The sequence below is a fragment of the Neofelis nebulosa genome, chromosome 8 (assembly GCF_028018385.1).
Source record: "Neofelis nebulosa isolate mNeoNeb1 chromosome 8, mNeoNeb1.pri, whole genome shotgun sequence".
In the NCBI taxonomy this organism is placed as follows: Eukaryota; Metazoa; Chordata; class Mammalia; order Carnivora; family Felidae; genus Neofelis; species Neofelis nebulosa.
In genome coordinates this window covers 86,959,914-87,248,271 of record NC_080789.1, presented here as the reverse complement: position 1 = coordinate 87,248,271, position 288,358 = coordinate 86,959,914, and the positions used below count along the sequence as shown (strand labels likewise).

At 37.0% G+C, this 288,358-nt stretch overlaps 2 protein-coding genes and 1 pseudogene across 11 annotated transcripts; 1 reads left to right on the top strand and 2 right to left on the bottom strand.

The window, feature by feature from the left end:
* Positions 1-68,705: 68,705 nt before the first annotated feature.
* On the bottom strand, positions 68,706-76,357 carry KCNJ8 (potassium inwardly rectifying channel subfamily J member 8). Of its 4 annotated transcripts, none has more exons than XM_058743421.1 (4): positions 76,342-76,357; positions 75,869-76,007; positions 74,574-75,015; positions 68,706-70,397 (listed from the first exon to the last, which is right to left on the bottom strand). In XM_058743421.1, exons 3-4 carry the CDS (start codon positions 74,945-74,947, stop codon positions 69,497-69,499), a joined length of 1,275 nt encoding a protein of 424 aa, XP_058599404.1. In that variant the 5' UTR covers positions 74,948-75,015; positions 75,869-76,007; positions 76,342-76,357; the 3' UTR covers positions 68,706-69,496. The 4 variants fall into 4 exon arrangements, with proteins under 4 accessions (XP_058599404.1, XP_058599403.1, XP_058599405.1 ...); XM_058743420.1 differs by lacking the exon at positions 76,342-76,357 and adding an exon at positions 76,162-76,262; XM_058743422.1 differs by lacking the exon at positions 76,342-76,357 and having other exon boundaries at positions 74,574-75,602; positions 75,869-76,267.
* A 16,246-nt stretch (positions 76,358-92,603) lies between these two features.
* Positions 92,604-223,672, bottom strand: ABCC9 (ATP binding cassette subfamily C member 9). 7 transcript variants are annotated; one of them, XM_058743414.1, is made up of 42 exons: positions 223,519-223,672; positions 223,218-223,351; positions 221,983-222,097; positions 219,364-219,424; positions 217,664-217,825; positions 215,174-215,315; positions 209,287-209,408; positions 200,018-200,184; positions 198,776-199,018; positions 196,700-196,894; positions 194,698-194,850; positions 194,068-194,223; positions 190,660-190,794; positions 188,451-188,613; positions 184,002-184,042; positions 182,965-183,107; positions 173,736-173,844; positions 168,960-169,067; positions 163,118-163,190; positions 162,120-162,225; positions 154,045-154,083; positions 152,560-152,661; positions 150,803-150,887; positions 149,514-149,594; positions 139,003-139,140; positions 138,546-138,671; positions 134,591-134,687; positions 132,277-132,506; positions 131,464-131,612; positions 131,161-131,230; positions 128,981-129,138; positions 124,949-125,041; positions 120,185-120,287; positions 111,046-111,147; positions 110,344-110,464; positions 108,908-109,038; positions 108,107-108,185; positions 106,103-106,211; positions 104,034-104,137; positions 101,333-101,466; positions 98,267-98,329; positions 92,604-93,282 (listed from the first exon to the last, which is right to left on the bottom strand). In XM_058743414.1, the coding sequence occupies exons 5-42, from the start codon at positions 217,803-217,805 to the stop codon at positions 93,145-93,147; spliced, it is 4,650 nt and encodes a 1,549-aa protein (XP_058599397.1). In that variant the 5' UTR covers positions 217,806-217,825; positions 219,364-219,424; positions 221,983-222,097; positions 223,218-223,351; positions 223,519-223,672; the 3' UTR covers positions 92,604-93,144. The 7 variants fall into 7 exon arrangements, with proteins under 7 accessions (XP_058599397.1, XP_058599396.1, XP_058599398.1 ...); XM_058743412.1 differs by lacking the exons at positions 223,218-223,351; positions 223,519-223,672 and adding exons at positions 97,417-97,592; positions 222,440-222,647 and having other exon boundaries at positions 93,170-93,282; XM_058743413.1 differs by lacking the exon at positions 223,519-223,672 and having other exon boundaries at positions 223,218-223,482.
* A 13,150-nt stretch (positions 223,673-236,822) lies between these two features.
* LOC131483867 (cytochrome c oxidase subunit 1-like) lies at positions 236,823-288,112 on the top strand (annotated as a pseudogene).
* Positions 288,113-288,358: the final 246 nt, after the last annotated feature.

The window sequence follows — 288,358 nt, the reverse complement described above, 5'->3', positions numbered from 1 at the left end:
ATAAATGATATTACTTTATTTTTTAATGCCCCTTATTTATTTTTAAAGTTTATTTATTTTGAGAGAGAGAGAGAGAGAGAGAGAGAGAGAGCATGAGTCAGGTAGGGGCAGAGAGAAAGGGAGCATTCTGATGCGGGTCTTGAACTCGTGAACCATGACATCATGACCTGAGCTGAAATCAAGAGTTGAATGCTTAACTGACTGAGTCACCCAGGTACCCCAAAATGATATCACCTTTAAATACACCCCCTCCCACACACTATATTCAACTTTTATAAAATATAATCCTTTAAACAGTAATTTGGGAATACTTTTGTCATTTCCTAAGATGAGGGTAATTGCTGTTTTCAAAAAAAAACATTAAAATTATTTTTCCAGAAATATAAGAATGTTCTCAGTGATTGTTATTCTACTTCCCTGACAAAAACTAGAAAACAGAAAGTATAAACTTTAATCTGGGTATAATTTCTGGGATTTATGTGGTTTGATAGTTTTTGTGCTGCAATTCCTTTTTATGTTTGTATGTCAGGGAAAAAGTCAGAAAAAGCCAGTGTTGAGAGGAGTTGAATTAATTACTATGACTTACAGGAGACAGACAGGGAGCGTGACAGTCTTTGGTGGGCCTCCAGGACAAAACAGACAAAACTGCCATTTTCACATGTAGAACTTTCCATGTGGTCCTTGCCAACTTGGAAAACCTAAGAGATGGTGCTGCATTTTCCAGTATCTAAAGATGCTCTATCTAGATCTCACATGATGTATAGCCCATATAAATAGCCTTGTCCTGTTATTTTGGACTTGCCATTCAGAGTCATCCAGTATTATATTCTAAGGATAAGGAAGTGCTCTTTTCTTTCCTTTCATTAAAGCATGACTATCGCTGAAAATAGTGAAGCAACAATCTGACTCGACTCTCCAGTGCGTAGAACGAACATAAATAATAAAAACTAACCTTTACTGATAAACATGTAATGGACATAATGCTAGTTAAGCTCTTTTCATGGATATTTCACCTCATTTTCAAAAAGGCCTACCAACGTTTTGGAGTTACAAAACTGAGGGTCTAGTGTCAAGCAACTTTTTATTTATCTATTTATATTTTTATCTTTAAGTAAGCTTCACTCCTAGCACAGAGCCCACCGTGGGACTTGAACTCACAAAACTGCGATCAAGTTCTGAGCTGCAGTCAAGAGTCAAATGCTTAACTGATTGAGCCACCCAGATGCCCCAAGCATCTTTTCCAATACTGTACAGCTGATAATGTGGTAGAATGTTGATTGAGTTAAGAATCCATAGTCTTTGTCGAGAGACCATACCACTTGCTAATGTGGGCTCTCTGGAGCTGCTAAAAGGAAATATCCGGTATTCTAATCATTCATGCCCTGTTGATGGAAATGGATCCAAGTACACAGGAAAGTGATATAAGAATATATATATGTATACGCACACATATGTACATGTATACATATATACCTGTATACATATATGTATACATACCTGAGCATACCTATATATACTGTTGTTATTATTATTAAATGCAAATGTGCAATTGTATACACAAATTAGTTATACAAATTACAATTATTATATAATTCCTCAAGTTTTTCTGGATTTGGAAATAATAACAATATATGTAAAAATGTTAGAAACAGTGCCTGATGCATAAAAAAACAAAATGATTTTAGTGATCAGAACCACATGTAGATAATCTTTGAAGCATTTGCAAGGTGGTCAGTTTTGAAGTTTGGCAAGGACCCAGGTAGTTGCCTGGGATGGGGTGGAAAGAAATATAGGTGGAAAGAAAAGAAAGCAGAAAGAAACAAGCTATGCATTTATACAATGAAAGTTTGATTTCCTGTATAGAGTTTAGCGCTCTGTGAAGTGGGAGATCACATTGCTTGGTGTATGATGGAGGCTTTGAAAGTTTAGCTATGACAGCAGTGACTGTGGAATCCCCCCGCAAGTTTACCATTCAAACAATGCTGTCCTGAATTTTTTTAACATATTTATTTTATTTATGATTATGATTATTATTTTGAGAGAGAGAGAGCACATAAGTGAGCGAGGGGCACAGAGACATGGGGAGAGAGAGAGAGGGAGTAAAGCGGGGCTCACCTGAAGTGGGGCTCAAGCTCACAAACTGTGAGATCATGACTTGAGCCAAAGTCAGATGCTTAAGACTTAGCCACTCAGGTGCTCCTGGTATACTGAATTTTGCTTGATTTTATCCCATTGATAACTTCCTGGGAAACGTAAGAACCTGATAGATGTAGATAGGTATTGAGATGTCCCCTTTGAAAGCTACACCCCTAACATAGTATATCTGTCACCTTTTTGTTCCCCAGGATTAAAAGTTTTGGGGCAGAGTCTCATGGGGAGGTGAAATGGACATAATGATCATTACACCTTTTCTATGGTTCTTAAACTTTAGGCCTGAAAACTCAGAATACCTTTGCGTTCCCAGATATTGAGGAAAAAAGTGAGCTCAAATTCCAACTGATCTGGGTTAAATAATTAACATAGAACATCTGCTAGTCATTTTAGAATTCAACATGTTTGGACATTTTATTAGAGCAATGCTTTTCCCAAATTTCTATTTTGATGGCTCAGGATGTTTTCTCCTGTATTTTTGCATCCTTGCCACCAGATGGCAGTAACAACCCATTTATTAATTTCTCCCCCTTTTCTTCTCCCTTGCTTTTCCTCCCTCTCCTCCTCTTTCCTCCTCCACCTCCTTTCTACTGATCACCATTCTTCTGACTAATGTTATTTGAGAAGTGAATCAATCAATGGCTCTAAGTTAAAAGTGATGGCTAAAATTTCCACTGTATTTCCTATGACAAATAAGCATGCTAGAGTCACAGTTCCCTAGTGCCAAAAAAGTGGGAAGGGACACCTGGGTGGCTTGCTCGGTTACGCATCTGACTCTCGGTTTTTAGCTCAGGACATGATCTCACAGTTCCTGAGTTTCAGCCCCATGTCAGACTCTGCACTAATTGTGTGGGGCCTGATTGGGATTCTCTCTCTCCCTGCCCTGCACACGTACTCTTTCTCAAAATAAATAAATTTAAAAAAAAAAGGGGGTGGGGTGGGAAAATGTCCATTTGGCAAGCAATGGTAAATAACATGATCTTGTGTGGAAGTTGAAATGCCCTTAAATAATAAATGCCTCTAGTAAATAATAAAACACTACCTTGGATTGTATGTATGAGAAGTATATATAAAACTGTGTGTGTGTGTGTGTGTGTGTGAGCAAGTTCTTAAAGCGTGTGTGTGAGAGCATGAGCAAGTTCTTTTGGGGTTGCGGTGTAGGTTGTATACAAATGACTTCGGGAATCACTTGTCATAACAACCCTGTCACATCCTAGGCATGACTCCATTAAAGATGAGAAAGTGAGGTTATCCAGAGGTGAAGTGAGACCTTACATGACCCTTGTCTCTATTCCACTTAATCATCACTTCCCTTATTCAGTTTGCTTAAATATGACATATTTTCTCTCTCAGATATTTTCTCCAGGAAGAAGTTTCTTGTTCAACTATCTTGGTTTCATAAGTACATGTTTCAGTTTGGGAAGAAAAATTGTTGTGTGACTCTTTTTTTTTTTTCCACTTCTTAAAAATAGCTATAAAAACCTTCTAAAGCTTGGAAGAAAGTAAAAAAACAAAAACAAAAACAAAAAAAACAACAACTAATAATTGTGCTGAACCAAAGGCTGCTTGGACATAGTTCTTTAAATTTGTCTTGAAGAGACTGTTTTTAATTCTTTGTTTTTTTAAGTTTATTTTATATATTTTGAGAGAGAGTGAGTGAACAGGGGAGAAGCATGGAGAGAGAGGGAGAGAGAAAATTCCAAGCAGACTCCACACTGTCAGTGCAGAGCCCAACTCAGGGCTCTATCTCACAAACTGTGAGTTCATGACCTGAGCAGAAATCAAGAGTTGGATGCTTAACTGAGTCACCCAGGTGCCCCTTGATGAGACTGTTTTTAAACCAAACATGCACACTCAAAATTTAAAGGGGAATAGCTTGAAATGGATGGGTTTTTTTATCCATTGTATTTTTAGTTAGTGAGGTTTATCTGGACCCTTTTCAATAGCTTAAAATGATTAGCTGATATGATTTTAGCTGCAGCACAGAAAAGTAATTCTCAGGGTGTCTTTAGTGATTAAGGATGACAGATTATGGAACATAGGTTTTATTAGTGAGATACAATTATCTTTAACATTATAATCTATAGGTCTAGCTTTGATATGTGCATGTTCACATACCATATTCATAGATGTGGGCATGTTTTTTACCCTCATAAATAAGATGAGGATAATAATGCCCATATGGGGATTCACTGTGATAAAGCCCATGAAGTGTGGCTATGCATACAATATTCAACAAAGAAGTGTGCTCTCTCTTTCTCAATCTACCCCCAGGATAATTGTATACAGATTCTAGTTTACATTGTAAAGAGGCAAAGCTTTTACACATTTGTTGCTCCCAGAAGTTCACTCGGTAAACATTCACTTCCATGTCTCCCTTTGGTTTGGGAATTTTTTTAAGTTTATTTATTTATTTATTTTGAGAGAGACAGAGACAGCACAAGTGGGGGGGCAGGCAGAGAGAGAAACTGAGAGACAAAGAATCCCAAGCAGCTTCGTGCTGCCAGCACAGAGATTGACTTGGGGCTTGAAGTCACAAAACTGAGAGATCATGACCTGAGGCGAAACCGAGAGCCAGAGGCTTAACCAACTGAGCCACACAGGTGTCCCTGGAATTTTTCTAATGGCAATCTAATGAGGAAAATAATTTTTTGTTCTTTTTTATTTTAGATTTTTAAAAAATGTTTTATTTATTTTTCAGAGAGAGAAAGAGAGACAGAGTGTGAGAGGGGAGGGGCAGAGAGAGAGAATGAGACACAGAATCCTAAGCAGGCTCCAGGCTCTGAGCTGTCAGCACAGAGCGTGATGGGGGGCTCGAACTCATGGACCAAGAGACCATGACCTGAGCCAAAGTTGGACACTTAACTGGCTGAAGCACCCAGGCGCCCCAAGAATGTTTTATTCTTATGCCAATCACAGCACTTAAAGCATCCCTCAGCGTCTACCTCCTGAGCCCACCCTCAGCACTGGACCACATTTGTGGAGGAGGGAAGAATAGAAGCAGATGGGACTAAAGAAATTAAGTTTCTTTTCTTAACTAAACAAGGAACAATGCTACTAGTTAGAATAAATTAGTGAAGATTAAATAAGGTAATTAACAGGTGCTTTGAAATGCTCTGTGTTGCTAGAATGTCAGAGGGACTTAAGAGTATACTTTAATACAGAAAGTTTTCTAAATGCCTATGTCTTAGAGGGGCCTACAATAGTTGTCTCTGCTGAAGAGCTTCAAACTCTATCACATATTTCCGTGAGCTGTGAATCTGGTTTCATAGCCCTTAGCTTCTGGAATGGCACAGACTTCTAAAGGCAGGCAAAGGCCTCAGTTCCTCCTACAGTTTCAACACTGACTGATTGATATTTTATTTCTGAATAGCTTTAAACTTTATTTTTGAAATAGAAGATAATGTTCCCATGGAATCTTGGCATTTTAAAGAAGTAATTTCTCTTTTAAAACCTTGCTCAGGGACATTTGAGGTATTAGGAACTCAAAAACCACATGGCAGTTTGGCAAACCTACGTGACCAAATTGTATTTGTTTAATGAAAGCCTTGGGTTGCCTTATTCTAAAATGTTGAGTGCTTAATGCTTCTGGACCTTAACATGGTGAAGTTGGAAAACTTTCCATTTGGGGAGGAGTGATTATTCCTGATACAGCAATTTGCCTTTGTAGCAGGTCTTCCCTTTCACCCAGGAGTTTTCAATGTGAAGATAGAATGAATGATAACCTCCCATCATTCTTAGAGAAGTGCTGAAATCCGGTGACGGAACCAAAGGGCAGTACCTTCGGATTGATGCATAAGCATTTTGTTTTACAATATAAATTGTATGTACTGGTTGAACTTTTGTCTTTGCAGAGCCAGAGATTTTTCCCCTCTAAATTTTATTTATTTATTTATGTATTTATGTATTTATTTATTTATTTGTTTGTTTGTTTAATAATCTCTACTCCCAGAGTGGGGCTTGAACTCATGACCTCAAGATCAAGAGTCACATGCTCTACCAACTGAGTCAGCCAGGCACCCGCTTTCTCTCTACATTTAGATTTAGACTGCCTAAAGCCTGAAAAATACTATTTCAGAGAGATGTACAGATGCTTCCTTTCCTCCATTTCCACACCCCCTCCACAAGAATTTCCTCCCAGAGATGGGAAGTTGAGACTGTGTTTTCATTGAGCAATGCAAAGCCTAAGTGTCACTTCGTTTGAGGAGGTAACTGGGCTCAGTGGAAAGGATCTGAATACCCAAGACTGATATCAAGGAGCTTTACCACCTATGTTTTCTTCCAGTTTTATGCTTTCAGGTCTTATGTTCAAGTCTTTAGTCCATTTCGAGTTGATATTTGTGTATGGTGTAAGCTAGTGATCTAGTCTGCCTTCCCCGCTGGCTGTCTTTTTTTTGTTTTTTTTTGCAAGTAGCTGTCTGGTTTTCCCAAGACCATTTATTGAAGAGACTGTCTTTTCTCCATTGTGTATTCTTGGCTCCTTTGTTATAAATTAATTGACCAAAGAGGCATGCGCTATGTTTGTTTGTTTATACTTAAACTGCAACCACTTTCTCCTACTTTAAGAATCCTGGTTCTCATGAACACAGTAGATAAATAAATTAAAATTTTCCATAATTGCACTATTATCTTATTCCGTGTTACAAACATTAGTCTTGAAATAACCATACTAAAATCACTATGATTTAAAATAACTGAGAACTGTTGAAGTGTTTTTTTTAATATGTTCTACACATTATACCCAATTTTTTTTTATAACTTACTGCCTAGCTTAAATATAGAAGCATTATGCAGTACGCTCTCTTCCCTCATTCCTCTCTTAGTGTCAGTTCTACAATTATGTATATGTTCAGTACTCATCATCAGTCTTCATGTTGATAATTCTTTACTCATTTGGGTTGTGTAAAATACATTTTGTATTTAAAAAAATTTTTTTAAGTAGGCTTAAATCCAGTGTGGAGCCCAACACAGGGCTTAAACTCATGACCTTAAGATCAAGGGGTGCCTGGGTGGCTCAGTTGGTTAGGTGTTCAACTTCTGCTCAGGTCATGATCTCACAGTTCATGAGTTCAAGCCCCACCTTGGGCTCTGTGCTGACAGCTCAGAGCCTGGAGACTGCTTTGGATTGTGGGTCTCCCTCTCTCTCTCTGTCCCTCCCCCACTTGTGCTCTCTCTCAAAAATAAATACTTTTAAAAAATTACAAAAAAAAAAAAAAAAGATCAAGACCTGAGCTGAGATCAAGAGTGGGATGCTCAGGGCACCTGGGTGGCTCAGTCGATTAAGTGTCTGACTTAATTGAGCTTCTGACTCTTGATTTTGGCTCAGTTCATGATCCCTGGGATGTGGGATCAAGTCCTGTGTTGGGCTCCTTGCTGAGTGTGGACCCTGCATGAGATTTTCTATCTCTCTCTCTCCCTCTGCCCCTCTCCCCAACTTGCACATACATGGGCTTTCTCTCTCTCTCTCTCTCTCTCTCAAATTAAAAAAAAACTGATGATAATCTAATTTTCTTTCCCTTAGTCATTCCCTCTATCTCTCTTTTACATTGGTGGTTTCTGTTGACATAAAATAAACTATACACATTTAAAAGGTATATGTTAAGCAGAACTATTCTAGCTCCAAGATTCCCTCCCCTTATTGGTGTACATACCCTGTATAATCCCCTCTATGGATTGAATGTGTCCCCACAAAATTCATATGCTGATGTTCTAATCGCTCATGTGATATTTGAAGATGGGGCCTTCGGGAGTAATTAGGGTAGATTAGATCATTAGGATGAGGACCTCATGATGGGATTAGTAGCCTTGTAAGAGGAAAAGAGAGAGACAAAAGACCAATGAGAACATGGCAAAAGACAGCCATCTGCAAGCCAGGAGAGAGCTCTCACCAAGAACCAAATCAGTCTATATCCTTTTTCTGGAACTACTAAGCCTCCAGAAGTGTGAGAAAATAAATATTTGTTGTTTAAGCTTAGTCTATGGCATTTTATTATGAGAGCCCAGCTGACTAGGATACTTTCCTTTGAGTAAGGGCGGGATCTGTAAATACAATGGGACCATCACTCCTGTGATTAGGTTATCTTGAGTAAGATTCTGTCAGAGCACACTGGAGAGAGGTTCTCCTGTTTGCTTTAATAAGTATGAAGTAAGCTTCCGTGTTGTGAAAGGGCAACATGGCTGGAACCTGAGAGCAGCTTCTAGGAGCTGAGAGAATCCCTGGTTAACAGTCAGAAAAAAAATGTAGACATTAGTTCTACAACCACAAGATGAGAGTCCTGAGACTTGGAGTCTCGTATGAGAGACATCACGACCTTGGCAGACACCTTGATCTCAGCCTGGTGAGATACTGACCCAGTTAACCATACTTGGACTCCTGACCCACAGAAATGGTGAGATAATGACTTTGTATTGTTGTAGCTACTGGATTTGTGATAATTTATTATGCAGCAATAGAAAACTAATATAGAGTAAAATATAATAAATTTCAACATGTACAAATGTGAGAAACCATAAGTAAAATAAAGATAATGAACATATTCATCACTCCCTTAAATTCCCTATGCACTTTTGTAACCCATCCTTCCAACCCTGTCCCAGACTGTCCTATTCCCAGGCAAGCACTGATCTGCTTTCTGTGACTGTAAATTAGTTTGTATTTTCTAAGCTTTTTAATAAATGGAATCATACAATATGTACTCCTCTTTGTTGGGACTGTTTCACTCAGTGTAATCACTCAAAAAATTTTTTATTTTTATTTATTTATTTATTTATTTATTTATATTTTATTTTTAATTTTTTAAATGTTTATTTTTGAGAGAGAGAGACAGAGCATGAGCAGGGGAGGAGCAGAGAGAGAGAGGGAGACACGGTATCTGAAATAGGCTCCGAGCTGTCAGCACAGAGCCCGACGCAGGACTCGAACTCACAAACCGTGAGATCATGACCTGAGTTGAAGCTGGACTCTCAACCGACTGAGCCACAGAGGCGGCCCTAAAAAAATTTTTTTAATGTTTATTTATTTTTGAGAGAGAGAGAGACAGAGTGTGAGCAGGGAAGGGGCAGAGAGAGAGGGAGACACAGAATCTGAAGCAAGCTCCAGGCTCTGAGCTATCAGCACAGAGCCGGATGTGGGGTTTTAACTCACAAGTTGTGAGATCATGTCCTGAGCTGAAGTTGGATACTTAACCGACTGAGCCACCCAGGCACCCCATCAGTGTAATCATTTTAAGATTTATACATGTCATGTAGTATAACAACAGTTCATACCATTTTATGGCTGAGTGGTATTCAGTCGTATAGTATTTACCACAATGTATTCATCCATTCAACTGCTAATGCACATTTAGGTTGTTAGTAGTTCTTCACTATTACACGTAAAGTTGCTGTGAATATTTATGTATATGCTTTTGCTTGGATATATGCTTTTATTTCTTTTGGGTAAATACCTGGGAGTGGAATGCCTTGATTATATGAAAGATGTATGTTTAACTGAAAACGATTGTTAAACTTATTTTCCAAAGTAGATGTGCCACTTTACCTCCATAGCAGCAGTATATGAACATTCTAGTTGCTCCACATCCTTGCCAACATGTAACATGGTCAGTTTAACAACTTTTAGATATTTTAATAGATGCGTATTAAATATACACATCTCAAAAATAAGATGTGAGATGCATTGCATCTCATTGCAGTTTTAATATCCATGTCCCTAATGGACAGTAATGTTAAAAATCCTTTTATGTGCATCTGTATATCTTATTCGGTAAAGTCTGTTTAAGTACTTTGTCCATATTTGAATTGGGTTTTTTATATTCTTATTATGGAGCTTTGAGAGTTGTTAATATCTGGATACAAATCCTTTATGTAATTTGCAAATATTTTCTTCTAGTCTGTGGCTTATCTTTTCATTCCATCAAGATGATCTTTCAAAGAACAGAAGTTTTTAATTTTGATAAAGTACAATTTATCAATTTGTTCTATGTATTGTGCATTTGGTGTCAAATATTAATAAACTATTGCCTAAGTTAAAGTCACAAAAGTTTCTTTTTTTTTAAACTTTTTTTAACCTTTATTTATTTTTGAGACAGAGACAGAGCATGAACGGGGGAGGGTCAGAGAGAGGGAGACACAGAATCTGCAACAGGCTCCAGGCTCTGAGCTGTCAGCACAGAGCCCGACGCAGGGCTCGAACTCACAGACCGTGAGATCATGACCTGAGCCGAAGTCGGACGCTTAACTGACTGAGCCACCCAGGCCCCCCAAGTCACAAAAGTCTCTAAGAAAATTTTTTTTAATGTTTATTTATTTTTGAGAGAGAGAGAGACAGAGTGCCAATAAGGGAGGAGCAGAGAGAGGGAGACACAGAACCTGAAGCAGGCTCCACGCTCTGTGCTCTAAGCACAGAGCCTGATGTAGGGCTTGAACCCATGAACTGCGAGATCATGATGTGGTCTGAAGTTGGACGCCCAACCAACTGAGCCACCCAGGAGCCCCAAAGTCACAAAAGATTTATCCTGCAATTTGTTTTATAAAAGATTTATAGTTTTAGGTTTTATATTTAGGTCTGTGATCCATTTTGAGTTAATTTTTGTATATGATGCAAAAATATGCATTGAAGTTTATTTCTTTTTTTGCATATCGGAAGCAGGCTCCAGGCTCTGAGCTGTCAGCACAGAGCCCGATGCGGGGCTCAAACCCACGAACCATGAGATCATGACCTGAGCATAAGTCAGACACTCAGCCGACTGAGCCACTCAGGTGCCCCTGTAATACTTTATTGTAGCTTTACATAAGACTTGCAGCCTAATAGTGTAAGTCTTCTAACTTCACTTCTTTTACAGAGGAGTTTTGTCTGTTCTAGGTCTTTTGACTGTCATGAGTATTAATGATCCAAACTTATTGCCCTTTCCCTATTTATTGAATATCTACCCTTTCTCCTCTGATACACAATCCCATTTTCTTTCTCTCTTTTTTTAAATGTTCATTTATTTATTTTGAGAGAGAGGAAGAGGAAGAGAGAGAGAGAGAGAGAGGTAGGCATGAATGGGGGAGTGGCAGAGAGAGAGAGGGAGAGAGATAATCCCAAGCAGGCCCTATGCTGTCAGTGCAGAGCCCAATGCAGGGATTGAACCCATGAACCATGAGATCATGACCTGAGACAAAATCAAGAATCAGATACTCAACCAACTGAGCCACTCAGGTGCCCCCAATCCCATTTTCTGATAATTCATTTATATATGTGAGGTTTGTTTGGGACTTACTATATTATTCCATTGGACTATTTATTTAGCAAGGCACCAATATTCAGTCTTAGTTATCATAGCTTTATAATATGTTTTATTTTCAGGTAGAATGGATCTGTTTACCACGTTCATCTTATTCAAAAGTGAGTTGGCTATTTTTGGCCCATTTCTCTGCCATATAAATTTTAGAATCATTTTGTCAAACAATTAAAGAAACCCCAAACTACTGGTATTTTTATTAGAAAGGTATCAATTCTTCAGATCATTTTGGTGACATCTACCATTTTTATCATACTGAGTCTTCTGAATCATGTAGTATGTCTTTTTTTAAAATTTGTTTAATGTTTATTTACTTTTGAGAGAAAGAGACAGAGTGTAAGCGGGGGAGGGGCAGAGAGAGGGAAGGAGACACAGAATCTGAAGCAGGCTCCAGGCTCTGAGGGGTCAGCACAGAGCCTAATGCGGGGCTCAAACTCATAAACCTTGAGATCATGACCTGAGTGGAAGTCAGACACTTAACTGAGCCACCCAGGTGCCCCTAGTATAACTTTCCATTAATTTAGATATTCTCTGTCTTTCAATAAAGATTTATTATTTTTTTTTCTCTAATGGGCTGGCTTCTTTTTTGTCATATTTATTTCAAGGCACTTGATATCTTTGTTGAAATTAGTAAGATTTTTTTCATTTTAATTTTTTAATTTATATACAGTAAATTTGAATTTTCTTTAGTGCATAGTTATATGACTTTTTAACATATGCATAGATTTGTGTAACTATCACCACAGTCATGACACAGAACCATATCCATTACCCAAAAAATTTCCTTCATGCTGCCCTTTGTAGTCAAACTGTCCCTGTGTTCCTGACTCCTAATCGATCTATTCTCCGTCCCTATAATTTTGCCTTCTCCAAAATGTCAGTTGTACTAAGTAACCTTTTGAGACTGGCTTTTTTTCACCTAGCATAATGCATTTGAAGTTTATCTGTGTTGTGTGTTTGTTCCTTTTTATTACTGAAGAGTATTCCATTGCATGTATATACCATAGTGTGTTTGTGCACTCACCCCTTGAGGTTGCTTCCAGTGTGGGGTGATTATGAATAATGATATAAGCATTTGTGTACAGTTTTCATCTAAACATAAGTTTTTATTTCCTTAGCATGTATACTCAGGGGTGGGATTGTTGGGTCATAATATGCATATGACTTTATAAGAAATTGCCTAACTATACTATTTTGTTTTCCCAGATGCAATGAATAACTTTCAGGTGCTTCACATCCTCATGTATGGTATGAGGTCATTATATGGTCATTTTTTTTAATTAGCCTATCTAATAGCGAATAATATCTTTTTAAAATTATATTTTCTGATATTGCTGGGGCATAAGAATATAATTTTTTTAAGTTTATTTACTTTGAGAGAGGGAGAGAGAGTGTGTGTGTGGGAAGGGCAGAGAGAGAGGGAGAGAGAGAGAATCCTAAGCAGGCTCCACACTGTCAGTGCAGAGCCTGACATGGGGCTCAAACTCACAAACTGTGAGATCATGACCTGAGCCGAAATCAAGAGTCGGGGACTTAACCGACTAAGCTACCCAGGTGACTCTAGAATCTAATTTGTTAAGTTTTTTTTTTTTTTTAAATTAGGGGCACCTGGGTGGCTCAATCGGTTGAGCATCCAACTCTTGATATCAGCTCAGGTCGTGATCTCTCGGTCATGGGGTCAAGCCCTGCATCCAGCTCCATGCTAAACATGGAGCCTGTTTGGGATTCTCTCTTTCCCTCTCTCTCTGTCTCTCCCCTGCCCATGCATGCTCTCTCTCTCTCAAAATAAATAAATAAACGTTAAAAATTTTTTTAAAAGTTTTAAAATTAAAGTATAGCATATATACCAAATATGTATTTATTATGACAATTTGGTTAATTAAACACACACAGTAATCAACAACCAGATCAAGAAAAAGAACATTATGAGAACCCTAGAAGCCTCTTCTATTCCCCCTTCCATTTTTTGCCATCCTTCTAAACCAGATTTTGACTTCTAACAGTGCAGATTAATGTTGCATTTTTGTACGTCATGTAAATGGAATCACACTGTATGTGATTTTGAGCCCTCTGGTACTTTCTCTTACCCTCTTTGGAATGTCAGACAGAAGGAAATAACCCAGGAGAGTGAAAGCCTTATGACAAATCATAATTGGTACCATTTTAAAAAATATTTATTAGTAGTGATTGAAATACACACTGTTTGCATATTTTGCACATTCATTAAGATAATGATAGATGTTGTACTACTGAAATATCAAGAAAGAAAGCAGATTATTTGGACTTAGTATTGCTAAGGTTTTCTTTTTTATATTAATTTCTTTAATCATAAATTTTGTAGTTATGAACAGAGACCATGATTTATGTTTCATAGTTTATTTGGTTGATTGTGTGATTTTTATGTATTTTTCCCAGTATAAATGTTTTTCCCTTTTTGGAAATGGTGGAATGGAGACACATAACCCCTGTCATCACCAACTGAATTTTCATTAGTTCTGTCATTCATGGTCTCCATTCATCAGCAGCAGAATCATGACCCCCCCACGGAGGTGGTGAAGAGAAATTAGCCAGCCCTTTAATTTTCTTGTGGAGTTTCCCCTCAAGGAAATATCATCATTCTTGTTCTTTCATATCACTGTGATGCTTTGTCATAATGGCAGAAGCCCATGTTGGCTGCTACATAGTAAGTTCACCACATGTTTTGACTTAATCTAAATTAGATCTTATGAACTTGCCTTATTACGTACATACAAGCTTATCAACATACATAGATACCTAAAACCTTACTGATTTATGTTTTTCCTTCTGGAATTGTTGAAAATAGGTCACAAGTTTATCTGAATTCTACTATCTTTAGTAATTCATATTTATGTACACCCATACACATACACAAGCATATAATACTTAAAGGCATACCTAACTTACCACTTGCACAAATTTTTCCTTCATCTATTACATATTTTATGATAGCCTTAGTCAGAACAATTGGTAATTACATTTTAAGAAACCAATACTTATATTTTTACAACTGAATCTGCTAATGGTGTCTTGATAGATTTGGGATAATTATATAGTGTTCATTTCTACATGTCTTAACACAAAGAAGAAAACACTGATATATCAGAATTACATTTATTTATTTATTTATTTATTTATTTATTTATTTATTTACAGATTTTATTTCTGGGATTCCTGGGTGGCTCTGGTGGTTAAGCATCTGACTCTTGATTTTGGCTCAGGTCATGATCTCATGGTTTGTGAGACTGAGCCCTGAGTTGGGCTCTACACTGACGGTGTAGAGCCTGCTTAGGATTTTCTCTCTCTGCCCCTCCCCCTGCTCATGCACTCTCTCTCTCTCTCTCTCAAAATAAATACATAAACATTAAAAAAAAAGATTTTATTTTTAAATAATTTCTACACAAACATGGTGGCTTGAACCTACAACCCCAATGTCAAGAGTTGCATGCTCTACTGATTGAGCCAGCCAGGCACCCCATCAGAAGTACTTTTAAATGCCAGCAATCAGACCAGGTAATTAAAAAAATTAGAGAATACTAAAAAGGTAAGAGGAGTTAGGGGATATGTGCATAATTCTCTTTTAGGGGGTGAGGGTCAATTTTAACTTTCAAAATACTAAAAATGTATTTGTAAGAAGACATGATATTCTGCACTAATAGAATCATTACCACCTGCTATGATGGCCAGTGATGGAGGCTTTCCCTTCTGGATCAGGACAAATATTTTGAAATCTGCACCAGCAGAATTTCAAAGTGCTTCAACACATGGGGTCTGAGCCTCATGGGCTGGGTTTGAATCCCAGGTACATTGCTTGCCCACTGACTTTGTGTTCACTGTGCTTTTGTTTTATCATTTATGAAATTGGAATAATAATGGTATTTTTATCTCATGGGATATTGGAAAGATTAAAAGTGTTTATATATACATAAAGTGTTAGAAAAGTTCTTGACTCAATAAATACTGACCATTATTATTGAATAAATGAACTAAAAGTATAACACAGTTCATCTTATATACCTCATTTTTGTTATTAAGCTGATAATTCATAGTTTTTTACAGCTAAAAAGGGATTTAGGAATTAACTATTCCAACAGCCTCAGTTAAACATGAGGAGAGTAAAATGGAGGAAGGTAAAATCATTTGTGCTAAATCATCTAGCTCATAGTAATAAAGCTAGGATATTAATCAAAGTCTCTTAGTCTGTATTGTTTAAGAGGAATTGAATAGTCTAATTATAACTGTGTTTACAATGAAAAGAAAATACAAATTTAAAGTAGGAGGTCAAAAGCCTTAAGGGTAATTCAAGTTCCATGATATAGAACTTTCTGTTTTCTGTCTTCCATATCTATGATCCCTACGGCATCGTATTTGTTATGCATTTTGGTGGCTTTAGGTGCTTTGAAATATTTAGTAGCTTCTTGTATGATTTTTAATTTTTACTGAATGCTGTCATACTCATAAGAGTGGATATCAAAGCCCATTTAAGGAGCTTTGTGTTTCTTAGACCTAAGATACCATCTAATACATCTGAGATACCATCTAAATAGTTCTTCAACTTCTTTTGCTTCTTTTAGAAAAATACTAGCCAAAGACATTCTGATCAGACAGGTCCAAAGGGCACAAAGTGGACTGAAATATTTTATCTTCTGTGATCAAAGTAGACAAACTGGCTATTTTAGACTTCAAAATATGAATTCCTTATTTGTGCCCATTGAACCTATGGTTAAACTATTCACAACATATCTTTAATATTGTAGTTCTACAAACGTCACCATCCAAGGTTAAGTAGCTATTCTCAAAAATGAGCAAGAAAGAGAAAGAAAAAACAAACAAACCAGAAATGGTATGCTGTACTATCTTCTAAAAAAAGTCTTTTTAAAAGAGTTTATTTTTTTGAGAGAGAGAAAGTGTGAGTGGGGGAGGAGCAGGGAGAGGGAGAGAGAGAATCCCAAGCAGTCCCCACGCTGTCAGTGCAGGGCCCAACCTATGCAGGGCTTGAACCCATGTGGGGCTCGTACCCATGAACCATGAGATCACAACCTGAGCTGAAGTTGGATGCTTAACTGACTGAGCCACCCAGACACCACCTAAAAAAAGTCTTGGTTGTGTCTACATGAGTGTGTACCTATGTGTGTGTGTATGACAGAGAGAGAGACCAAGTCCCCATTTTCTGGAAAAATGAATTAAATGCTAAAAATTAAATAAACTTTTATTACCAGTTTATTGTCAGGCCCTTTGCTAGGCATTCACCATATAGCAGTGACTAAGACAACATATCACACAGGCAATAAGTCACAGGACCAAGATTTAGCTCAGCCCAGCTAACTCCATCATGTGCTCTCTTAATCACTATTTCTTAAAAATCTTTGCTTATAAAAAACTATGATTTATTGTTTTCTTGTGAATGGTGAGTGAAAAAAACATGTCATTGCTTCCACACCAACATTTAGCATGAAAGTGACTCATGTTGCTATCTTGAGGTTACATCTTCCATTCTACAAAACATCTCAGTGAAATTTTAAAATAATATTAAAATGTGGATTTTTCTAGTAAGTTGCTATTTGGTTAGTTTTAGTTTCTATACTGTATTTCCAGTAGGCAATTCAGTATGCTTATTTTTTTTATTTTTTTGATATTAGATCTTTCTTAACACTTATTTGGGAGGTACTTAGACATTCTTAGCCCCAGCTGGGTCCCAGCTCCTCCCTCTTGGAGAAGGTAGAGCAAACTGCTTAAGAGTATGGCGTTGCCCAGTTCACACCCAGTTGTATGATAGAAATACTTGACACAGGTTTCCTCCCTGTGTGTGAAGTAATGAATCATTGATTATGTGACTTTTTAGGTATTCTATTAAACACTAAAGAATAAAACATTCACTCCTTTACAAAAAAAATAAGAGCATGGTCTGGAATGGTCAGCCCTATGTTCAACTACTAGCTCTGCCACTTAGCTGTCTCATCTCTGACAAGGGACTTAATTTCTCTTACACCTCAAGTTTTTTCATCTGTCGATCATTTCATATCTTATACATATATCATTTACCTGTAATTATTATTTACCTTATAAATAAAGTACTGTTTACCTCAAGCCTGTCATTAGATTGCATTCATCAATGAGGTATTGTTTCAGTAAAATGAAGGGGTCAGGCCTGGAGGTTTCTAGCTCTAATGTAGAATTTATGGCCTTGGGGATCCTAAGGCTTCTCCCTGGTGGTCTAGAGGGTGTTCTGCTTTTTTTAGACTTTCCTGAATTCAGCTGGAGTCTTCCGATTGAATATTCTGACTAGCGCTACCGAACAGCAGCCATCTTCCCAGCCAAATTAGAACGTTTGTTAATTCATTTCCAGACATGATCTTCACATTGCAGATAGTGAAAGTGAAAACCCTGTGAAGTTAGGTTTCAGATGCCATTTCCCCAAGATGATGATCAAGGTATTCAGAGTTCTGATTACTAAGCATTTACTCAGTACTCTTTCTGGCACACTGCATTGCTTCTTTATAAAAAGGTCCAGTGAGAACAAACCATTTTGTTAGTACACTAAAAACATTTATGGGAGAGGCTCCCATAAATCTCTTTAGTGCTTAACATTGGGATAATAAAACTCAGGGATTTGGAACTCACTTTGGTTCTCATCTTCTCTCTGGACCTTTGTGATTTAGAAAGTCCATATGTTAAAATCTCAGAAAAGCTGATTCAGAGAGACCTTCTTTAATTTGGAGGCTGCTGGGGACCTCTTATTTATTTGTTTCCTCTTATTTTTTTTCCAAACTAAGATTTTTTTCACAGGACTTCATATAATTTTTCCAGCTTTTCTGGTATAAACCATCTGTGGTCATTTTGCAGAGTCTCTTTAGGTCATGGGAAAGTTCTGTCTTTCCTGCATAGCACATATATGAGTCCTGCTCACCACAGCCACTTTTTAGTAGTGGATAGTTGCATTTGTCTCCAAGGAATTTAGATGTAGTCACAATGCCAAACTTGTTGCCGATCTATAATTGTGAAGAAATTTTAGAATTCTCTTACATTTAAATAACTCATTCATCAGTTTATTTTAATGTTTACTTTTATTTTTGAGAGAGAGAAAGAGAGAGAGAGAGAGACAGAATCTGAAGTAGGCTCCAAGCTCTGAGCTGTTCGCACAGAGCAGGGCTCAAACTCACGAACCATGAGATCATGACCTGAGCTGAAGTTGGACACTCAACCGACTGTGCCACTCAGGCACCGTCCTTTGTCAGTTTTTGAGATGCGTTTTGCTTCTTCCTCAAAGATATAGGTTATTACAGAAGATCTGTTAGAAAATGAAAGTTGTTAAATGCTGTATTTAGTATGTTAGTAGTATATTTATGTTGGTTTTCCAGATACCTTACAACTGTAAAATAACCATTGAGTGGATAGAAAATATGAGATGTATTGTCAGAGCCAGTCCTGACTGTTTCTTTTCAAGTCTTTATCACTTATCTTTTCTAATTACACAAATTTCTATCTTCCTTCAGGACCCACCTCAGGTACCCTTCCTAGACTTTGTACTCCCCAGTGCCTCTGAATTTCAGAAGACAAATTATTGCCTATTTTGATATTTGAATATACCCTGTCATATGTATTTGAATTTTTTTAATGTATGCGGTTGTATGAAGTGAAACTATAAGCTTCTTGAGGACACAGACTACCTCATTTAATTATAGTCAAGTCCAGACATCATCTGCCTGGTGGCTGCAAATATATGTTACTTTAAATAATATAATTTCTAAAAACTACAATACATACCTCCCATGGATATTCTGGGAAAAGCCAAGATAGCAAAGCAAACCTGAAATCGTCAAAAAATTGCAACAAATACGTTCTTCTATTTTTTTGGGATCTTATCCTTTGAAAATGTGTGTGTGTGTGTGTGTGTGTGTGTGTGTGTACAACCTGTGATCTGTGATCATATTAGATATGGTTTTGATGCTTTTTTTTAAATAGCTCATAGTAATCTTTTTGCTATGAAATATTATCCAAATGCATAATCTTGCCAGCCATCATTTATTCAACTATTTACTTATTGTTGGACATTTAAATTGTTTCACTTTTCATTTTATTTTTAATAATATTTTAAAATATTTTTATTTAAAATAAAAACCTTTACCAATTTATCATTTCAACAGTCCATTATAGTGCCCTTTCCCTCCATTTTTGCGCTGTCAGTATTATTGTTGAATATATATATGTTTTTAATTTTAGAAACACATTTTTATTATTTTAAATTACATTCTTTGCTTATTAAAGACATTATCTATTTCCTATTTATTATTTATTTCCATTTAATTTTTTCTTTTGTGACCTGTCCATTTTTCATTCTTTCTCAATTTAATTTGTTATGTCATGTGTTACTCTCAGGTTCATAAGAACTAATTGTATATTAAGGACAGTATCTGAGCCCATATTTGTTAGATTCATATTTATTTTTCCTTTAGTGTTTACCTTTAATTTTGATACAGCATTTCTTAATAGTTCTTGCAAAAAATTAAATTTAACAATTTTTTTCTTTGTGAGTTTTTGCATATAAAGCATTGAAAATATTTATTTACATTTTTCCTCACTTAGATTTTTCTGCTCTGAAGTTTTAATATTTAACTTTTTCCCTCAATTAATTGATCAATTTCTTAGATCCATTTATTGAATTTTTTTCCTACTCATTATATGTTTTCTTATTTATTGCATATTTTAATGCATACTACATAATTTCTTACTGGTAACACATGTATCATATGCCAGTTTCATGTGTATTTTTGGGCTCTCTATTCTATTTCATTGACCTGTTCATGCTTGTTCTAGCTCCACAGTGTTGATTATTATCGCTTTATAGTAAATTTTACTGTAAGTTATACCATTAAATACAGTAAATTTTAACATCTGGAAAGAAATTGCTCATGTCACTATTTTTATCCTTACAAAAATTCATTGGTTTTCTTGCCCATTTGATCTCCTTACAGAAATTTAAGATTATTTATTTGCCAAGTTAAAAGTATCTATTTGGGATTTTGCATAGCATTACACTAAGCCTTAATATTCCTTGAGATACACCGACAGAGAATATTATAGCACTCAGTATGTTCTTTCTTTCAAGTCAGACTACTACTCTTTTCATGCTGGAAGAGAAATAATTGCCAGCCTGCACCATAGTCCAAGTGTGTAAGAAGCAGGGTGTTAACTGATGATAACTTACATCTGCAAAGAATGTTTCCTGAAGATACTTTCTGAAGTAGCTCTCACAGCTATTTTACTTATCTGATACTTTTCCTTAGAACACAGACATGAATTTTCTCCATCAATAAATCTCAAGCAAAAATTTTAATCCTGAGAATTTTTAACGCATTGGTGTTTCCTATCGAAGCCAATGTTTATTAAAATATTGAAGTAAATACCTTGAACAACTTTCACACTCGAATGGAATTTAAAAAGTTATCACTGGAAAATTGCCCTAAAATCTAGTTGTAACACTGTAATACAAACAACAAAAAATAGTTTTCACTCATCTAAGCCTCCTTATCTGTCTATTGTTTTTGGGTTTCATTCAGTTTTTCATGGTCTCAAATGCATGTGTTCTTGTTTCTGGTGGGAATTCTTGCTAAGTGATATGTGTCTTTCTCTTCCTTTGGGATTTGAACTATCCCAGAACCATCTTTTCTCTTTTTTTTCCCATAAATTCTGCTCCTGGGATGACGGTGTCCGTGTTTGGTTTCACAAACATCTGAATAAAATGAGTTTATTTTCCTTTAGAAATATGCATTGTAAACCAAGTGTACTTTTGTTTTTAGAAAAGTACAAGGTGGTAACTCAAGGCCTAGATAGACAGAGGATTTTTATATTCAGAGTGAGTCCAACAAAAGTAGACTTATTTTCCAAAGATTTCTGTGCTGAACAGCATCTTGAGATGAGAAATAAATTTAATTAGTTTGGATAATTTTATCTGTCTAGCTATTTGGCTTTTGATCAACAATTTCGAAGCAAAGATTGCCTTTTATTACAGAAGATTTTTCTTAATTCTTATTTTATGTTCTTATCAGAACAGTAATCTAATAGCAGATCAAAAATCTCTAACTGATGGTGGCAGCAGAGTTGTTCTTGGGAGGTGTTGAGTGCAAAGCATTTTGTGTTTGGGGAACTCATTACAGTCTCAAAACTTTCTTCATTTTCTAAGACAATTAGGAAAATAAGAAATCTTGACATCTTAGGACAACTTCTATTAGATACACCAGGAGGAAGCTTTTAAAGACATAATTTAGGAGCACACAAGAGATCAAGTAACTTCAGAAAAGAAACTTGCACTTTAGTTTCAGGACAAGCTATAAAGTTGAAAATTTTATGATAGTAAAATACTAAACTTGAGTAAATTATAGGCACTGATACTTTAGTCTGAACATATGTTTAGAAGCAATCACCACCATCAGTGACTGTAGACATGTGCCAGTAGGTTGGATTGCTGAGAATCATATGTTTTCATTTATTTTTGAGCTAACAACTTGAGAGTTTCATGGCAGTGGGATTCTGACAGTATTTGGAGCAATCTGCCGCTATAGCGTCTATATAGAGATTCATGTGGATTCCTAGGCCTGACGTATATTTGAGAGCCTGAGCTCATGTGCATCTTCTATGATTTGTGAAACTGGAAGTAATGACCATTTTCTTTATTTAGAGAGAAATATTTTTAAAAGGGTCATTAAAGTATTTAATTTTAATTTTACCTTATTTTAAAACATCAAACATAGATTAGGTTATTATCCAATTTGATTCAGATTCAATTCAATTTTTGTTTTTTAAGAAAACATAATTTCGGGCACCTGGGTAGCTCAGTCGTTAAGCATCCAACTCTTGATTTTGGCTCAAGTCATGATCTCATCCCACATTGGGTTCTGCGCTGATAGCATGGAGCCTGCTTGGGATTCTCTCTCCCCCTTTCTCTGCCTCTACTCCACTCACACACTCTCTTACAAAACAAATAAATAATCATTAAAAATTTTTATTAAAAAAAAAGAAAATGCAATTCAAAGATGCCAAATAGCAAGAATAATGCCCATAACCACAAAACATGCAAAGGATTGATTTTATATTTTTTATGAAGAAACTCTACCAGTGACCACTAGATTTTCCTTTTTTCAACAATATAATTCTGTGGTAGAAACTGCTGAAATTTCTACCCAAACATGGACAACTACTTCTTGAAAATTATTGTCATCTAGTGCTGATCAACCTATGACAGAATAGAAACAGAAGCAACAATTATACAAAGAGAAATAGATTTATGTAATATTCCGTATTTATTAAAAACTGTTAATTGACCATCTACTAAAATGAAACATTAAACATTAAACAGAAAAGTCTTTGTCAATAGGGGTTTCTGTTCTAGGGGCACCTGGTGGCTCAGTTGGTTAAACATCCAACTCTTGGTTTCTGCTCAGGTCATGATTTCACAGTTGGTGGTTTCAGGCCTCGCATCGGGCTCCATGCTGACAGTGCAGAGCCTGCTTGGGATTCTTTCTCCCTCTCAAAATAAATAAAGAAATATATATATTTTGAAAAGGAGTTTCCATTCTAGAGGGTGAGTTTAGGAAAGAAACAGGTACTATATAATGCAGATATTGAGAAACTATCACTCAAAGACCAAATATGGCCCACCACATATTTGTGTAAATGTTATTTTATTAAAACACAGCCATGCCCATCCCTTTGCATGTTAACCAGTGGCTGCTTTTGCACTACAACAGTGGAGTTAAGTAGTCATGACTGAGACTTTGGCTCCCAAAGCCTAAAATATTCACTATCTGGCCCTTCACATCAAAATTTGGTTGACTTCTGGGAATAATGTGTTGATGGCAGTAAACGGTTTTAAAAGGCAGGGTGAATTTTTGTGTAGAGTGATCAGGGAAGTGCTTTCTGAGAAGGTAACATGTGAGCAAACCCGAAGAAAGTGAGGAAGAAAGCAAGGAAGCTCTGCAGATTTGACAGAAAAGAATCCCGAGGAAGAGAACAGGAAATACAAATGAAGTGGGAGTGAGCTTGTCATGTTTGAGTAACTGCAAGGAGGCCGGTGAAGCTAGAGTGTATTGAGCAGGGGGACCATGATAAGAGGGCTGTCAGAGATAGCAGAAGGGCAGATAATGGAGGACCTTGTAATCCAAATAATGAACTTGTTTCTACTCTGAGACAGTAAATCACTGGGAGCTACAGAGTGGAAGAGGGACACGATATGCCTTATATTTTAAAAGGAAACCTCCAGCAATAATAGCTAGAGGGAAAACTGTAGGGGAATAGTGGTAGAAATAGTAAGCTCATTTGGAGTGCTAATTGCAACAGTCCAGGTGAGTGACCATGGTGGCTTGGACTAGGGTGGTGGTGGTCAAAGTGGTAATAAGTACTTGGATTTAAGACACATATTGAGAGTAACCAACAAGATTTGCTGACTGACTGGATGTGATGTGTGAGAGAAAGACAGCCACAAATGACTCTAAGGTTTTTTTCCAAGCAATTGAGAGAAATAGGGTGAAATTTATGAGATGGGATCCACTAGAGGAATAGCAGGTTGTTTTGGAAGCAATAAAAAATGAGTTCTCTTCCCTTCCCTTCCCTTCCCTTCCCTTCCCTTCCCTTCCCTTCCCTTCCCTCCCCTCCCCTCCCCTCCCCTCCCTCTTGCTTTCTTGCTTTCTTTCTATCATATTTTCAGACCTTTTATTTTTAGGTCAACAAAATCAGATTGAGACTTGCAAAAAAGAAGGAAAGAAAAGAAACTTCTTTAATATACAATGTAAAGACATTGGAAGCACTTTCTAGAGCAGCTGGTGATGATTAACTCATAGCTCACTCTATGGCTTCTAATCAGCTTCAAGGCACTTTACTTGGACCCCTGCCTCATCTCCCTTCTCTTTCATTTCAGCCTAGTGCATCTTCTTCTTCTCCCCTTCTCTTCATGAGTCCAGCTGCAGCAAGTAGGCCTCATGGACACATGCCCACAGCTGCTAAAGTCTGCTTTTGAACTTACAAATTTTGATATGACCGTTAGCATCCAAGTGATCATGTTGAGTAGGTAAGTAGATACCTGAGATGAGTTCAGGGAAGTAGTCTTGGCTGAAGAAAAAAATTGGGGAATCATTTGGGCATAAAGATCATAGATCATGGCACTGTTGGAGACGACCTGGGAGTAAGTGTATGAAGAGGAAAAAAAAAGTGTAAAAATACAAGGATTCCCAAGAACCATGTTTAGGATGATGAGGAAGAACCAATAAAGAGAATGAGAAATGCAGCTGGGCAGGTAGAAAGGGAACCAAAAAAACTGGTGTCTTGGAAGCCAAGTGAAGAAGTTGATTGAAGATGGAAGGAATGGTGCGTTGTCTCCAAGGCTGCTGAGGTCAAGATGAGGAGTAGGAATTGACCTTCTGATGTGGAAGTGTGAAGGTCATATAGGACCATGTAAAAAGCTATTTCAGTAGAGGGACAATAGCCCAGTTAGTGTGGCCTTAAGAGAAAAAAGGGATATTCAGGGAAATAATGTATCTGTGGAGCAAATGGAGAGAATGAGAACAGGTAATCTTGTGAGAAGATTTTCAGTAAATTCAATCAGGGAAAGGAAGCAGTTGCTACAGGGAGTTAATGGGTCAAGAGAGGATTTTTTTTCTTCAAACAGGAACTATTATAGTAAGTTTTTATGTTAACAACAATGACTTATAAAAAAATAGAATGTGGCCTAAATGAGGTCCTTAAGTAAGCGAGAGCAATAGAATTCAGTGTGCAAGTGGAAGAGATGGATTTACACAAGAGCCCAGGAGGTTCATCCCCAGAACGGGAGGAAAAATCAAGTGCAGAAGCATCCAGAAAAGACGGTGTGATAGGTTTTATAGTAGACCCATGTGGATTTTCTCTTGTAATTTGATTCATATTTTTCAGCAGAATAAGAATCTAGGTCATCAACTCAGAGTGCAGAGCTAGGAAAATGGGTAAGTGAATGAATTAAGGGAATGAGTAGAATTGTCTGGCAGCATTAAGGGTCTATTTTAAGTTAATAATCATCATTTTATTTTTTTTAATTTTTTTTTAATGTTTATTTATTTTTGAGACAGAGAGAGACAGAGCATGAATGGGGGAGGGTCAGAGAGAGAGGGAGACACAGAATCTGAAACAGGCTCCAGGCCCCGAGCTGTCAGCACAGAGCCCGACGCGGGGCTCGAACTCATGGACTGTGAGATCATGACATGAGCCAAAGTCGGCCGCTCAACCAACTGAGCCACCCAGGCGCCCCAATAATCATCATTTTAAAGTGAGACCAGTCAACATGGCTGAATGCATTTTTTCTCCCAACTCTGTTCTCCTCCTTTGGTGCATAAGAAAACTAGACACAGGGTTGTATTTAACCAGGTGTGGAGTTTTGGCAGAGGACTACTATGGAGAGGAAAAAAGGTGAGAGGGCATGTGTATGGGAGTAATGGTACTGATAAATTGTAGAATCTAAGCTGGATAAGAAGGAAGTGAGAACATGAGATGGATAAGGGACAGTGAAGAGGTTGTAGAAAAATTGGAGGTCCAAAGACAGGTGGAAATAAAGTTGAGTACCTAATTGTTAGAGTCAGGGAGAAAAGTACACAATCTTAAAAGGTAGGATGTGGGGCTGGAGAGAGGTCCATTTGAAACTGAACTTGGGGAATTGTGTAGTTATTGGTAAAGCATATGGAAGATATCATTGTGCCAAGGTGAGTTAGGCAGAATTAAGGACAGGCACAATTCAAGAAAAGAGGCATGAATCTGAAAGGACAAGATAAAGGAGGGCTTGTCTACCTGGATAGGAAAACCACCAAGAATTATGGCAGAAGTCCTTTTGGACTGACCATTGCTGACCTCCCAGGGGGGTGGTCCTGGATATCCACAAATGACTGGAATAAAGAGAGATAGTGAATGATAATTGTCTGGTGGCATGAACTGAGAGTTTTAGATATCAGCCCAAGAAAAGACTAAAAAATGCATAGGCCAAGGTTCCCAAATTTTGCTGCATCCTGGAATCACCTGGGGAACTTTACAACACCTGGATCCCCACATCACAGCCCATACTAATTAAATCAGAATATCTGGGAATAGGAACATAGCATGAGTATGTCTTTCCAGATTCCGAGGTGATTTTGGTGTCAGCATAGTTTGGCGACCACCACCAGCGTCAACCCTACATTATATCATTTGGTGAGAATTAAAGTAGAACAAATTGATCTTGGCTGAAAGGCTGATTTTTTTTTTTCTGAAAATATCTCTATGTAAATGGAGAGCAGGAAATGAAAATAACATCGAGAACAATAACAAAAACAGCTGTTGGAAATCAGCCGGAAATGGTGAGGTTGTTATGATAAGAAAGTTGACAGTTTGAGAATTGGAAGGAGTGTTTTAGTTTAGATAATTAGCTTTAATATCCATGTGGCCATGTGCCAGGTACTTAACTTTATCCTCAGGTTCCTCATTTATAAAATGGAATCAAAAGATATACCTTTCAACTATTGACAGAATATGAATATCTTGGCAGAATTCCCTTACTGAATTCTTCCATTGAACATTTTTGTATCTTCTGCATAAATGCCTATGTAGTATTTCTTTGCTACAGATACTTTGTGTTTTATATATGTATATATAATTTATATATGTTATATGTAATTTACAGTGTATGTGTATGTGTATGTATGTATGCATCTGCCAAATAAAATCACGACAGCAAGCCCTATGTGTAAGAATTTCATCAGGCTGAAGCCAGGTTCAATTCTTTCCTCTCAAAGTCATTGTCTGATAAAATATGAGTGTACCAAGCTCCTCATCTTCTCTTGCTTTGTGAAAGGATTGTAAATAACATTTCTGGAAGGGAGAAAGGGGAAAGAGCTCATCACTTGCCTTCTAGCTTCACTCAGACCATGTTGTATGGTCAAGGGTTACAATCACAGTGTAAAGTCAGGCATGGGACTAAGTTTTAGTTGTATAGTTTTTAACTTAACCTTTCTAAATATTATTTTAGAGCTGTTGAGATAATATATGTGCCAATTGAATAAATTAGTAATTGACCCATAGTAAAGAGGAGTATATGTTTAATAAATGATCACTATTACTATTCACAATTTTTAGTCACTTTATTTATTAAATAATTTTTAAATTTTAAAAAATATTTATTTTAGAGAGAGAGTGAGAGAGAGTACACAAGCAGGGGAGAGGACCAGAGGGAGACAGAGAGAGAGAGAGAATCCCAAGCAGCCTCTGTGCTGTCAGCATGGAGACCAATGCTGGGCTTGATCTCATGACCCTGGGATCATGACCTGAGCCAATATCGAGAGTAGAATGCTCAACTGACTGAGCCACCCAGGCAACCCTAGCCACTTTAATCAAGGCCATTTACAGTTTTAAAGTCAATGTTACCATTAGAAGAATTCAAAGCAATGTGTGAAAAATACAAAAATTCCTAATGTTAGAAAAATTGACATTTCGTGGGTTTTCAGAATTTTTCTGACACTTTGTTTACACAGGACATAAAGATTGCAAGGACAGGTATTTAATTTCCTCTGACACAGAGGCTGGCAGGAAGTTGAAAAGAATCAAGATGGATTGCTCCATAAGGGCTTGATGTTACTTAAGACATGAACGCCACCAGGATAGAGACCTATCTAGGGAAATGGTACTTTTTTTTTTTTTTTTTGTGAGCCAGTGACCTATTGTCCCTTCTTACAATTTGCTGAATGTGATCTTTGCTCAAGTTAATCACAGAGAGCCAGTTTTGCAGGATTCCAACAGCAGCCTTCCAGTGGTGAAGGGCCAATGGCAACATACTGCAATACTCGCAGGAAATCCACTGCTTTATGGGTGAAATAGGCTCTCCAAAAGAATCTTTAATAGCATGGTGTTGTTTCACATGAAGCTATTAAACTGTCTACATGAGAAAGAGACCTGCACTCCAAAGCTCTCTCTGGTCCCTTTCACTTTGATTTTTCTGGCTCTTATAAACATATATAAATTCAGTTTGAAATTTTCGAATCCTGTAAACGGCTCAGAAAATTTCAGATCAGTTAACAAAAGCCCAGTTAAGCAGTCTCTTGGCACAATTCTGTAATACTTAACAGGTTTCTTTGGGCTGTAAATTAAACAGCCCCTCACAGGAGTTTAAATAGCTTATGGGGAGGTGGGGTGGGCTGGTGGTCTTTGACAAAAATAGCCAAGGAAGCGATATATTGATCTAAAAAAAGGTATGATTTAATGTCTTCTATTATTTTCTTCTTAGATTACCAAAACCTTGTATTCCACAAAATTACTTTATATGTACCAATAGTAGCAGTTCTTGGTAGATAACATGTTGCCATCTTCAGAAAGTGATAATGTTTGATTGCAAAGGTCTTGTTCTGTTGACTGTATAAATCCTAAAGAGCGAGAAGGGATTGTTTTTCTCTGCAACTGAGAGTTGGTAGGAGCTTCCAACATGGCTTTGAAAGGCAAACTTGGCAACAGTGGTTTCCACTTTAATCAGAGAGTATAAATCTTTTTAAAATCTGTATTAAAGAGTCATGCAAAAGAGAGTAACTTAAGTTAAATTTCTGCCTCTATTTTTAAGAGCTAAAAACTTATATCCACGTATCCTTCACAGAGGTCCAAGTCCTATTGTTTCTAACTAACTTATTAATGGTGTCATGTTTGGCAAATTACCTTAACTCTCTGGGTGTGTTAGCCTTTTTCGAGTAACCGTAAAGAGTGAATGAAATAATGTGTATAAAATGCCTAGAACTTAATAGTTGCTCAATAAATGTTTACTCCTCCGTACCAAATTTGGGCTTTATAGGATTTACCATGACTAGAAAAGTACAGGCACCTTGCTGAATCAGTTTGCTCTGCTTATTTAACATATGCTCACTGCATCTCATTTCTCTTTCCAAAAAGCTAAAATGAAAGTGGGACCTGAGATCTTGTCTGCTGTAGGTGGGCTCTCTGTCTATATTCCTACTCCTTTAATGGTGGGTACATTTTCTAATTCATTATGTGTGTTGTGGGTTGATGTCCCTGAGAAACAAACTCTAAGATGGACATCAGCATGCAGGAGGGATTTTACAGGGTGCCCTTAGGATCAATGCTTATGAAGAGAAGGTGAGATAGAGGAAAAAGTCTAGCTTCAAGGCACTCTCAATGACAGACTCAGTAAACTCTATGGGAAGTTCTGAAGGACATGCCACCTCCCTTAGTGGAGATGAGAGAGAGGGGCCTTTCTAGTCCTATGCCAAACACTGTTAGGGTTTGGGACATCCTTGAAAAAAACTTGACTTGGACAAGTTGACTCTCTGCAGTTGACGAAATATTTGAAGGAAGCTGGTACTAGGAACCATCTGGAGGCCGTACTTCCAGCAGCAGGGGGAATAAGTCTTTCATCATAGCAAGAGATCTAAGCATATACCACAGTGTTCACTAGTGCTTGGGCCCATGCCAGGAGCATTCTGAAAGCCTGTAATGCCTTCAAAAGCAAGCTCACGCCATGACTATGCTAAGGTGAGCAGATGTGCTTCCTTGTTCATACAGGTTTATGCTGATGCAAGCAAACACAAGCAGATACTTATCCCTTGGAATAATGAATGGTTATGAAATAGACAAGATTAAATACTCATGTGTGAAATGATAAAAGCATTTATCGATAATGTATAGGGTACTACCACTGAATGTTTGTTGAATGAATAAGTACAAGTAAAGGAGATGTTGCTGAGGTCATACCATCTTTGAAGGTGCCATCAAGGAGTGAATGTAACCCAGGGAAGCTGTGTGGAGGAAACAGTAGTCACAGAAAAGGGCTGAACTTGGGTACATTTTTGGATATACATTTGGCATAGAAGTCCAAAATAAGAAATGTGAAGTTGTTCAAGAGGACTGAGATTGAAAGGCTAGAGGATGATTTTCTGTGAATCTAAATCACAAAAGAAGGGAAGCAATGTACAGTCACTTGGTGAAGCACTTTGGTCATACAGTTTTAAGGAGTGGATCTGGGCATCATAGACCCAGTGAGGCACCAGAAGGTGGTGTGGACAGTTGTGTTCGTTTTACACACAGGGCATGAAGCAAGAAGTGCTGGAGATTGAGATTTGGAGAAGGGGGTGTTTCAGTAATTGCATGAACTGATTAAATTAGCTGGGGTAATAATGGTGAATGAAGCAGGAGTTATAGGCAGGAATAATTTAGAGAATTTGTCTGGGGGCAAGTTGAATTTTTCTTACTTGGAAAATAATGTACACAGGGCTTCAAATCATTTGGGGTTATATCCAGTTTGTATGTAGCTATGAAGACTGAGTTGTGAAAAGTCATGTACTATATTCCTTTTTTTTTTTTTTCCTAATGACACCAGGATAAAAAACTGCAGATTTGGAAAGAGCTCTAGAGATTATTTATTTCAGCTCTTTCATTTTACAAGTGAGAATAGCAAGATGGAGCAAAATTAATGACTCGTCCCTTGCAGTGGTGGAGTAGTACAAGTGGGGCCCTCTGTTGCCTGGGGTATTTTCTTACCTACAATTCCAGACTGTGGTACTACACTTACAAAACATTATTAAAAAATCTAACAGGTAAAAATATCTCGTACTAACCCTGTGCCATTATAATATATACTGGGGCTCCCCTCCAGGTTCCAATCACAACCATCTGATGGGCTTTTTTTTTTCAACATATGAAATTTATTGTCACATTGGTTTCCATACAACACCCAGTGCTCATCCCAAAAGGTGCCCTCCTCAATACCCATCACCCACCCTCCCCTCCCGCCCACCCCCCATCAACCCTCAGTTTGTTCTCAGTTTTTAAGAGTTGATGGGCTTTTAAAAATATGTAGATTTCAAAGTATATATTTTGAAGTTCTACAAGTGGTTTTGTTTCTGAAAAGAAAGGTTTAAAATGTTAATATCCTAACAAACCAAAAACCAAAAGTAATAAATCAAAGATATTACACCCACAGGAAAAATTGTATTATGCATGTGAAAACCAAATGGAATATGTTTTATATGTATATTTGTGCATTCTCTGAAATCTTTTGCTTGCATGAAGTTATTGGCAGGAATCCTGGCTCTTCTAGAGCATTTTACAGACAGACACATATTGGCTCAGTGCCCTCTGCACTGTGTCTTCGGGAGACTAGGGAGGGTGTAAGTTTTATGACTCCTCCAATGTAAAATATTATACTTATGAAATACTTAAAATAGCATATTTATGCAAAAACACCATATACTGAGAACAACCCGGTTGTTGGTGCATATTTAAAGATATGTAAGGTTTTCCAATATTTTTCTGTCTGGCAGTTACATGAATCAGTGTCCCAGCGTTGGACAGATGGCACATTCAGATAAGAATCATTTGAGGATGGTTTAAAAATGGGTCTATTTACATGGGTGTGGGCAGAGTGTAGTGGAACTACAAAGGAAAATGCATCAGCCTGGCTAGGGTCAGCAGAAACTTTACTAGTCTTTAATCCAAAGGAATGAGGGGAAGAAGAAGTTACTAGAAGGGTAGAAGAACATGGAGTGACCTTAAGCGAGTGACCTTAAGTCAAGGGACACAACCGATTCAAGGTGACTTTACAGGGAAGGAGGGAGTGGGGGATTATGTGCACTGGCCTCAGTGTCCTCTCTCCTTCCAGTCTCCTGTCACCGTTGTCCACTGGCCAAACCAGCAAGAAGTCAGAGTGCAAGGGAGTGGAGGTAGCGGAGAGTGGATTCGGGGAACAAAGGGAAGGTATCTAGCACAGGAGTTGAGGGGGAGCAGTGAGGCCTTGGAAAGGTTAGTATCTATTGATGACATCGTTAACTTCGTTAACTTGTTCACCACACATGTACGGAGTATTCACTATGTGGCAGGCACTGTTACTTGTCATTGGGACACAAAGGTAAATAGTACCAAGTTCCTGTCATGAAGGAGCTCAACTCCTTCATGGAGAGAACTGCAAATCAATGCAAGAGTGAAAATACCTGTAAGTGCAAGGTTAAAATCCCATTTTGAAGAAGAATGGCAGCAACTGCTTTTGAAAGGATATTTTCCTCCCAAGATTCCTTAAAGATAACAGGAAATCCACTTCCAGGAAGAACCCGGAATCTCATGGGTGATCCGAGAGAAGAAACAATATCAGGATGTTACATCAAGACCTGATAGCAAGGAGTGACGTTGATAAAAGTCCAATTAGAGAAGTTCTGAAGCAATACGATATTCTTCTAAATCCGGGAAGGTTTGCGTGTGTCTGTGTATAGGGTGGCAGCGCACTTATACACGGGTGTTAGGATGGAAAGACAGGAAGCAGATAAGTGTTTACGAGAACCTTAGATTCTGTGTCAAATGTCATCATGGAGAACTAATTTAGGGAGATTCCTTGTGTAATTCAGACACCAGTGGGGCCTTCCATGTTCCCTCCGTTTGCACAATTTCTCTTTCCCTCCTGTGTTAACCTGTACCCACGAACTCAGCCCCTTCACCAGTTTCTATATACGCACAGAACTTTGTCATGGTAGGGTGCGGGATATTTATGAAAAGTGTGCCACAGTCGACCATAATGCTTGCCTTCTTTTCCCTTCTTCTCCTTCATTCCTTCTCTCTTTCTTCTTTCAGATTCTGCCCACTCAATTATTTCCTTCTATCATTGTTAACCTAGTAAAAAGCAGTGGTTCCCAAACTAGCATTATCACAATCCCCTCAAGGATTTGTTAAAACACAGATGTCTGGGGTTCTAGAATTTTAATTTCTAGCAGGTCCCCAGATGATGCTGATGCTGTTGATCTGGGGACCACACTTTGGGTACCATGGCCTTAAGTTCTAACACCACACATCTCTGGTAGCCACTTTAATCTTCAGGTGATTTCGTTTCTCTGCTGATGTCACAAGGATAGGTGTAGATAGAAGCCTTCAGAAAGACACCTCCGGTAATTTTGGGAAATGATGTCTCTTTTCACTAGACTGAACTGAGTCCTCTACCCTAGCCATCCTGAGCGTAAGGTGTCAGGTCATGGTCCTTCTTCAGCTGGGACTTACCCAAAAGCCAAATTATAACACATTCCTTGATTTCGTTAGTTGCACGAGACTCAGAGGAAGACAGAGATAGACTGGAGATCATTACGTGATTGTTCCTATTGGTCTGCCACTCAATAGTACCAATATTTGATATAACTGTGTGTGTACTTTTATTGTTTAAAAAAATAGACCATCAGCCTGAAAGCAAGTGTTGAACACAAACGAGAGCTAAATCTACCTGAAACATGTCTCAGTGTTCAAGTTACCCTTTGATTTATTGTATCTTATTAAACCAGTATTTATCAATTCCTGGTATATGCATAGTGCTTCCCTGTCTTAGAATGAATATGAAATTTGGTGGAGAAAATAAACATACACACAGAAAAGGGAGAAAATAAATGATAGAAAGGAAAAACATTGCATTATGTAAAGAGAGGAGATGGCTGACATCAAAGTACCTAGTCAAACCTTGATTCTGTAACTTGTGAACATTTAAATCTTTGATTGATGGTGTTTGGGACACAAGAATAGATCACTGTCCCAGGATTAAGCTGGGCTCCAATGGCCAGTGTCTATTGGCAATAGCATAAATAAATAAGGATTTATTTTCCTTTCATAAGTAGTTGTCTGGAAGTAGGTAGTTTGATGTGGGTTCAGGAGTTCAATTTCATCGCCGAGATTTGTTTTGCTTTGTTTTGCTTTGTTTTGATTTAGATTTCCCCTTATGGCTTTAAAGTGGCAGCTGCAAGTTCCACTATCCTCTTGGTCACATTTGGGGCAGGAAGAAAGGAGGAAGGAAGATTTGGGTCAGTCTTGTCCCTCGTTTCCTTCTGGGAAAGGTTAGAAACACAACCTTTCCCAGAACCGCCCTGCAGAATTTAATTTACATATTATTGGCCATGTGTCATGTGGCCAGCTGTGGCAGCAAAGAAAGATGAAAAAAGTTTTTAGGTAGGTATATTCCAACCCCAAACAAAATCTGGCTTCCATTGCGAGGGGAAAGGGAGACAAATAATGTCTATCCCAGCGAGGTATCTTGGGAAGCTGTTTGTAACTGTCAGGCTGACAGTACCTGCCATCTGCCTGATCTTGCTGTCCTATCAGGATTTACACCTGGGGACGTAGAGAATGTAGTTAAAATCTCCAGCTCTAGCATCCCATAGCTCTGTGGTTTAATCCAGGGTTAGTCACAAATAAGCTGGGTGACCTTGAGAAAGTTACTTGCCTTATCTGAGCTTAAATTTTCATAGCTGTAAAACAGGGATAATAATATTAGTATCTTTATCCCCAGGGTAGAGGTGATTTTAAATGAGGCACTGTATGTAGCACCCTTCCTTCAGGGCCTGGCTTATAGTGGGTACTCAATAAATTAAAGACTTAGAGTTTTAGTTGCTGAGATCCTTTTCAGGGAAGTGAAAGCATGGATGTCCCAGGACGGCTGTAGCAGAGGATCATGTTGGGATGCGAGAATAAATGATAGGCTAACCCATAGCTCATTACAGTCTCTCAAATTATTATAGTTGTCTACATAAGCAAATTCTTTCCAGTCTACTTTTAGCCTGGCACTGTTCACACTACTAACTTTTACAGACTTGAGTGTTTATGTGAGCCAATGAAAATGAACTGTAACTCAGGAAATGTAACTAGAAGAAGTTCAGTGTGCTATTGTAGTGTGCATGCAATAATCTGTCGGATTTTCTCTGAATTGTGTTCTCATCCTTGTGAAGCATAGAAGGTGAGTTCTTCGGTAGTTGTAAACAACTTCCTCCTCCTGATTCAGTTCACTTACTTGACTCTAGAATCTGCTTTATAGTTTTGCTTGGTATTATGAAAAAATGAGTGCCATATTTGTCCTGGTAGTATAGGAGACTGCTTCATGCCAATCACCATTATAAAACAACAGTGCCATTCTTGGGGACTTTGTAGAATGGTCATGTGAAGTAAGTAAGCTGAGGTCCCCGCGGCTGAGATTGGAACGAAGCAGGAATGTGCCACATCAGAGCCCAGGGCCTCTTAGAGCTGTTGGGATGAGGGGAGGAATGGAGTTTCTCGTGGAGGCCAAGAATTTGGTACTGAAGAGGACAAAGTTAAAGCCATGCTGAGGGGGCAGGACAGGACCAAGGGCTCAGGGGGTCCATCTCAAGTAATGGCACAGCAGCCCCTGGTGCTGCAGAGTCATGTAACCTCTACCGTAGAGGCATCAGCTCTTCTGCCCTTTGTTGCAGGACCCCCTTCCAGAAGGAAAACCAAACGGCTCTCCTTCCCATGTCACCTCCTAAAACTCATCTTGATCAGTCCAACCCACTTTTCCTTTTTATTGAATACATAGTGTTGAGCCCTTGCTGTGTGCCAGACACTGCTCTGGGCAATTTGAACTTGCCGTTCCCACTTCCTGGAATTCTTGTTCCTCAGATATCCACATAGCTTGCTACTTTAAATCTTTCCTCCTTCAAGTCTTTTATTCAAGTATCACATTCACAGTGAGGCCTTTCCTGGCCTAGATCTTTAAAATCATGCCCTCCCCTCTCCCCTTCCCTAGTATATGTTTCATGGCGCATAGCAAATGTGCTATGAGATTTACTGATTTGTGATGTGTGTGTGTGTGTGTGTGTGTGTGTGTGTGTGTATGTGTGTGTGCTCTCTGAAGAGAAGGTAAGCATCACAAAGGTTTTTGCTTGCCCTGTTTGTTTTAAAATCTGTTCCATCACTGTTGCAACTCATTGCCTAAAAAAATGCCCACCGCATAGTAACCTCCCAAGGAGAATTTGTTAAATGAAATAATGAAATACACTCCAGACAAATCCCTTGGTAATCCAGTGTTAAACAGTCTATGTAGACATTATTTTGTATATTTGGACTATGTACACTCTACTTCGACCTTGGTGTTGATATTGGGTTTTGGTGGTAAGCAGCACCTTTTATAGAATATGATCTTAACAGGATCTTACTCTAATAGTGTGTATGTATCCATGTTTCATTCTCTGAACGTATAGATGGGGCTTCTTAGTTGCTGCAGTTTCCAAGGTAAATGAAATTTTATGTTAATTGACTTCCATAACTACTTTTCTTTTATTTTATCTTCTTCTTCTTCTTCTTCTTCTTCTTCTTCTTCTTCTTCTTCTTTTCTTTTCTTTTTGAGACAGGGAGGGCTCAAGTGAGTGAGGGGCAGAGGGGCGGAGGGGAGAGAAGTGGGGCTTACCCGGGGCTCATGTATTTTACCCAAAGTGGGGCTCTGGCTCACCCAACATGGTTCCTGAACTCAAACTGAGATCATGACCTGAACTGAAGTCAGATGCTTAACGACTGAGTCACCCAGGTGCCCTCCACAACTCCTTTTCAAAGTGCTAACACTAACCCTTATTTCTTATTTCTACCCTCCACTATTGGAAGGCTATGAACCTCACCTTATCTCACTAGCAGGGACAGATCCACCATGAAGCTAATGAAATTTAAGTTTCTGTGATCCTTATGTATATGGATCCCATCTATATCACAGTATTTGTGTATTAAGTGTAATTTATATATTATATTATTATAATAATGTATATATAATAATTATGTATATTATCTTAAAGAGAACCTCACCTGTTATCAGCTTCAAGATGCACCAACCTATACCCACTCCTATTGATCAGCTATGGTCTTTTTATTGAATGGGTCCTATGTGAAAGAATTGTATCTCATGGAGTTTCCTCTAATTCTCATGCTCTATTTCCCTAAAACATAAGACAAATGCTTTCATTTCCTTGAGATTTCATTGTAGATAATTTAAAAATATATCTGTCCGCTCTCTTTTTCATTTTTTTTTCTAGCATGATAAACTTGGACAGTGTGTAAACTTGAAGATTACATTATTTAAATGAATATGCTATTAGATTATATTATTTAATAAATATGGTATTCAATAATAACACTCACTGTTATTGAGTGTGTACTAAAGATCCCCTGTTGTTTTTGCATTTTACATACATTAACTAATTTAATTCTCATGAGAACTGTGCATTATCCCCATTTAACAGATGAGGAAACAAAGGTTCCAGAGGTGTTTGTTATATGTTAGTCAAAGCCTAAATACCACGTAATTTCCATAGCAGGGTAAAGACTGAAAATTTGTGAATTGTATGATAGTGTAGGTGTCTAATCACAAAGCTGATTATTTGTCAAACTTTTAGCACCTTTTGGAAAAGTGACAAGAATAGTATTTGAGGTTTTTGGTTTTTCTGGTTTCTTGAGACAGGGTCACATTTATATCCATATGATTGCATATACAATTTACTCTAAAAGGAAAAAAGAAAAGGAAAAAATAATCTTACTGGCTCACTATCCTATGCATCAAATAAAGCCAGTGATCATGAAGGCAAGAAGAAATGGAAAGTGGAAATTAGGAAATGAATGCACACAAAGAATTATGCTTAGGAATTAAGCTAAGCATCATTTGCTTTTCCTAATACCATGCAATACAATGTTTTATATATACTGCTGCTAAAAAATGCATCCCCATGATTGCTAAATGTAAAAATTCTGCTTTCAAAATTCAGTCAGGTGGCTAATTCTGAAACTGGATAATATGCATTGATATTAATAATATGCATTGATAATCTTTATGATGATTATTTCTGGTATCTCTTAGTCTTTTATTGCTTAGAAAGTAAATCAACATCAAAATTCACACCTGCGAAACGTATATCATTTTCTTAGCTGTTGTAACTTATGATTCATGATTCGGTTGTTTGTGTGTCTGGCTAAAATTGTGAGTTCAATGGCTGGGATCCTATTCTCTGGATGTCTTGCCTAATGCTTAGCATTAGGCAAATTATTTAAGTCATAACCCCTAACATTCTTGTCTAGACAGTCTTCCATGTGGTGTACTTGTTCTTATTTCCATGTTTTCATCAATAATAGCAGAATGAGTTTGAGGTTAGATGCAGATTTTTTAGAACAAATTTTTAATGTTTATTTATTTATTTTTGAGAGAGAGAGAGAGGCACAGAGAGAGGGAGACAGATAATATCAAGCAAGTTCTGTTAGCGCAGAACCCGATGCAGGGTTTGAACTCACGAACTGTGAGATCATGACCTGAGCTGAAATCAAGAGTTGGACACTTAACTGACTGAGCCACCCGGGTGCCCCTAGATGCAGATTTAAAAAAAAAAAAACCACAGCTTCTCCAAATAACAAAGTGTGAACCATTCTGGGAACCATATTTTATAACAAAGAACATTTCAGAAAAATTCTATTTAATTTTTATTACAATTATATATATTATATATAACTATATATATACAATTTTCAAGTTAGTAGTCTTGGCTTTAGGAATAGTATCCAGTGATTCATCACTTACATATAACACCCAGTGCTCATCCCAACAAGTGCCCTCTTTAATGCCCATTATCCATTTCCTCCCACCCCCATCAATCCTCAGTTTGTTCTCTGTATTTGTCTCTCATGGTTTGCCTCCTTCTCTGTGTATATCTTATTTTTCCTTCCCTTCTCCTATGATCATCTGTTAAGTTACTCGTATTCCACATATGAGTGAAATCATGTGATATCTGCCAATCTGTCAAGAAAAACTCTATTTAGTTTGGAGAGTTTCTTTCTTTTTTTAATGCTTTATTTTTGAGAGAGAGGTAGAGAGAGAGAGAGACAGACAGACAGAGGGAGATAGAGAAGGTGGGGGAGAGTGCGAGTAGGGGAGGGGCAGAGAGAGAGAGGGAGACACAGAATCCGAGGCAGGCTCCAGGCTCTGAGCTGTCAGTACAGAGCCTATGTCAGGCTCAAACTCAAGAACCATGAGATTATGACCTGAGCCAAAGTCGGATGCTTAATCGACTGAGCCACCCAGGCGCCCCTAGTTTGGGGAGTTTCAAGAGTCATTTTCTTTTTTTTTTTTTTTTTTTAATTTTTTTTTTTTCAACGTTTTTTATTTTTTTATTTTTGGGACAGAGAGAGACAGAGCATGAACGGGGGAGGGGCAGAGAGAGAGGGAGACACAGAATCGGAAACAGGCTCCAGGCTCCGAGCCATCAGCCCAGAGCCTGACGCGGGGCTCGAACTCACGGACCGCGAGATCGTGACCTGGCTGAAGTCGGACGCTTAACCGACTGCGCCACCCAGGCGCCCCTCAAGAGTCATTTTCATATCAGCTGGGTTTTAACAAATAAAGTCTTTATGGTATAGAAATCTGAGGCTAGGATAAGCAGTTGCTATCTTTTCCAATTGATTCTGTGTAATGATTAATGTCTGGGCCTCCTCCACATAATGAAACTTCTGTTGTTTAAACAAGAACTCAGTTTCGTTAAAGGTCAGACCAATTAGTTACACACAGTCTTTAGAATTCAGAATTATTGATTTCTATTTCCAAAGGCACAAAACTCTGCTACTAATAACTTCTTTATTTTTCCTATATGTTGAAGTATATTTAAGAACAGTGAAATGTAAAGATGTCATTCATTAAAACAGAGCTATCATTTATATCTATGACTGTCAAACAAGACATGACAACTTTAAGAGCAACAGGATTATGTGTGCCATATAAAGTATGTTGCCAATCACTTAAAGATCCCAGAAAAACATCCCAGAAGATAACTAAGATGTTTGTGGTGTTCCCTTGCTTGTTTGGCTCTGGAAGCCAGCTCCTTTAATTTGCTTAGTAAATTATCCTCCTATTTGAACATGAAAGTCTTGATCTGAACTTCAGCAGAGGGCAAAAAAGATAAACAGCCAAGATAGGTCATGTGAGGCTAGTAAACTTGGCTGAATACTCTCTCCTCTTCTGGAGTTTGATCAATATCTGTAGGTGAAAATAGTTCTTATTAGGTCACTAAAATGTTTATGAGCTAGCTAGTTTCAAGTTTTCTGCTTTCCCAACTTCCTGGCATTGTAAACGTTCAGTAATTATCTAATAGTGACTTTTTTTGAAAATCAGATACGAATTAAAAAAAAAAAAAGACTTATTTGGGAATCACATAAACCCTGGAACTTTCATGATCTTTATCCTCAAAAGCATATAAACAAATATTGATCCCATACCACAGTCATTTAAAGACTATTGAATTTCAGTCATACATTTGGCCTGCTGGTTTCCTTCTACATTCCTTTCTTGATGCCAAAAACCCCACTTGGCTCCAGTAATTCCAAATTATTCCAGCAACTTCTTATTTGATAAATATTATACTCAAAAACTATAAAGGCTAAGAAGGAGAATAATTAATAAATTATAACTCATTATTAAGGGTGTTTGCTATTTGACTCAAATGTATTAGTTATATGGAGGTTTTTTTTTAACCTAACATTTCGAAGACTTATTGTGGCATAAAATAAAGGCTTTTTCAGAATATTTAGCTCCGAGTGAAAAAAAGAAGTTAGAATTAACACTAAAACACTTGAGATCACAGTTAATTTCTAGATGGTGTCCATACATGTTACCACATTTGATCTTACAACAATCTTGTCAAGTGATATTATTTCAGTTCTACAGATAATATATATACATGTTATCTCTAAAATTTAAATTTTTTTTCCGGAAATATTTTTATTTTATTTTATTTTTTAATGTTTATTTTAAGAAGAGGGAAAGCATGAAGCGGGGAGGAGCAGAGAGAGAGAGGGAGAGAGAAAATCCCAAGCAGACTCTGCACTGACAGTGTGGATGTGCTGGGCTTGATTTCATGAACTGTGAGATCATGACCTGAGCAGAAACCAAGAGTCCAATGTTCAATCGACTGAACCACCCAGGCGCCCCACAGATATTTTTAAAAGTATGTTTACATTTCACAAACTTGTCTTTAGAAAGTTGGCTAAATAAGTCTCTGGTTGAATTTTTAAGGGATTCTACAATCTGGTTTTATTAGTTTTAAGATGCTTTCATCCGTTCTCTCTTCAAATATTGTTTTTGACCTTTCCTTTCTCTTTCTTTTTGGGACTCCAAATATAAGTATTGCTATTGTTAGTCTCTCACTCTATCCTCTATGTCTTTTACTTTCTCTTTTAGATTTTCTACCTATTTGTCTCTTCATGTTTCATTATGGATTTATGGTTTTAGTTTCTGATCTCTCTTTCAGTTCGGTAATTCTCTCCTCACTCTTTCTTACCTGCTGCCATACCCTTTAATTGTGTTACCTATTGAGTTCTAATCTGCTGTTAGATATGTCTATTTCCAATTCACTGTTAAAATTTTTAATCTTGTCATTTCCTTGAACCTAATGAGTGCTGTTGTTTTAAAGTACTTCTCTGATAACTCCAATATCTAGAGCTCTTTTGAGTCTATTTCTACTGTCTGTTATTTCTGCTAGTTTATTCACATCATCTTGTCTCCTTATGTATCACCATTTTGTCTTCACCCGCATAGAATTGGTGAATTCTTCTAGGAAGAAAGTAGCCTTAAATTCTAGCTCATCTTCCTAAGCCTCCATCTTTCCATGGATTTCATCTCATAATTCTTTACTATTTTATTAGCTCTCTGACGCTTTCAGCAGAATTAAAAAAATACTTCACCAATTTTTTATTGTCTTCAGCAAAAGAGTAGTTTATTTAGTCTGTGATTGCTCAGAAGCAGAGTTTTTAAATGCATTTTTCTATTAACAGCATATATGATAATTAGGTTTGGAGGCCCATTCATAAAAAAATCTATTGTCCCTATGTTTTGGGTGTAGTTCCTAGAAGCAGAGTCAGATCTTGGGATTCTTTTGCAGGTCATTGAGGTAGTTCTCTCAGAGGAAAAACCTGTAAAGAACTGAGGGAAGCAGGGTATGGCATGGGGAAAAGTCAAGCAAAGATATTCAACTACAGTATGAGCTCACCAATCCCATGCAGAGTTCTAGAATTTAAAATGTGCCACTGTGTTGTGCCAAATTGAGGTAAGGGGCTAGGCTTTTAAAACCCTAAATTAATCATTCATTGGCCTCAGGCTAACCCTAAAGAGGGAGGTTATAATTTTCCAGGCATTTCCATACAAAGTAGTTCCTGTCAGACCATGGTAATTCTGGGAAAAAGGTGTAGTGTTGAGCTCTTAGTAGCCGGCTCAAAATAGATGAGGGATGGGTGCCCTCTTCCTAGGATGTGGGCAGGACATCAACAGCAATCTTTTACATCTCATAAGCCACCTGAAGTATAAGGGAGTATTTTCAATTTCTAAGAATAAATGCATTTGTTTGAGAATATGTATTTAGATTTTATACTTTGAATACCTGCCAGACTTTTCTCTCTCTGCTGGGACTTGAGCAACTTTTTCCACACTTTTCAACTGCCAGACAGAGAAATAAGGATTCCTTAAACTACAAGCCATGATGGTAGCTCCAGTATCCTGGCACAGAGTGTCCTGGAAGGAAAATAATAGAAAGGTGAGAGTCTTTAGGGGGCCAGATAATGAGTTCTGGGTGCTAGTGAGGAGCTAGAGAATGAGGACCATTCTTAGACTTTCTTTTCTTTTTTTTTTTTTAGATTTGTTTTTAATGTCTACATATTTACTTTTGAGAGAGAGAGAGAGCTCATAAGGGAAGGAGAGACAGAGAGAGAGAGGCACACACACACAGAATCAGAAGCAGACTTCAGGCTCTGAGCTGTCAGCACAGAACCTGATGCAGGGCTCAAATTCACGAACCGTGAGATCATGACCTGAACCGAAGTTGGATGCTTAACTGACTGAGCCAGCCAGGCACCCCTTTAGACTTTCTAATTTCCTGGTTACCTTCTGTTATCCGCATCCCCCCCCAACCCTCTCTTGATTTTATTTCTTACTTCTCTCATCTCTACCTGTTGTTTCCTCACAGGGCTTTTTTGTATGCCTCTTAATCTTTTGCTGAGATTTGGGCATTTGAGAAAACCACCTCTTCTAGTCTTTGCCTATTGTCTTTCTGCAGAAGAAGACCTTCACCAATCCTGGCTAGGGGTTCCAGGGCCTCTCCAACATTTTTTGAGCTCTTGCTTCCCTGGACAGTTGCACGTGAAACTGTATTCTGATGTGCCTGGGTACAAGCCTGTTTCTAGTAGCTTCCATACTATGCCACCAGTCCAGTCAGCATTTGGCATCAGAAGAGACAAAAATCAGTCTAATTAGGCAGATCCCCGACAAGCCAGAACATTGGATGCACGGTCTACTCCTTTGTTTTGTCCAGAAGGAAAAGCCCCGTTATGGAGAACCCCTTCCCAGTTGTGCTGCACTAGCATTATAGCCCATGGGGAGGGAGGTGTGGACTGATATGCAAAACTTGCAAAACAATTTCCACCCATTTTCCTGGAATCCCTTCTTGGTTTTACATTGGCCTGGGTGCTGTGCCTTCTCAACAGGTCTCTAGAGGTCACAGAATTATTCTTGTCTGTATATATTTGTTAACTCAGTTTCTCTTTGAAAGAAGGAGGGCTTGGTGCTTCCTCCTCTGCCATTTTGCTGATGTCACTGTGTGGGATTGTGTTTTGTAACACGAGTGACCACCCCAAACTCATTTGTTTTATAAATCCTTATTTTTATAAGTTAATTTTTCTTAAAATTGAGTATATCACCATGGGAGTCATTGCCTCTTGGTCTTTGTCTCTCTCTGAGGAAGCTGCTCCTGTACTAATAGTGGTGTCTTAGCAGAGTACCTCCCCAGGACAGTTATGTGCTCTCTTTCTATATTACAAACTACAGGTGAAGCTGCTGGCCAATATCTTCTACGTCAAGCTACACATTCTAGCTATTTGGAAGAGCCTCTCTCATGTTAAAGTCACAACTGCAAAATATGTTTTAAAATAATTGCTTAAGTGCAAACTTCTATTATTGAGCTTCTAGTTTTCAAGGTTTATGAAATTTGAAATAAAGACAATCTGTTGTCTTCTTCTATTACTTTATAAGTAGATACAGTCATGGCTTACATGATAGATTTCTGGTTAGGTCCTTGCCAAAACTTATTTGATAGCTTACTATCAGTTAGCAAATCATAAGGCATTAAGTGCCTTGCCCAGACCTTAAAAGAATTTGGGTAGCTCAGTGAAGAAGCTATTTTTTAAAATAAAATATTACTTATTTGTGTCTTAACACGAATAAACACTGAAAGCCATGAATATAGAACACGAAGTAGGACAACACTTACTTTTGGAAATCTGTTTTACCATGAAAATTCCACCTGCCTTTCAGCCTACCTGATATAGCTGGAAATGTGCTGTACTTTTTGCATGGGTAAATCACTCCGTTTTTCTTTTTGATCATTAGGAGGTGGGACATACTGATTTTTCCCCCCGATTATTCTTCCAGCCAGAGTGTCTTGAGTAAATTTTCCAAGAGAATGGAGCATTAAAGGATCTCTTTCCTATTTAGGCCTGGAGAATCTATTTCGAGTTTGTGTTCTGAGATGTCTGAAGAGTGATTAGGGAGGCTTGTCTAGGACTCTGGGTGTACAGCTTTAGGTGGTTGCCTCTCATCCTCCATTCTCCCTTTTCCACCTCTGCCCTGTAGTGACACCAGCAGAAGCAGCAGGCTGGCCTGTCTTCCCTGAAAGATTCTCCCTTGCACAGGGTGCCATCCTCCAGCCTAGGCTGCTTCACCTGATACCCATGTTGAGTCATCTTGGGGTTTTCACCATGGTGCCTGTTCTCATGGTCCTAGACAAGCTGTTGCAGTCTTCATGTATCTTTGGTAAGTGTGCTGGTCAGCATGATTTTTGCATGACCTCAGATGGCAGACAGGACTGTATTTGCAGGAACCAGCAGTGGAAGGCTTGCTCCAGAAGCAGAGTGACAATTTACAGTGTGTAAACTCAACGGCCTGGTGGGTGTGCCCTAGGTAAGACAGTGACCTACTCTAATTTTGTTTTCACTCTTTTCTTATGTACCTTTGTCCCTTTTTTCTCATCTTGTCTTTCCTTCCCCCTTCCCCACTCTCTAGACATGAGGATTTCTGGAGATGGTGAGATCATGGCTTACATGTTTTTATAACTCTCCTCCAAAGCCTTTTAAGAAGGTGAAGTCAGATGCTCCAAAATTTTCCCTCTGATGTTTCCTTTCTAGCTACAAAGCTCTTTTACTGCAGTTTTCTTTCCTCAGCAAAGTGTCTAAGAAAAAGTAAAAAAATTAACTAACTCAGAGGTTTTTGTCAATGACTAAAATAACATAAGATGTTATCACCCAAGGTGTATTTACAAATTAGAAGTGTGCGTAAGAGAGGCCTATTTTCCTAACCATAGGCTTGCGTAGCAAATACCTGCTTAATTGGTAGTGTGCTGAGGAGAGAGTTAAGAAGGGTGTCCTAGAGTGACAGCAGGTTCCACATTACAGAAGATCAATCCAAATTTGCTTTCTGCCTATCCCAGATGTTCATGTTGTCCGCAGAAGGCTTACCTCTCGCATTGCTTCACACCCACTCAGGACCCACAGAATCACCTGAGTTTCCTTTCATTTCAAGGGGGTTGTGACCTCTATCATCTATGATGCACTGGAAGGAAAAGGGAATGCAGTAATGTAGGTCAGCAGTTCTCAACTGGGATTTCAGACTGGTGGTGGGGGTAGGAAGAGAGGAAGGGTTAAAATTTTTCGATCTTCCTAATTTTATTTTTTTAAAAAACCTCTACTGCAGTGAATGGTGCTAGCTGAGTATAGGCTGAAATTTTGTCTTTCCAGACATGTTCTAGAATAAGATTCCACAGTGTAAGAAGCTTCCCTTGGGCCTGAGATGAAAACAAGGTCATTTTCCCAGGGGAGTAACCCATCGAGCAAGCGTTTAAAGTAAACAAACTGCCTGGCTCTGGCTTGAAATGAGCTGTAGTTATCAAGATTTATTGCAACTGACTTTGGACCTCATCCAAATGCTGAATTAATACAACCTTCTTATTAACTAAAATGGAGTCTCCCTTTTGGCAGATGCAATAGAAAAGTTCCTTTTCCCATATTCTGGAAGATTCAATTGCCTTCTCACTCCCAACATGGGTCACTAAGCATCCTAAGTGGAGAAGCAAGTACTTTCGGTAAGCATTGTATACGTGGTCTGATTTCAATGCTCATAAAACAAAATAGCACAATTCATTTATAATATGCAAAATTAGGACCTCTTTTCACATTAGTTGAAAAAATGTAGCAATTCAGTTAAAATAACATCGTATATATGGTGTAGTTTAAATAGTGTAATACATGTGATACCTATAATTTTGATAAGTATGGTATGTCTTTGATATTTCTGCCCAACTATTTTGATATTTTCCCCCAACTATATCATTATACAGTGGAGAAGGCAGAATACTAAAAGCCAGGAGAATTGGTTTGACCTCTCCCAAATGACTTGACCTTTAGGATGCTTGTCGATAGAGCAAAGAGAGTTGCCTTACATAACCTCAGAGCTTCCTTTTAATCTTAACTTTCAAAGAATCTATAATTTCCTCATCCTTCTCTGGAAGATGAGAAATAACTTGACATTTCTAAGGAACCCTCCTGTGCCTGCCCTGCTAACAGGCACTAAAATATAAGGATGCATAAATAGAGATGCAATCCAGGCACAGATTCTAGTGTCTTCAAATAATTGAGGTTTTGGAAGTAAGTGAAGTTGCTTTATTTTAGGGAAATAGAGAGAGAATGACTGAGAGTACAAATCCTAAACTAAAACAATAGGCAAAGTGACCACTTTGAAAAAAAAAGTTGTGGTGTCTGGGTGGTTCAGTTCATTAAGCGTCCGACTTTGGCTCAGGTCATGATCTCAAGGTTCATGAGTTCGAGCCCCACCTCGGGCTCTGTGCTGACAGCTCAGTGCCTGAAGCCTGCTTCGAATTCTGTGTCTCCCTCTCTTTCTGCCCCTCCCCGACTCATGCTCTGTCTGTCGCTCTCTCTTTCTCAAGAATAAATAAACATTAAAAAAAAAAAAGAAAAAAAATGAATTAAAGATGTGGTGTGGTAGGGTGCACATGAAATGGAACCAGTACTTAGATCAGCTAAAAGGGTTCTGGGTTCTAGGCGGATGGTGTGGGGAAGGCTTTAGGAAATGCCCACCTAAAGTTTTTGTCAGTCTTGCATGTGTAAGATGGTGATTAGAGGGACTTTCTCTTTTCCCAGAATTGGCAACTGGGGCTCAACAGTGAGGTCAAAGAATACTACATACCCCATGTCCTTATTGAATTGTGGGAACCCCATAGCCTCTTCACCCCCTACCCCTAGCATTTATAAGAGATGACAGAACCCAACTCCCATCGCCAGCCACAGTCTCCAACCTGTCTGCACTTTCTGTGCCTATGTAAGACGATTGTGAGAAGAGGAAAAATGGCTAATGTCACGTGTTAGTGGGGGTTCTGTGGCTTTTCCTCCCATTCTTTATGAGACAGGTCTCCAAGAGAGCCCTCATAAAGTCTAGGGTTGCCTGCAAAGTGTGAAGACTGCCACCTCATTCTCTGGATGGATGTTTGCATGGAGCATGCGCTCAGCATGGAGCGCATAGGTGACTTTCTGGCAGTTTTATTCATGCTCTCTGGAGTTTTCAAAGCCTTTATGAATACTTGGTCTCATTGTTTAGAGAAGTCTGAAGGTATAAGGCTTGCTAGAATTGATTGTGACAATGGAGTGAAGATATTGTGGTATAATGTCCCTGGGAAAATGAGAGCAACTTCACCCAGACAGAGTCTCTGTGGCCTTTGCAGGATGCAAGAGTGGAACTCAGTTCTTTCTGAGGCTCCAAGTGAAGGAGTTAGGGATAGAGGGTGGGGCAGGAGGAAGAGGGTGGTCCAAATGTCTATGGTAGGTTGACTTTAAAATGTCCTCTAATGATCTCAGTCTCCTAATATTCACACCATGTGACTTCTAACTATTGGAATATGGCAAAGATGATAGAATGTCACTTTCGGGATTTTATTACTAGGGTTGTAATTTACATCTTGCTAGCTGACTCTCTCCATTGTCTTCTTGGCTTGCACGCTTTGGTGAAGTATGCAACCATGTTAGGAAGCCCATGAACTGAGAGTGACTACTGGCCAGCATTCAGCCAGGAACTGAGGCTCTCAATCCAATAGGTTGTAAGGATCTAAATCCTACCCACATCCACATGAGCTCAGAAGCAAATTCCTTTCCAGACAAGTGTTCAGATGAAAGTTGTTTGGGCCTCATTAGAAACTTTGAAGCAGAGGACATAACTAAGCCATGCCTGGATTTCTGAACTTCAGAAACTTTGAGATATTAAATGTATGTTGTTTTAAGCTATTAAGTTATATAGCAAAAGATAACTAATACAGAGGTAGTGAAGGCATGGCCACTGGCAAAGGATGAATGAAGAGTGGTAAACCCCTCACTGAAGGGGGTACTCAGTAATATAATGGTGAAGCTATAATCACCCCAAGAAAAATACACACACATCATGTCGATAGAGACCACGACACTGGCGGAGGCTACTAGCAACATGGAAACATACTGGGCACCAGTTATATATTTTTCTACTATATCACTTACTCACTCTTATCTCCCCAATACCCATGATGCCAAAAAGGAAGAGAGAGGAGGTGTCCTAATGATAGGACTTTTCTCCAATGTGAGGGAGAGGGAGGAAGATAAAAAAGAGCAGACCACATCCACTCATTTATCTCCAGTCCCCTGGGCTACAAGCCTTTCTAGGGACATGAGAATAGAAGTTATTAATCTGATATGTGATTGGAATTTTTAAGTGGAGAATGTTTTTGGAAATTGTGCAAAAATTTGTTACAAGATTTTCTTCCCCATCAGAAAGGGAAATTTGACATGATATACATGAGACAGTGCTTGGAGAAAGCATAATCTGTTTCATGTATATATTCCCACCACGTTTAGACTCCATGAGATGGGTAACACATTAGCACAGGCAAGAAACCATCTGAAACTCTGAAAAGTGGAGGTTGCCTTGGGAAAGGGGTTTTAAGCTCTGAACTGTGAGAAAATGCTTCAACATCTGAGAAACACCAAGATATCTTTGGCTGCTAATATGGAACCAATTGGCTTAATGTGGAAATTCCCAAGTGTTTGATAGTAGTTGGTCAATACTTGCATATAGCCTCTGATGAACCTCTTGAGTCATATGTATCTGGGTCAAATCAGGATATTGAATCACCTTAAAATATGATTTGAAAATGACCATAGTGACTCAAAGAGATGTATTTTCCTAACTTTCTCTGTCACTTCGATACTATTGTTCATTCCCATCCTTTGGGGAGTTCTCCTGTTTTAGGGCTTTTGTGACACATTTCCCAGGTTTTTCTCTTGCTTTTCTTATACTTCTCTATCTTCTTTACAGACTTTCCCTTCTTCCTATCTCTCTGAACTTTGGCAAGTTTTCTTCCTGGCTCTACTTAGCATTTTCTCTCTTCTTTTCCCTGTCAGGAATATCCACTTCTGTGGTGTCATCTGAGTTGTCTATGCACATGCCTTCCAAATATACACATAAACACACATGTGTGCCTGCACATACACACACACACACACACACACACACACACACACACACGTGCTGCTTTCCGTCCTGGATCTTCGAATGATGAAAAAAACAACATAGATTATACTTACTCTTCTTTGACCCCTGTTGCCCCCTTGTCTTCTCAATAAATCAGCTTCAAATTTCATAGTTTTCCTCTCTCACAATGTCCTGTGCATCTAAAAAGAGTCAGGTGCCCCATAGCTTTGTTGGCTTTAATGGTAACTACTCTAATCCTAGTTCAAGCCCTCATTACCTGTTGCCTCGGCTACTACAATTACTTTCAATCTGGTCTTCATGCCTCTCCTTTCTCTGCACCATCCAACAAATTGTTAATGACATAGTTTTCATAAAGTAGAACCACTGTTATGTCCTTTGTTTAAAAAAGCTTAAAGACTTTCTCTTACCTTCAAATGTAAATTCATACTCTTCATCCCAACACTCAAAGCCTTCTATAAACTCCTAATCTGCCTTCTGAATTCATCCTTCTTCCTCTCATTTATTTTTCCCATAAGACTTCGTCTTGTCCCCTCTTGCTATACTTGAGCAAGCCCCTTTGTCTACCACTTTGCTCACAGCCACCAGAATAAACTGTAAACATATATGTATATATACACATATCTATTAGGCTATGATAATCCCTGCTTAAATCCTTCCAATGCTTCCCCATTGCTTCGAGAATAAAAATGGAGGCCTTTTGTGCTGACCCTCCAAAGGCTCTTTCACTCAGGCACAAGGCCTTTGTTCTATTCCTCTGAACAAGACCTGTCTTGGGCTTTTACCGTTCTCATTGCCATTCCCCTGGCAACTTCTTGTCCAGACCTCAACAGAAATGGTGCCTTTTTTACAGTCTTTTCTGCATGATCCCACCTAAAGGGTTGCCCTTGCCCGACCCAGTCAGGTACATAACCCTGTTTGTTTCCTTCATCACTTTTTATATCCAGCAGAAATCATCTTGTGGTTTAAAAATATATATTATAATATTTATATTATATCTATTATATAATATATCTATTATCATATATATTCGATTATAATATAAAATTATAATATAATACATATATACACATATATACATATATATACACATATATACATATATATACACATATATACATATATGTGTGTGTGTGTGTGTGTGTGTGTGTGTATTTACCTTTTTGTTGTTTGTCCTCCTTCACAACATGATAAACTCCATGACGCCAGGGATTTTTTTTAAGTTTATTTATTTATTTTTGAGAGAGAGAGAGACAGAGCACAAGTGGGGTAGGGGCAGAGAGAGAGGGAGACACAGAATCTGAAGCAGGCTCCAAACTCTGAGCTGTCAGTGCAGAGCCCTGTGCTGTGGGCTTGAACTCACGAACCATGAGATCAGACCTGAGCCGACTGAGCCACCCAGGCGCCCCTTCAGGCCAGGGATTTTGTTGTCTTGCTCATGGCTGTGTTCCCACCTCGTTTAACATAGTGCCATTCCTTATTTAACAAATATATGTTGAATGAATGAATGAATGAATGCATGAATGATTGATTCAGTGTCATTTATTCTGAATTGATATACTCCTCACTCTCTCTACCTGTTGAAATAGTGGTCTTGCCAGGTTCTGCTTGTTATTTTAAACCTTCTACCATCTGTTCATTAGATTATAATTTTCTTTAGCAATTCAGTTTTATTATATTCATCTTTACATCCAGTTACTGTGCCAAACAATTATAATTACATACATAGCTGATATATTGAATTAAAAGGCAAGAAATACCATAAGAAATAATGGGAAGTTTTCACAAATGATTTCATAGTTCTGTTGGTTTTTTTAAGTAATCTCTACACCCAACGTGGAGCTCGAACTTACAACCTCCAGATCAAGAGGTGCATGCTTTCTGACTGAGCCAACCAGGTGTCCCCATAGCTTTGTTGGCTTTAATGGTATTTTTGTCTCTGGCGCTAATTATTGATACAGGAACTGATAATGTCCACTGGTACCAATTAATAGTTGTAAAAGGCAGAAAATGTAAATCACATTCTTTTAAAGAAAAAAATCAATGATAAAGAATTTTCCTTTTTGTTCTTGGAGTCAAATAAATGGTTCCATGCATGTGAGTATCTAAGAGGTCTAAAAGGACCATAGTGTGAACTTGACTTGAATTTAAAAAGTAGAAAGTGGTAAATAGTATCAATCTAAAATTAGCAAAATATCAAATTATATTCAAGTATAATTTGTGAAAATCCCATTAGTGCCTGTTTCCAGAAGCATCTCTTTTACATTGATGTAATTCATCTTATTTCTGCCATTTCCCACTCTCTGTTTTATGTATTTGTTTATTTTTTGTATTCTTGACTTTAACTGGACTTGTTTAGTCTTTTCTATGTTTATTTATTCATTTTGAGACAGAGACAGAGAGAACATGTGAGTAGGGGGAGAGGCAGAGAGAGAGGAGAGAGAGAGCATCCGAGGCCCTGTGCTGTCAGCATGCTGTCCAATGTGGGGCTCCATCTCACAAACCACAAAGATCATGACTGAGCTGAAGTCAAGAGTCAGATGCTTTGCCGACTGAGCTACCCAGGTGCCCCTCCTTGGCTAGTCTCTACCACTTATGGTCTCTTGATGGGCTAGATATTCTATACCCTGCCTAATAATTCTAATCTTGTTGCTACCTTGTAGTGTTATCGAATATATATAAACTTTTCTGTCAGTTTTTATTTCTAATTGCCACTGAAGATAAGCATTACCCTGGCTGTGGCAATGCTAATTTTGGAGCATGCTGATGACATGAAGACATTGTTGTTAGTTTTGTTCTCGGTGTGATAATTGCTTGTACAGATTCCATATCTTTTTAAAGTTTGTTTATTTATTTTTGAGAGAGAGAGAGAGAGAGAGAATCTCAAACAGACTACGTGCTGTCAGTGAGGAATTCATGAACAGTGAGATCATGACTTGACCCAAAATTGAGTTGGACTACTTAACCTACTGAGCCACTCAGGAGCCCTCCATATCTTTTTAGATATGTAGTAAAATATTTATAGATAAAAGTATATGATGCTGGGAGTCCTTCAAACAATGAGAGAAGGAAAGAAGGAAGCATAGGAAGGTAAAAGAGGAAAAAATGATTGGTCCGTTAGTCATTACTGAGGTGACTGATGAATAAGTGTAGTTCATTATATTATTCTCTCCACTTCCACATATGTTTGAAATTTTCTCTACTAAGTTAAAAAGAAAAAAGAGTCACAATTTCCCCCAATGAAGTATAATTGACTTTACTGGTAATTTGCAAAAGGAAATCGGAGACAAAATAATTTTATTTTGAATGAGCACACAGAAAATCTTTGATTCAAATGCCAGAAATTTTATTTAAATTTGATAAATTCTGTGTGTTAACTGAACAGTTGTTCTTTGTTGTATTTATGATATTTGCCATTCCAGCATTCCAGATTAAGCTCTCTATATGTGTTTCTCCGTAACGTTGCTTCTATCATGACGCACATTTCCATGGCTACTGCAGTGTCCTGCACAGCTTAGTTTTAGTCTTGAAATCATCTTGCGATTTCTCCAAAATGCAGGGTAATACCATTCAACTGCAAAAGAGCAAAGTTACCCCAGAAATCCTTTCTGCCTAATGTAGATCCACCTAGAATGGAAATATAGTAACTTGAGTTATGTTCCTGGGTAATTGTTTAAAAAGGTTTAATGTCTGTACCAAATGTAGTTTCTTTAGAAAATGCCAAAATTGTGATCCGTCAAAAAGTGTATCAACATACATAATCTTTAAACATAAGTTGTGACCAAATGTTAGGAAACTTCAAAGGGCATTGAATAAAACTTTTAATCCTTGGATTAAAAAGATCCTCTTTCTCTCCGTATCACTTGCGATGGCCTAGGTTATCTGCAGGCTGAAAGCCCCTGTGGCCTCACTAGAAATTTACCTGAGGGTAACGGATGCCTAGTTACTTACAGGACCAATCAATCATCACTGTCTGTCTGCAGAGCATCACGCATCTGCACAGCCCCACACTGTCCCCACATCATTGTCTGCTCCTGCTTCTGCTCCCAGCCCTATGGTCTATGAACTTTGGATATTTCCTGACCTTTGTGAAAAACTACTTGTCTAGAGACTCTCTACCTTCTTTTTGGTGAATCTGGGTAATATGACTCAGCTCTGACTGATTTTCGCAGCAAGTCCGTTTCATCTTCTTTACATTTTCCGGGGATTCCTCGGGGTTTCTCTCCCACTGATAAAAAGATCTCTTATTTATGGGACTTCAATAAATTAATTATGATTTAAAAAATTTTTTGGTTTTCTTATGTCAGTGACAAGAGGACAAGCTTTAGGCATAGCTTATTGTTTTTCCCTAAACATCCTACTTGTACGCACTCAGTGTTTTCATGCTTCTCTGATCCTAAGCCACTTAACCTCTGTATGTGCCTGTTACCTATGACACAAAGATGGAGATTAATATGAGAAGAGAGTTTTGATAGCCTCTTTCTTTCCTTTCTCTGCCTTTAAACACTCATGTCTAAGATATGTCTGTTTGTGAAATTAGACACACAACTTGGGGAGGAGGAGGGACTTTAGGAATTGATAGCCTGGTAGCAATTTTCAGTGTCTTTGGTCGAAGATGGGATTTACCCTTCATCGTATTCCTGTGCAGTCACAGTGGATATTCTAAGAGCTTGGGAGATGATCTAGAATAAATCTACTGGTCTTCCCTTTTCATGGTTTCTTATTGCCTTTTCTGCTAGATATTCTTTTTTCATTTCTGCCTTTTGGTTAACACTACTGTGGGAGCATCACACCATTCCAGTTACTGCCAAAATAATAGTAATTATAATGATATGCTTAAGATTTACTGAGGGTTGGGGCATCTGGGTGGCTTAGTCAATTAAGTGTTTGACTCTTGATCTCAGCTCAGGTCATGACCTCATGGCTGTGAGATGGAGTCTTGTGTCAAGCCCCATGTTGACCGCGGGCGGAGCCTGGTTAAGATTCTCTTTCCCTCTCCCTCTGCCCTTGCCCTGCTCATGCACCTGCACACATGTGCACTCTCTCTCTCTCTCTAAGTAAATAAACAAGAAAATAAATGATTCATTGAGGACATAAACTGTGTTGAACACAGTTGAGTGTTCTAACTCCTCAAAATATTAAATATGTTATATAAAATAAATAATTGCTATATTGTAACTATATATAATGGTATATATGATATAATTACTACGTATAACTATATATACTATACAGCATTATAATACATATGCATTATGTGTCTTATGTGTTATATGTATTCTATATGTTAAATATGTTATATAAAATTATATATAATATATACATAATGTATGTGTTATATGTGTATTATATACACAATAACATAGAAATAATATAATTAAATGTAATCCGTTAGACTGTAGGCATCTTGCGATGACTTTGTTATCATTTGTGTCCCCACAGTTTAACACAGTGTCTGACACTGAGTAGTTGATAAATAAATAATAAACGAATGATTGTATTCAGGCTTTAGCATGAGCTGTAAATCTAATAGATTGTGATACCAATGGAGTTAAGTGAATTTTAAATAACATTAATTTATAGGATCTTTTGATAGTCAATTTAGAAAAATTCAGTGCATTTATCAAATAATTAGAAAAGTAGAATTCTATCAGTGTTGATTAGTTTTAAGAGATTCATTTTTTGCCTCTCATTCTTTTTCTCTTTAATGTATTTTGTGTGCTGAAATTCTTTTAAATTTCATTGAATGGAACTGTGGTTATAAAAAAGTGCACAAGTGATGATGTACAGCTCAATAAATTTTCCCAAGGTAAATATACCTAAGTAATTAGCACACTGTTCAAGAAACAAAACCTTAACAGAACCATGGAAGCCCCCCCATGCTGTCTTCCAGGTACGATCCTTTGCCCTTTGCCTTCTGAAGGTAAATGACATCCTGACTTGTAAACACCGTGGAGTTGTGTTGGCTATTTTTAACTATTTTGATTTGCTCAACATTGTTTATGAGATATCTTCCAATGTGAGTAGTTGTAAGTTTTTTATTCTCATTGTGCTATAGAATTTTATCATATAACTGTACTGCAATTTATATATCCATCTTATAGATAAACATTTGCGTTGTTTTCCTATTTGGGACTGTAATACTGATAGTATAAACATTCGTACACAAGCCTTATGAGAATATACCCAAAGTGTAATTGCTGAATCGTAAAGTTTGTTATATTTAGTTTTAGAAGATCCTATGAAACAGTCCTTTAAGGTGCTAATGGCATAATCGCCTTCGACTAGTAGTATATGAAATTCCTCATCTTCCCCAACACTTGTTTTTTGTTTTGATATATATTTACTAGTTTTTATATAATAAAGGCTCCAATAAAGGATACAGATGAGTGGCTAGATGAAGGGTTGGATTATATAGGGTAAGGACTTAAAGGGTCCTCAGGAGCTTCTGTCCCTGTGAAGTTGGGATACATACCTCTCCAGCACATGGATGTATTCACCATCCTGGAAACTCTTCTAGCACTGAGCCCCATACTAACAGAATTTTGGGGGGAATTTGCATATCACTCATTTAAAAAAATTTTTTAAAGTTTTATTTATTTATTTTTTTTGAGAGAGAGAGAGCATAAGTGGGGGAGGGGCAGAGAGAGGGGGGAAGAGGATCCAAAGCAGGCTCTGCGCTGACAGCAGCAAGCCTGATGTTGGGCTTGAACTCATGAACTGCGAGATCATGACTCGAGCTAAAGTTGGACACTCAACCGACTGAAACACCCAGGTGCCCCGCATAGCACACATTTTTAAAAACATTTCTTCCAGTTTTATTGAGAAATAATTGACAGAGCCTACTGTATATGTTTAAGGTATATAGCGTGATGGTTTGATTTACATATATTGTTAAATGATTACCACAATAGGTTTAGCTAACATCATCTTTGCATCTAGATAATTAAAAGAAAGAAAAAAGAACAAAGAAAGAAACTCTCAACTTGTGATAAGAACTCTTAGGACTTACTCTCTTAATAACTTTCCTATATATCATACAACAGTATTAACTATATGTTATACATGACAACCCTAGTATTTATCTTATAACTGGAAGTTTGTACCTTTTGACTACCTCCCTTCACCCCTGCCTCTGGTAACCACAAGTCTGACCTCTTTTTCTGTGAATTTGCTTTTTTGTTTTTTAAAGATTCCATATATAAATAAGATCATACAGTGTCTGTCTTTCTCGGTCTGACTTATTCACTGAGTGTGATGCCTTCAAGGTCCAACAATGTTGTCACAAACGGTAGCATTTCCTCATTTTCTATGGCTGAATACCATTCTATTGAATGTATTTACCATAACTTCTTTACCCATTCATCCATCATTGGACATTTAGATTGTTTCTGTGTCTTGTCTATTATAAATAATGCTCTTTGATCATGGAGATGCCGATATCTTTTCAAGTTAGTATTTTCATCACCTTTGGATATATTTCCAGAAGTGGAATTGCTGGATGACATGGTAGTTCTATTTTTAATTTTTTGAGGCTCCTCCTACTGTTTTCCATAGTGGCTGCACCAGTTTACAATCCTACCAACAGTGCATGAGAGTTTCCTTTTCTCTACATCTACTCCAGCATTTATTATCTCTTGTCTTTTTGATGATGGCTGTTCTAAAAGGTGTGAGGTGAAATCTCATTGGGATTTCAATTTGCATTTCTCTAATAACTAGTGATGTTGAGCATCTTTTCATGTACCTGTTGATTTTTTGTATTTCTTTGGAGAAATGTCTACTCAGGTACTTTTCCCATTTTTTAAATTGGGTTATTTGTTTGTTTTCTACTGAGCTGTATGAGGTCTTATCCAAAAAATCACTACAAAGACCCATGTCAAGAAACTTTCTTCCTATGTTTTCTTCTATGAGTTTCATAGTTTCAGCTCTTTTACTTAAGTATTTAATCCACTTTGAGTTAATTTTTGTGAGTAGTATAAGATATGGATCCAGTTTCATTCTTTTACATGTGACTATCCAATTATCTCAGAACCATTTATTGAAAAGACTGTCTTTGCTCCATTGAGTATTCTTGGGTCCTTTTCAAATATTAGTTGACTGGGTTTATAGTGGGTTTATTTCTGGGTTCTTGATTCTGTTCCATTTGTCTATTTTTCTGTTTTTGTGCTAGTGTGATATTGTTTTGATGACTAGAACTTTATAGTAAAGCTTGATATCAGGAAGTATGATACCTCCTGCATTGTTCCTTTTTTTCCCCCAGGATTTCTTTGGCTATGCAGGAACCTTTTGTGGTTCCATATTGATTTTAGGGATTTTTTTTTCCTCTGTAAAAATTGCCATTGGAATCGTGATAGGGAATGCATTGCATCTACATATGACTTTCTGTAGTATTGACATTTTTATAATATTAATTCTTCCAATCCATGAACACAGGATACCTTTCCCTTTATTTGTGACTTCTTCGATTTCTTTCATCAATGTCTTATAGTTTTCAGCATGATATTTTTTGCCTCCTTAGTTAAATTTATTCCTAAGTATTTGATTGTTTTTGATGCTATTGTAAATTGATTCAATTTATTTATTTATTTTTCAGAAATCTTGTTGTTAGTATATAGAAATACCACTGATTTTTGTATGTTGATTTTGTATCTTGCAACTTTATGTAAGTCATGGCTACGTATAACAGGTATTTTTGGGGGGTGGAGTGAGACTTAAGATTTTGTATACATATTCTTTATATACAGATTTTTTAATAATTTATTGGTTTCCATACAACACCCAGTGCTCATCCCAGCAGGTGCCTCCCCAATGCCCATCACCCACTTTCCCCTCTCCCCCACCCCCCATCAACTCTAGGTTTGTTCTCGGTATTTAAGAGTCTCTTATGGTATGCCTTCTTCCCACTCTGTAACCTTTTTCAGAGGTTATATATATAACCTTATATATATACCTTATATATAAAAAGATTTTAAAGATTTTCTGTATATAAAATCATTTTGTCTTCTAATAGTGACAGTTTTACTTCTTCCTCTTTGATTCTGATACATTTTATTTCTTTTTCTTTACTGATTGTCCTAGCTAGGACTTCCAGTATTATGTTGACTAGGAGTGGTTAAGAGTGAGCACCTTGTTTTCTCCCTGATCTTAGAAGAAAAACTTTCATCCTTTCACTATTGAGTATGATGTTAGCTGTGGACTTGTCATATATGGCCTTTATTATGTTGAGATATGTTCCTTCTATGCCTAATTTGTTGAGTTTTTATCATGAAGAATGTTGAATTTTTTCAAATGCTTTTCTCTGTTTATTGCTTATTGAGATAATCATGATTCTTTTCTTTCTTTCTGTTATTAATTTGATGTATCACATTGATTGACTTGTGTATGTTGAACCATTCTTGCATCCCAGGGAGAAATCCTACTTGATCATGGTGAATGATCCTTATAATGTGCTGCTGAATTCAGTTTGCTGTATTTTATTGATAACTTTTGCATCTACATTCATCAAGGGTGTTGGCTTATAGTTTTCTTCTCTAGTACAGTCCTTTTTTTGGTTTTGGTATGAGAATAATGCTGGCCTTGGAAAATGAATTTTAATTTTTTTAAGTTTATTTATTTATTTATTTTGAGACAGACAGAGACAGCGTGAGAGGGGGAGAGGCAGGGAGAGAGGGAGAGAGAGAGAGAATCCGAAGCAGGCTCCTTACTATCAGCACAGAGCCTGATGTAGGGCTTGAAATCATGAAACTGTGAGATCATGACCTGAGCTGAAACCTAGAGTCTGACGCTTAACCAACTGAGCCACCCAGGTGCCCCAGAAAATGAATTTTAGAGTGTTCTCTCTTCTTTGATTCTTTGGAAGAGTTTGATAAAGAGTGGTGTTAATTTTTTTTTAATATTTGCTAAAATTCGCCAGTGAAGCCATTTGGTGCTGGGTTTTTCTTTGTTGAGAGATTTTTGATTACTGATTCAATCACTTTACTAGTAATTTGTATTTAGATTTTTAATTTCTTCCTCATTCAGTATTGATAAGTCTGCATATATATGTATGTATGTGAATATATATATATATATATATATATATATATATATATATATCAGAGAGAGAGCACAAGTGGGGGAGAGTGGCAAAGGGAGAGAGAGAGAGAATCTTAAGCAGACTCCACTCTCAGTGTGGAGCCCAATGCAGGGCTCAGTCCCACAATCCTGGGATCATGATCTGAGCTGAAATCAAGAGTCAGACACTCAATCAACTGAGCTACCCAGGTGCCCTTATAAGTTATATATTCCTAAAAAATTTTTCCATTACTTCCAAGTTGTCCAGTTTGTTGGCATATAGTTGTTCAGAGTGGCCTCTTCTGATCCTTTGATTTTATGTGGTATAAGTTGTAATGTCTTCTCTTGCATTTACAATTTTATTAATTGGGGTCCTTTGTCTTTTTTTCCTTGGTTAGTCTGGCTAAGGGTTTGTCAGTTTTGTTCATCTTTTCCAAGAACCAACTCTTAGTTTGGTTAACCTTTTCTATTGCTTTTCTTTTCTCTATTTTTATTTATTTTGCCTCTCATCTTTATTATTTATTTCCTTCTGCCTACTTTGGACTCAGTTTGTTTTTCTTTTTCTAGGTCCTTAAGGGGTAGAATTAAATTGTTTATTTGAAACTTTTTTGTTTCTTAATATAGATGTTTGTTGCTATGAACTTCCCTCTTACAACTGCTTTTGCTGTATCCTATAATTTCTTCTATGTTGTGTTTCCGTTTTCATTTGTATCAAGAAACTTTTATTTCTGGGGCACCTGGGTGGCTCAGTCGGTTGTGTCACTTTGGCTCAGGTCGTGATCTCATGGCTAGTGAGTTAGAACCCTGTGTCAGGCTCTGTGCTGACAGCTCAGAGCCTGGAGCTGCTTCAGATTCTTGTCTCCCTCTCTCTCTGCCCCTCCCCTACCTCACGCTCTGTCTCTCTCAAAAATAAACAGTAAAATTTTTTTTTTAAATAAAAAAAGAAATTTTTACTTCATTTTTAATTTCTTCTTTGATCCATTAGTTTAGGATATTGTTGTTTAATTTATATGTGTTTGTGAATTTTCCAGTTTTCCTCTTGTTATTTCTATTTTCATGCCATTGTGATAAGAAAAGTCTGCATCAGTTTGCATTCCCATCAGCAGTGCAAAAGGGTTTCCCTGTCCCCACATGCTTACCAACTTGGTATGATTTCAGTCTTCTTAAACTTGCTAAGAGTTATTTTTGACCTAACATGTAGATTATCCTCAAAAATGTTCAATGTATGCTTGAGAAGAATGTGTATTGCTGTTGTTAGATAGAATGTTTTGTATATGTCTTAGGACTGTGATGTTCAAATGCTGTTTCCTTATTGGTTCTTTACCTGTATGATCTATCCATTGTTGAGAGTGGGGTATTAAAGTTTCTAACCATTATTATGTTACTGTTTGCTTCTCCTTTTAGCTCTGTCTGTTGTTGCTTTATATATTATATATTTATATTACATTTATATATTATAAACTTATATACCCAATGTTGGGCACATAAATATTTACAGTTGTTTTACTTCTTGATATACTGACCCTTTTATTGTTACATAATAACGATTTTGATGTCTAACACTTGCTTTTAGGTTTTTAAGATTAAATTTTCTGTTGATATAAAATGGTATTGAATTGTGGCTATTTGCATTTTTAGTTACTAGTGAAATTGCACATGTTTTGATATATATGTTGGCACTTTAGACTCTCTTTTATGATATGCTTTTTCATGTTGCTTGCCAATTATTGCTATTTGGCTGTTTTTACTTTTTATTGTACTTTTTTATTGATTTGTGAGAGTTCTATATAAATGACAGATATGACCTTTTGTAGCATATGAGGATGACAAATGTCTTTTGCTATTCTGTGGGTTGTGAGTCCATTTGATCTAATTTAGCATTGTAGTATTTAGGATAAAATTTAAGCTTGAGTGTAGTAGTAAAATATACAAACAAGCAAATTTTGAAAAACTAAAAATACCCCACTAAAATTATATATATATTGGGGCACTTGGGTGGCTCAGTCGGTTGAGCATCCGACTTAGTCTCAGGGAGTGATTTTGCAGTTTGTGAGTTCGAGCCCTGCGTTGGGCTCTGTGCTGTCAGCTTGGAGCCTGGAGCCTGCTTTGGATTCTGTGTCTCCCTCTCTTTACCCTTCCCCACTCATGCTCTGTCTCTCTCTGTTTCTCAAAGATAAATACATGTTAAAAAATTTAATATTATATATAATATTAAATATATATTTTTATACATTAAAAATATATATAATATTATATATATGTAATATATATATATTTCTTTATTGCTCATGTAACTGTCTAAAGGTAGATAGTCCAGGCTAGTGTGACTCTATTCCACAAAGTCATTTAGTGTCACAGGTTTTTCCATCTTTTTGCTCCTTGGGTTTTGTCATCATTAGCCTGGTGAAAGCTGACTTCCACCACATACGTGTCTGGTCCATGGGAAGGAAAAAGAAGGTGCAGAAATATAAGCTCAGGACATTTTCTTATTATTTATTTAGCTATTCATTTGAACATTAAAAATATTTACATTTCAATTAGTTAATGTACAGTACAATATTGGTTTCAGGAGTAGAATTCGGTGGTTCATCACTTACACACAGCACTCAGTGCTCCTCATGACAAGTGCCCTCCTTAATACCCATCACTCATCTAGCCCACCGCTGTCTACCTCCATCTTTCAACCTTCAATTTTTTCTCTATCTTGAAGAGTTTCTTGTGTTTTTCTTCTCTCTATTCTCTTTTTCCACCTTCCCATATGTTCATCTGTTGTGTTTCTTAATTCCACATGTGAGTGAAATCATATGGTATTTGTTTTTCTCTGACTGACTTATTTTGCTTAGCATAATATATTCTAGCTCCATCCAGATTGTTGCAAATGGCAAGATTTCATTCTTTTTGATGGCTGAGTAGTATTCCATTTTGTGTGTGTGTGTGTGTGTGTGTGTGTGTGTGTGTGTGTGTGTGTGTATATATATATATATATATATATATATATACCACCTCTTCTTTATCCGTTCATTGATTGATGGACATTAGGGCTCTCTCCATAGTTTGGCAATTTTTGACAATGCTGCTATAAACTTTGGGATGCATATACTCCTTTGAATCTGTATTTTTGTATCCTTTGGGTAAGTACCTAATAGTGAAATTGCTGGATTATAGAGTAGTTCTATTTAGTGTTTTGAAGAACCTCCATACTGTTCTCCAGATTGGCTGCATCAGTTGCATTCCCATCAGCAGTGCAAGAGGGTTTCCCTGTCCCCACATGCTTACCAACACCTGTTGTTTCTTGTGTTGTTAATTTTATAAGCTCAGAATTTTTAAAAGATTTATTTATTTTTGAGAGAGAAAGAGCAAGTGGGGAAGGGACAGAGAGAGAGAGGAGGACAGAAGATCCAAAGCAGGCTCTGTGCTTACAGCAGCAGCAAGCTTGATGTGGGGCTGGAACTCATGAACTGTGAGATCATGACCTGAACCAAAGTTGGACGCTTAATCTACTGAGCCACCCAGGTGCCCCTAAGTTCAGAAATTTTAAAGTCAAGAAAGGGAAGACATCCATTGACCTCTGTCCATGGGCTGTTGACCCCAATTAAGCATGTGACCACAACTAACAGCAACAGAGTCTGGGGAAGGTAGTATCACTAGCTAAACAAATTTGTTGCTGTGAAAGGAAGAATAGATTTGGGGGAAGGTAACTATCAATTTGCTGTTACCATTTATTTGTGGTAAGTAGTTTGGGAACAGACAGACTTTTAATCTAGTTAGGAATATGAAAATATGATATCAAAACATTATATAGTACCAGTTATTATGAAATGACCAATAAACAGGTACACATTATGGGAATGAAGAAGTACTTAAGGTGGAGGATTTGAGAAGGCTTTGTAAAAGCTATAGTTATGGTGGATAGAAAAAGCACAGATTTCAACCTCAGAGACTTGCAGAATTGTGTGAGAGACTGAATGGAGCATTCAATAAACTTGAAGCAGTATAAGGTATTGAGGAGAGGGGCAGGATTGCGGACGGAAGCTGGGAGGTAAGGCTGGAAAGATGTGTTGGAATCAGACTACAAAGAGCCTTGAGTATCATGCTTAAAGAATGTGGGCTTTTATCAACAGTCAATGAGAAATAATTGAAGCCTTTTTTTTCATGAAAAGTCTATTTTAACTTCAGTTTTACAGATAGCTATTTTGTCTTCTACATTTTCAAAATTTATTTAACGCAAACCAAAGTAATCCAATAGTATATAGAAATCCAGCCTTAATATTTTTGCTTTTTCAAGTGATTAAAATAAACACTGTGCAAAGTAATAGTTTCATTTAAATTACCCCAGAGAGTATTAGAGTTGGGGGGAAGGGTGTCATACTGTACTGCCAAGAAAATCTTCATGAGAACTGGGGCAACAATCATAAAAGAGTGCTAATGAAGATGTGAATAATCTGACATGAAATTTGGCTCCGATGTGATATTTTGATCTGAAGTTAAAGACTGATTAAGATTTTCATGAACTTAAACTTGAATCTGTGCAGTAAATTATCAAGGGGTGTAATTAGAGTCACTTCCTTCCTAGGTCTACGGGGAAATTCACATCACCATTGATGAGAATTGTGCGTAAAGATCATGGGAAGAGCATGGCCCTTGGGTTTCCTCTTAAACAGCCTGTAGGATTTGTTATGGTTATTTTAATGCACTGGTCCTTAGAGACACTAATTTCAGATCTGCCTCTACCTTCGACATGCTGAAAATGACAAAAGTTGGAAGTGGGAACCCCAAGAGACATAGATAACTTGTCATTCTTCTTCATCTATAATTAATTTACTTGTAAAGAGGAAACTTCTTGTTTCTTAAATGCCAAATTATTAAACAACAACAACAAAAATGATTCATATCAGTGGAGGGGAAAGAATACTGCCTCGTGTTGACTAAGTGGCTAGCAACTTCTCTGGGAGTTAGACTCTGGGAACTGAGGTTATTTCTTTAAGTCACTGCTGGTTCTGAGACACTTATGTGCCAAAACACTTGGCCGGGGCATTTAGAAATGTTTGTGGCTTGGGAAACAGGATTTTTACTCAGGAAAAGTCTTGAGACAAATGGCAAATGATGAGAAATTATAGAATAAAACTGATATTGGGATAAGGTAAAGCAGGAAAACAATGGTAGTTCTAAGGATTAACAATGTTCTGGTTTCTCATGCAGCTCTCAGCAAAACCATATGTGCAATGGCCCTGGATCTTCTGTTGTCTTCCCATGCCCTCTTAGTACTAAGGGTAGGTCTTAACTTTGATTTTGAGATGGAAGTGTCTTTTTGGTAATTCTTTTTTTTAATGTTTATTTATTTATTTTGAGAAAGAGAGAGCAAGCGTGAGGGGGAGAGAGGGAGGAGAGAGAGAGAGAGAGAGAGAGAGAGAGAGAGAGAGAGAGAGAGAAGGAGAGACAGAATCCTAACCAGGCACCCAACCAGGACAGAGGCCAATGTGGGACTTGGTCTTATAACTAACTGTGAGATCATGACCTGAGCTGAAACCAAGAGTCAGACACTTAACTGACTGAGCCACCCAGGCACCCCTCTTTTCTGTAATTCTGATACACAAGCCAGTGTTTCCTCATACTTTCCATCTTAGATTACTTAAGAGCAGAATCAGCACCTACCTTGCCTATAAATTTCTGGTCCTTTTTCATAAAGAGAAACACACCTAGCTATTTTTTGCCAGATGGTAAATGTCAGACATTGAAAATATATTACCAGATGAATAAACGAATGATAGATATGTAAAACCAGAATATCCTCTGTATATAAAATGTTTCCTTTTATACATTATAGTGTTTTATATATTATACTAGTTGATGATAGGCAAGTGGCAGGTATCAAAGAATCAAGAAACATAATAACTGGAAGTGGGTAGATATAAGGTCTCTGCTGCAGATTTAAGAGATTAGATTTACACTGCAAAGATCTTTTGTCTCTGTCTTAGAGAACAAATGTAATGCATTGAGTTACTCATTTACTAAGAGTGCAACTAATTTCAAGGCAGTCCTTCATTTCAAGCTTTTGTTCTGGGCAAAGAAATTAAATTCTTCTGAGCCCTTTATACATGTTAACTCACTCTTTACAAAATCTTATGAGGTAGGTACCATAATCATTCTGCTTTTATGCATGGGGAAAATGAGGTGCAAAAATTAATTTGTCAAGACCTCACAGATGCTAAGTATGGCTGCAGTCTATTTCCTTAACCATAATATTGTATTGTCTTATGAGACGGCACTCCAGTCACTAACTAATGACAGGAGAGGCCCATGAGGCTTTCTGGGGATAATGCTCCAGGTACAAGCAAATCCATGATATAAGAAAGTATGTATGGTTCCTTTTCAAAGAACACCAAGGCCAGTGTGGTAGAGAAGGGAAAGAGTGATGAGACGTAGTGGCTTACGGGCTTTGGGAAAGATTTGGTTTTCATTGTTAGAAAACCGGAAAGCCACGGGAGGGTGTTAAGCAGAGGTGCGATGTAGTATTACTGCGATGTAGTATTACTTAAAACAATATTGAGGCTCAGGGTGTTTGGGTGGCTCAGTTGGATAAGCATCTGACTTTGACTCAGGTCACGTGATCTCATGGTTCATGGGTTCAAGCCCCGCATCAGACTCTGTTGAGAGCTCAGAGCCTGGATCCTGCTTCCGATTCTGTGTCTCCCTCTCTCCCTCTCTCTATGCCCCCTCTCCCACTCGTACTCCGTCTCTCTCTCTCTTAAAAATAAACATTAAAAAAATTAAAAAAAAATAATATTGTGGCTGCTGTATGAAGATTAGGGTGGGAGTAGAGACTAAATATTTAATATAAAATAATACTTAAATTCAATACATAAGTCAAAATTACCCCCCCCCCAACACACACACACATACACACAGAGTCTTCCTGTTTTCTAAAACTAAATAGTTCCTGAAACTTTTTAGCCAGTTAAATATATTTTAAAAAAACCATAGGTTCTCAAATTCTTGTAGTATTCTAAAACGTTTGTATATTTTTAGGAATTATTACTGTGATCTTTTCTTTAATGTGGACATCACCAGCAAAATGATGTCCCTGCCTGAGCCATGACTTGACATAGGAGGCCCCGTCGAACTTCTTTTTTTTTTTATTTTTTTTTATTTTTTTTTTCAACGTTTTTTATTTATTTTTGGGACAGAGAGAGACATAGCATGAACGGGGGAGGGGCAGAGAGAGAGGGAGACACAGAATCGGAAATAGGCTCCAGGCTCTGAGCCATCAGCCCAGAGCCTGACGCGGGGCTCGAACTCACGGACTGCGAGATCGTGACCTGGCTGAAGTCGGACGCTTAACCGACTGCGCCACCCAGGCGCCCCCCCGTCGAACTTCTTGATTGACTTCCCCATTGAACTGATGGTCGTTAGGTGTTTGGCATTTAGTATTTGGTTGCAGCTGGAAGGGGAATGGAGGAATTGCTCATGCTCCATAGCTAAATTTGCCCCGGTGCCAGGGAATTCTGTATCACTTTGACTCAAAAATCCTGCATTTCAGTCCCACTGACTGTACCCAACACTACCTACCCTGTAGCCTGTGTCACCTCCGCTAACATTGGCTTGTTATGGGGCAGCAGGCAGGCATTATACACAGTCTTACTGTTGGTGTGGCAGCTGCCTTTCTGGGTCTGCTCAGCTGCCCCGGGCTGAGAGTGGGGGACTTGCACCTGTACCAGAACTGCTACGAAGTCTGATACCAACCTCTGAAATCTCCGTTGGGTGGTCTTATTAAGATCTATTTTTTTCTTTGGCATCCTTTTCCAAAGATGGTTTAATATTCTAACAATTGGTAGAGCTGCATCTATATATTCTGGGTAATGAGCACCCAGCTTGAACTATGGAGGGAGAGGTAGAGAGAATTGGTCATACTCTGGATGTATTTCCACCGCAGACCTAACAGGTTTTGCTAATGCATGGCATGTGAGGTATGAAAGAGAGGTGTCAAGTATGATTCCCAGGTTTTGGCCTGATTGGAAGAAAGAGTGGGGATAAGGGGTAGGTTTTGTTAGTGAAAATGGAGTGTTTGGTTTTAGGCACGTTTTAAACGCATATGGGGTAACCAGGTGCAGCTTCAAGTACCTGCTTGCTACATGAGTCTGGAGTTCAAAGGAGTGGTTAGAACTGTTCAGAAATGATTAACTCAGTAACTCAACAAACAATTTCCATTCATCGATTAGAATCATGAGTCTTTTGTTTAATTTAGGATTTTAATATATTCGTGATTATCTGCCTATTTCAAATGTTCATAAATGAAGTAAAATAAAATCTCCAAATCTGTGTAAAAGGCTGTACAAGAGCTCAGCTTTCTGATGTTTCTGATGTGAAACAGAGCAAACCCGGAGCCTCTCAACTAAGTGCTTGTCTTTGTGCCCTCATCCCTTCCTTGAAGAAACAGGAGCTCAGGATGATTAACTCAAGCTTTGATAGAAAATATCACTTTAGCAAGTGAAATAAAGCTAAACTTATGTATGGTAGGCCTGAATTCAGGAAGGAAGTATAGTTTTAAGATGGAAGGTTGGAGATTCAAAGAAAAAAGGTTGTAAGATTTCCATGATACACCAGGCTCAGAAAGAAGAGCTAAGAAAACATCTCAAATCTTGGAAGGAAATAAAACCAAAATGAAAGAAAAAGATGTAGTGCCCTTGGAATAACCAATTGCAAAGGCAAGAAGATCTGAGAGGTATTATCACTGTATATCTCTTTCACATGCCTCTAAAAATGCTTTTTTTTTTTCCCCTTGAGCTTTGACTAGGGATAATATTGTGAAAGAGAAATCACAAAACTACAGTGAATACAAAGAAAATATTTTAATAAAATATTCAATACAGTATTTCCCTATGGGGCCTTGTAAGAAGTGAGAAGCCAAAAAAGTAACTGTCACTTTTGGCAATCCAGTCCTAAATGAGACAGGAATGCTCTTACTTTTCTCTAAAGCTCCTTGCCCAGTTCCACCAATAGGCTGCCATCAGGAGGATGAGGAAACCTGCAAAGATCATTGTGAAGAAGTGACTGAACAGAACCTGTTTAGAAGCAACTAGAGACCAGCAGGTTTTGCCTCAGGCCTCTCACCAGGTACAGTATCTGGGAAAAAAAAACAAAAAGAAGGCAACATAACATACTGGTTGATATACAAAAGGTGTTAACAACAAAATTTTGGGTTTCCGCCCTTCATCCTATTTGCATTTCCAGAGTGACCAACAGAAACAGAGAAATCTGTTTTAACCTCTTTTAGTGGTTTTAACCTCTAAGCATTTTGAACAAATCATTCCTTGGCCAACTTTTATATTCAAGGTCTATTATGCAATTCTTGGGTTTCAAATGGAGAAAAATGAGAACATACTGTTTCCTATACATAATATAGCTGCAAATACTGCATGTATGAAACAAGTGTCAGCCATGAATCCTCCACCTTGTGTGTTACTGTTTATTGACACAGAAAGTGCTGTTGCTTGAATATGAGTATCATCTAGTGCATGAAGATACAGAAGGACAAATTACTGTGTTTCCATTCTGGAATAGTCTGACAGTGCTTTGCACAAACTATCAAAACTTGATAAAAGACTTTCTTGAGGTTGTCTTGCTGTCATGATTCCGATGTGTTTTGATTTCCTTCAGGAGTCATAAATTGCACCTTTGGCACAATGAGGGATGAGTTGTTCCTTCGGATAGAGTTGTTTCTCCTCATAGAATTGTTTCTTCTCATGGAATTGCGCTTCCTCAGAGAATTTTGATGGGATAGTTCACTCTTTTGGAGAGTCTGAATAAGGATGGAAGGCTTCTCATCCAGCTCTCGGGCACTGCACCTTGGAGCAGCTACTTTAACAGTGTTGCCAAATTTGGAGTAATCCACAGAATACACTCCTTCCTCCTCAGTAACAATGGACACAAAGCGATGGCCCCATTGTATCTCCTCGGCGATATAGGAGGTTCTTGCTTGTGTGGTAATGCCAGTAGTCTCGACCACTCCTTCGAGAATCACTATGACCTCTAGGTCTTGGTTGGCAAGATCAGTTGCTGAGATATCATACAAGGGGCTGCGCTTGTCAATCACATGGCAGATGATCAAAGGGGCTACCAGAAAAATGTTATTGCTCTCAATTGGGTTATCAACAGGAATGTCCAGCTGGTGAATAGGCACCACCTCCCCTTCAGGTGTGGTTGTTTTCTTGACCACCTGGATGCGCACTGAGGCACTAATGATCATACTTTTCCTTAGGTCACCCACTCGGAACATGAAGCACAGCTTGCCATTTCTAACGGCAATCACAGCATGGCGGCTGAAAATCAAGGTTTCCGCCCTTCTGTGAGCCTGAGCTGTTTTCATGAAAATGCAACCCAACATGACTGCGTTGATTATCAAACCCACAATGTTCTGGAGAATCAAAACTGTGATGGCCAGGGGACATTCCTCTGTCATCATTCTCCCTCCAAATCCAATTGTCACTTGAACTTCAATGGAGAAGAGGAAAGCAGAGGTGAAAGACCTGTAAGGAGTGATATCAGAAAACGGTGCCATCAGATCAAATTTTGAATAATGAAATAACATGCTAAGCTGAATTTTCCATTTTCTTCCTCCAAAAGCTATTCAATACTTTTGGAAACACCTGGCAACTTAACTTGTCAAATGTCTGATTCTAAACACAAGCACTTTCTCTCTCCCCCTCTCTCATCATAATACCTCCACTTTCATACTTCTGGGATACAATTCTGTTATTTTCTACATCACATAATGATGGGCCTACTTATATGAAAGCATTAAAAGAATAAGTTAAAATAATAAATACATATTTGTATCTACAGGCATATTTTACTTTGTGAAATACTTTCACAAAGGCATAGTTTACTTGGTGAAACTTTCTATGTTTATTATTTATTGCATATCTGTGTTTAAGTGACTTGAGTCATATGGGAAGGTATTGAGTAATAAATGAACATTTTATTATTTACAACCCTTAAAATCATATTCATTGGCTAACACTTATTGTATACCTTATACAGACAAAGCATGGTGCTTAATGGTGGTACAAAACACATGACTCAAAAATATTAGTATTTTTAATAAAAAAAGAATGTCTTGCCATTCGGAAAGAAAACTTTTTTTAAATTGATTGTCCCATCTTGTTCTCTAATTCTAGTGAATACTGAAGCCATTAAAGGAAAAATTTGAGAAAGAGATTTGTAAGTGGCTATGTCAAGATCACATAATTAATGAGAACTTGAATTCTGTCACTTCTAGCTTAGTGATCTTTTGAAAGAAGCAAAAGGAAAGAGTGGACAAGTGTCAGTATTTTCTTGGGAAGTTTTTTCAAATTGTACCTCTCTTCCATATCTAGTGCAAACACTGATTTGGTAAGTTCAAAGTTGACTGGGCAAAACTTACAAAAAGCTCTCAGGTAAGTCTGATTTGTTCCCCTGGTTAAGATACACCACATTTGGTTATTCTTAAGGTTAATTTATTCACTTACCCACATAACCTATATTGCCATGGCTTCTTTACATAAACAAGGTTAGTCCTATGTTTGCCCCCAATGCCAATTCCAAAGTCCTCTAATTTTATAGATTAACCATGCGTAGGCTATCTGCCAGAGTATTATCTATCTATAAATGCCATGCACAATGAGTGGGCAAAATGCTTAAACATTTGAATACTGAGTATCTGCACTGCCCTTTGGTGCAACACCATGAGGGGTAAGCATATATGATGCTGTTGATTAGCTTTCCAGTGGAACGTGAAAAATTGCCCTTTTACCCCTTTTGCTGCTAAAAAGATTCATGGAAACCACAATAATTGCTTTGTGCACTAGCTACACAAAAGATGTGTTGTATGATACAAAAACTCGTAAAGATTAAGAATGGACCCCAGGGGAGGAACTTGGATACAGCACTGATTTCTAATAATGTATATGTACTTCATGGAGCAGACTGACGGTGAATATTCCGTTTCATTTTAATGGCTTGGGAGATTATTCATATGCTGTATTTTATGTATTGTTTGTTTTATGAAAGAATTTAATTCTAAATATTATGTGGTACAAGACCCAGCCTTTTATGGACACCTGTCATGCTAAACACCCTCAGAAGAAGAAAGTGTTCAGCTGTTCATTTGTTCTGATACAGAGGGAATTAGGCTGAATGAAAGAAAACATGTTGGTTTATTTTCTGACTCATGTTGGAAAGTCATCCACATGAAAGGGAAAGTGAGCCATCCTAAAGTGAGAATGGTAGAATGTTATTTGGACATACTGGTGAGTAACCATCACTCTACGTTGTTTCTAATTTTGATGACATGGTGGGATATTTAACTTACGAAAGGTAAGGAAATGTAAAGAATAAGAAATATTATCGACATCTTTTAATCCCCTTTGGGAGAGAATGGAGATTTTCCAGTTCTATATTTTTGGTGAAAAAATTTTTATTATGTGCGGTTGGTTATGATTAAACTAAATGTTGAGATGAAGTATAAACAGTAGGAAAACATTAAAAATAAAATTAGTAAGATTTTAACCTTAAAAGATTCCAAGTTATTTTTTTAGGTAAGAAGCAAAACTAAAAATCAAAAATTGTCATGCTGAGGAGATCAACTTTGTCTCACTGTATTTGAGACGTCATTTCTCACAGTAAATGGAATATTCATACCAGCAGGAATACATCAGGGTAATGAAAATGCTTCAGAACACATCTTGTGAAAAATAAAAGCTAGCAGTAAAACAGCTTTTAGCAACCAGTGCACTCTATAAAGTTCTTTTTAAAAAATCATCAAAAGGATGTTAGTTTTGATGCTATATCTTTCTAAAATTTTTTTTAACATTTATTTATTATTAAGAGGCAAAGATAGAGCATGAGCATGGGAGGGGCAGAGAGAGGGGGAGACACAGAATCCGAAGCAGGCTCCAGGCTCTGAGCTGCTAGCACAGAGCCAGACGCGGGGCTCAAACTCACAAACCGCTAGATTATTGACCTGATCCGAAGTCGGGCGCTCAACCAACTGACCCACCCAGGCGCCCCAATGCTATATCTCTAATAAACTGCTTCATGACTTCTTTTTCACAGGAAAAGCCAAAATATTTGTCTTGTAAATAAAATCTGCCATTTATTTTTGAGGTTTATTGTTTTTTAATCTCTTTTTATGAGTATCTACTGCACGTTTGTTAAAATTTTATCTTGATATGAAATTGGTTCACCAATATCAGTGTCCATAAATTTCTTAAAGAGAAATATTATAGAAAATGATACTTGGCCTACAAATACCTGTTAAACACAATGTTTTGTTTCTTTTATATCCAGTACGCTGATGATCACCGACATTTTTCATCTATATTTTCTTTCAGAGAAAAGTTTGTGAAAAGTTCAAGACACAATAATATCTACTTGATGATAAAGGCAATGGATCAATTCAGTATATTTTTCTCTCCTCAAAATCTGAGCTGAAATCTGTGATGTGTGATCTCTGCACACAAATGTTGCATCTCTTCCCGATACGCTGGCATTGAAGTTACTTAGGAAATGGAAGGACGGACAAGGACAAGTTCAAAGTCTGGGTTTCCGCTTCTGGCAATGGTATGCTAAGTTCAGAAGATTTCAGGGTCAGCAAAGGTCTCATTCTTTACAGCTGCCTGGCAGAATGGTGCTTGTTCAAGTTGCTTTGCTTTGTACACTACGCAAATTTGTAATATTACTCAGAAAATGTCCTGGCAAAGTTTCCAGTATTATTGCCATTGTTTCGCTTCAGAGTGACTATTTTTGCAATCGATATACATGATCTCTTTGCACCTTCCAACAAAAATTAAAGGACAGATCACCCCATCTAATTGTTCTTAGGCCATGTGAAAATATGTTCTTAGGCCAAGTGAAATGAAATTCACTTTACTTACCATTGAAACACTTACAAGAGAAAGAAGCAAAAGCTAGGCAGTCTGAGGACGGTCTTGTTTTTACTCTATTAAAACTTGTAAAGAAAATCACAACATTAAGGTACTTCTGTATAATCCCTTCCATGAAAAACTTGGATCAATTTCCATTAAAAGTTAATTTTTTTCTAGTTCTGCATCTTAGCATAACCAATGCTAGCAACCAGCTATTATATAAGATACTCTTGATAAAGAAGGGCTTGTAGCTACTTATTTCAATTTTAGTGGATTTTTAACCTAGGACACCTCTCTGCCAGTGTTTTCCCATTTCCCTCACTATTGCTGGAAATGTCATGGGCAAGAGAAATATTGGAACAATATTGCTAGCATTGACACAATATTTTTTGTTGTTCAGAGATATTTACCCGTGGACACTAGAACTATAGCCAGCAGCTTTTTCATACTGAAAACTAAATATGTGCTTTTTCTGAGTGAGGCATTCTGGAATCCTCTGAATCATAACCATTTTTATAATAACCAGTGCAGTATTTTTAAAGCTAGCCAGAGGGATTGAAGCTCCACGTTTGCAGAGACTCCTCATCCATAAAGCTTCCTTTAAAACGATTTTAATGTGTCAGATTAGTTTTTTGTTTGTTTGTTTGTTTTTGTTTTTTTACTTCTTTGTGCCCAAAGGTACTAAAGGAATGCTTTATTTCACTTTCCACAAAAATAACTGTAAGAGGAGAGCAAGGGCAGTTTCCTATTTTTTCCCACACCGTTTTCAATCCCTGCCTCATCCCACTGCATTCTTACCTGACGTTAGTCACACAAACAGTGGACTCCAAACCACTTTTCTCCATTCCGCTTTTCTCCATGTAAGCGTAGATGTCCCCATGGGCAAAGGCCACGAGCCACCACATGATGGCGAAGAGCAGCCAACTGCAGAGGAACGACATGGTAAAGATGACCAGCGTGTGGCGCCATTTCAGGTCCACCAAGGTAGTGAAGATGTCCTGAAGGAATCGCCCTTGCTCGCGGATGTTCTTGTGCGCCAGGTTGCATGCCCCGCTCTTGGCGATGAAGCGGGCTTTGGGGAGGCGGTCTCGGACGCGCGGCTTGCGCAGATTCTCCGCGGCGATGCGCGCCAGCACATACTCCTCGGGGATGATGCTCTTTCTGGCCAACATCGTCCTGTCACCATAGCCAGCTTATTCACCTGTCTCTGACCTGACTCCTCTTCCCTCGGGACGTCCTCCTGCATAAGGCAAACGACGATTTTAAAACTCCCCCCTCCCCCATTTTCTCACCTCTTCAGTTCTTGCATTCAGGGATATGTGTATACGTTCCAGGTGACCTGCAAAGCTAAGGTATGATTTTATCAATCCCAACACGATTCTAGTTTTTGCGCTTGAGTTCTGGAGTCGCGGAGAAATTATTTGGTACGAATCGGAAGTGTTTCAATTTTCTGTATCGTTATGAACACGGGCAGAGCCTTAGTTAAACAAAACCAGGAGCCGTCCTGTAAACAGCAGGCTCAATGATAATTCCGAGATTAACCGCGTCTGTAGATTAGTGCAAAGATACAAACACGCGGCGTCTATGGTGGAAATTAAAACCAGCTGGGTATTACGATCCACTTATTATTTAGACGATATAGCAATATGAAAAGTACAGAGAGGAAATTCTTCCTCCGTTATTTTTAGAAGTAGGCAGAGAAAAGGCCGTAGCCTCTTGCGCAGTATAAATAACATGTTTAGTGAAATTTGACAAAATAATAATAAGCGATGTGCTATGTAACTTGAAAACGATGAAGAAGTATTTTAAATGTTAAACAAGTATGAACTGCATTAAAAAAAGAGAAAAAAAAATCCCATTGGAATTCATAATATTGTAAATTGAAAACTTTACAGCGAAGGCTTCAAACAAACATACAAGCCGCAGGAAAAACCCGGACAATAACCTGCGGATTGCAAGATAGAGTTAGAAGAGTGTGCCCCGAAAAGTCTCTCTAATACTGTAAAACTTCTGCTGTGTTTGGCATTTTAAATCATTTGCGGGGGTGCGAGCAGCCTCCCCCTCCCCTCCCCGGGAGGAGCGTTGAAACTTACAGACTCTGGGCAGCGGGTGCGGCAGCTGCACCTCCCTACACAGGCCGGCCGACCGCGGGCAGGTCCCTTGTTCTCCCATCCCGGCGCGCGGGTGCAGGGACCGCGAATGCCGGAGGGACAAATCCGGGGACCGCGTGTCCTAAGGAGAAGAGTTAAAATAATAAAAGGTGCAACTGAGTCTGAACGCGGGAAGGCTAGAGGAAGGGGGATGGGTGTAGATCTTCCCCTCCCCCGGTTCAGCGCTACTCCCCTGGCCGTTGCAGTGCAAGGAGGAGGGGCTGGGGGAAGAGAACCTTGGGGCTGATGCTCTACAAATCAGCCTCCCGGTTCAGGCTTTGACGCGCGCCAGATCTATGAGGCCGCCGGAGTTGGCGAGATAGAGAAGGGAGGGGAGTGGGGGAAGGCGCAACCCGCGGAGGTAGCGAGCTGGCCAGGGGAGGGGCAACCGGGAGGGGGGGTAGGGAGGGCGGGACCTGTAGGGCCAGTTCTCCTCCAGTAGCGGCGACCCCCCGGGCCTCCAGTTTGACACGCAAGTCTTTAAAAGGCTCCCTGCTCAGGAGGGAGAACTTGCTGAGTCCAAGTTCACTGACGTAAAGAGAATTTATTTTTTATTTTGCAATGTGGGTAGATAACTGGGCTACTTAAGATTGAATAAAACCAGGTATAGAAATCAGAGAACAGTTTTCCGAGGTGTTCACGCTGTGTGCACACATATTTATATACATTAAATTTCGAACTAGTGGGGATGATACAGGTGGAAGATGTTCTGAAACCCAGTAAACTGTTTCTTCACCAGCCAAAGCTAGTTCTCAGGAAGTTAAACGCGCACGTGCACACAGGCACACTAAGACACCCGCCCCCCCCCCCCAACCTACAAAAACAAAAACAAAAAAACATTTGGGGTCCCTTACAGTGAGAAAGTTTACCCCCAACAAAAAATCGCTGTCAACACTTAGAACTCAAATGGCCATTTTTCAGTAATTGGTTGCTTTCTGAAATGTTGCAGCTTCTCTATCTTGTCTAGATGGTCTGAAAGATAAAACAGAGCAATTGCGCACAAGAAAGATTATACAGTGAATATCTTTCTATAGCTTTTTGAATAAGAGCCAGCAAAGACAAATGTGCTTTGTCCCATAGATCAGGCCTCCTGATTTGGCACTTGTGTTAATGGAAACTTTAATTCTTGGAAATTTCACGTATTTTCCAAGACTCAGGACAGAAAGTGTATGGAGAATAAACAGTATGTTCACTTAATTTCCAAAAGACCTAAAATTAGTGTTTAATAATGGCAGTGAAGAACTTTTTCCCATTGTGGATAGATCTTAGCGTCTTTCAGCCTGGGGATGCTGGTCTGTTAGTGGTAGCTCTCCTCTCTATTGATGTTAATTTTTCCAGTAATTTATGTCATAGATTTACTACAAGTGTGTGGGGATCTATTTGTATAGTTAATCCCCTCATTGTTCTATTTTACAATTGAGTTTGGTGTACAACTTTTTCCCTATTATGATTTTAGCTCAGGGAATATTCATTGAACACCTATTTTGTAAAGATTTTTTGTTTTTTTTGTATATATATATATATATATATATATACACAATCATAGTTGCTGTCTGAAGAGGCAAATGGTTGTAGTGAGAGAAATGGGAGTTTGATAATAAATTCCAATACAAGCAAGGATGTGAACCAAATGAGAAAAAGAAATACAACCAAATTGCTATAGGAATTCAAATGAGAGATAGTAAGACAAAGACAATAAGGAAAGCTTCATGGATGAATTGACGTCTGATCCAGTCTTCAGACAATGTATATTTGGGGTATGCAGAAAGGCAAAGATAAGACATTCCACAGAGAGGAAACATCATGAACAAAATTATGAAGTACTGGCAGGAGTGGGTTATGATTTAGTAACAGAAGCTAAATGAATTACCATCGATGAAGCAAGGTCAACAAGATGGCAGGATTAGACACTTGGCGTTCAGTGTTGCCTGGGCAGCCGTGGTCACCACTCTTCTCAACACATGGGTTATTCATGTACTTGTCTCCATGCCACTCACCCCCCTTCCCCCCCCCCCCCCCCCCATGAAATGAGAGTTACTAGAGGGCACGGCTGGGAGTCCTTTACCTCTGGGTCCTAACTAAGCCTCTAGCTTACCACAGCTCAAATGACAGAGGTGCTAACAAAATACTTTGGAATCAATATGTGGAAAAGGTAAGGCTGAAAACCGTATTGGGGACTTGAAAATAAATGCATTGATGGCCTTAAATGCTCAACAAAGGAGTCTGGGCAGTTTTCAATGCATAAGGGTAAGCCATGGAAAGATTTTGATTAGAAAAAACACAGTAAGAGTCTGATTTAGTAGGGTTGATCAGGAAGCAGGGGCTATGATGGCTTTGGGAAGTGCATTTCTGAGTAGAGTCCCTTGGGCTCCAAAACTCTGTGATTGGCAGAGGGAGATACTGGAAACTATTATATTAATTAAAAAAGGAATTGCGGTCTGGGGCTGCTAAGCAAAGCAAATATATACAAAAAGAATGTTACATAGAATCAGTAGTGGGAGAGGGAAAAGTCAGAGCTGACTGTGATATTTACTGTGGTAACAGAAAAATACAATTGACACTTGAACTGCATGGGTTTGAACCACACAGGTCCACTTCTAGGCAGTTTTTTCCCGATAAATACAATACAGTACTGTAAATGTATTTTTCTTAATAACATTATTATTATTTTCTTAATAACAATTTATTTTCTCTAGTTTACTTTATTGTAAGAATACAGTATATAATGCATATAATATACAAAATACACGCTGTTTGTTATCGGTGAGGCTTCTAGTCAAAGTAAGTGATTAGTAAAGTTTTTGGGGGTGTCAGAAGTTATATATGAATTTTCAACTGTACATGGGGCCGGCACTTCTAACCCCTAACTTGTTCAAGAGTCAGCTGTATTTATTATTGATTGATATCTAGTTTCTCTCCTTTTTGATCTTCCTATTCTCATATTATGGCCCAAATAGTGAACATTTAAATTTACCTCTGAGAAGCTTGTTAAAGAAATCAATGTTTTAAGAACACATTTACTACTTAAGGCTTATTTTATTGGTCTACTTGTTTAATCATTATTTTGCTGTCATCCACTAACAGTTACATGTGTTTTCTTTACTCTTCAATAATTTTCCTATTTGTTCTTTGATTAGTGAAGACTAATTTGTGCTCCACTCTTGAGGAGACCAGTAATAAGTTTAGAACAGAGCTAACTTTTAAAATCTTGTGATTTTCTTGACTTTAAGATGTTAAAAATTCTGTTAGAATCTGCTCATGTTGCATACCAGAGGAATTTATGTGACTGGGAAGCAATTCAAGGATATCTGTTCACTTTTAAGTAAACATCTGTTAGGTTCCTTTTAGACCCTATGAGCATTTTATTTGTGAATAAAGAAGTTTATGCAATTCCTAATTTTTCTGAAAACAAAGTTTGTCAGGTGCCTTCAAACAAGTGGAGAAAGTATTAGGTTGATGCTTTTCCCAGTTGTCTATGGCTTTGGTTATCAAATATAAATTGGTGAAATCCTTGAAAGTACTCTCTATATAAAGGGTGAAGTCCTTGCATTTAATGTGCTTGCCTTTGACTAGACTTGTGAATATCAAACTCTTGGATTTCCTGAGCCATATTAGACGTAAGAATTTGGAGAGTCTTCAACATGACAATGGAAAGGATTCATGTTAGCAGCCCAAGTAACAGTTGGTCTATTTGCTTGGTATGCTGCCTTATTAGTGTCCTCATATAAACCACTTTGGAACACATTGCTTGGGAATCAGCTTAATAAAACTCTTACATAAACTAGTAATCAAAACAGCATGTTATAAACTCACTTTTTTTTGAGTTATCATGAAATGGCAATGACAGTATAACTCTTCTTACTTATCTGTTCCAATGAGTTTAGAGACCATTTCTTTTTGAGATGTGTATCTATTTATGTACAAAAAAGTCTCCCTGTCCTTGAAATTAGGTCACCCCATTTCTTCAAGGATATCCATCAGCACCATTCATGAAAAAGAATCCACCCAGCTTGCATGCTCAGCTCCTCAAACTTATGGCAGCTCAAGGTGTGGATCCACAAGTCAGGAAGGGAGGCATTCATAGTAATCACTACCTTTTAGTACACATCTAGGTGAACAAAACAAAGCCTCTGTGCCAAGGCATTCTTGGGGAGGAAGCTGTTAGCAAACAAGTAACTGAGTAATACATTGTGTAGTTATCAATGGTGTCAAGATTTATAAGGAGAATAAAACAGAAAAGTATTGAAAGTAACTGGAGCCAGAAATGGACAATTTTACATATGGCTCAGAAAAAGCCACTTTAAGAAGGGGGAATTTGAAGGAAGGATTAGCCAGCTGACCAACAGGGGGAAAGAGTGCTTCAGGCAGCTCAAGAGCAAGTATAAAGGAAATGGTTTGGTATATTCAAAGAATAGGAACAAGATCAAATATAGAAAGGAGAAGAGGAAAAACAGACAAGTGGGGGGAAAGTGGCAAGAATATTCACTTATCTATCCACCCCTCCATTTACCCAAAGCATAGAGAGTCTGCATATACTAGGCTCTGAAAAACATTGACCTAATCCTTTATACAGCTATGCTGGGTTGTTTTCTTCCTTTCACACACGACTCTATTAAAGTATGGCTAAATAACTTACCCCATATCAAATACCTAGTAGATGAAAAGCTGCAACAAACTCAAAACATCTGAACCCAAATCCTGTGCTTTTCTCACTGGACAGTATCTCAAAGGGATGGTTGTTATTCCATCATCCAGCTACATGAGAAATACCTGGTTAACATTATTTTATGCCCCTCTAAGTTTTTATTGAGCAAGAATAGAATAAGATATAAAATCTTAGGCCCCCACATGAAAATATCTTTAGGGGCGCCTGGGTGGCTCAGTCGGTTAAGCGTCCGACTTCGGCTCAGGTCATGATCTCGCGGTCCGTGAGTTCGAGCCCCGCGTCGGGCTCTGTGCTGACAGCTCGGAGCCTGGAGCCTGTTTCAGATTCTGTATCTCCCTCTCTCTGACCCTCCCCCATTCATGCTCTGTCTCTCTCTGTCTCAAAAATGAACAAAGGTTAAAAAAAAAAATTAAAAAAAAAAAAAAAGAAAAGAAAATATCTTTAATGAGAATGCTTAAATACTCTAATAAAATAGAGCCTATTTAAAGGTTCCCCTGGAGATTCTCTTGCCCACTCAGGTATAAGAAGCTCACAGAATTGTTATGAGGGCAAGATGACACAATCCATATCAAGCACTCAGATAGTGACTAGCCTGTTAAAAGTACATATTAAATGTCGGTTCTTATTAATGTAGCAATGCTGATTTTGGTTTGGTGATGGGTGAAAGATCTCAGAGCTGGGTGTGGAGGTGGGAAGGGGGGAAGGTATAGACCCACAGATTCCTAATAGTTAACTACTAGTTAACTATCTTCCCTAACCTAAGACTGAGAAAAAAAGACATGACCCGTGTCATTTTATAGACTTGAGTATTATTTTTGAGAACTCACTGACCTTCGGAGTGTTCACTAACCAACACTTGCAATGGTGTCTCCTCAACTCTTGAATTTAATCAAGACACCAGGAACTGAAAAGAAGCCAGCCAAGACACTAATAAAATAAGGACCCAGGAAATCAACATGTCTGCTTTACTATAATAGTGTTTCCAAGAGAAAAATGGTTCCTTCAGTCAAGTGGAGAGTACCTGTGGTAATTATTTTCTGCTGGTAGGGCACAAAATTCTAGTACTAAATAAAACAGGTAGGGTCTTTTCCAAGAGAAGATGAAGAATAGTGACCTTGAAATTATGCTTTGATATTCTTGTGCCAAGAAAGACAAGTTTGCATGAGCCTGGGATCTGTCTTGCTATAGGAACTCTTTGCAGGCTTCTCTGAAGCTCTTAGGGAAAGAGCAATTCCCAACAATGTCCTGATCTGTTGCTAAGCTTTCACGTCACAATGTTTTGAAAAATCAGTGACTCATATGGTGCTTGGAAAGGGAAATCTGACATTTTCCAGAACTCTCAGTAGGGTGACTCCTTATTGCCACCTTTCATAAATGCCAGTTGCAGAAGGGATTATAGAAGTTGAAAGTTTTAAAATGATATTTAGACTCCACGATTATTTGCTACGATTTTTTTCCCTGCTACTAAATGACCTGGATTTTCCTTTAGGTAAAAATTATCTGTGCCAGAAAAGCTTTCACAAAGTCATTTTTCTAAACAGGTTCATATCAGAATTAAATAGTTGGTATTTGTTACTAATTTAAAATGCCAAGTTACCTCATTTATTGTTAGAATAAATGGGGTAAGGGGTGCCTGGGTCAGTCGGTTAAGTGTCTGACTCTTGGTTTCAGCTCAGGTCATGATCTCATTCATGGTTTGTGGGTTTGAACCCCGCATCTGGCTCTGTGCTGACAGCACAGACCCTGTTTGAGATTCTCTGTCTCTCCCTCTCTTTCTGCCCCTCCTATGTTAGCTTTGTCTGTCTCTCTTTCAAAATGAATAAGTAAGCTTAAAAAAATTGAAATAAATGGGGTAATGATATAATCTTTCTGTAAACCTACAGAAATTTATTATGCAGTTGGGTAAATCTTTTTTTAATAAATTTTTAATGTTTATCTATTTTTGAGAGAGCATGAGGAAGGGAGGGGAAGAGAGAGAGGGGGGGAGAGAGAGAATCTCAAGCAGGCCCTGCACTGTCAGTGCAGAGCCTGATGTGAGGCTTGAACCCATGAACCGTGAGAACGTGACCTCAGTTGAAATCAAGAGTCAGATGCTTAACTGAGCCACCAAGGCGCCCCTGGGTCAATCTTTTTTTTTTTTTAAAAAGTGAAGAACTGGGGAAGACGCATGAAATATACTGTAACCTTTTGTTTAAGTTCACATAGTTTTAGAGTCAGAAAGATGTGGGATCAGTTGTCAGTTTTGCCTCTTCCTTAGTTGGTGGCTTTGAGCAACATACTCTATCACTCTGAACCTCATTTCCTCTTCTGTAAAATGGAGACACTAACGTCTGCCTCTCAGAGTTGTGGAGCTGAAACTAGGTGAGGATGTAAGGGATTTAGCACACACCAATATACTTAAAATGTAATGTGTTCTAAAAAAATCATAACTTTGAGACAGCTTCCTTAATTAGTATTTAATTATCACTATAACTATTTTAATATTTTCTTAAGCTGCATTTGTTAATATTTTTGGATCAATAGTGGATAATAATGGCGGTAACAGGCACGGTCTTCTCCTTAGTGATTTTGAGACAATGCTTCCAGAATATGTAATTTACATAGTTATCATTTCAAGGTAGATAGGTGTTCTTTCTACTTTTCTAGGTTTTTAAAAATTAATAATGGCTGGTGAATTACATAAAATGCCTTTTTAGCAAATGTCAAAGTTATTTTTTTTTGTTTCTTCCTTGGCCAATTAACTTAGTGAATTAAGTCACTAGATTAAAAAATGTTGAATTATTTTTACATTCCTGAGATAAACTGCACGTGGTCATGGTGAATTATTATTTTAATATAATGCTGAATTGCATATACTTATTTAGGATTTTTGCATAAATATTTATAAGTGAGACTGGTCTGTATTATTCTCTTTGTGTTCTCTCTGCCTGGTTTTGGATGAATGTTATGAGTCTTTGTAAAATTAACTGATGCATTTTCCTTCTCTCTGGATCAGAATAGTTTAAATAGAATAGGGATTAGTTCCTCCTTGAAAGTGCAATAATTTTGAAATCATCTGAGTCTGATTTTTTTTTTAGGAATAGTTCTTGGCTCTTTAAATCCTCTTCATTCTTTGTTTGTTTGTTTGTTTCCCCTCTGAGACACCTGTTTCAGAACTTCTAATACGTTCTCCATATTTTCTTATTATACTTCATATTTTTTATCTGCTTGTTCTGTGCTGCATTCTGGGTACCTTCTAGATCTGTGTCCAATGGAAAAAAGTCCCTCATCATCTAAGCTTAATTACTATTTAATTTGTCCATTGAGTTTTTAATTTAATTCAATTTTATTAAAACATTTGTTTAATGTTTATTCATTTTTGAGAGACAGAAAGAGAGCGTGAGCAGGGGAGGGGCAGAGAGAGAGGGACACACAGAATCCGAAGCAGGCTCCAGGCTCTAAGCTGTCATCACAGAGTCCAGCGTGGGGCTCAAACTCAAGAACTGTGAGATCATGACCTGAGCCAAAGTCAGACACTTAACCGACTGAGCCACCCAGGCACCCTGAGTTTTTAATTTTAATGGCTCTTTTTTCTTTGCTAGTTCTATTTGGCTATTCTAAATTAATCTACTTTCTCTCACCTTTTAAAAACCTGTGCATACCACCATTTAACCACTGCATGGATCACAGATCAAGACATAAAATATACCTATCACTCCAGAAGATGTCCTGCTGCTCCTTTCCAGACTGTTATTGCTCCCTACCAGAGCTAGCACTATTATGACTTATTTCATCATTAGTTTGTTTTGTTTGCTGTTGAGCTTTGTATATGTGGACTCATAGAGTAGGTACTCTTCAGTACCTGCCTTCCTTTACTTAATTTTGTGTGAGATTTGGCTGTGTGGTTTTACATGTATTTCAAAGTGCTACTAAACCACCATTTATTTACCCATAAATAAATTTTTGGGGTTTTCTTTTTTTTTTTTGTTTTGTTTTGGGTTTTTTTTTTTTTTTACTATTATGAATAAAGTTGCTATGAACGTTTCTGTACAAGTCTTTTTGTAGACATAAGCACTCATTTCTCTTGGATATATGCCCAGGAGTGGAACTGTAAGTCCTGGTATAGGCACATATTTAGCCTTAGTAGAAAAAGCCCATTTTCCATACAAGTTGTGCCATTTATACTTCCTTAAGCGGCGTATGAAAGTTGTAACTTCACCAACACCTGCTACGGTTTGTAGTTTTAGTCTTTTTATTGCTAGTCTTTGTAGTTTTAGCTGTCTTTATTTGCATTCCTGATGAAGAATGATGTTGAGTACATTTTCACATCCTCATTGGCAAACATACATATTTTTAAATCTCTTATAGATTGTTTTAATATTTTTAGTTCTTAGGGCCCCTGGGTGGCTCAGTTAGTTAAGCATCTGACTCTTGATTTCGGCTCAGGTCATGATCTCACGGTTCGTTGGTTGAACCCCGAATCAGACTCTGCACTGAAGGTGTGAAGCCTGCTTGGGATTCTCTCTGCTCTTCCCCTGCTTGTGCTCTCTCTCGAAAGAAATAAATGAAAAAAAAAATAGTTTAAAAAGTATTTCTAGTTCTTGTGCTAATATTTCTATTTGTTGTGTCTCTTGCTTCTCCTCATGGTGGTTCACTTTCTCATGTGGTTTTAATTTTGAGTGTGAATTAATTTTATTGTTTGTTTTTAATTTCCAGGAGATCTAGGTTATACCCCAACAGACTGATTTTGCATTTGCTCTTTCCAGAACCCCATGGCTATCAATAGTCTAGAGCCATTTTTATATAATATCTCAGCTTGACTATATCATCTCACCATTGTAAAGTTGGAAGCATATCAATTTTTTAAGAGGGAAAAAGCTTATTTTGTGACTTAAAAAATAATCCCACATCATACTATTAAGATATGGTATATGTAGTGGATTCTCAAGACTAATATCATATCAGAATGTGCTTTTCAAATCATTAAATCCTTTTACCACCATTTAATCAGAGATTCACAAAAACTTGATGAAGCCGACAGAGCAGTTATCATGCCTTTTTGTGTTTTGTTTTTGTTTTTGTTTTGTTTTGTTCTGTTTTGTTTTGTTTTTTGTGAATGAATACTTGGAAACTCAGGCTTAAAATGATTAATCCAAGTCCACACATCCAATATGTGATAGACCCAAGACTAGAACTCAGGTTTTCTAATTCCTGATCCAATCTTTTCAATATATTCTCCATAGGCTAACATATTATTCTTTTATGTATCATAGATCATATAAATCATTTATTTCCAAGAGAAGTTCATAGATTCACTAAGTGAATCCTCAGTCTAGTATAGTGCATGGCCAGTAGTGTGGGCCTTGAGGTCAGATTGCCTGAATCTCTGTTCCACTAAACCTTGGGCAAATTAGCCAATCTGAACCTCAATTATAAAATAGTGATAATGTTTACCTTGTAGAATTGTTGTCAAGATTAAATGAGATGATACTAAAAGGCTCACGTCATATCTGCTCAACCTGTTCATTGTAATTATCCTTTCATCAAATTTTTAATGAAATGGTTTATGCGATATGCATTCTACTGATATCCTAATTGATTTTACATTGCTCTTTTCTTCTTTCCCCCAGGGATTTTGCTTCTCTCGTGTTGTTTGATACAAGATGGTACTAGACATTACAGAGATATGATGTTTAAATCATAAGTCATTATGTCATCTCTCTGCTTTATTGGCACACATAGCTAAGCTTTATTAAAATATTCTTTAAGCCAAGAATTTCTCATGAAATATTAGGCTTGCTAATTTTTTCCCTACGTTTCTGGCCAAAAGCCTAGATGCCTTGTGTTTCCAATATAATATTTTACTGAATTTAATATATGCTAGAAGTCCAGTGAAGTGGGAACAAAGAAAAGGAGCTCCTATTTTCAGGTGAAATCTTGTCCCAAGTCATAGTCTTTTGCTACCTCTCTTTTCCAGTTTGCCAATGACATAGCAAATTCAGTGCCTGGGCCAAGTGCTTGGCATTTGTAAGTGTCTGAGAGTGACAGGTCACTGGGAGGACTTGGTGCCTCTATCTAAAATATGCTAGTAATTGTCATATGTGTTGAGGATCCTAAAATGGATGAGAGAGTGCAATTCTAGGTGGGTGTTACTGCTTGTTTTGAATGGGTGGTTGTGAGAAAGCGTCTCACAGGCTGTGAGCTATGCAGTCATTCCCACAGGGAAATAAAACTTGGGCTTAAAAAGTCAATGTTTGGAGGTGATTACTTATGGCAGGAGATTTTGTTTTGTTTTCTTGGTTAAAAAAAAATTACATTCTTTTTTGGACTTTCCCTCTCTCTCTGGAGCAAAGGTAGGGTGTGGGACCATGTAAAGAATGTCCAAAGGGTTTAGTCAACCAGCTCACTCTGCTGCTCATGTGATAGAAGAATGGGTCTCCCTCCCTTCAGTTTTTTCTTTTATTCCAAAGGAAAATAATCAGTAGCCAGCTTGGTATCATCACTCTTTTTCTGAAACTACTGGTTGTGATTTTGGTTTGTATTCTTGCTTTCATGTCACTCTCCAGACCGTGTTAAATTTTCCTCAGCATAAGATATTACTTCCAATTGGCATATACTGCCTGGCTACAAGCTTTTTAGGTCAGAGGTCAGTCCCTGACCCAAAGTGAAGTAGTACAAAGTGTGCTGGTCATGTGTAAGATAGAAAGATGAGCTGGACAAAGGAGATTCTTTGCTTGATACTTTGAAACTGACAATCTGAGAAGTGGAGATAGTTGTGAGCCCCGGTGCTAGAAGCCTTCATCTGAGATAGGAGTGGGTGGTAAAGGCTACATGCAAAGTGAGAAAGAAGTGGACAGAAGGATAGAATGCACAGAAGGGTAGAAGGAAGCTGAGAAGCTTGAGACAGAGAGATGGAATTAAGGGAGTGGACTGTCTTTAGACAGGCCATTAGACCTGGCCTAGTCGTCACTTCTGAGATCTGACAATTCTGCTTTCCTTAGATTCCAATGCAGAAGTGTGTTTTCAACACATCCCTGTCTCCCACTCCCATCCCCTGATGCTTGAAGTGCCATCTCTGGAGATAGATCAGTGATTTGGGGGTGATACACTTAAACTTTAACCTCGGATCCCTACCTGTAAAATAAGTAAAATAAAGATAGTTATTTCAGAAGATTTTATACTATTTTTAGGGGCACCTTGGTTAAGCGTCTAACTTCAGCTCAGGTCATGATCTCACAGTTTGTGGGTTCCAACCCTGCAGTGGGCTCTGTGCTGACACCTAGGAGCCTGGGGCCTGCTTTGGATTCTGGGTCTCCCTCTCTCTCTCTGGCCCTCCCCTGCTCACTCTCTGTCTCTGTCTCTTTGTCTGTCTTTCTCAAAAATAAACATTAAAAAATTAAAAAAAAGATTTTATACTATCTTAATATACAGTAAAGCTTTGTGTTACCCTGAAAAATAATCTCCTTGAATAATAGTTTTTTTACTCAAAGGTGAACACATAGCAGATATTCATAACAGTATTACTCAAGATGAAAAACCAAAGTTTGTTTTCATGTAGCATCCCTTAATAAGGAGATAGCCACCTTTCTTTCATAGATGCCCTGCTCAGTTCATTACCCTTATGACAACCCTTATCATCTCTTTGTTGAACTAAAAAAAGCCCACTCAACATAACCCAACAATATGTTGCCATTGTTATTTTTTAAAATAATAGAAAAAAAAAGTTGAATTTCATATCACTGGAAACACATTTTATGATCTATCCATAAGTGAAATGTCCTCCTAAGGTGGCCTTAGGGCTAGAAGATACACTTATAGATTATTGTGATTATAAGAATTTCTCTTTGGGGCGCCTGGGTGGCTCAGTCAATTGAGCTTCTGACTTCGGCTCAGGTCATGATCTCACGGTCTGTGGGTTCGAGCCCCGCGTCGGGCTCTGTGCTGACCGCTCAGAGCCTGGAACCTGTTTCGGATTCTGTGTCTCCCTCTCTCTGACCCTCCCCCATCCGTGCTCTGTCTCCCTCTGTCTCAAAAATAAAATAAACATAAAAAAAAAAAAAAAAAAGAATTTCTCTTTATGCTAGCCATTGTATGCTTATCTATGCATTTGTATTAATATGTGATGCAAAGGTTAATTCAACTTTATTCTTCTTTAGGACAGCAAGATAAAATGTGAACATATATGTGCATGTGGAGGGTGGCATGCACATGTACTGAGGAGTTGGAGGATAGGATGTAACCTTTGAAAGAGGGTTAACAGTACACCTTAAGAATTTAAACAGTTGAGAATTCTATTTATGTCTACATTCAGACTTGATAAATATTTTGGGTGTCCGAAAGATTAATTTTTTTTAATTGCTCCTTAAACTAGTGCTGGAACAAAGCCCCAATTACTATGGGTCAAAGAGCAAATACCTAGATATGGAAGAGCTGGTCTAAATCCACTTGATTCTGATAATATTAAAGGTCAATAGTTTTTCACTTAACAATAACTGATAATGTGTATAAAAAGTGCATAATGTGGCTCTAAGAGAAAAATAGGAATGGAATGGCATTAAGTAGCGTTGTACTATTGCTGCATATAAACACATTACTTATTTTATGCAATGGGCAGATTAGGTAGGTGATAAAAAAAATGGTCAGAAAACAAAGCTCTTTGTCATTAGTGTGTAGTGTATAATTGGACATGATCTGTGATGGTTGGTGGCACGAAGTTCACAGAGAGCATTCTCCTTAGAGTCAGCTAACTTATTTAGCCAGGTATGACTCCTTTGACTTTTTGTCAATTTAGGAAGAAGGCACTGGTGACCATGGTGTGAACGGCAAAGGGAAATTTGCTACTGCCTGTAGAAAAAGAAATAATTTAAATCCTATGTAGTAGATATATAGAATGAATATATCAACATTTATGTATCAGTGATGATGACAAACACCTGTAGAAAAAAATGTGAAGATGGAAAGGTGAATAATCATCGCAGATAACTCACCTTCATTCCACAGTGTGAGGTATCGACAGTGAAACTTACCCAAACCCCTCACATTTATGGACTGTGAACATTTGGAAATATGATTCCAAATTCATCAGAATAATATACAAATGATTCAACACCTAACTCAGATGTGGGCAGGGGAAGCTTTGTATTTTTGTGAAGACATTTTCCCCTTAGATTCCATATTGCTGATTAAACCACAAAACAAAAGAAAATACATTCAGAACCCATCTTCTTGGGTAACATTCAGTTCATTTAACTATATGTTTCAATGGTAGAACTAAGGGGTTCACTCAATGACACTGAGAGGCTTGTTTTAGACATCTGGAGTAAGGTAATGTCAGGAAAGAGAGCAAACATGTGAAAATCACCTTCACTATTCTCTGACTTCACATTATGCATAACAAAAGGAAACTACAGTGATGAGTGAGGTGGGTCAGTGATTCCCAAACTTGCCGAGTTATGAATCTCATCTGGAGACACTTGCCAGAACAGAAGCCCTTTCACTGGAAAGTTTGACCCAGGTAATCCTTACTAGTGCTTGAGAAAAACCATTGTGAATGATGTGTAATTACTAAAGAAGAAATCAAACTTAAGTTACAGGATCCATCCTCTTGACTACTGTTTCTTATGCTAAAATGCTAAGGTTAGAAGATTGCCTTTAACTTTAGATAAATCAATAGGGATTTATCATAGTACTATAAATCACAGAACTCCAAAGAATGTAGTACAAAATAAGTGATAAAAGATACATTGGAAGACAGCTATAAAAATTGATCAATAAACCTTAGGGAAAAGTCCAGACATCTAGCCATTTCATTAGAGATGTCATAAAATTTATCCATATAGCTGTTTCACTTAATGGAAACTTCCACATAGGACCTATATATAAAACTAATGAAGTGCATGACTGTGGCAAATGTGAAACAAAATTGTCAAAGCAGGGTATTATCTCAGCAATTGGTGTTAATTTACATCTATTGATCACCTTGGTTGATACCCAATGATACTATAAGTGAATGAATAATAACCCTATTTAATCAAGCAAAGAAAAAGAGTAATTTATGATATAATACCAAGTCAGTATAATTTCACAGTAGAATAAACATAACACAGAAGGTGAAGGGAATAATCCATAATACTAGGCACATGGCTAGTGGTAAGATAATCAGTGGATCAATAATCTACACTTATTAGGGTCTACTGCAAGCTAGACACCATTAAATGCAAAGGGCAGAAAGACAAAACAGACATGGTCCCAGATCTCAAATATCAGTTACTTGAACTCAAATACCAGTCTTCTGGTATCTAATCTAGAGCTAAGCTGACTTTTAAATGGATGATGAGTAGTAGCATAAAAATAGAGGATGCACAACCCTTTAAGAGAAAATTTTTTTTACCTCTCAGTGATATTAGTTATCTTGTTGGTTTTCACATAAATTTTTATGCATTAATTGATTTTATCAAATATTAAGGAATTAAAATTTATAAAATTAAGTTTGGTTAATTAAATGTAAAATTTGTGAGTGTAAAATTTGATTTGGTTAAGTCTCATCTTTTATAGATATGCACCTATTTAGTAAAGAATTATTTCAAGATGAGTCATTTCTATATTCAGTAGATCAAACATGTGATATAATAAATGATTAAACAGTTGAAAAATCATCCCTGACTTTATTCAGTCAGTTTAGTTTTGTAAACAAACACTCAACTTAAGTGACTAAAAGTTATGAGGGAACCAGTGACCACTCGGGTGTTAGAATGATAAACGTGATTCTAGGTTTAGTGTAATTAGTTGCGGATCTGTTGACATTGCTGGTACAGAAGTATAACTTACAAATATTGTGAGGAATCACTCTTATGGGTAAGTCCCCATTTCTCTGTGAGAATGAGCTATAAGTTGATAACAAGCGTCATGTAAATGCAGCCTTGTAAAACATTCCCATGCCAGAAATACTTGGAGGAGATTGGTAGAAATTTTAGAAAATATTTTCAAGATTGATTTAATAGTTATTGATTCCATTTTGTTTAGCTTTTGGGGAACAGTAAGAGGATTTTTCTCCCAATGAAGTTCTTTATATGCAACAAAGAGTGACAATTCAAGCGAAATAACATAGGACATTGTGTCCGTCCTCGTGGAACTCACTAGGTAAACATCAGGACTCTATATTCAGGTAAAGGCCCAGTCATATATTTTGGATAAATAAGTATTACATATTTCCCAAGAGTGAGTACATAATATAATAAATGGAACACAAGAACTATATGGAGGAAGCATAAATTCTCTTTTTCCATCAGTCATAATTCTTCAAAATCTAACAATGCATATGGATCCTCATATGAGAATCAATGGTATTTATACAACGTGGGCACAGAATTATAGTAGAATGCTTTGGCTGCTAGCATGACAAGTGCAGATAAATTTGGTATTTTAAAATTTGTTAATTTATATTTAAGCAAAACAGCATTAATATTCCATACATTTTTGATGCACTCCTAACACACATAGTAATATTAAAATAACATTTTGATTCCTTTTTACATGTACATTAAAATTAGAGCAAAATGGATACATGTGTGACACCACTGTGCATAAAAAGAAGTATACTCTTCCATCTTGAAATAGACACTTGTTATATACATACTTATATAGGCAAATATAAATTTGAATCTTGAATAATGTGGAATTTTAGGGCTCAAAATCATAAACACATCTAATGATGAGTTAAATCACAGAGAGCATTAGCTGGCCTGCCACTGAAGGATTGAATCTATTTATTCTTTGAACTTTGTCTGGAAAAAACACATTATGCCTGATACCTTAAGAACTCTCTCCTTACTAGACAGGGAAAAACAGAAGCTTGAGTATACTTTTTCAAATATCCAAACTCTTTTTATGATCTTTCCAGTTAAGGCTTTGGCTTTACAAAGCTACTATAAATGTGGTGACTTCTTGGTAACAGAAAACAATTTAGATGAGGGGAAAAAAACTGGTTAAGGAAGCATCAGTATTACTAATACTAATGAACACAGAACATTCACATTCAGTAGATAATGAATTTGAGTGTTTTATTTTCTCACTGATTAGAAAACCTGTCCTTTTAATCCTCTTCCAATAACAACTGGAGACACCAACAAAAAGGAAAATATATTCTTACAAATAAGAGTACAACAATACTGAATACTCATGATAACCTCTATACCTGAGAGCTATTTAACAGACTTAAAATTATGAGAAAATATAGCTGTTGACTTACCACTTAAAGTAGCTTACATGTTTTAATGCAACCTGCTATTCTTAAAGGTAAAGTGGCTTAATCATTAGAAAAACATCAGTAATGAACCTATTTAAGCAGTAGAGTCTAGGAAAGAAAAACAAAAAGGAAGTATCCATATAGGAAATACAGTAAAGTGTCATCAGTAAAGTGACATTGTTGCTAAGTACAAAGTCCCACAACACAACAAATAAGCTTTACGAAAGAGTAAAAATTTAAGAAGCCACTTTATGAAGGTCAAGCTGATGATCCATTAAGTAGGTTACGACTGCATTATTTTAAATCCATGTATTGTTTCAAGACATCCCTTCACATGTCTGCACGGACAAAAGAAGCAAAAACTCCATCTTCTCTAGCCAAGAGGCTTTCTGGAGTGTCATATTCTAAAATATTTCCTCGCTTCATCACAATAACTAGGTCTGCCGTCAGAATAGTGTGAACCCGATGCTGTGAGTGAAAAAAAAACATGTATTTGTTACAGATTTCAAGGTACAGGCAAAGCTATGGTATATGCATATTTCATCGATTATTCAGGGACAATTCTTTATCTCGGGGCACTAGGAGGTGCACAAAACACAGCCTCTTTTTCTTATTTAACATATCATTATTTACATACTTTTAAATGCTGGCCAGTGTAACTGGGTTTGGGATGGGCTGTATTAAATTGAGTGTAGCTAATATAGTAGTTTCAGTACTGTCATGGATGTGTAAGGAGGCTAATTTTGTTTGTCAAATAATTAAATGATAAGAAGAACCATCATGGACCAGTTGGGTTATCATTTAGTCTAGACTAAAACGATCTCTTGTGTGGAGTCAACTAATTTGTGGGCTAACACACATCTGAAGAACCTTGGAAGGTGGTTCAATTCTGGGAACACAATATGAGGAAATCCATTCTGGCATGCAGTATTAGAATGAATTATCCGGGACTTTAGACACGCCATGTTTTAGTCTTTAGACATCACTGCCACACACTTGTTCTCTCTTTCCACCTAGTACCCTTTGGAGAGAAGCTTTGGGATTAGTAACTAATAATAATAAAAACTATCACTTACTGAGCATATGCTATACATTAAGTGCTCCACACACATACTTGTTAATCATCAAAACATTCCTCAAATGTGGGTGTTATCTCTCTCTGCTTTGTTTGCAAGACCACTGTGGCTCACAGAGATAAAGCAAAATCAGGAGATCACATAGATAATAAGTAGCAGAACCAGGATTAAAACCAGACTTATTAACTTCAAAGCATGAGATATTTCCACCCTGCTATCAAACTGTTTTGTAGGGAGTATCTGGTACCTTAGAGGATTGTTCACCTACCATTATTAGTGTTATGGTTAAGAGCATGGACTTTGAGGTTAGACTGGACTTGTATTTTGGTTTCATCGTGTTTGGTTGTGCGATCCTGATCAACAAACTAAATTTTTGTATGTCTCAAGTTCCACATCTGTAAAATGATGGTAATAATATAGTACCTGCCTCACAGAATGGTGGTGAGGATCAAATGAGATTATCCATGTAAAAAAAAAAATCAGCATCTTGTCTGACACATACAAGCAAATACTAAATGTCAGACACTATTATTTTTTTTTTTTATTTTTAAAATTTACAAGGGAAAAGTCTGTGCTGTGGGTTTTTCACTTCTCTTGGTAAGATAAGTGCGGAGAAATAGAAATATAATGTGAACCACAAATGTGAGACACATGTAATTTTAAATTTCTTAAAAGCCACATTTTAAACCACAAGTACACAGGTGAGATCTTTTTGAAGTTACATTAAATCCAGTTGATTTTTTTAAGTAAGCTCTACACCCAGTGTGGGGTTTGAACTCATAACCTTGACATCAAGAGTTGCATGCTCTACAGATTGAGCCAGCAAGGCATCCCATGAAATCCATTCTAATGATATATTTTAGCCAATATATTTAAAATATTTCAATATATAATCAATTTAAAAATTATTAATAATATCTTTTACATTTTTCTGTAAGTACTAAGTTCTTGAAATCCTGTGTGTTTCACACTTACAGTATCTCTTAATTTCGACTACTCACATTTTGAATGTTCCATAGCCACGTATGGTTCAGGGCTACCATACTGGATGTGGACTATGCAGGTCAAAACATCAGAATGCTGATGGGAGTGACGGACCCAGAAAAACCATCTGTTTATCTGATACACAATTTTCCAAAGTTCCTTCTCCTTACAACCCAGCATCCAACCTAAAACCATCCCCGGGACAAAGGCCTATCTTCTTCCCTGGGCCATGTAGATGGAGTAGTCTCAATGCTTATGCTCTCAGAAAAGCAAAGAGACATAGGTGGACAGCTAAAGGTGAAAAGAAAGACATATACGGAGTATAATAAAGATGCCAGCTTAGAACATGTACCAGTATTTCCAATATCCATAACAAACCTATCATTTACTGACTAGTAATGAATGATATAGGGGCACCTGGGTGGTTTAGTCTGTTAGCATCTGACTTCAGCTCAGGTCATGATCTCGCAGTTTGTGCGTTTGAGCCACGTGTCTGGCTCTGTGCTGACAGCTCAGAGCCTGGAGCCTGCTTCAGATTCTGTGTCACCTCTGCTCTCTGCCCCTCCCCCACTCATGCTCTGTTTCTGTCTCTCAATAATAAATGTTGAATGATATATATTTAGGAATTACGAAAATTTGTAGGATACTGCTTATTTATTTTTGAGAGAAGATCAGAATCACTTGTATACCCATGCATTTAGAAAAAAAAAACAACCTTAAGTTTAATGAATTGTTTAATATCTGCTGTGTATTTTCCCTCCAAAAAAGATTATTCTTCAATCATCATATCATAGATGCTAAAAAAGGAATTTGGCCTTTAAATCCATAAATAGAATATAATAAACATTGCCTTGTTTTACTAAAATAACATTTACTTAAAAAATAAAAATAAAAATATGGAAAAATCTTGGCCAATGAAATATGTATGTGGTGTCTATTCAATTAATCAAAAATATTTTTTGCTTGAGAAACTGTGGTGTCAATTATAATAGCATTGATGCAATTTTTGAAATGCTCTAGAGAAATTAATTAAGAGTGAAGAATAAATCACTTTCATAAATAAATGCCATGCACTATTTTCATGCATGAAGGCTTACTTTCAGAACCCAAAGACATTTGTCTTTTGAAGTTCTTTCACTATTTTCAGTTTCAGTCAACAAAATTAACAGAACAGCTTTTAGCAGGGAAGAAAGAATAGTAACTGTTAACATAGCTGAGAATCATTCTACAAGGGTTCTGTCACAAGCTGGTGGTTTTCTCCCTCTGTTAAGAGCCTGTTAAGAGAAGTTGGTCCCACGGTAATTCATCCTACCCATGGCTTTCTGTGTTCCAATGGGGAGGTATCCTAGTGACTACATTAGTGGTCTTGAAATGAAGAATGGGTGAAAGATACAGAAGTCTATGAAAAGTATTCAGTGAATGTAGGCAGATAAGAAAAAGAACATAATTTTTTGGTTAAAAATAGAAATTTTGCTGTGGGGTGCCTGGATGGCTAGTAGGTTGAGTGTCCGACTTTGACTCAGATCATGATATCGCGCTTTGTGAGTTCCAGCCCCATGTTGGGCTCTGTGCTGACAGCTCAGAGCCTGGAGCCTGCTTCGGATTCTGTGTCTCCCTCTCCCTCTGCCCCGCCCCCGCTCACACTCTATCTCTCTCTCTCTCTCAAAAATAAATAAAGATTAAAAACAAATTTAAAGACATACAAATTATGCTCAAGTAATCTAGGTGTGGACTAAATGGGGCTACTCAGCAATACCACGCTTCATGCAGAAGACAGAAAACTAGTCTTTTGAGTAGACAAGGGTCTGCTTCCCCCACCCCTTTACCTGCTCATTTAGGGGCAACAGGAAGTTCTTTATCCCCCCAAATACCTCCCTACCTTCTCCAGGGAGAAAATTCTTGAAAATATTAGAGAACTGTTTTTCAAGTTAGCTAATTCTCTCACCCATTAAATCCTTCACACTCCAGTGTGAATGACTTAATCAGGTAACTCTCCTCCAGGACAGAGTTCATTGGGAAAGTGAGAAAAAAGTGGCTTTTTCTTTACCTAGGCCCAGTGTATAAAAGGTGGCCCTGATGGGAGTCATTTCCTACCACTTTAAGAAAAGCTGCACTTCAAAAGGTGCTCTTTCCCCATGTATCAGTCACAAAAATGGAAGCATACAAGCACTTCATACATAGCTCCCAGTACTCAGCGGTTAAACATAAATAATTCTGTAAATTAAATAATGCAATCTTCAGGGCACATAAGGAACATGTACAGTGTTTTTAAGGACACTTACAATATATCCTCAAAGAATAGTGAAATTGGTCCATAGGACAGAGGTAAATCTGATTCTCGGGTTTTCGTAAATACTACCTCCTGCATATATACGTACTTAAAATTATGCATGTGCTTCATTAAATACTGAACATAACTGAGGCAGCAGGTTGAGCTGGTTTGCATGAGAATACCCCATAGGCAGTTCCTTCACCATATCCCCATCCCCTTTAATCCCTGCATTAGTCCTGCCTGACTGAGGGGATGCCACTAGATAACTACCAGAGAATGGGCTAGTTGGCAGAGGAGCTGATGACGGTCTACTTGTTGGTCATCACCAAAGTGGAAAAGAGGCCATTCTTGTGGGCGAGCAAGTTTGGAACATTATCACACTCCACTAAAATACCCTCAGAGAAGACTAAAACAAGACCTGCATCCAAAATAGAAGAGACACGGTGCTGGAGAGAAAAGAGAAACGGAAAGACAAGAGTCAGCGAGACGGAAAATGTCCAGGTGATTCATTTAAAAAAGTTATTGTTAAACATTAAGCCTAAATGCGAGCAAGAAACCATCCATCTGCAGACAGGAAGAAGAAAACTATGGCCTACATTAAGTAAGCTATGACAAATACAAAGATGTGAGCAATCCTTCAATTTGGTGCTCAGAGAAAGTATCTGCCTCAGCTGTATCTCATTGATTTCTTTCTTGTTTAAACAGTTAAATGAATAGAAACAGAAATTAAGTGTAAGTAGTAGCAGAATTGGTAGTCATTTTGAAGAATTTTGCTTCTGAAACTGCTCATCAGATGATCAGATTATCAAAAAGAGAATTACCCCATGTGAATTACCATCTGTGTCTGGTGAAAAAACACAGGCATTCCTGCTGGAATCCTTAGATTTAGGATATCACATCATTAGGGGAGGTAGGCAGAACAGACAGTTTGGGGAAAAACAATATAAAGACTTTTAGAGCATAGCTGTGTGTATGTGTGTGTGTGTTTCACACACACAGAAGCACTGGCAGAGAAATATATCATTCAACGTGCGTATACTTGAATTGCCCAAAAGTTAAGATTATTGAATCTTGGAACAAAACCCAAAGAGGAATAAATAACCCTGTCTCCAATACTTACAGCTATTGTAACAACAGTGCGGTCTGCAAAAGCCGTCATTACCACTTTCTGCAAAATGTTTTCCTGTCAAAAAATAAATAAATTAAGTCAGAATTTTCTCTGGACTTCTTTTTCTTGCCATACTATTCCTCCCTAAGACCAAAGACCCCCAGGCTTCTGAGAATTCCCGGCTCTTGTCTTCTGAGGAAGGTATGACAGGGGCAGTGCCAGCAGCAAGCTTATGCTGGGTTCTGTATGTGTCTTCAAAAGGCCAATAAAACTCAGTGATCAACCCAGAATGACTGATAGACTTGTTAACCAGGGAACTGGAAGGGGAAAATGAAATTAAATGGGCATGGAAATGCTCACTTGAGTTATACTGAACAGTATGTATTCAAAACTAATAAAACCCTAAAATGGTGTTAATCTTTGGGTTAGAAAAGGGAGAAAGTAAAAATACGTGCCCCAATTCAGATTTTGACCCATAAAAGAAGAACCATCTAGGCAAAAACCATTTTTATCCTCACTACAAACTGTTACCATTATACCCTGAAAGATGTTTTGGGTAATGATTCTCTCTCTCCTAGGGGAAAACTTGATTCCTAAGTCTTCTTAAGTTTATTTATTTATTTTGAGAGAGGGAGAGAGCGAGCGATCAGGGAAGGGCAGAGAAAGAATCCCAAGCAGGCTCCATGCTGTCAGTGCAGAGCCTCATGAGGCTCGATCCCACAAATCATGAGATCATGACCTGAGCCCAAATCAAGAGTCAGACACTTAACCAACTGAGCCACCCAGGCAACCCGATTCCTAAGACTCCTAAGTCTTAATATGAAGACTTCCTTCCAGTTAAGGTGGGCTATTGCCCATTAATTCATTCTCCCTTTCTCTCTCATCTCTTTTAAGGCTATATTATACTTACGATAATCCCCAATATTATAAGTCATTAGTAATTAATACTAATTTTGATGTAGTTATGTTTATTTAGTGAATTGGCTTAATTAGAAACTATTTTATATGCTTCAAATTATGTTAACTTTGAGAAGGAGATACACCTTTCTGTAATTGATTAGAATTACTAGAAAGAACTGATGTCAAATTAGCATCTCCATGTATAATTGACTCTTAATAATCATGAAACTGTTTCATATATCTGGATATTTTTTACCCAACCTAAAGTGTGCAGCAAGAGAATACCGTATGTTTGTGGATGTTTTTTATTTTTGTCCTTTCTGATGCCAAATGTATAATATCAAGTTAACTTGTAAAAGAACAACATTAATTGCTAGCTCATACAGTTTGTGGTTTAATGTGACATTTTCTCCACTCCATCACATTCTTCTAGACAGATCCTTCTTGGGTGTATTTAACAGTTTTAAATAATTTCTTTCAAAAGCTAAAGTTTCTGGCTTGTTCCTGTGATCACACTGAGAAGACCACTGTCAGTTCTAGTGAATCCTTCTTCTTCAAATTGCTTTAGAAAATAATGATTGATTTTGTTTATCAATTTCTATTAAATAGAAATTTGCATACTTCATTTTACAACTTCCATGGCATAAGACTTGAACATTTGAATACAGTACTGTTGTCAACTGAGCATTGGAATTTTACTGCTTTAAGAATTTATCAAAAACTGGGGTGTCTGGGTGGCTCAGGTGGTGAAGTGTCCGACTTCAGTTCAAGTCATGATCTCATGGTTTGTGAGTTTGAGCCCCACATCGGTGTTGATAGCACCGATGTTTATGTTTATTCTACTGTGAAATTATACTGACTTGGTATTATATCATAAATTACTCTTTTTCTTTGCTTGATTAAATAGGGTTATTATTCATTCACTTATAGTATCATTGGGTATCAACCAAGGTGATCAATAGATGTAAATTAACACCAATTGCTGAGATAATACCCTGCTTTGACAATTTTGTTTCACATTTGCCACAGTCATGCACTTCATTAGTTTTATATATAGGTCCTATGTGGAAGTTTCCATTAAGTGAAACAGCTATATGGATAAATTTTATGACATCTCTAATGAAATGGCTAGATGTCTGGACTTTTCCCTAAGGTTTATTGATCAATTTTTATAGCTGTCTTCCAATGTATCTTTTATCACTTATTTTGTACTACATTCTTTGGAGTTCTGTGATTTATAGTACTATGATAAATCCCTATTGATTTATCTAAAGTTAAAGGCAATCTTCTAACCTTAGCATTTTAGCATAAGAAACAGTAGTCAAGAGGATGGATCCTGTAACTTAAGTTTGATTTCTTCTTTAGTAATTACACATCATTCACAATGGTTTTTCTCAAGCACTAGTAAGGATTACCTGGGTCAAACTTTCCAGTGAAAGGGCTTCTGTTCTGGCAAGTGTCTCCAGATGAGATTCATAACTCGGCAAGTTTGGGAATCACTGACCCACCTCACTCATCACTGTAGTTTCCTTTTGTTATGCATAATGTGAAGTCAGAGAATAGTGAAGGTGATTTTCACATGTTTGCTCTCTTTCCTGACATTACCTTACTCCAGATGTCTAAAACAAGCCTCTCAGTGTCATTGAGTGAACCCCTTAGTTCTACCATTGAAACATATAGTTAAATGAACTGAATGTTACCCAAGAAGATGGGTTCTGAATGTATTTTCTTTTGTTTTGTGGTTTAATCAGCAATATGGAATCTAAGGGGAAAATGTCTTCACAAAAATACAAAGCTTCCCCTGCCCACATCTGAGTTAGGTGTTGAATCATTTGTATATTATTCTGATGAATATTCAGATCCTCTGTCCCCTTCTCTCTCTGCCCCTTCTCTGCTCTCTCTCTCTCAAAAATAATTTTTTTTAAAAAAAGAATTTATCAAAAAGTGATGGCAAGTTTATTTTATGTTTACCGGTAGTAGGAATTGCTTTAAAAGTGTCATGTCTCCTTTATCATAATTTTCAATGTGCTATCATCCGTTGATTAAAGAAATGAATGAGAAGACACTCAAAACAACAGTACTGAGGATTCTGAACCCAGTTGGGGAAAAATAAGTTGTAATTTTTACGTGTGTCTCTCCAACTCTTCAATTTAAAAAGCGAGTACATTATCTACTCACTGTGGCCATGTCAATGGAAGCTGTTGCTTCGTCCATGATGAGAATGCTGCTTTTGCGGACAAAGGCCCTAGCAAGGCAAAACAGCTGTCTCTGTCCAACGCTAAAGTTCTCCCCACCTTCAGTGACAACTGCATCTACATCAGAGAGAGAAGCAAGGATTTCACTAAAGAAATGCTACTAACATTTTCCTTGAGCAAAGTAGGGGAAAATAGTTATGTCCTACAAGAGCACGCTGGACCTCAGTGTACTGCTGCGAAGATTTCATAGTGGGAGGGCAAAGAGGAATTTTACTTTGGGAAAATGAAGATGATCCTGGGCCATCCTATTTTTGACAACAGATTGTAAATTACCTCCTTATACTAGGATATAAAATACATTCGGCATCTTGAAGACTGGAAGACCTTAGAGGTCATTTAATTACTGAACATAATTATCTAAGGAGATTATTTATTATAATTATCTAAGGCCCAGAGAAATGAAGTGGCTTGCCCGTAATCACATAGCTAATTTGTAGTAGAGCTTGATGAGAAACAGAACATTCTTGACTCTAGTATCCATTCTTTTTTCATTATACCATCCCACTGGACTGTAAGGTCCATGTGGTTAAGGACTGGGTTTTGTTTTTGTCCATCAGTGTGTCCATCTGACATAGTGGCTGAATAAAACATTGTATGGATAGATGAATGTTACATCCTCATTATCATTTTTGTTTGCTTTCATCCATATGTCATAAACTGTCCTATGAAGTTAAGATAAATTCTGTTTCCAAAGCATCTCTTTTATTAGGTTTCAAACACTTCTTCTTAGGGTCCTGGAGGTAAATTTCTATTGATCATATTCTCATTGCATCAAATTTTTATAATTTTTTATGCTTGGGGGCTATGCCTTTATTCTCCAAATTTTAATTTACATAATAAATAAGGAGGGTGATGGAGGTGATGAATATTCTTCATCAGAGTTGGCCTGAACCAGATCTTTATCAAGCAGTTGATATAATCTTTATGGGGACAATGAGCATAAACAACACTCAATTACATTGTGTAAATACAATCCCCTGTTGCTTACACTGTACCATAACCCTTGAACATCATGCCCATGATTCAAAACAGGTGCATGCATCTTTCATGTGAGTGAAGAGGACTATAAAGTTTTCATTGCCTGTACTCCAACTACTAACGGTGTGTCTCTACCACAAGAAGGGTATATATGCATTATCAATTTCTCAAGTAGACTTATTGGGCTTACCATGAGAGACGTCAAAAATTATGATAGGAAAGTTCTTCCAGACCTCTGGAATTGCTCCCACAGTCTAACACTGGCAAGGTCAATAAAACTACCCTTAAAGACATGCTATCTCAATTTCTCTTTGTGGGATGCCTTCGCCTTGGAACCTAATTAAAATCATATTGTTTTTGAGTAGGTCCTCCTAACCAAATAAACTAATAATAAACATGGTTTTATTTTGGAGGCTGATTTTCTTTCTAGATGCCAATATAACACAACCAATATGGGAACTACATGTTATTTATTAAAATTAAAATTTATTAAAACAATTTTTATTGAAATTAAAATAAAATAAAATTTATTTATTATTCATTAAAACAATTAAAATTATTTATTAAAATCTAATTTAATAAATGTTTAATTTATTAATACTTAATAATTAAATTAAATTAATATTTAATTTATTACTATTTAATTTAATCAACCAGCTCTGATCTTTCTGATTACTTTCTTAAATGAGTTCAGATTTTTTAAAAATGTTTATTTATTCTTGAGACAGAGACAGAGCATGAACGGGGGAGGGACAGAGACAGAGGGAGAAACAGAATTTGAAATAGGCTCCAGGCTCCGAGCTGTCAGCACAGAGCCTGACGCGGCCCTCGAACCCACGAACTGTGAGATCGTGACCTGAGCTGAAGTCGGATGCTTAACCGACTGAGCCACCCAGGCACCCCATAAATGAGTTCAGATTTTAAGTCCAAAACAATAATTCATTTTTATGAGTTGAAGACTGCATTGTACACTTTGTTGTTTTGGTTTGTTAATCACTTCCTTTCATTATTCAAGTTGTTGTTTTATTCTGTCATCAGTTATTTGCCAGAAGTTGTCCACCTTATTCTTGAGCTAAATTTATATCAGTGATTGTTTGAGTACGTGTTTTATCCTTTACACAGGTGGCTAAAACTGATACTGCAGCAAGGTCATAGAAAATGATGTCTTCACAAAATTATGTTACATAAATATAAGAAACAGTCCCTCCTGGGAACAAAGAAAATGGTTGCCAATGTGGAGAACTGCCTGCTCCTAAATGGTACCTCCACTTTGAACTTAGTAGCCTCTTCGATCCTTTTACTCATTTACTGAGGGTTAGAGGTCATGTAGATCATGTGAGTAGAATGATCACAAGGAAATATTCTGATTAAAATGACCTGTACCACTAAAGGTGAAAAGACTGAAGAGTTAAGTGTATTAAGAGGAATATTTTAGAGTGTTCATATAGAACAGAATTTGTTATAAGGTTCATCCTTTTGCATCCCATGCAAATCATTAGATTTTAAGTGTACTAATGACCTTTTGGAAATTATTTTAAATATAAGGGGATTTAATATGAATTATGTAATTCTAGCATAAAATACAGATAGAGATATATAGAATTAATTGCATATATTAAAATAAATGTATTCTTTAGAAAATATACCTAGACCTCCTGGCAGGGATTTGACCATATTCTTCAGCTGAGCAATTTCTAGAGCTTCCCAGAGTCTGTCATCTGTGCATTTACACTCTGGATCTAAATTAAATCTGTAGGGGAAGAAATAAGTTATTTAGTCAATAAATAAAAATAAAGGAATTTTTACATATGCTTGCTTATTGCTATTCTTTCCTGAAAATGTAAATCCTGGGGTACCCGGGTGGCTCAGTTGGTTAAGCATCCAACTCTTGAAATCAGCTTAGGTCATGATCTCAGGGTCGTGAGATGGAGTCCCTTGTTGGCTCTGTGCTGGGCATGGAGCCTGCTTAAGATTCTCTCTCTCTCTCTCTCTCTCTCTCTCTCTCTCTCTCTCTCTCTCTCTTTCTCTTTCATTCTACCCCCGGCCCCCTGCACTCACACACGTGTGGTTTCTCTTTTTCAAAAAAAATCTTAAGTCCTGTTTGTTTTGGTTATTATTATATCCCTGGTACCTAGAACAGTGCTCAAGATAGAGCAGGCATTCAATTCATGTTTGATGAATAAATGAATGACCTCAATGTTATGAACAATGTTTTTTGATGATACAGTTAGTATATTTATATGTGAGACATGACATGGTAAAATTCATTATGTGGATTTATCCAGTTTCATATTATATTTAGTGTAACTTGAATAATGTTTAGCAAAGTGTTTCCACAGAACTGATGATTATATGGGAACATATAATGATATCTTAGATGAGCTGTGCTGCACCAACCACAATAGTAGTATTCATCATAAATATATTCAGAGATAGAAATTCACTATGGTATCACTAAATAACTTGATACATCCACAACTTTTATTTATTTTCTTAAAATTCTTTTTTTTGAGAGAGTGTGAGTGGGGGAGGGGCAGAGAGAGAGGGAGACACAGAATCTGAAGCAGGCTCTGAGCTGTCAGCACAGAGCCCAACGTGGAGTTCTAACTCACAAACCATGAGATCATGACCTGAGCCAAAGTTGGACTCTTAACCCACTGAGCCACCAAGGAACCCCTACACAACTTTTAATTAAAATGATTTTACAGCTGAATATTGAGCAACCTTACATACATTTTCTCTTCAAGACAAAAAGAAGTGGCAAATACTTCTTTGTAATTAAGGTAGAGGAGGGGAGCCAGAGAGAACAAAGGTTGTATGGAATGAGAGACATGAGCCGGCAGATAATGCCATGGTGGGGTTTGGAGTCAGACGAACGTTATTTGGAATTGGAGTTCTACCACTTACTAAGTGTATAAACATGGACAAATTAGAGCTTCTCTGAGGTTTAAAATTCTCGTATGTAAAATAAGGATAATAATATGTATACTAGAGCAATGCTTTGAAGATTTAATGAGACAGTATATTCAAAGCACTTAGCAGATAGTAGATACCTAGATACTGCCATTCTTTCTTTCTTTCGTTTTCTTTTTTTACTGTGGGAAACCATAAACTAGGTATCGAGAAGATTGTAGCGGCTTCTTAAAAGCAATTTTGGCTGAAAGAGTAATTGTGAGGGATAGGGGAGCCAAGGGATTCACTGAACTTAATATCTGCTGAACCCAGGCCAGACGCATAAGCAATAGGCAGGATATCTGTAAAGGCAGAACACCTTAGAAATGTCTGTCAACAATCGCTGCTCCAAGTACAGAAGAAAAAGTAGCTTTTGTGGAGTCAAACTTAAAGAGCAGAGCTCCTAGAAATATATAAGGGACTGGCTTCTATAGGTTAATTCAGCAACTCTAGGGTTTCCCAATCCAAACTGTTGGTCAGAATATTTGATCTTATCATCCTTACTTTGTTTGATTGCTTTTTTATTTTTAATTAAAAACAAAATTGTATTTTAAGTAGGGCCACACCCAATGTGGGGCTTGAATTCACAGCCCTGAGATCAAGTGGCTTGCTCTATCCACTGAGCCAGCCAGGTACCTCTCTGATCTTATCATCCTGATAACATCATTCACACCTACCTGAAAAACAGTTCTGAGTAAAACCCTCCCATGAGCCAAAAGGTAAATCCTGAGGCATACAGGTTTCTGTTGAATACATCACCTACCTAATAGAACCACTGAATAGTATTGGATCCTGCAAAATGATTGAAAGTCTAGAACGTAGTGTGTGCAGTGGTAGTTTTGAAATGTCTATCCCATCAATGACAATCTTTCCTGTTAAAGAGAAACAAAAATTATAAGCACGTAGGAAAATCAAAAGAAAAACAATATTATTTACAAATTGAAAGTACTTGCCGGGTTCAGGGTTGAAACTCAGAAGATAAAGCTTTCCATTTAAGTATTAAAAACATCATTATGCATCTCTAAGAAAAATATACATTTTGGTGATATTTTATCTTATGTATTTTCCCTTAAAGAGATTCTCAGTTTCTATTCAATTTCTGTGGTTCATACAAACCAAAAGTACTTTTTCTCCTTAATGGGTCTTCTTTCTTCTGATATTCCTTTACCCTCCTTCCCTGTTTATTTTCCTTCACAAGATATTCTATATACATTTACCTATCTGTTTTAATTGTCTTTTTCTCCTAACCACAATGATAACTCCTTGAAGACAGTGATTTTTATCTAAATTATTTACTCTTGTATTGATTGAACAGAACATTGCTTTGCAAATAAGAAAGGAAATTTTATGACATACAAATCAAATTTTAATGAATTTCTCCATACTGTGTTTAGACTTATCAGAGACTTGTGCAATCTTGATGTTTTTTCCTCAAATTGATAAGCTATTTTATCATATCACTTTGTGTAAAGACAGTATTGCCCTATGAAATGAGTGGCCAGGTGAAAAATGGCAGGTGGGAGTCCCTTTTCCAGCTAGATTTAGATTCAAGAAGAAGCAAAGTGATCAACTTAAACTTTCTTTTGGGAGTACCACATTATCTATTAAAATCTTAATAGCTTAATGCTAAATAAGAGAATCAGTCATTGAAAGTTCACATGGAGCCTAAAATCATGTTTCTGGATTCGTGAGGAAGGAAAAGGCTAATCTAATATGTACAGTTACAGCCACAGGTTTTTTGTTTTTGTTTTTGTTTTTTGAATGAAAAGTGTCAATCAATTGTCTTTGGATTATGTCATTGACTTACAATGCAAAGCCACTGAAAGTCCTCAAAGTACCTGTGGATTATTACTCGCCATGGAAGGGCAGGCTGCTAACCCAGTGGCTGATGCCTACTCTGCTTCTGAGTCTAAACCCTGAAGAGACTTCAATTCCTGTTCATCTGCGCTGTTCATAAACTGACCTCTTTATCTCACAAAGCTGTTGTGTAGATTACATTAAGTAATATAAACTGTCAAGTATAATAAAAATGTGAAGTACTATAATTGTCAGCATAATCATTTCAGATAATAATAGGAAGCACTTCCTTGAGCTCATGATCAAGCACATTGCTGGATCCCCTTTTATTCAAGATTGCTTATGTGCTGGGCTATTTATAGGCCACTTGATAGACTAAATAATGTGACATATTTTTTCTAAAGCAAAGATTAAATTATTTCCACGTATCATATTATTAGTAATTTTGTGGATGCATAAATATTTTTGTATGTTTTCAACATGTGCTTGGCAGTTTGCAGCTTTGCTGCCTCACGAAATGTTCAACATCATTAAACCATGTTACTAAGATGATAGTAAGAGTCATGCAGCAAAATTAATAATGTAGATTACTTATCTCCTTGCATTTTTTTCCTTTGATGGGAATGGATATATTTTTAGTTTCCCCTATTCCTTTCTCTTAAAATGCGACCTGAATCTACTGCTGTTCAAAATGGATGGTACTGTTTTCGTTTTACCAGTTTATTAGAATTCTTCAATAACAGTCTCTAGAGTTGAGTTCAAGGCTAATAATTTTATTAGCAATTCTATGTTCATTCTTTACTTCTAGAGTGTTTATCTGGGACACCTACCTCAAGCCATGGGTTGCAGGACACAAAGTCCTTATAAATATTCGCTTGTTATTTCTGCAGGATTAGGTAAGTTGATGTTGCATTTTTTTAAGGAAAATCACCACATAGTCATGAAAAAAAAAACTGAGTTAGTAACTCACCATCAAATATATCAACCATTCTGAAGAAAGCCAGAGATAATGATGATTTCCCACTGCCAGTTCGGCCACATATGCCCACCTAAAAAAGCAAATGTCACCCAAAGAGAAGAGGACACAGAAAATGGGCAAAAGTAGTTTTAATTTAGACAAGATACCATGGTGAAACTGCATTTCTATTTAAATAGTTATAATAAATCATTATTCTTTTCCTAAGGTTCCTTTATGTATTATCATTAAGATGAAAACATAGAATCCTCACCAATCTTCAATGACTTCATTCTAGCTCTTTTTATGTGTATGTGGTTGTGTTGTTTTTCCTTTATGGCTTAATTTTTGTGTTTAGTGTATTGTTGGTCTAATAAGTAAGTATTCAACTTTATCTTAGAAGTGATGATATTATAACAAACAAGACTGATTCAATTTTTTTCTTCACATTTTCTCTTTTTAAAGTAACTAAAACAAACCATTTTGGGACTAGAGCTAGTACAAATGCAAAATTTCTCAAGGGGATGTCCAATATGGCTTTGAGCCAGAAGCCAAAAATTTGGAAAAACACATGTATTGTTGATTTCCCTGATCTTCGTGGGAGACTAATGAATGGCAATATAACTTAGAGAACATGTATTTTATCCTGATCCTATCTCCCCTCTCTTTTATGTAGATAATTTGATCTGTAAAGTACCAGGAGTGTTACATGAGCCCAGTGAGAATGTACTTGGCTGGATGTCTGAAGAGCTTAGGTAGTGATAAAATGGCTCCACCAAAGGTTTTGTATGAAACAAATGGCAATGAATTCCATACCTTTTGCCCAGGTTTGATGTAAGCCTTGACGTGTTTAAGAACAGGTTTCAGATTATTTTCGTATCTGACACACAGATCATGAATCTTGATCTCCCCTTCCTGTGGCCAATGTTCTGGAACTTGAGAAGGGTCTGGGGGGTGAGGGTGGAGTAGGGGAAGTCAGAGAGAGAGGAAGAGAGAGTGGAATGGAGGGAGGGAGAAAGGGACAGAGAGAGAGAGAGAAAAGGAAGGAGAGAGTGACAGAAAGAAACATACGCATACTGATATACATTTATACATACAAACATATACTTTTTTGGTAAATTTAAAGTAATACTGAACCAAATGCTATGTCTTTTTAAAATTAAAATTACATTCAGAGTAAAGGCCTATTGATTAAGAACTTCCAAAATAGTTATTTTGTGTTTGTTTTGGAGCATGAACTATCATGTTTTTTCTGCATTCCATAACTTGATTCTCTTTAAGATATTCATTCCTTTGTTCAGTCAGTCAGTCATGAAACATCTGAGTACTTAAAATGTGAGAGGTATTGTGCAATGTGTTGGAAATATGGAGATGAAAGACACACCTCATGGTGCTCACTGTGTCCTGGGGGAAGCATACAAGTAAGTTGGTGTCTGCAACACTGCAAGGAGAGTCAGTGACGGAGGCCAACTCAAGGTGCTCTGGGAGCACAGATGGTGGTAACCTGAGAGTTCCGGGAGGGTTTCCAGAGGAGATGGTGGCTGAGATGAGTCTTACAAGGATAAGGGGTGGTGAAATTTGTTTCAAATATATATAAAGAGAAAAAAAGATAAAAAGAAAACCATAGAAAGAAACCATAGTATGTTGGTATGGCCAGAGTAAAAGGTGTGTAGATAGATGATGAGAGATGAGACTAGGGTAGGTGGGTAAGGATCGACTAATGAGGAGTCTAGTGATCTTAGCTTAACTTATCTGGGTTCTGTCCTTGAAGATCTGGATAGCTATTGAAGTATTCAGGCAGAAGAATGCATTTTAAGCATGAAATTAAGAAAGATCATTCCGTCTTCAGTATTGAATTTCCTGCCAATTTTATTCTAGCAAAGCTGAGAATCTCAGTGAGTAGTTTTAAGATCCAAGTTTCTTGACATCTAAGTTAAATTGATCTTGAGAAAGAAAACACAATAGTTCATAGTTTAGGCTGGTAACTAATGTAATAAAGTCCAAATACTTTTTATAATTCTCTTTAAATATTACTAAATAATATCTATTTGGATTCTGGTTATATCCAAAACTTTTCAGGCCTAAGTAGTCATATTATTTCAGGTATACCTTATAAAGCAAAGTCAAGATGAGAAGGGATTCTCTGGATATTAAAGTGGAAAACAAAAGCAAAAAAGACAGTGTCTGACACACAACTATCATTTATATAAAATAAACACTTAAGTGAAACAAAATAATATTCAGAACAATACCCATGGTGCCTTCATAGTTCTCAGACTCCATAGTTAAGAAACTGTTCACTTTCTTCACTGCCCCCATTTGGACCTCCAGGTCAGCCAAGTTCCTCACAACCCAATTCAAATAATTGGTTATCTGTGTCAGGTGACAAAAAAGTTAACACGTTTAAAATAAAGTAGCAATCTTTGTAATCACTGGATATTTTAGGATAGGATGACTTGGACAGTTAGTGTACATCATGTGCTATGACTTATAAGTGCTGCAAGATATCAGAGACCAGGGAGGGTATCATGGGATAAAGCAGGCAAAGAAAGTGTCCATTCTTCTTCAAGTGTCCTCAAATGTCAGTGTTGTGTAAACTGTCCCCTGCTTCCCTGCACAAGTTGTATTACCCGTTTGTACTTCTCTCATTTATATTCATATTCATTTTAGTTTCTCAGAATGGGTTGTGAACGACTTAGGACAGGGATTTCACACCTCGGGAGTGCTCTCACCATACAGTTTGAGCAGTTTCTAAAAACTGACTCACAGTATAAGAACTGAATCCACACTGTCCTAAAATGCTGAGCTTGTGCCCCATCCTACCATTATTTGCAAGATGTCATTTCATTATGAATTTCAAACTGCTCTTCTAACATCCATGAATAAGAACTGACGATGACTATAGAAAGCACCTCCAACACTACATGAAAAAAGACATTTTCATCCATACCTACCGTAAGTGCATACAGAAGACCCAAGCCCACCAATCCAGAATTGGAAGACCCACTGATGGATGCAATGGAAGCAGTGAGGACAATGCAAGCTCCCAAATAATCCTAAAAAGGAGCAAGTAAAAAAAAAATGCTAAAAGATTTTCGTCGAGTTCTCAAACAAAGGTACCAATCAATTTAGAGAGGTGGGTACTAAGACAGTACACATAAATTTCAGGGGAAGGTTACCTAAGATGTGGATGAATGACAACTCACAATATTAGGGCTGGAGTGGGAGTAATTCAGCACTCTCATTGCATCTGTGCAGAAATGGATTCATACAAGTTAAATAACTTGCCGGAAATTAAGCTGCAGTTGGTGGCACCACCAGGATCAGACATAGGGTTTCTTTTTCTCCTCCCCCACCCTCGCTATAGCATTGTGTTGCTGGACAAGTAATTATTTCGAAACTTGATTTACTACCTTCAATTTCATGTGTGCTTATGTCAGGGTTGGGATCTAGCTCCCTTGTGCTATATAGTAAGGGCTTGGCAGAAATTTGCATCTGGTTAACTTTAGATTCTTGTCTAAACTGTTTGTCAAATATCTAGGCTTAGAGTTTGGGACATTAAGTCTCCAGATTCCATGTAAATAAGGATAAGGGTTTATATTTGTTCTTAAATGGGAAGTGTGGGCCTGTCTTAGAGCATCTGGATGAGCTATGACTCAATGGTAAACTCTTTTGTGAAATTTTTAAAAGTTCACTGAGGCCAGTCTTTATCTCAAATAAGAAACAGGGCACAACCATCCATTTTCAAACACCTTGTTCCTTCCCATTTCCCAGCACTCTTAGTCATTGTTATGTCTTATCATTTGTAAAAGAAATCTTTCAAACTTTTCATGCTGATGAGTCACATGTTCCAGAAGCAGGTAGCATTTCAGGCATGAGCACTTCTACAGTTATTTTAAGTCTCATCTCACTTGTGACCTTTCAAGTCGAGATATGTCTCTGATCCCTCAAAAAAAAAAAAGCCAAATAACTAGATGCTAAGACATTAATGACAGCAAAAAAAAAAAAAAAGACTTTAATGACAGTAATGGACTGCTTAACATGCTGGAGTAACAATTGAAGTTACTCAAATCATCTCCCATGTGAGCTTTCCTAACTCTTTTTAAAACAGCTCCAAAGACCTAGTTCTTGAGGAGCAATCAGTAATCCCAGCCTTGAAATCAGAGATCTGGGCTCAGACTCTGACTTTGCCAATTACCAGACAAATAATTTAAACCCCTTTGAAACTCAGTTTATTTGGAAAATAGAAATGATACCTAATTCAAAGACTTTGAAAGGACTAAAAAAGATTAAATGCCCGTTAGATTTCACCACCTCCATGTATCAGGATGTCTTTTTTCCTCTGGATGATTTTCAAACGTTTGAAGCAAGCTTAGAAGTTTATGTGCATCATAAAACATCAAAGGTTAAAAGAGGCACTAAAATTTAATTCCATAATGATTCCCATGATCTTTATAAAGAATAAAGAAAGAAATCATGCAGAGTTACTCTCTTGAGGCAGTAAATTCCAAAGAGGTAGTAAATGCTCCTTGGATTGCTTCTTCCAATGGGACCATGTGTTAACAACTTGTCACATCCCAATTAGACAGTTCTTCTTCATTTTCCCTTTATTTGAAGCAACAACTACATGGATGCATAATCTAACCAGTCTGGGCCACTCTTACATCTTACAAATGCCAACATGCTCCCAAAATACTTCTAAAATATTTACAGCAATATGAATTTTTCCTTCCAGCCCTCTGTCTAAAGTTAGTACTTTTGAAGTTATGCTGTAAATTTGTAATTTCTATATTATCTTTTTAAAAAGGACTTATAAAAAGTTTCTGTGATAAGTACCAGAAAGCAAGTTAGTATCAGGGGATACTTTGAGCAAGGTCCTCCTCCTCAGTTTGATATAAATAAATACACCATTCAGCTTCTGAGAAATTTCTGTGGGTAATGTACACATTAAGGCTTTGAAACAAGGCACATTTTTATTAATTTCTATTCTCTACTTTCTCCCAGCTGGCCTTATTGGGAAGAAGAGCCTCATTCATTCATCTATTGATTTATTCATACATTCATTCATTTATTTTCAAGTCTTAAATTCCATTTAGTTAACATACAGTATAATATTAGTTTCGGGAATAGAATTTAGTCATTCATCACTTACATACAACACCCAGTGCTCATTACAAGTGTCCTCCTTAATGCCCATCACCCATTTAACCCATCCCCCAACCTTCTCTCCAGCCACCCTGTTTGTTCTTTATAGTTTACAGTCCGTTTTATGGTTTGCCTCTCTCTTTCCCCCACCCCTACCATATTCATCTGCTTCATTTCTGAAAATCCACATATGTGTGAAATCATACATGGTATGTGTCTTTCTCTGATTGACTTAATTCAGTTAGCATGATACACTCTAGCTTCATCCATGTTGTTGCAAATGGCAAGATTTCATTCTTTTTTATGGCTGAGTAATATTCCATTATATATGTCTACTACAACTTCTTTATCCATTCATCACTTGATGGAAATTTGGGCTTTTTCCATAGTTTGGCTCTTGTTGATAATGCTGCTAAAAACATCTGGATGCATTTGTCCCTTCGAATCAGTATTTTTGTATCTTTTAGGTAAATATCTAGTAGTATAATTGCTGGATCGTAGGGTGGTTCTATTTTTAATTTTTTGAGGAACCTCCATATTGTTTCCCAGGATGGTTGCACCAGTTTGTATTGCCACCAGCAGTGTAAGGGGGCTCCCTTTTCTCCACATCTTCGCCAACATCTGTTGTTTCCTGTGTTGTTAATTTTAGCCATTCTGAAGTTATGAGATGGTATCTCGTGGTTTTGATTTGTATTTCCCTGATGATGAATGAAACTGAGCATCTTTTCATGTGTCTTTAGCCATCTGGATGTCTTCTTTGGAAAAGTGTCTATTCATGTCTTCTGCCCATGCCTTAACTGGATTATTTGGTTTTTAGGTGTTGAGTTCGATAAGTTCTTTATAGATTTTGGATACTAACCCTTTATCTTTCTGCTGTGCAGAAGCCTTTTATCTTAATGAGGTCCCAACATTCATGTTTGCTTTTGTTTCCCTTGCATCCCTAGACATATCTAGTAAGAAGTTGCTATGGCTGATGTCAAAGAGGTTGCTGCCTCTGTTCTCCTCAAGGATTTTGATAGTTTCCTGTCTTATATTTAGGTGTTTCATCCATTTTGAATATATTCTTGTGTGTGATGTAAGAAAGTGGTCCAGTTTCATTCTTCTGCGTATTGCTGCCCAGTTTTTCCAATGCCTTTGTGGAAGAGACTTTTTCCATTGGATATTTTTTCTTGCTTTGTCAAAGATGAGTTGACCATATAGTTGTGGGTCCATTTCTGGGTTTTCTATTCTGTTCCATTGATCTGTGTGTCTGTTTTTATACCAGTACCATACTGTCTTGATCACTACAGCTTTATCCAGAATTGTGATGCCTCCAGCTTTGCTTTTCTTTTTCAAAATTGCATACATTCTTTTAAAAATATAACAACAAAATAATCACTGAGTCTCAACAATGGAAATTAGACAGTAGCCCTAATATAAACATTATAAAGGAAATGCAAAACATTATGTACTCAATCGCTCTGTCTCCTTCTCTCTCTTTTTCTCTTTCTCTCACCCCTCTCCCCTTCCATTAAAATGACTATGGAATCGTTATACTTTATATTGGGGCTTAGATTCACTTGTTATAGAACTAAATGGTAAATGCAATTAGATGATTATTTAAATTATTTTCTATTACATTAAAAGGGTAATTCTGGTAATAGATAGTTTACCCTGGCAATAAAGCCAGCAAGAGAAGTAAAAACAGATGAAGGAGGGAAAGGAAAAGGCTGATCAATAAGTTTGAGTTAATATATATTTTCTGGCTCTCTTTCATATGGCTAATGTTTTTAAAACTGCTTGTAAGGTTTCCAGTATGATAATTAGACACTATTATTTTAATTATCACAGTAAATAAAATATACCAAAATTTACTTATAAGAGATAATGTTTTTGGTTTTTTGGTTTTAAGAGATAATGTTTTTGACATCTCAGTGATAAGGCATAGCTTCTTAAAGTACATTTATAGCACATTTTCAGTGGATGAACCCATTTTCAAAATCTACAGTCCACTAAATTCAAATAGATATGAGGGCTTAAAAGCCAGGATGTCTGTACCTATATCAAAGCTATATCAAAGTTATTTTATTTATTATAAAAATATTCTTTATCTTTTTTTTTTTTTAGAAAGTACTATCCATGTTGTCTTCTGGTTAGACCAAACTAGATATTTTCAGTTCACTCCTAGATTATTTCCACTGCTCAAAGAAATTTTTTTGTAATGAATTTGGAATTTTTTGGAGGCATTTGATCAGAATTTTACCTTGATCTGCATAAGAAGGGAAGCTGCTTTGTGCACAATGTTTATAATGAGAACTCATAGCAAAAATACTAAATTCTATTAACTTCCCTTCAAATAGGACAAGAGTATAGGTGTGTGAAATTGGTGGATAATGTAAGAGTTTATGCTAGCTCCCTACTTTTTGTTTCTTTACCATTAAACTTAAGCAATGTAATGAATTACAAAGTGATTGTACAGTTATACCTTCTTTCCTTTCTTCGCAAATATGTGAACAACAAAATGGCTTCAAGGCAATTAATTAAGAAAGGAGAAGCAGCTGGTCTGAATAACTCACACAGGAGATCAAATACTTAGCACTTAGTGGTCACTAGGCAGCATTTATTTTACTGCTAAGTCCTTACACATACTAATCAATCAATTCACTGAATAAAAGCACCTGTGGTCAAAACGATACAATGGAATGACAAATTCCGTTTAGGAAATAGAAGCTACTGCTTATGTGAACTGCCAGTTCTCAAAGAGGTCCCCACCCGAGGACCTTTTATCTACCTAGTGATAAATTATAACTTCCATCGAGTTTGTGAATTCAACACTTCCCTCCAGAAGAGAAGCCTTTGATTTTCAAAGCTAAAAGAGAGGCCTCTTCTTGGATTTCCAGTGATTCAATGGCATCTATCTATCTTTTCTATAGTGAAAACTATAATTCTATAAAACAGACTTGCAAATAGTTAATAGAGATTCAATCTCTTTCCTTTTGTAGCCCTCAGAAGTACTGGTCTATGGCACCACTGAGTATCTGGGGGAATATATCAGGGCCTCCAAAGTATAAGATCAGTGCACACCTGTCTGTTGTGGAGTTATGAACACACAAAACAGCTCTGTGCTGCTTCATAAAACAGGCTCTCGTGCAAGCTCACCCTGAATACTATTTTCACTTCAATCTGTTGATTCTAAAGACTTTCTTTTTGGCTTCCTGATGTGAATTTTCTTTTATCCTTTCACTACACAGCAGGACAAAGCCTTGGAAAGACAGCCTTTAGATAGAGTTACACAATTTTCGCAAGTGGAAACACCGGTGCCAAAGAACTGGAAGTGTTTAGTGCAGAGGGCTGAAGAGAAAACGCCATGTCGAACCAGAGAACATAAGCAGCATTCAAAGGTTAGGCTGTAGTGACACTCTGCACGTGATTGTGGCCCCCTCCACTTGGCACCCACAGGAAAAGTGCTCCCCTCTCTGCCAAAGCAACCTGGGTGGTCACGGTCTTGCTAGTTTTCCTCCAGCCAATTATTTTCTTTTAGACTCTTGTCCTTTTTCGATGTGAGTGTATGGTGACCTTTATCTTTTTTTGCTAATTCGGAAGGAGTATGAAATGAATACAGTGGTCAGGGGTACATCTTCCATAGGGAAAGCTGTTCACTCAGAGAAGGGGAATAACTTGTGATTGTCTTAACTCTCACTTAAGTTGATGAGGGAAAGAAATGAGAGCCATATATTTAAAATAAATTAGAGAATGGACAAAAATTGGATGGGGCTCATGGATCTTCCCGAATCCCACAAAAGGTGGTTTTCTCTGGTTTCCCTTCCTTTCTTCTTGAGATTTTCCGTCCAGGGAATCCAGTGACATTGCTTTTGAAAGCTCAAATTGAGAATGAAGAGAAAGGGAGGCAAAAATACCCACAGAAGACCACGATAAATTTTCTCCCCTTTCTCTTCATTAAGGTGATGAGTGAATTAGAGTCGGTGAAATTCCTAGATCTGCATCAGGATCTCCCCTCACACAGGAGAGCAAACACTTGCTTCTTCTGATTCATGCCCAATGCCCCAACCTTCCTTGTACCACTTTAGTTGTGTTTCTGCTCTGAGAACTCCAAGAATATTTGCTATAAGCAAATATTTTTCTTAATTTGCTGACTAATATGGCAAAGAATAGAGAAAGGAGGAGTTATGTCAATACTGTGGGTTAAGTAAGATCAAAGCAGATTCACTGCAACAAATAGAAGTTTTCATTACTTATTTTTTTAATGACTTACAAGAATATGTCCACAGCTGTCGGGGTCAGAGAACAGTTCACACCCTAGTCTCCAAGGTCCTATATCTCAACATTCATGTTTCTGACAAAAGGTCCATTTATTTCAAGCTGAAATTGTGTCTCCAGTGATGTGGACATGTCCACAGGAGGACAGTAGTAATGAGTTCTTTATATGTATACAATTCGGAGAAAGGTTATTTCCTAATAGGAGTTATCTAGTTAATTTATTCAATACTCCTACTGTAGCACATGTTCTTGGATTACAGCATTTATATTCAAATAAATATTCTGATATTTACATACTCTAAATAACATCCTGGTTCTAACGAACACTCTCAATGTACTCAGAGAAAAAAAACAGAAAGAGAGTGAATCTGACTAGTTTTAAGTTGGATCACTGAGGGCTGTCTAGAGGGGTGTGTGTGTGTGTGTGTGCGTGCACACCTATATAAACCTATATACACCTATATAAACTTATTGACACACACAATTAGGCAAAAGAGACAAATCATATACAAAAGACTGTGGAACTTGATTTCTGTCTGCAGATATGCCTGGAAGTTTGCAATGAATCAACAAGTTCCTTACAAAATTTACTTTTATCCATAAGAAATAGAAGCCAAAGATTCCTTATTTATTTTTGTATTGGTTTTTAAGGGAGAGCTCTGGTAATGAGATTAGACAGCAAATGTTGGAAGGATTATAATACACAGAAAACAAAGACAAGACATACTAACAAATGTATTATAAAGGAACAAAATAGATAGCAAAGTCTGCCCTTCCTGTTTCAAATACCAGTATTTTCTTTCAGTTTCTACAGTTGGAACTAGAATTCTTTTACATTCAGGTTGGTCTGCTGCCTTTTCACTTGGGGGTTAAAGTAACGGGCCATGAGTCAAACTGAACTAAGCCATTCTGAATCTGGCCACTCTTCCTCTCTAATTTTTCCTGACTTCCCCTTTTTTGGCAGTCTGAAGGCTCTAATATCTTGTCTTCTGGCTATGAGAGTAGAACATACGGTTTGCTTGAAGATTCTTGTTAAACACTTGTCCATTAACCTGACAGTAGGAAGTGCGAAAGAGCAGAAACAGGAGTCGAGTCACACATTCACCTCAAGTCCAAAGCAAACACACTTGCCCCTTAAAAAACATGCTTGATCTCCAAGTTAAGAAAATCAGATAACAAAGGTAACTACTGATATTTTCCCTTGTGGTTTGGGGACATTCTTTCATTAAGCTATTTCATGATTAATTCTGTTATTCAGATATGATTGGGTTTTTTTCTTCCTTAGAGAAAACAAATTTAAACAAACAAATAGAAGCTTAAAACGAGGAATTAGGGTCTGGATAGGATCTAGAAATAAGGTCTTAGTCTGGTTATAAATCCTAAGCAATACTTCATCTGCTTTCATGCTATCTATATATAGGTAATTCAGGAGACATTTTGTCCTGCCCCCAGAGCTACCTGGAAGGAATTTCTTACCAACAACCAATCTAAAATTTGTAAAATATAATTGTCTTATGTCACTGAAAAATTTCTATATTATTACTAATATAGTGGAAAAGAATCTCTAAACCAGCGGAAAATCATGACAACTAAAGCTCACAGGGGGCTCTAAGAATCTATATCAATTTGTATCCGTCTATCAACAACTCACGATTATAACCTAGCTTCCTTCATTTTAACCTCATCAAATTCCTTTCACTATCTGCCCTCTCTGGTCTGTTGAGTTTTGAAAGCCTGCATACAGTAGGGATGCTTAATTAGTAGACGCGATGTCCTTACAATAGTACAGATAAACTTACTTTTCCTTTTTACAAATGGATAGGTAATTATTTTTTAAAAAGTTTACAGACAACTCATCATTACCACAAAAATAGCTTATTTATAGTGCTGATTATGCAGACTAGTCTGCAAACTACATTTCCTTCCTTTTTGGAATTTGTATCTCATTCGTCTCCTGGTTCATACTCCAGCCGGTTGGCTTATGAACCACTTACCAGGGTAGGTGCTGTTTCCACTCATTTATTTATTCATCCATTCATTCAAAAGTCATCTGTCGAGTGCATTTGCTAATCAGTGAACTAGAGGACTTATATTATTATTTTTCATTGCAACACCCCCATATTCTTGTTTCTATTTTACAGATGGGAAACAGGACTCAAATAAATTAATTAACTTGCTAGATTCAAGTCTGTATGATGCCAAAGCATGTGCCTGTTCTCCTACTTCATAAAGGAAAGAAGAAGGCAACAGATGATTAATTGCAGTTTTTTATGTTTTGTGCTAACGTGATCCTCCACTGGCTTAAAACATAGAAAGTCACCATCTCTTCCAGGCTTGTCCTGCTCAATGAAGGAAAATGAGTACATCTGTTCACTTGTCAAATTTGCTTTTTTGAAAAAAAAAAAAACCTGAAGTTATACAAACATTTGCCATTCCATTAACTTATGTAATCTAGAGACTAAAGAACACAAAATGAATTTTTGCTTTTTTGGGCTATTTGTCTTGCCATTAGCTAAAACATTATGACAAATTTCATCTGTAACATAAACAAACCTGAGCTATTTTAATGTCTGGAAAAGTGAAGTTAGTGCTGAATCTCAGCGCAAGACTAATTTTTACAACTGTCTCCCTCTTTGCATCAGCCCCCTTTTTTTGTTTGGTTTCCATTTCGAAATCATGAAATGAACGTACCGTTCTGACCTCTAGCCATCTGTTGGCTGCTGAGAGAAATAAGTAGGCAATGTTGTTTGTGTCTGTGAGTTCCAGCATACGTTGCTTAAATCTGGTTTCGTGCCTGTAGAAAACAAAATTATTATCATGCTAGCCATACAACAGGAGAAATAATAAGAAACAGTCACACTTACTACTACACTATTTACTCGACAGTGACAAACTGATGGGATGGAATGACTAGTAAATGGACTCCGACTTCAAAATAAAGGCCAGCTGCTACTGCTTTGCTGTATGCTTGCTGGAGAGGGTGTGGTTCGGTGTTTCCTCCTTTCTTAGACCTCCGCTATGAAAAAGAAGCTTTTGGATGACAAATTCCTATTAAAGATCATTTCATAAATTTCCACATAATTTTGTAGCCACAAAGACAAGGCATGGCCTATGTTGCAAGGGCCTTACAAAAACCAGAGTAAGTTGTACAGAAATGCAGTATGCCTACTTTTTATTGCATATTTTACTTTTCCCAATGACACAGAGTTGGGTGGGAGGTGCTGGATGAGGACCAGGAAAGACAGGAAACTATGCACGTGTAACAGGAAAATATATACTTTTAAATATCTACTGCTGCCCCGTGTTTCTGGGAACCAAAGAAGGAAACTGGGTGGCAAGAAGTGGAGGATGGGGGTCCTTGGAGGTGGCAAATGTTCTTGCTAGATGTGGTATCTTACGCTCAAGATTCTAAAACATTTGTAAGGATGGTCATTGCATGGAAGGAACTCTTAGTCTATGGTACCTACAGGGTTTTATGACATATACGGTTTAGATATTGTTTCCTGACCAAATTAAGTTCATTCTTGGCAACCAATGCCATCAGACCAAATTCTGTGTAATCCATGTTATAAATGAAACTTCTAAGAAAAATCTTATCCATTTCAACATGTGAGCTGCTCTCTCACAGAACTCATGCTACATGGTGATAAATCTAAATAACAGAAATAGCCTCTTTTCATTTTCAATTATTTTTCCCTGAATAACCGAAACAATGGAAAGCTGAATAATATAATCAAAATAACTGGTTTGAAGGTTGGAGGAAATGCCAAATCAAAATGTGGTCTATCCACCCTCTGTTCTTATATGGACTGCTTGACTACATGTTGCATTTGTGAGGAATAGCCAAATTTCATTTGACAGCCCAGCAATGATTCCTGTTTGATAACAGATTGCCCAAAGTTTCCCCAAATCTGCAAATCAATTTGCAAAACTTTATATTAAACCATCACTATATCAAAGAATGAAAAAGTCCTGGATGGGGTGTTCCCTTGGCCCATGAAGCCATCTATACAGGCCAATATAAAGCAGATACTTGATATTTGTCCAATTGATCTGATCATTCCAATATGCCAAACCAGATAAATCAGATAACTGAGTCAAACAGCAACATCTGATCTACAGTAATCAAAGGATTTGGCAATCAGAGCCAAATAATTACCTCACTTTGAGTTATGAGTTTGCAGCCTTGATCTAAATGCCATGTACAGGGGGACCTGCCCTGAACAGCAACACATTTGAAGGGGACTGAGCAGTCAGAGAAACATGGCTACCTTGTCCTGTGATGACCCTTTTAGAGATGAATAGAGTGAATAATGAAAAGGTAGAATGGCTCACAGGATTATAGGATTTACTGAGATAGTGGATATGAATTGTAAAGAGATCTATCCATGTAAGGGCCAATCTTTCTGTGTGCAGTGTTATGTCGATTTTCATCCACTCATTCAGAAGCACTTAGGAAGCACCAACTCTAAATGAGACATGAACGAGACATAACCTCTCCCTCGAGGAGCCCATTCTTTAGTGAAGGAGGTAAACGTGGTATTAACAAACAAGGATGGCACAGCACAGAATCTAGTCATAATGACTCCGTGCACAAAATGCTACTTGAACATTAAGGAAGGGGGTGATTTGTATTGACCAGAGGGTCGGGATGGCAGGGAATGAGGTGAGGAACGGGGGGGGGGGGGGGGGGGGGGGGGGGAGAAGGAGGATTAAGCACGGGATGGCAGGAAATGAGGTGAGGAATGGGGGGGGGAAGGAGGATTAAGCAAAATTTCAAAGAGCACTGTGGGGATGGTGCGAGTGAAGTTTTAAAGGATGAGCTGAATTCTTCAGGTGAACAAGGGAGGACAAACCACTGGAAGCAGTAGGAACAACATGAGCAAAGGAACAGAAATGAGAAAACTCATGTTCTGGGGCTCAAGACAGTGTTCTCTCTGTAGAGGACAGTGGTAGTGGAGAGATTGGAGGTGGGGCCCATTGGACCAAAGCCACTGGGCTACATTTGAGATAAACATCAAACACTTTATTCTGACAAAATGCTTTGTCTGGGACTCTTCTTACTCATTTAGTTTTGGGATATTGTTTCAGATACACTCTTAAAGAGTTTGTAAATGGAATTGGCAATGGTCTGAAGCAGCAGCGAGAGGGGAGGGGTGGAAATGCAGTGAACATTCTTTCTGTGTGTTTCTATTTGGCAAGAAACCTTCTGTTTTCCTAATGGAAACTTTGACACACTCAGTCTGTATCTTTTCATCCACATCCAGCTCATCTTCTGAACATTCTTAGACCTTTATTCTGTTGGACAAAAAAAAAAAAAAAAAAAAGGAAAGGTCCCTGAAATCTCAGTCTAATTTAACTGTGATGCTTTCGTGGTAAACTACTTGAGGGAGTACACTGCTGTGTGCGAGTACACCATGATCCCTGAATGCAGGGGAGGAAAAGCAGCCTAATCAGTAAATAATAACTTTCCAAAAGAGCTGAAGACTCTGGGGATCCAGGGAGTCTGAAAGGAAGGAAGAAATGGAGGGAAAAGAACATGTTTGATTCTTGACCACAGCACCAAATGTAAAGACTCTAGAATTTTATTCATGGCAGCAGGACTAGCCCCACATTTTGAAACTCCCTTTGGCTTAAAAATGCTGATACTTGTGGTATTTAATATTTACTTTAGAAAGGAACCCTGGAAGATGTAAATCTGGATGATTATGATGCAGATACTTCTACCCAAAAGTTGTCTTTTGTTTCTTTCAATCATAATTCAAGCGTGAAGGTTTAACACGTAATATTTGGTTCTTTTTACAACTACCTAGACTTCTCCTCATGTAAAATTAGGAATAGTCATGCTAAATTCTGTCCTTGTGTCTAGTGACAAACGTAAATGAAAAGCCTAAACCTTGACTCTTGGTCAAGTTTCTCTCATTTTGAACTGTCATTTCCTTCATGACAATTTACCTGATTCTAGTCCTCTCTCTCTTAGAAAATAATCTCAACTTGTTCAGAGAGAAAACAGAGCAGGGGCTATTATATGTCGAACCCATCAGTATTCTGTTGTCCCATTGACCAGCTTGACTGAATCCAGTAACTTCTTGCCCCTCACTTGCCATGCTATCTTGTTTTCTTTGTGGTTTTTATCTGGGATGGAAGTGGAAGGCCATGTCTTTTTCATCTTTAAATATCCACATCAAGAGTAGTACCTAGCATATATTCAATACTCAAATAAATAACTTGAAAGGACTTATTTGGTGAAAAATGTAATCTTTAATATGATGCACTTATGAATACCAGTAGTCATTGCTGGCTACAATGTCAATAAATAATTTTACCATCTCTAATAAGAGGCACTCTGATGGGAAAACACACCATTGCAGAAAATGTGAATGTTTCGTGATGAAGTCTATGTAGATTTTATGTAGAAATTCTGTGATACACGTTGTGGATGGTTGTATCTTTATATCTCTATATTTTACTTTTTAAAAGTTTATTTATTTTGAGAAAGACAGAGAGAAAGAGAGAGAGAGAGAGAGAGAGAGAGTGTGTGTGTGTGTGTGTGTGTGTGTCTGTGTGAGCGAAGGGAGGGGCAGAGAGAGAGGTAGAGAATCCCAAGTAGGTTCCACACCATCAGCACAGAGCCTGATGCGGGACTCAAACTCACGAACCATGAGATCACAACCTGAGCCAAAGTCAGACACTTAACCAACTGAGCCACCCAGGTGCCCCTCTATATTCTTTTTAATTCAAGTTTATATATGTAAAATAATATAAATATGTCTTAGGTTAGAAAAATCTCTAATTGAAATCATTACATATTTGCATTTAGGGTTGCGAGAAGACTTAATACTTTAATATGTCAATTTCCAAGATTAAATGAAATATTCAGTGGTACCACCTTCTTTAGTGAGTTTACTTCAACAGGGTAAATAGGGCAGATAATTTTTTAAGTGTTAAGCAAACACTCTTGATCAAAAGCTTGGATTATCACTATTTACCAACATTGAAGAAAATGGATTAAATCCTGAAATAACCTTGATTTAATATTTCTTTTATTATTATCAATAATACATTCATTTTAACGTGTTTATTGGGTGTTTCTTCACTAAATCACTGTGGTTAATACTTCACACGCATTTTTCAATTAGCCCAAGGACCTAAGAAGCACAGTTGATTTCTCCATTTCACAGATGAGTAAACCGGGGCTAGGGTTTGCAAAGCATGGTCTACATTATACAGCTAGTGTCTTCTCAATATGCTGTTTCATTCTTTCTTTATTTTTGTTAAAATTTTAGGTAATTAACTCTGAACATTTATTGCCATATTTTTCATTCTTGTAGTTTAGAACATTGCCATGCACACAGTGGGCATACAAAAAATGGTAGCAGTTATCAGTTATTTGTAGATAAATATTTGTTGATGATGTAATGGCTTAATCCACAAAATGAAAACATGTTTACTCGCCTAAATGCCCGAATGGTGGTGAGTCCTTCAGCTGTTTCTGAGAAGTGGCAAAGCAGAGGGAGCTGGGTACTGTCATCAAGTTCCTGGAGGTCCCTAGAGCAGAGAGAAGTGCAAAATTAATTTCCTATGCATTCATGCTCAGAGACTACTGTATTCATCCTCAGGTAGGTTTTTATTTGTTGTTGCAACTTATTTTTCTAGAACCCAGTTAACAAAAACTTTAACAGCTTATAATCTAAAGAAGAAGAGAAATATGGGTACATAATGAATTTTTGTCCAAGCCAAATATATGTGTTGTTAAAAAAAAAACTACTCATAGGGCACCTGGGTGGCTTAGTCGGTTAAGCATCTGACTCTTGATTTCGGCTTTGGTCGATCTCAGGGTTGTGAGATGGAGACCAGCATTGAGTTCCATGCTGGGCAGGGAGCCTGCTTAAGATTCTCTCTCTCCCTCTTCCTTTGCCCTTCCTTGCCTGCACATCCATGTGTTCTCTCTCTCTCTCTCTCAAAAAACAAACAAACAAACAAACAAACAAACAAACATTTGCTTGATAAAACAACTAAAGTAAAGTGCTGTGGGGACACAGAGGAATGGATGATTATTTCATACCTAGAAGATGGGTAATATTTTTTTTTGAGGAGGTAGAATTTAGGCCAAATCTCATCAAGCTTTGAGGAGGGCTTCAACCAAACAGTCAAGAAGAAGTACATTCCAGCTAATGGGAACAAGAGCAAACACAGGAGACTAAAGAACCTAGCAAGTTCAGTCTGGCTGGGGTCCAGAGTCCTTTGTGAGTGCTAAGGTGGAGAAAGTTTGTATAAAGGAGAGGTGGGACTAGACAGTAGAAGATCTCGGGTGGACTGGACAAAGTCACTGAAGACTAGAAATCATCAGGCTGTGCTTAAGCAACATAACTTGGGAGTCTATAATGGATGAAAGAGAAAAGTGAGTTTGGAGAGTCTATCTCAGAGATTTTTAAAAGTTCTGAATTACTGTGATACTAGTGGGGTTTAAAATAGGGGGAGGATTGTGAGATAGTCTTCCAGAAGTAGGCTTCTAAACTGTAACAATCAGCGAGTTGTAGCAGGGTGAGTAAAAGAAAAGAGTCAAATATGGCTTAGCAGACTTGACAGATGACAGTGTTATTTGTCAGGGTGAGGGACGCGGAACAAAGCAATTTGAGGAAAAAGACAATGAGTTTGCCTTTGGCCACAATGAGTTTGAATCTCTGCCTTCATGGAACTTTTATTCATAGGTTCTCCAAGGACCTATATAATATCCAATGTATGTTTGGTAGACAAACGCCTGATCATCCCTTTCATAAAGATGCACACTACTCATGAAAACATTTCCTTAAACCATGTAAGCTAGCATTTCTCGGAAATAGGCTAAGAGTTATACTATATGTTTCAAAACATCCTTCTTTTTTCTTTCAGTCTTTTTTTCTACTTTTTTTTTGTTTGTTTTTAGGTTTGGGGGATTGAGGATTTAGAGTTGTGGCATCAACTGTCACCTTCCAGAGTCAACTGAATTATACTGTTACTTTAATCTTCAACAATTAACTTGGGCCATACTGGGCAGCCTGTCTCGTTCCAAACAAATGCAAATATATTTCGAGTTTCTACAATGGATTTATTCACTTTAGAAAATGCAGAGGAGGGAAGAAAAAGAAAGAGGGAAGGAGGAAAATGAATATGAAGGAATGTGAGTCGTTTGCTACTTTTTAAACATAAAACTAAGTGGCTATTTGTAAATTTGACACAACAACAGGTGGTCACTACATTTGAGGTTTGTTGTGAAGGGAAAAAATTAGGAAGGGGAAATCTTTGTTTATAGAACTACATTTTGTGAAACCAAACAGGTGACGATATAACTTGACCTTGTATTCTTGTAAGAAACACTTCCTTACAGAGCTAACCACACATTAGATCTTTGATTTCAGATATTCTAAATTCCATGACATTTCCTGTCTCCCACTTTAATTCCTTGTGGTGTTTAGAAAGCAGTCTGTTAAGCTGCTTGAGCTTTTCAACATGAGTGAGTCCGGTGGAGCCTCAACATCTAGAAGGGATTTTTTTTTTTTTTGTCTGTGAAATTGAATGTCATGTGGCCATATTTACTCACTTTCAAAGAATTTCAAATAAGTATGGTTCATAATCCATTATTAGTGTTAATTCTTTACAAGTGATCATCTCCTCTATATTTTGGTCACTTACTACCAATGCTAATAACAGATTATTCCTTCTTAAAATAAACAGAATTCACAATTCCAATTTATAAATGACTAGGAATATTTGCCTGGCCTTTGCACTCAATTTGTATTGTGAAGGGGCAATAATAAGGCCAAATGAATATGTGACTGAAGTAAGACATGACTGTAATATTTAATTTAATAGTGAGAAGATAAGGACAGATTTGGAAATAGTCAGCAGAAATGCAGTAATTAAACTTTTTGCCCCTCTAGGAAGCAGCATCCGCAATAGTACTGTAAGAAATGAAAGAGTGAACTGATGACTAACTTCGCCCTTTTGGTCTAAATTTGCTACAGGAAAATAGGATGAGGCTGGTAATGAAAAAATACTTAATACAGATCTATAACATTTGAAGAACCCTAACTCATAACCCCTAGGGAGAAATAACTATATTTTTTAAATTAAAAAATGTTATATGATATATTGAGAGCCAACTATAATCTTTTTAAAAAAAATTTTTTTTTAACGTTTATTTATTTTTGAGACAGAGAGATACAGAGCATGAATGGGGGAGGGGCAGAGAGAGAGGGAGACACAGAATCTGAAACAGGCTCCAGGCTCTGAGCTGTCAGCACAGAGCCTGACGCGGGGCTCGAACTCAGGGACCGTGAGATCATGACCTGAGCCGAAGTCGGACGCTTAACCGACTGAGCCACCCAGGCACCCCAAGAGCCAACTATAATCTTGGCTTTCTTGTTGTCCTCCCCAAATTTTCATCATCATCCTTGCACTCAAGTCTTATTAAATATTTTCATTTTACTGAATAAACTCAATATCTACCTTCTTATTCCAGCACTTAATCCACATACAAGGATTAATATATATATATATATATATATATATATGCTATATATATATATGCTATATATATATATACTTCATGTATATATATATATATATATATATATATATATATATATATACTTCATTTTCTCCAGATTCTAAGTTTCTCAAGAACAGGTTCTTGTCAGGTGGATCTCTTCATCTGCCACATGGCTTACACAATTATTTTTCAACACAAAAATGCTTGATAAGTGTTTGTTGAAATGAAGTGATTATTGCAATGATATAAAATTTACTATTTATAGCAAGACTTCAAAACTAAACTGGAAATTTTAAAACAACTGGTACTACATTTCATCTAACTATGATGCATCTCAGCAAGTGATAAATCTTACATTAATAGAAGAATTTAAGATTCATGGCTACTTTTATTTATATTCAGCTGGGTACTCAAGTACGTGTTAAATGATCCAATTTGAAAAGTTCCAATCTCTTAAAGTTACAGCCCTTCTATCAGACACTCAGGGTTATCTACTTTTCTGGTCATCACTCTGACTTACCACTTTAACCTTTTAAAATTCTTCTAGTTTTTTACAGAATGCATTTTAGCATTTTACAATATTTTATCCCTTTTTCCCACTTGTGGAATAGAACAATATTAAATCACTTACCCTTGATCTTACAGGTTTTCTGTCAATGCTATGTTAAGCAAAAGGACCATATAATGAAAAATTTGGCGTAGTTTGTGGATTCAAAACTCAACAGGTCAAATCCACATGTTAATATATATCCAGAGCTATGGAAGGTTTACACAACCAATTACAGAAACAATTGTAATAGATCTCCAAATGAAGCATAATATAGGTTTCATCATGTTAAAAATAGGTTGCATTTCCAAATTCCATACCTAATCTTGAAAAACACTACAGCAAATCTGGATCACAGTAAATCAAATGTATAGGTTTTTGAAAATGAACAGAACTTTGTTTTACTTACTTGGAGGCCACTCGAAAGTATTTCTGGATAAAATAAAAGGCGACCCCAAGAGGCACAAGAGCAACCAGGAACACAGGGGTAGCATAAGAAATCATGCCAATGGCAGACAGGCAGAGCAGTGTTGAGCGAGTTAGAGATTCCAAAGTTGGAGGGATGTGCTATTAAGAAGGTAGTTTGAAAGGAAAATGTTTTAGCTCAAAGAAAATTTTGGTTACAATGCAATAAAATATTCATTTTATATTAATGTTATGTAACTAGTTACAAAAGTAGTATATGAATCTTTTCATTGTAAGCAAGTCTTCACTCCAACTTCACTAACTTCCCATAGTTTAGTATCCATTTATCTACCTATCTACTTATCAGTCAGTGTATCAGTCTATTTATCTTGGGAATTTCATGTAAATGGCACTATACTATAAATCTTATTTGTCCATGTGTTCTTGTTTTATTTTACTGGACAAGATAGATTATAAATCTTCCCACATAACCATATACAAATCTCTTTCTTTAGAATGGCTGATACTTTTAAAAAAACAGCTATTTCTCTCCAGTAAGACATTTACATTAATTTTCTGTAAATGCTTGTTCATATCCTTTGCATGTTTTTGATTGGATTATTTACCTTCCTTTTGATTTTTAGATACTCTTTATAGATTACGGATGTTTTCCTCTTGCTTTATGTATGTTACCAGCTTTCTCCCACTTAATCTATTATATTTTAAATTTGTCTTTGATGCTTTTAGCTCAATAGAAATTTAAAATTTTATATAGTCATTTCTGTTGGCCTTTTTCCTTATTCAGAGTTTTGTGTCTTACTTAAAAAGCCCTTTTGTACCCCAAAACTCTAAAACTACTCTCCCACGTTTTATTTATAGCTTTATGTTTTTATATGGCTATCTTTATTCCACATGTCTTTGCTTTGTATTTTATGGATAGCTAATTGTCCCAACATCCTTTATTGAAAAAAAACAATCCTTTCTTACTGATTCCAGATACCACACTTATCCTATGTTAAATCTCTCCATATGCTGGTGTTTCTGAGTTCTCCATTTTGTTCTTTTGATCTACTTGTTTTCTGTGATCACCAGAGTATTTTATTTTTATACTGTTTTCTGGGTATCTGAAATGGAAATTCTCTTTCTCTATATAGGATTTTTAGGATTTCCGGGATTGTTGGATCTCTTTTGTTCATTTAAGGTTTCTAATTTTGTTTTTGTCATTAGTATGAATAGAATTTATTTTTCACTTAATTTTTCACTTAGTGTAGAGAAAGTTACTGAATTTTATTATACACCTTATGTAGACACTCTTCTGAACTTTCAAATTGGGTTTTCATTGTACCCATTGTCTTGGACTCTCCAAGTGGCAAAATCATGTCCAAATAAGGACTGTTTTATCTCTTCTTTCCCCATATTCATTCCTTAAGAAGAGTTTTAGATGCATTGTGACTGACACCAACGAAACATGAAACATTTTCAACATACTTATAGTCAGCTGCATTCATCAAGCATTCTTTTTCTAAATTGAGGATAATTTAGTTATTCCTAAAGGAACTCTGAAAAATCAGAAAAGACAAGTGCTAGATTTGATGGATTCTTTTGTCCAGTTAACCTAAGAGGTCTCTTCTTGGAGTGATCCAGTTTTAGAGATTGAGGACTTTAATTTCTGGACCAACTTCTAGAGGCATAAGGATCTAAAACTAAACTAGGTATCTCTGCAATATTTTCTAAAATATCACACCACTGCCTCATGCAAGAGCCCATCTAATTGAAATAAAGTACCTCTAAGACGCCTTGGCATTCTATCCTTTGCTTATGGAAGACACTCTGCATCAATATTAAACTCTTAAGAACTTTACTATGAATGGAGATACAACACTGACAAAATTATTCCTTTTTTAATAAAAAATTATATGTTAGTTTATTCTTTGCTATTTTTCTTTATTTCATTCTGATCCCCTAAGTATCCTCTTCCCACATAAATTATTTTGAATTAAGGTTTCCTTTAAGTTTTGATTCTAGAAATCATTTATGCATATAATATTGATATAGATACATATAGGCTTTCATTTAAGTTTTAGATGTTCTCTATGGCTAACAAGAAACATGGTTTATCTTAAATGTTACTTTGCTTATACTGAAAAAATTATTTTTGAACTTGGAAGTAACTCAGGCACTTACCTGATCGATGATATTTGTATCAGCTGAGAAGCGATTGAGAATCAGTCCCAGGGGGGTGGTATCAAAGAATCTAGGCAATAAACAACACACTGGAATGTATAATACACATACATTGGGATGTATAATAATACTAAGCTATCTGGAACCTAAGCAACTAATGGACATCTTGGAGTCAAGTAAATGAGAAGGTCCCTATTCATTTATTTAAAGACTGAACAAACTCACTAAAATTTCACATTTCACTTAAAGATGCATGTTTTTATGATTTTATGTGGGGAAGTAAGAAATTAGTTACTTTTTTACCTTATTGGTCCAAGAATTATCTTATTGAGGAGATTGTGGTGAAGATTTTTGGCAGCTGTGAGACCCATCCATTCTACAGTGAGAGATGTCACAAGGCAGAGGAAAATACCTGCTCCGCAAAGTATGCTAAATCCAGCCACATAGTAGGTCTAAAAACAACCAACACACAAAAAGACACAGCTTTTTCTTACTAGAACACCAAATATCGAAGTCAGACACTATCTTTAACTTCATTATCTTGAGTCAATTTAAGCAGTTGAAGGAGAGCGGTTTTTGGAGAACTAAAGATAGTACTGCAACCGTAGCCCTAAAGCCAAGTCCCCCACCTATTTCCTTCACTCTCTTCCAAGGGCAGATGAGACATTAGAATCTGTTTTCAGGTTTGAAATATTCTTGGCTTTCTACACTGTAGAGCTCCTCCTTCCTATCCCTAATCTCAGAATGACCAGCTAATATATTGGCATAGGTAGTTAAAATCAATACCATCAAAACAACAACAAAAGTGCTGTGTATAAGTTACACACACACACACACACACACACACACACACACATCGAGTGCATATACCTCCCCTAATCCAAAACCAAACATTATCATTAAATGTTTCTTACAGTAAACTTTGAAACACAAAAGTTATCATAATAAATTCCATTTTGACAGTTCATTCTATTTCAGGTCCTGTTCTAATTAACTTACTGAGTCATTATAAAAATCCTATGGCATTTGGGATTCTAATATCAAACTAAATAAAAGGGTGTCACTGTTAATCTCAGCATTATTTCCTTGATGATTTAAAAACAGAATTCATTATACCTGATCAGCTTTTCCAGTATTATTTATACTGTACTCTGAAGTCCATGTGGCCAGCCAGTAGTCTATAGCCACAATGACTGAATGTTTCAAAAGCTTAGAAAAAATCATCAGGAAGAGCAAGAAGAATCCTCCAGAAGTAAGGTACCGCCAGCAGGTTTTCCACGGCATTTTAGTCCTGAGCCTCATTACAGTGGACATATTATCATCCTCATCTTCCTCCTCTTCTTCCTCTGCAAATAAAGTATTAGTTTAAGCTTTATTCAGTCAACAGTAGATAGAATTTGTATCATCCTACAAAAAAAGCATACAAAAATATCCCTCAAAATTCTAGAAATACAAATGTTAGTCTTAGAAATTGTGAATGCTTTTAGCAGGGAAAAACTTCATTTAAAAATGGTGAAGAATGAATGAATGGGCAAGGCAATAAACAACATCTATATCTAGATGAGATAATTTGCCAATTTATTACACACCAAACTGACAGAAGTGTACACTAGAAGTTTACAAGGTTACTGAAACTATTGTGTTGCCAATAAAACCACAGCCCTGTTATGCAAACACAATTTTTTGTACTCTAAATTTCTGGATTCATAAAACTTCACCACAAGGAAACAGACTCTGAAATTTGTAGATACCCAAAAGGGCATAATCTATAGTCTCTATGGCCCATTTTAGATGCGGTCATGGAGGAGCATGAGCAAGAAGAAACTTTCCAGAGGGCAGAGGACAGTAGGCAAGGAGTTCCTCTCAGATGTTTAAACCACCTGGCAACTCCAAGATGGCTGTCCTAAGACTACACTTCATTATGAAGACAGGGAATTTTGGCATTTTCTGATTGGCAAAATGTGATTATTTGTGTGGTCCAGGGGCTGTTGTGCATTACCCATCACTTCCTTTTCCAGAGACAGTTTTCATTGCAGTTGTGTGTTTATATATTCCACTACTGTATATTGAGCAGGTTGTGGGTAGGAAAGATGGATAACCTGTCTTTGGTTTATAGGTTCAGACCACACAGATCTAAAAATGGACACTATGGGAAGACTGAGCATCACCAAAGATCCTAATATTTTGAGCTGGATGCAGTAAATGAACAGATCTCAGATAATCTGTCCTTTGGTAGAGGTAGATTCAATGTGTGGTGGCTGGAATGGACATACTGACCAGGACCTGGAACAGCAACCTAGTGGGAAATATGTACCATACAGGGCTTTTGAATATTCATTACCTCATTTTATTCTGTAAGAAAGTAGTACTGTCTTCTTTTATCCTTGAGAGAATGGATTAACACAGGAAGCCCAGGGTACAGTACCCAGCCATATACCCACCCCTGGAACACTGGAGAGAGTAACATGGCATGACTCCACATTTAGAGTGCATTAGAAATAACTGGTTTAAAATTCTAGAGGCTGATGTCTGTTTACAGCACCAGACATTCTTTAAAAATATTTTTAAATCTAAGGAACTGAAGTGCAAAATCAATTCATTCATTGTTCATTCATTCATTCTCTCCATGAGTATTTGCTGAAATACTAAATAGTTGTCATCTGAAATGTAAAGGTAGCACATTTTGGTGTTCTTTGGCCTGAAATTACAATTTTCTGTTTCTTAATTGGCTTGTAAAAATGCAGTCTTAAGCAAAAACTGTATAGGAAACATGAAGTATAGTGTATTTACCTTAAGGACTTAAGTGCAATTTATCTTATAAACTTCTTGGCAACAAATGTCAAGGCAATGTAATTATTTCATCTCATTCCTCAATTTTCCTGGAACTCATTTTTTTTCTCTACTGTACCTTAATAGATCCAGACAACTGAAACATAACAAACGGCTTTTGTGGAATTCTCTTATTCTTCATTGTTGTATTGTCATGAAAACTCCACAAAGACTTACTGAATGATTCAAATATAAGGATTTCAAAATGGTACTTTCTTCCTATTCCCTATTTATTGTTTATTTCTGAAGGACTGACATTTTATTAATAGCTTGATTTGGTCATTCTACTAGACCTTTCCAACTTCTACGAACAAGGGCCTAGATCTATTTACAAATACTGCCTTTTCCTTTCTGCTCTCTCTCACACAGCACAAACACCCTGAGACACACTTAGAAACCGCTCATGATGCCTGTTGATGGATTATGTACACCCTTCCTTTGCTCCTTTTCTTTTCATTTCATTTTCAGTATTATGTATTTGGTTTAGGTCTTTCCCCCCTAGAAAGTGGCTCATTATTCTTCACAGCCACACTCGTGCTTCAGTTCAAGGAAGAACAGTCACATCCCACTTAAATGTTTCAGATACAAAAGAAAGATCTACCTTCATCTTCATCCTCCATTTGGGCTTTGGCCTCTCTCGAATACATGGCTCTTCGGAGGGTTTTCCTCTCTAAAGTTGTCTGGTCCGCTTCCATATCCTACAGCAAACATTGTATTATCATTCAAGAAGCTCACAACCACAGGAAGATTTTGACGTACCAGTCAGTGACCCACAGGTACCAGTCGTTCGTTACCTTTGTCAGTCTCGGGCTCTCTGTAGAAGAGCCACAACTCCTAACACAGGAGTACTTGTGAGTACTTCGTAAAGCTTCAGAGCTTAGAGGTGTTGGGCAGTAAGAAGCCAGGAAAAGTAGCAACAACACAATGGAGCTGACCCCAGAAAGAGGGACACCTCCTCCCACCTTAAAGCGCAATTCCACCAGTGCTACTTCTTTTATCTCTACATCATTTTCATATACTCCTTGTAATTCTCTAACTAAAGATTTATTCATGGTAAAAAATATCTTCCTTTAAAAATGCATGCAGTTCTAGACTGGTTCAAGTACTATCACTCATCCCCTCTTATTATAAATTATTAAATCAGAGTGAGTTTCTTTAGCATCTCACTAAGGTAGCTGCACAAAAGAAAAGGACTTCAATAGGCATTGAAGGAAGGTAGGTAATTTTGAAGCAAATGAAAAATGAGGGTAGTTAGGTGCCTAGAAGTTTAGGAGGAAGCCCCAGGAAGAGAAAATACACAGAAAGAGAAAGGAAATGTGCCCTGAACAGATTGTGAATTTTTCAGGGTTGCTTCAGACTTGTTCTGTGTTCAAGAAAGGGAGGAGAATTTCATTTTCTCCACTCCTCTGCCTCGAACACCCTCGTCCCTGTGGCTTTGGAACTGGACTAGTGGTATCTTTCTGATACACTGTGGGTTAAGTCAGCTGCTGCTGGACAGTTTGGGAAACTAACCATATCCTTGTTTCTACGGGAAAATGCATTCTGAGTTCCAAAAAACTGACCCACAGACTTTTGGAATCTGGTAAATTGAGGGCTTTCTGTATATGTGCTTCCTCCCCCTCTCTGACACCCACACACACCCACACACACAAATTGCAGTTTGACTGTTACATCAATAAACTAATAAACCCTTATTGGTCAGTCTCTAGGTAATGATCATGGTTGTTGTTGTTGTTGTTTTGGCCTCTTACACAACATGTGTGATACAGGATACTTGCTAGAAGGCTCTATTGCCTCCAGATTCTTGGTTGAAAAAGAATGAAAACTAAAGTGTCTCTTGAATAGTGTTTCTTCTTTCGGAGACAATTTCATATCAGCTTTAATTCTGCCTAATGATATGAATACTAATGCTTACAAATGTGATTAAACACAAAAATAAAGATGACTTGTTCCTTCATGTGTAACGTGATCAAATTGGGAAACAGAAGATGTGGTTCTTGTTCAACTCTCCATGCTGTGTGAGTAAAAGATTTAACATCTAAGATGCTTTAAAAAAAATCTTTACTCATTTCTCTTATAAGTAAATGCACGTATTAAGCTCATTACAAGTTAAATATTTTAAATTATGTTGATATTTGGTTTAAATATATGTGAATTTAGTTTAATTTATCTAATAAATATTTATTGAATACTTGTTAAGGATCAGATCAGGGTGAGGGCTGGAGACTGGGGGAGGAAACATCAAATGATGCTAGTTTATTTTGCTTAATATTATGATGAAGATAATGGTTGTCATCCAAGCTAGAATTTTTGATAACATTTAAGTCAGCTAAAAGTGTTAACTCCTTCTCCTTGTTGTAGTTTTCATTGCTATCCTTTTAACATATTCTTTTGTTTCCCCCTTACCCCTTATTAAACTGACAGTTCTGTCCAAAGCTCAGTGACAGGATACTTTGTTTTGCCATCCTTCTCTGCTTGCTTGATCTGCTTTGGCTCTAGGTTTGTCTTTCTCAACCGTGGCACTATTTACATTTTGACTAGACAACTCTTTGTTGTGGGGGCTGCACTGCAGGCTGCTAAGCAGTATCCTTGTCTTCTACCCACTAGATGCCAGAGGCACCTGCCCCTCCACTGTGACAACCAAAAACATTTTTAAATGTTGCCAAATGTCCCCCAGAAAGCAAACTGGGCCCTGGTTGAGAACTGGTGCTCTAGGCAAACACTCGATCCTGCCACACAACAAAGTGAACAAGAGACTGTTTTCCCCATAGTGTGATTCTCCTTGCTTTTGGATGAATTTCAGGTGCCTGCCCTTCCTTAGGTGGCGGTAACCACCCTCTATCACCAGGTGACGATTCTGGACAGGTGCATGGTTCATACTGGCTTTTACTGGCCACTGTTCAACCTCACAACTGCATTTGCTCTGTCCACACTCTAACTTGCTCCATATCTCCACCAGCTGATTTATAACCCTGTAATGTGTCTTTAATTATAGAGCTATGCTATCTCAAGTGATCTCTTCATTTCTAAATACAACTTAATGGACTTTCTTCCTGGCTTGTTTAATAGTCAGTATTACTATAAAATCAAGCCAACAACTTTCTCCCTCTTTTTTTTTCCAGATCTTTTTTCCAAAGTAAACCTAAGTGGCCCCACTCCTTAAGTTTACGTCATATCCTTTTGTCCCTGGCATCTAGGTCACCATAAAAAAAATGTCATTTGGAGCCATCCCAGTAAGTTTATAATCAAGTTTCTCACAGTATAATTCCTAAGTGGGCTCTTGCTGATTGTACCTTATATATATTTTTTGATGAATATCTCCATTGGAATGGTTCTGTGATTTTTCCTATTCTACTTAAAGATTTTTACTTGCATCTTTTCTTCCTTAGGTAATTTGTTTTTGAGATCTTTGGCAAATCCGGAGAAGACAGACAAATGCTAGGGTCTGTCTGACTTTTTATCTTCCTTTCTCTATGGAAACATAGATCCTTTTATTCTTTTATAAAATAAGTCATTTTAATTTCTGGATATTCTCAGAAATTTGCTAATGTAAAAATTTCATTTTATAATGCTCATTCCATGCCAGGAGTAACAAATTCTGGACACTTCCTAGGCTCGACTCAAAAAACACTTCAAAAATTTACTAATGTAATTTATAATTTCACCTTTCAACTACAAGTTGTTCTTTCATTGTAATCAGTCTGGTTTCTGACTCTGTTATCACCTCATTCAATGTAATGTAACATCATACATAACACTATACTGGAATTACATTGACTACGGACTTGGGTTTAAATCCAACTAGTACCACTTATATGTACTACCCAACTTACAAGTTATGTAACCTTTCCGGGCTTCAGTTTTCTCATCTCTAAAAGTGAGATCATATTTTCTTTACTTATTTCCCATACTGTATTTGCTTTTTTTCTGGGGATTTGTGAAAATTAAATGAGATTGTGGACTTGAAAAACTACATCCACGTAAAAGTTAATTGTTATTTCCTCCTGATCACCTTCCTTCACTTCCCAGCCCTATTCCAGACATGCTTGGCAATTTCACCTACAGCTCACTGTTCTTCCTTCTTTCAAAATCATCTTAGATTTTGTTTTGATCACTGCCCTCCATTTGTAGGTGGTGAGTGAAAATTTCCTCATATTACAGATGAAGAAAATGAGATACACAGAAGGAAAAATAAGATAAAATAATGATATGCCATGCTTTAGAAAATTGTTTTTTTAGACGCATAATTGTAATATCATTCAAATTCAAATCAAAATCCTCTAAAAACCTGAGACTACTTCATCCAAAAATATCATTAGAATTTTATAGTTTCAAAAAAAGAATTTTATAGTTTCAAAGTAACCTATCTATTAACTATATTATTAATTATATACATATACATATACACATACAATTACTTTGGGTTTCAAATGAGGACCATTATATCATCAATATTAAATAATAATACTTCTTTAGAAGAATTTTTGATAATTATACAGTATATTTATGACTCTTCTGGAGTGGATTCTGAACTCTTCTGAACTATGAGCAATTACCTTTTCTAATTCTTGATCTTGCCGATTCATAAGTGTTTTCCAGTGTTCATAAAGCTCAACATCTTTGGTTTGAATGTCCTTCAAAGTCCCTTCTCTTAGTACACTTCCATCCTTCATGGCTATGATCTAAGCAAAGCACATATTAGCAGAACTGTGACAAAAAGCCTTAATTGGCCAAATGAATTACTTTTACCTCAGACAGGATTTCTTAATGTGCCTATTTACTTATATGACTATAATATTAAAATTAATGGTTTTTATTTTCTTTTCTTTCTTTATTTAAATTTGTTTATTTTTAATTTACATCCAAGTTAGTTAGCATATAGTGCAACAATGATTTCAGCAGATTCCTTAATGCCCTTTACCCATTTAGCCCATGCCCCCTCTTACAACCCCTCCAGCAACCCTCTGTTTGTTCTCTGTATTTAAGAGTATGACACTTCTTTTAAATTCTTACCCAGTCAGCATGTGTTAGATACTGTAATTTGTGAGTTACAAGAACAAGTGTCCTTTTGTCATCTTGGAGAAATTTCAAAATCCCTTCCTGCATTAAGTGATCACTCAAGTGAATGTCCAGGGCAGAGAATGGATCATCCTACAATCAGTAAAATGGAGAGAATATGAAACATTTTCTATATTCTGGATGTAACTCAATTTCTCTAGAAAGTAGAAATACAAATAACTAAGAGCAAATTATCCTTAATATATTTATAAAAAAACAGACTGTATATGTTTAAATTGTTGGGAAAAAGTATTAAATTAAAAATGAAGCTTTTATTTTCTCTTTTACCTTAAAAATTATTCAAAAAGTGAATAATAATATCCAAAGTGGTTTACATTATTATATCTAGAATCTTCACGCTCAAAAAACAACATTTCATGACAACCTTTAGCAATAGACCAAACAGGGGTGCCTAGGTGGCTCAGTTGGTTGAGTGTCTGACTCTTGATTTCAGCCCAGGTCATATATCACAGTTTGTGGGATCAAGTTCCACATAAGACTCTATGCTGACAGCATGGAGCCTGCTTGGGCTTCTCTCTCTCCCTCTCTTTCTCTGTCCTTCCCCCACTCACATACACTCTCTTTCTCTCAAAATAAATAAATAAACTTAAAAAAAAACAAAAACCCCACAATAGACTTAACAAAAAATAATTCTACAGTTGAAATTTAGATAATAAAAATAGGCATAGACTCCACATCAAGATGGCGACATAGGAGGCTCCTAAATTTCCCTCCTCCCATGGATGCTTTGACTATGCAGCTACACACAGAACAATTCCTTCTGAGAGAAATCCAGAAACTAGTTGAGTGACTTCTACACATTGGAAAACTGAGAAAATACCCATTTAAAAGACAGTAAAGGCTGAGACAACTCTCACCACAAACCTTACCCTCTGCGCAGCACCATACAATTGGAGAGAATCCCCAACTCCCAACTTCTCTTTGAGGAGTGAAGGGTTGGGACCACACAGCTAGTGCCTCAAATTTTATGGCTGCTATCCAAGGGGCAGGCCCCCAAGTCACTTAGCTTTGAAAGCCAGTGGGGCTTGCATTGATAAGTCCCACAGAAATACAGGAAGCAAAAAAGCAGTTGTTAACACACATGTGAGCACTTACTTCATCTATCCCTCCAGGGCTCAGAGCCAAAGGGGCAGGCAAAAAACAAACAAACAAACAAAGAAAAAACAAAAAACAAACCCTCTTCCCAGTCTTTTCCTGAGCAGAGTTTGCATACTTTACAAGCTACTACCTGAGGGCACAGCTTCTAATTAGCATGAATGTGGGTGCTGATTGTGATCCTCCCAGTAGACTGAAAGAGCTATTGGAAGATTGCTCAGGTCATGATGTCATGGTTCGTAAGTTCAAGCCCCCCACATCAGGCTCACTGCTGTCAGCACCGAAGTTATCAAGGCAGAGCCCTCTTTGGAGGCTCTGACCCCTCTCTCTCTGCCCCCCTCCTGCTTGTGCTGTCTCTCTCAAAAATAAATAAACATTAAAAAAAAAGAATGAACTATAGAAAGGTAAATTAAGAAAAAAATCCCATTTACAATCACTCAAAAAAATTAAAATACCCAGAGTGAATTTAACCAAAGAGGTGACTATCCATCCATATACTGAGGACGTTGGTGGAAAAATTAAAGAGATGAACAAATGGAAAGATACTCTGTGTTCATGAACTGGAAGAATTAATATTAATAATAAAATGTCCAGCTAGTTAAATCCTTAGCAAAATTCCAATAATATTTTTCTAAGAAATAGAAAAAAATCTTAAAATTTATATGGAACTACAAAAGACCCCAAAGAGCCAAAAAAAAAAAAAGAAAAGGAAAGGAAAAAATCTTGAGGAAGAACAAGGGTAAAGACATCACATTTCTTGATTGCAAACTATGTTACAAAGCTGTAGTAATCAAAAGTATGATATTCACATAAAAAGTGACACATAATTAATGGAACAGAATAAAGAGCTTAGAAGTAAACCCATGTGTATATGGCCAATTAATTTTTGACAAAGGAGCCAAGAATATACAATGACGAAAAGATAGTTTCTTCAATAAGCTGTATTGGGAAAATCACAAAAGACTTGACGAAACTGGACAACTTACACAGCACACAAAAATCAACTTAAAATAGATTAGAGACTTAAATAAAAATCTGAAACCATAATAGTCTTAGAAGAAATTATAGGAGGCAAGCTCTCTGACATTGGTCTTGGCAATGGTTTTTTTGGATTTGACACCAAAAGCAAAGGCAACAAAAGCAAAAATAAACAAGTGAGATTACATCAAATTTAAAGCTCTGCACAGCAATGGAAACCATCAACAAAATGAAAAGGCCACCTATAGAATGAGATAAAATATTTGCAAACTACATATTCAGTAAGGGGTTAATATTCAAAACATATAAGGGACTCCTACAACTCAATAGCAAAAAAGCCCAAATAACCCAATTTAAAAATAGACAAAGGACCTGAACTGACATTTTCCAAAGACATACAAATGGCCGACAGGTATATGCAAATGTGCTCAACATCACTAGTCATCAAGAAAGTGCAAATCAAAACCACAATAAGGTATCACCTCACACCTCTTAGGACATCTATTATCAAAAAGACAAGAGATGACAAAAGCTGGTGAGGATATGAAGCAAAAGGGAACTTTTGATGGGAATATAACTGGTGTAACCACTATAGAAAACAGTATGTAGATTCCTCAAACATTTTAAAATACAACTACAATACCATCCCACGTCTTCATATATGTCCAAAGGAAATGAAATCATTCTCTCAAAGAGATATCTGTTCCATGTTCTTAGCAGCATTATTCACAATAGCCAAGGTATGGGAGCAACCTAAGTTTCTGTCAAAGATGGATAAGATGTATGAATAAAGAAAATGTTTCTCTCTCTTTCTCTGTCTCTCTCTTTTTCACACGCACACACACACACACACACACAGATACACACTTGAGTATTATTCAGCCATGAGAAAGAATACCCTGGCAGGTGCAATAACATGTATAAACCTGTAGCGTATTACGCTAAGAGAAATAAGACAGACAGAGAAAGATAAATACTGCATGCTATCACTTCTATGTGGAATCTAAATTAAACAAAAAAAGAGTCAAACTCACAGAATCAGGGTAGAATGGTGGTTGTCGGGCTGGGCCTGGGAGTAATAGGTAAAGTTGGTAAAAGAATATAAACTTTCAGTTATGAGATGAAAAAGGTCTGAGGATCTAATGTATAACATGGTGACTATAGTTCATAACACTGTATTATAAAATTGAAATTTTCTAAGAGAGCAGAACTTAAGTGCTTTCATCCTGCCTTGTCCAAAAATGTAAAGATGTGAGGTAATGGATGTGTTGATTAACTCAATGATAGGAATCCTCTCACAATGTATACATATAACAAATTATCATGCTGTACATTTTAAATATGTTACAAATTATTTGTCAAATATACTTAGATTAAAAAAGAAATTTCAGGTGGCATCTGACTCTAGCTACGTTAACTTCCTTTGCTAGAATAAATCAACACTCATCATAGGAAACTACTAAGAATGTAGAGGCTCTACAATATACCACTTACAATATCCAGGATACAGAAAACAATTAACACATATATAAAGTAACAGGAAAGTTCGAACCAGAGTAAAGAGAAAAAGCAGTCAGTAGAAATTGACTCTGGCTCAATATGGCTCAGATGTAAGAATTAGTGGCCTTTTGAACAGTTATTACAGATATATTCAAGGACTTAAAAATATATGGTAAGGGGTGTCTGGGTGGCTCAGTCAGTTGAGCGTCCGACTTCAGCTCAGATCATGATCTCACAGTTTGTGAGTTTGAGACCCGCACCAGGCTCTCTGCTGTCATTGCAGAGCCTGCTTTGGATCCTCTGTCCCCCTCTTTATCTGCCTCTCCAGTGCTTACTCTCCCTCTTTCTCTCTCAAAAATAAAATAAACATAAAAAAAGAAAAAAATATGGTAAAACAGGCATAAAAATATTAATTGGATTAAATGAGATAATACAAATAATGTACTTAGTATATTACCAGCTAAATAATAGACACTAGGTAAATGATAGTTTTATTATATTATTGGTAGTAATAGTAGTAATGACAAGAATACCATACCTACCACTGACCTGACAATTGTCTTGGGAAGAAAGGAAGCTTTCATGTACCAAGTGATTAAGTCACTTAGAAAATGATTTAGGGAATTATATTAATTGGCTGGTGATGACATTCCTATTATTTATTTTAACATACATTTTATTTCTATAATGTTACATACAGCATCAAAGTAGATGCTTGACATTTTGGAATTCTTAAAAGAAGAAAACTAGAAACTATTAGAGAAAACTGGAATCTTTCCAGAAAATAATGAATTATAAAGCAAAGTTACCTGCAGAGAGCATGGTGAGCAGATAATGTAATTACCAGCTGGAAGTGCTACTCATGGCAGGGGACTGAGAGAAACTCAGGGAGTGCTAAAGGGACAAGCAGTAGAAAACAGTAGAGGTTTCTGGTAAAGAATTGGGAAGAGCGATTGGAACAGGGAAAAAGGAATTTCATAAATGTCTTCTTCATCACACTTATTTCTTTGCTGTTCTTGCATATTGCACTTGCATGCAATATGAAACAAATTTGTACTTTGTCTTTTAGGACCAAAAAAGAAGTCTACTCATTCTACTACACATATGCTACATAGCGAAATAGTTAAAAACTGTAACTGGGGAAAATTTTCTAAACAATTGAGAAAGCATGGTTATAGTATATATACAGATAAATTGCACTGGATAATTATCTGGACAGTGAAAAGTAAAAGCAATTTCTATTGAGATAGAAATTGTTATATGGAAGTTAGAATAAATGCATGTATGTGATCATTATACCAGTGATATGATTACTCAATAATTTCACAAAAGTCTCCACCAATCTCTGCCTGCATCAACAGAAGCTATAAGCAAGATGGCTTTATTATAGTATTTAGGAGTAGCCTGTATGAAAAAGAAATATTAACAAGGCATTTAGATAGCTAAAGGGTGATTTAAAATTATAACAGTTTTTAAAAAATCAGTTTACTGATTTCATAATTACGAATAAAGAGGTGATGTAATTAATGTCCTCAAACAGCTTTTATAGGAATACATTTAACAGGGGAGACATGCTTACTGTAATCTCATTTGTTTAGATCATTTAAATAATGCAACATTTTGGACAATGTAATAAGTTGACAAAGTGATATCAACACACACGTATATACACATATACATACATATATTAATGTGAGTATATATATTTTAAACACGGTAACTAAACACAATGCACTTAATGACACAATTATCTTGACTGTCCTGAAATTTCTCTGGATGACATAGGAGATTTTTCAAAATCTTTCAGAACCTATGGATCATCCTAATGAACATTAATTATTTCTGAAATGTTCCAAGATGTATGCATAGGAGATTGAATTAGCTTTCTACTACTGTCCAGTGAGTTTCTTTTTTGAATCATCACAGACATCAGCTTTTTGTCACTTAGCTTCTTTTAGTAACAAGAAGAAAATCTCTTTTTTGAATTTTCTAATTGTTAGATTTTGGATAAGTGATAGAAAGATCAATTACTATTATATGGAATTTCTTTTAACATAGAGAAGTTCTGATGGCACTTAAGAATTACTTTAAAAAGGAGAGTTCAGGTATCAGTATAAAGTGATGTAGAATAGGGGCACCTGGGTGGCTCAGTTGGTTAAGGGTCTGACTTTGGCTCAAGTCATGATCTCATGGTGTGTGAGTTTAAGCCCTGCATTGGGCTCTGTGCTGACAGCTCTGAACCTGGACCCTGCTTCAGATTCTGGGTCTCCTTTTCTCTCTGTCCCTCCCCCACTTATGCTCTGTCTCTCTCTGTTTCTCAGAAATATATAAATGTAAAAAAAATAATTAAGTGATGTGGGATAAAGCAATGTTTCCACAACAGTGGAAAAAATACCATTAGTATCAGGGTTATACTGGTGAAGTTTTCTCTATCTCCATTTCCAATAAGGTAGCAAGGATATAATACCAAGACTTAGCTACCAGCATATCACTGATTTTCCAAAATCAGATAATGATTATAGAGGTAATCTGATTGTTTCTGGGACAACCTCCTGCCTCTGATTCCAATAAGAACCGTAAGACTCCCTTGTGATACAAACTATTCCAAATGATTCTGAGAAGTTTTCACGTAGAAATAGCACATGAACTGGAAACGAGTTCTTAATAATAATTCAGCTTGGTTTTCTATAAAATTCTGACTTTAAACGTATAAGATAGTAAGGCATAATGTAAAGTCCATTATCTCTAAATTAAGAGCCTCAAATTTTAGTCATGACTCCACCTCTCTGACGCTGGGTAATTTTCCAAACTCAATTATTTCATTTGCAAAATGGGGGTAATAAAGAGACTTTTCAGAGAGCATATAAACTTTTTGCAAAGATCAAATAAAGTAGCACGGGAAAAGTTTCTGCGGAGTGTTGTAGAAGTATTATTTTATTATTACTTTCTTATAAATAGATTATAAATACTTTCTTATAAATAGATTCTATACTTTCTTATAAATAGATTTATACTTTGCTAATCCCTTTCAAGCATCACAATGGGAGTTTATTGACTTCTAAGGATCTCTTAATAAGGAAGGTGGTTAAAAACATAGGCTATGAAATCAGGTTATCTGGGTTTGTAACCTTGCTTCACTATTACTATCTATATGACCTTAGATAAATTATCCCCCAAAGCCTCAGTATCCTCAACCATAAATAGCAGTAGTAATAACAATAACGATAATAATAATAATCGTAATAATGCTAAACCTAATAGGGTTATTCTGAGAATTAAGTGAGCTAATATGTATAAAGTACTTAGAATCATGCCTACATCACAGAGATCCCTTAAGAATGGTTGCTATCATTTATATGCCATAGCTTCATTAAGGAGCATCTTGGTGTTACAGTCAAACGTAATCTTTTATACAACTTAATAAAAATCTAGGTTATATGGGTTGGGAATCATTTCTCAAGATTCAGTTTGTATATTAACATTTTGGATTTAGGGGAGATACTTTTTAAAAAAAATTATTTATTTATTTTTGAGTGGGGTGGGGAAGAGCAGAGAGAGGGAGACAGAGAATCCTAAGCAGGCTCCACATTGTTAGCGCAGAACCCAATGAAGGGCTCGATCTCACGAACCTGAGATCATGACCTGAGCCGAAATCAAGAGTCTGACGCTTAACTGACTGAGCCACCCAGGCGCCCCAAGGGAGATACTTCTTTTAAAGAAAGTAAAACAATTTGTCAAAAGCCAATTCAATGAATAAACGATTCTTCCTTTTTTCAAGAGCATATTATTATTTTTTATATACGTATATACAGTTCTCACTAGTGTATTCTTATTATATTCAAAGAATATCTATAAATAGTATGAATTTTTTGTATGGATATATTTTTGGAAATAACTTGTAAGTATATTCACTGATACAGCACATTTGTATATGCCATAAAGCTTCAAAAATAACTAGTATACTTCATACACCATTAAGATGTTTCCATTTGGCTTTGATATTATGTAAAGGCTAATGTGATAAAGTTTAATTAGAGTAAAACAAAACATCATCTAAGTAATTATTTGTACAAGTAAGATCCTGAAAGATAGGGGAAAAGTCTTTTTCTCCTTTGTTTCTTCTGTCTAACACAGAAGTTGGCACTGAGGACATTCACTAAATATTAATGGATGGGAAGATGGAAGGAAAAAAGGGTGGAAGGGAGGAAGGGGAAGGGTTTGGGAAAGGGAAGAGAGGGATGGGGAAAGGAAAAGAGGAAGGAAGGAAGGTAGGGAGATATTGGGAAAAGGCAAAAGGAAGGGGAAAAAAGGACAATACAGGTGCTAACTTGACAGTAATAATTTTTTTTTAATACTAGAGATTCTTAGCTGATCAGAAAACAATACTCAAAAGGCATGCAGCTCTAGCCCAGACATTGCCAATCACTAGTCATTAGTCCTTGGGTAAGGCACTCTATGCATATGTTTCTTCATCTAACATGAGGATACCATCTACACTCACAGCACAGTCATAGATCAAATGGGATAACACTGTGGTTCAGAGTACCTTGTGAATTTTTCTACAAAGAAATTATAGGATATAATTCTGAGGTAATTATTAAAACACATCAAGAATATTTTTTGCTGCTAAAATATTCAATTTCAGGTTGCAATGAAGTAAATATTTAGATCATAAGATCCAATAGTTGTAAGGTTATCTAAGCTGATCAGAGTGCATCTAGAACACACTTTTTCAAAGGGACTCTGACAAATACTATTATACCCAGGATTAAGAGAAGTTATCAAAATTATATTATTGTGGAAGAATTAAAAATACTAAGCTTGCTTAGCTTAAAGTAAATTAAGACAAGTTATGAAAATAATATTAAAATGTTGAATATGACTGCATAAAAGAAATATATTTGCTGCTGTAGAAGCAGAAGGAAAACAAATTAATGAAAAATCCAAGGAAGTAGATTTTAATCACTTAATAACTTCCCGATAAGAGCCATCTGTGGTAGGCAGAATAAAGGCCCCCAAACATGTCCACGTCCTAATTCCCAGAACCTGTAAATGTTACCTTATATGGCAAGTGGGACTTTGCACATATGATTAAGATTAAAAACCTCTAGATTGGAAGATTGTCCTGAATAATCCAAATAGGTTCAAACTAATTACATGAATCCTTGAGAGAAGAGAACTTTCCTAGCTGTGAAGAGAGGAAGATGTGACTAGTAAAAATGGTCAGATAGAAAGTTACTGGCTTTGAAGATGAAGGAAGGCAGCCATGAGCCAAGGAATGTGGGCAGCCTCTACAAGTTGGAAAAGGCAAGGAAATGGATTGTCCCCTAGAGCCTCCAGAAGGGAACACAGCCCTAACGACACTGATTTTAGTTCAGTGAGATTCATTTTAGACTTCTAACCTACAGAACCATCAGATTATTTAAACCACAAAATATAGCAATTTGGTATGGCAGCAATAGGAAACGTATACAGTGACCAAAAAGGCCACCTGGAAGTGAAGCAATCTGTCTTCAGAGTCATCAAAAAGCTGTTGAGGCAATATGAAAAGTAATCCTATAATGAATGGATGGGAATCTACAATAAGTTAACCCTATGAATTCTTTGAATAAGTTAACCAGACACCAATCTGGATATCCCAACTCTCAACACCCCAACTCTCAACAACTCTCAACTGATACTACAATTGTAATAAGTAACAGTCACTAAATTGAAGGCAGTAGAATGAACAGGGATAGAATACTAGACCCATAAGACCTTGGTCTCTTTCAGATTTCCAAGTCACTTCGTCTTCAGGTGGTTCAGCTATTAACTGATCCTAAAATTCAAGAAGTCATTTCCAGTTGTAGGTCCATCCACTATGGAAGGGATTTACAAGTACATAAGTTACTGCTAGATCTTGCTATGGTTTTTGTGGTGTAGTTTTTCTGGAGAATTTTGGTGACAGGTACTCTTAGGGAGATTCACCTGAAGTGAATTTCCAGTATGTCCAAATTCTACTCCTATCCCCAGCAATAGATCCACATTTCGTGAGAGACTTCAAAACCAACCTACTTTTTGAAGAGCTTATAGATTTTAGATCGAATGAAAATTATAAAGAAGTCTGGAAACCAGAATTGCAGATGGTTAATAACTGCACAGAAGGAGAAGGCAGGGGAAGGATGCATTTACATACTCTGCTGGTGTCTAATATACTACTTAAAAGTGCAGTTATTTTGGCTACCTCCTGCTAGAGGAACCAAACTAGGGCAAAATTCATAATCAATATAATCATCAAAATCTGTTTGTGGATCCATAGGTAGAACAAGATTTTTTACCCAGTATATACAGGAGGGTCATCCATGTAGCTTTTTTTTAAGACCCAGGCTCTAGACTCTGCCCTTATAAATTATGATTCAGTAGGTCAAGGGTGGTACCAAAATTTCTATAGCTTTAGAAAGCTTCTCAGTCAAAGCTTATGCACAGTCTGAGCTGCACACCACTGTAATGGAGTACTATGCTTACTTCCCCCTATATCCACCAAGAGTGCATTTTCTAGCCTTTCTTTCTTTGTCATCCAACATAAATGAGAAGGCATATGATCCTGTCCAGTTGATCCAACACTATACAGACTTTTCCATTAATGATACTCATGGTTAAGAAACTCACATAAGCAACAATTTAGGGCACCTAAGTCACTTGGACACCAATCTGGATACTCCAACTCTCAGCCTTATGGGTTGATCTGATTTGTACTGTGAGATTTTGTTTCCCTTATGTTCTTTATTATTTCAGAAGTTAACCCATCTTTCCTTGAGTAACCTGACTTGAATCTTTAAAGTCTCATTTGTCCAGAGGGAAACATGAAGTAGAAACAAAGATCATATTCTCACCAAAAAGACAATGTTGGTATTTTGATAGAGAGCTCGTGCCACACAGATTCTTTGCCTCTGACCCCCACTCAGGTTGATGCCCTAGAGAAGAATAACCGTAAATATTCAACCTTTCCAAAAGCAAATGATCTGACGGTGAAGAACTCTCTTTAAAATACAAACTTGTTTTTCAAAAATTTTAAAGTAATGGTAATTTATTGATTAAACTGTGATAGCATTAGTAAGATAAAATCAAAATTGTTTATTAGTCAATACTTGAATCATAGTTAAGAGAATTTTTGAGTGGTAACATGAATTCTTCTTTCACTCTGATAGACAGCTCTGCTGTACAAAAGCTTTAATAACCAAACACATGGTTAGCACTAAACACTGCCAGCAATTCCAAAATTTTTACTAGTTTTGCAAATTGTATCTCTAGTTTACTTAACATATACCTCTTAAAATTTATATTGCCAATTATGTTCAACAGTCTATACAACAATATGTTTTTATAAGCAAGTACCAATTATAACAACTTTTAAACTAGTATTTATTGACCACTTAGTATGTGAAGACTTGTGTAAATGCTTTTACATTCCTTATTTCTTTTATTCCTTATAGCAATTCCAATGTCTAGGCATTATTCCCTTTACTTTACACACAAGGAAACTAAGGCTCAGAGAAGTCCATGCTCTTAAACAGTATATTATGCTGCAAATAAGAACAGCCATTAAGAACACTGACTATAGGAGCGCCTGGGTGGCTTAGTCAGTTAAATTTCAGATTCCTGATTTCAGTTCAGGTCATGATCTCATGACCATGAGTGCTCTCTCTCTGTCTCAAAATAAATAAACTTAAAAAATTTAGCCAAAATTGTTTTAAAGATTGTATGCAGGCATAAATATTTTTTAGCTGCTCAGAACAGTATGACATCACCACTAAACATGTTTACACAAAGAAAAAAGGATACTTTAACAAGAATAAATAGATGTTGACAAGAATGGAAGAAGTCGGAAGCAATCTCAATTTCAACTCCAAGTATGTAAAAATACATTTGATCAAAGGCAGGAACTGCTTTATTTTCCTTGAGAACTCTCTAGTAGCTAGCACAATGTTAAGTATATGGTGGTTACCCAACAGATACTGAAGACTGGCATTAAAGCTCCTGTGCTCCTATTTCCGGAACCTGCCACTAGGACAATGCACAGCCCCTAAGCTCTCAGATTTCATTATGCTCCATTAAAGGTTAAAGACAACCAGAAGACTTTTTTAGATGTTTGTTTTATTTAATTAAACTATACATAGCTCACCCTCTCTCCAATTTCAGTTTGGTCTCCAAAAGGTAGTAAGTCAATATCTGGCTGAAGAGAACAGGCATCCGTAACTGCTTTGTACCTTTGGGAGAAATTGTTTTCAATTTTTAGATCACTATTAATATACTACCCATAAAGTAAGTCCCAAGTTCAATATCTTGGAAGCCAAAATACAACATTTGTTGAACAACTTGGTATATATTCGCCTCTACATTGGGTTTGTGGAAACCAAGATAAATAGATTTTGGTTTCCACTCTTATAAAACTAGTAAATGGAGAAGGCTGATAAAGAAACATATAATAAAATGGATCTTATTAGGTGCTACAGCTGATGTAGGTGGAAAATGCTTCTAACATACATAGAAAGAAATGGTTGACCACTCTAAGAAGTCTTTGCAAAGGAGACAACATGTAAGCTGTATCTGGAAGATGGGTTGTAACTTGTTAGGAAGAAAATGATGGAAAGGAGGGAGACTTCAGGAGCTGCATGAAGGTGAAAAGGCCATGGTGCATCTCAGGGACAACAGGAGGCTCACAAGAGCTAAAACACAGGTTGTGGGTGGGTGTCTGTGCATATTATCATGCATGCTGAAGGGAAAAGAAATGGAAGGTGTTGAGGATTGATGATACTCAAACAGATTTAACGCCTGGACTGGAAATGATAAATTGCAAGTATAGGAGATGGGAGCACTAGGGAAAATATCAATAATTTCATTTTCTCAATCACCTAGTTTTAAAATATTAAAAAGTCATTATTGATTCTTCCCTCTTCTTCTCCCTGCTCTTATTTTTCCATTCTTATTCAAGAATTGTTTTTTTGTCAGCCGTCTCTTCTTTTCTATTTCTGCAGTCACCCCCAAGGGCAGGCAATGAACACTGCATGCCCGGATAATTATTCCAACAAATGTCTAAATGTCTCCTTTCTCCTAGCACAGATTCATCCCTATGTATCTATCATCACACTTTCAGATTAATCATCACAGTTACTTCATTATTCCCCTTTCTAAAACTTGCTGTGCCTCCCCAGAATGCATAGAATTATATCAAATTGGCTTTTAAGGCATCCGCTACCTCATCTCAGCTTTCATTTAAATCCATTTTGCCACTGTGAATATACATAAATCCTTTTCTGTCTGGTTTGTTCCCAGGGTCCCAAATGATCCCATGTAACTTAAGTTCTTCCTCCCACACTATCTGATTTCCTCTTCCCTCCCTTCCCTGTGCCTCCCCCTTGAACTAATTCTCCTTAACTTTCAAGGTTTGGCTTAGGGTTTTAAGACCTAGCCTTCTGAGGCTGGCTTAAGGGTCATGCCTTTGTACACTCTGGTGGTATTTAAAGACGGTTGAGAGATGGTGTATTCTGGCTGCTGTTTGTAACTAGAACCTCTCAGATCCCACATTCTTCCTTTTCTTTCCACAGGTAACTTTCTTTCTTCCTTGGATTTTTCCTTCTATTTATCAATAACCTCAGCACCCTCGCAACCACCAGCCCCTCCACCCCTCCACACTCCACCCTCCATGATTCCATTTCAGCAGCTTAGTTTTGGTGTACAATAAGTATACAGGATGGGCTGAAATGTCCGGTCAGACTTCTATTTAAAAAGTTGACTCAAAAGACCTGGTGATGAAGATGGAAGCAGGGCATGCAGGGAAAAAAGGAAGGCATGGCTCTGCAGGTTCCAGAAACCATGGACCAAACATAAGCATTAGAAATAGTTGCTCATTTTAGTTCTAAATTTTACATTCAAAATTACCTCTGTTTGTTGAAAGGACTTCCAAAAGTAATATTTTCTTCTACTGTAGCATTTAATAGCCAAGGTTTTTGAGCTGCGTAAGCCACAGAATACCTGTTCCTACTGGAAAATGGAAAAGATAAACAAAACACCGAAGGTATAAAAGGATGTTGTGCTGTATGTGTATTTTAGTAAAACTAAGAAGAACAAAAGTTGATGAAATATCTTAAACACAGAAATGGAAAGCTTCTAAGAAAGAATATTTTAATAACCACCAAACTTACTATTTATGGTTAAGTATTCCACCTAAATTAGAAAGATTAGAATTTAATCAAAATGTTCCTCAATGTGCAAAATTTGATTTTGCTATGCTAAAGAAGTGTTTAGAGGTATAAACTATAGGTTGAAAATTTATTTTGTAAAATAACTACAATTTTTAAAATAATTAAAAGGTCAATAGCAATACACTCTCTCCAATAGCCACTGATATTTTACTTTATATTAAAAGCACCTTACATAACTCTGAATTTTATATGCAGACCTTAGAAAAAGACATTAATTGGTACTGTGTCTGTGGCTTATTCATGTTAACAATGTTTTAAGGTAGTAGATAATATATAATTATTTCAAAGCAATAATACATTGAGGAATCCATTTCAATGTTGAAATAACTACACATTTAAAAGCTACATATTTCAAAACATATTGAAATAGCTTATTTCCTAAAAATTATAGCCTCTTCCTCCTCCCCATTTTTTTTTTTTTTTGGTTTACACATTCTACCAGATGTCTATACATCAGACTTTAATTTGCAATCACCAGGAAAATACATGTGAGTTGAAGATAAAGAAGATGATGGAATTGGGGTAGGAAAGGGGTCAGTTTAAAAGTCACACTTCCACAGTTAGTTCATGGTCTGTAAGTACTAATTAAGGAATCACGGTTAAAAGATAGTAAGGTTAAGAAAAAGAGTAATTAGAAATATTCAATGATCATCCTGAAACATGTCTTAGGAGTTTAAAAGATACGATGATATAGAGTATGCTAGTAGTCTCTGAGATAATTGTATGTGCAGTAGAACAGTGGTTCCCAACTTCTGACATGTCTTCTTCTTCTCCCCCTGGTCTTTCCATCTCTAGCTTATGGACAGATCCCATCACTGTTTAACTCATAAACAATATACATATTCTTGTACTTTTATTTTATGAAATCCCAAATACAATTTACTAAGAACAGCTTGAGTTTCGGCCAAAGTTGAGACATTTATGACTCATGGAGAGGAAAACTGTTGACACGATGGGACATTTTGTTCAGCAAATTAATTTTTTTTAGCAGACTGTAAATGTTGGGAACCACTGCTATTGGAAATATGTTGGTACACTTTAATAAATAAATTGGTACATCATCAGAATGAATAAAATGACTAGGAGTAAGAGTCTGAGTATTAGGTAAAGTCTGAGGAGGAAAGTTATTCTTATTAAATGCAGATTAAAATAGAAATAATACCTTCTGGTTGCTTCAAAAGAAGGTTCAGATTCATTTACACTGCAAGTATGGCAAACAATGTTCATTAATTATGAAATATAAATATAAGAATGATTGTGTGCATATATCAGATAAAAATAAAATAAACATTGGAAATATTAATAGCTATGTTTCCCAAATGGTTTTTGATATTAATTTCAAAGACAAACCAGACAAATAATAATTTTCTTTTATGTCTTCATCAGTGAGGAAATAATTGCTTAGTAAGCTTCCAAAAGATAGATAGCACTGTTCTGTTTCATTACAACATCTGGGTTCATACAGTGACCTGGGTTTTACACCACCTCTGTTCTATCTAGCTGTATAAATTTAGGTAATCTTCCTACAATAGTTTCCTAGTCTGTATAAGGATTTGGTATCTCCAAAGTCTCCCTACCTTTAAAATTGAAATCTAATCTGTTTAGATTCCTAATTAGCCATCCTATGGCATGAAAAAAAGAACTACTTTTGGGGCTCTAAACTTGAAAGGTTTAGACACAGCTTGGTCCTTAAGGAATCCTAAGAAAGATAGACATGTACAATAGGTCAAACCACAACATTTGGGTATGGTTATTGTTTGATATGATTTATGTACAAAGAGATGTTTTCCTAATAACATTTAGTTATATCTATATTATGGGGGAAAAAACACCTATTCATTTTATTGTTCTAAATTTGAATAATGTAGTTGAATTCAAGACCTGAATTCAAAAACTACACACAAAATTCAAGTCCAGTGGAACTCTAAAAGTAGATCTCATTTGGCTCTGGAAAGCACCATATGCTTTTATGGAGAAAATATACCTAAGTATGTTGTCTAGTAATACTTAGCTTAGAGCTACTAATGATAAGATTTTCACGCTTGCACACTGCTAATGACATCCTGGTAAGGTTAACTAAGGTAGGAAAAAACAATTTCAGACTAAAAATCTCCTCTCAATAATGATTATTCTCTGACCCAAGTTGCTCACATACCAAAAATAATGAAATCTACATTTTCCCAAGTGATATTTGCTTATATTATGCTTTAGTATCAGGAAATTTGGATTTTCAAAACCACACTGAGATACCACCTCACACTGGTCAGAATGGCTAAAATGAACAAATCAGGAGACTATAGATGCTGGCGAGGATGTGGAGAAATGGGAATCCTCCTGCACTGTTGGTGGGAATGCAAACTGGTGTAGCTGCCCTGAAAAACAGTGTGGAGTTTCCTTAAAAAATTAAAACTAGAACTACCCTATGACCTAGCAGTGGTACTGCTAGGAATTTACCCAAGGGATACAGGAGTGCTGATGCATAGGGGCACATGTACCCCAATGTTTATAGCAGCACTTTTAACAATAGCCAAATTATGGAAAGAGCCTAAATGTCCATCAACTGACAAATGGATAATGAAGACGTGGATTATATATACAATGGAATACTACTTGGCAATGAGAAAGAATGAAATCTGGCCATTTGCAGCAATGTGGATGGAATTGGAGGGTATTAGGCTAAGTGAAATAAGTCAGGCAGAGAAAGACAGATACACTGTGTTTTCACTCATATGTGGATCTTGAGAAACTTAAGAGAAGACCATGGGGGAAGGGAAGGGGCAAAAAAAGTTACAGAGAGGGAGGGAGGCAAAGCATAAGAGACTCTTAAGGACTGAGAACAAACTGAGGGTTGATGGGGGATGGGGTGAGGGGAAAGTGGGTGATGGGCATGGAGGAGGGCACTTGTTGGGATGAGCACTGGGTGTTGTATGGAAACCAATTTGACAATAAATTATATTAAAAAAAGAAATTTGTAGTTTTTAAATGTTTATTTATTTACTTTTAGAGAGAAGGAGATAGAGAGCAAGCAGGGGAGGGGCAGGGAGAGAGGGAGAGCAGGGAATCCCAAGCAGGCTCCGTACTGCCAGTGCAGAGCCTGACACAGGGCTTGAACCTACAAACCATGAGATCATGATCTGAGCCAAAACCAAGAGATGGACGCTCAACTGACTGAGCCATCCAGGTGCCCCAAGTAATTTGGATTTTTTTTAAATGGTAAAAAGTTAATGAATGACCTCAACGGTTTTAGTTAATTTGAGGAAGACAGAAAACAGATGAAAAGAAGCAGGTGTAGAAATTAATGGATTACTCTGTAGCTTGTTTCATAATAGAAGAAAGGAACGGGACCAAATAGAGACAACTAAATTCATCAGAAGTTATCTGCTTGTCCGGAGAGTATACATAGAGGCAGAAAAAAAGGGGACAAAGTTGGAGCCTGAAAGATATCACTATTTAATGAATGACTAAGGAAGAGAAACCTGAAGAAAGGACCAAGAGGAGCAGGCAAATGCTTTGAGGTAAACTCACCTGTGAGTCAAAATTAAGCAAGGAGGCATTTTGAAGCAAAACTTATGGGCAACAATGTCAAGGGACCAGGAGGTCAATTAACACAATGATCAAAAAGTACACAATGAATTTAAAAATTAGGATGCCACTGATGGACTTAATAAGAATAGTCTCAGTGGAGTGGCAGAGGTAGAAACCAGAGTGCAGTGGACTGAGACAAGAGGAGAATAAGAGGAAGGGGAAAGAACTTGTGAAGATTTTTCTCATCTACAAAAGGAAGGGGCTAGGGTGGTACCTGGGGGTGGGGGTTGAAATTAGAAAGATAGACAGAAACACGATAGAGACAGAGACAGAGATGGGAGAGTGCTGTTTTTCCACTAATAAAAGTAGAAAAGAGCCAGAGCCTGGACTAGATGTAAAGCAGATAAAGAGAAAAAGAACATGCTTTGGATATAGGGTGTATCAGTCTACTAAGGAGACCAATAACACACTAGTTACTTAAACACAGTTCAGAGGGATCAGAAGAGACGGTACATTTCAATCTACCTAGGAGAATGAGACAAGGCTCTGTCAAAGAGATAATATCTGATTTGACACTAGAAAAAAAGTGAGACTAACTATCTAAGGAAAGGAGTTACACAGGAGTGTGTGCATTTGAGAAACAACTTGCAGTTCAGGCTTACTGGAACACAGTGCTAAGGGTGGGGGGATTAGACAGGGACCAGATCATGAGAGGTCCTGATATAGTATGCAAAGGTCTTTGGAATATTTCTTGGCCAGTCAATTGCAAAAATTATAAGCAAGAGGTAAGTAATTAGATTTTCATATCAGAAAGGTACATCTCATAACAGTATGAAGAAAGGTGAGGGAATTATTACAGTGAATAGTTCACATATGCAATTCTCCTGAACTAGGACAATTAATATAGGCATAGAAGTGTTAAGGACAGACATAAGAAAAGTGACTGGTTGGACTGTGTGGGCAATGGAGAGAGAGAAGAATTCAGGTTGGATCTTTGAGCTTTGACTTGGGCATCCACAAACAGATTTCAGTGGGTGGGGACACATTCCTGCCAAGATACAGGAGAAGTAGGTATTGGAGATAATGAGGGATATGAGCTCAGTTTAGATGTGTTCAACATGCAGTTTATATATAAAGACTTTTTGAAGGAGCTATTAGATCTTCAGAAGAAAGATGTTGGCCAGAAATGTACACTGGTGTGTTGTTAATACTTAGGGAGAAACTGAAGTCAAAGATATAAATTAAAGGCCAAGTAAAGGAAGAGGGTCCTACAGTAGACCACAGAAAGACTGAAGGAGAATCAGAATATTCTTCTTCACCTTCTATCTCCATTTGTATTACAGCTCTTTACTTTTTGACTCATTAATTTTGGTTTATCCTTAAAATATAAGTTCAAGTATCATTCATTCATGCATCTCCCTAAAAAAGGCTTGTTGACCCCACAGACTCAGCTCAGTGAAGTTACCTATTATTTGCTCTTATAAAACTCTGTCCTTCTTCCTAGCACTTATAAAAATTTGACCAAATAATTACTTATGAAATTATTTTCTTACTTCCTTGTGGCCTTCCCTGCTAAGCAGTAAGCTTCATGAGAACAGTGTGTTCAATTATTTCCTCCCCAACAACTACCACAGTGATTTGCATGTCAAAGATATACTAGTATATACTGAGATATGCTAGTCTCAGAGTAAGGAAGATATGGTAGATATTGGTCCGTTTGTAGGTAGTCATCCCCCATGAACAAATAAAAAGAAGCCCTATTCTTTCATTTTTAATGAGTAATATTAGAGTCCTTAACTTCTAGAGACCACCTCTATAATCTTCTCACACAACAACAATATGTTTAATCTAATTCAAAGGATTTCTTCTTCTCTTACAAAATAAATACACTTATTTCTGAGTTTAAACATCAAATCTTAACGATTACATGAAAATCACTGGGTCCATGTCCAGACCCATCCTCCACCATTCACTGTGGTAGTGAATAGCACTGAAAGCAGCAAGAGAAAACAAAGAGGCCAGATGGAAAATCCCCTTGTGGAAAATAGATTTCCATTCTGTATGCAGGACTTTTGTGTATTTTCCTTCAAGAATAAAAATTAAACTTAGCTAGCAGCTTTCAGGTATTATGGCTGATACCTTGTGGAATGGGAAAGAGTGACTTTTGCAAGCTTACATCAGAAATAATATTTAGAAGAATGGGAGCTAGATGTGGGCCCAAACACACTACACTGCATCTAATCCAGGAAAGCTGATTCAGTGTGTTATTATTCCTTTATGCCACGTAAAGTCACATGAAAAGGAGTAACTCCTCAATTCACCTGTCTTAGAATAACTGAACCACTATTATAAAGCTGATTACACCAAGATGTTAGAAGATAGAACATCAGCACATATGAGGCCTGACAGGAGGATGGTTGACAGCCTGGGCAAGAGGGAAAGAAAAGAAAAGGAAAACAAAAATAAATGATGGCTGTGTCTCACATGATTATCAAAATTATTACACAGTGTAGACTCTGTCACTGGAACCACTTGTCAGGTAGAGCATTTTAGTTCTAGCTCCTAAGATGTCAGTAGGAATTATTGTTTATCAAGACAACTTCATTGTTGTATTGCTTATCAAGACAAATTCATTCAGGTAGAGCATTTGCTTTTCAACAAATATAGAGCACACCCAGATGCAGAAATAAAAACCCTGGCATTCTAACAATTCTGGAGAATTTTTTAGTCCCTTCCTCCTTTCTCTGACTTTTCTCTTCTGAGGCTACAACATGGCTGACTAGGTCAAAGGTAGCAATTTCCAAAGAAATGTCTTTAGAGGTCTTTGTACACTTGGTTCTACTCATGTAGGTGTGCATTGGGTGAGCAGCAATACCTTCTTTCCTGCCTAAAGTAAATATTTATCACCACAAGAGGACCGAGTACTTATTGGACTTTGCTCATTCCAGTCTATGAGGGCACATTTAAAAATAAAATTCATGCAGCCAGAGATACATGCAGTGGTGAAATAATGGCAGCAAGGCACTTGACACCTTACACTAACATTTAGTTTATTGGGGTTTTTTTTTTTTTTGAGCTTCCAAAAAACATCAAACAATTCAATGTGTTGAAGTAAAGCACTTCTTAGGTTTTGTACTTCATCAACCAATCAATATTGGTAACTTCTAAATTAACTTTGCTCTAATAACATTTCTCTGCCTTTCTTTATTGGATGAGGCACAACAGCCTTTTATGGAATCATGAGTAATTATAAATAACTCTTTAAAAGAAGATCAGTATCTTCTGAATATTACCAATAGGAAAATATGTTTTATCAGATATTAAGGATTCCATAGGAGAAAAAAAAGTAATTCTTGTAATTAAAGGAAAATAGAATTTGTGTTAGCTTATCCAGTCTTTTAGAGGCTTAGTTTTTTAAGCCATGTGTGCCTAAGCCAACACAAACATTTTTTGAAGAAAATCTTAGTCCTTCTGCCATTAAGAGATGGGAGTATAGTGAATGAAGGCAATGTTCATAAAAAGATGATTTTTAAGTTATGAGGATTTTATAAATACTTAGAATTATTTAAAATCCTTTTACACACCTTCATCCCTTTGGCTCCATCTCTAAGACATAATTTTTTATTAGCTTTATTGTTGGGATCCATGAGATTTCTTTCTTTTCTTTCTTTCTTTCTTTCTTTCTTTCTTTCTTTCTTTCTTTCTTTCTTTTCATGAGAGAGACTTCTTAACCTCTGTTGAGTAAGTGTATGTTTTTATCTCTAGTTTCCTCTTTGCTTAGCTTCAATGAAGCTCAGAGTGGAATCTGTGGTCCATATTTTATCAATACACAGGACTCCAGAGCATGCATTTCTACCTATTTACTTCTCAGATTATTATTTAAATCTTAATTTTTCTTGATATCTTTATCTTTATTTTTCAAGCTTTATTACACTATGTAACTTTAAATAAAATAATTCCCTACCTTTGTGAAATGAGGTAGGAATGCAAAATAAAAAATACTAGATTATGTAAAATACTTCCCTAATTCTCATATCATTTATTTATCAGTTAGCAAAATGATGAAGATTATTAATGATAATATTGGAAGTTGATCTGGCCTAAGTGGAATCCTAAATAACACAAGGGAAGACTATATTAGAAGAACATCCTAGAGGTCTGAAAATAAATCTCAAGCTTTTTGAGCTTCTCAAGCTGTCACTGATTCCCATTCTTTCTCTCTGTTTTAATGACAAACAAAGGTGAAAATAAAACCCAAGTAACTTGATAATAGCTGTACATGTCACAAAATAGAATTTAATCCAGTAAAATCTGTTTCTCAAAACCTCTAGTCATCCAAGATGGAAGGAGATAGTGGCAGGGCAAATTGCCTGGTGCCTGATCTTAGTGATCAACAAGAACTTGTCATGAAGTAAACTGCAGGTGGCAATTATTTACCAAGCTCTCTTCTGGATATTCACTAAACAGTTTCATGTCTACTGTCTTTTAGATTGGCCCAGTAGGAATAAAATGTACACTCAACATTTCCCAACCTCCTCCTTTCACTCATGATACTTAAAATAGGATGTTTCCCGTTCAAATTTCACATCCAAGCATTTCCATCTCTTGCCTGGAGTTTAACATAGACTCTATTTTAAAAATGCTCTTAAATAGTCTTTACTCATTCTTGAGACATACCTGTGTATGTGAACAGCAGAGTAAGCAACAATAGAGTTCACAGTGGTAGGGGCAAAATATTAACAAACGTCTATAGATCTAGAGCAAGGTTTCCCAACCTTGACACAACTGACATTTGGGGTCAGATGATTCTTTGTTGCCGGGGCAGTGGGGAGGGGGTCCTGTGCATTGTAGGATGTTTAGCAGCATCCCTGGCCTATACCAACCACATCAGGAAAACCTGTTTCCCCAGTGTGACAACCAAAGATATCTCCCCTGGGAGAAAAATCATACTTTGTTGAGAAACACTGGTATATAATCCAATTTCTTAGATAAGCTATAGCCAATTTCTTCATAAACTGCTTATGGGGAATCTACTAGGTAAGCCAAACTGAGTAAATTGGTTTAACACTTTATTGCACAATTATATGATATCATGGTTCTGAGTCACTTCATTACCACAATGTTTTTCAAAGACCACCATTCGAATATTCAGGAGAAGCACCATGCTAGATACCTCCTTTTTCATGTCTTTACAGTGGCATAACACACCACTTTGACCTATCCATGTACCTCTTACTAGATATTTCCAGCGCCTACTTTAAGTTGGGTGTGAAAAGAAACGGCTGATTTCTCAGCCCCTTATGAAGATTTTTTAAAAGATTATTTGGTAGTTCTTCACTGAACAGTGAACCATTACAGCTCTTTTGCATTTAAGCTTTATGAATAATGTAAGTTTTCCATAACTTCTTTTAATATAGGATAAGTTTTTAAATTATTTCTTTGAATGTTATTCCTTTTAACTTTGAAAATCTATCTTTACAAAATCCCAATCATACTAGTTTATACCATGATAACCCTCTGTAAGAAACTGTTTTCTAATTTTTAATTTATGACATTTAAGGTTTCTACTAATTTAATTTTTTAGAAAGCTGCACTTATTTCTGAGGGGATCCTCATATTCCTAATGTAGGAATCTATTGCTCTCATTTCTTCCCTTTGTAAGATCATCGGATGGATGATAGAGCAATAGAAACCAATTAAAAATACACATACTTGCTCCAGTGAACTTTGCCTTCCAGTGTCTGCATCTCACCAAGGATAGCAAGGAGAAGAGAAGACTTCCCACAGCCCACTTGGCCCACAATCATGGTCAACTGACCTAGAGAAATTAGATAAAGGATAACAGCAAGATGACATGGAATTCTAGTAAAATAAAACCAAAATACATTTAGAAAAAGCTGAGGCTTCAAAATCAATAGCCCACACTTGGTCTCCAGCAATAAGTTATTCTAAATAGCTCCTCTTTCTGATACATGAGGGTTTTTTTGACAAAGGAGAGAAAAATTAAAAGATATAGGTCTTGATTTACTGTTTCCAACTATAAGAATAGCTGACATTAGTGAATAGAGGAACGAAATAATTGCCTAAATAATCTCAATTAGTTTTAACTTTTTTATTCAATTCATTCAGGTGAAGAAGGCAGTTTTGACTCAACTTGATTAATTGAGATGAAAGGGATTGGGCTGATATTAAGCCGACTTCTCCAATTTCTTACTTTGATACACATGTAAAATAGAAAAATCTCAATCTATTGACCATCAGGCCAGATCAAAACATTTTTTCTATTCAGATATCTAGGCATATTAACCAAAAATTATTGGGTATTTGAGCCTAATATAACTTGAACACTTTAGTTGTCTCAGGGATAGAAAATAATTTTCTTATATAGTCTTTATTTAAATCCTTTTTCAAACAACATGAAAAATCAACTACCCCATTATTTAAATGGACAAATCAGCAACAAGCTGTTATCAGCTTATTTGGACAGTAAATAACTTGTCCAAATGTCTACACATTTTGTAGTGAAAGGCAAGTCTTATTTCCAATCACTTCCATGATGATACAGTGGCTTATGAGCTACATGATGCAAATAAACAACTATAAATAACGTTAATAATGTTTAAACAATCTTTTTTTTGTTAAGATCAATTACCTTGGAAATCCATACTTGTCATCATTAAAAATAAAAAATAATAACAAATGTCTCTCACCTGTCGGAATTCGAATATCTATATTGGATAACGTAGCTAAACCACTGCCCCATGAAAAGTAGCCATTTGTGACCTAGAAAAGAAGAATACATAAGTTAAAATATAAAATTATGTATTTTGTTTTAGAGAATAATTCCATTAAAATACATTTTGTCTTTAAGACACTGGAAGACTTTCAATATAAGGTAGAACACACAGTGGTGAAATTCTAATTTAGAGTTAGCTAGAATTGTAACTATTGAGAGGTATATATGAAAAAAAAAGAATGGAAATGAAAGGAGGGTCTTTGAAGAATTAGTGATACTATGAAAAGGCTAAAAATTACAATTTTCTCTGAAAATCTGGGATTACTAGATCATTTACTAAAAAGTAATCATCCCAAATATTTTCCAATGTAACACCAGCATTGATTATTTTCTCACTGCTAGGCAATTTCCAGAATCCTAATGATGCAAAGTATAGAGTGGAAATCATGTCAAATTATTCCAACAAAATGTCTCTGTTAGCCAAGGAGGAAGGTTTTGTAATAAGGTTTTGAAGTATGTGGATTTAGTGCCATTTAATGAAGTTCAAGGAATGAGTAAAAGGAAGAGAGGAATAAAGCACGGAAATGAGGTAATATATCTTAGTGGGATAAACCTCAACAAGCAGCAAAGATCATTAGACCTATAGTCACCCAAAGCCATCTATTTGTATTAAGAAGTGTGAAGTGGACTTGATAGTTTTTTGTTTTTAGTTTTTATATAAAGTTTATTTATTTATTTGGAGAGAGTGTGTGCACTCCACCATCAGTGTGGAGTCCGACGCAGGGCTCGAACTCACAAACCTCGAGATCATGACCTGAGCCGAAGTCAGACACTTAACTGACTGAGCCACCCAGGAGCTCCTGGACTTGATAGGTTTAATAGTTACAAAAATGGGAAATGAGAGGTACAACAAAACCCCTGGATTGAAGTTGCTTGAAAAGAGTAAATTGTAATTTTCCATGTAGGTTTTCTTTAGCTCATAAGATGTGTGACATTTAGTACTGTCTATCACGTAGATGTGCAAGATATTAGCCCTGGAAGGAGGGTGGCATGGAAGGGTTGAATTACTGATTGTTTTACAAATTTTGCTGAGCACCCATTCTGTGTGAGGTGCTGTGTTAGTATTTATGTAGACTACAAAAAAGGTATAATGCATCCTCCCCGCTTGCTTGGAGCTTGCAACCAGTTGAGTAAATAAACCATGGACAGAAGCAAATACAACACGACAGACACAGATGGAGGTGAGAAGACAGAGCTACTGAAGACTGAGGAGTCTCTAGTGCTGATGGGCGGCATGTAAAGGATCACCAGGAACTACTGAGGGGCAGTGGAATGGGGAGGTCATAAATGTGTGTGGCTCTGCCAACTGGTACATTGTGTCATTTCCTCCATAGAGTTCAGCAGCCTGTTCTAGGAGCATCAAAGGCACAAAGTTGGATTGCTTACAGAAAACGCTGAAGGACTGAGACAAAAGGAAGGGGCTCAAGTTGCTGGAGGTCTCAATAAGGTTAAAAAAGCAGTGTCAGCAAAGGTGAAGCCCGAGAGAGTTGGAGGTAGGGTTGTGGTGTCAGTGACTGACTGACATAAAGAGTTTATGATTTTGGAGGAGCAGCAGTTTCAGGTGGTGGCCACGTGTGACCATAGGCAAGGTTGTGGAAATGGAGTGAAAGCAGAGCAAGAAATTTCTGGGCTGGGATACTAGATAGCTGGGCCCTTGGAAGTTTAAACCACATCCATGCATGGCACCAAGTAAGCTAGAGAGATGAACAAGGAAACGGGCACCCAAATCATCAGCAATGGTGTGGAGGTGCTGATGAGGTCCTTTGATAATAGATGTGATAAAGGTAGACAATGCCAAAGCTTCACAAGGATGCAGGAGAAGAAAATATATGGTCTGAAAGCAGCAGAGAAGAGCTAGAAGAATGCAGTGTCGCCTCTTGATTTGGTGCTACACAGACGTAAAAGAGAACAAGCTTCCTTCAAGAGGGTTAGAGGAGGAGGGTCAACATTAATCTCTCCTGCTGCAATCTGCACTTCCACTCCCTCCTGCCTTTTACAAAATAGTCTCATGTGTCCACCAGGGTTAAAATCCTGGTTCCCCTAACTAGTTGTTTGACCTTGGAAAATCAGCTAACATATAAATCTTTGCAAAGGTTCAGGGGAGCCTGGGTGGCTCAGTTGGTTAAGCGTGCAACTCTTGATTTGGGCTCAGGTCGTGATCTCACAGTTTGTGGGACTGAGCCCCGCATTGGGCTCTGCGCTGACAGCAAAAGCCTGCTTGGCTCTCTCCCTCCCTCTCTTTGCCCTTCCCCTGCTCACAGGTTCATGCTTTCTTTCTCTCTCTAAAAATAAATTAAAAAAATAAATAAATCTTCGCAAAGGTTCATAAAAGGTTAAGTACAAAAATGATCATCTTAGCATGGTTTGTGATAGAAGGAAGATGGAGGCAAATCCAGTGTCCATCACTAGGGGATAAGGAAAATGCAGTGATTCATACTATAGAACACAGTAGTGCTGTGAGAAGTAGCAAACCATCATAAAAACATTTCAGGACACCAAAAGCACATGGATGCTTATCACATATTTTACAAGGATATGAGTATATTTAGGAATAAACATTGAGCACATTACAACTGGTACCATAATGGCAGGGGAACGGTACAGAATAGGAGTGAGGATCAGGGACAAGGGGAAAATGTATTAAAAGTAAAGGAAGGGAAAAAGAAGGAACGAGATAGATATGAGTTACCTATTACATGACCCATTTATATAAAATACCCAGAACAGACAAATTCATAGAGACAGAAAGCAGATTGGCCATTGATAGTGGCAAGAGAGCAGGGTAAATGGGGAGTAACTGCTTAACATGTATGGGGTTTTCATTTGGGGTGACGAAAATGTTTTGCAATGGAAGAGAGGTGGTGGTTACACAAGATTGTGAATGCTCTAAATGCCACTGAATTGTTCACTTTAAAGTAGTTAATTTTATGTTATGTGAATTTTATCTCAATTAAAACAGTTTTTAAGAATTTAAAGGCAGGGTCTTACACAGACCATTGTTCATTTCCTCCTGCTGAAAATAAGTAAAAATGCTGAATAAAATATAGAGTATAAAAAAGCTCATTAAAGCAAGGAGTAAGGAAATACCAAGTCAAAGTATAAATAAAAGGACAAATTCAGAGCTGTAAGCCCTGAAACATGTAAGACGTTTTCCCACAAAAGGGATAAGAGAAGCTATTTTAGAAGAGAAAGAGTAACATGTAAGAACACATCCTAAAAGACGCCAATGTTTATTAGAAAGTTGTAGTGATCATAGCAGTGGAATTTGGGACAAAGAAACAAATGAAAGAAAAATAAATAAAGGTCAGCAAGCAATCCAGACATATAAGATCCCTGATGTGTGTATAAGACTACACTGACTGTTGGTGGGGACAGTGACCAATATGTGGGATGAGGGCAGCCAGGTATCATATACAAATTAAATCAGACCTTTCTTACTACTAAATGTAGTAAAATTACCACCACTGAATTTACTACTGCTAAATTTACAACCCAAATTACCTGTTACTGATTTCCCTACACATCACATCCCTACTTTTTACCAAACACAAAAATGTATCCTAGGTTGATTAAAGAACTAAAAGTGAAAGGTGTAGCTTCAAAGATTTTAGGAGCTACTATAAATCATCTCTATGACCTCTGGAAGGAAAACTTGTCTTGAATGAGACAAAAAACAAAGCATAAGCCATAAAGGAAAACGATGAAATGCTACACAGTAATGAGAATGAATGAAGTACGACTTCACAGGACAATCTGATGAATTATACATACATCATGAGCAAAAGAAACAAAACACACACAAATACACACACATAGTTAAACTTAAAACAACTACAGTGTGTTTTTAAGGAAGTGTGCATAGCAAGAGTAATCAAGGAAATGATGACTATAGAAGTCAGCATGGTGACTGTTTCTTGGAGATGTGAGAGAGAACAACAAATGTGTGTGTTGGGAGGCCCTTCGGAGGAAAATGGCGATGTTCTTTTCCTGGTGTAGGTTCCATAGGTGTTCTCTTTTCTACTTAATGGTGTATATATATATATATATATGTATGTATATATATACACACACACACACACATATATATATATTTTATGTACTTTTCTGAAGGCATGCTTTATTTTTATGTAATAAAAAATGATTCAAAGCAAATGAGTTATTACCAACTTGAGAATTTCCAACAGGAATAAAAACTGAAAGGCTTGCTGGTGGGCCTGAAACTGTAGTATCCATTGCTAAGCAGTTTTTCTGGGTATTTTTGTGGTTTTTTGGCAGAGTTGTTTTTTTTGTTTGTTTGTTTTTGGGGTTTTTTTGGGGGTTTTTTTGTGCGTGAAAGGTCAACTTTAGAAAAAAATAATAGCCTCTATTTTTTTTTACATTCGAAATAAAAACAAATTTAGCAAGGCACATGGAAAAGATGTATTTTTAGATTCTTACTATATTGAACAGAAAATGTTAATAGAAAAAAACTGACCCTGTTCCTTTAGTCATGCATGCATTAGTTGCTATCTGGGCATAACTGGAAGTAAGAAGCACAGAGGACCCTTCCTAGTCTCTCATTCCATACTTTGTCATGGCCTAGTACTTCACACCCCATCACACATTCTAATTGTCTAGGGAACTACTAGAACTATTTTTTTAAATGGTGCCTGGGAGATATATATATACATATATATATATGTATACACACACACACACACACACACACACACACACACAGCTTTCTAAGAGATTCTAATGTATAGCCAGGGTTAAGAATCACTAAAGCTCTTTAAGATTCCCATGTGACAGATTTTAACCTCGAAACAACCATACTAAAATGGCATCTCTACTTCAAGATGGTAAAACCATAGCTCAGGGAGGCAAAGTAATTTGCCCAAAAGGCACACATCAAATCAAAGGCAGAGGTTGGGCTAGGTAGCATTAGCTTATTCCATCCAGTAACACATTTGCTCCAATTGCTAAGTGCCTATTGTGGGACAAGCATTGTGTCAGGCAATACAGAGAGAGATATTTAAATGTAGCCTTTGGCTCTGTTATACTCCCCAGTGAGGCTCCCCCACTCTCTGACTGGCCTGGGCAGCACAGGGAGTTGGATAGCCCCGCAGTCAACGCAGCTAGTTTTCTAAAAGGGCTAATTTCCAGAACTCTGGCTGCACTAATGTCCCAAAGCCCTTGATTGCTCAGGCATCTGTTCCTGAACAGCACTGAGCCCTCCTTGGACCTTATCCCCACTATCAATCCTCAGCCGCTGATTCCCTGGTGGCCTGTTCTACCTAAGCACACTTGCTTGGGAGAGTACAAAAGGCTGTTTGAAATTAGATAAAAGACACTTACTGGGAAACTGGGTGAATGCATGCAACACTGGTCTAAGCCTCTCCTAGTTGAAGGAAATTACTATCTATTTCCTTAAAAATTGGATTTATAATATTGGTGTTCTCTATAAATCAATTTATTAGGTAGAGGAACATAAGAGTATGAAAGGAAATAACGTTGGATGCTAGCTTCTAACACAGATTCAGAAGAAAGGCTCACCCTCCAGTTATTAAAACATACTGCTGGAGCAAGAAATGTGGTTTTGAGGTGACGAAGAACTGAGAAGTGAACTCATCAGAACACTTTGAAAATGTTATGAGGATTAGTGATCACTGTAAAGAGACTTTAAGGGCACAATTTAGGACACTTATACAGAACTTCACCATAAAATAGTACCATAAATGTTTCTATTCGTGCAAGAATCCAGGAAATAAAATAACCTTTATTGCAATGTCCTCTGTCTCTACAGGACGTAGGCGCCTTGTTGATTGCTCATAGCTGTCCAGGTGATATCTCCCAGGCTGCTTCCTGTTTATAGTTTTCGGCTGCTTCATTCCAAGTGGGAAAAAACACAAATTGAAGTTTTATGCAAAAAAAAGAGGTTTTACTAAACATTAAGGCATATTGCTACTTCTCCACTTGAATTCCAAGAAAAAGAAATAAAGAAAGTGAGCATGATATTTTAATTATTTCAATAGCTTCTCCAAATAAAACAGCAAATAATAACAAAAAGTGTTAAGCTATAATTTTAAACCTAATTCACAAGCCTTTTAAGAAAAATTAAAAATACAAAAATGTGATACTTGCAACAGATGGAATTTAAAGTGTGGAACCCCAAACTAGGTTTTGGATACTCTTTCTCCAGCTCTCCAGGTAAATATGCCTGGACAGTAAAAAAACTGCATGCATGTCAAAGCCAAACAGACTAACTCAGGTTAAACTAGAATCTACGTGTAAGACCATTTGGCTTGTACATGCTCCAACAGTACATTTTTGGTCACCCTCTGAATCAAGAGGATTTTGAATCTCCTACACTCATGTAACTCAGATCACCCAGGGATCCACTACGGAGTGAGAAAAAGCATAACAATCTAGGATTTTTTTGGTCCAAACATGCATGGATATTGTTTCATAAGTATATAAACATTATATAATGCTGATGTAAGCATAACAAAATGATCCAGTCTTTCCCAAATGTTATAGCATTGTTCTTTGTCAAAGGACTAAAGCATTTCATTATACAGAGGATGCCAGCCGAGGTTGGACAGTCTTCACATACTTAAAATGAACTTGAATTAGGTCATAGAAGTTTGTTATTCTCTTAACTTGACTTCAATTCTGTGTATATTGAGACACATGGCTAAAGAGAAGGTAGAAAATTCAGTTCTGTAAACTTCTAATTTAGAAAAATTTATAAGCTCAAAGTTTGATCTAGTGAACAAGTATTTCAAAAAAAATTATCCGTCTTACTTAACTACCTTATAGATTTTATGAAGGCTAAATAATAATACACTTTAAAACTGTTAAAATTACTGGGGTACCCGGGTGGCTCAGTCAGTTGAGTGTCCGACTTCAGCTCAGGTCATGATCTCATGGTTCGTGAGTTTGAGCCCTGCATTGGGCTCTGTGCTGACAGCTCAGATCCTGGAGCCTACTTCCAATTCTGTGTCTCCCTCTCTCTCAGCCCCTCTCCCCCTCATACTCTGTCTCTTTCTCTCAAAAATAAATAAATGTTAAAAAAAATTTTAAACTGTTAAATTACCTATAAGATCAAAGTATTCTAGAACTGTGAAACTTTTTTTTTTTTGGCCTGGAATTGCAGGTTTAGTTTTTTGAAAAATCCACTGAATTCTACTATGGGAATTAAAAATGTCCTTAAATAATCAGTAATTTAATCCAAACAAGATACTGCTCTTCCAATTTCCATCAATTGTTATATCAACAGAACATCAAATTATCAAGTAGTACATTGCTAGGCTACATGCAAATAAATACACAGATTAAAAAGGTACTGAGCAGAGCGAGCAGTGATTCTGTCCCACAGAAAATACTGAATGCATTTAACTTAAAAAAATAGGGATTATTCCTGAAATTTTATTTTAGTTTTGTTTTTCTTTTCACAATCTCACAGATGACCCTGGAAGTATGTCACATGAGATACATAAAGTCACTATCCTTTAAGCTAAGTGTATCTTCCTCACGAGACAGGTCTATGCCTTTCCATAAATCCACTGTCTTCTAGAGTCTTTAATTCTATAGTAGTATTGCCCCAGAGGTCCAAAAGGAATGACGTCATGTTCTTCACAAAACCAAGGAGAGGGTGGGAGGAGGAGATGTGTTGACAGAGATTTGAGTCGGAGTTCCACAGATGTAATTTGAAGAGACTTTGGCTCTAGAATGTCACTAATTCTCCATGGAGATTCTACAGCCAAAACCACTTAACTCTAAGCTTTTACAGAATACATAGCATCTTAAGCTCTCAAGAAGAAGTTTCCATTAGTGTTATTTTCAAACACACAGCTTTTTTCACTCCATTTAAAAAAGTTTGTCGTTTGTGGTTTGGCCCATCAGCAGTGATGAATGACCCTGAAAGACATCAGAAGTCCAGTCTGGTTTCAATAACCCTGAAGATATTGAATGCACTTGAAGGGGATTCTTTTTTCCTTCCAGCAACCTTTACTCAGTTCAATTTTTCTTCTATCCCTCATCTCATGCAAAAAGGTTCTTCAGATTTCCCTAACTCCACAAACATGACCTACCACATCCCCATTCCTGGGGTCATCGACTCTGCTCATCCTCACATCTCTGAGAGATGATCTAATAAGTTCTGTGGTTATCTCCTACCATCTCAAAGGATGACAACGCCGGTTCTAATCAAATACTTGACTTTCCTGCTGCCTCAAAGGAAACCTTTTTCCTACACTTTTTCCTCCACTCTATAATGTGTTCTTGTTTTTGTGTCCATGGCCACACAATAGCAAACAAGCATTTTGAAGCATTGTTACTCCAGTGTATACAGGCATGGGTGGTAGTTCCTTCTCAGACAAAATCACACTCGCTCAATAAAATAACTTAATGGAGAGTAAAGAATAACTCCAGAAAAGCAGAAGAAAACAGCAAGTCTAAATATAGTTGAATGCTCATCTCAACTATTTTTAGTAGTTTTAAACATGATTTAAAGAAAAATTTAATATAGCTTGACTTCCTGGTAAGAGGACTTTCCAAGCCTCAGTTAATTCCAGTCAAGAGATGGCATGTGCGATTTTGTTTGCTTACACAAGTAGTAAATATATTCATATTTTGTCTCATAGTAACATGAATAGCTAATATTAATTATAACATGACTCTCTCCAGAATATAACATCTTTCTATATTTTATTGTAATGAAATATATACATATAATTACAAAGAATTTCTTCAGAATTATTCCGACATACCTTTCAAGAAAGTGGTTTGATCAAGTCTCATTGATTTAAATATTAATTAATGGCTAATGATTCTAAAGTTTACATCTCCAAAGCTGACTTGTCTTTTTAGATGTCAATCAGTATCTCAAAATTACCATGTGCAAATATGCCTTTCGATTCTACCTCAATTTCGACCTGCTCACTTCTCAGCCTCCTTATCCAGTTGATCAGCAAGTCTTTATCAGCTCAACCCAAAAAAAGGTACACTGAATTTGATCACTTTCTCACAATGTCCACTGCAAGTGCCACAAAAACTAACTCTAACCATCATCTCTTGTTGCCTATGTGATTATAACAATCTCCTCACTGATCACTGATCTAGCTGTTCTACTCTTGTTCCCACTGATTACTGTCAACCTAGTAGCCTAGTAGCCAAAGTGATCTTTTAAAAATATAACCAAAATTATATTAGTGCCTACTTTAAACCCTCCAATGGTTTCCTATTGCATGTCAATACAGTCCAGACCCTCAATCCTTGTTCTTACATTGCCTTGTCTCTGCATTCTTCACCAGGCTTCAACAATAGTGTCCCTCTGTTCCTTGAGCACACCGAATTCATTCTCACCTTAGGGTCTTTGCAACTACTAGTTCTCTGCCTGAAATGCTTTTTTCCCCCAGATCTTTGTTGAGAAGGTCTCAGCCCAAATGCCAGCTCTTCAGAGGGGGCTTTCTGGGAAATGACCACTCTACTTCCAGTATACCAGTCACTCTCTCATCCGTTATTTAATTTTCTTCAAAGTGAAATTATCTCATTTTTTAAACTTATCATCTGACTCTTGCCTTCAGAAAGCAAACTATGACAAGGATGAGGTTGTCTGCCTTGTTCATAGCTACATCCCTTGTTCATATCTATATCTCTGAAATCTATAAACACAGGCAAATACATGGTACATGTCACATTACATGTAACAAATACAGAACAAAATAATATTGACCATGTTTCCAGGCTGTGTAGATATTGAGTAAATATTTGTGTAGTGGATAAATAAACTGGTTTAAGGGTTACAAGACTCAGGTTTTAATCCTTGCTCTGCTGCTTACTAATATGGCCATATTCAAGCCACACAATACACACACTCAATATATTCAGTTGAAATATAAAAATAGGTAATATAATGTTATATTAAGTGAGTCAAAGATATAATACATCAAAAAGCACTTCGTAAACTAAAAAGTGTAGCTCAAAGGTATTGGAAGAATATGATATGGGAGTTGTTAAGCTCATTTTGTATTGTTTTTATATAAAGTTTCAGGTAAACAGCCTTTTTTTAATGTTTATTTATTTTTGAGAGAGAGAGAGAGAAAAAGAGAGAGAGCATGTGCACCTGCAAGCAGGGGAGGGGAAAGAGAAAGAGGGAGAGAGAATCCCAAGCAGGCTCCACGCTGTTAGTGCAGAGCCCAATGTGGGCTCGATCCCACGAACTGTGAGATCATGACCTGAGCTGAAATCAAGAGCCAGATGCTCAACCCGGAGGTTAAGGTGCCCTGGGGTAGACAAACTTTTAATTTTTTTTTCATTGAACATGTTCTTTCCCTCTTGGGATAATTCTTAGATGATTTCTAATATCAAGCCTTATACATGTTTATAAATTTTAGACTTTTGAAGTTTGTTGTAGAAGCAGGTGGCAATTTTTCGTCATAAAGGTTAAAAGTAAAGCTTACAATTTCTTCTAACTGCACTCACTGAAAATCATCCAATATTGGGACTGTTACATATTCACAGCTTCAGTAAGAAGAAAAAGCACCTACCACTGCAGTGTGTTTCTTACAGGACTCAAAAGGGAGAGAACCTTCACCAGTTCGCCAGCTATCCTCACCAATCTCATCACTCAAGAGAAACTCATTCAGCTTTTGAACACTGCAAAAACCAAACAAACACACAAACAAAAAAAAGGGGTTAAAAATAAAAGTGCCAATGATGAAGTTCTACCAAAATAAACAAGCATCTCCTTTACCAATTATCATGTTGAGCAAGCCACCTCTGAGAGTCATTTCTCAACACCAACTGGGAATTTAGCTCAGAGGAACAAACATCCTAACTAAAATGCCCAAGAATGATGGGCTCCCAGGACTGGGGACTTTCAGTGCTAAAACTAGAAAAGTATCAGAAAAATTAGAAACAATTTGTCACCCCTTTGAATTCAGTTAACTTTTTCGCACCTTTTTTTTTTTGCAATTCTGTTTCTTGTCAAAGCCAGCAGAGTTGAGGAGGAACTTGAAACAGAGAGGTTAAAAATAATAATGCCAATGAGGTAAGGACCCATTATTCTAATTATACAAATGAGGGGAAATAAGTTATAGAGAAGTTAAGTAGCCTGCTTAACATTTAGCATATAACACACAGATCTGAGGTCCATGACCATTCTGCCATCTTGCTTCATTACACATATTTTTTGAACCTGGCAATAAGAGGGGCCTCTAGACAGTTGTTGCTCAGTATTGGCAAAGGACCAGAAGCATCAGCATCACCTAGAGCTTACCAGAGATTCTCTGGCCCCACCCGAAACCTACTGAATCAAAATACTCATTTTCACAAAGTTCTAAAGTGCTTCATAAGCACATTATGGCTCTAGAAGAGTGGTTTGCAAACATTCTTTATGATGGTCTTCTTGGGTAGGGCACGAGGATCCTTGGCCTGCCTAGGAGGCATTTTTTTAAAACCACTGTTACAGAATCAGGAGCAAAAAGAAAGAACCAAATAAAACAATAACATGATTTGGAAGCATCGACCTATAAATAAAATAATATGCTAAAGAAAATTCTGTGAAGCTGCAGAGGAAAAGAAATGTTCCTTTTAGCATGCTAGGTTGCTAAAAGTAGATACACTGGCTTGGCACATGCAGCATCAGCCACAGGGGAAATATTGCCTTTGGTAGGAAACTAAGAAATAAAGATTTGAAACAAAAATTAATATTTTTTTCATTTAAGCTTGTAGTCAAGTGCCTCCAAATAGGTCTGCAAAGCTTGTGGGGTGTGTGTGTGTGTGTGTGTGTGTGTGTGTGTGTGTGTCAGACTAATAAAATGAAGAAAAGTAAATTTATCTCAGTCTGTTGCCTATCATCTTTAAGCCCGGTGGCATTGAATGCCAAAAACAAATGCTTCTTTTCATTGGAAACATAAAGGTAAATAAAATCCATTGTGCTGGTCTAACTGTTACCTTCCAAAATGCATTTACAGAGAACTAAGAAGGATAATTGTTGAAGAAGAATTTTGGCTGAATAATACTCCATTGTCTGTATATACCACATTTTATTTATTTATTCATCCATTGATGGATATTTGGGTTGTTTCCAATTTATGGCTACTGTGAATAACGCTGTTGTGAACATGGGTGTGCAAATATGTATTCAAGTTCTTGCTGCTTTGAATTTTGGGGGGCATATACCCAAAGGTGGAATTGATGCATTGTATGGTGATTCTATATTTAATATTTTGAGGCACCATCATACTGTTTTCAATAGCACCTGCACCAGGGTTCTGGAATTCCTGACTCAATGTATTAGAGTTATGATAACAGGGATGAACCTTGAAGACATTATGCTAAGTAAAATAAGCCAGGCACAGGGGCGCCTGGGTGGCACAGTCGGTTAAGCGTCCGACTTCAGCCAGGTCACGATCTCGTGGTCTGTGAGTTCGAGCCCCGCGTCAGGCTCTGGGCTGATGGCTCGGAGCCTGGAGCCTGTTTCCGATTCTGTGTCTCCCTCTCTCTCTGCCCCTCCCCCGTTCATGCTATGTCTCTCTCTGTCCCAAAAATAAATAAAAAACGTTGGAAAAAAAAATTTTAAAAAAATAAGCCAGGCACAAAAAAGCCCTCACAAATACTGTATGATTCCACCTATATAAGGGACCTAGAATAGTCAAATTCATAGAGACTGAAACTCAGTTGTGGTTTCCAGGGCTTGGGAGGAGAGGCAAACAGGGAGTTATTTTTTGATGAGTAGAGATTCAAATGTAAGGAGCTGAAGAAATTCTGGAATGGACTGTGGTGATGGATGCACGGCAATGTGAACATACTTAATACGATAGAACTATACACATAAAATGGTTTAACTGGTAAATTTTATGTTATGTATACTTTACTGCTTTAAAAAAAATAATTTCAGACGCCTCAGAAAGAAAAAAAGAAAAAAGAAGAAACGAAGGAAGAACGAGAAAAGAAGAGCTTTAGTTTGTGTACTTTCTTTAAGTCTTTCAGCAAATACTGACCACATAGAACTTATAGAGAGATGCCTTAGAAATGCCTTATGAAATGGTAGCTTATAAATCTTAAATGTCAGCCTTTTCTTCTGTACTTTTTAAATTGAGGTATCATTGACATATAACGTTTATATTAGTTTCAGGTATACAACATAATGATTCGATACTTATTATATATAGCCATCTGATCATCACAATGTCTAGTTAACATCGTCACCATACATAGTTAGGATTTTTTTTCTTGTGATAGGAACTTCTAAGATCTACCTTAGAAGTAGTAGTAAAATATCTTCTTTACCTTAATAGAGTTTAGTTGTCATTCTGTTCTTATATTTTGAAGAGTGGATTTTAGGGAGCTCAGCTTTGCCATTCAAAAAATACCTTTTAGGGGCACCTGGGTGGCTCAGTTGGTTGAGCATCTGACTCTTGGTTTGGGCTCAGGTCATGATCTCATAGGTTTGTGAGATCCAGCCTTGAGTCAAGCTCCGAGCTGACAGCCTGGAGCCTGCTTGAGATTCTCTCTCTTCCTCTCTCTCTCTCTCTGCCCCTCCTCTACATACACACACACATACACGCGCGCGCACACACACACACACACACGTGCTTGTGCTCTCTCTCAAAATAAATAAATAAATAAATAAGCCTTTTTTTTTTTAAGAATACCTTTTAAACAATCAGACATTGTGTCTTTGCACACTAAGGAAGTCCAGAGACCAGGCTCATTTGCCTTTGTAACTATGTCTAGCTGTTCCTGGCATATATTGCTCAATGAATGCTAAATAAATCAAAGAAGGAATAAACCAATGATTCAGACATTTAAGTCAAGTCAGTTGATTCAATTCTCCATTTCACTTTTCTAGTAGACACACAAATCTTACTGAAGCTTTCATGGAATTAATGAGCCCCATTCTTGCTAAACATCAGAAAGCAGTGGTCTCTGAGTGTAACTGAGGCATGGAGAGAACCTTCTTTCCTCTCTGTAACACCTCACTTCGGAACTCCAATTACAATGAATATCAGAGGATCCCAAGATGAACACTTCTCTGAACCTCTCCTTCCTTTCCCTGCCCCTGGCCCCATCATTCTAGGCTGAGGGTCCCTGGCAGTGCTGTTTTATAATTTTTTGTTATCGTCTATCTCTCATCACACCGTGAACTCCTTAAGAGCAAAGATTTTCATCTTCAGAATCTAGCCCAATGCCAAAAATACAACATAGTAATTTCTCAAGAAATGTCTGGTGAATGAATAAATGGGCAATACAAAAAGCATTTCTTATTCATATGAGGTCCTTTCAGAAATCACTGAGGCAAAGCAATTATGGAAAATGCAGGAATCCTGACCAAGGGTCAAGTAATTCCCACCATGCTGCCAGAGTTATATATTAAAAATCCATTTCTCTCCTTAAAATAACAAATGGCACCCCTTTGCCCTCAGTGTCCTTAGATCATTTACAGGCTGATCAGGATCTCACTCTCCAGCTTCATCCCCTGCCACTTTGCATATTAGAAAGTTTCACCAATTACACTCAACTAAATTTAGTCCTCTGAATGTACCAAGATTTCTCACCTACTTACTCACCCCTTCACCGTGAATATGTTGTTCTCTCAGATTGAACATGTTTTCCCTTTTTCTTCAACTGATCGAGTCCTACCTATTCTTTAAGATCTTACTAAGGAACCACTAACTCTTTTAAATCTTCACTGACCAGACTGTCTGCCTTCTCTCTCAATGAGCTTTAGTGAGCCTTACATATGGGCCCATGGCATTCTGTGTAGAGCTCTGTAATAGCATAACACACCATATTGTACTTAGTTTCCCTTCTTGGTCTCTCCAACTGGACTGTGGGTTCCCTGCAGATTTCATTCTACCTTTCATCTTTGCAATTCCTAATACCTAGCAATGTACCTGAAGTATTAACGAATGCATGTGGACCCACAGAAGATATCTCTCTGAAGCACAAAGTGGGGATTAATAAAATGTGCGTAAATTAGTAAAATAAAAATGGGTAGAGTACCTAAAATATTTAGGCAATGTGCTGGGCACTCTTCATATACTATCTCATTTAATTATCTCAATTACCATAAGTATAAGCTATTGTGCTCATTTGATAAGTGAGGATGTTGAGCTATGAAGACACTAAATAACGTGCTTGAAGTTGAACAATGTGTATTCTATGGCAGTAGTAGGATTTGACAGCAGGTGTATTTGATACCAACCAATTTCCTAGCTTTCCTCCACCATTTTTATAGTTCAGTGTTTTACTAATTTTTCATGTGTTTGGATAATTCATGCAAGTATGTAAGGTTTTAGTTACACATGTCACTTTTTCACTTTTCAAGCTTCGTTTTGGGTGTATAGATAAAGCTTGAGCACCTTGGACAGGTGTTATTAAGTTCACTGGGAATAAATTATTTTATACTGGCAATTGTGCGCTTTTCCTGTAGGAACTATGAAACTTTTGTAAACAGGGACAAGGTATGCATGCTCCATGATATGCATGATGATATGCATGTATGCATGCTCTATGATCAATATCAGTAACAATTTATTTGATCAAATGTAACTGTAGTGGACTAGCCAAGCTTACATTCCTTTCTGAGGTACATGAGAGAAAAGATACAGAGTTATTTTCCAACACAGCAAGGGATTGGTTTTACACATTTTTCTCTTAGCCAATAATATTTTTAGACATAGATATTGCATGATACATCAAATACCAGAAACCTAAACTGAAATTATTTATAAAGGATACAACATATCAACTTATGTTCTCCTCCAGAAAAGCAAAAAACACACAAATTATGTCCTTACAAATAAAGCAAAGTGGAAAAGTGAGGCAAGCATCTTGGAAAATCACTGTTACTCAAGTGTTTTAATACTTTGTTTTATTTTATTATTATTTTTTAAATGTTTATTTATTTTTGATAGAGAAAGAAAGAGGGAGACAAAGGATCTGAAGCAGGCTCTGCACTGAGAACTGAGAGCCTGATGAAGGGCTCGAACTCACGAACCGTGAGATCACGACCTGAGCCAAAGTCAGATGCTTACCTGGCTGAGCCACCCAGACACTCCAAACTAAACATTTTTATTTTTATTTTTTAATGTTTATCTATTTTTCAGAGAGAGAGAGCGCACACGAGCAGGGGAGGCATGATGGGGGGGGAAGGGAACAGAGGATCTGAAATGGGCTTTGGGCTGACAGTAGCGAGCCCTGTGTGGGGCTCAAACTCACAAACCACGAGATCTCTACCTGTGCTGAAGCCCTAAGCTCAATCGACTGAGCCATCCAGGCACCCCCCCAAACTAAACATTTTAAAAAGAAAGTGTAGAATTTTCATGTAGGAATGAATTTTTCGTGGCATGGAATTTTCCTACAATAGAGAAGTATATAAGTCTCTTACAGGCATGTATAACACGAGTTTGGGAGTATGCTGTGCTCCATTCTAACCCGCTGAATTTCAGAATGTATTTAAGAATTCAGCAGAGAACTTATGACTTCCACGGTCCTGAACAGGAGGTTTCAAAATCAGCTCACCAAAGTCTCCAATTATAAACAGGCTGCTCAGCTCGTTGTGGGCCAACTGGCATCAAAGACAGGTCACGGGCTCCCAGGCACAGAAGAAAATGCCAAACCCAGTCAAAACTGGGAAAAAGCTCATTGGGGTTCCCAGAACCAGCACACAGGGGGGAAAAGGCCTGGCCTCCCCTGTTGGTCGGTCATCTCTGTAGGACCCACAAATCCACCACTGAGACTCATTTTAGAGAAGCAAGTGTTTATAAGCTGATTTTATTCGGCCTATGGCTTGGGAAATCTGGAGCTGAGCCTTGAAAACAGACTGGTCTTTATCAAACTGGCAAATGCCTTTCCCTGAGACATAACGAAGAAAGAGTGCCATGCAGAAATATATAGCGAATATTATCCACTCTCAACTTTACCGGGATTTACTACTGCAGGATTGTATACTACGAGTGGGAAGGAACTCCTAGGTTTTTTGATGGGTTTTTTTTTGTTTTTGTTTTTTTTTTCAAATACACTCTTAAAGTCCTTTTGATGCTTGGTAACCTCCTGACTTCATAGAAGTTATCTGTTATAAGTTACCAACTAACTGTTTTCTATCCCCACTTGTGGTACAAAGTCAAATTCCAATTAAAAATGAAACCATGAGAGGGACAGCGATTAAATGGAGAAAATGAAAATAAGGACCAAAATAGCAGACTTTGGCCATTTATCAATTTTATTGTTTGAAGTAGCTTCCCTTCCAGAGCACTGCCTAATTTGGAAGTGGTGCTACAAAAATCAGTCAGTGTTCGGTACAACTGTTTCAGAGTCAGAACAGAAAGAAAAGAAAATGAGGCAGATGAGGCCAGAGGGAGTGATCTTTAAACTCTAACAGTTCCAGAATTGGTTACTAATGACACATCTTACAGAAGAGGATTATACTACTGTAACCAATCAGAACTTGAGTTTATAATAACATAATGCATATGCATTTGAATGTTGTTTGGTATTAAGCCATTGTTAAACCAATATAAACTATTGCCTAAAACTGAAGATTCTGATATTTTAAGTATCAGATACCAGTTTTCTTAGTAATATATAACTATTGGGAAAATTATCTCATTTAAAAGACCTTACAAGAAATGTTCAACATTTATATCAATGACAACACCAGGCGTCATATATTTAAGGCCTCCATTTTCCAATTTTTCTCAGTATTGCAATATCTTGACGTTTCTTTCAAAAGCCAGACATGATATGACTGTTTATGAAACATGCTGAGGTTTATAAGATCTTATACAATATGCAAAATACTACTTTAAGACTTTCTTGCTTGTAATGCAGCATGAGATGTAGTAGATTGTGGCACAAACAGCATTATATGATATAGTTTGGTAGCATACTTATTTATACAATACAAGAAAAATGGTGGGAAATGGTCATTATCTTATCACATTTATTTTCATTGTTGTGCATTGTGGGGAACTGTAAATCTGAGACAAACTATACACTGGTTAAAAACACTAGAGAGCACATTTAAAATGAGAAAAATGTGGAGTGGTTTTGCAGAGTCTTTCCATTTGCAGAAGCCATGAGCCTTACTTAAATTTTTTTCCAGATTAAATTAAAATTAAAATAGTAACTATGGATTGATGGGAACATTGTCCATCACTGCTAGTGCAAATATAAACTGACACAGCTTCACTGAGAAATATTATGGCCATTTTCATTAAAAAATCTTAAAAATGTGTACACCTTTTGACCTATCACTCTGTAAATGGAAAGCAACATAGCAATATTCATTAAGGACCTTAAAAATATTCTTACTGTTTATACAATTGAACACCCCCCTCCAAAAAAAAACTCCAAATAATCTAATGAAAAAAATGGGCAGAAAAAAATGGGCAGAAGACATGAATAGACAGTTCACCAAAGAAGACCTACAGATGGCCAATAGACACATGAAAAGATGCTCAACACCATTCATCATCAGGGAAATGCAAATCAAAATCACAATGATATTATTATCTCAAAGTGTCAGAATGCCTGAAATCAAAAACACAATAAACAACAAGCGTTGGTGAAGATGTGGAGAAAAAGGAATCCTCTTCACTACTGGTGAGGATGCAAACTCGTGTAGCCACTATGGAGGTTCCTCAAAAATTTAAAAATAGAACTACCCTACAAATCCAGTAATCCCACTACTGGGTATTTTCCCAAAGAATACAAAAACATTAATTCAAAAGGATATATGCACCCCTATGTTTACTGACGCATTATTTACAATAGACAAATGATGGAAGTATCCATCCATAGATGAATGGTTAAAGAAGATAGATAGATAGATAGATAGATAGATAGATAGATATAAAGAGATATATACATACATATGCACACATACACAATGGAATATTATTCAGCCACAGAAAAGAATGAAATCTTGCCATTTGCAACAATGTGGATGGAGCTAGAAAGTATTATGCTAAGCAAAATAAGTCAGTAAGAGAAAGACAAATACCATATGACTTCACTCATACGTGGAATTTAAGAAACAAAACAAATGAACAAAGAAAAAAAGAGACAAACTAAGAAACAGATTCTTAACTATATGGAACAAACTGATGGTGGGGAGGGGGAGGGGTGAAACAGGTGAAGGGAGTTAAGAGTACACTTATCTTGATGGGCATTGAGTAATATATGGAATTACTGAATCACTATATTATATGCCTAAAACTAATATAACACCATATGTTGACTATACCAGAATTAAAATAAAAACCTTAATAAAAATTTTAAAATTATGCATACTGTTTAAACTAGTATCCCCACTTCTAGAAATCTGTCTTAAGAAAATAATCAGAGAAAAGTTTAAAGACAAAAACAGACATTTATCTCAGTGTTAGTTATATTATTTATGTTAGGTATAAAGTAGAAACATTCCAAATGCCCAATAAGGAAGTAATTGTTAAATAAATTAGAGTACAGGACTTCAAAACAATAGACTATCGCAGAGCCAATAAACATCGTGATCTTAATGAAGAGAAAAAATAAAACCAGTAAGTGAAATAAGGAATCAAAAGCTACATAAATTCAAAATTTTTACTTTAAAATCATAATTCTTTTCATCTAAAAATAGTTGTAAAAGACTGAAAAGTAGCATATTAAAATTTTAACAATGGGCAGTGATTTGAATGTTGTTCTTTATACTTTTTCAAATTTACTACCATGAGCATATATTATTTCCATAATCAGGCAAAGAACTCCAGACATTCCAGTGCATACCTTATGATGGCTTTGACTGCAAATCTGACCACTGTAGAGAGCAGGAACAGTGGGGTGACCAGGATATGAAAGAGAGACAGTGAAGCAAAGGCCTCTGCAGGTTTTAGATTGTTCCCGCTAGCATACGCGTGGGTAACAAACGTCTGTGCAAAGAAAGAAGTTCTTTAGAGAAAGTTGGAGAAAGTTTCACAAATGCTTACATTCAATTTTAGAAACCTAACATATTCTGCTACCCCAATATGTCCATTACAAATATGAAAACAATTGCTTTATCCAAATTACTCCTGAGGAAAAATAATACTTGTTATTGGTAGAGTACATAATGGTTTACATGCCATCTTAGCAAGAAATTTGTGAGAAAGGCAGAATAGATTCTATTTATAGATTAGGAAACTGACTTCTGTCAAATTACTGAGTAGGGGGAGTAACTGTGAAGTGAACCTAGGGTTCTTAACAACCAGTCAGGTTCTTTCCAAGCAATACTAAATTTTCTAAGAGCAAACTAAGATATTCCATTGCTTTAGGGTCCCTATTGTGTATCTTTACTAAAATTGCCAACATCAGTGTTTGATGCAGATGTATTTACATTTCTAAATAAAATACGAGTTCCCAGGTTTGTCCTTTTAGTCTGAAATATAATGTAATCTTCTGGTTGTTGATCTAGCATGATTCTGATGTAAGGATGTCTGGGAACCAGGTTGTGGAGATGAGAACAGTTTAGGTCTCAACTACTATTAATTTTTCTCCCCAGGGCACATTTGGCAATGTCTAGGGAGTGTTAATGGTCTCTGGTAGAAGCCAGGGATGCTGCTACCTATCCTCAGGCAGAGGAAAGGCCCTAACAACACTTATCTGGGCCAAAAAGTTCATAGTGTCACAGTCGAGAAACCCTGGATTAGAACTATTATGATGGGGACTGTAAAGAGAAAACTGGCAGAGGTGAAGTAATATATATTACCACCCACACATTCCTGCTCATGAATCATTTCTAAACACTGACTCTGTTCCATGTTCAAAAGCAAGAGAAAGTTTCTTACAGCAAGAACAGCTGCTATGGGGATTGCTGCGTTCATGAAGACTGTGGAGAGAAATCGAATATATTAGGTTCGTTCAACTATGAAACATTTTCAGTAACTTTAATGCATCATCTATTATTACTTTAACTTCCCTTGAAGACAGAGAGGACCAAGTGCCTTTTGTCTGGAGTCCACAAACGTTTCCCAGTTGGTATTTCCTTGTTTGCAGGTGTATGAGCCCCCCCCCCCACATGAGTATTAATCAGAAAATATTTTCTATTACTGAAAAGCTGTTTTTAATAAAATGTTATAAACCGCAAAATTCAGATAAAATGCTCCTTTAGTGGTGCAAATTATTAGACTTTAACAAATGTGCATTCTTGAGGTGTTCTCTGTCCGTATTTCACATGGTCCACTAAACTAACTTAAATGTATGAAAATTAAGCTATTACACTGATAAAAAAAAAGAATTTGACATCACTTCACATTCTGCCTCCAAAAGTGATATTTATTTTCACGTATAGACCTTTTGCTTAACAAAACAACTCCATATCCTGAACCCTCTGCTAGTTTAAATGTCTCTCCAGAAACATATTGCACTAATACTTGATATACATGATATGCATAACTGAAACAAAAACTCATAATTTAGTCTAAAATACTAGTATTTGGAGGTCACAGTAAAATTACAAAGTCAAATTGATAATTCGTAGTTATATTTTTTATAAACCATAGAAGTTTAGGGGCTGGGGCTAAAAGATTAAGTGAATTACTAACAGAGTGAGAGCTAGAACCTAGTTTTCTTGACATGCAGGACAGAATCTACCCACAAATAAATCATCATCAGTCCTCATGATCCACTCTCATGAACTACCCTGACCGCTGAACACAGAATCAGATTGTGATTTTGCAGGTCCAGATGTGGCTTGGTTATCAAATCCAAATTCTTGTATAATACTGGGAATCCAAACACTGCTCTGAGTTTTATAACAGCACAGATGACAAGCCACATTTCTGCCTCCATCTTGTTTCTCAGGCTACTGTCACCCTGTTCTCTAAGTGTATTTCTTTCTTTTCCCCTCATCATTGTTTATAATTCATTTTACAGTCCACATCTTTGAATAAGTAATCCCCCCTTAATGAGGAAGAGCAAGAACAACTGCTATTTGATTGAAAAAAACATTTATACAGCAATCTGCACCGGGTACATGTAGCAGGTACCCTTCCTATGCCATTACAAAGATGAGAATGAGAAGCTCCAGGTCACACAGTAGGGATTCAAACCAATGAAGACTGCTTGCCACCACCTTGCTCTGCTGCTGACAAGTCACCATCATTGAGGTATGATAAAAGAGTGCTTTACATAGTTCTCATATTTAATGATTACAACTACCACACACAATAATAAGAAAGCAGCTTAGGTGCTTAGGGTGTTACTTAGGTGAGTAACATGCAAGATTCCAAACTAGGAGGTGATAGAGCTTGGATTTAAACTCAGATCTATTAAAGAGAAAAAAATTTAATACTGTCTTCTCATCTTTTACCAATGGATTAAATCCATAAATAGCACACGGCCATTTGGCAATGGAGACTGGGAAACTGATAGAATTTCTCTTCCCTTCAGATATTATCTCGACTGGCAAGAACACTGATTCACAAAAGCTGGATCTTCTGTTCTACTAGTGAGTGTCCTGTTTAACTGCTTTTCAATATTTTCAGATACCACTGATTGAGCGCTTTTATGTTTCAGGTACTGTTCTAAACACTTTATCCACTTTATCTTATTTAATTCCCCAAGATCCTCTTAATACTTCCCAGCTTCTTGATGAGAAAACTGAGGTTTTACCAAAGACTGACCAAGGCTGTAGAGCTGCCAAGTTGCTGAGGCAGTCTTTCATTTCAGGTCAGTTTGCCCTGTAAGACCCAGCAGTAACCACTTTGTTAGACAGTTGACTTCCTGCTTTCATTATTTTTGTCTTCTTACGATGCTCTACAAATACTATTTATAAAATGTTTTTAACAGTTACTGAACAGTGTCACATTCACTGCCTCATTTGATTCTCACAATATACCTGTGATAAGGATTTATTATTATTACACCATTTTAAAAAATTTTTTAATGTTTATTTTTAAGAAAGAGAGAGAGAGAGAGAGAGAGACAGACAGAGAGACAGAGTGTGAGTGGGGGTGGGGCAGAGACAGAGGGAGACACAGAATCTAAAGCAGGCTCTGAGATGTAAGCACAGAGCCCAATGTGGGGCTCGAACCCACTAATTAGTGAGATCATGACCTGAGCTGAAGTCGGACACTTAACAGACTGAGACACCCGGGCACTCCTACACCAATTTTTAGATGAGGAAACTGAGGAATGGAGGTTGGTGAGCACCAGACCATTTGCCAGGTGCTTAGTATGAGGTAATGAGTATGAAGCACTTGACCTCGTGCCTGGAATAGAATCAACAACTCAGTCAACATGTACAGCATTCATTATTTTAATCTTTCCTACAGTCCTACATGGTAGGTATTATTATCATCTCACTGTCCAGATGAAAAATATTGAGGCTTGGAAGACATAACTAACTTGGTGAAAGTCATACTGCTATGAAACGGCAGAGTTGAGATATATAGCCAGTTCTATGCATCAACCATAGTTCAAGCTCCTAATCCCCAAGAATACTATATTTAACCATATCATAAAACTTGGGGGTGCCTGCGTGGGTCAGTCGGTTAAGCACCTGTCTCTTGGTTTCAGCTCAGGTCATGATCTCACAGTTCATGAGTTTGAGCCCCATGTCAGGCTCTGGTTAACAGCATGGAATCTGCTTGGAATATTCTCTCTCTCTGCCCCCTCCCACTTGTGCTCTCTCTGTCTCTCTCAAAATAAATAAACTTAAAAAAAACTTAAAAATGGTTCAACTGGAATTTTACACCATTGACTCAAGAATTCCTGCTGCCTATAATATACATATGCTTCTGCATTTTTACTTTCATGATCTGTTGTTTTTCTCCCCTGTGATGGCCTCTTCCGTCCTCTCCTTTTGTATCTGACATTCAAAAAACAACGCAAATCTCATGTCTGGAGACAAGCAAACTGGATTAACAACCCAACTCTGCCATTTAGTAGGTACATGATGTAAGAGAAGTTCAAGTTACTTAAACTCTCTCCACCTCCATCTTTTAATATATAAAACAGAGTTAACAGTGGAATCTAAATTATTGGAATGTTGGGAGATTAAATGGGATGATATGTATAAAGCCACTTATGCCAATAATTGGCTGGCTATCTCACTGTATTTTTATTATTGTCATTATTTCTGGCTGCAGCCATCCTTATCATGAGTATTTCAGTCTATTGCACAAAGGAATGTATTGTCAGGGTCAGCAGCTTCAAGTACTATTATATAAACAAGTGGATATCAATCATTTCATCTTCTAGCATTTTGACACCATATTAGCAGTGGTGCAGAGCTGGAAGATAAATCTCCTTCCCATTTTATTTCTAATGCATCAGGCATTAGGGTAGAATAAATGAGCTATATAAACCAAATATTTTCTCTAAATTTATTTCACAAAAGAAGTATTTGTAATGTCTAAGAACTAAGTTAGTTTAGAATTTGAGAGGAAACAATGTATAAATCTCCAAAACTTTAATTTGTTCAAGGTCTTGGGAACAATAGAGATAAGCAAAACTGACACATAAACCAAATCAAATGTTGGTGGTAGTAGTTCAGCTAAATTTGTAAGAAATGTACTAACATAAACGTAATTATTCTTGAGAGTACTCAGTGTCACTCTGGGGGAAAAAAAACAATTTTTTAAATGATTGCTTTATAAAAATTAGAGTTGAAGATAAAAATGCTCCATGTTTAAAAGTTCTTGAAAATGTATTGGAAAAGAGGGTTTTATGTGAATGTAATTTGGCTTCTTTTACTTGGAAGCATTGACATTTTTTTCCGTCGATTTTCAAAAATAGCATTCTAAGTATAATTTTCAAGAAAATATAATATCATAAGCTTCCAGAGATATAGGTAAGACAACTGCAGATACTTTTTGAGGATCTCTGGGGATAAGAAGGTCAATAATAATACAGTCAAATCAACTTAAATAAATAAATTTTTACTGGATACCTATTCATCCCAACTGTAACTGGTGATGATTTCAATAACAGGTACTGTACTCATCCCATCCCATTTTACAGATGAAAAAAAAACAAGAATTTCAGATGTAAAGTAATATGACAAAAACACACATCTTATAACGAATGAAATTTAGGTCTACCTGACTCTAAGCCTATGCTAACTCTGTTCTTTAATTTAAATTTAAATAGACTCATGTGGCTAGTGGCTACTGAACAGCACACATGTGGAAAATAAATGGGCTTCCTCTGATGAGTAGAATGTCTCAGTGATCACCACCTAAGCTGAATAGACCACATGTTTTTTGGTGGTCCTTCTCGCCATGGCAACTTACTGGAGAGTGACGTATAAAGTGCAAAGGTTTTGAGACTGGATAGTTCTTTCATTCTTGTTTCTTCTACACTTTTACAAAAGATGTGCTCCCAGGCATACAACTTTAGAAGTTTGATGCCTTTCAATATTTCGTTTGTTTTCTTCAGTCTCTCAGTAGAATAATCCTATAAAACAAAGAAATAGAAAACAATGCACGCTGCATCCAAGTGACTCAAACAGGCAGGACCATATATATAACAGACAGGGATGGACCAGATATTGATTTCTGCCTGGCTCTGCCACTGATTATGGCTTTGAGATCCCCGGGAGAAGGGGTCAAATCCTCTGTGCTTCCACCTCCAGGTGTAAAATGAGAGTTGAATGAAATGGCTTCCAATTTCTTTCCACCTAAAACCTCTCACGCTCCTGTTACTTTGAGTTAAATAAAAGCAGTTTCTTAAGTCTCACGTGATTTCCTTGAATAATGTCTGCAGATAGTAATTATAAACATTTATGGAAATGATACAGAGACTTCCAATGCTTCCTTCTAACATCAAACTTGTTTTATTTTCTTTTCAGCACTATCACTCATACTTAGAAGAAGAGAAAACAATGAATGTAAGAAAAGTTAGTTTGCTTCTTATTTGGGAATGTCAGGGTTGTGTATGCTCACACTGTGTGTGTTCACATTGTGTCTTCATAATACACTTTGTGAAACCAAGGGTATTCCCTTTAACTTTGAGAGATTTCCACATACTTCTTCATAAGCTCTTGTTTAAGGCCAAAATTAGATTTACTGATTACTAACAGTTTGGGTTAAGTGTAAAGAGATTTTTAGCAGTTACAAGAGCCACAATTTACTCAACCATTGCAATTTCCACCACCACCAAATACTAGAATTTCTAGTAAGGTACATTATGACCTATGAACTTTCAAAAGGAGCAGTGCAAGTGGCCAAAAGGCAGATAGGAGGGAGCAAAAGTAGCAAATGGCTGGTTTTTATTCACCTTCTGGTCTCTACAGGGTCTTAGATGCCTATCACATGATTGTTACATGAGTAAATGAGTACAGTATGACCAGATAAATGAAAGACGGATGTTTGAGGAGAGTGCTGTCTTCACTTTGTGCTCCTCTTCCTCACCTCTCTGTATTCATGTCCTAAAGTAAAGACGGGTAGATGGCTCAGACGGAAATAATGAGTAACGTCACCAGAAGCAGCAGAAAAACAGTGATGAAAACCACCTGCATGACATGCAACTTGCTTGTCACAGTAGAAACCAACTTGGGCAACAATTCCATCAGTGGCAGCATCCCTATATTTTACGCCTGATTTACAGGCAGCCTTGCTCATATTTAATCAAACTTTACTTCTGAACATGCTGTCATCAATTTTATTATTTACAAATATTTCTTTAAAAGAAGCCAATTCTTGCTCAAATGAAATGATTTCATGGAAAACTGAAGCCAGAAGGGGTCAATAATTGGGCTTTTTCTTGCTTGCCAAGTTGACCATGAGCATACTCGGCCAGAGCAGCTGCCTGAAATACGTTAGTGTAACTCTGTAGATCATCACGTGGTTTGCTTCAATTCTAGGGATATTTCACTTCAGAAGCAATAAACCTGATGCTTTATTTATTCTTTGATCCAATTCTCCCATGTCAATAATTAACATGCAGGGGGTTCAAAATGGATGTAGATACATTCTCTAGACCAATGATCTAGAAGAAGTTCAAAGCCTCATCACCTCATGGCACTTAAAACCATCAGGAATTGTGATTCTGGCATTTTGAGTTTAAGATCATCAAGTCATACATTTCAAATCCACTTTTAAAAAGTGCACTTGCGGGGAACCGGGGTGGCTCAGCTGGGTAAGTGTCTGACTTTGGCTCAGTTCATGATCTCATGGTTCGTGGGTTTGAGCCCTGCCCCTGGCTTTGCACTGACAGTACGGAGCTTGCTTCAGATTCTGTCTCCCTGTCTCTCTATTCCCCTCCCCCACTCATGCTCTCCCTCTCTCTCTCTCTCAAATAAATATAAACATTTAAAAGAAAAGTGTTTTAAACATAAATACTTAAAATAAAAATGTAATACACATTTGCTGCCTAAGAATTGAAATGAAACATAATAATTTCCAAATTATTCTGAGTGGCATGTATTAATTTCCTATTATTTTGAAAATGAGACAGCTTACTAGATTTTCCTAGTAAAGTTTCCAAAAGATGTTAACTTACAAGAGTGCTCTTCTGAGCCTCTGCCAATTTTGTTGCGATGAAGTACTGAATGGGTGCCAGAAGCACAATGACAGCTGCCCCAACCAATGCGCTTGATCCAAGTAAATTATAGAGCAGAATCACTCCCATTATGATCTAGAAAGGAAAACATATGGAAAAGGGAAAATGAACAGGGGCATGGCCACTGCAGCATGAAAGGCAATACATTTTGGTGAAAGCATAGGATTGCTTAATTCTTAATTAATTAACTAATACATCTACGTGGAAGTCAACTCAACTATAACAGCTAGGTTTTACTATGATTTATTTGGGGAAAGCTAAGGAGTCAGAATTTGTTGTTAGGATGATGTTCTGTGCAACCGGTGTCAAACCAATTTGCTGCATGAAGCTACAGACTGGTCCTGTGATGCTTCTGACCTTTGAAGGCAGTCTTCACATTTTTATTTTATTTTTTTTTTTTCAACGTTTTTTTTTTTTTTTTTGGGACAGAGAGAGACATAGCATGAACGGGGGAGGGGCAGAGAGAGAGGGAGACACAGAATCGGAAACAGGCTCCAGGCTCCGAGCCATCAGCCCAGAGCCTGACGCGGGGCTCGAACTCACGGACCGCGAGATCGTGACCTGGCTGAAGTCGGACGCTTAACCGACTGCGCCACCCAGGCGCCCCTAGTCTTCACATTTTTAAAAGGACATGAAATGTTTCTTGAAAATGTTACCACCCACCGTAACTTTGATATTCCATGTTTTCATGGAATTGTACCAACTTTTCCAGGTGAGAAGGATGGAAAGCAGGAGGTGACATCATAATGTGAGTACTGGATGGTTGTTTGCAGACTAAAGGAATAATCTGAACTCTTCACATCCTCAATGATCCCAGAAGTCACTTGATGACATGAAACCTAGGCTCAAGTAAAACTGTGGAGAAGCTAAAGGTGGCACCCCATCATACCTCACTTCCCTTTTAAAATTTATTTCCCTTGGGCGCCTGGGTGGCTCAGTTGCGTAAGCGACAGACTCTTGGTTTCAGCTAAGGTCATGATCTCAGGGTTTCGTGGGTTTGAGCCCCACATTGGGCTCTGAGCTGGCAGTGCAGAGTCTGCTTGGGATTCTCTCTCTCCTTCTCTCCCTGCCCCTCCCCTGCATGCACTGTCTCTGTCTCTCTAAAAATAAATAAGTAAACTTTAAAAAAATTAAAAAAAAATATTTCTGAAAAGCCAGGGCTGACCCACATAAGCCTACCCTCTCAGGTTTGCTACTTTCTTCTTCTTCTTCCTTTAAAATTTAGGATTTGACCCTGCAATCTTCTCTCCTTGCTTTTCCCCCACAATAGCTCAGATTATCATGGCTAAAAATGTCAACTAATGAACTATATTCATGCAGTTAAAGCATTTAACTTTTGAGTGTATGCCAATGGTAACAGCTTAATAGTGGCCGTTTGGAGGCAAGCGCACATATTTACTGCCCAACCAATTAGGCTTTTTATGAAGTCCAATCAAAATGAAAGTTTCCTTAACGTCACTCATGATGCAATCATTCAGAGGCAGCCTTTAAATTGTACCACGTAGGAGGCTACTTACTTGACTTGTATATAAGTACATTTTGATAAAATGAGACCGAGCAGATTTTATATCCTACTTTGTGTCAAGCACTGCACACTTTTGATTTGATACACACTTTTGTTTGACTTGAATTTCCATTTAGAACTAAAAAGGTGGGGCGCTTGTGTGGCTCAGTCACTTTAGTGGCCAACTCTTGATTTCAGTTCAGGTCATGATCTCAGGGTTCATGGGTTTGAGCCCCACGTGGGGCTCTGTGCTCACAGTGCAGAGCCTGTTTTGGATCCTCTGTCTCCCTCTCCCTGCCCCTCCCCTGCTCATGCTTGTTCTCTCTCAAAAATAAATAAGCATTTACAAAAAACAATTTTTTAAAGATAAAACTAAAAAGGCAAACAATACATTTAAAAACTAGCATATCTTCTTTATTATTGAATGCATTTTAATAAACACGGTACACAGGGACATAAGTGACTGGATCAAATAAGATCTACAGTTGGGGCACCTGGGTGGCTCAGTTGGTTAAGCATCTGATTCTTGATTTTGGCCCAGGTCATGATCTCATGGTTTGTGATTTTTAGCCCTGCATTGAACTCGGCACTGACAACACAGAGCCTGCTTCGGATTCTCTCTCTCTCCCTCTCTCTCTGCCCCTCCCCTGCTCTCTCTCTTTCAAAATAAATAAACTTAAAAAAATAAGACCTACAGTTTAAGCTCCATCTACAGGATGCAAAACTCAAGGTAAACATATTCACCATCACACAGAGGAAAGAGCTAAAAACATATCTTTTGCTATTTTGACCCAATTAGGGGGAAAATGCATCTTTCCTAAAATACTATTTTCCATTAAAAAAATAGCTAAATAGCCCTCCAGCTTGTTAGTGTTCCTACCACCTTATAAAATTTGGCATTGTATAATACATCAGCTATTGAAACAATGGGATGGATTACAACTGTTTTATTTTAGAAATGCTATAAGAGAGTCTGTCAAAATAAAAGGGGTCAAGACTTGGCTCCATGACTTGCATGGATTTGGTCAACAATGATAACAACTAACAATTACTAAATGTCCATGAAGTACTAGGCACTGTGCTAAATGTGCTACACATACTAACTTATTTAGTCTTGATGCTGCCAACAATTCTACAAGGCAGATACAGTTATCATTCCAATTTTAAAGCTAAGGAAACTAATATTTTGAGGATTTAAACACTTGTGCAAACAGGGTAGAGCAGACATTTGAACCTAAGCAGGAGAATTTCAAACCCCACTTTCTTAACCTGTCAGAGCATTTCTGAGTCTCAGTTTTCTTCTCTACAAAAAGGGTATAGGGGGCACCTGGTTGACAGTCAGTTAAACATCTGACTTTTTAATAATTTTTTTAATGTTTATTTTTGAGAGAGACACAGAGTGTGAGTGGGGGAGGGGCAGAGAGAGAGAGAGAGACACAGAGAGAGAGAGAGAGAGAGAGAGAGAGAGTCCAAAGGAGGCTCCAGGCTCTGAGCTGTCAGCACAGAGCCCTATGTGGGACTCAAACTCATGAACGGCGAGATAATGACCTGAGCTGGAGCTGGACACTTAACCAACCGAGCCACCCAGGCGCCCCTAAACATTTGACTCTTGATTTCAACTCAGGTCATGATCTCACGGTCGTGAGATAAGGCCCATGTCAGGTGCCATGTGGGTGTGGAACCTGCTTAGGATTCTCTCTCTTCCTCTCCCCTCTCTCTCTCTCCAAAAAAAAAGCATAATAACATTAGCAAGTTCAAAAAGTTACCTTTTACTGAGCTAAATATTTCATACTCCTTTTGTTTTGTTTCCTCTGCAAATGAGAATATTACTTATATTGATTTACCTGAACAGGCATTGCCCATAGATTGGGACACAGGAACAAGAACCACATGAGTTGATTGGTTTCAATGGCAACCAAGTTATTGATCTGTCCCAGGGTCATCTCACCCATGGATAAATTAGATGTAGACAGCCTAAGAATTTTATTGTATATCATGGCCTGCAAAAAAAGAGTGTATTTGAAGCTCTAAACTTAATCAACATTATGTTTATTTACTTCCATTGAAAATATTACATTTTAAAAAAATTTTTGGAAAAAAAAATCCCTGTAATGACATCTTCTTCAGTCAACCACTATTTTCATTTTAGAATTGTTACTTTCAGTCTTTAGCTAAACACAAACCTAACTGGCCATATGATCAAAACATATATTTGACTTTAAACATATTGAAACAGAGATCACCAAATGAAAGATTTCAAAAGCTTTCTTAATATATTACTACAAAACTTTTTAAAATTCAGTGGGTCTACTAATTAGTTCTGTTTCTTTTATCAAGTAGCTCGTAGAAGTGTTGAAGTTGTAGTGTCAAAGTCAAACAGAAAGAGAAACAAAACTGAGAGCCCCTACTCTTCCTGTCATTGAATGGCATATGGCATTTTCAAGAAACAAAGATCATTCAAAGCTTGTACATACCAGCAGAGCTCCACGGAGGTTAATGCCAGTCTCTATGGTTACATAGTAGGAAGCCTGCAAAAATGTCCTTTGCAGAATAAGGGCCAAGAAAAGAAGAACTGCTAGTACATAAGCGTTTTCAAGAAATTCCTTTGATGAAAGGGTTTCTGAAATCTTGTCCCAAAAGAAAAAGACATAAATTAGAACTGGTCTTTTCATATACCAGGTGTACAGATCACATTTATCAAACGATACATAATTCTTAAATATAAAAACTCAATGTCTTTATAATGCAGCAGTGGAATGAGCCAAGGTAATTTTGGTTTTTCTTCATCATGTCCACAGATACAAATTCAAACTAGTTCAATGTATAAAATCCCAAATTGATCATTAAGATTGCTGGAAATGCCTGATTGCAGTAAAAAGGTAAATTTTGATTTAAAAATGTACGTACATTTTCGGAAAAGATATATTCCGTCTTGAGAAGTAGTAATTGAAGATCAAAGTCAATTTAGACTGTAATTTATTTGACTTAGTCTAATATTCACATAATTTATATTAACAAGATAAATGATAAATGTAATTTGGCTATTGATTTCACCCATGTTGACACTTCCAATGACAAAACACAATTTATAAAATTGTTTCAGTAGGAATATGACTGAAGTCATCATAAGGATATACAAAACTGATTGCTTTTTGTTTGGAACCATACTATGTGGTAACTTGGTTAGAAGTGAGAGAAAGGTAACACTCAAATAAGGACATCATGTCAGTTTGGGCAATACTGTTGTGGGTTAGATCCATTAAATGCTACTTCTGGTCCCTTCCTTTTCTTTCATGGGGATACATACAAATGTGTAAGTTCTTCCTTCTCAGAAAAATGTGTGATTAATATGTGTAAGGGAGAGGAATGATAGAAAAATTCTATGTGGAACTTATGGAATGCAATGAGGCTAGTAGAGACAAAACATCACAAAAGTGCATTCAATGGTGAAAATATCTGGTTCATTTCAAAATAACTGAACACTACTATATGCAAGCAAATGGGCTACACATTGTGAACACAGATATGAACAGTTCATAGTCATTCTGTTTAAAGAGCTTACCACCCAGAGAGATAAGCGTATCCATAAATAACATGCTTCCTTATAAATAGCATTTACAGCAAGTGCCAAGGTGAAATCAACAATGTGTTGGAGAGTATGAACGAGAGTCAAATTCCAACCAGAACAATCAGAAAAGCTTCACTGAAGAGATGGCATTTAATGTAGGCTTTGAAAAATGCATGAAATTTTAATAGGTGAAGAAAAAAGGACAGGAAATCAGATTGAGAGAATAGAAAAGGAAAATTGATTCATCTAGACTAGATTTTTCTATCTGTGAAACTAGGGAAATCAATTCTTATCTTAGAAAGAAACTAGGAAGTTCATGATGAGATTTTCTTAAGAACAGAAAATAAAAGACTATATTTACAACAGCAAATATATAGTATCTTATACCATATAGCCCCCCAAATATTAGCATAATATCTAATAAAAATATCATAATGTGACTTGCCCTTATCATTGTGAATCAAGGTGATGGTGTTTATCATATAAGAAAAGAAATATGTATATAGTACAAATCGCATTGCTAACATGATCGGTCACAGGCCTCTAAAAAAATGACTCAGCCATCCCTCATGTACTCATGCATGAAAATTCTTCTAAGGGTTGCTAAAAAGATCAAAGAAAATAATCAACGTGAAATTCCTGAGCATGGCTTCTGGCACACAGTAGATACTTATCAAATGCCTGTAGGCTCTGAATCTGAGAAATAATTTTGTTGAACAGATCCATTCAATGAATACATAAATACATGATTTTCTCTACAAGGAAAATTGTTTTCTTTGTTTTAAATGCATTCAATTCTCTGTAAATAAGACTATAAGAACTGTTCATAGAACTGCATTAATAAAAAGTAACAATTACAATAAAATCTGCCAATAATATGTTCCCCTTCAAAAGCACCACAGACTTACTCCTGTTGTGTTATTTGTCCCATTCTGGGTTTCATTCACACGCTGAACTATTCCAGAAATACAGAGAGGTCCAGCAAAACCCAGTAAATCTGCAAGATAACGGAATGTGCTACTAAGCAGAATTGGTCGCCCAAATGCTCTGTACATTGCTAGCCATATAGATGGAGTCCGGTTTGGATGATCTTCTACTTTTTTCTGAAAGAAAAAAACAGATGAACCAAAGATAAAATGACTGGAGCGGCATTTAACCTCACCAACTATGGGCAATTCCTTCTGATATTTCTGATGATATGTTAAGTTTATAAGTAAATGTTAAGGAGTCCCTTTAGTATAGTATGCATAACCCATATCTTGCACTCTATGCAAACAGTAGCCACTGAGTATGGAATAGAATGAGGAGTAAAAAGGCCATTTTCAAAGACTTTGCCTTATTTTTAGTTGTCAAAGGATAACCCAAAATTCTTAAGGCCAAATTAATTTTTTAGTTCTCTTTGGTTTGGAAAATGTATTTCTGTCATGACTATTACCAAATACCATTGTATGGAAAAGAAGATAGTAAAATACTAAGATCAAGATTATTGAAAGATTAGTCAAGATTTCTGGAGTTATTAGATCACAAGAGATCTACTACAAGCTAAAGATATTTTACTCCAGATATTTTACTACAAGCTAAACAAAACAGATCATCCTAACTTCAAGTTGTTTCTCTTTCAGGTATTTCCTGTCTCCATGAATAGTAGTCAGTACTTTTTAAAGTTGTGTTAGACTTGTGTTTCCTAGTTATTCAACAAAGAAATGCAAAATTGAAGAATGGCATATATGCTTAAGCCAACTCACGGCTTCACACATATGTTGTTGTTTGTTGAAAGGATTTTATGACCTTAATAATCATAATTAAGTCTTAGAGAGGAGGTAGATAAAGTTTTTTCACTGTGGCAAAGAAACCAAGTCAATGGAAGATAATTCAGTTGTGTCTCATATTCATTTCCCTGTTAGACGAACAATACAATTATTTTTAAAAGTTTATTAATACAAGACATTAACACACCAAGTTCAAGCTGATCTTTGTAATAAAGAGTACTAGGAACACTTAAAATATGTTTAGGCTATACTCTTAATCTTTACTTTAGCAGAGAAGTTTAAAAAATATTATGCAATACTTTTCCCAGAGGTGAAACCAAAGAGATGACTCAAGTTCATTTGTAGTAACCATTTCCTGCAATATTAATTTCATAACACACATTTTTGACACAAAACAGAGGTCATTTTCATCATTTACCATAAATGCTTTGTTGTCTTGATTTAGAACAGACAAAACTCACACCGATTCACCATACCCTACTCCTTTCCAATGTTGTTGTGAATACCAATAATTTCAATTATGATAATATTTATAGATGACTGCAATATAAAATACATTTACCACCATGTATGGTGTACATGACTGTATAGAATGATTATAAGACAAACTGAAAATATCCAAAACTCTATTTAAGGTGTTTAAAGTAATTATAAAGGCTCAAAGAAAGTACCAGAAGAGACCAGTTTTGACAAACATATAGGAATGGTAGACAACTTTATTTAATTCAGTTTCACAAGTTTGGAATACAGACTCCAAATATAGTCAATAATTAATTTAAGGACTTTGGTTTCTTAAATGTGGTTATTTATTAATGATATGATCTATTTTACTGTTATATAACAAAATTATTGACAAGATACTTGGAAAAGCTTCATAACAACAATTCCATGAATTATTAACATTATATGGGAATAACGATCATATATACATGACCATTAAGCTTAATTCTAACTTTCCAGTTGGTTTCAGAAAAAAGACAGTGTTCCCTCTATCCCTCCTCAGGTATGAACTGGGCAACTACCACAATATAACTTTATTTCATTGGCCCTTCTGGTATATTCTCATTGGCCCAATTCACATGACTCAAAACTACTGGGAAAGACAGATGAAGAAAATCTGCTCTTCCTTAACCATAGATATTTAAGCTTAGTGACTTTATATTTAATAGATCTATTTTCTACAATTATGGGCATGAAAAACAGATACTAAATTACCTTTTGTTCTTCATATGCATCTTTCAGGCAAACATAATTTGTTACTGCCCTCATTGCTATTGGCAATTTTCCAATTGCCTTCAGATCAATAGGCTTTTTATGAGCAGATATGATAAGTGTGTTCATCCACCAGTATGTTGCTTTTGACAATAAATTCACAAACGGTTGAAGAAATCTCACACCCAGATCTTGGAGGTCTTCAGGAGGCTTTACTTTCTGAGGATTCATGAAGAATACATATCTCTGTGGCAAGAAAAATTCCATAGAATGATAATTAACCCAATTCTTTTCCCACATATTAAAATAAAATTTTAACCTTTTCTACATTTTCATTTCAACAGGCAAAAATGTTTATTTTACTAAACATTTTCATTCCTTTGGAAATATTCTTTGAAATACTTTCCTTTCACTGTGACTAGATTAATTAGTTAAATACCAGAATTTCACATTTAATCCCGCTTAGAGACAATTCTAAAATTATAGATTATCCCTTTAAAATATAGTTATTCCTAAGAATCAGTCTTTCATGATATACTGTGATAGGGTCAATTAAATAAAGATTTTTACATTACTTAGATTTTTTTAAATGTGTTGACACCATTATTGAGTCACTCTTTGATAATTCATCGTTTGGCTGATGTTCACTAACTATACTCCACTATTCCTTGCAGCTTCTATCTTGACATTCAGAGCAAACTCAAAGTGCTCTGGTAGAAATGAATATTAAAAAATTATTCACAACTATGTCACACAACATAACAGCATTATGTGATGCAAACTACAACAGGTTTGTAATAACCGACCAGGCATGACTCTTGGCTATGCGACTTTGGATATAGCTAGAGTTATCACTGTAGAAGTTTCTTCATCAGTGGAATGAGTAAACATATTATCTTCTTTTCATTTTGAAATTTCTAGGAATACAATAGTTTGCTTAATATAGGTGTGCTTGGGACACATCATGGATGATGTAATTTTCTGATGCAAACAGTTTCATCTATAATATGAACTGAGATTAATGTTTGGCACACAATCATTCAATCAATATTTACAAATGAATAAATATATGCTAGGGTTCTGGAATACCAATGGTCTGAAACTTAGTGATTAGTTCAACTTTTATACACATAGATGATACACATTTGTTTGTCTTCTTAAATACAAATGATTTCTGGCTGACTGTAATCTCTAATATTCAAGTCTTGAATTCTGGTAATTAAACAAAAATGATTAGATACTTACTCTGACCCGAATTACATTGATCTCCACAGCCATCAGGAGTCCATTCAAGATGACCATCATGCCAGTGATGCAGAAACGCAAGTCTGATACTCCCCAACCAGACTGCCAGTACTTGACTAATTTTATGGTTTTTGTAATAAAGGCCATTACCCAATACAGAAATAGGGCTGGAAAAATAAAAAGGAAAAGCAAAAAGATGCATTTTTCCCCTGATTTTAAAAAACTTCATTGAAATTTCAATATAAATATCATGCTCTTTAAGAACAAATATAATTTTAAATATTCTATTTCCACATAATTTTATTTTTTAAGAAAACAACATATATGGAGTTTTGAACTAAAGGTATGGTGATGACTTTAAAATGCTAGTGCTTCTGGACGCCTGGGTGGCCCAGTCAGTCCAACTTCAGCTCAGGTCATGATCTCAAGGTTGGTGAGTTTGAGTCCCACATCGGGCTCTGTGCTGATGGTGTGGGGTCTGCTTGGGATTCTGTCTCCCTCTTTCTCTTCCCCTCCCCTTCTCCCTCCCTCTCTCTCTCAAAATAAGTAAATAAAACTTTTTTAAAAATGCTAGTGCTTCCACTCTGATTATATGTAATAGATGGACAGATGGAAAGAGACATGTAAATAGGAATAACCTACACTCCGGAACTTATGTGTAATTCTGTAGACTTTAAAATTGCTTTGATCTCCTGGTCCTGTTTTTTGTGTTTTTTTCTTATGAAGCCTCAATTATATTATATGAAGAATTCACAAGTCGTTATCTGTGTAACCTATCCAATAGGTAATCTAATGGTATTATGCTGGAATTATTATGGAATGCATATAGCTTTATAATGGGGTTTCTGCTTTCCAGATAGCATTCAAGTAGTAACTCATCTCACCCAAATGGTTTAAAATACCACAGGCCTCCACAAAGAGAAGAGAAGAACAATGATCCTACAGAACAAACTCAGACCTTAAGTAGTGGGATGAGAAACGTAGGCATCTGTACCATCTCATACCCACAGCCGGCCTTTTATAGCAAATATGAGATGGGCACAGAGACTTTCCTAGAAATAAAAGGTTCAGTATACTTCACACTTTAAATAAAGGTCAGTACAAATAAATATGGGATGAGAAAGAAGAAATCCAAAACACATATGAGACGATCCATTGTACAGCACTTATCAGAATTATTAAAGTTTAAAGGTGGTCACAACTTCCTTAGAAAAAGAATTGAACACTGGCATATAAGCTCATCATCTATCTTGTTTTAGCATAAAATGAAAAGTGCCAGAATAGATTTAGAAAGAAAAAAAAAGACTACATGCTAACTAAAGATATTCATCTTAAATATAAACAAACAGGGGCGCCTGGGTGGCGCAGTCGGTTAAGCGTCCGACTTCAGCCAGGTCACGATCTCGCGGTCCGTGAGTTCGAGCCCCGCGTCAGGCTCTGGGCCGATGGCTCGGAGCCTGGAGCCTGTTTCTGATTCTGTGTCTCCCTCTCTCTCTGCCCCTCCCCCGTTCATGCTCTGTCTCTCTCTGTCCCAAAAATAAATTAAAAACGTTGGAAAAAAAAAAATAAATAAAATTAAATATAAACAAACAGATAGTAAGTAGATGGAAAAAGACATACAATGAAAACAGTAAACATGAGAAATCTGAGTGGCTATATTAATATCAGATAAAGTAGACTTAAAGACCAAGAGTATTATCATAAAAAATACTAACCTAAAGGGATACATACCCCAATGTTTATAGCAGCATTATCTACAATAACCAAATTATGGAAACAGCCCAAGTTTCCACTAGTGGATGAACGGATAAAGAAGATGTGGTATATATATTCAATGGAATGTTACTTAGCCACAAAAAAGAATGAAATTTTGTCATTTGCAACAACATAGATGGAGCTAGAGAGTACTAATCTATGTGATATAGCTCAGTCAGAGAAAGACAAATACCATATGATTTCACTCATATGTAGAATTTAAGAAACAAAACAAACAATCAAAGGGAAAAAGAAAGAGAGAGAGAGGCAAACCAAGAAACAGACTCAACTACAGAGAGCAAACTAATAGTTACTAGAAGGGAAGCGGACAGGGAAGGGGTTAAATAGGTGATGGGTATTAAGGAGGGCACTTGTGATGAGCACCGGGTGTTGTATGTAAGTGTTAAATTACTAAATTGTACACCTGAAATTAATATTACACTGTATATTAACTAACTGGAATTCAAATAAACACTTGAAAAAAAGACAAAGAGTATTACCAGAAATTTTGAAAACTTTTAATAATGACAAAGGGTCAGTCGATTTTTCAGAGAGACACAACAATAAAAAAATACACATATGCCTAATAAAGATTTAGAAGATCTGGTAGCTATCAACCACTTTGAACTGTTTGATATTTATAAAGCTATATAATACTTAGTATTATAAAAATACACCCAAACACCTGCAGCATATACATTCTTGTTAAGTGCATGGTCCTGGCATAGGCTACATACTTAGAAAACAAGAAAAAATAAACTTAAAATGACAGAAATCATATAACATATGTTCTCTGATCACAATAAAAATAAATTAAAAATCAAGGACAATAAGCATATTGATTTTCTATTGCTGCTAAGCAAATTATGACAGGTTTAGTTAGCAGCTTATACCAACACACAATTATTTTCTCACAGTTTCCATGGGTCAAGAGCCTGGGCATGGGTCAAGTGGGTTCTCTGCTTCAGGGTCTCACCAGACAGCAATCCAGGCCTTGACTAGGGCTGGAGTCTTTCAACAGAAGCTCAACTAATTTGATGTCTTCATCTTTGCCATACTCTATTGGCTAGAAGCAAGTCACAGGTCCCACTCACACTCAAAGGTAGAGAATTATACAGGGTATGAACACCAAGGACAGAGATTATGAAGGTAAACTTCAAGTCTTTCCACACAATAGGATATCTATAAGTCTCCAGATATTTGGAAGTTAAACAACATAGTTGTAATTGACCACATGTTAAAGAAGAAATCGCTAGGGAAATTAGTATTATAGCTAAATTATAATAAAAATACTACATATTAAAAATTTAAGGATTGCAGCTAAAACAAAACTTAAAGGAAAATTTATGGCTTTAAATATTTATTTTAGAAAAAAAAGACAGATCCAAAATCAATGATCTAAGCTTCCATCTTAAAAACTAGGGAAAGAAGAAGAATGAACAAAATAAAAGGATGAAAATGATAGAGATAAGAGTAGAAAGCAGTGAAATAGAAAAAAAAATAATTGAGAAAATTAACAAACCCAACCAAGCCAAGAAGGTTGATTTTTTTTTAAAGATCAAGAAAATTGCTAATTCAGCTAATTCCCCAGCTAGACTGATTAAGAAATAAAGGAAATCATAAATTGCCAGTATTAGGAATGAAAGAAGAATTATCTCTACATATTCTGTATACTTAAAAAGGATAATCAGCGAATATCTTGAACAACTTCATGACAAATAAAAAAACTTAGATGAAAGGGAAAATTTCTTGAAACCTGTAACTTACCGAAACTGACATGAGAAGAAATACTCTGAAAAGTCTATGTCTAATAGAACAGTAAGTTTATAATTTAAAATCCTCATTTAGATTACTAGGCAGGCAAGAAGGACATATGCCCATAATAGAGAGTGTGTACTCTGAATAAAAGAATCAAGATTAAAAAGAAAGAGAGAAAAGGATTTCTAAACCCTGGAAAGACTGAATCGAGCAGAATGCAATTTACTGTGCATAAATGCAAAGCTTTATGTTTAAATTAAATATTGTATGTGTGTTAATAAATAAATACATAAATAAATAAATAATAAAAATAAATAAAATCCTCACTTAGTTAAAACTCCAGGCCCAGGGGCACTTGGGTGGTTCAGTTCATTGAGCGACCGACTGTGGTTCAGGTCATGACCTCATGACCTCATGGTTTGTGAGTTAGAGCCCTGAATCTCGAATCTCCTTGCTGTCAGCCTATCAGTGCAGAGCCCTCTTCAGATCCTCTGTCCCCCTCTCTCTGCCTCTGCCCCGCTTGCACTCTCTCAAAAATAAACAAACATTAAAAAAAAAATCTCCAGGCCCAAATGATTTCACTGATGAATTATTTTGAACATTTAAGGAAGAAATAAAATTAATCATACACAATGTCTTTCAGAAAATAGAAAAATAGAAAAAACTTTCCAATTCATTTTCAGAAGCCAGTATAACCCAGCATATGAAAACCTGACAGACATTACAAGAAAATAACAGACCAATATGCATCACAACATGGATCTAAAAAAACTTAGCAAACAAAACCTAGCAATATATAGCATGGATAATATATCATGACCATGTGTAACATAGCCCAGGAATTCATAGTTACTTTATCATTTGAAAATTCAAGTAATTAATTTAGTACATTAACAGAAATATAATTGTCCCAATGGATGCAGAATAAAATCTTTAATAGAATTCAACATCTATTCATGATTTAAAAATACTAAAACAAAAACAACTCTGAGAAAGCTCTGAATAGAAGAAAACTTACTCACCTGATAAAGGTCATCTACGAAAAGCCTATAAATAACTTTATAATTAATTATGAAATGTTGATGCTGTTTCCCCTAAAATTGGACACCAGACAAAGATTTCACTCTCCCCATGTCTATTGTGCATTTTACTGGAGGTCCTAGCTAGTACAATACGATGAAAAAAAGCATAAAGTTTGAAAAGAAATAAGTATAACTGTATTATCAGATGATATGTTTGTATATATAGAAAATCCTAGGAAAACTATAAAGCAATATTTAGAAGAAATAAGAGATTTTCCAAGGTTTCAAAACATAAGGTCAATATACAAAATCAACTGTATTTCATAAACATGACAAACAACTGGGAAATGAAATTTAAAATACAAGGCTATTTATAATAGCAATGGGAAAACAAAAAAAGCTAATGATAAATTTAGTAAGACATGGAAGACCTCTACCCTGAAAAATAGAAAACATTGCTAAGAGAAAAAAAAGAAGACTTAAATAAATGAAGAACTGGTTGTGAAATTCAATATTGTTAAAATGTCAATTCTCCTTCAAACTGTTGTAAACATTCAGTGCAATCCCTATCATAATCCTACTGAAATTTTTTGGGGAGAGAGTAGAAATTGACAACCTGATTCTAACCATATATGACAATACAATAGAACTGGAATACCCAAGGCAATCTTGGGAGAAAAGCAAAGACAAGTTGTATACTATATGATTTCAAGACCTCCAAAGCAATAGTAATCAAAACAGAATAGTAATCTTATAAAACTCACAAATACATCAAAGGAACAAACTATAGAAGCAAGAAACAGATCATACTTAAATAGTAATTTGATTCAATATTTTACAAAGGTCCCAAAACAATATAATGAGAAACGGAAAGTCTACCTCACAAATTATGCTGGAATACATGGATATCCGCTCGGGGAAAAAAAAAAAAAGCCTTGGCACCAACCTTACACCACAATTAATTTTAAATGGATCATAGTCCTAAAAATAAAAACTAAAACTATAAAGCTTCTTTTAAAAAAACACACACACAAGAGAATGAGGGAAACATATTTAGAGCAGAGGCAAAAATTTCTTAGGACCCAGAAAGCAATAATTAGATGTGAAAAAATGATAAATTATGCTACATCAAAATTAAAATCTGCTCACCAAAAGACCCAGTTAAGTAAATGAATGTGCATGCCACAGACTGGGAGCAAAATATTCTCAAAACATAGATCCAATGACATACTAGTATCTAGTATGTACAAAGTACTCCTGCAACTCAATGAAAAATGGGCAAAATATATCAAAGAGACACTTTACAAAAATCACAAATGACTAATAAACTTATCAAAAAGTGCTCAACATCATTAGCCATCAGGGAAATGCAAACTAAAACCACAATGAATTATCGGTACATACCCACCAGCATGGCTAAATTAGAAAAATTAAATCATCAAATGTTGGTGAGCATGTGGAAAAACTGGAACTCCTACACATTATTAGTGAGTATATAAATTAAACCACTTTGAGAAAAGAACTTGTGGGTTCTTAACAAAACATAAACATTTACCTACATACTCTATGACCCAGCAATTCCACTCTTAGGTATTTACTCAAGAGAAATAAAAGCATATATCCATGGGTGCCTGGGTGGCTCAGTTGGTTAACTTCTGACTCTTGATTTCAGCTCAGGCTATGATCTCATGGTTTGTGGGATGGAGCCCACATTGGACTCTGTGCTGACAGCAAAGAGCCTGCTTGGGATTCTCTCTCTCTTCCTCTCTTTCTGCCCCTGCCCCACTCATTCTTTCTCTCTCTCCCTGTCTCAAAATAAATAAATCGCACATGAATGTTTATACCCGCTTTTCTTCCATGATAGCCAAAACCTGGAAACAGTCCAGATACTTACTGTTAAGAGAACGGAAAACTGTGGTATATTTATACAATGGAATAATACCCAACAATTATAAGAAAAAAATACTGATCTGTAGTACGTTATGAATGAACCTTAAAAAATCATGCTGAGGGGCGCCTAGGTGGCTCAGTTGGTTAAGTGTCTGACTTCAGCTCAGGTCATGATCTCATGGTTCATGAGTCTGAGTTCTGCATCAGACTCTGTGACAGCTTGCTTGGAGCCTGGACCTGCTTCGGATTCTGTTATCTCCCTCTCTCTCTGCCCCTCCCCCACTTGTGCTGTGTGTGTCTCTCTCTCTCTCAAAAATAAGGAAACATTAAAAAAAAAGAAAAGAGGGGCGCCTGGGTGGCGCAGTCGGTTAAGCGTCCGACTTCAGCCAGGTCACGATCTCGCGGTCCGTGAGTTCGAGCCCCGCGTTGGGCTCTGGGCTCATGGCTCAGAGCCTGGAGCCTGTTTCCGATTCTGTGTCTCCCCCTCTCTCTGCCCCTCCCCCGTTCATGCTCTGTCTCTCTCTGTCCCAAAAATAAATAAAAAACGTTGAAAAAAAAATTAAAAAAAAAAAAAAAGAAAGAAAAGAAAAGAATGCTGAGAGAAAGAAGTGGTTACACAAAAGAATTTATACTGTATGATTCAATTTATGTGAAGTTCTAGAACAGGCAAATCTAATCTTTGGTGGAAAAAAATCAGATTAGATTTTGCCTCTGTGGAGATGAAAATGAGAATTGACTGGTAAAGGGACACAGGAAAACTTTCATGGATGATGGCACTGTTCTGTATCATGATATGGTTATACAGGTGTGTGTATTTAGCAAATTAAAATTTCTATACTTAAGTATGCAAATTTTATCTCCCCAAAAGAACTGTAGAAAAATTTTAACTCTAGTTAATGATATGCATGCTGAAATAATTAGGAGGTAAAGCATATTAATGTCTGTAATGTACTTTAAAATGTATCCAAAAATAAGATGGCTGGATATAGGGATGGAAAGATGTAGACATGTGACAAAATAAACAGAATAAATTGTAAACTGAAGAATCTAAGTACATGAGTATTCTCTTGTTTTTGTTTTTTTTTTCAACTTTCTATATATTTGGTGATGTTCATAACATAATGTTGGGACAAAATCAGTAGTTTTGTGATCTGAAAATAAGTGTAATTTTTCTGGGCCCAAATATTTCTCTCCTAAAATAATGAGAAACTTAGACTTTTATCTCTGTAAGTCCATCCAACAATATGATCAAATTGTGCCCTCTGTCTTGTATCTGCTCTGATCTCCAAGCCAGACTCTGATCACATCTCCTTCAAAATATTATTAAGATGCATATTTCCCTTCTAATTATATCTTACAACTCTTATATCTTATTCATCATCAGTTTTTCAAAAACTTAAATGTCTAGCATATTGGCTATCCAATGGTACGTATATATATTTTTGCTATTGCTGTTAAAAATTTCACTCTTTTTCTTGGCATACTCATAAAAAGATTTCTGTGATAGCATCTGCTTATCATGTTGTACTAGACGGCCTTCTATTAAGATAATTCAGACTTTGACAAGCCTTTTAAATTAATATTTAACCCAGTCTACTTATTTGTGTTAGACTGCCTTTGCCCAATCATCTGATGTGGTGCAACACAATTAAATAATCAGTATTTCCCACTAATACATTTAAAATTTTAATGTCCTCTGGACAGGCAAATAAAATATTTGTGGGGTTTAATTATTATTTTCACAAATTTCTATATTCATCATTGAGCAATCAGGTGAACTCTCTGAAACTTATAAAATTGTAAGCATTCATTCACACACAGATAGGTCTGCCTGCTATTTTAGGATATTCACAGGTCCTTGAAGCCGAACCATGATCCATGTGCTACACCTTCATCTTAGCTCTCTTTATGCAAATGTACCCTGAGCTCCTGGGTGGCTCAGTCGGTTAAGTGTCCAACTTCCTCTCAGATCATGATCTCACTGCTCGTGGGTTCGAGCCCCACATCGGGCTCAGTGCTGACAAGCTAGGAGCCTGGAGCCTACTTCAGATTCTGTCTCCGTGTCTCTGCCCCTCCCTTACTCACTCATTCTCTCTCTCTCAAATATAAAAAATAAAACATAAAAAATAAATAAAAGAAAAAGAAAATGTACACCGAGGAATGCAAGGATTGGTCAAAGTATTAAATACCACTAATTGGATAAGTGATACTATTTCAATGTGAGGCAAAAATAAAATTAGAACACCTTAGAGAGGCTCTTATTTCCATAGGACAAGGAAGCAAGAGAGGCTAAAAAAGAAAAGGTTAGGCATGAAGCAGATCTGAAGGGCCATGCTTTGGGGACAGTACAGTTTTCAGCATGCTGTGAAGCATACTCTGCTGCACGAAGTCCCCTGATACCTCGGCAGCAACGCTATGAAGAGTGTGACATTGCCCCTGCCTCAGTGAAGGCTGAGACCTTCTGAAAATGCCTCAGGACTCCAAGCCAGGGGCAGAAACACACAACTAGACACACCAACTTGCTGCTGGGGCAGGATGGTGCACGGGTTCAGATTCTTAAGAGTACAGCCTCTACTAGCCAGAAGGCTAGCACACCCATCCACTTTGCTCCTGCCTCACACTAACACATCACAAGGGGCATCTGTGAACGGATGTCCTGGGGGTCGAGAGTTTTCACAGCCTAGAGCACTCAGTGTATCTTCATCTTCCCATTCACCAGGAGACTAGAGAAGAATAAACTACAGTGTTTTTCCCATGCTTCCCAGTCCCAACCCCCCACAGACAGAGTGTACTAGGAGGAAAAAAATAGTTCTGGGGTTGAGGGGGACACTTGATCATACTTACCTAAAAGCAATTTAGGAAAATTTGATGTTTCAATATTATGATAATATACTATTGATGTTGTAGTGGCGACAAATCCCATCACAGCTGGCATGAAGAGGTGGAGATGCCGTGATTCCCGCCGTCTACGGAGAGCGGTACAGTATCAGTGTCTAGAGCTGATGGTTCCAGATTCTCATTTTGTTTCCATTTGTTCTCTAAAACTTTCTCTTAATAACAAGATATTTAATATACAGAATGCAGTAGCAGTGGCTACGAGAACATGCAAAGGTAGACTCCATTGGGAGACATAATTCTGCTCAAAGGGTTTATCCCAACACAGAGGAGCAGGTACCACAGCTCAACAAGATCTTAAATACTCACAACGAAAGTAAATATGTAACTACTCCTATTCTGAAGGGCAGAACTGCTGAAATAATTTAACACCTAAAGCAAGTAAAAACTACCGGACGAATGTGAACTCTAATGTATGTGAGAAGTACACTTATTCTTTTGATGGCTTTCCTAAACTATATGGCTGTTAGTGATTTCCCCATTTCTATTAATTCGTTCAACACAAATGTGTTTGCTGTGTCCAGGCATGATTAGTTGTTGAGATGCAATAGTGAATGTGACAAGATATAGTGTCCATAATCATAAAGCCCAGAGTCTGTTGGTGATACCAAGAGTGAGTAGGAAATTATCATTCAGGTGAAGGGACTATAAGTGCATGCAGGGTTAGTGTGTAAGGAAGAGAAAGCTGTGTGAAGGAACCTGCTTCTGAACTGAGGCCCTAAGAATGAGGAACTGCTGTTCAGAGAAGGAAGAGAAGAAGACTGTTCCAGGCAGAGGATCCAGACATGTCTAACACAAGCAACTCAATATGATTGAAAAGAGACCAGATTTCATTCTGAGGGTAGTAGAGAGCTTCACGCGGATTAGAAATATGACAGAACCGGATTTACGTGGTGGACAGCCCTCAACTCCATTTACATTAATAATGTAAGCTGGTAAAACATTTAACTGTTCTCAAATTACTTAAATACATTCAGACATAAACGGTATAGGGAGTGATTAGTTTGAGAGTGGGGGAAAAAGGAGCATTTGGGAAAGTTGCTTCAGAAGAAGTACAGTTGACAGTGGAAATGGAAATATGAAAAGGAATCCACTAGTCAGGAACGTGGAAGAAGAGCATTTTAAAAAGAGAGAACAGAATGTGTAAATACATAGAAGGAGGAAACTGTGTAACATGTTCAAAATTCCAAGTAGTTTAATATTCTCAGAGAGTTTGAAACAGGATATGTGGTGAAAGGCTCTGTATGCCATGGTAAGGAGCCAGAATCTAATCTTTTGGAAAATCTAAATAATTTAACAGGTAAGTGGCATGGTCAGATTTTGGGGGGTTTTAGACAAATCAATCTTGTAATAATGTGGATGATGCAGTAGGTAGGTAGTGTGTGCATCTGAGGAGAGGGGGAGAGACATACAAGGAAGAAAAGCAGTTAGCAAACTGTGGGTATAAACCAGGCAAGGGATGACAGAAGCCTGAATTAAATTTCAGCAGCAAAAACATGAAAGAAATACAACATCTGGAAAATATTCATTGTTAAAATGGACAGGACTTTAATAGTGTTAGGGTATGAGGGTGATGGTGATGGAGACCTAGAGAATAATTACCAAGGAGCCTGGATGGGGGGTGGGTAACCAAATAAGACTTCAAGAGGACGAGCAGATTGGAGAAAGGAAGCCAATAAGTTCGAGCAAGGCCACGCGGGCTGTGAAGGTGTCTAATAAACATGCAAAGGGAGTTGTCTAATAAGCCAAGTGTATGCAGAGATTTGGAACATGACCACTGATATTCCTGGAATCATTAATATAGACACGGTAATGAAAATTTTAAAGTACCATGATAGCGTAAAAGCTGGTTTAAAAACCACCTACCACCCCCAGAAATACTTCAAAACAATCAAAAAGTAGGAAATAAATATTTCATCACTACAGAAATTAAGAAATGCTTCCAGCATTCTTTTACTACTGAATCAAAGAAAGAATTAAAAAATCACTTACATAATATTTAGGAAATTTAAAAATGAGCATACTACATATCAAGGCCTTTAAATAATGTTGTCAAAACCATATTCAGAAAAAGTTTATAACCTTAAACATATTCAATAAGAAAACATTATAATAAATAAATTATGTAGTCAATTCAAGAGGAAAAAGAATGACAAAACATCATTAAGGAAGATAATGGTAAAGGATGAATGAATAAAGACAGCAACAGCCACAGTAAGGTTTTATATTTATGTTGTGGCATTTCTTTATTAGGGATTTGATGTGTGATTTAAGCATGCTAGTATCTGTATTAGGATTGCTATTATATTGTTAGTTGTTTACTTACAAACTTGTACAAGTTTTGAGTAGTGTCTCAAACCTATTCTTTTCTTAAGCTCTGTTATTTTTAGAGTATGACTCACAGACTTCAAGGTTCTGGTAGACGCACATATATCACATTATAGCAGAAAATCTTTACTCAGAAAGTAAGAAAGAAAATCAAAATGCATTGATTTTGTCCTCATCATGGAGGAGAAAAAATGATTTCAAAAAAAAATACGAAAAAAATAAAAGCTTAAATGAAAACAATAATAGTGAATATTTTAATACACACTTTTAGAATTTGAAGAATTAAATAATACAAAAATAATCACCACACAGGACTTGAGTAATCTAATCAGTAAACTCAATAAAATTTTATCTCCAACAAGGAAAATAGAAAATTATTTTCTAATTCTCATTAAAAACATATGAAATAATCAAATATTTAACTATAATGAAAATGTTAGTAAGTCCCAAAATGTATTTAACAAATTACATGCTTTAATAATATATCAACCATATTAGACTAAAAAGCAAGCCAAAAATGATTCCTAGACCAAGGAGAGTAAATAAACCAGAACTACAAGCTATTTAGATAGAAACATAAAAAATGACATTTCTTATAAAAATCCATGCAAAACAGATATGGATGTTTGTTTCAAAAGAAAAAATGAATAGCTTCAATATTGGTATTACTAAAAAGAAAACCAAATATTCAATTTGGATAGTCTTTGCATTGTTTCACTAATTATAATGAGCATTTGTTATATTTTAAGAAAAGAACCGTTCACAAGTATTTTCTTAAATAAGAAGGAACGAAGGATCAGCGGTGTCAAACGTAGTAAGTATGATAAGGAAGAAAATGTGTACATCAAGGTGTCATTAATGTTCACTAGGATTCTTGTGGAAGCAGTTTCCAGAATAGGACAAGGCAGACAAGAAAAGAAACTAAATTTTGGAGGTCAGGAATCATTGGAAAATGACTTTTTGAGAAGCTTGGATGAAAATGGTAAGGGAAAGCAGTCTGCAGCTAAAGAATGGGAGGAGGTAACACAAAATCAAGAGTGCGTTTCTGCTTGGTTTCAGGATGGACCTCTAATATCACCACGTCAATAAAACAAGTTTCTTCCATTAGCATACATCTTCATCATTGTTAGCTCAGCCTGTGTTCTAAGTCTCTGACTGAATCTACCCACCAATCATGAGGCTGGAAAGAAGGAGGCATCCTTGCCTACGTGGTGTCAAGTTTTTAGGAAATATTGGACTAATCTATCTTTCACTTTATACACACACATAGAAACACATTGAGTTAGCTTGTATGTTAAGGGAATAAAAAATGAAGACTAGAATTGGCTATGTTAATACAATATAATACAAATACACTGAAGGGTTTTAAACAGTAATCAATAATAGTCAACTAAGCTTCTTTTTAAAAAATATTTATTTATTTGTTTGTTTATTTATTTATTGAGGGGGGCAGAAAGAGAGGGAAAAAGAGAGAGAGAATCTGATGCAGGGCTTGATCCCACGAACCATGAGATCAGGACCTGAGCCGAAATCAAGAGACGTGTAACCAACTGAGCAACCCAGGCACCCTGCCAATTAAGCTTCTAAATGCTTGGAGGCATGCGATATCTTCAGAGTCCCTGATTTTTCTTTTTATCGGAAACTAAGATGTGCATATCTATGAAAAGAACTGTCATAAAACATTACAAAATAGTTGGCTCTCTGACGAAAGTTTAGAAGTTTCATCCCTCATTAATTGCAACAGAAAAACATAAACAGATGTCAGGGAAGGTCCTGATTAGATAAAAGGAAAATGATTTCAGGGCTTTCTTTAAAAAAAAAAAACAACACTTTCATATCAATTCTTTAATTAAAGGTGTACCATTTAGGGGCGCCTGGGTGGCTCAGTCAGTTAAGCACAGACTGCTGATTTCTGCTCTGGTCATGATCTCACTGTCATGAATTAGAGCCCAAAGCCTTGCCTCAGGCTCTGCTCTGGGTGTGGAGCCTGCTTAAGATTCTCTGTCTCCCTCTGCCCCTTCCCCATACACTAACTTGCTCGCCTGTGCTCTCTTTCTCTCTCTCTAAAAAAAAAAGGTGTACCATTTAGCATAATTTCAAAATTCTATTTGATACTGCCTATCAAAATTATTTCCTATTTTTTGTTAGTATGTGATAAAAATATCTTCCCCACATTATGTTTAAATTTATAAGTAGAATTCACTATATTCTAACTGCCAAATGCAAACTGTTTTTTTTCATTCTCATAAATGACAAAATTCCAGGGCACCTAGGTGGCTCAGTTGGTTAATTTGCACACTTTGGCTCAGGTCATGATCTTGTGGTTCATGGGTTCCAGCTCCACGTCAGGCTCTGTACTGACAGCTCAGAGCCTGGAGCTTGCTCTGGATTGTGTCTCCCTCTCTCTTTGCCCCTCCCCCTCCTAGGCTCTGTCTCTCTCTCTCTCTCTCTCTCAAAACTAAACAAACGTTTTAAAAAAATAAAAAAAATAAATGGCAAAATTCCTTCAAAAACATGAGCTTTATGAGAAATCCTGATTTTAAGACAGTTTTGTGTTTTGCCTCAATTTGTGGCTATATTCTCACTGGTTCTCAGACATCTTTAATGCCTGCCTCATCTACCTTTGCTTCTTTATAAAATAAACTGAAACACTTGAGAACTGGTTATATATTTATATGTAAATATGTAACTCTTAGAGCTATACGTCAATATAGAGAATCTTTCTATGTATATCTGTGTTGGTAATATAAACATCAAACTGTTTAAAAGGAGAGAACTTTCTGCAAGGGCTACATAAGTGAAGGAACAAAGAAATAGAAAACACATGAATAAGCGCAAGCCACAGTGATCTGAATTTTTGTTATCAGAGAAATTATGTAGCAACATAAAAACACAGACAAAACACATAATTATCCAAGGCAGCAGTGCCCCCTTATCTGTGGGGAATATGTTCCAAGATCTCAGTGGATGCCTGAACTCACAGATAGTCAGAATCCTATATATACTATGTTTTTTCTTATACATACATACCTATGATAAAGTTTAATACATAGATTAGGCACAATAAGAGATTAACAACTAATAATAAAATAGAATAATTATAATAATATACTGTAATAAAAGTTATGTGAATGTGATTTCTCTCCCTCTCTGTCAAAATAATTTATTGTACTGTATTCACCTTTCTTCTTGCGATGATGTGAGATGATAAAATGCGTACATGATGAGGTGAAAGACATAGACACTGTGACGTAATGTTAGGCTACTACTGACCTTATTGACCTTGTGACAGTACATCAGAAGGAGGATCATCTGCTTCCAGACTTCGGTTGATCATGGGTAAATGAAATCATAAATAAACAGGACTACTATGAAATGAGTGACAGCTGTTGTCTTAATAAGTCATAACTAAAAAAGTTAAGCCTGACCTGGTGTTCTCTTAACTCCCATCCATATCAACATACTCACTAGTATAGTGTAATGATAGTAACTATGTTGAATCACTTACGAATCAGAAACAATGCCTTCTGCTATTTCACAAACATGCACAAAGAGAAGAGCAAATGTAAGAATCCATCTCAGGTTATGTCCAGGAAAATGAAGCCATGTGTTGTGATGAATTTGTACTTTCGAACTTTGACTTCCCCACCCTGGAAAAAAAGAGAAGAAATAGAAAGATGAAAGTATTAATTATAATCATGGAAATAATTCACATTGTGATATCATTTGGGGGATGGGTGGTTCCTCAAACAGGAACGAGATGTGCTTTCTAGGGTAGCAATGAAAATCCTGGTCTATTTTCATTATGTTAAAAAACTAACAATTTCAATTGTTATGAGACTGCCTCGGTTAACACATTGACATTTGCTGCACTGCTCAAGAATAACACCAACTCTGGGTGGTAAACTGGTTAACTCATGCTAATCAGAGCTCTTACTGACAGGTCCCTGATTCATTCAAAAGGAAACTGAGTTAATGATGATGTTAATAAAAGCAATTTGGTGTCTAAACTCTTTCAAAACATGGGATCTGCAGGGGGACTAATGAAAAAAGCCATATTTGGTAATGAAACGTAGAACTCATTACTTGAGTCAACTCAATCATATGCATATCATGTGAGAAAAATTATAACCTATGAGTGGGCCAGCACTATTCATCAGTGGTAGTAGTTTTTCTCAAAGAAATTTTTTGTTTGTGGAGAAGCCTCACATACTTCAAGAATGAATCGGGGTTTGCACTCAAAATATTGCAGGAAGCAATTTCTGCAAAAACAAATGGGACCCCTGAAGCATTCTTTGAAAAGCAAATTTATTCATGTCTTAGTTGTTCCCAAATGAACTTCATTATTGAAAGATTAGTTACATTTAAAATATTGAACTAGAATTTATGCTGTAAACTCTTGCAGGCAAGCTTTCCTTATACCTGATACTTCTTTAGGATTTATTTATGATCTCTCACCAGCTCAAGGAGCCAATATTATAGATGAACAGTCTGTATTTTTCCCCACCTCTTTGACAATGTTCACTCTGATTCTACTTGAGTCAAATACTCTTTCGCCAGCCTGTGTTAGAGGCTCGAGATGCAAACAGACAAGACTGTCACAGTAATTGCCCTGAAGAAGTTGGATGAATGTCAAAAATGAATAATTAACTGTTGTATTGCAATAAAAAATATATAGGCTACTTTTGGCCAAAGGGCATTGTCCTACCAGCAACACCATGTAAACAACAATTCGTGTTTTTATATATGGCCATCATAGTCCAAATATTTAGTGTCTATATCAAGAGTTGCACTGGCCTCTGCATGGTAAGATATATAACAGAAATTCTTTGATCACTGTGACAATGCCAGGTACATAGTAGTCTCTCAATTAACATTTGTTAAATTAAGAAATAAAATCATACAAATTATTTTTAAACCTCCTTTTAAAGCAGATTGTTAAACTATGCTAATTTTCTTAAGAAAATCAGTCTGGTAGCTTTTTCATTTATTTTTATAAGCAACATTGTGCATGGGAGTATCAAACACTAAAATCAGATAGTGGTTACCTCTTGAAGGGATAGGAACATAGGATGTGGGAAGAGTAACAGGCTCAGGAAATAGTACACAGAGGGATTCACTTATATTCTCACCATTAGATTCCTTAAGATGAGTGATGATAGACTCAATAGATGTTTATTATATTAGTCTTTGTCATTTTTGTACATGAAATGTATTTTTAAAAAATTTAAGTTAAAGGTCTATTTTGGTTGTTTTGGGGAAGTGATGCAAATTATATATAATTGCTCTAAATAACTGGATTTTTGTTATATGTAAGCTGAAAAATAGTAGGGAAAACTGTATTTTTAACTCTTTTCCAAATAGTTCACATAAGTATTCTTTCTACCTGGAATGCACCCTTATCACTCCTACTTGAATTTGCAAGTTCTGTGTCCTCAGGTCCCCAAACATGTCACTTCCCATGCAATCTTTCCCACTAGTCCCAAGAATTAGTTGTTCTAGCAAGTTAATGCCCAGGAAAATGTATTCTTATATCTGCACATGAGCTTACAATGTGGGATAGTCATTTTTCTCTTGACTTTGATGCATCTGTTTCACTGAACAAATCCAGTGAATATTCCAGGCCAAGTACTATTCCAGGCCACTTCTGAATAGTGCTGGCCCACTCATAAGCATTTTACCCATTTTCCATTCTCTTCAACCAGCACAAAACAAGTGCTCAACAAAGCGCTCTTTCCCCCTTTTTAAAAAAAGTGGTGCTACTACTTCAAGTCCATTTCTAAGAAGGCATCTGACTTCTATTTTATCTACAGAATATCCTATGCCACAAATATAAATAATTGGGAAGCACAAGATACTCGTTTGTTCTTTTCCTACAGATTTACGCATAAGTTTTCATGTCGGAAAAATTAAATAAACATTATACCAAATCTCAGCCACTAATAAGCCTTTTAAAATAAATATTAGATGATGAAATATAGGACAGTAGATTACTTACCAATAAACAATATTGGAAAAGTGATAAACAACAGGAAGACATGAGGGACCAGGTTGAGGGCATCCACAAAGCAGGGATTTTGTAATACACCATGACAGATATTATATGAAGAAATGTTGTTACCACAGAATGAAAGGCTCATTTCTTCTTATATGGTTTACTCTAAAAGGAAGAGAAAAGAGAAAGAGCCTCTTATTACTAAATTCCCTTTTATAAAATCATAGCCCTAAGGAAGAGGTTTTATTATAAAATTAACCCCCTTTATTTTTGCAGTTGTGGAAACAGGAAACTGTATGCCAAAGTCATTTGAGAGTTTCTTAGAAAGGCCTGTGCATTCTATAGATCATTCTCTTTCAATCTTTTTTTTTTCAGAAAAAGATATTTTATTTTAACTTGGGAGATATGTCATTATTAATATCTACCAATGATGGTACCTTAAAGAAGCGTGTGTTTGACTTAAATGATTTCAAAGAACAAAAATAGTCATATCTCAAGAAAAAGAAAGAAAAAATGAAACTATTCACTGATATTACAAAATAGTGTAATATCAAATCCTTTTTCATCTTCTCTCATTGAAAATGCATTAGCAAACAACTTAAGTTTGGTAAAATTTACCATCCCTTTTCACTGCAGGAAATACGAATACACAGAGACCAATGTGGCTGCAAACAGCAATCAGCCTTTCTCTGAAGGATATTAAAACCAAGTGCTTCAGACAAATTAAATATAACTCAAGTGACAACTTAGTGAAATTACTCAGGTCCCACAGTCAGAGAATATTCTTACATGAAATACACCCTATTCAAGTTTTAAAACAAAAAAACATGTCTTTTAATTAGAAATCAATATTACATTAGAGTAGAAGTAGACAGATTTAGAAAGGAAACAAGATAAACCAGAGGTTTTGCTAGCTATTGTTGAGACTTTGGCTTCTATTCAGTGAAATGGAGCCACTGGGGGTTTTGATCAGAGGACTGACATACTCTGACTCACATTTAAAAAAAAAAATTAAGTTTATTTATTTTGAGAGAGAGAGAGAGAGAGAGAGGGCACACTTGCGAGCAAGTGGGGGAGGGGCAGAGAGAGAGGGAGAGACAGAGAATCCCAAGCAGTGCAGAGCTTGATGTGGGGCTAGAACTCGGGAACCTCCAAGATCATGCCCTGAGCCAAAGTCGTATGCTTAACTGACTGAGCCATCTAGGTGCCCTCTGACTCAAATTTTAAATTAATTCCTCTCATTGCTGTGCTGAAACAGATGGTATAGGAGCAAGGGTTTGCTTCATCAAAATACTACTATGAAATTCTGAAAAGTTTTAGCCTTCTGAAAAAATCTTTTATAATGCCTCCTATTTACTTAGTCTCTGCCAAATTCTGGGCACTTTGCATACACTATCCTTATAACAACCGTGCGATGTTAATTATTTGTATTTTACATAAGGGCATCGTGAGGTTCAGTAACTTGCCAACCAGTAGAGAAGTGGTGATCCATATCCATGTGTCTGACTTAAACTATTTTTCTCCCACTGCATCATGCAGCCTCCAACCTATTTTTTTAAACATCTTCTCTACTGTCATTAAAAAAGTAGAGTTTAAGATTTTAACCTTTCTGGACTTTGGAAAGAATTTACACATATATGTCACACTGGATTCTGAGTTAGATTATCAAAGGTTGGCGAAAGTTTAAATGAGTTTATAAGTACCTTTTCTCTCTTCCCATTCATTGAGAAATGATTTAGCAATGGTCACAAACAATATTTTTTCCTAGGAAAAAAATAAAGAGTGTTACACAGAAAATACTGGCAACAGTAGGTAATCTATTGGAAAAACCAAATTTCAAGCACAAGTTTTATAAGCTTTATATTACTAGAACTAACTAAAATGCCTGTGCTTACAGTCTGTAGATACTTATATGGAATTCCTCTCACATATTGTTTCTGTTAAGCCCTTTCATTGAACATCATTGATATGATCTCTAGTTGAGACCTTTTCTCATTGAAAAAATTATATTAGAAACAACTCAAGATGAGGGTATATACTTGGCAAATTCTTAGCAACTATTAAGGCTCTAAGCCTCATAGAATAATTAAAAGCAGTGTGAGGTTTTTTAAATAACAGTAAAATGGAATTTGTAGCTATATGAGGTGATGGATTTTAACTACACCTACTGTGGTAATCATTTCTCAATACATCTGAATTAAACATCATGCTGTACACCTTAAACTTATACAGTGATGTATGTCTGTAAACCTAGAAAAAACAAACACCTAAAAAATAATAGCTACTAATGGAACTTCTAAGACTATTTCTTTTATTAAGTAGAAATGATAAAAAGAAACTTGATCTCACTCTTACTGAAAGACATGTATAAACTGTTTCCTAGAATGAACGGGAAATAATTTTTACTTTTGCTAATTTTATAATTTTATTCAAAATTATGCTATTCCAATTGGTCACATTTATAAATCTTGACATTTAATCATTATCATTGCACCAGACACTAAAGTATAATTTGAATTTGCAAAACATATATTTCATTGGCTATAGTAAGTCTGCCTGCTATGTTTAATCAATCCTCAAACCTACCAATCAAGTAACCTCTGGATAAATGTGTAACGGTGGAATGAAAGTATCAGAGCACTACTGCAAGTTGAAAAAGTCAAAGAACGTTTCCAATCATGTACCTGATGTCTGAAATTCTGGGCCATTACTTAACTATAAAAATACTTACTGATGCTAAACATGTGCTAGGCACTGGGAAACCAAGAGTGCATATGACAGAAACAGTACCTGTGGTCTTAGACTGTATAAATCAGACTACACTAATCCCAATAGTTCTTGGTATAATGTAAAGGTTATGATCTACCAGACAGGGAGCTATACAATGATATGATCATACTAAAGCATACACTTCAGATTAATAAAGTGAAAGCTTTAGAATGATTTCTTCCTTCTACCATAATCTCTAACCTCACATTCCCTGGGGCTCCCAACCTGTTCTCTACCTCTCACCACATCTCTCCTTTTGTTTTTGTTTCTGTCTTTTCCTCCTGCATCCATTTCCCTTTGACCCTTAGCTTCTTTCTCCAACATGCAGTGCACATGTGGCACATCCTAACAGTCAGCCCATATTATTACAACTCAACATGGGCAAAAAGAGGAAAGGAGTAAACTTATAGATATGTTGATAATTACTGTGTTTACCAAAGGCATTTTATTCAATCAGGACTTTTAATTAATGTTTAAATCTCTGATTGTCATTCAGGGTTTTCCCTCCCAGAACCCTGATTAAGTCAGGGACGCTTTGGGAACAGTGTAACGTGCTGCTGCTCTTGCTGGCTAAACTCTGTCACGTGACCCCCCTGAGTCCTGCCCCTTCTGGAGCTGTCTAGTTCAACTAAGCACGGACAGAGGCCCAAGCATCCAGGAGGAGGGAGAGGAAAAAGAGGCCAGATGGGAAGACATGACACTTTTCTCCCCACGAGCACACGTCTACTGAAAGATGTTCAAGTGTTTATGACAGCAGACAGGGTCGAAGAACTTGACTGAATGAATCTTAAAGACAAATGTCAAAAGTGAAACTCTGATTACAGGGATGGTCTGCAAAACAGAAAACACAGAAAGAAAATACTCCTTGAGGACCAAACTTATGATTTCATCGCAAGAATCCTACCCTCAGTATTCTTTGAAATGCATTATATGAAGTTCCACACCCTCAGGAGTTATAAAATTGGGATGTAGTTGATGACTATAAAGTAAAGTAAGTAAAAACTAACACTATTTCCTGTTCACCCAGAAGAAAGTGTCAGTTTTAACGGAGCAACAGCCACAGGGAACTTAAACATGCTGGAAACACCTGAAGATAACATGCTAAAAGCAATATAAAAACTTAATTCTTATATACAACATAACTCGTTCTTTAGTTATTCAGAGATTAACTATACACTATGAGAGAGAAACATGGCATTGTAAAGAATGTAGGGCATGTAATCTAATAACCTCTGAAATTTCTCATTCAGTCAGTGGTTCACAAAATATGACTAAAAGATGTCTATCTATCTATCTACAAATGACAGATCCAAGTAGGAAAATCACTAGCAAAAATGACCACTGATTCCTGATTTAGTGCCTGATCTCAATGCACCCGTTGGAGTTCTATCGCACACTAAAGGAAATGGTACTCAGAAGATAAGATTCACACATGCCAGTGGGATATATATATATAAATATATATATATATATATATATACATATATATATATATATATATATTTTTTTTTTTTTTTTAATTCCAAACTTAACAAAAAGTTAAAAGTAAATACCTTGGGCGGTCGCTTGATGCTGCTTCAAACCCCTACTCGTGCACTTGCACTACCTTCAAAACACCGGCTTCCTACACTGTTTTAAGTGTAAATTTCAAACCCAGACGCAGAACTCCTAAAAAGTAAAGAGTAACAAAAATTAAGCAGATAGAAAGCAACTTCATGAACAATACAGGAGAATGTCTCAGAGAAAAAAAAAATTAGTAATAACTCTCTGCACTATTCCTGGCTGGTTTTAAGTAGGAGTCGGCAAAGTTTTGTAAGTAAAGCTGGAAACCTGATCCCCACGCCCTCTCTTCCCCGGCTGGGGCCGGGTGCCTTAATCCTAGAAATAGCTACCCTGAAGTCAGAGCACCATGTGAGCGCGCGGGCACCTTTTGATTGCGAAAATCGACAGTTTACAGTTACTCTTAAATTTTTTAAATCATGTTTATGTAAAAAATACAGACGCACTTACTCCGAAGGCAGTTTTCCTCCCCTAGGCGAAGCACGCAGGGCGACGGAGCGGATTATTTTTAGGGTGGTGGGAGATCAGCTGCTGCCTCCTATCGGGTTTCTAAATTGCACAAACTGCTCTGAGCTGGGGCGGACACGACAACTCCGAGGCAGGAAACTGGGCAGAAGCCCCGAGTGCAGCCGCGCCTGGGACTGGAGACCCTCCCCACCCCCGCTCGGCCCTGCTTTCCGTACCGGAGCGACAAACTTGGGGTGCGCGATGCGGCGATCTCACTAACACAAGTAATATGTGTGCCCCAAACTTCATTAAGCACGGAAACTTGCAATGTATGAGTCAATGATTCTCTGGAGTCAGGTTTTCAAACGTCAAAACATGCAAGGTACTCAACTTGCACTTGTAATTTCCCTCCAGGTTTTATACGCCTTTTATTAACCACAAAAGGAAGCGGATCTGGGGAGTTCACCTTTTTCCCCCCAAGCGGACCTGGGAAACGAGGGGCTCATTCAAGGCAGAAGACCCCGCTGCCAGGCTGTGTGGGCGCGTGCAAGGGTCTCACAGCAGCCAGGCGGGCTCAAATCTAATATTTGCCCCAGCGACCGGGAAAACTTGGTTCCTCCTCCGGACCGGCCGCGGCGCTTTTCCGAAGGGCGACCGTCACCCTAGCTCCCCGAAAGTAGGACTTCGGCTTCCACATCTGCACAAACAGTTCCCCCACTCTTGCTCCCTGCGTGCGAGAGAATTAATTCTCAAGGAGAGAACGTGTTTAAAATACACTCACCCCACAGTAAATAACTGCCCCCAGGGCGCAAGCTGTAAATTTTGTCCCCGGGCAACCCTCTTTAATTAACACGCGATTTTCTGCGGGGCCAGCCCTCGATCAGCTTGAAGTCATCATTGTTCTCAACCATTGTCCTAATATGACACAGGATGGTATGCAGGCGGGCTGGTGCCCCCCAGGCTCCGTGCGCGACCGCCCAGGGGCACCGCTCCAGGAGCGCGGGCACCCGGAGCGGGTCCTCGGACCTGCGCCCTAGCCCGGGCGGCCACCCCACCTCCACGCTTGGCGGACAGAGACTGACCTCCGCCCTGCGAGCCCCGGGGATTTCCCGCGGGCGCCTCACTCTCGGGAAGGTCGCTGCGTTCCCTCGTGAGAGCCGGGCCTCCGCCAGCGACTGAAGCTTGTACTCGCGGCCGCTAGAGGTCTGCTGGGCCTCGCGGGGCGACATCTGGAAGGGTCCCGAAGACCGTGGTCCTACGGCCGCTGGAAGTTTGCCAACTGCACCCCGTAGCGGTCTGCCACGGCGCAAGCGCACAGAGAAACCGTGCTTCAAGAATGGGGATCCGGATACTGTGGGTGTATCCCGGGGAGACTCGGTGAACTAGCCGGAAGGGGGGCCTAGGGCTCCGCAGGCGGCTGGGGAGAGACACCTGGAAATAGTAGGTGCAAATAATCCCCAGATTTAGACTCTGAGTGTCACTACAGATAATCAGGTTGACTCTGAGACTTTATATCTATATCTATATCTATATCTATATATATCACTATTATTAAGACGATTTTTAAAGATTAAAAGTCATGCTTATTGTAGAAACTGGAAATTATGGAAGAGTATAAGGGAGCCCAAGGAGCCCCCAAACCTATAAAACTGATAACATTTTGTTACATTTTAATGGTGAGTTAAAGCAGGGACCTGAGGGCGAAGCTGCTATCAAACCCTGCTACCTGACTCAGGTCAAACACTTTGGGCAAAATACTTAATCTTTCCTTGTATCAGTTTCCTCACCGGTTCAATGGGGAAAACTGAAAAAATATATATGGCTTCATAGCCTTGAAGGGTAAATGGGTACATGAGATAATCCCTTTAAAGTGTTGAGAGTGTCTGCCCTTTCAGTAAAAGCTACTATGTATGCCAACGTTATTATTTGTTCTATCATATTTTATGTTGTTCCAATCACAAAATAATTTGTCTCCTCACAGTACCTTTTAAAACAATTATTTTCTGATAGAATTTTAAAATCTTTATAGAAATATTTAAATGCCTGCATAATGCCTTGTCTGGCTATACCATAATTTAAAATCCATATTCCTGGATTATTGGACATACAGTTGCCGATTTTCCACTACCATATTTAATCTTTTGATGAGCTTTTAAAATAAAGTTTCTTCTTTCTTTGCAACAGATAATTTCTTTAAGGTACATTTTTGGAAAAGTAAGTGCAGGGTCAAAAGTAGTATTTTTAGGGCTGTGATATAGAATGTGAAATTACCTTTCTAAAAAGTTTGTGTTAACTACCCCCAAACTGTATGAAATGACCTATTACACTTATGCCGAAACCAACATTGAATATTCTTATTTTTAAAAAGCCTGTAATTTTGGGTGCCTGGTGGGCTCAGTCAATTGAGAGTCTAACTCTTGATCTCTGCTCAAGTCATGATCTCAAGGTTGGTGGGATCAAGCCCAGTACCAGGCTCTGAGATGACAGCACAGAGCCTGCTTGGGATTCTGTCTCTCCCTCTCTCTCTGCCTCTTGCTTAATGCTTGCTCTCTCTTTCTCTCTCAAAATAAATAAACTAAAAAAAAATCCTGTAATTTGACAGATAACATGCAATTCTTTGTTATTAATATTAACTTTTTTTCAAATGTTCCTTAATCTTTGTTGTATTCCCTCTGTTGTTGAATAGCTTGTTCATATACTTGTCCATCTAATGGGTCTTAACGAAGTTTTTTATTATTTGCATGAACTTTTTACAAGAGTATATTAATCTTCACATCTACATGACAAATATGTTTCCCAATTTGTTGTTTAAGAAAACGATTGTGGGGCGCCTGGGTGGCGCAGTCGGTTAAGCTTCCGACTTCAGCCAGGTCACGATCTCGCGGTCCGTGAGTTCGAGCCCCGCGTCAGGCTCTGGGCTGATGGCTCAGAGCCTGGAGCCTGTTTCCGATTCTGTGTCTCCCTCTCTCTCTGCCCCTTCCCTGTTCATGCTCTGTCTCTCTCTGTCCCAAAAATAAATAAATAAAAAACGTTGAAAAAAAAAATTTAAAAAAAAAAAAAAAAAAAAAAAAAGAAAACGATTGTGGTGCTGCCTTTACAAAAAATAAAAACAGTTGTTTTTATACATTCTATAAAGATTTATTAGCACATACACTGGCTAGATCTCCTGGAGGTCACAGAGGTTAGTGATGAGTCAGACCTCCAGGGTCTCTGCATTCATGATGCTTTTTTTTTCTAAGGGAAAGTTTACTTAAGCAAATTTGGTGCCTTTACTATTGCATTGTATTCCAATGCTTTAGTTAATACATACTAACTTTTTATGTATATCTGTTTAAAAGGGTTTTTTTTCAACTTTTTAATGTTTATTTATTTTTGGAGAGAGAGAGAGTGCGAGCGAGGGAGGGGCCGAGAGAGAGGGAGACAGAACCTGAAGCAGGATCCAGGCTCTGAGCTCAGCACAGAGCCCGACACAGGGCTTGAACCCACGGACCACAAGATCATAACCTGAGCTGAAGTCGGATGCTTAACCAACTAAGCCACTCAGGCGCCCCTTAAAGGTGTGTGTTTGTTTGTTTGTTTTAATTCTGTTCTAGAATTTATTTTGGCATATGCTATGGGATGAGAACTTAAGTTAATATTTTATTTGTTACACAATCACCATTTAAACTTTTTCCTCTGCTCTGATGTGTAATACCATCTTTGATCTTTGTCACTTACTTATCATTATTTTATAATAAGATCTGTTTATGGGCCACCTATTCTGTTTAATGAATCATTTTTTTCATATTTTTTAAAACTATATTACGATGATCTAATGAATTTGATTATTATAGCTTTAAAGTATATTTTAACTCTGCGAGTTCCAGTCTACTTTTCACTCCTTTCAAAATTATCTGTTGACATTTACCCGAGAGAAATGAAACAGCTATTCTCTGTTGGGCATTTTGTTGGAACTTTATTAAATTTAGGAAATAATTTACAAATAAAACCATATTTTTAGTCTTCTTTCTATTTGAAAACATGGTTTCCCATTTACTTAAGTCTTCTTTTTATCTTTCTATCAAATTTATATAGGTTTGTACATTTCTTGTAAATCATACCAATCATACAAATTTCATATTTTTATTTCACATTTTGTACTCCCATTAGAATGCATTATTTGTTTATATTTTCTGATTATATATTTGCCTTATATTGAGCAATTTTGCTAAGCTTTCTCAATAATCTCAGTGTTGTTTTACCATGTTACCTTGACTTTGCAGAAAATATTTTATCTGCAAATAGTGTTACACTTGTATTATGGAGTATATGTTTGCGTTCCCCCCAAACTTCACATGTTAAAATAACCTCCAATGGGATAATATTAGGAAGTCAGTCCTCGATAATTATATTTAGATGAGGTCATGAGCCCCATGATGGGATTAGTGTTCTTATAAGAAGAGAAAGAGACTAGCGTTTGCTCTCTCTGCTCTCCCCTATGTGAGGACAGAGTGAGAAGATAGATATCTGCAAACCAGGATGAAGGCCCTCACTAAGGAACAAATTTGTTGGTACTTTGGTATTAGACTTCCCAGCCTCCAGAACTGTGACAGATAAATGTTTGTTGTTTAAACCGTCCAGTCAACAAATTACTACTCCAGTAATTTGTTACAGCAACCCAAACTAAGACAACTTACGTACCACTTTCAAATACTTATAGTTTATTTATATTCTATCTCTAATTTTAATCAACTCCAAATTCCAGAATGGTGTTAAATAATAAAAGAAGACAAATCTGTTTGTTTTCATTAGAAATATGTACATTATATTTTAAAATCAACTTTAAGTATAATTTTCATAAAATAGAAACAATCCACTATACATGAAAAATCTGAAATCTTTTGGGCATAAAAATGACCACCCAAAAGTTATAGAATATTTGTTATCTCCCCAGGAAGTTCTCTTGTGCTTCTGACTAGGCAATCTCGCCATCACCCACCTACAATAACCACTGATCTGAAACTATCACTAGAGATTAGTTTTGCCTATTCAAAAGTGTCATGTAAATGTAGTCATACAGTATATATTTTTGTGTGCCTGGCTTTTTTGGTTAAGTATTATATTTTTTTGAGATTCATCCATGTTGTTACATGGATTAGTAGTTTATGCCTTCTTATTGCTGACAACTCCATTGTATGAATACACAACAATTTATTAATTCACCTGTATATTATATTTGGGTTATTTCCAGTTTTTGATAATGATGTATAAAGCTTCAATGAAAGTTTTATAAACATAGTTTTCATTTCTCTCGGATAAATGTCAAGCAGTGGACTTCCTGGGTCATGTGGTAATTACACATATAATTTTACAAAAATTGCCAAAATATTCTCTGAAGAAATTGAAACGTTCCTTCATTCCTTTCAGAAAAGTATGAGAGCTTCAGTTCTTCCACAGACTTGCCAATACTTAATTTTATTACGTTCCTGATTTGATGTGGATAGTTTCCCGATTGTGGTTTTAATTTGTCTCTCCCTTGTGACTAATGGTTTTTTTGAGAATATCTTCATGGACCTGTTGGTTCACACATCTCCAGGTGATAGGCATAATTCTAAGATAGCTGTCAAGACCTTTGCTCTTGGTGTCACTCCCGTTGCATTACGTTATATTATGTTACTTGGCAAAAGGGATTTTGCAGATGTAATTGGGGTTACAATAGGTTAAAAATTAGATTAAAGTAGGCAGATAATCCAGATAAGCCTAATTTAATCACATGATCTCTTTAGAAGCAGTTTTCTGAGGCTAGTGGTAGAAGAAAAAGTCAGGTAGATCTGAAAAATGAGAAGGATTTGATTTGAGGGAGGTTCTCCTTGCTTAGGTGAAGAAGCCATGAGGCAAGAACCTGAGAGTGGCCTCTAGAAAATGAGCACAGTCCCCAAGCCAACAACCAGCAAAAAAATGGGAATTTCATTTCTACAACCATGAGGAGCTAAATTCTGCCCACTGCCCGAATGAACTCAGAAGTGAATTCTTCCTCAGAGCCTCCAAATAGAGCCCAGTCAGGCCAACACCTTTTATTTTGTATTTGGGAGAACCTAAGCAAAGCTTCCAGTTCAGCTCACCTGGACTTCTGCCCTATAGAAATATAAGACAATAAATGGGTATTGTTAAAAGTCACTTAGGTTTGTGGAAATATGTTATCCCACAATAGAAAACTGATACAATTCTTCTATGAAGTGTCTATTCAAACTTTTAATTTGGTTATTTTCTTATTGCATTGCAACTTTTCATCTATAGATCTGCCTTAGCTTACAATGGGGTTATGGCCTGATAAGCCCTTTGTAAACTGAAAATATCATAAATAAAAAAGTGCATTTATTACACCTAACTTACCAAACATCATAGCTTAACCTAGCCTACCTTAAACATGATCAGAACCCTTACATTAGCCTACAGATGAGCAAAATTATCTAACACAAAATATATTTTATAATGAAGTGTTGAATATCTCATGTAATTTATTGAACATTGTACTGAAAGTGTAAAACAGAATGGTTGAATGGGTACAGAATGGTTGTAACTACACTGTTTGTTTTTGCTCATGGGTGTGGCTGACTGAGACCTACGGCTTATTCCCACTGCCCAGTATCACAACCAAGCACCATATAGCATATTGCTAGCCCAGGAGATCAAACTTTAAAATTCAAAGTTAAGCTTCTAATGGATTCATATCCCTTTTGTATCATCATAAAGTTACAAAATCACAAGTTGAACCATTTTAAGTCAGGGACTATCTGTATATTCTGGATATGTCATTTGTCAGCTATACGTGTCAATATTTTTTGGATTGCTTTTTCACTTTCTTAATGGTGTTTTTTAAATGTTTTAATTTTGATCAAGTCCAATTATTGCTTTTTGTTTGTTCACTATTGCTTTGACTTTCTTCTTTAAGAGATCTTTGTCTACTTTAAAGTTATGAATATGTTTCTCTAGAAACATAAAATATATTCATAGCTTTTATGTTGGGTTTATGGTCTATTTGGGGTTTATTTTTGTGTATGGTATGAGATGGAAGTTGAAGTTCATTTTTTTCATGCATAAATTGTTAAAAAAAAATAGTTCTGTTCTCCCACTGAATCATGTTGGCACCTTTGTCAAAAATCACTTGAACAAATATACATTTCTTCCTAGACTTTCTGTTCTGTTCCATTGACCCATATGTATCCTTTTACCTTTATCACTCTGTTTTTGTACTATAGCCTTATAGTACATCTTGAAATCAGGTATGATTAGTTCTCTAAGTTTGTTCTTCATTTTCAAGATTATTTGGACTTTTCAATGCAATTTTCATTTCTATATAAAAGTTAAAGTTAGCTTGAGAATTCCTACAAAATTCTGATAAGAATTTGATTTTAATTGTGTTGAATCTATAAATAAGTTTGGGGAGAATGTACATCTTAACAATATTGAGTCTTCCAATCCATGAACACAATACATCTTTCTATCCAGGTCTTCTTTTATCTCTCAGCTGTATTTTCAACTTTTCAGTGTGTATGTCTTACACATAGTTCATTGAATCTACCCTACAATAATTTATCATTTTAATGCTACTATAAATGGCATTCTTTGAATACCATTTTTTAATTGTTCACTACTAGAATATGGAAGTGACTTTGTACCCTGGAATATTGCTGAATTCACTTATGACTTCTAGTGTTTTTGCAGATTCCTTAAAAACATTCTACATTCATGATCATGTCATCTACCAATAAAGAAAGTTTTACTTTTTTCCGGTCAGTCTCCTGTTTCCTTTTTCTTACCTTATTGCACTAGCTAGTATCTCCTGTATGATGTTGAATAGAAATAATGAGAGTGGGTATAATTGGCTTGTTCTTAATCTGAAAAAGGATTCAATTTTTCACTATTAAGTGTGATGTCATCTGTAGGTTTTCTGTATATCCCTTTTGTCAGATCAGGGACATTTCCTGCTGTTCAGTTTGTTGAAAGAGTTTATCATAAATAGATGTTGAAATTTGTCAAATGTTTTTTATGCATCTATTGTGCTGATTGTATGCTCTTTCTGTTAATGTTATGTTTTCTGTAAATGTTATGTTATTCTGTTAATATGCCAAAATGAATGGATTTTTTAGTATTAAACCAACCTTGGATTCCAGTGATAAATTCTTCCTGGTTATGTCATCATCTCCCTTTTATATATTCCTAGATTTAATTTGCTAATACAGTAAAACCTTTGCTTGGCATAATCCATTCTGTAAACATGCTTATAATCCAAAGCACTTGTATTTCAAAGCGAATTTCCCTATAAGAAATGATGGAAACTCAGAGGATCCATTCCACAACCCAAAAATATTCATGTAAAAATGATTACAATACTGTAACATAATACAAAATAATAAAGAAAATACAAAATATGAGGAAAAATAAACAAATTAACCTGCACTTACCTTTGAAAACCTTCGGGGCTGATGTGAGGGAGACCAGAGAGAGGAGGGTTATTGTGTAGGATGACTTTCACTATCACTAGCGGAAAAACTGCTATCTATTGCTTCAATGGAATCTTTTTCTGCATGAGGGTCATTGTATACACCCACACGGATGTTGACTACAGTACAGTATTAACAAATTCTTGTCATATGCTATATTTAATGTAACTGGCAATAAGGCAGCAGAGGAAAGGGTCTATATCTGCAGGCAGTCTGAGCTAGAATGAAGGAAAACATTCCTTACTCTTGCATGAAAAAGCAGAGGACTGTCCATAGGTGCTTTGAAGTGACAAAACATACACTAGTGCCAGTTGTGGGCACTTTCTAATGTTCTGAAAAATCACTGATTTCTGCCAAACACCATGGCCTGAGACCAAGTAGCCAAGCATGGGAGATTATCACCTACAATCCTGCAGTATGCACGCACGTGTGTGAGAAGAACCATTGGCTTAATTGTGGTCATGTGACATTCAGTGTCACATACTACTCCTATTGTAACACATCACTCATTTACCAAATTAAAATTGATTAGATACGTTAACTGTTCTTGCAGAATACTCACAGGACAAGTTACTCACAGTGCATGCTTTTGCTCCACTTGTCTTAAACGCTCTTCCCTTCTTTGTCCAGCTATTGAACATGGCTTGTTAATTATAGTCTTTAGGCTCTATAATTGCTGGTGTCTATATCTTTTAGTGAGCTACATTTGCATTATACTTATTTATGTGTCTCTCTTCCAATGCGATTTTAAAATTTTTGGAAGCTTGGACCATGTCGTTTTCAACTCTGTAGCTTCAATATCTATTGCATTACCCAGCAAACAATCAATGAAAATGTGTTGAATGAAAAGTGAATTTTTTTACTCTTTATTTTTCTATGTGCTACTTTAGGCCAAGTGAAGCAGAAAGGAATAGAATGCAAAAGTATGTCCCTGAGGGACAACAAAGAACTGCATTGCATGTAAACCTTAAGTCTAAGTCTCCTCCAAACTGGAGGATTCCTCATTCTAGATAGGCCACAGTGACCCCCAAAGTTCAGGTGCATGTCTATAAACAATCAGAGACACATCAGGAAGCAATAACATCCACTTTCCTGCTAAGATTCTTTTCTAGAGCATATCTATTACACTGTCTTTTCATTGGCTTGGTAGTAAATCTCAGTAACATTAACTTCATGAGTGATTTTTTTTAATTTGGCCAAGCAAATCTAAATATTCTGCTTATATCTTGGTGCAATTTTGACATTGACTTGATGACACAAATAAAAAAAAATCATGTAAATGATACCAAGGATTAAAAATAATGTAGATTCAGAAATGGGACAGAGACTTCAACTTTATTTGTCAAAGTAAAGGGACTGGGCTGGCTCCAACATTGTTCAAATTTAGTAAAGACAGGATTGCTAGCAAACCTAATTATCTCCACAATTAGTAATTCATACTTTTGTCATTAGTTAAATGGAATGCTTAAGGAAACTATTTCTATTTACTCAAACTAAAAATAATAAAACTTTTTGCTTCTAACAATAATAAAAATAAATAAATTTAGACCTTGCTAATTTGAGTATTATAACAATTTTGATGACATGATTTACATTTGGAGTATTTTTGACAATAGCTCATCAGATTAGTATTGTAAGGGGCGCCTGGGTGGCGCAGTCGGTTAAGCGTCCGACTTCAGCCAGGTCACGATCTCGCGCTCTGTGAGTTCGAGCCCCGCGTCAGGCTCTGGGCTGATGGCTCGGAGCCTGGAGCCTGTTTCCGATTCTGTGTCTCCCTCTCTCTCTCTGCCCCTCCCCCGTTCATGCTCTGTCTCTCTCTGTCCCAAAAATAAAAAAAAATAAAAAAAAAAAACGTTGAAAAAAAAAGATTAGTATTGTAAACATTTCAAGGCTATTAATTACATGACTCAAAAAAATAACCTGATATACATATTTTAAAAGAAACCTGTTAATATGATATGCTACTTCTATGTATTTTCTATATAATCCTTTAAACAGACATTCAGAGATGTTATATTAAATTAAATCACATTAAAGGTCATGTAATTGCTTTCCCTTTGTGAATTCTGTAATTAGTTATTTTTATTAAAACTGACCTCTTTAATATGTTAAATTTTTTTAAAGAATTTAGCAGGCAGAATTCTAGAAGTAATTTCTTATTGTGCCATATAGTATGTCTGATTAACTAAATTACAGAGCATATTTAAGTATGTCTAATTTTAATACTTTTCTGAATTCATCTAGGTATACATAAAACTCCAGATGTGCATTTTGTTTTGTTATTTTTTCTTAAAATGTTTAATGTTTATTTTTGAGAGACAGAGCATGAGTGGGGGAGAAGCAGAGAGAGAGAGGGAGACACAGAATCTGAAACAGGCTCCAGGCTCTGAGCTGTCAGCACAGAGCCAGATGCAGGTCTCGAACTCGGAAACAGCAAGATCATGACCTAGGCTGAAGTCAGACACTTAACCGACTGAGCCACCCAGGCACCCCTCCAGATGTGTATTTTGTGTGCATGTGCCTATCTATACCATATACGTTACATGCAGTTTCCAAAATCAAATAAAGCGTATTTAAAAACTATTAGTATTCTTCTGTATATTTAACAAGGCATTCAATTCAGGGTAAGCATGCAGAAAGGTAAAAAGATATTTCCAGCCCTTTTCAACTCTCTATTTAGACTCAAAACAAAGAGAAAAATCATTCTTGCACCACTAGTGTTCAGGGGCCACAAGAAGTTTCTTTGGGCCAGAAACTGAATTTAGTTTCAATGAAGACAATATCTACTTCCCAGACGTTGTGGAACTTTCACAAATATGGCCACTCAGAGACAGAGCAGGAATGTTAGACTGTTGTGCCTGCCCCATGAAGCACCTCAGGGCACGTTGCTCTCACACTTCTACAGCTTTCCATGTTTACCTCCCCAGCTCTTCCCAAGAGTCACCCTGAGCACTTGAGAAGAGTGAATAATACCTTCATGGACATGATGGTTCAATCCGAAGGAATCCACTTCAAGATCAAAATTTCTTGTGGTCTTATGCTTCAACTTAAAAATACATACAAATTTTGCACTTTACCCGATGGACCTAATACCACCACCAAATCCATTTTCTAAAATTTTTTTAACATTTGTTTTATTTTTGAGATAGAAAGAGACAGAGCATGAATGGAGGAGGAGGAGGGAAAGAGAGAGACAAAATCTGAGGCAGGCTCCAGACTCCAAGCTGTCAGCACAGAGCCTGACATGGGGCTCGAACCCACAAACTGTGAGATCATGACCTGAGCTGGAGTCAGACACTTAACCGACTAAGACACCCAGATGTCCCCAAATCCATTTTCTAAATCAATACTTCCCAGAATCTGATATTCTGCCTGAATGCAATAAGTATTTATTGAATGGCCAAATAATATATGCAAGTTGACCTCAGTGAAAAAAAAAAGCATATCTTCTCAAATCTTCCAATAAAATCAACACACTAGGAATATGCTCCATGAGTAGTCTGTTGTGTCAAGGGACCAATGCCTATATACCAGTTTGAGAAACATCATGGTAGAGTGGCTTCACAACTGATTGTTTACAAGGAAAACTTCCAGAAATATTTTTGCATACAGGTAATGATGCTGAATCATGGTGCCAAATACAGCTCTTGGTCTAAAGTGATTAGAATTTAACTGTATATCTTTATTCGGTTAACAATGGGCTAATGAAATCACTATTTAAATAGTCAAACCTAAATTTTCTGTTGCTCAGGTGGTTAGGGCCTCTCTTCTTTCTGTGTCAGCTCTTTCTTTGTCCAAACTGTGAAGTAGGAAGCTGAGTAGCCATCCTCATAACTTAGGTAATAGCAAAGTAGTGGGAAATAGCGAAATTACAAGATTCTTTGGGAATATACTAAGGAATATACTGGGAATATAATAAGGATTTTCCTGGCCTCCCTGAAGACTAGAGAACACTGCAGAATAAAGATAAGTAAACAAGCAATTGCAATAAGGCTTAGACATAATTTTGGAGGTCAGTAGGGAAAACCCAGAACATCAGTGTTGGTCGGGAAAAATTTCTCCATCTCTTTAGGACCTTGGTAAAATCTAAACTCTCTTTTCTGAAATAAAGTGTATATTTTTAGAGCTTTGTAGTCATAATAAAAATGTAAATATCTATAGTATATTAGTATACTGTATTATCATTATATAGTATACTCCTCTTTCTCTGTGTCTCTTTCCCCACTCCTAAACTAGCCACACCTCCCAATGCTTTATTTAATTGCACTGGTAATCAGATTTAAAGCCTTGGAGTAATCTTTTTTTTTTTTTTTTAATTTTTTTTTCAACATTTTTAATTTATTTTTGGGACAGAGAGAGACAGAGCATGAACGGGGGAGGGGCAGAGAGAGAGGAAGACACAGAATCAGAAACAGGCTCCAGGCTCCGAGCCATCAGCCCAGAGCCTGACGCGGGGCTCGAACTCACGGACCGCGAGATCGTGACCTGGCTGAAGTCGGACGCTTAACCGACTGCGCCACCCAGGTGCCCCAAGCCTTGGAGTAATCTTGAATTCATCGCCCACTTTCTTTTACTCTTCCTCCTCCATCCTCACAGCTACTAAATCATTTATGTTACACTTAGCAATGACTTCCATCCACCTCTTTTCTCTCTCTGCCTCCCTTCTCTCTTCGAGTCTCATTATTTATTGTATCAACTTCTTAATTGATCTCTCTCTGCCTAAACCATTTTACACATACATATTACATTCATCTTCCTTATTATCGTGATTCTAAATTCTGGTTCAGACATCTTGCTTGTATCTGTGTTGGTTATGTCCCTGGCTGTCGTTTCTTCCTGCTCTTTCTTTGGGAGTGAATTCCTTCATTTCATCATTTTGAAGGGAGAAAAGGAATTAATGAAGTAGAAAAAATTTAAATTAAAAAAATATTAAAATTAAAAAATAGAAAACAAACACACACACACAAAATAGAATAAATTATGTTAGATCCTAGGTGTGTTTTGGTCTGGGTGTTGAAAGTGGCTTGATAGATTAGAGAAAAAAGGGGAAAAAAGAAAAAAAAAGGAAATGGCTTGAAAATTTGAAAAAATGAATACACTGAAGTAGACTGCTGAATTCCGTGGTTCAGGTTGTGCAGATTGTTGTGTTAATCCTCAGATCAGTTTTCTAGGTGTGCAGGATGGTTTAGTGTTGGTCTGGCTGTATTTCATGGACGCAAGACACACAAAAAACTTCCATGCTATTCCACCATCTTGGCTCCTCCTCACATTCATCTTCCTAAAACTCATCTCCAAACACTTCGCCACCACACTCACACATCTTTCATGACTCCTCTGTCATTTAAGGTCCTCCCAATGACCCCTTCTCATCCTCAGTGACCCCTTCTATACCAACCAAACTCTACTACTTACAGCTCTGATACACCTCCTGTACTAACCACCTCAATATCCTTGCTTTTGCTCATCCAACTGCCCAAATGATCTCTTTTATGCTTTTCCCTCTCTGAATCCTTTCCTGCTTCAATACTCTCCCCAAACAACTCATTTGCTGTATCACCCAACTGTGGATCTAGCACAGCATTTGTCACATTGAGGATATAAAACTGATTGCTCCAGAGGGTTTTTTTGGTAATTGCGGTCATAGTGCCCCCTCCATGGTGGCATTTGCAGTGTTTCCCCCATGAGGCACAGACTCCAGTTCCAGCCAGCACACTCGTCCCTAAGTCAAGGTAACCTAGAAGGCAGAGGTCTCAGTGGCTGCTACTCCTTCTCTTCTCCCTTCAAATGCAAAACATAGATTACCCAGAGGACAAATGAGAAAAGGCTGGTGGACTCTAGCCAAACAAATAGTCTTCTATCATCTCTTAAATCATGCCTTTGCTCACTAGCTCATAGCAACCTTCATGGACAGCTGGGTATTTTCGTACCTTAAGCCTTTTGAAAATGAGAGCAGAGATTCATCTGGAGAGAACTGCAGACGGTAAGAGCAATGAGCTGTGTTCTTGGAGGGATATCAGTGAGGACACTTGTAGGTGTGAGCCCAATAGGATTTTGAGTCAAGTATATTGTCTTTAAAACAATGAACTTTGTTCCAAATCATTCTATTGTTATGTGAGTCTAGCAATAGAAACCAGAGAGCAGCTCCTTCAAAGATGGTTTGTAGGAATGAAGGATACTCACACAATGTTTATACAAAACAAAAGCATAAGTAAGATCTATATCTCCATTACTATGTGTCCTATAAATCTGGAAATACAGACTTATAAACATGCATTTAATACTGAATATTCAATGGCTCTTACTGAGGATGTGAATGTAGACAAACTTCCTTAGGAAATGCTATAAAAGGACATAAGGTTACAGTCAAAATTAAAAAAAAAACAAACAAACAAACAAAAAAAACCAACAACATGATGTTGTTCCTGGAACAGCAGATCACAGAGGCTAATATATGGGAAACGGATCCTGAGGGCATTTAATAAACTTAGATAAGCCCTAACGATTACATTGGCTGAGTCACGTAATAACATTTTTTTTTATTCTGCGAATGTGAGCCTTTTAAAGAGTGCATTTCCTTTTTTAATGATTCATTTGGGAAAAAAGATATCTGTGTTAAGACAGAGAAAGTACAATTCATTGGTCCTTGGTGAAAATAATGTCTTGAAAACCAACAGGTTGATCTTGCTTCCACCAGCTCCAATGAGCTATTATTTCTTGTAACGAAAAGTACTGCGACTTGGATTAATTTATTCTTTCAACAAATACTTACCATCTACTATGTGTCTCATATGTGGTTGGAGAAAATAGCACTACAGAAAGTAGACATACCTCCTGCTTTTCTAGGACTTTAAGTCTAGCAAGGAAGGAAACTGTTAAATAAATAAGAATCATTATTTAAAATAAAATGGTGTTCTTACAAGGAAAAAGTATACAGCATATAATTGCCAGACCAAACCTAGAGCAGCAAGTTTCCCTATGTAAATTAAATTTAAGCTGTAGCTTGGCGGGTGAGAAAGAGTATACCAGGTGAAAAGCAAGAAAAGTTAGGGAAGATAATTATGTTTTTTCTTTTGTTTTTTTAAAGGTTTATTTTTTTATTTTTTATTTATTTTTTAGTGTTTATTTTTGAGAGAGAAGCATGAGCAGGGGGGAGGCAAAGAGAGAGGGAGACAAAAGATCTGAAGTGAGCTCTGCACTGAGAGCAGAGGGCCTAATGAGGGGCTTGAACTCACGAACCATGGGATCTTGACATGAGCCAAAGTCAGACGCTCAGCTGACTGAGTCACCCAGGTGCTCCTTATGTTTTTATTTTTGAGAGACAGAGAATGAGCAGGGGAGGGGCAGAGAGAGAAGGAAGCATAGGGTCCTAAGCAGTTTCTGAGCTGACTGCTGTGACCTGGATGAGGGGCTTGAACTCACCAACCATGAGATCATGACCTGAGCTGAAGTCTGGATGCTCAACTGACTGAGCCACCCAGGTGCCCCAGGAAAGCTAATTATGCTTTAAGACAAGGAAGCATGTGCAAAGGTCCTGAAGTATAAGGGGCTGTGTGCCTATTGAGGCACCAATAGAAGATCACCCACTGAAGGATGATGGTAAGTGCAAGGAAGAGCAAGGTAAGATGACACAAACACGCCCGGTCTTGGAAACTCATGGTAATGAGCTTAAATTTTATTCTAATATCAATAGGACACCAGGCAGCAGGCAAACATTTTTTTTTTTTTACTTCAGCATATGTAGAAGTTTTTTATACTCATCTCATTTCTTGTGTTGAATTATTTTTTCATATAATACTAAATCAACTTACTGATTACATGGTAGAAATATCTTCATTTCTCATATTATATATTAATATCATATGTACTTATAATATATCTTTGCAAAAGCAATACCTGTGAGCAAACTACTATCACTGCAACCTTCAGCATTATGATTTTTCTTTTACACATTTTGCTAAATTATTAAGGATGTTAACCAAGGTAATGCTAAGCTGCTCTGTCAAAGAGACCCCACAACCTTATTCCTTATTTATATTACAGTTCAAACCTTATGTTCCTGATGAACAGATAGTTTTCCTCCATGTGGTGACTCAAGACCTCAGCTTCTTCCAACTGCTTGCTGTGCTATCCCTTGGGATAGAGATTCCCAAGCTTTGCTGGAAGAAGGTGATTAGAATCACCTGAGAGCTTTTAAAAATCCTGATGCCAAGGCTGTACCCTGTATAAATTAAATCAGAATGTCTGAAGGTGGGAGCAAGACATCCAGCTAGTGATGGGAAAAAAGAGTGTGGAAAAGGCATACATGCTTCCTAAAAGTCTCATGTCAGAAGTGACACATATTCCACTGATTGAAGCCACGCACACAGTCATGCATTATCTGTAAATAAAGCGGGGAAAAACAATCCAGCTATGTGCCCAAGAAAGCAACAGTCAATAGATTTTGTTATAGAAAGTATAGAAACCATCTCATTGTGGAGGCTGCTTTTAGGCAACGGGTTTCAGCAATGGAAACTTGAGCAAGGCAAAAGGGCCCATGGTGCCCTCTGAGCTGAAAGCAAACAGCCTCAAAATAGCCAGAAGCCCTAACTGACCAATGACAACAAGGTACAGTTCCTAGGATTACCAAAAAAAGGAAAACTCCATATGTTCCCATACTTCCTCACTCTGCCTTATAACTGTGGTCCCACCACCGTCTTTTGGCCATTTCTGCTTTGCTGTCCTGTCCCGCTGCTCCCTTGCAGTGTATTCAATAAACTTCCAACTCTTTTGTTCTTCTTTGGGTGAATTCTTTCACTGCCTGTGCTGCCAGCCCCCACCCAACTGGGACACCCAACATTTTGTGCCCCCACATCCTATTGTAAAGCCCCACACTCATGTGTTGCTATTATGTTAAGTCCCATTTTTTAAATTACTGTTGAATTTGATTTTTCTTTTTCTACCCCTACATATCTGAAATTATTTCAAACACCTTTGTTTCTTTAATTTTTTTCTCCGTTTGGCATCTAGAAAGCCATAAGTGAATATTTGCTGAATTTTATTGTGTTCATTGATATTTAAGTAGACATGGAAAAATCTTGAGTGATGATCTCATAACATGTGAGCCCATTTGTTTAGTATCATGGATGAATTCTGAAGTCAGAGTCACTGATTTTGGTAGAGAATCAGCTCTCATGGCACACATTTATCTATGCAAGCTGTGCACGTGTGTTACTGTTTTTCAAAATTTATATGTACTTGGCTTTCAAAATAGAATTTTGGGCTAAGACCAGCAGATTTCAGATACCAAAATGTGGAAGAACACCTTGTAGCACTTGGAAAAATTAGCTAGCCAAAACCAATCATGTAACTCTTAATAGTTCCTTGACCACAGGAGTCAGGAGTTAGAGCATAGAAGGGGATTTCTGAAGGGGACTTTGGGAACAGTCTTTTAAAAGAGCCCCCCTAAAGAGGAAGAGTATGAGGAGTTTCCTCCTAAACCCAAGTCATGGGAGAGGGGATTTAAGGAAACCAATTGCGGAACTCCATGTGTGCCTCCTGTAGTTTGAGGGACAGAGTAAACAGACGTCACATCACCCGTGGTAATTCTACAAGGCGAGAGGCTGGATGGAAAGGTGAAGTGTGAGATATAGTAGAACTCCACTCCCAGCAGTTGTACTTGCTGGGCTGTGATTTGTGACTGCTCTCAAGTCTCTGAGCTCCCCAGAAAGTGGGGGAAGACTGTCCTGTACATGCTTGGAATCTCTGGTCTCTGTTGTCTTAAGGTCTCAAGCAAGACTTCCATTTTCACACTCTATTACACATCATTTTAATCTTTTTAATACCATATAAACAGGATTCTGAAAAGTCCAAAAGGAGCAGTTCAGCTTTTGGGGTATTTTTAGACAAGATTAAAAGAAGATAAAGTGAAAGCCCTTCGCAAACTGTAAAACACCATAAAATGGTAAGATGTTAGTGTTATTTGGTGCTCATTTATTATAAATACTTATTACACTGAAAAGATCCCTTATCAAAATATAATATAGGGATATGTAACCATACTTGAACCAGGTTCAGTTTGTTTGGGGCTTTTCTGTACTTAGTATTTAGTCAAGACTTCATGGGTTTAAACTTGGCAAGGAAAATGAAAAGAAGAAAAAAAAAGAAAGCTAACTTAAAACATTTTCCGTAATTCCCCTTGTCTTTTCGTCCTTCTCCCAATTTTTTGTTTCTCTGGAAAAACACCAGGGAAAATATTTCAAGTAGTTATTTTAAAAGACAAAGAGGAAGTTAAATGGAGTGAAACCTTTCTTTCAAAACACAGTAAACAACACAACGGATGTAATTCTCATCCAAAAGCTGAACTAGTAATTATAAAAACCAAGAGTTAATACTACTTGTCATAGGAAAATGGCAACAAAACTTAGTCAATAGATAGGAAAATATACCAAACTTTAAGGAAAGAAGATTTACTCCAAAGAGAGGCAGAAGATGAGATATGATTAAAACTAGAAATTCTGAGGAGAAAGGGAAAATGTGCAAGCAAATTTTATAGTGCTGGGGATTTCTTTTTAATAGGAGGAAGAAAAAATAATGTGTCATCCATTTTACACATGTTACTGGTAAATTCTTCTTATAAAGGAAAATAAAATCTTGACATAAATGTAATTAAATCCATGCTGTCCACAGTGAGCATGAAATGCGATCTCTGACTCTGGAACTGGTGGGAGGATGTCTAATTGTTTCGCACATAAGTTATATATATCCAGGTTTCCATCCAGTGAGGGATCTGTTGCTAGCTCAGTCCCATACTGGAAGGATGAGAAGATAGGGGCTCATAGAAATTTATAACTTGATCACGTTCCTATTGTTAAGCATAAGGCAAGGTTGGGATTCAAACCCAGACCTAGTCTGAATCCAAAATCGGGTCTCTTGCAACAGTACCCAATTCACTGGCTGCATAAGAAATAATTAAGAAGGAAGGTCCTGGAAGAGAAGGATTCTGTGTTGCACAAAATATCATAACACAGAACTGTATGCAATGAGGACAGTGTGGGATCCTTTTCCTTTTGGACTCTAGAAAACAGGTACCGAGATGAGTCAGGAGTGCAAACTGTTGATTGGAAAGTATAAGACCTTAAAAGAAAGAGGAGGAAGTAGGATTGGACAAGGGGAACTGTCAGACCATGACACAGACCTGACAAAAGCTCTGCCAGTCTTGTGACAGGAATCTCCAGAGCAAAGCCATGCCCCTGAGCCCACTTTGCTCAGTCATGGGCTGGGGAGCACACTGAGAAGAATCTTGATCTTTGTTCAAAAACCTATGCAGATCATAAGGAAACCAATTGCTGGAGAATTGTCAGCTCCTACCCCCATCTCCTTGTGGTGGGGTAGCAGGCCCTTTGAAGGGGATCTGAACAGCTCACCTCAGCATCTGCCACAGATACACAGAAGAGGAGCAGAGTTTGGATGAGTCAGGAAAAGAAAGCAGAACAGAGATCATTCTTCTGACCATACATATGTCCCCTACGTTTCCTGAGTCATAACAGTTTGAATTTAAGAACAAGATGATAAAAACAACTATTAAAAAAGAAAAAGCCAATTGCTTGGGTGGCTCAGTCGGTTAAGCACCCAACTTCGGCTCAGGTCATGATCTCACAGTTCATGAGTTTGAGCCCTGCATTGGGTTCCTGCTCTCAGCACAGAGCCTGCTTCAGATCCTGTGTCCCCCTCTCTACCCCTCCCCAGCTTGCTCTGTATCCTTTAAAAATCACTAAACATTAAATAAAGGAAAGAAAGAAAGAAAGAAAGAAAGAAAGAAAGAAAGAAAGAAAGAAAGACTATCTATCTATAATCCTTCTTACTCCTCAAGAAATACAGCATCCAGAAGACCTTTCCAAATAAATTTGAGAATATCCAGTGGGTTTCTCACACAAGTTTTGTTTTTTAATGTTTAATTTTACTTTTGAGAGAGAGAGAAAGAGAGAGAGAGAGAGAGACAGAGCAAGAGCTGGGGAGGGGCAGAGAGAGAGGGAGACACAGAATCTAAAGCAGGCTCCAGGCTCTGAACTGTCAACACAGAGTTCAACACTGGGCTCAAACCCACGATCCATGAGATCATGACCCAAGCCAAAGTCGGATGCTTAATGACCGAGCCACCCAGGTGCCCCTCACATGAGTTTTAATAACATTCTGTTGACTACCTTGGGGAAACCTACTACTTTTCTTAGATCCTGGTCCAGATCATTGAGATAATGTGTCTAATTGTGCCTAAGTTAAGAGTAGCAGCTATGCCATTGTTACACATTGATAGTATCACTGCCCAGACACTGCCCCACTGATGATGCCAAGTAGCCCAAGACTTGATATCTAGTCAGGGCTCCTATTGCAGAGAATAGAAGGTGTTGAAACCACCTCTTTCTTATTATCCACACCACTAGTGCAGCTAACATTCTGTCGATGTGTACAGATTCCACCATTTCCAGAAGACTCATTGTCTCATGGAGGTTGTAGAGAAACAGCTTTCTGAGATTTTGCTTACTTTTTTACTGTAGCTCCCATGCTGTCAGGCTGAGGATGGCTGGGCCAATTGATTAAGTGACAAATGCAAATACACTCCCTTCTGACAATAATATATTGGATTTGATCAAACTTCTGTACTTCTATTTTCTCTTGCCTGGGGAGTTCTTTCTTGGTTGGAAAACAGACCCTTGTTGTGTTTCCCATTCCCAGTTTTCCAGACTTATGCAGATATTTTTATATCTGAGGATGCAATCTGAGATAACTACAATATTTGCTTAAGAGTTTTCTCCAGTTCCTAGGGAATGGGAAACTAATATTAGAAAGGAATGGAGTAGCTGATAATTTTTATAGCATGATTTCTGTAAGAAACTGAATACAATGATCATCTACAGTGTAAGTCCAGTTATTCTCAGCAAACCCTTTTTATGTCTTTATAAAGAGTTAAAGAGCTCTTCCTGACAGAATAGCAGGCCTCACATGACCATAATTTACAGGTCTGCTGGCCAAATTGGGCAGAATCAACACTCCTCACAAATAGTCCTGAATCTTATATTTGATTTTTCCATGTGTTACACAAATACCAGCTTAGAATGTTTTCAGCCCAGCTATTTGCATATGAGGAAATCAAGATAATGCTTAATACTTTGGAACTAACCTTGAAGTTCAGCATCAATCCTACAATCTACATTGGAATCATTTGTTAAAAGTGTTCCTCGCTGGAAGCCTAAATGCCCTAAAATGCACACCTTTATCTGGGTTGCTACCTTATAAGACAACGTTAGGAGGGGCAGTATTCAGTCAGCACTTTTAGGAAAGTACTGAAGAAAACCATTAGCATTCAAGACTTTAAGCCCATTTCTTGTCATTCATTCAGCATATGACAGTTTTTCAGTTTCCTTGGGATAGAAGAGAAACTGAGGCAAGTAGCATTTTAGTTTTTTCCCCAGCTCTCTCAGAAACCTCCAATTATTTTCTAAGAAAAAGACAATAAAAGAGAGGATTCCTTACCAATCCTTTTCATGCTACAGAAATCAAACACATCTGTAGTCCAGAGAGCACACAACTATGTTCACCTCCTCTTCTGGTTACAGTGGTGACATGTTCTTCCTGTCTATCCTTCTTGAGGATATCAGGATTTCCACACTTCTGTCTCTGGAACTCTTTGATCTCACAGCTTTGTCTACACTCTCTCTCCAATTTTTTTCTGTCACTGATCTTAACAATGAAGGACAATTTAGGACCCTGCTGAGCACCTAAGACTACAGGGTTCTTAACCAAGACTGGAAGGATAAGAATCTTGCTTACAGTTTGAATTTGAAGTTCTCTCCACATAAAACTCATCTGCAAGAGAAAAGAGACAGAAGATCCACACTGAAAGATTAAGAAAAAAAATTTAAAAATTAAAAAACAAGGAAACAAAAGAAGAGTAAGAGCCATTTCATAGACACAGCCCCAAGTCTCTAACCAGACTAGTGTGCAAACATGTTTGCAGCCCTCAGAAGTGGTAGGAGAGGGGTGTGGAAGGCTAATGAGACCAGCTAATACCTGGATCAGATTTTAATCCTTACACAGAACACAATTAAGGTGTAGAACTGAATGAAACCTTGCTGAAAGGCCTTTCCTGGAGAAGCTGTCCCTAACGTAGATCTAGGAAGGGAAAAAAGTGGCTCAGGAGCCAGGGCACTGACACGCAAGCTCATCGTGGTTTGCACTTTGGGAGAAAACAAATCTTAAATAAGAAATCTATTCCTTTGGCCTGCACTTTTCAGAATAGAAACCTGCATGGTATCAGAGAATCCTCTAACTGAGAAGCAAACATAAATATTGGTCCTCAGCCAGTTGTACTCTTAAGTGCTAAATCAGATGTAAAATCACCCTGCAGAGACATCTTAGTGGATAATGTCAGTGTCTGGGCTTCACCCAGATCCCCCAGATCCATTTTTACTGTTTCTTGAGGCAGGGACTCCCTCTGGGGTATGCTTTCCCAGCCAGCACCACTGGACCTCCTGTTTCAGAGCACTGCCCTCCAAGACACATTCTCCCACCCGATTTTCATAGCTCTCTAGTCTCAGTTGCAACAACTTGGCAACATAAATTAAACTCCAGAATCAGGCTGAGATCTTTTTCTATGGGACTTTGCCTGAGGTCACACCCTTGCTCAGACTCCTCCTCTTCTCCCTCCTGTTTTCCTCCACTCCCTCACCAGCTTGCCTAGAATACTCCTTTAATACACACTACCAGTGAACCCTCATCTCAAATGTCTGGTTCTAAGGAACGTGACCCAACAAACTCCCATGAGATTCTCTCAGGAAAATAAACAAGCACCTCTAAAGACACACTCTCTAGAAAAAAATTACAAAACATACATCTGTCTGAGACAGAGTGTGCAGAAACAACAACAGAAGTATTTAGTGCTACTAAGGACTTCATGTAACAGAAAAACAATTTGACAGAATATATAAATTATCCAGGATAGAGATGGAGAGAACTAAAAATGGAAAGTATGACAGAGAGTTTAAGAGATACAGGAAAACAATGAAAAGCTTTGCCATACTTCTCATAATTCCCAAGAAGAGAATAGAAAGAATGGTGGAGAGGAAACATCTGAAACAATAATGTCTCAATAGTTTACAGAAGTCATGAGAGAGGAAACAACACAATTCCAAATAAGACAAAAAAAAAAAAAAAAAGAAAAGGAAAAAGTAGATACATCTGAAATAGACATTGCAAAACACAAAAGCAGAGAGAACATCTTAAAAGTAACCAGATAGGAAAGACAGATTAACCATGAAGAAAGAATCATTAGACTACCAGGACAGCAATGACAGAGGCCAGAAGAGAGCAAAATAGTGTTTTCAAAGCGTAAAATGACCATCAGTATAAACTAAACCAAATTAAAATATCACTAAAGAAGGAGAAAATAAAAACATTTTCAGACAGTGACTGTGAGATTTTATAAGGTAGTTAATAGATTTTCGCTAAAGAAAGAGATTGACCCCAGGAGGAAGGTCTGAGATGTAAGAAACAGTGCAGAACAGAAAAAGAAAGTGGTAAACAGATATGGTTCAACTAAATTAGCATAGACCCTGAAAACTACCATCCCTGCAACAAAAATGCTCACTGTGGGGAGGGGAGGGCTTAACAGCAAGATGAATTTCAGTAACAATAACACACATAGATCACTGAGGAGATTAGAGTTAATTCATTCCACCAATTTTATATAATCTGAGAGGAGAGTAGAATGCTAGTCATCTTTACACTTTCTATGCCATATATGAACATTGTGAACTTATCCACTTAAAGGATAGAAAGTGAATACATTTTTACCATATGATAATATAAGAAGAACAACAGGATATTTTGAAAAAAAAAACATGATTTGTGCAGTAGGAAAAGAGAAGAAAAGATACAAAGTGAAATATGGGAAGTAGAAAACTGGAATGAGATGACAGTGCCGGTGAATGTGGCCATATCGGTATCAGATGAGAGACATTTGGGTGGGAGGACAGCACTGTTATATTTTGAAAGGGTTGTATAAAAGGAGCAATTCATTAGGAAGATGTATCACTGTTGAACTTGTACATGCCCCTAACAACATATATGAATTACGATTATGACAGGATGAAAAGATTGAGATTTACTAAAAATATAGGTGATTTGAACAACACAATTAACATACATGATATAATACACATATAGAGAAACTTGTATCTAATAATTAGAAAAATTATTTTGAAGCACACATGGATATTTACAAAATTTGACCTCATATTGGGCTACAAAGCAAGTCTCAACAAATACCATGTGACTCATGTCTATATGGACCCATGTTTTCTTACCATAAAAAATTAAAAACAAAATAACAAACAGCCCATATATTTGGGAATTTAAGAACATATTTCTTAATAATTAAATTATCAAAGAAATACAAATTGGGATAAAACAGTTATATATTTTAAAAATACTGCTTATCAAAACTTATGGAAGAAAGTCAAAGCAGCACTTAGAGAAATTTTATAGTGTCATATTCATGTATTAGTGAAACTAGTAAAATTAGCAAAAAATATTGAGTAAACTGTCAAAATCAAGAAGTGAAAAAAAACCCCAAAGTAGAATAAAGGGAATAATAAAGATAGGAGAAGAAAACAATAGCAAAGTTTCCACCTGCTTTTAATGGCTTCCTACTGTACCCTAGACCAGAATCTATAAAGTCCTATCTTCCTGTCTGACTGTACTTCCTACTGCTCTTTCTCTGGCTCCCTGACCTACTTTGTGCTCCTCAAACATGCCAAGCTCCTTCCTTCTGTAAGACCTTTGCACTTGCTTTTTCCTCTGCCCGGAACACTCTGCCTTTGAATTCCAAAAGTATCCATTGCATTCATGGCTGTATCAAAAAATGTTTATTGAGGATCAGTTATGTTCCTGACACTGTCCTTGGCCCTGGGAATACAGCCATGAAAACAGACAAAAGACTCTGTTACTATAGAGTATATGCCCTGGCAGTTTTATGATTCAGAAGGTCTTTCCTCATCAGTGACCTAAATGTCAATGCTATTCATTTTTTTTGTCTTCCTATTTATCTGTCTCTTCCTAGCAGTGTGCCACTTCTTTGAGATGAGGGACCTTGTCTAACTTTGCTCATCACTGTACTCCAACGGCATGGAATGATGCCTGACACAATTATGTTTTTGGGAAATATTTGTTCAAAGAATGAATGTTAAAATGAATGTTGAAAATTAATGAAAATCAATGTTGAAAGAAAGAATTCATGGAAGGTATTTCAGAGGAGGAAAGTGTTATAAATACAACTGAGCAAAACAGAAGAAACTGCCTATAGCAAAGAGATCGTGTGTGTGTGTGTGTGTGTGTGTGTGTGTGTGTGTGTGTGTACAAGCAGAAAAAAGACTCTGTAAAGGCAAGAGAATGGACATCATGACTGAAGAATAAGAGGTTGGATGAGCAGACAGGTACCAGATCTAAAGTCTCTATGCAGAACAAAGGAATTAACATTTAATCTTACAAAAAGCCGTGTGTATGATGGCCATCTATTTCAACAAAAGATGGGAATTTTAAATCCATGTTTTAAGATTTGATTTAAAAAGTAAAGAATGTTTTTATTTTGTTTGAGTAAAATAACCACTTTAATGGTTATAATAGTTTATTTATTTTTATGGACTCAATTTTAACTGCATAGCTATATAATTGGTAAAAGGATATTTAATTAATAATTAACTTTATATTGTGCTTCATATAAACATAAACATTGAAAGAGGTGTAAATCAAGCACTGGAACTCAGTTATGTGCAAAATTAGGATGTATTTTCCCTAACTGGTACCAAATTTACGAGCCTACTTGTATCTGGGTGGTGACTTTGTCATCATCACCATCATTATTATATCTAACATGTATTAATTGTTTCTTATGTCCAAGATACTATTCTAATTCATTTAGTTTTTTCAAAAAACTTTGGTGCAGGGACAATTAATTGCTTTAGGTCAGATAGCTAGTGAACAGAGTAGCCAGGATTCAAACATAGTAGTTTGGCTTAAAGACTAAACCACTACTCATGCTGATTTGGTCCTTCCTGATGAATTCAATCCTGCCCACTGAAATGTGTCCCTTAATCTTTTCATGGAAATGTATACTGTCCAGCTTTAAGTCATATTCTCATGGCATCCTTCTCCACCTCCCTGATTTTCTCGCCCACCTCTTATCTGTTCCTCCTCAGAGGCATCTGCCACCAATGTTACCCTCTGGTTTGACCACTGGAATTGGCCAAAGACAAAGTCACAGTCAGGTGCTTTCAGAGGGATGAGAGGAGGTCCCTGTCCTCCATCAGATTCAGTGTGATGTCATTGGTTCCAGTGACTTGGGAGTCTCCATGTAGATGGCATCTGGGGTTTACTTAGCCAATGTACATCTCCCCAAACCCTCATCTGTGGTATATATGTGTGTGTGTGTGTGTGTGTGTGTGTGTGTGTGTGTGTATATGTATGTATATATATATATACACATATATACATGTGTGTATATATATATATATATATATATATATACATACATGTATATATGTGTATATATATATATACACTCAGAAGGGTGTATACTGAGTATACGTTCTGAGTATACATTCTACTGAACAATAATCTAAGGGGCTCCTGTCTCTCTGCTCAACTTTGGGCTCTCTCAGGTGGAATCTTGAATATTAACTTCTGTGCCCTCTAGGAATAAGGGTATGGTGGCCCTTAATGTCTCCTCTTTATAGGCACTCTATGCTACTTTCATGCCCTGCTGGCCTTCTGCTTCTGTGAACCCACTTACAAGTGGGCTTTCTGTCTTCATAAATCTCCAGATAAAAAGTCAATGGTATTCCTCAATTTTTAGAACCCAAATTTAGGAACATGCAAGTCTAGTGCCTCCTCCAATTTGGGGACTAGGGGCTGGTTAGATATTTCAGTAACTATACTCTCAAGAAGGTGACTATTTTTCTCTTTCCCCTTAGGGTTCTGTGGGAACCCACCACTTTGTAAATTGAACAATAGGGTGCCCCATTAACTTAGGAGTAAGAGAGAAGGGACATTCTTTGTGCTTAAAAGGTGAATTCAGTGTCTTTTGTTCTCAGCTGTGAGTTTAGTATGTCCTACTCACCAGTCACTAACACCAGGGGACACTGGAAAGGATCTGAGTTGGTACATCATATCCTCATGTCCACATCAACACATTCGTGTTATGAAACCACTGAAAGACAGTGACATCAACACCATCTGAATCAGCATAAGGAATTAGAGAGAGTTTATAGGGTATTAGTGACTTTTGATAATAAACACATCCTCTTGATATATTCAGCTCAAATAAGTTAAGATTAAAACCACCACTTTTAAAAGTTAAGAACCATATGGGCTGAGCTTCCTCTTTTGGTAATAAAATATATGGTTTACTTTTGAAGAATTTATTTTTCTGTGGAATATCAAATACCAAATACTACAAGTTTTTCTCAGATAACATGCACTTTCAGTGTTTGCATTCAACTTTAAAATAAAGTTAACCATGTCTTTCTACTGTATTTTAATAAAGTCTTCATCTTCTAAAGCTATTCGTCAGGGTAAAAATAAAATTAAATTAAAATTAAATTAAATATAAAATAAAGTTAACCATGTTTTGTATAGATTCTGATCATATTTATTATGTAAATATATTATAGTGAGAAAAACAAATAATTAAGTATTAGTGTAATGCTTAGCTCATACAGAGCCTGTGTTCTAATTTGAAAAATATGGTTGGCATAACCAATCTCATTATCATCCAAGGGAAGCCTAAATGACAACATATATAAAGCATAAGAATAGGCACTTGGTCCAAGGGTGCTATTTTTCCATCCTCAGTATTGCAATCTATTTTTCCCATAATTCTTTGTTTTCGACTCAAAATTTCTTGAATTAAAAAAAGTTCTTACAAGGAAATAACATAGTATGTTCTTTGCATTATAAAATTATCATTCATTCTAAAAGTCCTTCGTTTTAGGGACTTAGTTTTAGTTTTTGGCCAAGACCAGGTCATAACTGTATTGCTCTTGGCCAAAAACTGTTCTACCTACTTATCCTTGCCTTATCCCTGCTGATTAGCAAAACTTGGCAGCACAGTCTTTGAAAGTGATATGTTCTAGTTTCCTGGAGACTGTTTTATGTATGGACTCAAAAATTTCCAGTCTTGGAAAAGCTTCCCTTAAAAAGATTTCAGTAACCCAAAGCAGCATAGTCAACTTCCACCATCTAACCTCACTTAGAAAGTATTTTCCTGACTGGTTATGGAAGTTGCTCACCATCACAAATCTGTGATTAGACATCCTACCATTTCTCAGCCATTCACTTCTGAAATTTTGTAATTTTCGTTATTCCTATAATGGTTGTGAAACTCAAATTTTGTTTTTCTTCTGCAGTGTTGCTCCCCCTAGTGCTGAGTCAAAACACTGAATATTTGTGAAACAACCTAAGCATTTTGCTAAATGAACTAATAGAAAAGATAACTGCAGAAAGAATTCTAGCATTTACACACTAAAAGTATTTTATATGCAAATCAGGGATAGGGTCCTTGTCATCACCATATCTCCATCTGGGAGTGCAGCATTGACTCTTAACAAATGTCCTTTCAACCAAACTGCGGAGAGAATACATAGAATGGGGAAAAAACTAAAACCGTTTCTACCTTAAATTTTTAAATTTAAAATATGCCTTGTATAATGTCACCTAAATTTTTAGAAACATCTTTTCATACAACAGCATTATTTTACTAGCTATGAAAACATTGAATAACTAATTCTTAAAAAATGTTTCCACATTTTTCAAAGAATGAAGTACATGATTAAAATACACTCAGAAAGAAGCAACTTAGCACTTTCCAACTTAGCAGTGAAGTGACTCTGATGGTTGGACATTGTGTCCATAGACTTTTGAGGAATTTGTCTGTATGTCACAGGCTAGAACTGCTGAATAGCCATGAATCCCATGATCCTTTAGGGCTAGTGATAGCTTCTCGCAAAACTTATTTTACCCAGTCAGATTTACCCAATGAGAGTTCTCCTGCACTCTCTCAACAGCCTGCCATTTGCTCCCAGTCTTTTCTTTACTTTTCACCTTTCCTACCCAACTCCCCTAAATCTATGTTCCTCCACCCTCTGGTTGACCAAACTTTTTGACTTGCATATTGTTGACTGGGATCATTGTAACTGCCACTTCAGATTGGATTAAGGACTTTCCATTTGAAGTAACAGTGTTAGTAAAGGATACACAATTGGCCTATGAACTACTCAGGGGCTAGGAGAGCCGACCTCCCCCAGGCGAAAACCAGTGTAGAACATTTAACCTCCCAAAACATAACTACTAATAGCATACTGTTGACCAGGGTCTTACTGATAGCATATACAGTTGATTAACACATATTTTGTATATTTATTATGTTGTGTATTCTTACAATAAAGTAAGCTAGAGAAAAGACAATGTTACTAAGAAATTGTAAGAAAAAGAAAACACATTTGCAGTACTGTAATGTATTTATATATTAAAAAATCCGCATATAAGTGGAAACCCATGTTATTCAAAGGTCAACTGTATTTCTTATGTTAAATAACACATTTCAAAAATATTGAGGTGCAAACATTTAGGAATGGCATACTCCTCCATGTCTGGATATCATATACATAGCTTACACTTCAACAAACATGCTTTCTGTACTGAAACTATCATATTAATCAATCCCAGAAAATTTTGGTTCACTAATGCTCCATTTCATATTTCTAAATACAATTTTTTATGTAGTGCTAGTGTAAGGAGCACTTACATTTTTTCAGGATGAAGGAGCTGCTTTGGAAGAGGTAGTTTTCCTACTTGTAAGATACAACAGTAAAATATAATGAATGTGCATATGAAAGAATCTTCCAATGCACAGTAGAAAGAATCTTCTGCACCACTATCTTCAAGATCCTGCTTCAGAATGTGGGTTCTGCCTAGCAGTCTGCTGCTGGTTTCCTGTGCCTTCTGATTCTTAAAATAGTTTGGCATATAACCAAGAGAAAGAAAGTGTGTCAGTTAGGACTGGAGTCAGTGCATATAACAGAGACCCTACTTACTAGAGAAGCTAAAAAGCATAAGTTTGTGCTAATTTATGTTCAATAAAGATCAGAGAGTGCAGCCCAGGCCTGAAACAGTGCCTCCATGGAGTCACAGGGATTCCAGAGAAGCACTGAGTTCTCTCATCCATCATGCTCCCAAATGCGTTACCTCTGCCTCATAGGCAGCAGGAAGGAAGAAATGGCAGAAAGGCCAAAGGGTGCACACCATCTGTCTTTTAAGAAAAATTTCTGGTAGTTACACACTTCCATGTTCACATTATTAATGGTTATGAATAAGACTGAAGTAGAAAGAGAGGGAATAAATATTGGAATAGGTAACCGGTAGTCTCTGCAGCAGAAGGTGGTAACGACACAGCATAAAAAGGCACCTTGAAACCTGTAGATGAGTCATGGGAAAATATAGTAGTATAAGCACAGCAATAATGATCTTTCTTTAGTGTAGGAGGATGAACAACGAATTCCTTTCCATTACTCTCAATAAAATATGCGAAGGATGTCACCATGAATCAATAGCAGCATGGTTTAATGACTAGGATCTGGTTCCTCCTTCTCAGAGGCAAAGTGCTTAATTAGAATGATGTGTCAGGAATTTTAGAAATCTGACAGTGCACATTTTTTTTCTTTATTCTCCTCCCCTCCCAGTTTTCTTTCTTTCTTTCTTTCTTTCTTTCTTTCTTTCTTTCTTTCTTTCTTTCTTTCTTTCTTTCTTTCTTTCTTTCTTTCTTTTCTTTCTTTCTTTCTTTCTTTCTTGGCTTTATCACCCATTTATACTTCCATATACATTTTACAGTCATTTTTTAGTTAAAAAAGTAGGATTTCAAAATTGCACTTTCTTTTTTGAAATAGATTAATAAAAAATCTTGGCTCATGACACACTCTTACTATTTGTTTGTGAATGGTCTGCTCCTATGCATTTAGTTAACTATTAATTTTTAACAATTAAATAAGCACTTGCAAACTACCACGCAAAACAAAAGCTAGCGTCTTGACAACAATCTATTCTATCCTTGGGTTTCTCCCACCCAAAGCCACCATTGTACTTCTAATTACATTCAAAGATATTTTTCAACTTCAGTAAAATTTAATTTGTTCAAATCTTATTTTATATGCCCAAGAACAAATCCTCAGTAGTGCTCAATATTATGTAATTCTAAATGCTATTTATGGCAGTGATTACTACTTGCCAACACTAATATTCATTGTCCTTTTCTTAACATTGATTTGATTCAAGATGGCAAAGTTAAAAGATGGCTTAAAAGATGGTTAAAAGAGTCAAGATGGCTCTGTTAAAAGACTATATTTCCTTGTCTTCCTTATAGCTAGGTGTGGCCTGTGGCTAATTTCGGGCCAGTGGGACAAAGTGAAAGTTGTTAGATGACATTCTTGAAAATTTCTATTAAAGTGGAGACATACAGATAAGATGCATGCACCATGTGACTTTCACTTTCCTGCTTTTTTGGTACTATGAGTGTGATGGTTGGAGCTCCAGCAGCTATTTGAAACATGGAATAAACTTGATATTGAAAAGCTGCTCTGTAAGAATGACAGACAGAAAGAGATAAGCCTAACAATTGTAGAGCCATAGCAACTCTGGGCTACCTATCTCTAGGCCTCTTTTTAGTGAAAGATAAAGAGACTCTTGTCTTATTTATTCAACTTCTATTTTCAGTCTCTGTTACTAGCAGCAAAATGCATCTCATAACTGATACAATATTGTAAATGTAAGGCTTTAAAGTTGTATTTTATAGGTTGTGATGGTTCTATAGGAAAATTAGTTTATTATTTAAAAATTAGACATTTTAGGGGCGCCTGGGTGGCGCAGTCGGTTAAGCGTCCGACTTCAGCCAGGTCACGATCTTGCGGTCCGTGAGTTCGAGCCCCGCGTCAGGCTCTGGGCTGATGGCTCGGAGCCTGGAGCCTGTTTCCGATTCTGTGTCTCCCTCTCTCTCTGCCCCTCCCCCGTTCATGCTCTGTCTCTCTCTGTCCCAAAAATAAATAAAAAACGTTGAAAAAAAAAAAATTAAAAAAAATTAGACATTTTAACAAACTGTTGTTAGCAACAAAATGCGATACCTAACCCTTATACTGGAATGAATAGAACATCTTGAAGTTGTATTTTATAACTTCTGATTTTTATTTTTTTAACATTTTTTAAAATGTTTTATTTATTTCTGAGACACAGAGAGAGACAGAGCATGAGTAGGGGAGGGGCAGAGAGAGAGGGAAACACAGAATCCGAAGCAGGCTCCAGGCTCTGAGCTGTCAGCACAGAGCCCAATGCAGGGCTCGAACTCACAAACTGTGAGATCATGACCTGAGCTGAAGTCGGATGCTCAACCAACTGAGCCACCCGGGCCCCCCTATAAATTCTGATTTTTAAGTTTAGGAAATTAATGGCTTTGTTTATTTGTAATGAAACTGGAGGACTTACTGAGCTTTTGCTGTTGTTGTTCTAGTAGTTTCACTGTTGAATCCTTGAACTTTTTTAAGTTAGTCATCTTATCATTTGTACGGGAATGAATGAGATCCTGACACAGAGATGGGATCATCTGAAATTCTTGAATCCCCAAATTCCCCTGCCATGTGAGCCTCAGAAATAGCTTACTCCTCCCCATGAAGGGGGGATCTACACTCACTTGCCCTCCCAGCTTTTAGGATAGCAGTCACTCAGCCAAGATATATTAGACCTGATAAAGGAGAAAAGGCACTCTACCCTAAAGGAGCTGTAGAATCTACATGGAGCTGAATTCAGAGGGTGGGTCAAAAGGGGTGGGACGTAAATTTGAATTCTCTAGAGAACACTTCCCTGAGACACAGGATTTAAAACCCTGGCAAAGAGGAAAGAAGATGGTGCAAACATATTAGGATGGCTCCTTAGAAGCATATGAAAAGTGATGGCCCACACTACCTGAGGCCCACACTATATGATGGCCCACACTACTAAATATATTTAGGAGAATTTTCTTACAGCACTATAAAAATAAGATGACTACCTATAAAAGTAATACATTCTGTGCAACTGGAAAAATTGAAATTTATAAATTGGTATTATGTAGTCATTTGCATGAATTTGGTTTTGCCTCTTGTAGTAGACTTAAAACTCCATGAAGTCAGAGAGTATTTGTTTTTGTCAACAGTCGATAGACCCAATGCCTAGCAGATATTAATAGGCTCCCAATAAATATCTCTCAAACAGATAAAAGAAGGAATGTAATTAAGGAGAATTGTACATCAAACAAGAATAGACCAGAGAGAGAGAGACACGAGACAGCTTTGAGAATTTTTTCTAGCTAATCTTTTAAATTTTTAATTACGCAAAGAACTTTCTAAAATGTTAGTCAACATCTCGAGACACTTACATAGAATGCTTTTGCTAGGCCAACTGTTCCTTTGCCTTTTGTGAAGCATACTTATTTTGGGTACAATACCACAATGTGGTGTTTAAAAGGATCCACAAGACTTACATGAGTTTTGAGCAGTTTGAGGAGAGCTCTTGTTCATGAAAGTAATCAAGAACCTTTCTAAAAAGAACATATGGACAAAGTTAGTTCTGTGGTGTTTGCCCTCTTTCATTACTTCTCTTCATGAAGGAAATGAGTAAAAATTTATATCAGTAGGAATGGGAAATATCAGCAGTTTTAGCCCTTGAATGGCTGTAATAGTGAAAATAAGTGCTTTCTCTGGTTACATACAATAGCTTTCAGCACCTAGGTTTATCCTGTACTAGAGCTATTAAGGAAAAGTTTTTGTCTTGCCACATTGCAAAGACCCATTAATGACAATAAAGACTGAATCTGAAAGGTTCCTTCCATCTTGAGAGAGCCCCCAGAAAGGGCAGGAAGATGGAGAAGAGTTAGTTGAGTCTTGTTTCAGAATAACTGATGTGCTGCTATGGGTTGGTTCTTCTCTAAGGTTTTCAGTAAAGAAGAATCTACTGTGACTAATGTACCCTTCTCACATTCCTCCCCACAAAATAAGATTTATATTAATTAATCAAAGTTTTTTTTTTCTTGAATCCAAAGATTTTACAAGTTGTTGTTTGTTTCCCTCAATTCATGTGTTTCCATTACATTCTTCATATGAAAAAATCATCAGTTTTGCTACCGTGGGAATGTCTTGCTGCTTAAAACAGATGTTAATGACAATTTTATTATAAGGGAACATCAGAAGAGTCAAAATAACTGTGGGAAAGAGTGTTAATACTCTTTGGGGTTAGAAAAATATAGCTATGTTTTATTGACACACTTGGAGCACTAATGTCAAAATTCTTCCTTTAGTTGTCTATGTGAAACAAGCTTCTGAAGCAATTCAGAAGCTTTTTATGCCCACAGACATTTTCCTAAATGATTGGTTTTGAACTTTTTCTGGGGAGGTATAGTAAAAATATTCTCTCCAGTTACCCTGGGCTATTCTCTCCCACCCCGTTATATTCTACACTTGTAGTATCAGAGGCTGTACACCGGTGATAGTCTGGGGTATGGAGAAAGGATGGGAGAAAACCCAGATGGGGCTGAATGAAATATTTGCTAAGGACCTAGATTCTGCTTGATCTTCCAAGATTCCCTTAATTATCCTACATCAGAGACTCTTACATCTAGTCAAGGTGTGACCTCTCTGGGTTGTGATTCATTTTCTCCACCTCAGCTCAGTGCCATGGAACCTCTACTGAGGTCTTCTGACGGGATGCAGGGATTTCCACTCTCGAGAAATTTTGCTTGACCTATATATACATAGATTCTTTTCTTGTACTTTCTTCTCTTTCCTTAGCTGGCTTCTCACCAAGCTGAAGGCTGTAAGTGGTGTTTCTCAGGGTCTTATCAGTTCCCCCTTTGCTTCTTGGATGAGGCTGCTGAGAAAGAAGCTCAACCACCTCACTCTTTGGCTTCCATTATCGACAGATAAAATTTCTGACATTTTAAAATGCATGCCCCAATCTGTTCTGTGATTGGTTTGTTTTGGTGAATCGTTAGCTTTGCCTATCATTATCATTTGTGCCTAGTCTTGTTTGGGTATCAAGGGAGTGAGATTCAAGACCACTACATCACTATGCTACCTTAACATACAAATGTTCCCACTTTACTCTTCACGTGCAGGAAACCTCCGTGGAGAATTCTGGCTTTGTGGGGAAAGTTTAAATAGGGGATACAGGAGAGAACCTTGAACCAGTGATAATCTGCCTGGACCATAGTTCCTCTGGAATAAGATGATAAATTGAGGTGTCTATCTAATTAAGTCTTCTTACATGGAAGGGAAGAGTAAGAGCAAATTTGAGTGTCAGAATGTCTTGGACTTTCTTTGTCAGCAATATATTTTGGTACAGTGGGGTCAAATTTATATTATGTAAACAAAGAAAAACAGTTATGAGCAATTATCAGTTGAATTTAGGCAATGAACAAACTATCTGCTAATTATCAGCCTTAGCTATTTCCTTTGACTAAATTCTTTGGAAATTGCCCAACACACTCCTACATTTAACTTGCCACGGATTTCCAAATAATTAGAGTCCAATTTCAATTTTAAAGGTCTGATGTTATACACACATTCACAGAGAGAGAGAGAGAGAGAGAGAGAGAGAGGATGGGAAAGAGAGGAGAAAAAGAGAGAGAGAGACTTTGAAACTAGGAAGAAAAGTGAAACTATATAGTCTTTTTACTTCTTTAGAAGATAAATTTTATCCTAATTCCTTGCTTAATGACATGCAAATTATAATAAAAATAACTCAATCCTTAAAACTATTAAATTAGGAAAATATTAGCATATTAAAAGCTTTGTTTAATTTCTAAAAAAGTTCTAAAGATCCATTCAGCATGTAATTTTTTATTTGTAGGTCAATGAAAGGATAGGATTGACAGAAGAAAACACAAAGAACTACCATTACATTTTGAAGACCTGTTAGAAAGAAGATTTTTACCTAATTATTACAGGCAAATCTAGTAAACTGAAATATAGTCATGGGGTGCCTGGGTGGCTCAGTCAGTTGAGCATCTGACTCTTGATTTCAGCTCAGGTCATGATCTCACAGTTTGGTTCACAAGCTTGAGCTCCGTGTCAGTCTCTGTGCTGACAACATGGAGCCTGCTTGGGATTCTCCCTCTTCCTCTCTCTCTGCCCCTCCTCCACTCAAAATAAATAAAATAAAAATAAAAACATTAAAAATAAATAAATAAATAGAAATATAGTCATAATTATGGGCAAAGTGACACCCAAGCAGCCCCTGAAATAGTAGCCCTGCATAGAAAAGGGGTTCCTAAATTTAACCAGGAGTTCAGCCAACAGCTGTTTTTCATTCTTTAAAATTGCCAGGAGCCATTTGCAAAATAATCTGTATCAACAAAAAAAACTGTTGCAATTATATTTAGGACCCTCTTAGTGAAATCTCTAAATGTGCAGGTATTAATTACTTTTAGATGATCCTGCACAAGTTGATGAAAGGACTGACAACATTTAAAATTGCTAATTAGAGTTCAGCAGCCCTTGAAAGATACTCAACATCCATCTAGTAACCCATGGAAATCCTGTCCTATTTGGCTCACAAGTATTTATTAAACAACTGTTATACAGAAGGAACTTAAGGTTTAGTCTTCCTATAATATACCTATAATAATATAGGTATTATTATACCTATATTTATTTCTCTCACATGAATGTTCTATTCTTACTTGTCAACAAATAAATCATTCACAAAAAAATACATATTTTTGGGGCCTAATATCTTTTCTCTTTCCAAGATGCATGACCAAACTTGGAAACTGAAAACATGAAACAATTAATAAAAGTTACTGATTTAAATGAGTGATTTATAATAAATGCACAAATTACAGCTTACTTTATAAAATGGTTGTCTTTGGGCACATTCTTCTAAAAATAACAACTCAATTTTCAAGTAGATGCTGATTCTCCTTCAGTAGATCATGTCTCTTGGTTTTCATACAGTTAGTGATGATAAATGTCAACAAACATTTTCTGTAAATTACATATCCTTCATGAGTTATTTGATAATTGGAAATTAAGTATTTGACTTTTCAGTGAATATGGACTCTCGTGGTGACAGCTTGGAGCCTTGAACCTGCTTTGGATTCTGTGTCTTCCTCTCTCTCTCTCTCTCTCTCTCTCTCTCTGCCCCTCCCTTACTTGTGCACAGTCTCTCTCTCTCTCTCTCAAAAATAAATAAAACGTAAAAAAAAAAAAACAACCCTCTGAGACAGACGCTAAGCAGACCGGAGAACATGACCATGGGTGTAAATTGGGACTTTTCAGGTAAACCAGAATTTAGCACTATTACCATGGAGTCTTCCAGGCTTTTTGATGTTTAGCCCCTGAAAACTATTTCATAGGCTGGACCAATACCCTGTATAATCCTTTGCTTCTTGGTCACAGAACAGCTCGAGTTCAACACTTGGGATGATAACGTTCTTATATGCATAAGAGCTTCTGGTTGGAGAGGACAGAAACTCCAACTGAGCAAGCTTAAGCAAAAATCACAACACACCAGCAGCAACAACAGCAAATGGAAAGCCATACAGGAGACCTTACTAGAGAGCTGCTGGTGTAGCTTGCAGAATTAAAGATGGGAAGCCAGGCTGCAGGAAACCAGGAGCCAGAGCAGCTTGAGGACCCCCAGGGATTAGAATCAGGAATTCGAGGCCATCAGTTCTCTCTCAATCTCTCTCTGTTTCCCTGTCTCCCTGTCTCTCTGTTTCCATCTCTCTCTCTCTCTCTCACCTTTGCGTCTTCCTGTGTGTTGGATTTACTTCCCCCATTGTGAACCAGCATCTTCCACATGGCTGGGTCATGACCTGTGGTAGCTACATATGTTACAGCCTCCCAGGTTCACTACCAAAGCAAAGACCTTCTTCTCTTAAACATCACAGGTAAATCGTTAGAGATAAAGTAGCCAATTATATTAAAAAATTGTTATCATTATCATTAAAATGATAATAAATATATATTTTCTCTATATCTTGCAATCCCATATGTGTTCATAGCTTTATGATCTCAAAGGGAATTGTTTTATTTCTTCTAAGTGTTACAGAAGCTATAAAATGAGATAATGAACTAACTGAAGAGCAGATAAATAGATCTCCAGAACCAGAGTTCAGAGACTAAGCTTATTTTCAGCTATTCTCATCCCAACTTTAGGAGAGATTAAAAACAGAAAAGAGGGGCACCTGGGTGGCTCAGTGGGTGAGTGTCTAACTCTGGATTGTGGCTCAGGTCATGATCTCACGGTTGTGAGATAGAGCCCCTTGTTGGGGCTCCACACTCAGTGCAGGACTTGCTTAGGATTCTTTCTCTCTCTCAATAAATAAATAAGCTTAAAAATAAAACAGAAAAGAAAGTGACTATTCAGGACAGGCAGGAAGCTGATTTGTTTTTGATATTCTGTCTTTTTAAGGATTGTTTATATGTGTATGTGTTTTTAAATAAATTTTATGCTCTGTAAGATTTTATCACTGTATTAAAAGTTAATTCTTACCTACATTTTTACTAAACAAATACTTTCTTCACAGTGTAAAAGCAATTTACACTGTGGAAAAAAGAATAAAAAAGAATATTAGGGCATAACAAAAGAAAAGCATGTTTAGGCTTTGAGGCTAATTGAATCACATTATCTAACACTATTTTGAAGCCTGATTTCCTGTTTCCCATTCAAACACCACCACTAAAGTATCCCCCTTCTCTGGCTACTCTATAGAGCATATATATTCTAGATATATGGTACTTTTCAATGTCTTGGCAGAAATTATATCAACAAGACAACATTGGTTGATTTCCCAGAAAAGGAAGGATTAAAAAAACCCAGATTTTTCTTAACATTCCAGCCTTCTCCAAATCATTCTTTTATTTGAGAAAAGTATTTGACCTTAATTAGTACATTGATACAACCCTGTTCTTTCAAGTGGAATTAAAGCTTTGTTAAATTCAAAGCCACTCTGGCAAAAGCAAAGATATTTTCATTTAGCAATTATACATAAAGCAAAAATGCTTGTTATTGACAAATTATATCTTATCATTTTTGGTCACTGTTTATACCTTGGCTCAGAATCCCAATATAACCACTTAATTGATGAGTAACCTTGGGCAAGTTGGTTAATCTCAAATAATTTCTTCCTCTGAATAACAAGAATAATATCAGCTTCTTTAGAGAGCCGTTACCAAGCTGATAAAATGATATATGGACAGGCATTTGATATAGAACATGGCGTAAAGTAATATTCAATGCATTTCTCTGTAGGCTTTGTTGTAGACTGAATTTTATCAGAATTTTATGTGAAGTAGAGTGAATCCCCATAGCATAAAAAGAATGAGGTCTTCCTGAGTCCTTGAGATATGAGGGCTGCAGGACACTATGGGGGCTCTGATAGTATAATGACTAAAATAACAACAACATTTATCAAAGAAACAGAATGCCTCCCTGAACCCTTCCAATTTCACTCATACTCCATTTTTTTTTCTGTTTAGAAAATGTCATAATTTGAGTTTCATAGGAGTAAAATGCAGTTGCATGACAATATAAATTATGTCCTGGAGATAGGTAAACTATTTCTCTATTTCAATTTGCTTTGGATGGCTCATTAGTCTAGCCAGTTCATTAGCTAAAATTGCTAATGCATTTCATCCCTGTGATTGAGAGTGGCTCACAGGGATAGCATCATTGTGTTGAAAGTGATTGTAAGGTAATCGATCATAACTACTTGTTGTAGGTATTATCCTTGCTTTTGGTTTGTGAGGTACCATGTTTAAATTCTAGCCCATTTTTTCTGTTTAGATGGCAAAGCTCATGGCAGGGACTGAATGTAACTCACCTTTGAATCTCCCACAACTAGCTTATTTCCTAGAATATGGATCTTAACATGTGGCAGTTGACCTGAGTTACACCATAATATATCTCAGTATATCTTGTATGAATGCCTATACCTATGTAATTATATCTCCTTACCTTTTCTTTTGTATCACCAGGCAAATATGGCATGAAGATAATGCCAAGCCAAATACCACACAGCACAATCTTTTCTCAACTCATAGAGATTTGCATTTATCTTTCGTTTCCTTCCCTTCCCCCACATACTGGCATAAGAGGACTTCTAGGGTTAAATTACTTAGACTTAAATTGGCCCCTCAGCTGCCAGAAAATTGAATTGAATCTCTTATAAGCAAGGAAGCTGTTCGTGTGGGAAGTGTCATTCCCATGGGATCTTCTGTACAACTGTGCAAATTTTAAACAATATATCTAGGGAAAAGAAAGAATGTGGGAAAAATATAGTAAGTTTTCTTGTGTGTTTGTATAATTTTGACTTTTTGGCCAAAAGGAGTAATATGTAATCAATGGTTACACATTTTTCAGTACTTGGTCCCAAGCCAAATTGAAAAATAGCTCCTCTCCCACTGAGGATCGTCCCAAGGCTTTAGTGTCTCCTTTGTGTTGTGAGAACTACTTCCCAGGATGTTTCCCTTGTTCTGAAATGGGAAGAGTGGACGTGCAGACCTGAGCACTGGGGTCTGGTCATTAACACTCACCAGCTGTCTCAAGACGTGAAATCCCAAAATAAAAGGGACATGAAACATCCCCAGGCCTAAAAAGTCACTTTACTAACACTGGGGCATGAGAGAGGAAAGAACTTTCTGTGACTCTGAGCTATAGTTTAAGTGCCAGGAGAACACTTTTCCTGATGGTGTGGCTACAGAACGGGTGTGGAGACAACATGGGTTCTGTCTGATCAGCAGCAGCCTCCAGAGGTCTGGGGGTGGAGAGCCAATGTGTGAGCTGGGCAACCTCATTTCACTTCAAAACAGCATATGATCTTTGCATGTACTTTGCTTGTGATTTGCCCTTGGAGTCATTATGAGCCAGAGTAGGTACCCGAAGAATGTACTTCAGAGAAAAGTATTTTGTCCTATTATCATTTTCCCATCCAAATTTAGGTCAGGTAATAGGTTAATTGGGGGAGGGGAGTCGAAAAAATTTATAGTGGCTGTTAAAGTGTAATCAGGCTGATTGTATCCTTCTCAGGATAATTTTACTATACAGATTAAACCGCTTTGTTCTTTATAAAAGGACTAAAGGGTTCAATGTATAACATGACTTGAAATAGTCTCCCTCCACTTATCCAGATCTAGGGTATATACATAGAAACCTAACACCAGTGTTTCATTTTCACTTATTTTTTTCTCAATTAAAATAAAATAAAATAAAATAAAATAAAATTCATCCTGGAACTAGGTGGGAACTAGAGGTAAATCCAGAAGCTGAGGTAACTCTTGGCTATAAATATTCAAGAATCACTGGACAATGTGATTTTTTTCACATACCTGGTCTTGGTATAATACATATTTAAACATATTTCCCTTTAAAAATATTAAAGAGGCAAGGTAGCTGGTGTCCTAAAAGACTGTGAGCTTGGGGAGCAAAGCTGGGTTTGAATCCCAGCTGTGCTACCAGCTACTATGTGATGTTGGTCAAGTAATTTTAAGTCATTTTATCTTCCTGAGCAGAAACCTCCATGTCAGCAAAATTAAGGCAGCATGTTGCTCACAGAAATGCAAAAAATAAATGACAATATATAAGTGAAAAGCCTATGCTGTCATATGTATGTTGACAACCCAGTTAATGTCGATGTCCTTCCTTACTAAACAACCTAGATATTAAACTTCCCTTACATATTAGGCACCTACTTACGAAACCTTAAGTTGTGCAAGTTATATTTTTAACTAGGACATTGCCAATTACTTTGGAATTTCATTCTAGTGAGTCCACCATTGTTTCAACCAGCATTAAAAGAAAAAACAAACTATCATAACAATGAGTCATTCTTCAAAATGAGTGATAGTTGCTATGTGAAAACCAAGTGATATTTAGAGATCCCAAATACTGAAAGGATTGTGGTGTACTACCTTCTTCACCACTTATTCATGTGTTCATGCATCATTTAGCAAATATTTATTGGTTATCTACAATATGCCAGGCATTGTTCTAGGCACTGATAGAAAAGCGATTCAAAAAGATAATAATGTCTGCTCATATGAAGCTTATATTTTAGTGCAGCAAATAAATAATACAATAAATATTTTATCAAAGGTGACAGGAACTTTGGAAAAAAATAATACGGTAAGAGAGATGGGATTCTGGGGGAGGGATAAAGTTTGAAATTGTAAACAGGACATTCAATGTACTCCTTGGTGTGAGAAGTGAAGAAAGCAAGGAGGTAAAAGAGCAAGACATGTAAATACTAAGAGGAGGGGCTTTCAGGAAAAGGGAATGGCCAGTGCAAAGGTCCTGAGGTAAGATTGCACCTGTTGTGTTTGAAGAAAAGCAAGGAAAAAGCCAGTAGGAGTGAAATGGACTGACAGAGAGGAAAAGGAGTAAAAGAAGAACTCAAAGTTGTATTGAGGGCCAGATCTTATCTAACCTTGTAGTTCGTTATAAGCACTTTGATTCTATTCTGAATGAAGTGTGGAGCCACTGCAGAGTTTTGAGAAGCAGAGTAACATAAACTGACTTACATTTTGATAAGACCACTCTGGCTGCTCTGCTGGATATAGAATGGAAGGCAGTCAGAGTGGAGGCTGAGATACTGGTTGGAAGGCTACTGCAATAATTCACATGAGAGATGATGATTGATTGGACAAGTGTGTTAATGGTGGAAGTGGTGAGAGATGCGTTGAAGTTAAAGGAGCCAACAGGACCTCATGACAGGTTGGAAATAGAGGAGTCAAGAAAACTTTCAATGTTTTTGGCTTCATCAACTGAGAGGATACAGAGTTGATGTCAACTGAGATAAATAAGATCATGGTGTAGGAGTCTTGGAGATGGGAAGAAAATTTGGGCATATTTGAGATTTTTAGTAGATATTGATAAAACTGGCAGATGAACAGTTGACTATATGTCTGGAATTCAGAGAGTAGGTCTAGGCTCGAAATACAAATTTGAACATTGTCACCACGGAGGTGGTCACTGCACTCAGATGACACACAAACTCACAACAACACATCCCATAATTTTTTAGAATGTAAATATCACTCAATTAGTAATCACTCCTCTTCTTTTGCATCACGCTAACCTTAAAATAATGCAACAATTCCTTTTATACAATTGAGTCTTTTGGACTCCACCTAAAATGTGGACATTTTACTTGCATTTAAAGCGGCACACCTGGATAATATAGTAAGGAAGTGAATGTAGACAGGAAAAAGAAGTTAAACCAATATTGGGGCCCTCCAACATTAAAGATTAGAAAATGAGAGAAAAGACACAGCTGAGACAGAGAAGCAGCAGCCAGTGGGGTAAAAGGAAAACAGAAGAATGTGGTGACCCGAAAGCCAAGAAAAAAAGATGTTCTCAGAAACAAAAAGTGATCAGCAGTGTGAAATGCTGCTAAAGGTCAAACAAAATGAGGCCAGAGAAAAAATATCTTAGCAACGTAAAGGTCTTTGGCAACTTTTCAAAAACACCATAAAAAATTCAAAGTGAAAGAAAAAAATCATAGCATAAGTTGAGAGAGACCAACAAAATTCTGATTTTGACGTTGAGACTTCTTTGATATTTTTTTAAGTATCAAAATATTTTTAACATGGGGGATGGGTAGTCTATTCATTGGTAGTTAAGGAATATATACAGTCCGTGTTTTAGATAGTCTACAACTGAAAGGATTAACCTATCAAAATTACTCACCGTGCTGAATTAAAATGTGAAAGTGTAGACTTTGTATCCACAACATCATCTTTATCGACATAAAAACCTTTAGTAATGACAACTAGTAGTATTTCAAATAAAATTGAATAGAAATTCTGAATATACCAGAAATATATTTCTAGACAATGGTCCATTCCTCTTTGAACAGCATTAGGCACAAAAACTTCAAATATTAAATAATATAAATTACATGTTGGAGTTTATTAGAAATTAATTTGGCTTTTAATGAGTGTATACTTATAGTGCCATCTACTGTTTGGTAGTAAAATCATAACGTGCTGGCAACTAGGAAAGAGAATATCTTCTTATTATCAGTAATCTCTTTCTGGAAATCAGGTATTCTGTGTAATAACACTAACTTGGAGAATACATCGCATTATTTGAACAAAGAAGAATTATAACTAACATGCTCCACATCAACCCAAAAGTCAATTTTATAAAATGAGTGAGTTTTGTTAAAACTCATTGAAGCATTTGTGTGTATGCACGTATGCATATATCATACATATGTATGTACCAAACTATAGCTTAAAACATTACTTTCTGATTACCAAACAATTATCAATATGGTTGTTTAACAAACAACTGTTTTGCATGCAGTAACATTTGTTGAACACAGATATATTTTTCAAAAAGTTTATAAGTGATTTCAATTTTATTTGGAATGCAAGGCCAAATCTTTTCCCTAATCATCCTGTTTAATATATTATATTTCCTTTAGAACTGTCTCTGGGATATATTGTTAAATGAAAAAAGTAAGGTAGAGAAAATTGTGTATAATTTGTCATTTATCTAGGAAAAGAGAGAGAGGATATTATGTATTATCATATTAGGTATTATCGTGTTATAATTTTTAAAATGGACAAATAAAAAAATGAAAAGTAATACCTTGCAGAAGAAAGAAGAGATTAGATCACAGGAAACAAGGATAGAAGCAAGGCTTCCTTAAATATACCTTGCTGAGTAGACTCAAGTACATAATTATAAACCACAATTAAGTATTAAAAGGAATTCTAATAAAAAAAGTGAAAAGAAAAAAGTTATGTTGCGTTTTAGTAGTATGAAGAAAAAGTTTATACTTAGAGAACCATTGTAATGAGAGATAAATATATTCTGTGAAGTTAAGGTGTGAAAAACCAGAAGTCATTTTTGATAGGAAAATATTAAACAGGGAGAGTTCTGTGGGGGGGGGTGGGGGTGGGGGTGGTGGCCTGTAAGCTTTGGCCTACTGAGGAGACTGAGGACCAAATTCTGTAACTAATGTGTGTTATACACACTCTTCTCCTCCTCTTTGATAGACAATGACCAGACCTGAATTAAAATATTATCATTAAATTTCAAATATTCATAGACCTCAACCAAATTTGATATTCAACATCTTTTCTTTTTATTCTCTCCTTATTTTTACTTCCTTTGGAATCAACACAAAATATTATATTCATTTCATAAGATTAACTTATAGACTCTAGCAGGACATAGGTCTTTGTGTTTTCATAATAACAGAATGTCATTGTTTTACTGTTTTGTTTTCTTCCCTCTGTGCTTTAAACACTCAGCATCTGTTAGGAAATCAAAGATCATCTCATCTGTCAATACTTCAATTATTCTGTAAGTCATTTATAGAATGGTAAATGGTGAACTTTAAAGATGAGGTTAATAAGTAAAATGAAGAAATTATAAATGCAATTATCTTGATGCTTTCCTCCCTCCCTCCCTTCCTCTCCCCTACGCTTCCCTTGTTCAGTCACTCAACAAGTATTTATTGGATTTCTGCTGTGTGCAAGCTCTGGGTGTGCAATGCTGAGCAAACTTTGGCCTCATGGAGCTAAGTGTGTACTATAGCAATAGGAATGGCGAGGAGGAAGCCAAGATAAACTACAGAAGCTGATGGTCATAGTAACCATAATATACAGTAATATGTACATATGCAATATACACATGCTATTTACAAAATGGTAAGATAAATCATTAAAAAATTAAAAATTAAATTAAATCACCAAAAAATTAAAACATTTGGAGTGTCTGATAGGTAGTGTCCTGTCAGGTCCAGTCCTTCTGTAGGGCTCATTTCAAAAGGCCAGGTACTCCTTGAAATTTTTCCTTATACTCTGAACTGAAAGTAATTTGTTTTTCCTTTAAAGACCCAAACTCTAAGGGTATCAGGGTGGTTCAGTCAGTTGAATGTCTGACTTTGGCTCAGGTCATGATCTCACAGGTTTGTGGATTTTAGCCCCTCATTAGGCTCTCTGCTGCCAGCATGGAGCCCGCTTTGGATCCTCTGTCTCCCCTCTCAGCCACTCCCCCACTCGTTCTTTCTCTTTCTCTCAAAAATGAATAAAAGATTTTAAAAAAAGACCCAAACTCTATTACTTGTCCTTTGGTACTCACATTCCTCCACCCACTTTCTGTTAACTCTACTCATATAACATCTTTCAATAAATCTTTGAGGACAAAACTTGTCTCTTACTCATTCTAGCATCTTCTACATAAGAAGAGTTTAAAAAATACTGACCAGACTGCACCTTAAAAAATCGTAATTTGTCTGCCTACAACTAAATGTTACACAAATCAAGTGGCTTATTTATCTGTTGTCTTTTAAAGGTGTGGAAAAAAATATACTCAATTCAAAAGCAAGTGTGCATGTATATGTGTGTGTGTGTTTGTACATACACTCATACATCATATAATCATTTGTGTTTTGTACAACTATATATTTCATCTGACGAAATGTTCCAGTCAATAAATTATTCACAGTTTATAAATGGATCCCTTTGAATTTACAAAGTCACTTCTTGAGCACCCTCAAACAGATCCCACTTGAACGAAAAAAAATCCGTTTTCAAGTTACTGAGCCAATTTGTCATCTTCAATTTATAAACTTTTATGAGAAAAAATTAAGTTGTGATAAAAAATTCTTTGGTTATCTGAAACCTAGTAGAAGGTTGTATGGCCAAAGAGCGTGAGGTATACAAAAGAGTGATGTGTTTGAAAGACTGAATCAAAAGTAGACAAAAAAGATAAAAGATTTGCACAATTTTGTTTACTTGGCAAACTAAACAGTATTAGAAAATCTGTCACACCATCTAGAAGTTGAAAATATTCAATAATCACCTTTTGTAGTCCTCTCTGCAAACTGCTTATTCACAAATTTTCTGCAAGAAATGTCTGTGAAGTAAGGTTAATAAAAACCAAGGAAAGTGGCAGGTTGTGAAGAACAAGGTGAGAGAAATAGTCCAGACTATTTTTTTTAATGAAATTTATTGTCAAATTGGTTTCCATACAACACCCAGTGCTCATCCCAATGGTGCCCTCCTCAATGCCCAACACCCAATTTACCGCCCCCCCCCCATCAACCCTCAGTTTATTGTCAGTATTTAAGAGTCTCTTATGGTTTGCCTCCTTCCCTCTCTGTCACTTTTTTTTCCCCCATTATCCTCCCCCCTGGTCTTCTGTTGAGTTTCTCAGGATCCACATATGAGTGAAACATAATGTATCTGTTTTTCTCTGTCTGACTTACTTTACTTAGCATAAAACTCTCCAGTTCCATTCACGTTGCTACAAAAGGCCAGATTTCATTCTTTCTCATTGCCAAGTAGTATTCCATTGTGTATATAAACCACAATTTCTTTATCCATTCATCAGTTGATGGACATTTAGGCTCTTTCCAAAATTTAGCTATTGTTGAAAGTGCTGCTATAAACATTGGGGTACAAGTGCCCCTATGCATCAGCGCTCCTGTATCCCTTGGGTAAATTCATAGCAGTGCTATTGCTGGGCCATAGGGTAGATCTATTTTTAATTTTTTGAGGAACCTCCACACTACTTTCCAGAGCGGCTGCACCAGTTTGCATTCCCACCAACAGTGCAAGAGGGTTCCCGTTTCTCCACATCCTCGCCAGGATCTATAGTCTCCTGATTTGTTCATTTTAGCCACTCTGATTGATGTGAGGTGGTATCTCAGTGTGGTTTTGATTTATATTTCCCTGATGAGGAGTGACGTTGAGCATCTTTTCATGTGCCTGTGGCCATCCGGATGTCTTCTTTAGGGAAGTGTCTATTCATGTCTTCTGCCTATTTCTTCACTGGATTATTTGTTTTTCACGTGTGGAGTTGGTGAGTTCTTTATAGATTTTGGATACTAGCCCTTTATCCGATATGTCATTTGCAAATATCTTTTCCCATTCCATCGGTTGCCTTGTAGTTTTGTTGATTGTTTCCCTTGCAGTGTGAAGCTTTTTATCTTGATGAAGTCCCAATAGTTCATTTTTTGCTTTTAATTCCCTCGCCTTTGAAGATGTGTCAAGTAAGAAATTGCTGCGGCTGAGGTCAGAGAGGTTTTTTCCTGCTTTCTCCTCTAGGGTTTTGATGGTATCCTGTCTCATATTCAGGTCCTTCATCCATTTTGAGTTTATTTTTGTGAATGGTGTAAGAGAGTGGTCTAATTTCAGTCTTTTGCATGTTGCTTTCCAGTTCTCCCAGCACCATTTATTAAAGAGATTATCTTTTTTCCATTGGATATTCTTTCCTGCTTTGTCAAGGATTAGTTGGCCATACATTTGTGGGTCCAGTTCTGGAATCTCTATTCTATTCCATTGGTCTATGTGTTGTTTTTGTGCCAATACCATGCTGTCTTGATGATTACAGCTTTGTAGTAGAGGCTAAAGTCTGGGATTGTGATGCCTCCCACTTTGGTCTTCTTCTTCAATATTACTTTGGCTATTCTGGGTCTTTTGTGGTTCCATACACATTTTAGGATTGCTTGTTCTAGCTTCAAGAAGAATGATGGTGCAATTTTGATTGGGATTGCATTGAATGTGTAGATAGCTTTGGGTAGTATTGACATTTTAACAATATTTATTCTTCCAATCAGAAGAATGGAATGTTTTTCCATTTCTTTGTACCTTCTTCAATTCCCTTCATAAGCTTTCTATAGTTTTCAGCATACAGATCTTTTACATCTTTGGTTAGGTTTATTCCTAGGTATTTTATGCTTCTTGGTGCAATTGTGAATGGGATCAGTTTCTTTATTTGTCTTTCTGTTGCTTCATTATTAGTGTATAAAAATGCAACTGATTTCTGTACATTAATTTTGTATCCTGCGACTTTGCTGAATTCATGTATCAGTTCTAGCAGACTTTTGGTGGAGTTTATCGGATTTTCCATGTATAGTATCATGTCATCTGCAAAAAGTGAAAGCTTGACTTCATCTTTGCCAATTTTGATGCCTTTGATTTCCTTTTGTTGTCTGCTGATGCTAGCTCTTCCAACACTATGTTAAACAACAGTGGTGAGAGTGGACATCCCTGTCATGTTCCTGACCTCAGGGGAAAAGCTCTCACTTTTTCCCCATTGAGGATGATATTAGCTGTGGGCTTTTCATAAATGGCTTTTATGATGTTTAAGTACGTTCTTTATATCCCAACTTTCTCAAGGGTTCTTATTAAGAAAGAATGCTGAATTTTGTCAAGTGCTTTTTCTGCATCGATTGACAGGATCATATGGTTCTTACCTTTTCTTTTATTAATGTGATGTATCACGTTGATCGATTTGCGAATGTTGAACCAGCCCTGCAGCCCAGGAATGAATCCCACTTGATCATGGTGAATAATTCTTTTTATATGCTGTTGAATTCGATTTGCTAGTATCTTGTTGAAAATTTTTGCATCCATATTCATCAGGGATATTGGCCTGTAGTTCTCTTTTTTTGCTGGTTTGGGAATCAAAGTAATGCTGGCTTCATACAATGAGTCTGGAAGTTTCCTTACCTTTATATTTTTTGGAACAGCTTGAGAAGGATAGGTATTATCTCTGCTTTAAATGTCTGGTAGTGGGGCGCCTGGGTGGCTCAGTTGGTTAAGCGGCCAACTTCAGCTCAGGTCACAATCTTGCGGTCCGTGAGTTCGAGCCCCGCGTCAGGCTCTGGGTTGATGGCTCAGAGCCTGGAGCCTGCTTCCGATTCTGTGTCTCCCTCTCTCTCTGCCCCTCCCCCATTCATGCTCTGTCTCTCTCTGTCTCAAAAATTAAAAAAAAAAAAAAATTAAATGTCTGGTAGAATTCCCCAGGGAAGCCATCTGGTCCTGGACTCTTATTTGTTGGGAGATTTTTGATGACTGATTCAATTTCTTCACTGTTTATGGGTCTGTTCAAATTTTCTATTTCCATCTGTTTGAGTTTTGGAAGTGTGTGGTTGCTTAGGAATTTGTCCATTTCTTCCAGGTTGTCCTGTTTGTTGGCATATAATTTTTCATAGTATTCCCTTATAATTGCTTGTATTTCTGAGAGATTTGGTTGTAATAATTCCATTTTCATTCATGATTTTATCTATTTGGGTCATCTCCCTTTTCTTTTTGAGAGGCCTGGCTAGAGGTTTATCAATTTTGTTTATTTTTTCAAAAAAACAACTCTTGGTTTCATTGATCTGTTCTACTGTTGTTTTAGATTCTATATTGTTTATTTCTGCTCTGCTCTTTATTATTTCTCTTCTTCTGCTGGGTTTGGGGTGTCTTTGCTGTTCTTCTAGTTCCTTTAGGTGTGCTGTTAGATTTTGTATTTGGAATTTTTCTTGTTTCTTGAGATAGGCCTGGATTGCAATGTATTTTCCTCTCAGGACTGCCTTCACTGTATCCTAAAGTGTTTGGATTGTTGTATTTTCATTTTCATTTGTTTCCATATATATTTTTAATTTCTTCTCTACTTGCCTGGTTGACCCATTCATTCTTTAGTAGGATGTTCTTTAACCTCCATGCTTTTGGAGGTTTTCCAGACTTTTTCCTGTGGTTGATTTCAAGTTTCATAACATTATGGTCTGAAAGTGTGCATGGTATGATCTCAATTTTTGTATACTAATGAAGGGCTGTTTTGTGACCCAGTATGTGATCTATCTTGGAGAATGTTCCATGTGCACTCGAGAAGAAAGTCTATTCTGTTGCTTTGGGATACAGAGTTCTAAATATATCTGTCAAGTCCATCTGATCCAATGTATCATTCGGGGCCCTTGTTTCTTTATTGATCCTGTGTCTAGATGATCTATCCATTGTTGTAAGTGGAGTATTAAAGTCTCCTGAAATTAGAAGATTCTTATCAATAAGGTTGCTTATGTTTGTGATTGTTTTATATACTTGGGGGCTCTCGAATTTGGTGCATAGACATTTATAATTGTTAGCTCTTCCTGATGGATAGACCCTGTAATTATTATATAATGCCCTTCTTCATCTCTTGTTACAGCCTTTAATTTAAAGCCTAGTTCGTCTGATAGAAGTATGGCTACTCCAGCTTTCTTTTGGCTTCCAGTAGCATGATAGATAGTTCTCCATCCCCTCACTTTCAATCTGAAGGTGTCCTCAGGTCTAAAATGAGTCTCTTGTAGACAGCAAACAGAAAGGTCTTGTTTTTTTATCCATTCTGATACCCTATGTCTTTTGGTTGGAGCATTTAGTCCATTTACATTCAGTGTTATTATTGAAAGATATGGGTTCAGAGTCATTGTGATGATGTAGGTTTCATGCTTGTAGTGGTGTCTCTGGTACTTTGTGGTCCTTACAACATTTCACTCATAGAGTCCCCTTAGGATCTCTTGTAGGGCTGGTTTAGTGGTGATGAATTCCTTCAGTTTTTGTTTGTTTGGGAAAACCTTTATATCTCCTATTCTGGATGACAGACTTTCTGGGTAAAGGATTCTAAGCTGCATAATTTTTCTGTTCATCACATTGAAGGTTTCCTGCCATTCCTTTCTGGCCTGCCAAGTTTCAGTAGATAGGTCTGCTGCTACCCTTATGTGTCTACCTTTGTATGTTAAGGCCCGTTTATCCCTAGCTGCTTTCAGAATTCTCTCTTTATCCTTGTATTTTGCCAGTTTCACTATGATATGTCATACAGAAGATTGATTCAAGTTACATCTGAAGGGAGATCTCTGTGCCTCTTGGATTTCAATGCCTGTTTTCTTCCCCAGATCAGGGAAGTTCTCAGCTATGATTTGTTCAAGTACACCTTCAGCCCCTTTCTCTCTCTTCTTCTTCTTCTTCTGGAATTCCTATGATACGGATATTATTCTGTTTGACTGCATCACTTAGTTCTCTAATTCTCCCCCTTGTACTCCTGGATTTTTTTTATCTCTTTTTTTCTCAGACTCCTCTTTTTGTGTAATTTTATCTTCTAATTCACCTATTCTCTCCTCTGCCTCTTCAATCTGCACTGTGGCCGCCTCCATTTTATTTTGCACCTCGTTTATAGCACTTTTTAATTCATTATGACTATTTTTTAGTCCCTTGATCTCTGTAGCAATAGATTCTCTGCTGTCCTCTATGCTTTTTTCAAGCCTAGTAATTAATTTTATGACTATTATTCTAAATTCTTATTCTGTTATATTGCTTAAATCAGTTTTGATCAATTCGTTAGCTGTCACTACTTCCCGGAATTTCTTTGAGGAGAATTCTTTTGTTTCATCATTTTGGCTAGTTTTCTGTCTCTTATGCATTTTAAAAGCTTGTTGTGTGCTCTGCACCTGTGAGCCCTGCTATATTAAAGGAGGGTCATACACTGTCCAGGGCCTGGCTCTTCAGGAGGTGTTTTTCAGGGATTTCAGGGATTTCTGAACACTGGGTTCAGGTTTGCAGGACATTGTTCTTAGTTAAACTAATAGAATTTTCTATCTCATTTCACTCAATTCTGATTTTTTATTTATTTATTTTTATTTATTTATTTATTTTTTAAATTTATTTATTTATTTATTTATTTTTTAATATATGAAATTTACTGTCAAATTGGTTTCCATACAACACCCAGTGCTCATCCCAAAAGGTGCCCTCCTCAATACCCATCACCCACCCTGCCCTCCCTCCCACCCCCCATCAACCCTCAGTTTCTTCTCAGTTTTTAACAGTCTCTTATGCTTTGGCTCTCTCCCACTCTAACCTCTTTTTTTTTTTTTTTTTTTTCCCTTCCCCTCCCCCATGGGTTTCTGTTACGTTTCTCAGGATCCACATAAGAGTGAAACCATATGGTATCTGTCTTTCTCTGTATGGCTTATTTCACTTAGCATCACACTCTCCAGTTCCATCCACGTTGCTACAAAAGGCCATATTTCATTCTTTCTCATTGCCACGTAGTATTCCATTGTGTATATAAACCACAATTTCTTTATCCATTCATCAGTTGATGGACATTTAGGCTCTTTCCATAATTTGGCGATTGTTGAGAGTGCTGCTATAAACATTGGGGTACAAGTGCCCCTATGCATCAGTACTCCTGTATCCCTTGGATAAATTCCTAGCAGTGCTATTGCTGGGTCATAGGGTAGGTCTATTTTTAATTTTCTGAGGAACCTCCACACTGCTTTCCAGAGCGGCTGCACCAATTTGCATTCCCACCAACAGTGCAAGAGGGTTCCCGTCTCTCCACATCCTCTCCAGCATCTATAGTCTCCTGATTTCTTCATTTTGGCCACTCTGACTGGCATGAGGTGGTATCTGAGTGTGGTTTTGATTTGTATTTCCCTGATGAGGAGCGACGTTGAACATCTTTTCATGTGCCTGTTGGCCATCCGGATGTCTTCTTTAGAGAAGTGTCTATTCATGTTTTCTGCCCATTTCTTCACTGGGTTATTTGTTTTTCGGGTGTGGAGTTTGATGAGCTCTTTATAGATTTTGGATACTAGCCCTTTGTCCGATGTGTCATTTGCAAATATCTTTTCCCATTCCGTTGGTTGTCTTTTAGTTTTGTTGGTTGTTTCCTTTGCTGTGCAGAAGCTTTTTATCTTCATAAGGTCCCAGTAATTCACTTTTGCTTTTAATTCCCTTGCCTTTGGGGATGTGCCGAGTAAGAGATTGCTACGGCTGAGGTCAGAGAGGTCTTTTCCTGCTTTCTCCTCTAAGGTTTTGATGGTTTCCTGTCTCACATTCAGGTCCTTTATCCATTTTGAGTTTATTTTTGTGAATGGTGTGAGAAAGTGGTCTAGTTTCAACCTTCTGCATGTTGCTGTCCAGTTCTCCCAGCACCATTTGTTAAAGAGACTGTCTTTTTTCCATTGGATGTTCTTTCCTGCTTTGTCAAAAATGAGTTGACCATACGTTTGTGGGTCTAGTTCTGGGGTTTCTATTCGATTCCATTGGTCTATGTGTCTGTTTTTATGCCAATACCATGCTGTCTTGATGATGACAGCTTTGTAGTAGAGGCTAAAGTCTGGGATTGTGATGCCTCCTGCTTTGGTCTTCTTCTTCAAAATTACTTTGGCTATTCGGGGCCTTTTGTGGTTCCATATGAATTTTAGGATTGCTTGTTCTAGTTTCGAGAAGAATGCTGGTGCAATTTTGATTGGGATTGCATTGAATGTGTAGATAGCTTTGGGTAGTATTGACATTTTGACAATATTTATTCTTCCAATCCATGAGCAGGGAATGTCTTTCCATTTCTTTATATCTTCTTCAATTACCTGCATAAGCTTTCTATAGTTTTCAGCATACAGATCTTTTACATCTTTGGTTAGATTTATTCCTAGGTATTTTATGCTTCTTGGTGCAATTGTGAATGGGATCAGTTTCTTTATTTGTCTTTCTGTTGCTTCATTGTTAGTGTATAAGAATGCAACTGATTTCTGTACATTGATTTTGTATCCGGCAACTTTGCTGAATTCATGTATCAGTTCTAGCAGACTTTTGGTGGAGTCTATCGGATTTTCCATGTATAATATCATGTCATCTGCAAAAAGCGAAAGCTTGACTTCATCTTTGCCAATTTGGATGCCTTTGATTTCCTTTTGTTGTCTGATTGTTGATGCTAGAACTTCCAGCACTATATTAAACAGCAGCGGTGAGAGTGGGCATCCCTGTCGTGTTCCTGATCTCAGGGAAAAAGCTCTCAGTTTTTCCCCATTGAGGATGATGTTAGCTGTGGGCTTTTCATAAATGGCTTTTATGATCTTTAAGTATGTTCCTTCTATCCCGACTTTCTCAAGGGTTTTTATTAAGAAAGGGTGCTGGATTTTGTCAAAGGCCTTTTCTGCATCGATTGACAGGATCATATGGTTCTTCTCTTTTTTTTTGTTAATGTGATGTATCACGTTGATCGATTTGCGAATGTTGAACCAGCCCTGCATCCCAGGAATGAATCCCACTTGATCATGGTGAATAATTCTTTTTATATGCTGTTGAATTCGATTTGCTACTATCTTATTGAGAATTTTTGCATCCATATTCATCAGGGATATTGGCCTGTAGTTCTCTTTTTTTACTGGGTCTCTGTCTGGTTTAGGAATCAAAGTAATACTGGCTTCATAGAATGAGTCTGGAAGTTTTCCTTCCCTTTCTATTTCTTGGAATAGCTTGAGAAGGATAGGTATTATCTCTGCTTTAAACGTCTGGTAGAACTCCCCTGGGAAGCCATCTCGTCCTGGACTCTTATTTGTTGGGAGATTTTTGATAACCGATTCAATTTCTTCGCTGGTTATGGGTCTGTTCAAGCTTTCTATTTCCTCCTGATTGAGTTTTGGAAGAGTGTGGGTGTTTAGGAATTTGTCCATTTCTTCCAGGTTGTCCAATTTGTTGGCATATAATTTTTCATAGTATTCCCTGATAATTGTTTGTATCTCTGAGGGATTGGTTGTAATAATTCCATTTTCATTCATGATTTTATCTATTTGGATCATCTCCCTTTTCTTTTTGAGAAGCCTGGCTAGAGGTTTGTCAATTTTGTTTATTTTTTCAAAAAACCAACTCTTGGTTTTGTTGATCTGCTCTACAGTTTTTTTAGATTCTATATTGTTTATTTCTGCTCTGATCTTTATTATTTCTCTTCTTCTGCTGGGTTTAGGCTGCCTTTGCTGTTCTGCTTCTATTTCCTTTAGGTGTGCTGTTAGATTTTGTATTTGGGATTTTTCTTGTTTCTTGAGATAGGCCTGGATTGCAATGTATTTTCCTCTCAGGACTGCCTTCGCTGCGTCCCAAAGCGTTTGGATTGTTGTATTTTCATTTTCGTTTGTTTCCATATATTTTTTAATTTCTTCTCTAATTGCCTGGTTGACCCACTCATTCGTTAGTAGGGTGTTCTTTAACCTCCATGCTTTTGGAGGTTTTCCAGACTTTTTCCTGTGGTTGATTTCAAGCTTCATAGCATTGTGGTCTGAAAGTATGCATGGTATGATTTCAATTCTTGTAAACTTATGAAGGGCTGTTTTGTGACCCAGTATATGATCTATCTTGGAGAATGTTCCATGTGCACTCGAGAAGAAAGTCTATTCTGTTGCTTTGGGATGCAGAGTTCTAAATATATCTGTCAAGTCCATCTGATCCAATGTATCATTCAGGGCCCTTGTTTCTTTATTGACTGTGTGTCTAGATGATCTATCCATTTCTGTAAGTGGTGTGTTAAAGTCCCCTGCAATGACCACATTCTTATCAATAAGGTTGCTTATGTTTATGAGTAACTGTTTTATATATCTGGGGGCTCCGGTATTTGGCGCATAGACATTTATAATTGTTAGCTCTTCCTGATGGATAGACCCTGTAATTATTATATAATGCCCTTCTTCATCTCTTGTTACAGCCTTTAATTTAAAGTCTAGTTTGTCTGATAGAAGTATGGCTACTCCAGCTTTCTTTTGGCTTCCAGTAGCATGATAAATAGTTCTCCATCCCCTCACTCTCAATCTAAAGGTGTCCTCAGATCTAAAATGAGTCTCTTGTAGACAGCAAATAGATGGGTCTTGTTTTTTTATCCATTCTGATACCCTATGTCTTTTGGTTGGCGCATTTAATCCATTTACATTCAGTGTTATTATAGAAAGATACGGGTTTAGAGTCATTGTGATGTCTGTATGTTTTATGCTTGTAGTGATGTCTCTGGTACTTTGTCTCACAGGATCCCCCTTAGGATCTCTTGTAGGGCTGGTTTCGTGGTGACAAATTCCTTCAGTTTTTGTTTGTTTGGGAAGACCTTTATCTCTCCTTCTATTCTAAATGACAGACTTGCTGGATAAAGGATTCTCGGCTGCATATTTTTTCTGTTTAGCACACTGAAGATATCGTGCCCAGCCTTTCTGGCCTGCCAAGTTTCAAAGGAGAGATCAGTCACGAGTCTTATAGGTCTCCCTTTATATGTGAGGGCACGTTTATCCCTTGCTGCTTTCAGAATTTTCTCTTTATCCTTGTATTTTGCCAGTTTCACTATGATATGTCGTGCAGAAGATCGATTCAAGTTACGTCTGAAGGGAGTTCTCTGTGCCTCTTGGATTTCAATGCCTTTTTCCTTCCCCAGTTCAGGGAAGTTCTCAGCTATAATTTCTTCAAGTACCCCTTCAGCACCTTTCCCTCTCTCTTCCTCCTCTGGGATACCAATTATGCGTATATTATTTCTTTTTAGTGTATCACTTAGTTCTCTAATTTTCCCCTCATACTCCTGGATTTTTTTATCTCTCTTTCTTTCAGCTTCCTCTTTCTCCATAACTTTATCTTCTAGTTCACCTATTCTCTCCTCTGCCTCTTCAATCCGAGCCGTCGTGGTTTCCATTTTGTTTTGCATTTCGTTTAAAGCGCTTTTCAGCTCCTCGTGACTGTTCCTTAGTCCCTTGATCTCTGTAGCAAGAGATTCTCTGCTGTCCTGTATACTGTTTTCAAACCCAGCGATTAATTTTATGACTATTATTCTAAATTCACTTTCTGTTATATTATTTAAATCCTTTTTGATCAGTTCATTAGCTGTTGTTATTTCCTGGAGATTCTTCTGAGGGGAATTCTTCCGTTTGGTCATTTTGGACAGTCCCTGGAGTGGTGAGGACCCGCAGGGCACTTCCCCCGTGCTGTGGTGTATAACTGGAGTTGGTGGGTGGGGCCGCAGTCCGACCTGATGTCTGCCCCCAGCCCACCGCTGGGGCCACAGTCAGACTGGTGTGTGCCTTCTCTTCCCCTCTCCTAGGGGCGGGATTCACTGTGGGGTGGTGTGGCCCGTCTGGTCTACTTGCACACTGCCAGGCTTGTGGTGCTGGGGAGCTGGCGTATTAGCTGGGGTGGGTAGGCAAGGTGCACGGGGGCGGGAGGGGCAGGCTTAGCTCGCTTCTCCTTAGGTGATCCACTTCAGGAGGGGCCCTGTGGCAGCGGGAGGGAGTCAGATCCGCTGCCGGAGGTTTGGCTCCGCAGAAGCACAGAGTTGGGTGTTTGCGCGGAGCGAGCAAGTTCCCTGGCAGGAACTGGTTCTCTTTGGGATTTTGGCTGGGGGATGGGCGGGGGAGATGGCGCTGGCGAGCGCCTTTGTTCCCCGCCAAGCTGAGCTCTGCCGTCCGGGGGCTCAGCAGCTCTCCCTCCCTTTGTCCTCCAGCCTTCCCGCTTTCTGAGCAGAGCTGTTAACTTCTGACCTCCCAGACGCTAAGTCGCGCTTGCTGTCGGAACACAGTCCGTCCGGCCCCTCCGCTTTTGCCAGCCCGACTCGGGGGCTCTGCTTGGCCGGCAAGCCGCCCCTCCGCCCCGGCTCCCTCCCGCCAGTCCGTGGAGCGCGCACCGCCTCGCCGCCCTTCCTACCCTCTTCCGTGGGCCTCTCGTCTGCGCTTGGCTCCGGAGACTCCGTTCTGCTAATCCTCTGGCGGTTTTCTGGGTTCTTTAGGCAGGTGTAGGTGGAATCTAAGTGATCAGCAGGACGCGCGGTGAGTCCAGCGTCCTCCTACGCCGCCATCTTCCGGAACTCAATTCTGATTTTTTATTTATTTATTTTTTTTAATTTTTTTTTAACGTTTTTTATTTATTTTTGGGACAGAGAGAGACAGAGCATGAACGGGGAAGGGGCAGAGAGAGAGGGAGACACAGAATCGGAAACAGGCTCCAGGCTCCGAGCCATCAACCCAGAGCCTGACGCGGGGCTCGAACTCACGGACCGCGAGATCGTGACCTGGTTGAAGTCGGACGCTTAACCGACTGCGCCACCCAGGCGCCCCAATTCTGATTTTTTAATTCAAAATGTAGGTTATTGTTGCCTCTTAGGAATTCAAAGCACTCTATTGAAGAGTTTTTAAATGTAGGATCCTTAGTTATGTTTGTATCATTGGAGTTTCTTCTGTTGTGATCAGGGCTTCCAACAGCAAATCAAAATTAGTTGATAGCAGATCATGTTGGTGATAGGATCTGACATAATGAAATATAAAGTCTGTATATAAAAAGATCTATATATAATTTATAAATATAAGTAATACTAATAAGTTTATAATTTGATTTAGGTAACATAAATTAAAATGATTTTTTGTATCAGCTTGTTAATTAAACTCTAAGTACTTTATCATCTTTATATTGCTTACATATCTTATATACATTCTCAGTAAGTGCACATTGAATTGAATTGGTTTCTACTTAAACCTTAAGCAAACAAGACTCCTAATTTGGTTGTCTTTTCTTACATATGATAATCAAATAATTCACACATATTTTTGGCAAGATTTGTGAGAAAAGTATAATCTGGCTATGGGATTACATTTTACATTCCTCCAGATTTGTATTATCTCATGAATACTAATTTTTTTCAGTTTACTTTTTATTTTGTATCCCTTAAAATTGAAATAGCCGATGACATTTATGACATTCAAGGTCTTGAGATTATGTATTATAAAAGAAAAAATATATACAGACATGGTCATTAAACCCCAGTCTTTGGAGTTTTGACCTTTATGCCACCTGGTATATTATCAAGACAACATAAAATATCTTTTGAAAACACTAATGTGATACTAAAATATATTGACGTTGAAAAATATACATTTGATGCATCTTTAAGATATAGTGATAAGCAAATGTTAAAGTTATTAGCTGTATTCATTATTTGTACATTCAAAGAGGATATTTATCATGGATTTAAGTAGTCAAGATTATATAAACCAGGCAGAATAAATTTCTTGAAGTAATCCAGTGGTTTTCTGTGCCTCATCACTACTAGGTTAAGAGCCAAGGCAAAGTGTTAATTGATGTTAAGGCAATGAAGCCAAAAACCCAATACTCCATTGACACTAGTTCTCTTTCTGATTCTTACAACAAGAAAAAGGAAATTTGCCTGATGAAAAGGAGACAATTTTAGGGGCTTCTGGGCGGCTCAGTCAGTTGGGAGTCTAACTCTTGACTTTGGCTTAGGTGCTGATCTCAGGGTAGGGAGACTGACCCCTTTTGTCAAACTCTGTGCTGACAGCATGGAGCCTGCTTGGGATTCTCTCTCACCCTCTCTCTCTGCGCCTCCCTTACTGTCTCTCTCTCTCAAAATAAATAAATAAACTTTAAAAAGGGGGGGCACATGGGTCGCTCAGCCAGTTAAGTGCCCAACTTGGGCTCAGGTCATGATCTCACAGTTCATGTGTTCAAGCCCCGCATCGGGCTCCCTGCTGTCAGCAAACAGCCCACTTTGGATTCTCTGTCTCCCTCTCTCTTTGCCCCTCCCCAGCTCATGTGCCCATACATGCATGCTCTCTCTCTCAAAAATAAATAAACATTTATAAATAAATAAATAAATAAATAAATAAATAAATAGACTAATTTTAAAGACCTATATATGCTCTCACTAAGACCTTGCAAAATTGAAGACAAATTAAAAATTAAAAAATCATAAGATAGAAAAAACATGTTGTGTAATAGCTAATTGCTGCAGGTTGAGCTGATGAGCCCAAGAAAGCAGAATTCCTCACAAAACAAAATAAGCAAACAAAAAAACTGCACTTCTCTTTAGAGAAGATACCTCACTATATTGGTATGATTATAAAGATGAGTTTCCCCCATCGATCTTTTTAGGCAGAAAAAATTTAAAGAACAGAAAGTATTAAATTGTAATGCATAATGAAGTATGCAAGCACTATTGGTTGCCTATACAAAATTAATTCCCTACTTCTTCCATGCTTACAATATTTTGAGAATTTGAATTCCTATGCAAAAGTGGGCATATCCCTAACTCAGAAGTAAATCTTGCCTATCTAAGTCAGTGATGCATGAGGGCTGGGGCTTCCTATAGGTATGTGAGGGAGTTCTGAGTGGAGGCTTCTGGGAAAGATTTCTCTTCCCTTAAGAATAAGAAACTGGAGGAGACAATCTCTCTGTACTTCTCAATGTTGTGTTTATGATGCTGAGAACTGCTGCAGATATTTTGTGAAGAGAGGTAGCCTGGAAAAGGAACCAATACACTAAGGATTGTAGATAAGAAAAACAAACTCTAAAGAACCAGGGTACTTTATGGTGTCATTAACCTTTAACTCCAGCTAGAACCTCCCTACCTCTGTACTTCATGTATGAGGTAATAAACATTTGTGACTTAAGCCATTTTGCATAGGGTTTTCTGTACCTACTAAAAGCATCTTGGAGCGCTGGGTGGCTCGGTCGGTTAAGCGTCCAACTTTGGCTCAGGTCATGATCTCATGGTCCGTGAGTTCGAGCCCCGCGTTGGGCTCTGTGCTGACAGCTCAGAGCCTGGAGCCTGTTTCAGATTCTGTTTCTCCCTCTCTCTCTGCCCCTCCCCTGTTCATGCTCTGTCTCTCTCTGTCTCAAAAATAAATAAACGTTAAAAAAAATTTTTAAAAAATAATAAAAGCATCTTGATATATAAAGCAACAAGAATTTTGAATCTTTTCCTGGAAGGTAAAATAGATAACTACTTTGGGAGTTATGGAATTATGGAGAAGTATCTTGCAAAATAGTTGAGGATTGGGAGGAATAGATGAGCAAGAAATCAGCAAGGAGAATCCTAAGAAGGTTGTGCAGTGATAACTTCCATATGGCAGAGGTGGCTGGGAAGTTTTTGTGCTGAGCACTCTAACAATGTTCTATAACCCCAAACTGTCATTAAAACTCAGGAAATCTACAACAACCTTGTGCTATTGGTGCTTTGAGAAATAAATGGAAAGAATACCTATCAATTAGTAATATGTTGCAGAGGAAGGACAGTAAACACCATAACAAGTTAAAAAGCGTTAAATCTCCTGATAACCAGGATACATACACCTCACCATGCAAATTTTTCAAACCATTGGAAAGGTAGATGCAGGGGTTTTTAAAATATATATACTGGAAAATAAAAACTAAAGGAATACTAAAAGATATTGTATTAGTACATAAAAATTCAAACAAATTTTAAGTGTATGTTATATAACACAATAAATAATATTGATAATTTTATTATATATCATAATATATTATCTATTTATAAATATCCAAGGGCAAGGATCTCCTTTCCTACACTCTCCTCAAAGGCTTTGCCCTCCTACCCTGATTCTCCATTTCCCACCATTGACTTCCTTATCATGGGAAGCCTTTCCCTAAACCAGCTGCCCCAGAGGCCACAGTCCACTTCTTTTAGAAATGAGGATTTCCTAAAACTGAAACCAGTTCACTGGAGACCTGGAAGTGAGCTGACAGTGAAATGTTTTTTCCCCTTAATTTTATCAGTTCCACATGATTCCAACGATCACCTTGGACCACCAAGCCTTGAGTGGTGTTGCCAATTGTCTTCCTTCCAGGCAGGGATTTTGTAGCTCTTTGAAAGAAAGAAAATTGTGTGTGTGTGTGTGTGTGTGTGTGTGTATGCCTGTCTATCTCTCACATTCATGCTTTGTCTTCTATTATCTTTGTTGAAGCTACAGGATGGGCAGGTTGTGGGTGGGGGAAAAGAGGAGCAAGAAGATTTTGTTGTCTCAAAATGAGAGCTCCCTTCTACTCTCTTTTATTTCTTCTGAGAGCTTTGGATTTGGAGGCCTGACCACTAGGCCATGGATTGCCTGAGCATAAAACCTGGAGATAGTTTTATATTTCTTGGGTGATGCCCAAGCAACACTTTTTGTCTCTGGTCAACTGCCTTCCTCAGAGAGAAGTGAATTGGTTGTTAGCTTCTGAGTTTTACCAAATAAAGTAGAATCCAAGAAGAAAGAAAGAAAAAAAATACATATATATAATACATATTATTATATATAATATATTATATTAGCAATATATATAATTATATATAAGATATGTATATAATTATTGTATATAAAAATAAGTTTTGTATGTTTATTCACTAGGATATACTACAAATATCTGTTAGCATAACTTATTTAAATTCAAATCAAGAAATTACATTCATTATGCAAGTACTATATATTATGTGATATGGATAATATAATGTGAAAAAGGCACTGTTCCTGTGTTTCAGGAATTGATAGGAATGGGGAAGGCAAACACATGCACAACATGCAACAATGTGTGCAAAAAATAAGCATAAAAAAAAGAATTTTAAGAGTGTAGAGAAAGGAGCAAATAACTACAAGTGGATATTTTGAAATTGCCTCATTAAGCAGAACCTTGAATATCAGCAAATGAGGATGAAGAAATAGACCTACCAGGTAAAGAACAAAAGATAAAGTTATGTAATAAAGGAATGAAGAGTATTCGTAGGAAACAATTTTATGTTGGTAGACAGTCCAGATGTCAATTTAAGGAAGGTCAAAGAGATTTTTATGTGTATGTTGGTAAGCCATGGAGGTTTTTGAGGAAAAGAATAACACAATGAGATGTATTTAAGGAAGTTAACTCTGACACAGTGTATGGTTGAATTGGCATTGGATAAGGCATACAAGAATAATAGTTTGCAGTATCTACGTGTGGGGTCCAGTTTAGAGTGATAACAGTGGAAATAAAAAGAAAAAGATGATGTAGGAAAAATTTTGAATATAGAATGGACAAAAAGAGGCACACAAATTTAATTCTAGGATTTTCAGCTAGATGACCTGAGAGAACTGTGATGCCATTGACTAAGATCAGGAACATAAAAGTATAGAGAAGGACAGTAATATAAGGGATTTCTTAGAAATATCCATGTGAATATGACAATAGGCAAAGGAGAGAATAATCAAAAGAAGAGAAGCCAGGGATAAAGATGACAATTTGATAGTAATTCATTCAGATGAGACTATGAACTCAGATAAATTACAAAGAGGAAGAATGTAAATGGGGGGAGGAAAGCAAGGATGAGGAATGTCTAAATTTAAGATAGAAATATCCTGTTTGAAAATAGTGGCATAAAATTGGCATTTCTGCCTTCCTTTCCTGGAAATCATCCAAAACCAATGAAGAAAAAGAGAAACAAAACACTAAAATTGTTTTTGGCAAAACTAGAAGACAGTTAAAACTCCAAACCATAAAATAGGTTAAAGAGTTTTCAAAATCAATGAGGATCAAGCAGGCAAATGCTCACAAAGAAACAGAGGGGGTTGGGGCGAATGCTGCAGCTGTATAGCTCAAAAGATCCAAAATAAAAGTACATTTCCTGGAACAGAGGCACACATACAAAGGTACAAAAACTTATATCCCAGGTCTACAATAATAGTTAGAAGGAACATGCATTAACTGCAGGAATTCAGTTTGGTTCCAAATATTGTTGAAGGCAAAGCCAAATGAGAAGTCATAGAAAGGGGCCATTTTTAATGAAGCAATCTGTCTCTATAGCAGTGGAAGAGAGAGTTTTATATTGTTAAACAAATAAACAAAACTTATGGTTACTTATCCAGCTATTCTGCCACAAAGTGTTGGTCCTCTCTCACTCCCTAAAACTCTTGCAAATAACTGGGGAAATGATCTGTTTCACTGATAAATTTTAAAAAATAAATTTGTTCAGGAGTCACATAAAGTACTAGATGGAGAAGGAGAAGAAGCAGAAGAAGAAAGGAAAAGGAAAATCAACTAACAAGAACACTCACTAGAATAATGTTACCAAGGAGCAAACAAAAATTACCACCAGATATTTAACATACATGAGTAAATCTTAACTAAGCAATTACCTCTATAATACAAGAACATGGAGCAGTGATAGGAATAGTCTGAGCAATAATATCTATTGGCTTTCTAGGTTTCACTGTATGAGCTCACCACATGTTCACTTTGGGAATAGACATTGATATATGAGCATACTTCACATCAGCTACCATAATCATTACTATTTCCACAGGAATAAAAGTATTTAGCTGACTCACCACCCTTCATGGAGTCAACATTGAATGATCCCCTGCTATACTATGAGCCTTAGGCTTTATTTTCCTATTTACCATAGGAGGCTTACCAGGCACTGTATTAGCAAACTCTTCACTAGACATTGCTCTTTATGACACATACTAGTAAAACTCACTTCTACTATATACTATCAATAAGAGCAGAATTAGCTATTATAAGAAGGTTCATCCATTGATTGCCCCTATTTTCAGGATACACTCTTTGATAACACCTGAGCAAAAATCCACTATACAATTATATTTGTAGGTGGTAACACAACATTCTTTCCTCAACATTTCCTCATATTATCTGGAATACCTTGACGTTACTCTGAATACCCAGACACATATGCAACTTGAAACACAATTTCTTTTATAGGCTCATTTATTTAACTAACAGCAGTAATATTAATAATTCTTTGAGTTTGAGAAGTTTGGTGAAGAAATAGAAAGTGATAGAATATAAGCTGGGAGAAATCAGAAAAGAAGAGAAAATATAAAATCATTCACAAAACAAAATGAGTTGAAAGGAGCACAAGGGAAAATAGGTACTGCTAAAAATACAGTTGAAGACATAGAAGATAAAAATAAAGTGTGCAGTCAGTTGAACTTCCAACTTCAGCTCAGGTCATGATCTTGCAGTTTGTGAGTTGGGGCTCCACATTAGGG

What these genes read in the sequence shown, in the direction of transcription:
- KCNJ8 (XM_058743421.1), bottom strand. Translation starts at nt 74,947, where the DNA reads ATGTTGGCCAGAAAGAGCATCATCCCCGAGGAGTATGTGCTGGCGCGC. An exon ending in GTTTGTGTGACTAACGTCAG is followed by an intron (nt 70,398 to 74,573) that starts GTAAGAATGCAG and finishes CACTCCTTACAG; the next exon opens with GTCTTTCACCTCTGCTTTCC.
- ABCC9 (XM_058743414.1), bottom strand. Translation starts at nt 217,805, where the DNA reads ATGAGCCTTTCATTCTGTGGTAACAACATTTCTTCATATAATATCTGT. An exon ending in ATGCATATGAAGAACAAAAG is followed by an intron (nt 196,895 to 198,775) that starts GTAATTTAGTAT and finishes TTTTTCTTTCAG; the next exon opens with AAAAAAGTAGAAGATCATCC. An exon ending in ACCTCCGTGGAGCTCTGCTG is followed by an intron (nt 194,224 to 194,697) that starts GTATGTACAAGC and finishes CTTTTTTTGCAG; the next exon opens with GCCATGATATACAATAAAAT.